The sequence below is a fragment of the Pithys albifrons genome, chromosome 7 (assembly GCF_047495875.1).
Source record: "Pithys albifrons albifrons isolate INPA30051 chromosome 7, PitAlb_v1, whole genome shotgun sequence".
NCBI classification, from domain to species: domain Eukaryota; kingdom Metazoa; phylum Chordata; class Aves; order Passeriformes; family Thamnophilidae; genus Pithys; species Pithys albifrons.
Window position 1 is genome coordinate 40,116,931 of NC_092464.1, and position 288,358 is coordinate 40,405,288.

General features: G+C 39.4%; 3 protein-coding genes across 8 annotated transcripts; all 3 read right to left on the reverse strand.

Moving 5' to 3' along the window:
- Positions 1 to 9,090: 9,090 nt before the first annotated feature.
- On the reverse strand, positions 9,091 to 108,963 carry NEK10 (NIMA related kinase 10). The gene is given in 35 exon segments (XM_071560174.1): positions 9,091 to 11,456; positions 25,960 to 26,015; positions 26,100 to 26,152; positions 27,141 to 27,249; positions 27,471 to 27,581; positions 30,584 to 30,683; positions 33,335 to 33,476; positions 33,595 to 33,632; positions 35,346 to 35,394; positions 42,624 to 42,710; positions 42,798 to 42,957; positions 52,688 to 52,901; positions 57,690 to 57,761; positions 58,350 to 58,478; positions 73,500 to 73,575; positions 82,060 to 82,162; positions 82,351 to 82,472; positions 83,086 to 83,131; positions 84,443 to 84,494; positions 84,496 to 84,578; positions 85,120 to 85,248; positions 85,364 to 85,466; positions 86,823 to 86,887; positions 89,039 to 89,116; positions 91,517 to 91,578; positions 93,106 to 93,245; positions 93,746 to 93,970; positions 95,312 to 95,398; positions 96,421 to 96,500; positions 97,526 to 97,593; positions 97,940 to 98,018; positions 98,570 to 98,611; positions 101,229 to 101,327; positions 101,818 to 101,930; positions 108,945 to 108,963. Coding segments are annotated over 32 exon segments (3,102 nt in total). The 5' UTR covers positions 98,609 to 98,611; positions 101,229 to 101,327; positions 101,818 to 101,930; positions 108,945 to 108,963; the 3' UTR covers positions 9,091 to 11,311.
- Positions 108,964 to 109,180: 217 nt separating this feature from the next.
- Positions 109,181 to 201,439, reverse strand: SLC4A7 (solute carrier family 4 member 7). Of its 5 annotated transcripts, XM_071561120.1 has the most exons (27): positions 196,631 to 196,835; positions 163,523 to 163,604; positions 154,811 to 154,954; positions 152,588 to 152,723; positions 151,188 to 151,348; positions 148,815 to 149,003; positions 145,744 to 146,112; positions 140,343 to 140,458; positions 139,506 to 139,565; positions 138,764 to 138,921; positions 137,126 to 137,213; positions 135,365 to 135,511; positions 133,926 to 134,029; positions 132,255 to 132,429; positions 129,716 to 129,849; positions 128,916 to 129,161; positions 125,639 to 125,744; positions 124,811 to 124,972; positions 123,730 to 123,843; positions 123,163 to 123,324; positions 122,654 to 122,905; positions 120,399 to 120,467; positions 119,799 to 119,972; positions 119,330 to 119,461; positions 118,500 to 118,591; positions 116,704 to 116,811; positions 109,181 to 113,652 (listed from the first exon to the last, which is right to left on the reverse strand). In XM_071561120.1, the coding sequence occupies exons 1-27, from the start codon at positions 196,676 to 196,678 to the stop codon at positions 113,571 to 113,573; spliced, it is 3,810 nt and encodes a 1,269-aa protein (XP_071417221.1). In that variant the 5' UTR covers positions 196,679 to 196,835; the 3' UTR covers positions 109,181 to 113,570. The 5 variants fall into 5 exon arrangements, with proteins under 5 accessions (XP_071417221.1, XP_071417220.1, XP_071417218.1 ...); XM_071561119.1 differs by lacking the exons at positions 139,506 to 139,565; positions 145,744 to 146,112; positions 196,631 to 196,835 and adding an exon at positions 201,421 to 201,439; XM_071561117.1 differs by lacking the exons at positions 139,506 to 139,565; positions 145,744 to 146,112 and having other exon boundaries at positions 148,854 to 149,003.
- Positions 201,440 to 265,403: 63,964 nt separating this feature from the next.
- Positions 265,404 to 270,259, reverse strand: EOMES (eomesodermin). Of its 2 annotated transcripts, XM_071560177.1 has the most exons (7): positions 269,454 to 270,259; positions 268,955 to 269,109; positions 268,561 to 268,682; positions 268,009 to 268,167; positions 267,857 to 267,918; positions 267,056 to 267,207; positions 265,404 to 266,809 (listed from the first exon to the last, which is right to left on the reverse strand). In XM_071560177.1, exons 1-7 carry the CDS (start codon positions 270,200 to 270,202, stop codon positions 266,472 to 266,474), a joined length of 1,737 nt encoding a protein of 578 aa, XP_071416278.1. In that variant the 5' UTR covers positions 270,203 to 270,259; the 3' UTR covers positions 265,404 to 266,471. The 2 variants fall into 2 exon arrangements, with proteins under 2 accessions (XP_071416278.1, XP_071416277.1); XM_071560176.1 differs by having other exon boundaries at positions 265,404 to 267,207.
- Positions 270,260 to 288,358: the final 18,099 nt, after the last annotated feature.

Sequence of the window (288,358 nt, forward strand, 5' to 3'; positions counted from 1 at the left end):
TCATTTCTCCTGCAGTACCTCACATGATGCCTTCTTAACGTGAAACAAATATTACTAACACGTCCTCCTGTACTGTAAGACCTACCAAAGAGATCAGCATCAGTTCCTTTGTTAGGAATTCCTCTTGATTTTGCTGTATCCCTGTAAATGCCACCCCCTACAACATTTTTACAATGGGTATAGAGTTTAAAAGTATGTCATGTAGATGCTTATTCCAGTAATTGCCTATGGCCTTAAGGCTGAATTCTATTCATAAAGCAAGGTTAAGTCCCTTAAATCGTTAATGTTAGGGCATAACTGCAAAATCTGTCATTTCTGAGAACTGAAACAAATGAAACTCTGAATTAATTTTTCCACTATGCTCAGAAGCAGTTTGAAGATTTTTTTAGCCATTTAAAATGCTTCCTTAGCATCTGCTTTGTTTTCTTCCTCTCAGGTCACTCTAATTTAATCAACAGTTGCCCAATTTACTGCATGAGTTAACTTCACATATAAATATTAACATAGGGGAATATGAAACGGCTACGAAACCTTCAAGTGATTCCAGGCATACTTTTCCCTGTAGGCATACTGGTCCTTTCAGCATGCAGGGAAGGACTAACGGAGGTAACTGAAGTCCATAAATGGAGCCTGACAGAGTGGAGGCAGAAGGGGGCTCAGAAAAAGACCTTAGTCGAGTCTGCTCTTCTGCCTCTGTCTCTCTTGGGTAGCTCCTGTTGAGGCAGGTAAAAGCAAATATGATGCTTATTGTACAGCACCCTCGAGGATAGGAAATCTCTCTTTTTGTCATGGCATCTGAACAACAGAAAGCCCTTCTGTTGTCACTTCCAAATCAAACATTCAGCTTCAATACACCACTGGCATTTCTGCTCTGGTCACAGTGTGTGTACAGCATAATGAAGCTCGCTGTAAATCAGACAGAGCTGTAGCATAGCTGGAGTGACAGGTTCACACTCAGATAAGTTGCCATGATTTTTATATAAACTTTCAAAATAAGGATCATGAATAGCTTGAATAGCACGAAACTAAGGTGGGAGCCTGGAACAAAGCCCAAAGGTAAAATATAGCTGAACATCTAGAGGAAACAGCTTGACACTGAAATAACACTATGAGACTTCCTCTCCTGTCCCCTTCTATTGGTGTTCAAGGCTACTGTCATGCAAATGGTCATTTAAATGCTTTCATATTGTCCATTAAGTAAAATATGGAGGTAAGAACACTTTTGGCCAAAAGGCCCTGGCTCACTCTTTGGTGTAATGTAAATGCATGAAACTGGTTTTAAAAGGGTCATTGTGAAAAAAAGGCAAAGTTGCTTCAGATGCTGAAGTCTACCAATATCACACAATTTTGAAACTCCCCTGCCCTTTAGTGTTCAAGGTGGGGCAGACCTGGTTTGTGAGAAGTGGAGCATCATTTGTAAGACAATTGAGCAGCCAGATCACTTTTGGTGAAAATGATTACAAGCTCACTACAACAGATAGTGTTAGAGAGCAACAGAAGCAAAATATAGTAAGGACATGGAAAACAAAGCAGGAGGCACCTGAGAGCCACTGCAGAAAGACATCACAGGATCAGAGGCAGGATTCAAACATATAAACAGTACATTATTAGTGTTTGAATCACGTAGAGAGTAAACTCGAGAATTTTAGCAGTTTGCCAAGAAAATCAATGCCTAAAGACATGGATGACTTGCAGAGCTAGAGATGAAACAGCTGTTAAGCAAGTGATGATGTTCTAGCTAGACAATAAGTCCATAGCTTTTTAACTGGCCTTTCTGTTCTCAGTCACTTCTTTGAGAATGGATTTATGTAAGTACTGCCTGTCATTTAGCATCGATGTTCTGTTAACGATCTGAAATTCCAGCTCCCATGAAGCAATTTCTTTTGACTTCAGAGATATTATTCCCTCCTGATAGATATCATATATCAAAATCTACCAACAGAATTGATGCAAGTCAGTTGCATCAGACAAACTAAGGAGGGAATGCAAACAAAATTCCACTTTTGCAAAAGATTGAATGTCCATTGCATCCTACCTGCTCTTCATCACTTTTCAGGCACTTTGTCCAACATAGAAAGATAATTTTGCATTTCAAGTTTCATCCTTCTTACCAGAATAATTTTTCAAAATTCTTTATCAAAAGGTAAGTAGATCCTGGGTTTGAGATTTTCCTTAAGTATTTGGAGATTTTGACAGGGAAAAGGACAACATTTCATACAGGGAACAGTGAAAGACTTGAGATTTGATTCCTTTGCTTAATGGAAATCTCAAAGTAGACAAACTGCCAGAAATCTTGCCAAAATATAAAATGCAAATGATTCTCCCTTCTGATTTTCAGCCTCACTCAAGTCCAGTTAGGAAGATCACATTCCTCTTCAAGCAACACTGAGTTCAAATCTGTTCTTATTCAGGTAATTGATTTAAGACAATGTAGTTTCAGGAAGAGATTGAAAACAGTAGCAAAGCAAGTAGCCAATTCTCTTGATTCTCTGTGAGGCCCAATGGGACAGGAATCTTTCCATCAGCTAATGTAGATAAAGAGTTGTACATTCAATGCTGTCAGCAGACCATGTTTTACAAACATTACCTCCACTGAAATTGTATTTGTATATGGTATTCCTGCAGCAATTATCCTTCTGGCTGTTTTGAAATACTTTATTCAATTGGACAGATGAAGATATCAGGTTGTACAAATGCATGCTGCAAAAGAAATGTACTAGAGGACCTCTACATCTTTAGATACGGTTTTGGCAGATGTCCTGATTACAAACACAATCTCTTTAATGTTCAAATTATGTTTTCTTAATGGTGTTTGCCCTCGGTACATTGGCTGTAATTTGCAACCTGTAATCTGGTCTGTGCCTGCTACTGTATTATTGCTCTATTAATACCTATTAAGTCTCTGAAATATATTAAAATTCATGTTCTAAACATTTTTCATGGAATGTTTCAGGCTAATGTATATTAAATAAAAGTCTAACAGTCAGGAAGCAAATGACACTGTCCAGAATCAAAAAGGAAAAACAAAACTCTAAATGTGTTTAAAAGACATTATTAAATTTGGACCTGAGGAACAGGCTAACAAGCTATCAGGAATTTGTAGAGAACCAAAAAATACATTGCTGTCTGTATTAGCAAGTAAAATGAAATACAAAACAAATCGAGAGGTAGCATCTGTATCCCTAACACACATTTCTAGAAAGTACAAATAATATTCCATGCCTCCTTGAGTGCTAAGAAAACTTTGTTACATCCCTAAATTTTGTGAATAAAAATTCTGACATTTTAGTGAGTATGACTGTCAGTAAGCTTTTGAGAACATCTGATGACACTTTGGAACACCTGCAGCTTTCCAACAGAGAACAAAATAAGCATCTTTTGAATCAGCAACATAATCTACTATAAGTAAAATGTTAACAAACAACATCCTGAACATTTAGAAAAAAGAATTACACAGAGAGAATTTTACTATACAGATGTGAAATTAATGATGGCATAACAAGTTTGAGTGAATGAAGTACAACTAAATAAGGAAGGAAAGGAGCATATGTGAGGCAGTATACTGCAGTAGTTGTGACTTTCCAAGAAAAGATATTGAAACTACACAGAGACCAGATTTTACTTGCCTTTTCTAGGCATCATGTGAAATACATGGTTTTGCTGTATAGTAAGAACAAAAGAATACCTGCTAGGAATTTTCTAATCCCATGGACACAGAGAAACCAATCAAATAACACACAATTCATCAAGAAAAAAAAGCTGGGGAGTACTGTGTACCAGCAGATGACACTTTCCCAAAAACTCAGCTGGAAGACAGGAAGCCTACACTCTTGTGTACAATCCAACACTCACTGCAGAGTACATTTCTACAGGACCATTAGAGATGAATGTTTCCAAATCGCCCTAATGTCATCTCTGAGATTCTGAGAAATACATAGAAAAGATGAAAAACAAGTCATGAAAGCAAGACAAAAGGAAGCAGTATAAACACAAAAGCTGTAACTAATACAATAAAAATCCTTCATACAGAGATACAGCTCAATTTGCCATTTTCTTTCATCTAATAAATTAAATTCCCTTATCTAATAAATAAAAGTAAACATAAAAAAAAGAGTTCATATTGTGGTCATTGCTTTAGCAGGGTGTGGGCAATCTTTCTCTCTCAGCCCTCTGAAATGTTACAAATTCTCTGCCCCTTTATTTCTCAGTTATTTCCAGTTTTATAAAAGTACATTATCAGCAAAATAAGAACAAGTTATGCCAGAATTCTTTATTTTATCCCTTGTAGGTTTTTGCCTCACATTCCTAGTATTCTTTTCAGAAAATTTTTTGGCTATAACAAGTTAGGGAAAAAAATTAATGACTGTTAGACAGTCCTATTTAAATAACACATTCCATGATTTTTTTTCCAACCATGTGTTTTACCATTTCCCTTTTACCACTGAAAAATTAAAAATGGAAGTTATTCCGCATGCAGTCAGTTCCATCAAGAAAGACTATCACACAAGAGCAATTAGAATTTTCACGTTCAAAAAATTGTCTTAATGTTAGCCTGCAGAGTGTTCTCCTATTCCTTCATGACTGCTGTGCATAGAAAAATTTGTGATTACAACTCAAAATGGAGTGATTAAAAACAGACTTTTGCAGACCAGTTCTAAATTTTGGATTTTGCAGATCAGCTGTAAGTTCATAATGGAAATTCACAGAACTACAGAATGGTTGAGGGTGGAAGGGACATCTGCAGGTCGTCTGGTCCAACTGCCTTGCTCAAGCAGGGACACCCAGAACTGAGTGGCAGGACCATGTCCACAGACTTTTTGAATAGCTCCAAATATGGAGAGTCTACAACTTCCCTGGGCAAGCCGTGTCAGTGCTCAGTCACCTTCAGAATGAAAATGTGTTCAGACAGAGATTTCTGTTTTTCATCTTTGTGCCCATTGCCATTGATCTTGTCCCTGGGCATCACTGGAAAGAGTCTGCCTCTGCCCTCTTTGCATTTTCCCTTCAGGTGTTTATACACTTTGATAAGATCCTCTTGAGCCTCCTCTTCTCCAGGTGGACAGTCCCAGCTCCCTCAGCCTTTTCTCCTATGTGAGATGCTCCTGTCCTTTCATCATCTTTGGGACTCTTTGTTAGACACTCTCCAGGATGTCCATGTCTGCCTTGTACTGGAGAGCCCAGCTCTGGACACAGCACTCCAGGTATGACCTCACTAGTGCTGAGTAGAGGGAAAGGATCACCTTTCTTGACCTGCTGGCAATGCAACCCAGGATAACTCCCACCTTCTATGCCTCGAGGGCACACTGCTGGTTCATGTTCAACTTGGCCCACAAGGACTCCAAGGTCCGTTCCTACAAAGATATATCTGCACATTCTCATTCAGCACTCTGGTCTTTGCCCTTCTGTTGAGTTGAGTATTTTTTCAGTTTGCTAGTGGCAGTACTAGGACATCTGCACAATCAGCTGCATCAACAGCAGCAATGAATGAGGTCAAAATGCAGCTTTATATCACTGCATTTCTGATTCCAGATTTTATTTTTTAAATAAATTACTAACGATGGTGTAAGTAGCAAGACTGGAAAGCAAGTCAAACTCATAGAAACTAGATTTTCCTCTCCTTCAGGAACACATCGAAAGCTTCTTTTTTCAAACAGGTAAATAAGAGCATTCTTAGATGTCAAATTTCCATTTTGAGAGAAGAAAGAAGTAAAAAAAAATCAAGAAACTTAGGGCCTACAAACCTGGAGTGAAAATAGGTACACAACATATTCTGAAGAACTTGCTGCTCTCATCCATGATATGTGCTGTTTCAGTCAACAAAATCTTCTTCCAGAGTTCTGGTCTATGGGTAAAAGAGCTAAGCTATTGCTGGCTCACCTGTCTCCTTGTGTAGCTTCTGCATCTGTAAAATGAGGATCTTTACCTTGTTTGAGTGCTGAAAGATTTATTTAACTGATGTCTATAATGCACTTCAGAGCTGTAAATGGAAAGTTATAGAGGAATGCAAATTCCTATCAAATCCTCCAATATGTTACAAAAATACATTTGCCTTATCTCATCTAAATAAAACTCTCAAATGTAATAATAAAATTTCAAAACATTTACTATGATTCCTAGTCTTCTTCCCTCTTTTTACATCTACTTTGCCCCAGGGACACAGAGTAATAACCTTCCTCCCCCTCTAAAACTGAAAGAAGAAAAAATTGCAAAAGAATTCCTCAAACATGAAAGAATAATATTGAAACACCAACAAATCTGAAGGCTTTTTACAAACATACAAATGAGTCAAAGCTACAGGATGTTAGTCCCTACCATTAAGGGTATTTAAGCTTTAATATTTCACTTGGTAATGAAGCAAATGTAGAATAATTACTGTCAAGCACTCAACACATTTTAGTGAAGAGGATATATATATAATTTGCTTTAGGAAAAACAGCAGTATATGCTGTGGTGATGATTACAGAAATTCAGTACAAAAAATTCACTGTGTTTTCTCTTACAAATTATGGTGAAACATCTTTCAGGATACCCTTCGATATATTTTTTTAATTTTAAGTTTATTTCAGTGCAATGCATTGGGCTTGTCACTCTGAAGCGGTAAACAGCAAACCTTTGCAATGTGCAGTCTTGACAAATAGCAATGAGATCAGAGAGGGGTAACACTCACATTCAAAAAAAGATGGGTAACCCCTCTTCATTTTTAAACAAAAGGTGTAGCTTGTTGCCAAGCATGTTTGGCTGGTAAACTAAGAATATCTTCTAGATCTTTCTGAGGCATATGAAAGAACAGTGCAGCTACAGAGGAATACACATAATCAAAGAACAAATCTTGAAAAATAGCCTGAGGAAATTAATCTCTCCCCTACATGTAAGTGTACTATCTTCTCTTCATAGGCTGAAAAAACAAGCCAGGAATGCATGAAGTGATTCAAACAGAAGGTGATGAAAAGCTAAGTTAAGAATTGATAGGTTGAGCATAGCTTCAGCTATGTGGAGACAATCTTTTTTCTACATATAACTCTAAGAGAACTCCATTTGATTGGAAGCTATACATACTTTCCAGGCATCCTGCAACAGGGCACAGTCAGCTTCCAAAATGCCCTTATAGTGGCAGCTTCAACACAGTGCCCCCTGAGTACTCACCAGGACAGCATCACTGTGCTGGGTGTATTTTTGCTGCTCTACCTCTACATTACAGCCATATTAGCTGTTTTTCTGTGCTACACTGATAAGAAAAAGCTTTAAGAATTCTTCCCTTGTAGGAATTCATTGATCCTCAGGGTCTGTAGCAATATATCCTGAGGTGCTCTGTGTGACCTCACTGCTAGACACACCAACGCAAATGTCACAGGGTTCCGAAAAAGAATGAGGGTGGAGACTCATTCTTAGAAATGTGTGTGTGTGTGGCTCAGCTTCGCGAACGAAGATTTGGGAAGGGCTGTCCCCACGTGGGTGTGCCCTTCCAGCCTGCACAGTGGAGTTTTTTTTAGGTGAGGCACAGCGTGCGCAGAACTGGCCCCACCGTTTAAGTCCTGAGGTTCATCTGCCATGGCCGAGTGAGCTTGGACAGTGACATTGAAGTCCTCAGGACTAGAACCTACAGCACCCAGCATTTCCCAGGAGGTCTCCCATCCAAGTACTGATCCGGGGCTGACCCTGCTTAGCTTCCAAGATCTGATGGGATCGGATGTCAGGGAGGCATTTAAGTGCCTTTCTTAGAAATACTTATAATACTTATTTCATGACTATGGGCAGTCTCATGTCTCAGAGGTAGCCTGATCAGATATTCAAATACTCCACAGTGTATGGTGATTTCAGCAGAACAGTGCTCAATTATTATTGGTGTGCCTTGGAATTACTAGATTTTTTTCAATAATTGCCCCAAAAGTCTGTTCTGTCAAGTACACTCATTTTCACCTAGTGAAATCTGAACACAAAGTGCATTTCCTATTGGTAAGAGAAGGTTTGTACCCACTGATTTCCACCAGCCTCTCTCTAAGCACTTCTTACTGAGCACAAGACTATGAGAAGTTAGTTTGCTGTTGATTAATTGGTTCAGGAATATGATATTTTTCATTGTCCATCACTCCTTCACGTAAAGAACATCTATTTCCAACCATTCTATAATTACTTTTCAATTTGACAAAAAAATCACTGTTCTTGCATCATCCTTTAATCTTTCTGAAAGTCAGTGGGCAGGTCACTCAAGGCAAAGCTCTAATCGACTGCCAGACTTTCTTATTCGGAGACAGTATTCAAACTGTACGTAAAGAAGCACAGCAAATGTCTGTCTCAAAGAAGAGAAGATGACAAATAGGTCAACCTTAATTTAGGCCTCACTGAAGGCATCTTTAAAAATAGCTGTCTGAAGTTACAGAGTGCTACACCTCACTCATTTATTGAATGCCTACTCTGCAATGTAACCTTAATTACAGAAATGATCCATCTAGCACAGCATAATTTAAGACTAACAGATTGCATTGTAGAGCTTTACAGAGGTCTCTGGTGTTTACTGTGCTCCTGCTGGCTCCTACAAGTCTTCAGAGGAGGACCATTCACACCAACACTGCTAATAGGCGACAAAGTGGGCAGTCCTGTTTCTGCTTGGCACACTGCTGCCCACAGTCCATTCATGTGCTGCACTTGGACTACACAGGATCACAACTGATTCGAGATACACAAACCTTCAGGCATTTGTTGTGTCATCAGCTGAGTGTCAGAGCCACTACATCAAACTGACTGTTCTGCCAATGTACATCATGATACCATGGAATGGTATCATGTCCTGCTTCAGAAAAGGCAAAGCATTAATTGTCATGATCAAGCTACAGAAATGCAAAACTTTGATTCCAGATACTGCTAATTAAAACAAATTTTTAAAACCTTTCTACATAAAGTCAATAAACATTGTTTCAATGGCTGTTTACTGTGTCATTTATTTTATCTGTACTTACTGTTTGAATTACTTTATATTGCACATATATATATTTAATATTATTTTATTTATTTTTGGCAAGTTTGGAAACATTATTCCTCTGTAAATGAATATTGCTTGATCACACATCATCCAGACCATACAGACCACACTTCAGCAATAAGACCATTCTTCTTTTCAGACACATGGGCATATTGTCATGGTGCTAATGACTTGTAACTTTTGAAAGCATTATGAGCAGCACACAGGCTACAGAAACAAGAGTCAGTACATTTTTAAAAGTTGTGGGTGCTGTAATCTTGTAGCTCTGCAGTACCATTGACAACAACAGGCCATAAACTTCATGCTGAATTTGCAAAGCTTCAGTCCTGAGGCTTGTCAGCTGGGCTCTGTCTGAATAAATCATTGTTTCAATTAGAATAGCTGTGTTTGTGATCCCTCTAACTGACTAGTTCAATACCTCTGATTTGCTTTACTCCCATTTCTCTTTGTACAACTGCAATTTTATACAGATAGCTGTAAAAAGCAGGTACTCAATGGATAATGAGATACTTATGAGACTAACATAATTATATAGTATGAAGAGATACAGGCCTGGTCTGATAGCAGGGGCCTTAAGAAGGCAGCTGTTCCTCAAAACACAGGATGTGGTATAGAGGAATCAAGTAAGGGATGAGGCACAGACTTGGCACTGGTGACTATAAACTCAGCCGTAATTAGTAACAAAATGCAGACCTGGAAAACACCGCATAATTAATAATACTCTAGTTCTCAACAAAGATCATGCCATCAAGCATAAATGAAAATCACATAAATACAGACAAAATATAAACAATGACACTTCAAAACACACTTGAAATAAAGTCCAAATTATTTCTAAGGCGTTCAATGCACTCTGATAATTTAGAATTATATTACATTTCTGAAAAAGAATGTATTAAAACAGGTTACTTTAAAAGTAAGTTGGTTATATGTTATTTTAGTAGAAAATTATGAGAATTCATACACAATTTGAGTAGAACATATCAAGGCTGAATTTAAATGAAAACTTTTTGATAAAATATCCATGTAATCATTTCTATTGGCAGTCATATATAGCATGGATTTGCTTTATAATCCATCAGATTTAACCACACTGCATTCCCCTTTTCCATTCTAGTGAAGCAAAACTAACACTCTGAATTAAAACAGAAAATGATTTTTAGAGGCAACATTGCAGGAAATGCATCATCTATGGTGATTCATGGTGTAAACTGTAGCTACCTGCTGGTGATCCCTTAGGAATGGTACGCCTTGACCCTTAAGAGACCTTTGCTGTCAGTATTGTACCACTGCACAGATGTAAAGGTAGTGCCTGAAGACTTTCAACATCATGCACATGTGAAAAGAGGGTAGATTTTATTACTATTGTTATTATTTTTTACATTGTCCACTGGGCCCTTTTTCACTGCTTCAGGATGTTGAAGTAAAACATTAGAGATAAAATTATACACTTAAATTGTTAAGAAATTAATGCCAATTAGCTATTTGTAGTGAAACTGCTGAGGCAGGGCAGAAAATAAAGTACACAACATACATCTGTATCAAATTACTTACAAGTAATGATAACTATAATGTTAAAAATTGTCAACAGAGATAATAAAACTGTATCACCAAGTGCATTCTGGTTATTTGCAACAGTTAGGAGCGCCACAGCAGCAATTGTAGAGAAAAGCCTTTGTAAGTATTCCTTACTAAACTGTAGACAAAAACAAAGCTTCTCTGCTACTGCACTGAGGAAAGTTTATCTGCATTTAATACACTGAATAAATATTGAAATTCTGGAAGTGTTCTTAAGTACTACAATTTTGATTAGCGGTAAAGCATGTATCTACTTAAGTCTGTTAAACAGTAAAATGAATGTGTATATAAATGTACATGACACAATTTATGTGCACAGATCTATACAACGTGGCTAAAAATAGACATATAATATGAAGACATTTTGAAAAAGCAGTAATACCATCTGCTTTTAAAATGCAATGATTTCAGCTATGCCAGTTGCAAATAATGACAAGTAACACATCACACATATTACAAAGCTCTTCCCACAGAAGACATGCACAGACATAAATAAGGTTACTGAACAATCATTCCACAAACCTTGATTATGCAACAATTTAAAAAATATTCTAAAAATAGAAGGTATTTACTGTTGAGAATTATGATTTTTTTTTTCCTAATTTATAAACCTGGAAGCATCTTTCCCAATGTTTCCTTACAAAGTCCTTACGCGGTAAACAAAGCTAAAAAGTATCATTCTGAAATACCATGTGAGGTCTCTCAAACCTGCCCCACATTGGTATTTCATCTGGATGTTATTCAATGTGCAAGGCTTCATCCTTTGGTAATCAGTCTCAGCTGAAGTACAGGCAGGTTGGCTTCATTGGAACAACTGGGACAATTCCAAACCCTCTGTTCAGAATCACATGTTCTCTTTTTTGCGGGGTAGTTTCTTGTTCCCTTTGGATAGTAGAGATACCTGGGGGGGGGGAAAATTGGTAATTAATTAGAAAAAAGAATTTACCACTATTCACACTCACCAGGTATGGGATCAATCTCTGTGCTATGAGCAGAAAGCTAATGTATAAGCATAATGCAGAAGACAAAGAATCTCAGAAGTCCATCAAAAGAAATGGTTTCAGTTCAGAGTTTACGACAGTTTGATACAGAAATCTCTGGGTGAAATTCTATCATTTATGCTACACACAGGGAATTAGTTTGTCTAATGATCTTCTGACTCAAAATTTATGCACTAGTCTGCACTGCACACAAACAGAATTAGAGCAGCGTGGTGTAAAGGTCTCCCACAGATAATCAATGAAGCCTGAATGAAACATAATGTATTTGTGGGCCAGCTTTAACTTATGTTGCTGATGTAACATCTCCAGACTGCAGCACTACGGAGAATCAGGAAAAAGTAAGTATTTAAACACCACCTCTTTCTTCTTTTCTAATTCCTCTGTCTGTAGGCTGCTAAATAGAAAATTAGCACAGAAAGTGATGGAGCTGCATCTGTCGGCTTTATATTGGTGAAACCTCTCTCATAATCAAGATGTATTATATTGTTATAATTATTCTATGAAAATACAATGTAAAGACTTCTCATAATCAGTGCGGTGACAAGATAAAATATGTTGCCTCAGTTTGGCCTCAAAGCTCCACCAGTCCCCAGTCCAAGTGTAAGACCTCTTCTGAAATTTTGCCTGACTCCTTGCATACAATATGTATAACTCAGACATCCAAAGACCTTTCAAATATTCCTCTACACACATGATGCCTCAGGAAGATCTGTTATTTTGATGACTGAAGTACTGAAGGATATAGAAATATTCCAGGAAAGAGAAAAGGAAAAATATGAAAAAGAGTTTATAGCTTTGCACACACACTTCAACACATGCAGATAGAAATATCTAAGCTGAATGATTGCCTTTAAAGTTGTAAAGTCAAGTGCACTTAAGAAAAAACAAAACACATAGACTGAAGGCTGACAGTAAACTTCCATTCAGCCTGAATGTGAATAACATGATCCTTGATAAGGCACTGTATCTGTGCAAAAACTGAAATCAGAATGGTTTTGACTGAAAAGGGCCTTTAAAGATCACATAGTCCAATGCTCCTGCCATGGGTAGGGATCTTTCATTAGATCAGGTTTCCAAAATGCTATGTCAGAAGCACAAAGATCTGAATTCCCCTTACCAGTAAATGGATGTTCTGTTAGCAAAAGGGGAGTATTCAAGGACAAGGGACACAATTACAATAGAGGAACACTGTACCTGGTAGTACTATTACTGACATCCGAGAATACCTTTGTTTTATCTTGCACTGCTATATCAAAACAGCTACCTATGTAACAATGTGCAATTCCTGCTCCAGCCATAGTCATTAAGGAGATCTTGAAACACATAAAAAATTTATTTTTGTATGGCCGTGATTTCTGAACACTGAAGCCAATCTCATCTTCTATTTCTTCAAAAACTTTCAGATTGTCTTTCATTTAGCCTAAGAGCTCCCAAAGTGCCTTTCAACAGCATCTTGTTGTGACCTGGAAAGGTATTACATTCTTCCCAGCTAAATTGCCCTAGCTGAACTGAACCACTAAACCATTAAATCCTCAAAAACAAAGAAACAAATAAATAAAATACCCAACACCCGCCCCTTGCCCTTCAACTGAAAGTGTTTATTTCACAGCAGCTGTATTAGACAGTCTGCTTGCACAAGAATGATTCCAGATAACACTGAGCTTTCTGACCCCTCTTAAGTAGGATGGTGCCACCTTCTTTGATGTTCTTTGACAGACTTTATGCTCTAATGCAAGAAGTCCACCAAGCAGACACCTCAGACATACAGAAGTTGTTCTCAAAGTAAGTAATTTCCTCAAACTGGTAGAAAGACCTGCTTCAGAACTGCAAGAGCAAACCCATCTCATCTTGGTCAAACAAGTCAGCGATGACAGGTGCGTCCATTCAAAGATGTAGAGCTCATATAATAACTTCTGAGAGCTCAGGGCATGTGATCTCTGCAAGGGGTCAGAGCCATCTGCCTGCTGTTGAAAACAGTCATTCCCACAGTCCAAATGCTGACAGATAGCTTCATAAACATGCACTTTTTCTACAGACAGTGTGGACTTCAGGCATTTCCATTGTCAGGAGACCACTTAATTGTGTGTACTTATGGAACTGTATCCAAAAAAAATCAGCCTAAACTCAGGCCAGATGCTGTTTCAATTTTTCAACAAGAGATGAAATGCACCTTTCCACATACCTCATTGCTAAAGAGATTCTTTAGCTGAAGGAGGGGAGAAGTTCTGCATCAATGACAGTCCTACCACATGATCAGATTATTCTGCTGCTTGCACCAGATAGATCCCTGGATCACTTCTCTGTTTTACACAACCCAAATCTATCAGTCTTGATGCTAACTAACTGCTAGAAAGCAATAAATAGTTTCTGCCATAGTGCCTATCATTCTGATTTACAGAGGAAAAAAAAAGCCTAAAAAAAAGATAGACCTACTACGTAAAGTGGGAAAAATGCTTTGTAATGGTATTGTAATGGTATTCTTTCTGGTTGACATTCAGGTCATCCCTGAAGAGGCCAGAACATTCCTGTAATTCTCTATAAATACAGTTAGCAGTAAGTTTTTCACTGGCCATTTGAGTCTGACATGCACAGGTGCTAATACCCTAGGATTCAAGGCATACATTTTTCCTAGTTTATAAATCATCCTTTATCTAGATTTCAACCATTACCATGAAGCCTGGCACATGTATCTTCTGAGTACAACCAATACTTGTGTGGCTGTAACAACTCAGTATATATTATGTCTCTAGCAATTGTGAAAGGTGCAGCGTGACTATCACCATGTGCAGCAGTAAACCCTATCCAGAAAGTGTCTTTTAGTCCATCTCTTGGACAAAAGTTTCAGTGCCAGTGGAACTCTCCAATATGACAAGTATTAGTCACTGTCTAACTCTAGGAGTTGGATGAAGTTGAGGGTAGGCTCAATTTCTACACTAGCTTTTCATGTTGATTCTAGTTTCTGTAGAATCTGTGACTTCAGAACAATGGGCCGATACTGCCTCTGAGTGGAAGGACAGAGAACTGGAAAGGTGCAGTGAATGCTGCTCTGTGAAATAGATGGGCAGAGCTACAGTGCCACACAGCCCCTCAGCTGGCAGCCATCAGAACTGCAGGGGGTCAATGAAACACTGTTGCAGCCACGGATGTTTAGAAATTAGGGGGGAAAAAACCCGGAGAAATAATAATAATACAAATAGTCAAAAAGTACTGCTGAGCTCTAGCAGACTTTTTTCCCTCTACTATTGGGTAGGAGTACAATTCAACAGAATACTAGTATGACTAATAAACATCGCTGGCCGAAACAATCTTCTTTTGTATGTGTAAGAATCCACATGTACAACCATTTGGAAGAAGAAAACAATTATCAGAAAATGCCTGGCAACATTATCTGGAAGGGGTGCCAGGGGAGAATGAAAAGTAGCAGTGTCTTAATCATGCAGATATCACCAAGTCAAAAAAACCACTTTAGATTCCAGGAGTGTTCGAGCTGTGTACTGTCATCCATTGTCTTGTTTGGTATGTTCTAGAACATTAAAAAAACATTAACTAAGTTAAGTACAAATCTGAATCTGTTAGTCATCTAAAACAATTAAAGAGATGCATTAATGTTGAAGAACACTTAATATGGTAGGAATTTGCAGATAGAAAAAGCTTCAGTAATGCATTTCTATTTTCAAATTATGGACCATAGACCCAACTCAAATGAGGGCTGCCTCAAAAAGGCACAGTTCAGAATTTCCTGTCATTCCTGAGCTATATAATCATTTTGTGAATAATACCTTAAGCAATTCTTTGAGTAGTTAAAAATGCATAGATATCATTAGAGCTAGACTTGACAGTTTTGCTCTTCATGAAAATAGCTCTTCATAACAAGAACAGTTGCTTCTCTATTTCTAAAAATTCAATAGCAATGGAAAATACTACATTGAAGAAAGTTAAGAAAATTAAATATGACAACATATCAATATAAGCATTTGATTATGACATCTATTTCCTTCTTGAATTGCAATCATTTTTCTTCCTACAAAAACTAATTGAAACATTTCTCACAAACAGACCTATGATCCTATGAGCTTGTACTGGTTTTGGCTAGGATGGAGTTAAATTTCTTCATAGTAGTTTGGTGCTTTGTTTTCGATTTGCACTGAAGATCATGTTGGCAACACAGCAGTGTTTTAGTTACTGAATCTGGGAGGGGACACAGCCAGGACAGCTGACCCCAAATGACCAAAGGCATATTCCACACCACATGGCATCATGCTCTGCAGTAAAAGCTGGAGGAAAGAAGAAGGAAGAGCAGGGCAGGACATTCAGAGTTATGGCAGTTGTCTTCCCAAGAAATTTTAAGATGTGATGGAGTTCTGCTTTCCTGGACAAGGCTGAGCATCTGCCTGCCATTGGGAAGTAGAGATTAAATACCTTATTTACATGTGCAGCTTTTGCTTTACCTGTAAACTGTCCAAGAGCCAAGAGCTTTGTCACTTTTATTCTTTCAGTTCTCTCCTCTGTCCCACTGCAAGGGAGTGAGCCAGTGGTACTGAGCTGACCTTGGGAGTTAAACCAGGGCAGAGCTACAGCTCTCAGCTGAACACAACTCCTCTCTGACCATTGCTATTTTTGTTTATTTATAACAAATCTTCATTTTGTATAACTGAGTTTCTGCTTGAATTAGATCTCTTCATGCAATTTACTAAAAATAGATTTCTGCAAGAATTTGGGTATTACATGTGTACTTCAATACAAAAAAAAGATGAAATTTTGAAACCAATATTTGTTGTCCTATTTATAAATAGCCTCACAAACAAGGAGCCTGCCTTTTGTGCACTATAATATTAAATCAGAAAGTGAAAAAATGGCACAATGGATGTGACCAGAATAATTTTGAAACATTACAGGGGTTTTTGCATGTTTACCCAGATTTTGTATAAATAAGTAATACAATTGAAGTGCTGAGTAATTTCAGGAGATTAGTGATAAATGGGCACAAGTTGATTATTCAAGATAAAGCTGAGGGTCATTATCCTGAGCTGGTCATTAATCCCCATGAAATGACTGGTATTGAAATAGTAATTACTATTATAATGAAAAATTTTTTTAAAAAAGCATGACATTTTTCTTATGAAGCTGTCTCACTTTCTAAAGAACTCATGTTTCTCTCATCACCTGATTAAGTCACTTGAATAATTCCTAACCCTTTGTACAGTTCATTTGTCCTACTACAATTTTCATGTCACTGCCTCACTTAAGGCTTGTTTTCTCATCTTATATTCTTGGAATTTCAGGAGGGCACAGCAAGAGACAATAGTAATGGAAAGAAAGACACTGCGCACAAATCCCCCAAAACTTGAAAATAAATAAAATATATTTTCAGAATGTTTTATCTACAAAGTGTACTCCACAATAAGGTAAAAGATTGTATTATTATGACATAGAATCATAGAATCGATTGGGTTGGAAAAGACCTCCGAGATCATCGAGTCCAACCCTTGGTCCAACTCTAGTCCATTTACTAGATCATGGCACCCAGCGCCACGTCCAATCTGTGTTTAAAAATCTCTAGGGATGGTGAATTAACCACCTCTCTGGGCAGCCCATTCCAATGCCTGATTACTCTCTCTGTAAAGAATTTTTTTCTGATACCCAACTTAAATTTCCCCTGGCAGAGCTTAAGCCTGTGCCCCCTTGTCCTATTGCTGAGTGCCTGGGAGAAGAGACCAGCCCCCACCTGGCCAGAACTTCCCTTCAGGTAGTTACAGACAGTGATGAGGTCACCTCTGAGCCTCCTCTTCTCCAGGCTAAACAACCCCAGCTCCCTCAGCCTCTCCCCATAGGACTTGTGCTCCAGTCCCTTCACCAGCCTTGTTGCTCCTCTCTGGACTCGCTCCAGCACCTCAATATCCTTTCTGAACTGAGGGGCCCAGAACTGAACACAGTACTCAAGGTGTGGCCTCACCAATGCAGAGTACAGGGGAAGGATCACTTCCCTGGTCCTGCTGGTCATGCTATTTTTGATACAGGACAGGATCCCATTGGCCTTCTTGGCCACCTGGGCACACTGTTGGCTCATGTTGAGCTTCCTGTCAATTAGTACTCCAAGGTCCCTTTCTGCCTGGCTGCTCTCCAGCCACTCTGTGCCCAGCCTGTAGCGCTGCAGGGGGTTGTTGTGGCCAAAGTGCAGGACCCGGCACTTGGCCTTGTTGAACTTCATCCCATTGGAATCAGCCCATCTCTCAAGTCTATCCAGATCCCTCTGCAGAGCCCTCCTGCCTTCCAGCAGGTCGACACTTCCTCCCAGCTTGGCGTCATCAGCAAATTTGCTGATGATGGACTCAATCCCCTCATCTAAATCATCAATAAAGATGTTAAACAGGACAGGACCCAATACAGACTCCTGGGGAACACCACTGGTGACCGGCCGCCAGCTGGATACAGCTCCGTTCACCAGCACTCTCTGGGCCCGACCCTCCAGCCAGCTCTTAATCCAGGAGAGGGTACACTTGTCCAGGCCATGGGCTACCAGCTTTTTCAGGAGTATATTATGGGAGACAGTATCAAAGGCCTTGCTGAAGTCCAGACAGACCACATCCACAGCCTTCCCCTCATCCACCAGGTGGGTCCCCTGATCGTAAAAAGAGATCAGGTTGGTCAGACAGGACCTGCCCCTCCTAAACCCATGCTGGCTGGGTCTAATCCCTTGTCCACCCTGAAGGTGCTGTGTGATTGCACTCAGGATGAACTGCTCCATAACCCTGCCAGGCACGGAGGTCAGGCTGACAGGCCTGTAGTTGCCAGGGTCCTGCTTGCAGCCCTTTTTGTGGATTGGGGTGACATTGGCCAACCTCCAATCATCTGGGACCTCCCCAGAGAGCCAGGACTGTTGGAAGATGATGGAGAGCGGTTTGGCAAGCTCTTCTGCCAGCTCCTTCATCACCCTGGGATGGATCCCATCTGGTCCCATAGACTTGTTAGGATCTAGCTGGCTCAGTAAGTCGGTCACTATTTCCTCCTGGAATACAGGAGGGGTATTCAGCTCCCTCTCCCTGTCCACCAGCTCCAGAGGCCAGTTGTCTTGAGGGCCACCTGTCTTACTGGTGAAAACTGAGGCAAAGTAGGTGTTAAGTACCTCAGCCTTCTCCTCATCTTCCTTAACTATATTTCCCTCCAAGTCCAACAGAGAATGGAGGTTTTCCTTGCCCCTCCTTTTGTTATTAATGTATTTATAAAAGGACTTTTTGTTATTCCTAACTGAAATAGCCAAATTTACTTCAAATTCGACTTTTCTTTCCCTAATTTTTTTCCTGCATGACCTAGCTCTATCTGTAAATTCTTCGTAAGTAGCCAGCCCTTTTTTCCATAGTCTGTAAACTTTCTTTTTATCCCTGATTTCTTGCAGAATCTCCCTATTTAACCAAGCTGGCCATCTTCCCCTCCGGCTGGCCTTTCGGCACACTGGGACAGCCTGTTCCTGTGCATTCAAAATCTCCCTCTTAAAACATGTCCAATCCTGCTGGACCCCCTTGCCTTTAAGGTTGTTTCCCAGGGTATGCTCTGAATCAGTTCTTTGAATAGGCCAAAATCTGCTCTCTGGAAGTCCAGAGTAGAGGTTTTAATGGTGGCTCTCCTTACATCCCTGAGGACTGAAAATTCTATTATTTCACGGTCACTATGCCCCAGGCGGCCTCCAACCACTACATCATCTACCAGCCCCTCTCTGTTTGTAAACAGTAGGTCTAGCAGGGCCTTCCCCCTGGTAGGCTCATTTACCAGTTGATGAAGGAAATTGTCCTCTATACACTCCAGGAACCTCCTTGACTGCCTCTTCTCTGCAGTATGAAGCTCCCAGCAGATATCTGGCAGGTTAAAGTCACCCACAAGAACAACGGCTGGAGATTTTGAGACATCCGCCAGCTGCTTGTAGAATAATTCATCTCCTTCATCATCCTGGTTGGGCGGTCTGTAACAGACACCCACAAGGGTGTCAGCCTTGTTGGCCTTGCCCCTGATTCTGGCCCACAGGCACTCAACCTTGTCACTGCTGACCTCAACTTCAACAGAGTCAAGAGACTCTCTAACATATAAAGCCACCCCTCCACCTCTCCTTCCCTGCCTGTCTTTTCTGAAGAGCTTGTAGCCCCCCATAGCAGCACTCCAGTCATGTGAGTCATCCTACCACGTTTTTGTGACAGCAACTATGTCATAGTTTTCCTGCTGCACTATGGCTTCCAGCTCCTCTTGTTTGTTTCCCATACTGAGTGCATTGGTGTACATGCACTTCAGCTGGGCCATTGATTTCATTCTCAACTCGGGCTCTATGCCCTTAGGCCTATCTCTGGAGAGCCCAGTTGCCGTCCCTTCCCCCTTCAAATCTAGTTTAAAGCCCTCCTAACCAACCCTGCCAACTTATGGGCTACAGTTCTTTTGCCCTTCCTAGATAAATGAAGCCCATCTGCTTTGACGAGACTGGGCAACACAGAGTTTGCCCCATGATCAAAAAACCCAAAATTTTGACGATAGCACCATCCCCTAAGCCACCTATTGGTAAGCTGGGCTTTCCTAAACCTCTCCTCATTCATCCCAGCTAGCACAGGAACTGAGGCAATTACTACCTGTGCTCCTGTCCCCTGAAGAGATCGGGTCAGTGCCTTGAAATCTTTTTTAATTACTCTGGTACTCCTTTTATTAATGTCATCACTTCCAACCTGGACAACCAACAGTGGGTAATAGTCTGAGGGCTGGATAAGTTTAGGAAGTCTTTTGGTAATATCCCTCACCCTGGCCCCAGGAAGGCAGCAAACTTCCCTGTGGGACGGGTCTGGCCGACATATAGGGCCCTCAGTTCCCCTCAGAAGGGAGTCACCGATTACAACAACCCTTCTCTTTTTCCTCTTACCTGTAGTCGTAACCCGTCCGGTAGACTGGGGGTAACCAGAAGATCTTGTAGATAGATCCTCCTCCTGACTGTCCTCCAACATACTGTCTGAGTCCAGGGCCATATACCTGTTTTTTAAGGGCACCCTGGCAGGTGAAAGGGGTCGAGAGGGGGTGTTTTTGCCTCTCTGACCAGGTACCTGCTTCCATTCGTCCCCATCCCTATGGTTTGTTCCGTCTGCCTGATGGCAGGAGGGGCTGGGCTTCACCACCTCCTGCTGGGCTTCCTTAGGAGTGGAAAGGGTGTGACTCCACCAGTCAATTTCCCTTTCACTCTCCCTTATGTTTCTGAGCCTATCGACCTCTTCCTTTAGCTCTGCCACCAGACCCAGCAAATCGTTCACCTGCTCACATCGTATGCAGGCGCTTCTCATACTGTCCTCTGGTAGTAGGTCCAGGCTCAGACAGTCTATGCAGCCAGAGGCCTGAGTGGCTGCATCCTTTTTAGAGGGTTCTGTCTGTATTGACACCCCTCTACTGGTAACAGGAGCAACAGCTTTCATTTTTTTGGGAGGCATGACTGTCTTAAGCTGTCGGGAAAGGTAGAAAGAGACAAAGAAACAAACAAACAGAGGAGAAAAAAAAAAAGAAAAAGAAAAGGCTGCAGAAATACCTAGGTTTCTGCCCTGCTTGTGCGAACTGCCGTGCAAACTGCCGTGCCACGCCCTCACTGACGTGCCACGCCCCTGTTTGCCCGCTCCTGTTTGCCGCGCTCCAGGTCGCTTGCACTCGCTAGAGATGTTTTTAAAGCCTTCTCACTCTCCTAATGAGCAAGCCCCGCCTCCAACTCCCCTCTGAGTCACCAGCTGATAGCTGAAGCTGTTTATTCTGATTTAATAGTGCTTTTAGCCATAGCACAAATGTCTCGGTTCTTTTTTCCAAACCAGAATTCAACTTGTAGCCTTACAACATATGGAGCTGATATTGTCCAGTCAACTTGGCCAGAAATCATGAAGAAATTTGGCCTTAAAATGAAGAAATATCTTTAAACATTTGCAATTTCACAAATAAAGTTTGTTGTGCTTTGATGTGCCTTCTGAGGACTTTTGAGCCTTTGGAGTTCTTTTTCTTCCCATTTCTACTAGAAGAGCTAGAAACATATTATGGGCTGAAGGGAAGGCAATTTATTTCCTGCTAGAAGCACTGTCGTTCTGTTTCCACCGTGAAAGACCCACACATGCTGCATCATTACAACTTCCTATTTTAGAAAAAGAAAAACTCAATCTAAAATAAAAGTTTTTAACATAAGTTAAGGAAGTTTAAAAATAGGTGTACTGCCCTATATGTTGCTCAAGCAAACAATACATAGATACCATAGTACTTTTTTCTACAGCTTTTCTGTGAATACTTTTTAAAGAAAGGGATCCCAAGACAGCCACAGGATGTACTAAGTTTCAGCCTGAAAACTTGCAGTTGCCTCTGAAAGGTTTCACTGTGTATAAAAGAGAGGAAGTAGAGCAAGGCTCAAAACAGCTTTAGGCAAGAATGGCTGATAGGATGTTGCTGAGAGAGCTACAAACCAATTACTGAATGATGGAATAAAATCCAATAATGGTGGACACCGATAAGTGACTTGCAGTGCAGCTTGGGAGACTGATTTGTACTTCCAGCTCGCTTAAGCTGCTGGAGAGTTTGAGGTGAAACCTAATGATTCGTGTCTGCTAGCCAAATGAATCATTCAACACTGGACATCTATCAAAACTGAACTGTTTGGCTATTTGGAGAGAGTGAGAGCAGCAAAAAAAAGAAAAAAAATACTGCTTAAGTTCTGAAAGGTCTGAACGGTACCAAACAGAACACATTTCAGAAAACATGGCAAATTCTGCGGAAATAGAGACAAGTTTTTGACAGCCAAGGCCAAAGCATGGTCTGTCAATTTTCTGGAAGACAAGGGGAAAATAGTAAGTTATTCAGGAGCAGAACATAGTTTGGAAAACAAATAATGTTAATAGCGATAGGGGAACAAACCAAAATTATGCATCACAGCAAATAAAAGGATTCAAAAGTGTATTGGGTTTGTGTGGCCAGGTTTTGGTAGCAGGGTGTCTACAGGAATGGCTTCTGTGAGCAGCTGCCAGAAGCTTCCCCCATGTCCAGAAGGGCCAGTGCCAGATGGCTCCAGGATGGACCTGCTGCTGGCCAAGGCCAAGCCAATGAGGAATGATGGTAATACCTCTGTGATAACATATTTAAGACAAGGAAAAAGTTATTGTGCAGATTTAATTGCACTCAGAGATGACAGGAGTGAGAATATAAGAGAGGAACAGCTCTGGAGACATGAAGGTCAGTGGAGAAGGAGGGGGAGGAGGTGCTCCAGGTGTCAGAGCTGAGGTTCCCCTACAGTCCATGATGAAAACTACAGTAAAGCAGCTGTCCCCCTGCAGCCCATAGAGGTGAATGGGAGTGGCAAAGATCCACCTGCAGCCCCTAGAGGAGACCCACACAGGAGCAGGTGGATGGCTGAAAGGAGGCTGTGAACCCGTGGAAAGCCCATGCTGGAGCAGGTTTGCAGGTAGGACTTGTGACTCTGGGGGGACCCACGCTAGAGCAGGCTGTTCTTGAAGGACTGCACCCCATGGAAAAGTGATTCATGGTGGAGCAGTTAATGAACTGTAGCCTGTGAGATGGACTCACACCGGAGAAGTTAATGGACAACTGTGCCTCCAGTGGAAGGAACCCCATGCTGGAGCAGGGGCAGGACTCTTCTCCCTGAGCAGCAGCAGGAACAGCATGTGATGAACTGACTATAACCCCTTTCCTCATCTCCCTGCACCACTGTGGGGGAGGAGGTAGAGCCCAGGAAGGAGGAAGGGTTTGGTGGATGGTGTTTTTAAGTTTTGTTTTACTTCTCATTACACTGCTCTGATTTTTTGGTAATAAATTCAGTTCATATCCCCAATTCGAGTTTGTTCTGCCCATGACAAGAATCAGTGAGTGATCTCTCTCCCTGTCCTCATGTCAATTCCTGAGCCTTTAGTTATATTTTCTCTCCCCTGTCCTGTTGCAGAGGGGAGTGATAAAGTGGCTTTGGTGGATACCTGGCATGGTAGGTCAACCCACCACAAAAACAGTGAAAAATCAAGTTGCTGGTGACAGACCAACAACAGGGTTGCATTATAACTGTTTTATATCTGCCAGCTATAGTGACACACATGCAGTGGAGTTGGTCAAAATTTACAGTAGCTGTTATATGCACACCACTAACAATTCTAAGCCATTAAAAAAAACTGAAATCTGAAATCTAGACAAAATAAATCTAACCTTATAAGAAGAATCATATCTATGAGAACATTTCACTCCATTCCTCCAAAATTCACTGCAAAATCAATTTTGTCTTTGCTACAAATCTCATGACAAAACCAGAAATCAGCACTGATTGTGGATAACACAGAAAGTGCATGACTCTGGAGAAATACAATGTGTCTTCCAATTTTCCTGTGCTCCTATGAAAATTATATACATAGCACATCCACCACTGTGAAGAAGGATGCTGAACCTCCATTGGCCTTCTCCAGATTTTATGTATGTGTGGAAATGTACTGCTTGCTCCTTTACCTGTTTCCTTCTGCAGGACAAACAGAGCATAGAGAAGAACTCCTTCTACTACCCTTTTATCCCATGTAGCTATGAAGAATATTTTCTTACATCTCCTTTAAAGTAAAATTTTTTAAAAATTAGAATCTTAAGTTAGTTTTCTGCAGAACAGCCACACTCTGTGGAATTCCAGCATGGCAGAAAAAAAAAGTAGTTCTGAATAAATCAGGAAAAAAAGACTGTTAATTATTTCACTGCTGTTAGTCTTATGTGCATTTCTGTGGCACTCCTTTGTTACACATTGGAAACACCAGCACATGTGCCTGCAACCTTGAAGCATCCTTTACATTTCAGCAATTACATTTATAGCAACAGGATATGAGGGTGTGGAACGAAGGTGCGCTAGGGAAGTTCAGATTGAACATTAAGGAAGTGTGTGTGGTCTCTGGAACAGGATTCCCAGGCAAGTGATCAAGCCACCTTCCGGTCAAGAGTTTGAGGAGTGTCTGGATGATGCTCTTAAACATAGTTTAGTTTTCAGTAGTCTTGTGAGGATTAGGGAGTTGGACTCAACGATCCTTACAGGGCCTTTTGAAATGCGAAAAACTATGACTCTATGATTTCCTTTAACAGATACTTTTGTAGTAGTTTTTCTGAAACACTGCAATCCATATTCAGCACACACCTGCTTCATTACAGTTAATTAAAGTAAGGTGCTTTTTACCAGTCTGTGAGACAAATGCCTATACAACTACAATATATTTATAAGACTTGTTAGATTTTGATGTTAAAAATGACAATATTTTTCTTTTTTTGGTTTTCATAAGTTGTGTGATATTATTTCTACAGCACCAAATCCTGAGAGCTTGGGACTAGGACAGAAACTTTAAATTTGAAAACACTTATAAACAAATTTGTCAGCCCTCATGGTTGAAAAAGTAATCTGTAAACATAATTCAAGTATATCCTGAAGGTTTAAAGATTGAACTATTATTTTATTTTGGGAGTGTTGAATCATGATTTTTCAATATTTTGAGCTGGCAGCTGCAAGACACTTGCAAGCTGGAATTCCAATTTAATGAGTAGCCTATGGAAATATTCAGACTATCATTAGAAATTTTTCAAGCTTGAGTCAATCCACATAAGAAAGTTTGCAGAGATTTAAAAAAGATGAAAAATATTGCTGAGCCAACAGGAACTATAAATTCCTAAAACTTCTTAATATTTATATTAGGGGGCCAAGGAGTGTGGTGGGTGTATGTTTGTTTTTAAAAAGTCTCCCAGGCTTTAAAATGATGATTACTGCAAACACTAGAATAGACTTACTTGATGAAAGTAGTCAATGGCTTTTTGCACTAAAGAATATTTAAGATGAAAAATAACAGGCTAGCAGGTGAAAAATCAGAGAAATGCTAGGCTTATGTTGTGGACTATAATGATGTATTTTCTTTCTTGTAGTCCTCAAAATTTTCCAACAGAAAAGACATTCCACCTCCAGGACAAAGCATTTGCCTAGTTTCAAAGACCATTACATTTTTTTCATCCCCTGCACTTTTGTGTTAGTAGCCACTTATATGGCTTTTTGTGCTGTACTCAAATATTTTACTAAATATACCCTGTAATGGTAGAGTATTAAAATAAAATATACTTCTGTGTAGTTAACCTTTTGTTCAGATGTGGTTTAGTAAGAGGAAAAATTGTGAGGAAATTGCTGCCATACTTCTACTACTCTTTCATCTAAATGAAGAAAACAGATGTGGCCAAAAAACCCCACTAAGATTAGCCACTATGTCCTACATAACTTCTAGTCCATGCATCCATTTATTACAATAAACCACATATTGCACTAAGTTTAAAGTGAAATTGCAATCATATAAACAGGAAGATGATACATTTGGTTTTAGCACATCATAATTAACTTTTTTAATTGACTACACTGACCTGTTAGAAGTGAAACTGTAATAACCACTTTCTTCTAGAACCTCTTCAATTAGAGTCTACAACATAAAAGAACTTAATTTCAGTAAATTATCTTCACTGAAAGTAATCAAGTAATACCCATAGGTATACATGCAGCTTACCTGCAGCTGCTCATATGTCATCCCTTCTGCCATGTCAGAAGTGTCAACAATGCCTTAAAGTAAAAGGCAAGTAATGTTATACTACTGAATTTGGAATTTATGCTCCTTTATAAGTTTCTTAGCAATTCCACTACAAGATATAATGACAAGAGAGATGCTTCATTATCAGCAACTTCTACTGCCGGCAATGAAGGCCTGAAAAGGTAGGGTCATCTTATGGCATGGTGTGAACATTTGAAGCACACACATTATGAAAGCTTTCTAACCAAAGGCAAATAAAGAATGAAACAGAACACGGAAATGCAATTTTCTTAATTTTTCCCACTTACAGTCTACAGTGGAATGGGCACACAGCAAGCAGCAATTTGTGAGGACAAAAGTACTGTCTACAGGTTAAGAGATTCAAAAATTACAGATAATAAGCATCTCAAAAATTGTATTGTTGTCTCTGGGAACAACATAATGCTCATATTTAAAGTGATTGTTAGGGACTCATTTCCTACTCAAATATCACCTTTGATTCCTAGTATTAATTTTTGGTTTTTGCAATAAGCTGTGGAACTGATAGTCTAGTTTCAACACAAAGCCCATCAAAACCCAAGTTTCTCACGTTTATTTCTGGTGTCACAGAATTTAATATTACTACATCTTCTAGTCCATGGACAGCAAAATAACTTTTTCCTGAATTTAGAAGAATGTAAATGGCACAGTTTCCAAAATACAGTCTGCACATTTCCCTTACAGCCCTTGCACAAAGAAGCACATGACGAAACAAGTCTCTGAACCAGGAATTGTGGTCCCCCACCCTGGGTAATGCCACAGCTGTAGGAGTAGTAGAAGGTTCCAGCAGTGGTAAACTGCATATCTTACTACAAATTAAACAAAACAAACAAACAAACAAAAGGATAATGAAAATCAGTATAGTCAGCACAATTTTATTGTCTTTAAAGACAGATCTTGGAGCAGCAATTCCTTCTGCTTTGATACCATACACATTATTGGAAATATATACCACTACAGAAGTTTTGATGCTTGGTTTACCTTTTCTATCATCTGGACGCAACGTATTTCCACCTGAAGAAAGAGGTACTACATGCCAGTCTGCTGTAAAAATGTTGGGCTCAATCAGTTCAGGAGAACCTTGCAGTAACTGGGGGGGGAAAAAAAAAAAGAAGAAAAAGAAAGACAACTGAAATCTCCACCTTTCCTGTTTGCCAAAACTTCAGATTTCTATGAGGCAGTTTACCCTTTCCTATGTTTCCCAGTGCAATGGGAAGAGAGTTCAATCCTTATTTTTTGTGATAGCTTAATTCGTAATTCAAATAGGAAGAGAGACAAAGTTGACCACAGGTAATAAATGGTGTACGACACCTTTTTCATTTCTGATTTCAGATTACAAGGATTGCTCTGTTGACTGAAGAGGGACTTCTTGAACCTCTCAATGATTCTCCTTTTCAAGCTGCATTGCAAAGCTGGAGGAAGCTACATGAAACAACAAAGAGACAGATGTTTTCACCACTCACTGCACCTTCCCCATTCAGCAGTACCATTATTGAAAAAAGTAGCTACACTGCAAAAAGAAACATTGATATCTAATAGCATAGCAACAACAGAACATGACTTGATTTAGTGTCATAATAAGGCTCTTTGGTTTGCCTATTCTGTTAGGCTTGGCTTATCACAAAACTCAGTTCCTCTAGTCTTGAAGGTAAAGATCATTTTAACAAGCCTAACACAGGTAATGCTAGGTTTGTCTCTCTGATCAAAGTGCTTGTACTTGGGACATTTTTCTACAGATGAAGTCCATAGACTATTTGACTAGATTTCCTATTGGCTATAATGAGTCACTCCAGCTGAAATGAATGGAATTCCAAGAAGCTTAAACCTTTATCCAATGCACAGAGTCACTTCAACAGGCTCTTTTAAGGTCCTTAAGGGTCTTAATACAATTCAGAATATCTCTTTTCCTAGAGGCTACATGTGGGAGGTACATTTCACTTGTCTGTAAACCATACCTGATTTTTTTACTTTTTTTTCCTGTGTTTTTTGATTGAAAAAGAACACATTTTTCATATATATTTACAAAAAAACCGTAAAAATCACTTTTTATTCTGCTTGAAATCTTCAATGGAGAGTTCAAATTATGTCTCTTTCTTTGAAATATCTTTTCTGCTCTTGCAGTAAATATAAAGTTTCCCGTTGGTCACTGCAATGATCAACCCAGCCTGGAAACAAGTGGATGGGTATGTCACTACCCTTTTGAAACAACCTCCTATTCTGTTTCTGTATGGTTGCTTATACCTGCAGACACTGTTTGAAAAACTATAATTTTCCACCCTTTAGTATACATTTTATACTCACATTATTAATGTAAATTTATGAAGTGCCACTCCACTGAATTCATGAAGCTTTTTGACTACTTAAGGAGGGTTTGACCACTAATTGATTCACATTCAAACACTGACACATTACGAAGATGTTTATCCCACTGGAAGAAATTACTGCTCTTAGACCGCTATAACTCCAGAATGGTTTTAATGGGCTCACAGGAGCCCTCATTTGCTCTGACAAACCAGAGATCCAAGTCACATTCTAAACACAAAAGACTTCACCAATAGCTGGTTGTATCCAGGTTTTTTGTTACAGACAGATAATTCTCTTTTCAAGATAAGGCCTTACACATACGCTTTAAGTCAGATTTTTGAATGTTCCTTAGCTCACAAGCAATTAAAAAATTATGTCTTAGGAAGGGGCTGCAAGACACTCAATAGTCTACATGCCTCTGCAATCAACAGTGTGCAGTTAATGTATCATGGGCATACTGGGATATTCTGAAGCAGAAGTGGTAATGAAAAAGTGTACTGCTTGAGAAACTCGGAGCTGCCTGGGGCACTAGTGTTCAGTTTTAGCTTTTGTTTTAAAGCAATCAGCTGTCAGAGCAGTTGGGAAGGGGAAAGAAAAAACTGCACAAGAAAAAGGCCAAGGATTTACATAATGCTTTCTTAAAAGCTTTCTCTTACATTGTTTTCCAGAGATCACTGATTCTTGTTCCCATGGAAACTGGATTGGGAAGGCTGCTGGCAGCCACGAACTAACAGGCAAGAACTCTCCCTTGTAAACTTCAGTTTAGAATTGTCACATGAAATATTTGAGAAAATAGCTATGTATTATAAAAAATATTCAAACTTAGATTCCTAAGAACATAAACAAGTACAAGAGAAGCATAGTACACAGTAAACAAGCACAAGATCCTGATTTCTCTGCCTTCTCATTCTGAAACAAATTGACACCAAAAGCATGAAAGTTTTTGCTACTGCTTCACTGGTCAGTTTTGAGCCAGTTTGTGAGCTGCTTTTACTTCTCAGTTATTGGGCATCCACATTATGATATCTTGTATTAATTAGTAGGCCACTTGAGAAAACCTTCAACAGAGAGCACAGGTTCACTAATGAGCACCTTGGACATACTCCTAATATACATGGTAAAGACTGAACTGCTACATTTCTGCTGGTGGAAGGAGATAATTTGCAATTATTTTAAATAATGATTATTTTCTTTGTCTCTGATAATTTAATTCCTTTATTACCTGTTTTGATAAGTTTGACAGTTAAAAATAATAATAATTAAATAAAAATACTTGCAAAGTACACCCAAGTTCAGTTATGCTATTCTGTTCTAAACAAAACCAAACAAATTTGGCTTATCAATTTGAAAATCCCTGAGATAATAAACATCAGATCACAAATATAAAGACTTCATTTTGGAAAATACAAAGATGTTTATTTAAAAATATCCTTTTCCTGAAAGTAGCTGCATGGCAGCCGACTTTCTAGAGAATAAAAAGTTTTCCATCACATTTTTAGTTGAGAGTTCAATGCAGATTTTATCAGTTCCATTTTTGCTTTGGAATTATCATGAAATAACTTCAACTCTCTTTCACTATGAAGCATGTGAACTTAATTTTAAAACAAGTCTTAAGTTCGAAAAAGATCTCCGATTAAAAAATATTTCAAAACATTTCACATATTCAAGATCTGAACAATTGCACTAAAATTCCAAGAAAGTATTACTACTTATTGATGATAAAAAATTTACCTTTGAAGTTATTTAGAAACTATTGCTATAGAGGAAAGCATTTTATGTACTCTCCAAGCCAGTATATGATGTTGTCACCTTAAATAATCATATTGCTGATATGACAGAATGTTGGAAAAATAATTTACTGTACAATCCATTTTCCTGAGGTGAGCCACTGGTTTTTTTTTTCATATGACTCAACTATTGCCATCCCCCACATACTAATATTCAAGGTTAGTCTTTATTTAAATGATATATTTTTAAAGCATCCTGCCATCTGCAAAAATGTCAAGTTCTGTTGTTTTTAAAGAACAGTGACTAAATTAGCAGCACTGTGCAGTATCATCATTTTGACAACAGCAAATAAGTAAAAAATATAGAATGTCAAAAGCAACAGTAATGCTTACTTGAGTGATGAAGATAATTTTGTGGAGCTGAATAAGAATCTGCTGAACAGGGTCACTGATCTGACGCACCTTCCTCTGTGATACAGCAATTCCTTCTGATGTTGGAGATGACAAGAGTAGTAAAATCAGGAGAGCAGCTCATTTTGTTGCCCTAGTACAGTAATAGGACACACCATTTAAAACCTGCAGATAGAAAGGCTAAGTTTAAATGCCTGACTTGTTTTTCCATGACTTGTTTTGGTTAGGAACCAAAAAAGGGTAATGTAAAATCTTAAAAATTTAGACAATGTAATTGAAAATGTGTTTCAAAAGAAAATTCCTTTCTCTGAATCATTAAATTATTCTATGAGAAAAGCAGTATTAATATGCCTTACCAATCATTAAAGTTTCCTCACATTTATTCAAACAAAATTTGAATATAAGATAACAGAATTGTTTTAACTGACTTTTTTTTTACATTGACTAAACAAATATTTATTTTTTGTGTATTTTGATGTTACAATTTGTTTTATATCTACTCAAAAAATTACAATAACATATCTGACATGGACCATATTCATATGGTAAGTCAATTGTTGTTTTTGATTTTTAATCTTGTGAATTTAAATCATACACACTGTCAGACACAAACATGAAATAAAAGCTTATCAGCAGGCTGCCACTATAAAACACTTGGTGTATTAGTTCACAAAATTATTTTCCAAGTTGAGTATTAGACCTGGAAGCTAATCAAAGAGCTTTGATCCAAGTATTGAACTTCAGCCAGCAGCCCTGTATCTCTCTCAAATATACTTCTCTAAACTACACTTCATAGGCTAATTTAGATCCATATTCTAACATTTTCTCACACAGCAACAACCTGAGGATCATAAAGTCTTATGTACAAATCTACATCCACAGAAACTTGGGGTTTTTGCAAAGTGATCTTGTATCAAGAATAGAAATTATACTGAGCAGGAGGTGAAATCCAAGTACCAACATTAACTAGTCCACAACAGTACAATTACCACAATTTTGCTGTTAAATTTCTGTGCTGGCTACTTTAACAAGAAGTAGAAGACAGACATTCACAAACTGAAGTGTCCAGGGACCATCCAGTTCTGAGCTGTGCTCTCACAGAAATAGAGAAATACAGCAAATGTCCTTCGCTATCACAGAGAGACACATTTCAGGTAGGATCAGGAAGACGATGACAACATCGCTGTTGCTGGTGGGGGTTTGTGGCACTGCCTTTTGGCAGATGTGTTGAAAGAATCAAGTGAAATTCAATCTGACATTTTTTCCTTAAGTCTTCACTTAATAATCAGTAAGAGGAAAAGAAGCCTTGCATTTCCTCTGACTCACTTAGAGCAGAATGTAGGTTGATTTCCTGCTCAAGGTGACAGGGGAAGCCATGGTGTAATAATCTAAAATATATGCCACCAGAAGAACAATTTTGATTTAGCTCTTTCTGCCTCATTTTCACCTCTCTACCAACTGTTTCAACACTACTATATTTGATCCCCAGTCTTGTCACAATGTACAAATCTTCAGCTTTTGTTAGGACACTCAGAAAACCTTTACTTCTTTGACATGTTACCTTTCTCCCTGCTCTATGTTCTATGGTATTTTTCCTTTCTTTCCCAGTCAATGGCTTGTATTACAAAACAAAAGCAAATAAATCAGTGCCCTTTTTTTGCGTGTCTTCAGATTTTTTTCCTGAATAAATATACATTTAGATTGATAACAGCAAACAGAAATGACCAAGCAGGGCATAATATGGATTCCGCTGTTATTCAGTGTGCAGAGCTTTCTCTCTTTTCTAGTATGACAGCTACAATGTTATCTACAAGTCCAGCCAGACCAGATGTAATGTCTACTTGTAGTGTTTAGGTGCTTCAAAGACAACTAGGAACTTCAAGAGGTCCCACAAAGTCCATACACTCTAAACCACTCCAAGTTTTTTCTCTGTTTTTTTTCTTTTTTTTTTCTTTTAATACAGCACTATAGAGTTATTTGGAGGATGAGGGCACACACATGTGACTGGGATGCTGAAGACTTGATCAAAGCTTTTAATGCTTTTTTTCCAAAAGGAAAACATTACTGAAAAAATATATTGGATTTTACCCAAATTACCCACAGAACTGAATATTTTAAGAAAGGCTAAGGTATTTGTAGATAATTATAGCTCTGCTACATTATGGTTGGATAGTGGGGTTTAACTGTGTTGTTATTATAATGGCACTCTTTAGTAAGCAGCACTGAAACTGCAGACGCTTGACATCAAATTTTAATTTGTACTGATTAATTAAAATTTTTATACAATTTAACATTAAAAGCTGTAAAACAGAACTTAGGACAGGCAAAAAGCACTTTTTATCAATATCTCAATTTCTCAAAATAATTTTTTTCAATTATTATTTAATTCAGATAATATGCATTCTAAAATCATAGCTTAGCAGCTTACAGTATGTGAAGATTCCAGAAAGAAAGAAAAGTACCTCAAACAGAAAGCTTATTTCATCATTTATGATGTATAAATACATGGTAATTTACAAGGGCTTTATGAAATAGTCATTTCTCAGGAGAAATTCTCATTGTATTCAGCAGAAGTTTAGCCAGCATAATGACCATTAAAATGAGATCTTACTGATTCACTATTGGAATTCTTATTTTTAAGAAGTACTTTAATGATACTATAGCCAACATATTTGTATGTGAAATGTAATTTTCTCATTTTCTAACACTTTAAAATAAAATTATTAGATAAATCCATGATATTTCATATTGCAAAGAGCTACAACCAGTAGACTATAAGACTGCCACCTCATCACAAACAAATCTTGTATTTTCTTAGTGTGGACCCTATAGGTGACTGAAGGTACTCTCAAGAGCAGATAAATAGGTGGTAAAGCTGAAGAAATGGAAAGGAAACAGTCTTTATACGACAGTAGAATAATGTAATAATGTTTAAAAACTTGGAAATTGTTAGGTTTAATTTAAGTTTGAATTTCTTATAAGTACAAAATCACCTGGTTGCAATCTTGATCCAGGACCGTCAAAATCATCTCTATCACTATTAAAAAAAAAAAAACAAAAAAAACCCACCCCAATTAATTAATTAATTGTGTTTGGCATTAATTACTGTAAAGAAAATAACAGTATTCTTTGACTATTTCTCATGTTTTCTCTAAAGGAAATCTCCACAAATTCCCCAGGTTTCACTTCTGAATTTTTAAGTCACATAACGGCTGCCTTACTCTGTGTGTCCAAAATAGCATAACTTCTACCAAATAAAAGTTTCTTTCCTTGCTCAGTTTTCAGTCTGGAACATGCAAAGCCTGTAGAGAAGATTTTAATACTGAAAACTCAGTAATTCGCTAGATTATGCATTTGTACACGTTTAAGGATGTTTCAGTTAACCCTTTTTATGGACGGAAAACATAAAGCATAATAATTATCTAGAGGAGAAAAACATGAGTAATAACACATACAATGCTAGTAAAATGGGGGAAAAAATAACGTTACATCACCAGGATAGCAATACCTCAATGTCAGAAATATATATTTCAGTGTTAGATCCTGCTCTGTACTCTACACACTTTCCCAGGCTGCAGATGTCAGAAGCTGAAATAAGCAGTAACAAATGGACACAGACAGACAGGAAACTGAGAGAACCACCAGGATGTCCTGCTGGGTGGCAGCTGTGATAGCCCCAGGACGGCAAGAGTTGGTATCTACCTTTGTGGCATTAGGGAAAACCACAGTTTCAAGGAGTAGTTATGAAGAAAGAAAAGAGAGAGTTTTTCTAATGATTATGTGAGGGGCAGAGATTTGTGTGCTAGTGAATTTATGCAGAGAGAAAAAATTGTGCTTGCTTCAACACTCAAGCATGAGGAGGCTGCCATGACTGAGTTCAACAGGACTAATGCTGTAAGGCTGGTGAGGGATAAGTGACAGAATGGATGGTGATATGCTAAGAACTGCTCTGAAAGCAAAAATAAAATATATTGCCTATGGATCAAACAGGGTCTGTGGACAGGAAAAGAATCAATGCCATCATTATAAATACTTGCCTAGCTAAATTAAAGGTAAAAAGAAAAAATTGTTCAGGAGGCAGGTGCAGGCAAGAGTGATTTTGAAGGGGTTTTTTTTACATGAAAGAAAATCAGACACGAAGAAACAAAGAACAGAGTCTGTAAGAGTGGTACCAAGGAGATCAGAAAAAATGATGGTTCATCAAGAATGTGTTTGATACCTTACTGAACAAGCAACAGAAGAAAAAGGAAGACCTCTAGAAGGAGTAGAGGAATGGTGTGACATATTCTGCTTCTGTTTGTTTCCTTTTTTGAAAGAAATGTGGCCTCCAGAATACAAAAAATAGGTGTCAATGTGTATATTGAAGGTCTAGAGGAGTTGAAAGGGAAGGAATATGACTCGACAGTACTACACTATATTCTACACTATCAAATAAATACACAAGCATATTTTTCTGTGGAAAACACAAAACTAGAAATTGGCTAACCAATTTAATATCAGTTTAAGCTGATGAAGCAAAGTCCATTTTTAAAACTATTTTGTGTGCAAACACTCTCTAACAATATCCTCAAGCAGACTGAGCCTCACAGGCTGAGAAAACATGAAGCTATAATGGTAAGTAAAGAAACGTTTCATGAAGGGAATTGCAGAACTGTTCTACTGCAAAAAAAAAAGAAAAACCTGGGGAATTTATCATAACAGTGATCAATTACATAATTTGTATTAAATTATAAATCATGTCTACCTTCTCTGAGGTTGTCTTTCAGACACTCTAAAACTTTGTTTAATTATACCTGAAACAAATGCATAAATATTATCTTCTGCTTAAAAAACACAAATAAACAAAACCCAGAAACTGAAATGAAACATGCATGTTAATATCTCCTATTTCCCAGACATGGTGTCAAAATAACTTTAAAAAAACAGTATTAAGCCAACTCCAAACTCCATTTGACTATCAAGTTGCTGTTTGATGTATCAAAGATTTGCTTGCACCATAACTAAAATCTCAGCTCCACATAATATTCTAATAAATACTTTTAGAATTTTATGAAAACTAAGTAACAGATGTCCACAGAAGATTTGCATTCAATTATTACAGTTACTGCTACAGTTGTAGCCACGACACTGTCTCTAGTCTGGATAAAGTGCCCACTTTCTGAGAACCCTTGAGGGGTTGTCTCAGCCTTGTTCCACCAGAATTTTATTGCCACAATTCTATAGGCTAACTATTCATATGCAATAACATGCATTAACTTACTTCTTACACAATGCTACTGAAGGTAAGACTTTGATGACTGGTATATGCCCACTTATTGGTCCAACATCTAATCAGCGATAAAACTGAACACAGGCTTTGACATAATTTATTGTACAGTGCCAAAAATGTCTAAAAAAAAGGGTAATGTTTGATGATATTTATTATTTATGCATTTGGAAAGCATTGTCTCAGATCAAATATTGGTCTTAAGCAAAATACTAACTAATCAAATATTAGTCTTAAAACATTCCTGTAAAACCACTCCTCTGATGGTAATTTGGATCTATGAGACCACTCTGTTTTACAAATGATATCTCATTTTGAATGAGGAATAAGTATATGTTTAATGAAAAGATAATTTTGCTAAGTGAAAGTCTGAGTAGTAAGATTAGGAGATTCTACAATAATTTACCCACACAATTAATGGATTTTAATATAACGTCCTGCATCTTTATCTACATGAGATTTTTTTCTGCACTAATAACATTGTAAGCATTATCATTAAACAAGAACAGAGACATCTAATCACTGAAACAGAAGTAAAAGAAAAGATTTTATGTCAAATTTATACTAGTTTTCCCATTGCTGTTCTTGTTACAACAGTTATATTAGTTCTAGAGCAAGAGTAGAACAAACAGTAGAGCAAACACATTTCTGAGTCTTGAAGCTTTTTGTGTTCAAACAGACTTTGTGCTGTACTCTGAAATAAAGTGCCTTTATTTTTCTTATTTTTCTGAGATCTTGTGAATTCAAAAAAAAAAACAAATCCTGAAGGAGGCTTGCATCTGTCACACCAAATTCACTTTAAAAGCAAAAGAAATGATACATCTTTAGGCCAAATCTGTCTCCCTAAAAGGGAGACACAGAAAGAGAGAGAGAGTGAAGGAAAAAGAAACCAATATTTTATTCCTTGGTAATGCTTTGCTTAGCAAAACAGATACTAAAATTCTGTAGTAGCTAGCACAAAAGATTGCTTGATAAGAATAGCCGATTTGTGTAATAGCAAAAAAAGTAGGTCCTCATGGAAGCAAAAGTACTTCAATTAACCTTGTCACTGAAACAGAAAATCAGACAGAAAAAGACAGTGTCCACTGCCTAGAAAGTAAAGAATTAAATGAAAATTATGATTGTGTCTATTCAAGGCCTGCCTAAGATGCAGACACAATAATGCAAATGCAAAAGCAGAAGCTTTGACTGAACTGAGTCATGTTGCTTGAGGTAAGGAGTTTGAGTTCCAGCCTCAGACACAACAAACACCATATTATGTGAATATATGCATGACAATTTGTAACAGAAGCCACTTGGCTAGAAAACTAAGTTTGAACACAGCTGTTTGCTAGAATTTTCTAAAAAACACATCCCCCCTTTTCCAAGTATTCATACACAAAATTGGGTTTGAAATACAATATTCTTTGGCTGTTTCTAATAGATGGTCTTTCAATGAGTAAAGGGATTATATCCAAATTTGCCTGATCAGTTTGATGACTCACCACATTTGACTTGCTAATCTGTGAGTTTATGAGTGTATCTACGAGTGCATGATATTTCACACCAGAATCTGTCTCACCACTCACTGTACATGGCAGAAACGTAGTATTTTCTGATTCATATGCTAAAGTTGGGAAAACACTCATTAACGTTAAAAAACAAGATCAAAAAACCACGGAAATCATGATGCAGAACTTCAATAAACCATAGCAAACATCCTCCAGCCTTTTATTGTTTACTATTGTGTTAAAGATCCACTGAGCAGCTACATCTGAGAGTCACTATGAATACACAGCAAAATAATTTATTCAATAACCACAAGGAGACTCAAACATGTAAAAGTCATTGTAACAAACATACACATGTTTATATACACGCATAACACAAACGACCTTATAAACCTTAGTCTTCTGTGTGTGATTTAGGCTAATCATACAAAGCCAGGCAGAGTATGAAACAACATGAACATGTAGGCAAGTTAACTAATAAGTCATGGAGAACACAGTGCATCCTGATGTTCAGCCCAGGGTTACTTGGATAATATTTCCTTTCACCATGGCTACTCATTTGTCAGGGATAGGATAGCAGGGCAATATATGTTTTGTTGAATTGCCTTGCAAGAGGCTATTTCTCAGTTTGAGGTGACCTCAAGGAAAACGAAATACAAATCTTCCATCTCTTTCCTGTTTCATGCCCACTCATGTTAGAACGTGAAAGACACATAAACCCCAAAGCTTATCATTCTCTCATAGCCTACCTATTTGAGTGCTACTTTGGTCTTTAATAGCTGATGTAATTAAAGCAACTTCTAAGGCTTTAACTTCTTAAAATACATTGACATCAGAGCAAATCATACAAACAGATTTTAATAGGCAGGTTAGTGTTTACTCTTTCAGGCACCTAACCACCTAATTTCAAGAAATGAGCTCATAACGTGATATAAGATCAGAAAAACCTGAGGAGACAGTAACTTAGGTTTTGGCTTTAACTTTCACTTCAATGGTATCTAAAAAAATCTCTGAAAACTCATCCAACTTTGATCAGACTGGTAGAAAAACTGAACCACGATTTCGTATTAGCAGAAAACTTCAATATATCTCCTTGAATGAAATGGAAGCAAAGGAAGAGGTTTTTTGAATGATAGCTTAATACCCTTTACAGGAGAAAGGTCAAGTTACCTTTATTTATTCAGAATATTCTTACTAAGCTGTTCTTTAAATTACTATACACTGGAATGGAGAATCGCAATCACATTAATTAAGCCATTTTGCAGAGAAAACAACTAAGTTCTTTTCTCACCAGCAGTGACTCCATGAACAGCAACAGAAGTTGACATAAACCTCCTTTGAACTTAATTCCAACATCATACAGGAAAACCAGGTCTCAGCAGAGCTTGTCCTAGCTGATGTTTTCAACAAAGTCCCGTTACCCCAAAGTCTCAGAGAAAAGTGAATGGAAAAGCAAGCCTACAAAACACTAAAATCCCCAAAGATCTTCACAAACAGCCCACTGTGCAAATGATAGATTTCTTGATGCAATAATAATTTTCCTAGAATTTACTAAGTTTGCCCATCACAATCTAAAGAACCATATATAGCACATGTCAGATGCTATTATACTGAAGACTTTAAAAACTACCCAATCATCTTATTGAAAGACTATCCTCTCAAATCATCAAACACAACAGGTCTGAGTTAAAAAAAAAAAGTAAAAATAAAACCTCAGCTCTGTGATCACAGAACTTGAAAGATAAAATGTAGCTGCCTGCAATGTAGCCCACATTACTGGCTCCAGACAGTAATGGCAGTAATGGCAACATTACTGAATAGGGGTTTATGCCATACAGTGTCTATTGCTATCCTCAAGAGCAATTGAATGCAGAGCTAACTGATGACTTCAACTCAGAGCCCAATCACTTGCTACATACAACATGCAGGTTCCTATTTTGAAAGTATCCTAGTTCTAGAAATCTTCAATTATTCACCCGGATATGAACACCACCTGTACAAAACTCAAGTCCTGGCACTGTGTAAACAAGTTGTATTTCTAAAAGCTCAAAGAAAGATATGGGAGACCCCTCTAGAGTTACATCACTAGAATGTTCTTCAGGTAGATCTGTGGTGTCTTCATTAGATGGTAACTGAATACTGTTTGATTGCAGAAATTTAGGAAAGGAATCTTGAATATCAATGTCTTTGCTTATTGGTCACAAGTTAGATCAGGGATTCCTCAAAACACTGGAAACATAAGTTAAATTATGAGGCAAGAGAAAAACGTCTAAGCAAGATACACCAGCACAACAGGACTGTGCCTTGAGGCTTCTTAGCCTCATGAAAAGCTAGTGGCTGAGCAATTCTGAAAGGAATCTATTGCATGCTTCATTTCTATTGTGAGGATTTCTAATAGCATGTTTTACACAGAAGTGTCTTTCAATGTATTTAGGATGCTGTCCCAACTGCAGTGAAAATGAACATGTTCAAGGGAAACAAAAACTACTTTCCACAGATAGCATTCTCAAACATAGAGTAAACTTTCAAATTCTCACTCAACTGACACACTACGTGTACTGGACTACTAAGCATTAAGACATATCATGTACTTTCCTGCTATTTTGTTTTACCAGCACAAATGAAGGTTCAGTTACACTGTAAATCAAAAGCAAGTAAAAATCCCTTAAATGTGTCTAAGCTAAGGTAAAGTTGGGAATAAGAATATGGGAATAACAATAATAGGAATAAGAAAAAAAACTGAAGCTATAAACTGTTATTATCCCATCACTCTTCATTGTGTTTTGACTTAGTATGGCCCTACTTTCTGTCAGTCTTTATCTTTTCAACTAGTAAGGGCTTCGGGGATAAAAAAATGCATCTGTCATGACTGCTCCTATGTTTCTGAAAGGTACAGAATCTTGCTTCAGTAGGATTAATCATTTCCAGTACCAGGAACAACTATTCCAGAATCAACATACCTGGCATTTGGCCATCTTAGGAGTATTCAAAGGAGCCGGTCTTGTAGAAATACATTGTCTAGACTAAGAAGAATATTTTTTTTCTTAAAGGATAATTGAAAAGCAGAGTAAGTCAAATTATTGAAAATATTATCACAATAATGGACGATAAAAAAGGTTACGCCTATTACACTGCTAAATGCATATCAGCTTCTGTGTCACTGAACAACTCAATATATCACACCTTTTTACAAGATACCACCCTAGTTTTAAATTAGAGCCATATTTTTTACATTGCAGATCACGTTTACTCAGAGAATTATGTGATGACAGTATGATTAGACAAATCTTTTCAAGATCTTCACCAATATCACTGTTAGTAAAACCCACATCTTCATGTTAGCAGTTTCCAAGCTAGCTAGATGAATGTTGGTCACATTTTCCCCCGCTATGCTGACATGCTTGAAAAAACCATGGCTGAGAATTCAAACTCTGATAACCACTTAGTAATGAATGGAGCATAACCCGAGCAATGCCCACTTATCCTGAAGTTATAATTATTTTTTAAAGCTATCTTTTCTTTATCCCTGAAAAGAAGAAACATTTGCCACCATTAATTACAACTAGTCTACAACACTGACTTCAACATTAAGTAGAAGCTACAGGTGATCAAAGAAGACTGCTGAGTTACTTTTCAGAAAAAGCAATCCTGAAGTATCCATATAATAATTAAATTCTATGTTGGGATTAAAATGAATTATGATATCTAGAAATGCTGATTAAAGTTACCGGGACTGACAGGAACTGACTGGATCGTTCCACTTAAAATATTTAATTAAAACTATGGAAACCTGGTACTGTAATATTCAAACATTAGCAAAGTTGATGTTTTGGTAATGCCCAAATCTTAACCAAGCAAAACAGATTACAAGGAAATCAGTATTAGTAGTGCTTTGGGTGTGTCAAGTTACAAAGGTTTCAAATGTCTGTGTACAATGCTGAACTAGCCCATAAAGAACTACACTTCTATGAGACACACAATGTGTTATTCTTCAGTATAAACACAAAATACAACATTTGTCTCTGTAAGCTCCTTTTCCTCAAGCGGTTCCTTCTATGCAGCCATTTCCCACAGTTAGATTAAGATTTGCTGTATCCTGTAGCCTTCTACTGTTACTCTCCTACACAAGAAAGCAACAAAGAAAAAGTGATTTTTAAAATTTATTTTTTGGAGAAAAAAATTGATAATAATCCCAGGGCAGGCTGGCCTCAGGTTCTCCAGCCTTTAGAATGGCAGGCTATCCAGCTACAATTAGCAAATCATATTACTGGATTTTAAGTAGAATTATCAAATCATTTATTTGCTCTGTGCTAATGGCTAGACATTTCAATAAAAGGCAGTCATATTTCTTCAGTACCTGGGCCAAAATCTAAAGGAAATCCATCTAGCAAATAGAATTACAAAATGATAAAGTAATGTTATTCTATTTTTTTATTGAAGTCTAGAACCTTGCAGGAATAACATTTGTTAATCTTCAGACAACATTCTCTTTACCCTTTAAAAGTACATTTTAAATCATCCACAGATATTCTTTCAGAACTCAATAGGATGAATTGAAATATTAAATTTTGCTTAACTCTAATATCCATCTCTTTTTTTCTAGTATAAAATGCTCTTTGGTTTTCTCTAATCAGAATCCCATCCCATTTAATAGGTAGGTCATGGTAGCTCACAATTTAGCAAGTAACTCAAAGCAGTTAAAGCCGTTTCTTTTTTTTTTCCTTTTTTTTTCGATTTTCGTATTTGGAACATAATCTGCAAAAATTGCTATTTAATATAACACCCGACATAGCTGATGCTTTCCTATATGATTACCATAAATAACTGCAGGCAGAATGAATGCTGTGGTTTGTCACATAATCCTGTCCTAATTCAAATCTAATCATTAAGCATTTCTTCAATTCCAATCAGACAATTCATTTGGATAGCTAAAGCTTGTCTCTTCAAACTTTCTTTTTCACACTCTTGCATCTGTTTCTTATCAATACTAGTCATCCTTGGGCTTCAAATTTAAAACTACCTTCTTTGTCAAGTTGCCCAATAATATTCCAGCTTTCACAGCTGTTACTCCAAAATATGAGGACAAGCTACACAAAGATTGTGTGATGTAAAATGTATTAAACTGGAAAGGGTTGCCACAGAGGCACAGTTATTTTCTTTACTTAGGCAACACAACAGATAATGAACTTGCAATAAATAACAAATTCTTGAACAAACAACTGCTTTGCTGTTAGAAAATGTACAAATAATTCTTAAAGAATCTTACCAATAGCAGACTCTTTCAAATTGCTTGAACTGAAGCTGCTTGAGTTGTCCAGTATGTCCAGCTTATCATCTAATTCAGAACACATGCCTGCACATGAAAATGAAAACAAAGGAGATTTTAACCCATCTCTGACCAGCATAAAAGCACTCTGATGCTACTTTTATTAAAGTCTACCTTTCTCTATAGTCCTGTGGTCCTCTACCAGGATTTCTTCATATGTTCCTTCCTTATATTTTCCACATGCAGACTGACAACTGTCAACTGGAAGGTCAGTATTTTTGCAACTGGCTGCTCCACTGCTGCTACTACGAAGACTCAACTTCTTATAATTTTTCTGACAACAAAGAACAAAAAGGAAATATTATATTTTGTGCTTTCCCAGCACTCATTAAAAAAATCTGAAAATGAAAGTGTCACTTGTGTATACACACATAAAAACACGCTTTTTGTTCCCACTTAGCTGCTATTGCAGTACTTCTCAGTACCTGGTTCAGTGACTGATTCTAAATTTAGAACAAAATTTTCAAGGTCTTAACCTAAACAAATTATTTCAAGTCTTTACACACAAGACATCTCTACTCTTCATGACAGTCTTTTCACAACAAGCACTGAAAGTGAGAAAAATTAAACAAATGCCAGACCAGAAGCAAATACTGAACAAAAGAAAACTAAAAGACCAGACAAAGATGGGTTCCTAGGTACAAGCAGTGGTAGATTTACCCTCTTCCAGCTTAGATAGTAAAGAGCAGTTCAGTTCTTGACAATGCAAAACCTGCATAACAGTCATGATGGTAGTAAAATATGAAAAGAACTTGATATCGTGTGATGTCAGAGAGACTCCAAGGCTGAACTGACCAAACACTGACTGGCATTATCAAAGCAGAGCTAAGAAAATAAAACACTCAATATAAATTATTTGTCTGTAACACTGAAGTGCTGCATCTTGTTTGTAGCACAGGGTTCTTGAATAAGTATAAAATTCTGCCTCTGCTGCTGTCAGTGTTTATAGTTTTTCTGGAAAGAACAGAAATCCCAGATCCCTGTTATTTCTTCTATTTTAATGCAACATATTTTGAAAGAAGATATTTTATGATCTCTTTATATATTGTCCCAAGCCTTCACATATTATTTCTGTTGTGTGCAAATAAATTCTTGTTTCGTTTTACTCTATCTTGTCAGAGCAAAGTGTGATAAAACAGGAGATAAAGTATTCAAATATATCAAGTTCAACAAATTAGTATCTTTAATATTAAAGTAATTTCAGGAGATAATACATCACCAAATACTTATATTCTTACTAAGTCTGTCTAAGATAATTTGTTTTTTATCTAAGGCAACATTCTTTCAAAGTTTTTTCCATGAAGTAATTTGACCTTACTAGGACAGAGCAGAGTGTGCACTAGAAAACCTTTCTCCTCAGAAACCAAACTACACCCCTGAGCACTGACTATACCACTGTCTGCTTCAATTACTTCCCCATCTTCTGTTCTATTCTCAAATTTATAACTTAACTTGTAAGAGATGACTTGTCAAGCCTTTCTTTTTAAATTCAGGTAGGAAAAGATCATTTCTTACCTAAGTAGTGGACTGAGCTTATGTCCAAGGTGCCACAATAGCAGTGACTGCAATGTAGCACTGCATGACAACCACTAACGATGACTCTCCTGCTCCCTTGTAGAGAGCAGTTTAGTCCTGGCATGGGAGCACACACTGTACCCCGAGCAGCCAGTGCATAATTACTGCAAAGAACCAACTCACCTGTTCTACATCAAAGAAAACAAAGTAAAGAAAGAGAAGGGTCAAACTGCATGGACATTTCAAACTTAAATCTCCTTTCAATATTTTCAATATTGAACCTCATAGCAACAACTTGTAAATCAGGTGGAACTGAGGAGAAACAAAAACGTTCAAAAAGACTGCTGTTATCAACTGGTGCCAGATCTAACTGCCCAGGAAGAAAGGAAACCTGCTTGAAATGTGTGAACTGAATTCCACAGTCCCCATGATAAAAATAGTTGTCAGATCTGCTGTAGAAACTGTTTAGAGATCAGTGAAATATATAAAGCCTCAAAGCAGGTATATAAACTGTAAAGCCATATAACCTCTCTACACATAAAATCTGGCCCATTTACATAATAGCTGAACATAGAAGACTATAATACTTCATTACTGATTTGGGGGTAATAAATAAATTTGCTGTAATATTTTTTGCTCCACCCAGAAAATACCTAATTATTTTTTAAAATGAGGTTATATAATGCTTTTTTCTTTTCTGAGCAGGACAACTGGCTAATTTAGAAGGACAAAAGTACCCTGACTAGAGGAGGCTGGAATGGGATGCAAGTCCCATGTTGCTTTTGCTCACCACTGGAGGGGGACCATAAGTATCTGCATAAGAACCTAAGGATATAAAAAACATAATTTTGTGAGAAGAGAATGGAGTAACTGTTCTCCTACACATTGAAACAACTATTTTCATATGCCTTGAAGTCTCAGAGAGACTTCTTTCAGATAAGCAGAAAGACAGATACTTATTTTTTGAAGAAATCTATGAAACAGTGGGATATTGAAAACATCCCAAACATTCAAATAGGAGGTAGGTTGATACACCTTTATTTGAACTATGCTCATACCTACACTTGTATTTTACAAATCTTTCCAGAGTTTCTATCAGTTGATCCAGTTTATTTTCACATTTTCATAATAAAACAGTTCTGTTTCCCCATTCATGAGATTGATCATCACCTTTGCTGTAAAAAAATCTGCCTTCTAGTATAAACAAACACAGCTGAAAACAAAAGTGAAGGGTAAAAAAGTCCCCCTGCAAAAAAAAAATGTTCAAATAATGAACCAATTAACTTTTTGCCAGCATTCATCTATCTTTATTCCTAAGTAAATGCATCTCTGGAAACTTGTGACCCAACCATGAAGAAAAAATTCTATGTTTGTCCATATACTGTCTGTCTCTTCATTGGTCACCATTACTACTGTAAAATCAAGATACACTTTATTTTTGGATAAGTGAAATCTAAATTTCTCCTTTTTACTTCTAACAGGAATCTAAAAAAAAATCTAAAAGAGAAAAACCCAGTAGGTTTAACTAAAATAAAGATATTGATCTTTTGGTTAGCTCTGTTTTCTCATATTGCTGTCCAGAAGAATTAACTTTTCTGTCTTCAAGAAATATAGAGCTCTCTAGTGGCATTTGCAAACAATGTGTAATTAATCTTCTTTATTTGAGACATTTACAATTACAACATTATGCTAGACAATCTCCATTTCAATTTAAAAAACCCCCACTATTTCTGCTATTAAACCATTTGCAAAAAACCTAGAACTTAGCAATAAAATGAATAATAATGAACATGAAATTGCCAAGGAAAAATAAAAAACAATCTAAAACAGTGTATTTCTTTCAGTAAGATGGTAACAGGTCTTGTGCATTAGGAAAAAGAAGTAGTTATATATAAGTGTTTAAGCAAGGCTTTTGACCATGTTTCTCATGATACCTTACAAAAAGCTGGGAATGTGACCTAGACAAAATCATGATCAGTTGGCTGTATAATTGACCATAAAAATTGGTAACTGCTTTGAGTGTTTGTTAAACTGAAAATGGATAGTGAGCACAATTTTTCAGGATCCTTTTTGACCTTGTTCCAAACCCACTCAATGTTGTCACTGAATTACAGTGATAATCTGCATAATGGATATCCAGAGTGCCTGTTAAAGTGCGATACATTCACATCATATATCATATTGCAGCACATACATCATACCCAGAGTTGTGTCAATGAAACTGACAATAGGTGTCAAAGAAAGTTTGGAGAAACTGGAGAAACTATAAGAACTGATGAAGTTTAAAAAGAGAGAAAGCAAAGTTCTCTGAACAAGGGGAAGCAACTGTACAAATGTACAGACTGAGGAAGGATTGGTCAGACAGAAGCTCTGCAGGGAAAGGTATGGGGATTTTGGTGGATCAGAAACAGAATTTGACTCAACAATACCATGCTGTTATGAAAAGGGGATGGCAAAAAGAGGATTATTTTCTTCTTTATACTGAGATGGATAAAGTAGAGAATAATTCCGAAGAATTCTGTATTCTTTCTCCATAATACCAGTAAGATCCTCCTAGAACTCTGTTTGAAAAACCATTACTGAACAGGAGAAAACATACATAAAGCAGAAAACATTCATTAAATGTCCCTTAGAATCCCTTAAACAGTCACAGTGCATTGATCTTCTTTGGGGGCAGGTGGTTCAAGGCAGTCCTCGTCACTATAAGTCCATTGCTGGTAAAACCTTTTCCACTGATTGTAGGATTGCCTTCTAGTACAATGGTATTCTGGGGTTATTCTGGACTCAGTGGTCTCAGAGTCCCTTCATGACACTTATAATTGGGTCTGAAAACTTGAAATATCATATATATCCTGTACATGCACATGCATATGTCCACTAATATCTCCTGCAAACAAGACATGCATATGATATCTACTCTACCAAGCATACCAAATAAGACCAAATTTTCTGCAAGCTAATGTTAGATACTGTACATCGCGCAGTGTATATGTGCTATGGGTACAACCAGAGTGCTTCAGGCATCCTCATGGTTTTCCAGATGTTACCTTCAAACGGAAAAAAAGACTTAATAAGAAGTGATTGCTGACTGTAAAGACAATTTTTGCATCTCTGCTGTTTGTAAACTGTTTCTATCACATGACACTTTTATGACTGCTCAAATACCTATCAGGAGAGACACAAAGTTAAAAAGCTTGGAGATGAACAAGATAATCTCTGACAACTCTTCCTGCTTTATATTCAATTATAGTATTTTGGAGCATTAACAAATTGAGGCTGAATTAAGCATATTATGGGGTTGTCCTTATGAGTTTGGTCATACATTTACAGAGGTAGCAATTTGGCTGTGTGACTATTTTCTACATTCAGCAATTCTTTAAAAAATTATACCCACAAAATAGTTTTTTTATCATTATTTTATTCTCCAAACATACATAGTATAAATCTAAAAAGGTTACTTTCATTTTATCACACCAACATTTCTAACATTTAAACTTTAAATCTAGTACCTGCTACATAAATGTCAAAATGGAACAGTGTCAATGGAGGGAAAGGTGGAAGAAGAAAACAATTTGTGGAATGTTGTCTTCATGAAATTCCTGAGTCCTCACTCATTTCCAAAGGGAATTGTATGCAGCAGTGCACAGTCAGTGAGTAAGATTAATTTTTAAAAATGTATTTTAATGAAAATATTTTAATATTCTAATCTGACATAACTACAGAACTATATTTTTGCAATAATAATAACCTGTTGCCTTCCAAGTGTTTAAAACCAAGTACACTTGTTGCTTCAACTGATACAGAAACAGTTGCTCCATACATACACAGTTGCTCTAAGAAAAAAAATCTTTTATGCACTGAAAGGCTGAATTGTACAAAATCTATTTCCAAGCACAAATAAAAACAAAATTAAAAAGAACGTTAATCCAATCTTTATGTCTTTTTCTGAGTTAACAAAAAAACCCTGATTCATTCAGATTAAATTGCTAATTAACTACTACTTTGTAGTGTATGTGATGATGCTTAGAAACTGACATGATTATTAGCACAACAATTGCCAATAAAGCAGAACTGAGTTTGGGGATGATGGGAAATGATTTGTTGAAAAAGCAGTTAAATAACTTTGTGTTTGTCTTTCAGATAGCTGCAATCCTGTCCTTTTTCTTAGAGAAATTTGAAGAAATCGATGGGTTATTTGAATTACAAGAGTTGCCTGTACCCTTCAGGGTGGTTACAAAAGTGCAGATTGCTAAACCATGATCTTTAACCCTTGCCCCTTTGGCCACAGATCACTGTGGATGAAGAAAAAGACAAATCCATTCCTGTGGATGAAGAAGAGTGGTAACAGTAGCATGCTTTCTATTTGCAGGTATTAGTAAAAGATGCTCCATATTTATTCACATTAGGGTCTTTGTGATAGAAGGGACATAGAAAGAAACCCCAGCATTTCTCATGACTCATTCACATTTCTAAAACAATCTAGAAAAGACATAATACAATCAACTTGTAATCATCTAGAGGTAGATTATGAAGGTTTATGTCACAGATAGAAGCCAGAAAACGGCATCAACCATTTCAGGTCTGGTCAGGTTTATTAGCTGAGATCATTTAGATACAGTCCTGCTTGAAAAGAGCTATACTGCTTTTTCCACTATTTCCAACCAATAAAGAGTTAAACAGCTTCTGTAGGAGAGAGAGAGGCTTTTTAGCACAGGCTGCAGCCAAGCTACCTGCAAGCATAAAAATCAGAATGTGTTTTCAAGCAGCAGCATCCTAGTCCACCAGAAGCACAGTACCTTACCTTGACAGCTACAGATCCAGCCTGGGAGGGCCAGTGTTGACCTGCAACTAAAAGTCCCATCTAGATGGACAATGACTCATCGTGGTCTATATACCACAGCCCCAGCATACTGGTTTAGGGAAAGGCTTGCCCATTCAAGTGTGAAAACAGAAAAATGCAGAGAGCAGATTGCTAATAGGCATTCTTGTGCACTGGACAAAGCACTCAGCTAAGGGCTACCTAAATGGACCAGCTGAGACCAAGCACTGTTGATGACTTCTGACACTCTTTGCCCTGACTAACCCAGAATCTGAAGCCACTCCATAGATCAGACTACACTTGAAAAAGAAGTTGAACTTACTTTTCCCGTTATCTAAGCATCTTAGAGTTTAATTTGAATACATGGATGTGCATATATGAATTTAGAAATGAAATGAGTATTCTAGTGACATTACTAATACAAAAATTAAAAATAAACTTAAATTCCCAAAGAACATACTATTACCTGGTATAGAGAAAAAATGTGACTGAATATGCATGCCACATGCACAAATCAGAACCACAGAAACTGAGAAAAGGAAGTTGCTCTGATCAGACAGGTCATCTATCACGTCTAGCCATTTTTAATATATTCTCTGGGAGTAGCAGAAGGTACAAATGGCTCATATTTTGTTATATATTTTTAGCTGACAGACTCCAATTATAAAACTTACATTTTTCTCCACCACATTCAAAAGACAAGACAGTTCTGAGTATTCCTCCTTCCATATTGTTTTAAGTATATTTATATTTTACATTAAAAATGTGGCAATGAGAAAAAAGTTAAAAACACTTCATGATATATGCAGTAAATGAAACATCATGGATGATGCTGATGTAATGAAACACATATTTCCAAAGTCATAAAAGTGACTTATTTTCACATTTTTCTAAACAGAAATTAAATAAATTTTTCAAATCTATATACTTCAAAAAATAAATCAAATTATTATTTGGCTACTCATTCACCTCTTTAAAGGAAAACATTAGAAAGATAATTTATTAGTTAAACCAACTAGTGTTTGGAGAATCATATTTGCTTTGGAATACAGAAAACTCAGTTTTGCCACTGGCCTGTTTAGTGACCTTACACAAACTACCTTTTTCCTCTCCACCTCTTCCGACCCAGAGCATGAAAATATAGTATTGATCACCTCGAAATGAAATGTACAGTGTGAGAGAGAATTATTGCCATTATTACTACTTGTGTGGGTCCTTTGTACCCTGTGTAATGTCAGCAACCTTAACCTTTCAGAACTGAGCAGGCTAACTCTATTAAACACCTGTAACCCCTCCATCTGCTCCTGTTCTCTCAGAAACAACAATTTCTGTGGAAAACAAGGAAAAATAAGAATTTATGTGGGAAGCTGATTATGATTTTTTTCATTAGGATTATTTTCAAGCATGAATTTTATGCTATACATATCACACAAAATAACTATACTTCAACATTATCTACTGACCTGCCTGTCAATTGCCTCCTTACCAGCTTCCAAACTAGTCATGAGCTACTTATAAAACAGATTCCACTCTGGCTCCAAAAGATCTCTGTTGTTTAGTTCCATAAACCAGGACAGAGAGTACAGTCCTTATTTCAGAAACATTCGCAACATGACACCATTGGGATGAAAAAGGAGGCCATAAGTACATTTTAGTAGAGAAAACAAAGTATAAGATAGCTGGCTTCAAGAAAACAGTGAACTACATGGCAGAAACACCAAATTTTCTGACACCATGGAAAAATGACAAATTACTTGGCTGGGGAATAGCTGGAGCCTTGACTAAGACGAATTAGGCTGTCTATACCTCACAGAGTTTTTATTTCAGGAGCAGCTGCTTGAAATTCTTCCTAGCACTTTTAGTCAGAAGATTACCTTTTTTTTTCAGAAGTCAAACTTTTCAGGAATAATTATTCTCTTTGTTAGCAATCGTGCAACTTTACAAAATTTTTCTAAATACTGGGAAGAAAGAAACTACATGGCTCCTGTTACAAAGGCCTGTTACACTCCCCTGAAATTTGAAAGATCCTAGCCTATTTATTCTATCTTATTTACAGCAAGGACATAGAATTAAGCATGTCTCCCAGTTCTCAGTACTAAGCCATGTTCTCCTCAGGTTCTTCAGTGCTCTGGATCTTTCAGAACCTCATGTTCTTTTAATATACATTAAAATATCTATTGGAGTGGAACTAGAAGTACAGCATTTCTTCCTCAAGAAGACTAGCCATTATCCCCCCCAAAACAGAGGCATTTTCCTTCTAATTTGGTGTATGGGTGTATTTCTCAAGTATTTATACAAAACAGAAATACTCTAACTTCTGTGTAAAACTGTCAGTTCTATCATATCTGACAAACACCTGGATAGGGCACTCTTCTCTCAAAGACAGGATAACTGCATCTAAATCCCAAATGTAGCATCTTTATATCTATAGCAATTTTTTTTTGCAAAGTGCATCACAATTATGCAAGACAATGACTATATCAAAATATGAAAAAATAATGAAACACAACAAGCTTCCAAAAGTGTAGGGTAAGAAAATTTTGAAAAAAAAACAAACAACAAAAAAACAAACCAAACCAAACAAAAAACCAAACCAAAACAAAAAAACATGGAAAAATTTGGTTCCAATTTAGAAATCCTATTCTGCATCTTTCTTGCATCCCAATATCTCTTACATTTCAAAAGACAGTGACTTGTTTAAGTTTTCTGGAAGTTTTTGGCATTCTTTTCATTGAAAAAAAGAGTATAATAAAAGCAATGATCTCAGGCTGACAGGTCAAAAAACTATCAAAAACCATTATTAACAATTTCTACAAGTGCTACATTTGCCCAAGAAGGTAAAGACCATGGAGTTTGGGACCAAACGGTGTTCCTGAAAATCTTTCTCCTACAGAGACGTTCTTCAGTGCAAAGTACTGAGCCCTGATAAAAGGAATCTAAGAGATGCAATATCTGAACAGACAAGAGTGGGTCTGTAAATTACAACTTTGCTTTCCAATTAACATAATAATAATTTTCACTGTGCACTTTTGCTACACAAACACATTATCCTTGTACTTTCTAAATAAATTCTCTGAGATCATATACAAGTTTGGTTCATTATGTAAAATACTGATGTCCTTCATGAAGGCTACTTAAAACACAGCCTGAAGCAAATGGAAGAACTGCAAGAAGTATTTCTGCAGAACTTATCAGAGAGTTAAAAACCACGAGTGAATACCTTACAAGCATCGCTGGTCTGCTTTTAGCAATCTGTAATTAAAAATTGTATTTGCACAGGTTCCATTTTCTAGGTGTCATTATTTATGAATCATACACAAGATTATCAATTTGTTCCACCCTAACCAAGTGTATATTCTCCTATTCACAAATCATTCACAATTTTGCAGTAATAATTAAATGTTATCAGATATTATCAAAATGCCAAGAACCTCCATAACAATGCCATTTTCTAACATGGAATGATGTCAGGCTTTAAGATACTGTCATGTTTCCTGCATAAGCATGTCCAAAAGAAATTAATGAATACCTTGTTAAAAATAAATTAAAGGGCCTACACAGAAAAATGTTACAAAAGCCTGTGTCTTTAAATTTTGATTTATTTTCAGCTTCATTATTTTCTCAGATACAGCAAACAATGATAAGAAAAAATAAACCCTAATACATGTACTTGTGATAAAATGGAAAGCTAATGGTTATAGGTTACTGCATTTTGATCATCCTCCATGAAATACCGCTGGGCTCATCTCCTCTCCCAATCCACTTTCTTCTCCAACATGAGATGAGAGGTGACTAGAACATCCAGGTATTTGATCATAACATCAGACAGCAGTGAGCTGACCTCCACTATGTCTGGATGCGCCTCTGCATCAGGAGTCAAACAGCTACGAAAGAATATTCTCTATTTACTTGTTTCTAAAAAAAATTTTCCACCATTACATTTCTCCACTGGTATTCATGGAGTCACACCAGCCAGCACCCTGCTCATGCTGGATGGGACAGTGTGACGCTGGGCAGCCTTGTTGGTGACACCACAGCACAGTCTCAGCATCAGCTGCAACAATTACCATTGACACCAATCCAGATGGAACTGCAACTGGGGGCTGCAGCTGTGCACCCCTAGATACACTAGAAGTCCCCAGGGCCTCTTCCTGGGACTGGAGGACACATTGTCTCCCTTGTGGCAACTGGGCTCTGGTCAAGGTGCTGCACCACTAAACAAAGCAGCTGTGAAGGAGAGTGTGCTGTCAAGAGAATGTCACAATCTCCACAGAGACTTTGCAAAGACAAACAGCAGTCCCAAAACAATGCAAAGAAGGAGGAAAATCTAGAGCTCACCCTCAAAGAAGCATTGGATGGAGGGTCCCAAGAGGAGGCAGGTTGGAGACTTGTGGCTTCTGCCGAGAGAAGGAAGGCTTTTCCTCTGACTACAGATATGTAATCACAGAACAGGTATACTGAACTAGGAAGAGGTGAGAAAGAACAAGACCTAATGGAGAACACATCAGAGCCAAGTGAGTCTGAATCGACCCTTGGGCTACTACTTACTGCTGCTCATTCATATGGGTACAAATAACTGAACACACTGAAAGTGACTGCAGTGGACTGGGATCAAGTGTGCACGGCAGCGGACAGAGATGGTGTACTCCTTAATTCTATCAGCAAGCAGGTGGGTGCAATTTCCAGTCCAACACCTGACTGTGTGTAGTCCAAAGTTTATGAGTGAGGATCAGAGGAACATGGGTGACATTGTGGCAGATGTGTCCTATAAACCACGCTAAACCAAAAAGGAAGTCAATGAAGCCTTTGTTGGACAGATGAAGGAGGCTTTGTGATTGCAGACACTCATACTCATTGGTGCTTGTTAACCAACCTGATATCTGCTGATGGGATAATACGGCCGAGTGCAGCAATCAGGAGACTTGTGGAAACTGCTGATGCAATTTCTTGGTGAAGCTGATTCAGAAGCTAACTAGCAAAGGCACTCTGCCAGACCTGTTGCTCCCAGACAAGAACCAGAAAAGGATGTGAACATCAGTGTCAGCCTTGGGTACAGCAATCATCAGACTGTGGAGTTCAAAATCCTGAGGGAAGTGAGAAAGCAAGATAGTATTGTTACAACCCACAACTTCAGGAGAGCAGAATTCAACCTGTTCAGGAATCTTCCTGGCACAACCTCATAGAAGACTGCCCTGAAAACTGTACGAAGAGGTTGGGAGAGTAAGCTAATCTTCAGGGACATCTCAAAGCACTAGAACAGCCCAATCCTGCATGCAGGAAGCAGGGGTGGGCTATACAGGAAGAATACAGATATTGCCCAAAAGGTTGAGCTATGAAAGCCAAAGCTCAGCTGAAGTTGAAACTAGAAATGGATATGGATGGCAGAAGAAAGGCCAACAAAAGAAAGGCTAAGGAAAATGTGAACCCATTATACAACCTAGTGACAAAAGATCTGGAAAACCGTGGGTCCCTTTTTTGCTTCCATTCCCATTGAGAAACTTTGGCCATAAGTGTTCCAGATTGCTGAGCCTACCTCTAGAATCCATGAGCACGAAGCATTTTCACACAGCCGAAAAAGCAGTGAGAAACCATTTAAGCCATGAGCCCATGGACAGTGCCCATGGAAGCAGATGAGAAGGGTTTGAGGGTGCTGATGCAATTGGTCAATGTCAGTATCCATCATGTCTAAAAGCATCAAAACAAGGTTCCTGTAGATTGGTAAAAGCTGAATATCACACACATATCCAAAAAGAGCAAGAGGGAGGACCTAGGAAGCTGATGGCCACTCAGCTTCACCTCAGTCTCTAGGAAAATAATAGAGCAATTTCCTCTGGAAGTAATTTTCAAGCACAAGGACAAGAAGGTGACTGGGAACAGTGAGGATGGATTAACCAAACAACTGTTATACCTGCCTAGGCTGATTGGTGTCTACAATGACAGTACTGGTTCTGTGGACAAGGAGAGAGCAGTATATGCTCTGGGTATCTTTATTTTAGCAAGGCTTTTGACACAATATCCCACAGTATCCAAAGGACTATATGGTAGGTAGGTAATTGGCTGAACCTCCTGGCTCAAAGGGATGTCATCAGTAGTGCAAAGTCCAGTTGGTGGCTGGAAGCAGCATCTTCCAAGGACTGATATTGGGTCAGTACTATTTAATGTCTTTATTATAAACAACCTAAATAATGGGATGGAGTGCATTCTCAAAAGGTTTGTGAACACTGAATTACAGGGATCAGTTAATACATGGACAGGGCTGTTGTCAGCGGGACCTAGCTGGGACATCTATACAAAGGACTGATTGCCACTTGCATAATGGGAGGGCATGGAGAAGATGAAGCCAGATCTTTCTCAGAGGTGCACAGTGGTAAAGAGGCAATAGACATTAAGTTAGAACACAAGGAAGTCTAGTTAGATATAATGATGATGATGATTATTATTATTACTACTACTACTTTTAATCATAAAGGCGGACAAGCACTAAAGAGGGTCCAGAGAAGTGTGGGATCTCCGTCCTTCAATATTCAAAACTCCAACAACACCCTGAGCAGTAAGCAACCACATCTAATTGTGTCTGCATTAAGTAAATGGACTCAATGACTTCCAGGGGTCCCTTCCAACCTAAATTACTTCACAGTTCTATGGTTCTTGTTTCAGGCACCCTAGGTAGCTGTTTAGTAATAGTAATAATGTACTATTAGTTCTATTTTTAAATCCTCAGAAATTTTTGTATGCAATGTAGGACAGGAAAGCTGGTAGGGACAATTCTGCATGCCATATAAACTCTGAAATCTTAACTCCAGTGAATCTGGCAATTTACTACAATTTCCCTGCAGGGTACCATTGACCTGCTAGCACACATAACCCAACACTCTTCTTCAAAGAAAGTTAAGAATGGTGTATTATTTCTAAACCAGTTCTTTCTAAGTAAACAGAACTGCCAGGTAGAGTAGCAGGTTTGAAAATGTTTTACAATACTTCTTGTTTTTAATCCTTTTTGTTTAAGCTTGCTTAAATGTATTGATTAATTTCAATAATTTTCATGACTTTTAAAATCTGGGTTTTTTTGAAAGTTTGTATTTCTTTTAAAGAGGTTCAAGTTTATCACCCTTAAGAAATATTCCAGTTTGGTGTTGTTCAATTTTTTATTTTAATACACTGAAATTGGTTAAAATTTCCAACAATATGAGCTATAAAAGATTTCTGGTAAGTCCTATTTCCCGTGCATCTAGAAATAATTTATTTACGACTGAACACCAAGTAGATTGTTGTTCAGCTCTGAAAGACTTTGGTGATTAGGATTCCAGAACTTTCTTTAGTAGTTTAATCCAATAAAATTGTATTTTAATAACAATACTGAGGAATAATAAAAACAACACTAAATGCAAATTTACAGTTGCAACATTAAGCTTTCAATGTTTTTTCTAATCATGATCTATAAATTATTTTTCTATTTATGACATTCATCTTTGGATATGTGTTGAGCTTCAGCCATTAAAAAATAACTACATTTCTGTTAATGTGTCCTCATCTACATATAACTAAAATCTCATTATTACTACTTTTCTTTAATGTTCTTTAGTCTTTCTAAATATCTCACAAACCATAAGCAAAAAATATAAACATAGTATATCATTTAAAGATTAACCCATAGTAACAGATAACATTAAAAACAAAACAAACAAAACACAAAAAAACACTTTATGCTGCTCACTGCTATTAAAATATGTAGAAAAAATATTATGCTATGCAAAATTTTTAGTATTTTCATTTAAATTAATTTCAGAATCACTTTAAATTATAGTTCTGTTAGCTCCTATTACTCTCTATTGTTGTCCTTCATTCTCAAGGTCCTTAAATAACAGAAATCTTTTTTGTACAATAAAACATAGTATAAAAACCTTAGTCTTTGTATAGTAAAGCACTTTTTAGAGATGAAATTGAATATCTGGGGGAGAAAGTACAAGCATTTTTGTGCTAAGTCAGGTTTTTTCTAAAATGGAAATATCAAGGGAGCTAAATCTCCACTTTATGCTTTGCTTACACATTGTATTATCACCAGGAAGACGCAAACTTAGCTAAGAGAAATATGTAATGAGTGGAACAAATACAGGCTCATCTTTTCCTCCATTACTGCCTTCTCTCTTCTTTATTGTCTCTGCTATCATGCTAACAGGATTATAAGGTAGTGGAAAACATTTCCATCGGTCAAGTAAACAGAAAATGTACAAATGTGATCACACAGTGAACATCACAGTGATCTAGAAATAACATACTGTAATAGGGTTAGTTCCTTGACAATAATCTATATTTGAATAGAACTCAAAATGCTGTATTTTCCTGGGGAAGTGGGGGGGGGAATGATGTGTAGGGAATTAACTAGAGCACTGATACTGCTAAATTTAAAAATTTAAGTGCATACTGGCTGAATGAATGTACTGACTGTACTGGTATGAATTTTCCAGTTGCATGTGCGTGGCTATACTGTACATGTTATTGTCAAGGTAAGAAGATGGCTCCATTTTTCTTTAAATCCAAAGATATTTCCTATTTAGAGACAAATACTGGCAGTTGCTTAAGCCTGCAAACTGTCACATTATCTCTGCTGGAAACATACAAAACAAAAACATCTTTTCAGCAGGATGTCAAAATGAAATGAGATGAATAATTACCTCTTAATGGTAAATGACACTTTTTAAGAGTACAGTCCTTCTGGCACAGGTTCATACACAGCCCCTACTATCCGAAAAATAAATAATCTACAGTTTGTTGAAGAAAAATATTCCATTATTTATTTGAAGATCCCATATGATAAATATAGTTCCTTGAAACAACCTGATGGGCATCAGCAGCTCTAACTTGTAAAACAACTTAGGACTCATCTTCTGATGCAAAATGTCATTTCCAGTGAGGTATTCACAACAATGTATATAATCACTGTAGGTTAAAGGGCTACAATATCCAAATTAATAAAACTAAACCACAACCCCCTCCAATAATTTAATTTATGAAATTTTCCTAAAACGTAACACAAAACACTGCTGAAAATCCAGTATTATAGTATGTCAAGAAATTTTATATATCTACAGCTCCTATCACCAAGTGCAATGAGTAAATTATAATAGTCTGAGGGGTTATAATATATTAACATTTGCAAGCAATTTTTGCAATTAGGATGGCAAGATAGCAATTCACATAATGACAAGCACTTGTGCTATTCACACATTAGAACTGAGAGCAGTTTATGCTTGTATAACATTAAACACAAATTCTCACAGATCAGGGGAACACACAGAAATAATTGGGATGTTGATCTGGCAAATCTAAATACCTTAGTTGCCAGGGAGAGCATATTGGTGCTGTAAAACGGTGGGTTCAGAGTCGCCATCTGATAAAGGATGCATCCTGCAGCCCAGACATCAGTCTTCTCTCCATACAGCTCACTCTTTACAACTTCAGGACTAAGTAGAAAGCAACACAAGCCACAAGCGAATTAATTCACCTAGAAACAGGCTTATTTTCCAAAAAAAAACCATCCAATATTTAGTTAGTCACTACAACATAATTTCAGAGAACAAACAATTACATTCAAAAGGTTATATTTATTTCCTTTACCAGCCACATCCTTTAAGAGGAAGTGCAATTAATAGCTTTTCAACTTCTCCTGCAGTTGTGCTTACAACACTAGTGGTTTCCACTCACTTTATGGCTTTGAACTTAATGGATAGAAATGAACTACAGCATTTAGAACTTGTTTGCAGTGATGACATTTCAATAAAACAGACTAGAGAATAGATAAGTAAATCATATCCTCTTGTAATTCAGAAAGATTTGAATTCAACTCCCATATTTAGAATGCTAATGGATATAGTTTTGCTATTAATGTCAGTAAAGAAACTATACTCATTGTATCATTTTCATCCTCTTAAAATTACTGTAATGCATGCCATGTGAGGATGCAGCATGAACACTGAGCAGATGACAATACCAAAAAGAAAAAAAATTGTAAAGATCCATTTAAAACAAATGGAAGAAGGCAGCAATTTCAGTTTTAACTCAGTACAAAGCAGACTCCATTTCCTTCTTTTAATTTCCTCAGTGCTCTCCATGAACCTGGATGATAATAATTTACATTAGCAGGTGTATTCTGAAGTTAGAGGTCAAGTCTTAGTAGTAAGTAAGGGTCTTATTACAGGATGTGGGGGCTTTTTTCACTTAGTATCTTCTCTCTGTAATCATTCAGAGCTATAAAAAATACTTCTTTCATCTATAAAATCAACTTGAAAACCTACTTGTATACCTCCAATTAATGCTAGAAGATGTCCTGCTTCTATGTACAAAATGTAGAAAACAGATTTTTAAATAAATGGGATGAGGTCCCCTAGATAAACTATGATAAGATAAATTAAGTGAACTTCACAGGATGCCAAGTCAGAACAGAGGTCACAGTGCATGGAAGTGAGAGAGTGTGAGTGAGGTCACAGTGCATGGAAGTGAGGTCACACACTTCTGATAAAACTGATCAAGCAAGATACAGGTTCCTGGGTGAAACCTAATTAGCAATTTCCCTTGAATCTTGCTGCTACTGCTATGTAACCATAGAGCGGAATACGGGATATTGAATATGGTATTACAACATAATAGCATTTCCGTAACCACACTGCCTGTGACAGGCTGTGACACTGAGTCATTAGACAACTTTGGAAAACTTCATTTTTATGTATCAAAAGTGTTTATTAGAGCAAACATCAGTATTTCAACTTACCATATAGATGGTGAGCTCAATAAGGCAAAGTCCCTGTCAGTAAAGTTCTAAGCATGCTTCTATTTAGAAAAATAAATCTGGCTTGAATTTTAGTCTTTCATTCTAGTGATAATTTTCATGCATAGAGATGAATTTAAAAATCCCTATTTTTAAATGACTAAGTTATATTAAAATACCAAACTCAGATTATTCAAGCCACATCTATGTAACTAATGCAAAAAGCCACATAACAGTCACAGAAAGAATAAACTGAATACAATAAAGAGAGAAACAGAAGCACCACTACCTGGCCTACAGAATCTTCTATTTATGAACAATAGGGAAGAATCTTACTTGATGTCCAGAGTAAACAGACTTGGAAGAATACTATGGATTTGGAAAGCACAGGAAGAATACAGTGCTGACAGAGTTGTAGTTTTAGTATGGTTTCACACAAGTGCGTAAAAGCTGGAAGTTAATGAAATAATTTGTTCTGTTTATTCATGCTGAAAGATTTCTTGTTCTAATTGCACATCTAATTTCTTTTTCTTTTCCCTTGTTTTTTAATCAGAAGGACGTGCAGCAGAGCACCGTTTGATCTTTTCTTCCAGAACAAATGTCTTAGTCAGAAGCCCCTGATATCTAGAGCAATATGAAGAACACCTTAACACTGTCTCATGCTTAAGAAATATTTTAAATTACCAAAGTAATATTTACTTCAAGTGACCATGAAAGTTTCATAGCCAATATGAAATCCCATACTTATATGATGCTAGACTGTAATTTAGATTTTTAATAGGACTTTCAAATATTATTTATTTACTTTTAAGAGATGAAGTGAAATCCCTCAGCATGCTCTACAGGCTTGCCTCACCATCTGCTAGTTAGAGATGTGGGTGGGGTACAGTGCTTGTTGACAAGCAAAGCAGTTCTGCAGTCAGTTGTATCTTTTGGATCCACACTATTGAGGAATGCCAAGCAGAGAAAGTACCCAGTTGTGTTCCTATGCACTGACACCCACAAACAGGAGGGTGGTGGGAGTGCATATGGTTTGCCTAATTCAGTTGTCAGATGTGTTTATAAACTGTCACTGTCTAGTCAAGACCAGAAAGAATGATTAGAACCAGTCTAACTCACAAACACTGAAAATTTAAGGGCGTAGTGTTGGTATGACCTTTTTTTGGTTTAACTGTAAAGGCAGGATTCTTCCTTGATTCTTAGATTAAGATATCTCCATTGGCTGAAATAGGACAGCAGTACTAATTAAATTTTTAGCAAACAGATGTCTGCATCAGTTTCAAATGCATTCAGTGTCCAAACAGAATACAGAAACGGAGAAACTCTTAGAGCTGATAAAGAATCAAATTTCCATTGCTCCAAGGGTTGATTTTACTGCCATGAAGCAGCAGTACTGATGCTATGCTCTATGATATTCAAAGTTATTAAAAGAGGCAGCAGATACTTATATAATTAGTCATTTAATTCTTGAAGCTAACACATTCAAGATAATCACTACAGATTTCATCTAAGTTTCCAATATACATATTCAAGCTGAAAAAGCTTACTCCAGCAGCATTATGCTAACTTTAGGACAGTCCTTCACAAAACAACTGTCCATTGCAAAAGCAAGAGTAAATTCTTCTAAATGAAAGACACAAAATTATATCCACAGATTAACTGTACAAATTCTCAGCATTTTCTGACAAACAATTTTATAATTGTTTCTCAGAAAGTTCACTCTTTCTCAACGGATCAGCATTGATTTTATTCTTAATAGCAAAGTCTTCTATGCCAATGGCCTTAAAACAAGCCATTGCTTAATCCAAAGAATTACTTGTTTTTTCTTCTGAACTACTTCTGCAAAAGCAGCAGCTATCTGAAATACAGAAGATAGCTTTCCATACTACTCTACATTTTAATAAAATAATAATAACCAAATCTTTTCAGTATTTGTGCTACTTGTAAAATACCAAACACATTTAATTAAATCATCTCTGCCTCGGAGATGTTTTTGCAATGAAGCTTTCATTTATAATTTTGCTCTCTGATGTTATTTTGTCATGGTTTCTCTTTAAGAGTACTTTTAGCAGAGATTTAAACAGATTGTCCCACTCTGAATCTGCTACATTTGCACTAGCACATAGCTACATGAAAGATGACTATCATCACTTGATTAGCTCATGTTCACATTCGTTGTTAGTGAACAAAAGTTCCAAAAATCAAGAAAGTCCTGTATTTGGAGAGGAAGGGAAAGTGGAGATGAGAGAATGAAGCATTAATTTCCTAAAGAGTCTAAAGCTTCTTAAAAAAGTTGTCAATACTATGAGGTTGACTTTATTTGGGTCAAACCAGCAAAGATTTCTCAAGCTGCACAGAACTTCAATAAGCCACTTGTGACTATCTTAGTACAGTGTTCACTGTTGCTTCCAACAGGTGTAAAACATGCTGGTATATGGCATCCTATGGAGTATGAGGAGTATTTCCAAACGAGACATGGTTTCAACTACACAGTTATGAAACCAGTGTGAAAAAAACCCATATTTACTCTATAATGTGTTCTCTGAGTCACAGAAAGAGGGAGAAAAATATAAGGAAAAAAAAAGAAGCTCTTCACCATCAGCATCACTCCAAAAGAGGGAAAAAATAATAGAAAGGCAGTTGCTGCTTGTCAAAATTTTGCTCTGGATAGTTTGCTGTAAGCTACAGAGACAAGTTCAGCATTATAGTAGCTTCATAATTAAAACTAAAACCAACGGAAGTAGAAACACAAGCCGCAAAACCAACAGTTTGAATAAGAGCTCCTGTGAACATTGCTGTAAGCTATTTGCATTTCTCACCTACATGAAGAATTCAAAACAAGCCTTTTGGGGATATTCTGTCTATCCCTTGAGTGATGAAGCAGGAACAGGATTTTCAATCACTAGTTAAAAATTCTGCCTTCACAGTTTTTTGTTTTGAAATGTAAGGCCAAGTATGTCTGTAACAATTTATTATGTTGTCTTCTAACTTGTTACCATTTCCTCATTACAAATAATGTTACATTTTTTTGAAAATAAATATGTGTATATATATATATAATTTCTTCTTCTCAAAAGACATCTTTTCATGCATTCTAAACATCTACTGACACTTAAAGAAAAATCCATCATTTCCTAAATTTTTTCAAATGCACAGGGGTAGGGAAGAAATTTACTACCTGCAGATGGCAATTTTACAGTGTGATAAATCCTCTTGCCATCAGGTGAGGAATGTAATTTTAAAATGGATAAAGGCAGCTAGGAGGACACTTTCATGTGTATAATTGCTCTCTCATCAGTGCAATCTCAACATTTTCATTTTCTAGTCCAAGCATTGCCTGTTTCGGCCCAGAAATTTCCTCTATATGCATATAATTTTGGCCTATTGAGGGTCAAAACCAATCCACATTCAGTGACAATCCACTAATAACTGCAGGATACAGTAGGCTCTATAATATCTCCCTTATGTTTTCGCTAATGTCTTCCAAAAAAACCCAAACCAAAACAAAACTTGTTTTGATGTAGAAAGATACTTTTCACTAAAAATGGTAGTAAATCTGTTGAGAAGTGTTCAAAACCAAGATCCCAGTAAGAAAACACTGCAAATCTCAGCTACACTGCTGGTGATCAACAATTTAGAGAATGCACTAACTTACTGCTTTCTTTCAGCACAAATTCAGTACCTCTTTGTCTGAAATAGAAACTGATGTTTTATAATTTAATTTTTGGTTTTTCATCTCACACTTTTGAATATTAACATTAACTCAACAACTGATTTCTATTTCTATGCATTTACAACCTTCAAGCTTTTATGTGTGCTAACTTTATACACTATTGCTTAGAGAGGTCAAATATATTAACTTTGCCTTGCAGTGTAATAAGACACTGTTCTAGAACACAGGGAAAACTGTGATAATCTCACCTAATTCACCCATGTTAAGAGTTGGAAGGGATCTCTGGAGATCATCCAGTCCAACCCCCCACCAAGGCAGGGTCACCTGGAGCAGGTGACACAGGAACACATCCAGGTGGGTTTGGAATATCTCCAGAGAGAGAGACCATGACCTCTCTGGGCAGTCTTGGCAGCCCTAGGCAGTTTCAGTGCTCTGCCACCCTGAGTGTAAGCAAGTTCTTCCTCGTGTAAGGTGTAGCTTCCCTTGATCAGTTAGGTGGGTTACTGGAAATCAGGTGGATAAGCAGGACTTTCCTCTCATGAAGCCGTGCTGGCAGTGACCAACAACTGTTGTGTGTTCATATGTATATACACAGTACTACTATTCAAAGATGTGTTTTGGATCTCTAGAATTTTCCAGCCAGAATGTTTCATTTCAAAACCAAAGAAATTTGGGAGCACTTACAGTGTACAGTACTATTGATTTACACTGGCTACAAAAATTGAGAGATTCTCAACACAATGCAATTCTCAACATAATGCAAGGTTCCAGGTATCCTTTATGTTGACCTTGGAGTTCCATGGGCTTTTATGTGAATTTACTCCCAAGAAAACATGTTCTAAAAACTGTTTAAAAGGTTACACATCTATTTGCACTGGTTTTTCCCCTCTTCAGTATAGAGTGTCCAGGCATATTGTATCTCGAAGATACACCTCAGTTTGAAGATGGCCTTCTTGTCTGCACACTGTATCTGACAATCTGGAGAAAAAACTTGCTGGGATTCAGTATGTAAAATTACTACATGTTTCTAGTTCTTCACTTTTTAAAAAACTTGTTTCAAGGACAATTGAAGCAAGCCTTATATGCTCTATTAGAAAAGGTGATCTTTGTAACAAGCTGCTTCTTTCTTCAGTTGTCTTACTATTACTGAATAATGTCATGAAGTATCACCTTTCACACTGTAATAAAAATGCAGTTATCTAATTAAACTCAAAATGTGCACAGCTGTTTCAACTTTTTTATGCTTCTGAATTTTCAAGATTAACACATGTATCTGTGAGTAAGTTATAAGGACAAACCAAAATATCATTAGGATGTCATTTAGTGTTCAGGTATTATATACAGAGCCTCTGGGAGGCTTAAAACAGAAAAACATATTAAAGTTCTAGTTTACAACCACTATTCCTTCAGATATATCATGGACTGAAGTCCAAGTCTAAAACAACAAGAGAAAGTATAAGCCAGATTCTGAAACTTAAAAAATAAAATTTCCCTTCAATGTGATTTGTTACTTGTACTATTAAAACCAAACATCACCACATAGTCCACCATCTGATGTTGTTACTTATACAAAAATATCTAGCAAATTGCCAAGCTGCCAGTTTTAAAAGAAATACTGTAGACAAATTGTATCTTCTGTAAGTTGTGACAAGGTGCTATCTATATACATAAAAAACCTGACACACTCATTCTAAAAAGGTCCTCCTCAATGCATCGGACAGATACTTCTAGGAATTGTTTCCTTCAAACCAGAGTTATTTTTCAGTGACTTAATATTCCAAATTCCTATAAGATGCTTAAGGAACTGCCTTAAGTCTGTAATGGTATAAATAGCTCAAGAAAATATATTTTTCTTTTTATCTATGGAACAGAAATCTGAACATCTAAAAAAGGGTAAAGGATTTTTTTAAATGAGATATATGCCTTTTGGAATGAACTTCATTCAGTGCCTTTGTCCAGCTAACCCAGCTTATAGAGAAATTGCATGAATCTTTGTAATTTAAAGGGAGGCGTGGAAAAGTAAAAAGATGACCACGAGCAGCAGCAAATCCATTCTACAACAACTCTGAAATAAACTTAAATTTTTAATAACTGATTTCACAGAAGGTGCCAATTTCACCTAACTAAACTCTGCTAAGTTAGATTTATGCTAAAATCCCTCTGTAGCAAATGAAGAGAGATAGGCACATCAGGTGGTTGACTCGCCTCATCCTAAAATAACTGTTTAAGGGATGAAATTCATTATTGAAGTGCCTATTTTTTTCCATTACTTTCATTAATCATCTAACTGCTTCACTGGGAAAAGATGCCCAGCTTTTAAATTGCTACATATAAACAAGATGAATCCCAGCCACACAAAGACTTGTTTCTGACAGTAACTTGTGTCTCACAGTAAGGCATGAATTAGATGATTTTGCAAATATTTGGATTTGCTGGAACCTAATATACAAGATAACTAATTAATAACAACTTTTCTGTCTAGAAATCACATTCAGTACAGACTAAACAAAGAAAAAAAACAAACAAAAATTACCAGAAAGAAAGCAACCAGCACATAGATGAAGATTTTACCTGAAAAAGATGGTAACTTCACTGTCTTCCTTTACATAGAATTTTAAATTCCCAAATCTATGTAAAGTCCACTGGTCCAGATGCCCCCCAAAACCATCAAGAAAATCAATACATTAAATATGCACACGGGGTCATAAAACAATAATCTAGGCATAATTTGTTATAATTTTTAATATCAAAATGTTTTATTTGATAGATCACTTATAAACACTTCTCTGGGGACACCCCCTTGTCGTGGGAGAGAAGCTTGCATGCCCTCATGAGGTTGAGAGCTATGCTGGAGGTGGTTTGTGCTGCCGGTAGGGTCTCCCATGCCAGACAGGTCTCAGCTGAAAGGTCAGACAAAATGTGTCCACGGGCAGGATGGGCTCGCCAGCCATCTGGCAACCATCCTAGGAGAAGGACAACTCCAACCCCAAACCCAGGCAGATGGAGCTCGTTTAGCCCTGGAAGGCCATCCATCTAAGAGAAGGATACTCCAACCAAACCTACGTCCTGAGGTATTCACTGTCACCATCCAAGCTCGCTAGGCCGTGGCAGATGAACCTTAGGAGTAAAGGGTGGGGCCAGTTCTGCGCATGCTGTGCCTCTCCTAAAAAAGTCCATTGCGCAGGCTGCTGAGCTTTTTGAGCTGGAAGTCAGCCTGAAGAAGACAGAAGTTCTCTACCAACCTGCACCTCAAGAAGTCTTCCATCATCCCCACATCACCATAGGCAATTCAGAGCTTAAGTCAGTCTAGCAGTTCACCTATCTGGGAAGTATCATTTCCTCAGACAGTAAGATTGACAAAGAGATAGACAACAGGCTAGCAAAGGCATACAAAGCCTTCGGAAAACTCCATAAAAGAGTCTGGTCCAATAAAAATCTGAAGAAAAGTACAAAGATTAGTGTCTACAGAGCCGTTGTACTGTCTACTCTTTTATATGGGTCTGAATCCTGGGTCATCTACCGCCACCACCTGCGGCTTCTCGAACGCTTCCATCAGCGCTGCCTCCCTTCAATCCTAAACATCCACTGGTCTGATTACGTGACCAATGTGTCTGTTCTTGAACAGGCAGGGGTCACCAGTATCGAGGCCATGCTGATGAGAACGCAGCTGCGCTGGGCAGGGCACATCTCCAGGATGCAGGATCACCGCCTCCCAAAGATTGTGCTCTATGGTGAACTCGCCACCGGCTGCTGCAAGAGAGGAGCCCCGAAGAAGAGATACAAGGACTCCCTGAAACAACACCTCAGCCTTGGCCATACTGACTGCCACCAATGGTCCACTCTGGCCTCCAATCGGGATTCATGGAGACACACCATTCACGACGCTGCTGCTTCCTTTGAGAATGCACGGAGAGTCAGTCTTGAGGAGAAAAGACAACGCAGAAAGAACCATTCCTTGCCAATGTCACCTAGGGAGACGTTCCGCTGTGCCTTTTGTGACCGGACCTGCCTATCCCGTATCGGCCATTTTAGCCACCAGCACGCTTGCAGCGAGTGTGGGTAGTGCCCTTCTCAAATCTTCGTTCGCAAAGCCTAGCCATGATGATGACTTATAAACATCAGCTGAAAAAGCCAGGCTATGTGGGAAACTGAGCAAAAACTCAAGAGAAGGAGGAAGAGGTCTGAGACATCACCTCATTCTGTTCAGCTCACTACCTAATCACAGTAATTGGGTACTCTTGAGAAACAGATCAGAAGCAAAATAGGACAAGTGGTATTATCTGAACTATCACATGATCCTGTGACGAGAAAAACGTTTAATTCCACAGTTTGATTCTCTAAATTCTCCCTAAAATTCTTTTCAGGAATAAGCTAAAGCCTTTATGATTCTTCTTGAGATAGGGGTGGAAAGAGAATAACATACACATTAATTTGTAAATAATAATCAAGAAAACCCACAAATAAACTACATTTACATACTCCATCTCCCAATTTAATAACGGGGCACGTTGCTCTCTCTAAAAATACACAGACTACTTGTCTGCAAGTGGGCTCACATAGCTAATTCACTGCTACATCCCTGAATAAGACTGTACTACCTCTTTCATCATAAAATCATTTATGCAGTTTAAATTGTGGGGAATCCAGACATTGAGCAGTAACCCAGGAAAAGAGCCTTCTATAGCAGAACAGAGAGCAAACACAGATATATACATCTGTCTGAAATCATGGGGTATTTCAGTTGAACCAGCCTGAGCTGGAAGAGATGGAACAAACCAAGGAAAGATGAAGGCAGTTAGAACAGTCCTTGACAGAGCTGTGAGATCTGGCTACTAGGAAAAAGCAAGCAACTGAGAAAAGGTCACACCAGAAACTAAAGTCCAAAACACAAATGAACAGAGCAAACAGCTTTAACTGACCATCCAGGACGTGGTAAAACAACAAACAGGCTACTAAGGAAACATCAAAGACCACAAGATGACAAATATTGGCACTAGAAATTGAAAGAGCACATCATGTACTGAGTTTACAAAGTAAAGCAGAACAAGAAACAGTAAGATTTAGAAATAGTAAGGTTTAGCCAAGGTACCAGTAAAGCTGACATCTAAGACAGAAGAGAATGGGAAAAGCTGACACAAACCCCCTGAAAGTATTCTAAATCCTGCAGCTCAGCTATCATAGGAGCATAGTTTATCTAAATATAGCTCATTTAACATTACTTAAAAGAACAATGAAAGAATACTAGCAAACAAATACCATTAACATTGGACTAAAAAACATTTATTTACAAGCTCATAAATTAGTTTGATGAAATGACTAATCTTATTCTAATAAAATGCGTTCACTCATTATTACTACATCTTCCAAAGAGATAATAACATAATAATTATTATACATTAAAATAATTGCTGGACTATTTATAAAAGTTCCACAGCAATAACTATTTCCAAGAAGTACACAGTTGGTTAAATGTGTTCTGGTGATAGAATAGTACTTTTTTTTCAACATAGCAGTTTAAATTCATCCTGGAGTCTATAAAGTTATTACCTACTCCACCCCAACCCCCAACATTATAATAACTCTTTAGAAGCTAGATCAGGACAATTCACTGATTAGAAAACAAGTACAGAGAATTGTTTCATACTCCTTTTCATGTAAAAAACCCTATGCTATGACTTTAAGCTTCTTACAAGCCTGCACAAGAAAAACAGCTCTCCTCAGGACAGGGAAAAAAGATCTCTATGCGCCAGTCAATGTCACTTCCAAAGCAGTCTGCTCTCTTCCCCTTAAGATTTTTTTTAATCCTCTTGTGTCTACTATTATCTCTTATGGTGGGGACTTCTATAATTTCCATCGAAACATTTTTCCAGATATAAATACAGGTATCTTCATGCTTTATTACTTTGTTTCACATATTTTCCAGTTTTATTCTCATTGTATGTCACACTGGATGTGGTAGTAAACACATTTCAAATGTGAAGTGACAGCAAACTAGACAAACTTCTTACTTAATAAAAATATATAAAATTAAATCATTTGGATATCTTTTTGTAAGGCAACCTCTGTCAAGTACTTAAAATGTTCTTTCTTGAAGTTAATCCAGCTGTCTTTTTAGTCCCTGTATGTCCATAATGAAAACATAATGTTCTGCAGAGTTGTACTGTTGGCTTATATATAGACATAGTACTTATTGCCTGCCTGTCTGCACTGTATTGTCCCTGTGGATTCCACCTGCAATTGCATTGGACTTTTTGCTGACACAAATTATTATAAACCAATGTCTATACCACAACCACATTATCACAATTACATTTCATTGTTATCTTTCATTCTCAGAGTGAATAGTTGTATTCATCAACTTTCAGAAGATCCTCTGATAAAAAAGGCTGTATTAATATACTGAAAGAATTATTTAACTTCTGTTACCTTTCTAATCAAATCAGCAAATCCTCTCCAGGAGCCATCTGTTCCACGAATGGCAGAACTATCACAAGACCAGAGTTTTCCACTAGTTTTCTGTTCTCCCTCATCATTCCACAGCACCTTCAGCCTCCTATTCTCTTGGTTATCTAAACACGCCAAACTTTTCTGACCAAGATTGAATTGTGCCACTATTCACTATCCATCACCAAATTTTCACAAACATTGAAAGAACCTAAACATAAAATTTTGGTTAAAATTGGTGACATGTTTCAGATACTATTTTTGGAGAACAAAAGAATTGCTGGGAAATCTGGTTATCAGTTTGACCATATAGCATCATAAAGGCTAAAAATTAAGTATGTATGAAAATACAACACACTCCTTCATCCTAAACTACATCTCCCAACACAAAAATGCTTTAGATGACTGAAAATATTTTCATGTCACCAGAATAAGAAATGCAGGTACTGCAGATCTCTACATGAAATCATATCACAATATTGATTTATGAAGTGCTCTCACAAGAGATGGTTATAATCAAAAGCAGCGACCAGTACTAGAAAAGAGATTTGGTTAGCATAACACAGTGTGCAGACTGACTGTGTAGTCCACAACAGAAACTAAGATCAGGGAATATTTTTTCTTCCATAGGAGAAAAGATGAGGGACTCAAGTAAAATAGTACCTCTAATTATCACTGAAACACCACAGCATGAAAACTCCTCAACTGTAGCACAAAAAGCCAAATTCTTGCACAACATGGTTCTGTGCATCAGTTTTCTAACATTTGAGAACAATTTTCTTTCAGAAAGACCAAATAAGTTCATCAACTAAAGTGGAACATTCCTGCCCACTTCTTAATGACTTCTGAGATGTCTGCTCACAGCTTCTCTGCAGCTTTTCAAGATTAGTCAAGTTCTTAAGGAATTACAATGGGATTCTCTATTCCATCCCAATCTCAACATTTACTTCATTTCCCAGAGTTTATATATATATATATATATACATACATATATATACATACATGCATATATATATATATACACACACATATATATACATATATACACATACATATACAACTATATATGTATCTTGATCTACTGTCATTATGCCCCTTTCATAAGTTACAATTCTGTTTGTGAAACAAAGAAATGGAAGGTATAAGTGAAAAGAAACATCATTGTCTATAATGATGGACAAGTGCTGTATCTCTTCTGGAAAGGCCTCCAAAACAGCACAATAATAAAGACTCTGTCATTACTAACTTGGAGCAGATTTTTTCTGGTGACTTATGAGCTGGGAAAAGACTTCAGGATTCACCTATTCTCTAGAGCAGTCTTTTCCTCAGTTTTAAATGTATTAAGAGTAAACACACCAATTTAAATCATTTAGTATTCTAAACATACACCTTGCTGGATTTTTAAATTCAGGAACATAACCAATTAAAAGGAATTTAATTAGTATCATAGTAGAATAAAACCTAGTATGAAGTAAGATTAAAACCTATCACTATTACAAAGCATAATTATACAAGCCCCTCTCTCTAAACATAAAACAGTCTGCTGTTATTTTATGATGACACAGGGTTTAAAAAAATCACATTAGCAAATTGATTCAGTCAAGCCCAAATACAAATATGTTTGATACTTATAGTGGTATGTTTTTATCTGAACTACTCTACATAATGTTGCATAGTCAAATATAAACAAGAAGCATTAGACATTACTTTTAACATTTATTGTTTTGTTTCTGTACTATATTGGCTGCTCCAAGAATGAGGGGGTGCAACTCAAAACACCCAGAACTATAATCCTGTCAATTCAGGAGAAAACAAATTCTGCCATTCTAAAATGACAATGCTGTCTCACATCTCCTTCTCTTCTTCCTTTTTTTTTTGTTGGTTGGTTGTTTTTTTTCTTGTGGAGAAACTAAAATTGTATACATGCAGTTCCAATTTTTTTTTATTTTTATAGCCTTTCACATCTACTTAAATCACACCAAAAAACTCCCACAAAACGAAATCTAGTCCAAGCACTGATTAAGTCTATAGGCTCTGATTTCTGTTCAAGACTGGTGTTAAAATACTCAATCAGTTCACCTCATGCCTTGTGAACTCTTTTGCATGTCAAAAATCCCACTATCATACATAGTAATAAACAAGCACCTTGAAGGTGGCATCCACTGCACTCAGCTGTTTGCAAAGCATTTTAACATTCTTAAATTATGATGACATTGGAAAGACTTTAATATTTTAGCCTGTCATTTTAAATATTATTCAGGCATATATCTGTACTGTACACTTGTTCTTTGTTCTGACTGCAGACAGACAAGGATCGCTGCTTCCATGATTTTGTTTGTGTAGTTGAACTGACAAGTAATGTCCCAAAAGACCACTTACTTCAAAAACTGCAACATGTAAGTGACACTTTATCCTCAATCCTGCCTCCAAATAACTGGACAAAGAGGTAAAAAGAGAATTTCCAAAATCCTATCTCTGATGTGAAGACAGACTAGGACAATAACAATAAATATATTATAAGCAAAAACTGTACATAAAAAGAGAGTATTTAAATCTACAGAACACTACTTTCAAAAGAAAATTCCTTACAAAATATTAAAATACCAAAAGACGTCAGTGAATAGAATGCAGGCATCTAACAGGGAATACAAGGAAGTGAATGTAGATAAGATAAGAAGTTACGATTCCGTGGCCCTGAGGGTCACTGGGGCATGGTTTTGACACCTCTACTTTTAAACTCCTGTTTAAAAGAGCGCAGTAACTTCCCAGCAAGTTTCTTTGTGCAGTTATAACTGAACAAAGCCAGTTATTTCAGAGAAGCTGAAAAAGATGGAACATAACTAGCTCCACCAAACTCTTACTACACTTTAACTACCCAAACTATCACTCACAGATTGAGCATCACTCAGAGATTGTGATAGGCTTCCTGACTATTTAGAGAGCCAATTAAGTCAGCCTTGCCTTTGCTCACTAAGAAGAAGCCCAGGCATTAGTCTTCAAGGTATGGGACTTAAATATTTAACATATTACAAGGTCTCACTCTTGAAATCACTTTAGGATTTAGTGATTTCTAGGGATTAAGTGTCAATCATTATCATTCTGGCACTAGGAATTCACAAGCCACAATTTCAAAAGTGGCATCATGAATTATGTTCAACTGCCAGATGCCTGAGTTCTTGACTCCCTCTTAAATCAGAGTAACCAGCAGCTCCCCTGATAGATTGGAACCTTTAATTATTTATTACAGCACACAAGCCAAGCATTCTCACAGGTGTAAGGACATCAAATGTGGTGATAGTAATTGATATTGTTTGCACATATCTTTTTATAATTTAAACCCACATTTCTTTATCTGTAAGGATATTCTGTATGTATAGGTGAATAAGTTACTACACAATCACACAGTTCATTTTTGCAACAACTTAACTCACAGTAACCATCACATGCAAGCATAGGCAACAAAATAGGCAGGCAACCAATGGAGTAGCTGTGGGTGGGTAACTTGTACCTTTGTCCCCTACTCCTTTGGAACTTGCCTGTCTGCTCCAAAAGAGTAACCATGAGATGGAAGGCACTGGACTGAATGTATGCAGGAGGACTTACCATGAGTATAGAATGGTTCCCACTACTGATGCATGTTTGCAGTTGTCTTGCTTTTGCTTTGCAAGCCCAAAGTCAGCTACAATAAAGACAAAACATTCACATCTCAATAGCCACCCTCTTTACATTACAATCAGTGCTCATTCACAAGAGCTGCAAAGTTGAGGGAAGGTGGAAAGGAAGTTTGGGGCTTTTTTTTTTTATCTTATACATTTCACAGAACTGGAACACATTATCTTCCTGTCTCCACATTCATCAACAACTTATGTTTGAGTTAGGCCTTCCAATTTTAAAAATATTTTAAACACATCTCTAATGGTTTCAATCCAAGCTGTATGAACAGTTTTAGATTACTATTAATATATTTCAATAAACTGTGGGACAATGGTAAGTATATAATAAACAGTGATCTAATGTCCAAATTAATGGTAATTACTTCTCTTTTCTTGAAATTATGCCAGCTGAGAAGGGCAGACCTCCTCAGAAATTTAATTTCAAAGGAGTACAAATGGTGTCTAATAACTTGATAGTTCATGTTCAGAGGCTGCATTTGGTAGGAAATAATGGTGAATCTCAGCCTTATCCTGTAACAAAAGTTGTAGATGTAGATGATCATTAAATTATGCTAATAGAAGTGCCTTTTGTGTAATTATTAGGTAGTCTTTCACAAAATCTCACACACAGTCTTTAGAAATTATACTTTTATTCAAATTCAAATGCTTTTAATACTTTTACTTGCAAGCAGTTCAAGGATTTTTTTTTTCAATTTAGTACTCTACTGCTGTCTCAACCCAACAATGCAGCTAAGATACATTACACTTCCCTAAGTCCAAGCACAAACAGCAAAAGAAAATTATTGTAGTTGTTAAACCCGGTTAATAAACCCTTTTATTGGCAGTTACTTTTCTGCTAAACTGTCTTGATATCAGCAAGAAGGTCCTACGTACAACTGGTGCTGCAGAGCTAAGAAATATAAAGCACAGGACAATCAGCTCTCCATTAAGCATACATATTTTTTCTTAGTTTTTTCAAGTCAGTAATACAGAACTAAATGAAAAAGAACTGGCAAATGTTGAGCTGCACTGAACTAGTGAAATTGCTTCTTTTAATTTATGTAAGCATCTGTCTGTAGCTCATAATTTGGCCTATAAGTTTTAATACTCCACAATTATTTGGTATTTGATGCCAAAAGCTGCTACAGTAACCGACAAATAACAAATAACTTCTCAGAGCTGCGAAAGGCCTGCCTTGCATATCACTAATGAAGACAGGACCAAATAGGAAGATGATCCCTATTAACTGTTTCAGCTACAAACTGCATCTTTATTAATGAGGACTCACTGCAACAGTTCATATTTATCAATGTCCTGAAACAAGAATTATGAGAGAAAGATAACTCAATAATTGCTCTGATCACAATCGGATCACAAATCTCACGAATTTCAGAATAAAATTTAAAAATTTAACAGCTTCCATATATTTTCCTATAGCTTCCATTGTCACACACAAAAAAGCAACCTAACAGTTAACAGAAGTGTCGTGAGTACTTGCTGCAACTCTATCGATGCTGACATATAATAAATATATGTAGAATAAAGGTGACCAGAGAAAAATGGAAAAGAAGAGCCCATAGAGAATCATACTCAGAAGGTAACTGAAAGCTTTGTAAATCAGTAAATTAGATGAAGCAAAACAATGTCTGGTAAGAACAAAGACAAAGAGATAGTACAAAACAGGGTGAAGGGAGAGGGTAAACAAGCCATCCAGCCACTGGCAACACCAGCGTGCAGAAATGCGCTGCATCAGTCCATCCAAAGGGCAAATTATAAGCCCATCTAAGTGATTCAGAGCAAGTTGAGCTAGTAGCCCTCGGACATAAAAAAGAACTATTCCTGCACCTCTGTTGCAGTCTCTGGAAAACAGATCACATGGCACTTGTGTCTTGATGTGTTTGGCTCAGCCTTTCTCTAGGCAAGCTCCATGCTACTTTAATCTAGCCCCAGATCCAATACTGCACTCCTAAAACTATTGAGTTGTCTGCCACTTGTTACTTCCTTGCAATGCAGGAATAAAACTGGCATTAGCGAGGCATTTCCCTTCTCCCCCTAAAATAACAACCCTCTCATTTTGACTGTTAGATTGCCCTACCTTCCTGAAAATTAAAAATTACTCCTTTTGGACCAAAAATAAAACAAGCAATGGTCATTCTATAGTACAGCTGAACAAAAAACAAAATGCTAGTGAGTGACGCATTTTCCTGAGGAAGCAATCTTCAAGCTCTAATGCTACCAATGGAAAAAATCTATCTACCTGCCTAAAAAAAAAAAAAAAGGTGTCTGTTGCTGCAAAATAACGCTTGCTTTCACCTGTACATTTCATTTTGGAAAAAATATACTTTTTCCAGTTTTACACAATATTTTAATTTTTTTAAATTCATGTGAATTATGTGCATAACACCACTACAACTAATTGTACCATCCTAACACATGAGAGTTTGTAAACTGAGAGCAATGGTCAGTAAAACAACCTAGCCAACAGGTTTTCTAAAATAAAATTTCCAGGGGAATAGTTTTTGCTGCTTTGTCTACTGTGCAACCTAATTACTTACAGCTAATTACTCTAATGGTTGGAAGCTTGGCATCCTTAAAAATAAAATATTATTTCAGATATGTTCAAAGACAATACAAAACTAACAAACTCTCACCATTAGATGGATTTTTATACACTAAGACTATTCAATTTCACCCGCAACTTAATACCAATAGACACTTTTCTCCACAGTATTATTAAATTTACTACATTTTGGACTCCGATTGTAAACCTTAAGCCTTGAGAGTTTTCCCACTGTGCATAAGGAATCTAGCAAACTGTTATTTTTTTTAATTCAGTAAAAAGTAGTCGAAAAACAATGCAAGATAGTCCTCAAATAGGAAGAAAAATTAACACAATATGATAGTCATAATCCTTTAGATTTGAAACATCTCTCTTCACTTGTTTAAATTGTGTTTAGAGTAGCAGAGTAAGGCTGACTTGACTAGTATCTTAACCTCCTGCAGAACAATCTCTTCACTGTTCATAATGGCCAAATTACAAAAACTTTCTAAATCTTGGCAGTGTCTTTAAATGAGCATTTAAGATATGTACAATGCTTTTTTCTCTTTTTATTGACAAATAAATATCTGCTTTTTCTTTTGCCGTTTAATTTTCCAAAGATTTTAACTAATAGATTTATCTTCCACAGTAAAAACAAGAGGAAAATTATCCAGATACTGCATCTTCATAACACTGATTTCATATTTGCACATTTCTTGCCTTAATTTATATTTGGACCCTATTTGAAAATACCATTAATTTCTCCTAAAAAAATGTACACAAAGACTAAAAGCACAGCAAAAAGGAGGATGAATGTAATATCAAATTCACCACATATGTGAACTTCAGACCTGCTTGTGGGAATCTGAAATCCAGTTTACAGCAAAAAGAGCTAGAAATCAAGCAGCAAGCCTTGGTCAATGAAGGCTGAGAGAAATTCCATCGCCAAGAACAAAGGAAGTCTTGGTAATGCTCAACTTGAAGATAAGCTGTCTCCTGCCTTAACATAATGAAAGAGTCTAGAATGAATGTTATCAGATTGTGTTGTAATCCCCTGCTGTCTTCCCTCCATAAATTCCTGAAATTACCATAACCCTTCCTACCTATTAGCATGTGTCTCCCTGAAACCTTAAAAAGTGGTCAGGTGTTCAATAAAGTATTCCAGTTTTCTTCCCCATAGCTGGGATCGTGATGTTTTTGACCGTCTCACCTGCTCATGTCAGATTTTCACTGTGTACCCACTGAACATTTGCTCTTCTACCCTGAAGGGCTCAGGATGAAGCAAAATCCCTTTGCTTCTCTTCAGCAAGTTTGTAATTGTGATCAAGAATGTTTGTTAGCAACTTACTGAGTTACAGTGATTCAGAGTGTAAAATTAGAACTTTAATTTTATTTCCCCTAGAAGCATATGCTAAAATCAAGATAATTTACAATTTAATCAACACTAATACATACTTACTTTACTCTTTCCTATCAATAGAATGAGAACAGAATTAATTTCTCCTCATTCCCAAATAAACCTTTTAGCTATTGTATCATTCTCCTTTCTGTATGCTCAGTTGGTTTGAGCATGGTGCCAATAACACTGAGGTCCATGAGCTTGATCCCTACATAGGTGCTCACTGAAGAGTTGGACTTGATGATCCTTAGGGCTCCCTTCCAACTCAGAACAGTCTCTGAATCCTTTTTAGCAGCCTACTCTCAGTTTTGTGAAGCTTGTAACTTCAGCACTAATAACCTGAGCATTTATCCACATCTAAAACTAAGATTTGTAAAGAGGGATTAGCCCTAGCCATCAACTACGTACCACACACTCAATTCCCAATCAATTCCCAATCTCCCCCATTGGGGAGGAGAATTGGAAATAAAAAAGGAAAACTCATTGGTTTATACAAGAACAGTTCAATGACTGAAACAAAATAAAATGTTACAATAATAGTAGTAATGGTAATTAAAAGGTGATAGAGAGAGAGCGAGAGAGAGCAAAAGGGGAATAAAACTCAAGAAAAACAAGTGATGCACACTACATTTGCTCACCACCCACTGACTGATCCCCACCCAGTCACCAAGCAGTGATCAGCAACTCCTGGACAACTCCCTCCAGTCTGTATTCTGGGCATGGCACTCTGTGCTATGGAATACCCATGTGGCTAGTTCGGGCCAGCTGTTCTGGCTGTGCTCCCCCCATAGCTTGTTGTGCACCTGCTCACTGGCAGAGGATGGAAAACTGAAAAGTCCTTGATTAAACACAACTTAGCAACAACTGAAACATCGGCGGTGTTACCAACATTATTGTCATACTAAATTCAAAACACAGCACTGTACCAGCTACTAGAAAGAAAATTAACTCTATCACAGATGAAGTCAGGACAAACTACCATCAAGAACCCCTTGAAATTCTCAAATGGATACTATCTCAAATGCTGAGAGACACAATTATCAAGATCACAAATGCTATAGTCTTTGGCATACATGAACTGTATGAGTTAAGGCACAATACCACAGCATGCACTGCTATAGTACATATTTACTATCATCAGAAAGAAAATAAATTATTCTTAATTTCATTGAGGTTATAAAAGAAGAAGGCTCAGTAAAATACAGAAGCAATAGACAAAGGTTTTCAGCTGTCTCCAAATATTCAGTGGGTACTACACTGGTACAAGCTGTAGCACTAAATAAAGTGAGTGTTTGTTTAAATATTGCAATAGTTTTGAACACAGTGGTGTAGAAACAGTCCAAATACATTTCACTTCTTCCAATTTTCCCCAACTCCTGTAAACTTTTGACAGAAATATAAATGCTTTTCAGGAGCAATTTTGAGCTTACATTTGAAAGTAGTTACTTTTTTTGTATTTATATTGGACCAGAGAAAAGTTAAGACAAGAGTGCCCCTTAGTGGCAGTATGTTGAAATAAAATACCATTATATGATACTTTAAAATTATATTCTGAATACTTATTTTCATTGCTGGAGAACAAATCCTCCATTAAATCACCTTCTTTCAAAACTATATCATTAGCAAGAACCAGAGGGGTATTAGTACATAAGATTTAATAATGAATGAATTTAAGGATGTACATTATCAGGCAAAAATACTTACTATGAAACAACAGCTGGTAAATATTTAGAGCTGAGTGTTTTGTGGATGGGTATATGCCTGTTATTTTTAAAGAAGAGAGACTGAATTTTGCATAAAGACTTCTCACAACAATTCTGCACCATTAAAATTGTTTATTTTCTTCTGTGTCATGAGCAATAAGAAAGCATGCAGCAGTTCTTGGAGAACTTTAAAAACTACAGAATCTGAATTCTCAGTAAGGCTTGCTGTGTGTACCAGGTTGCATTAAATTGCCCAAAGGCTAAAGCCATGCCATGCTTTGTACTGTTCACACACATATTGCTTTCAAAGCCTGTCCTGGAACCTTCCTAGGCTCCCTCCTCCACACTGTGGTGATTACAGAAGCACATATCAAGAATATTCACTACTACAGGCTTAGACAAACAGGACCTCACTGCAGCTCATCAGTGGGAACAAGTGAAGGATACTAAGCAATTTCATGGTAGAATTGCAATAGAATAAAATACATGGGTGTTATACTTTGTATGTTGATTAGCAATTGTTTTATAATCTGGTTACTTCAATATTCTTGCAGATTTAAATAAAAAGAGGCCTTGAATTATAACTATAATTTAATATTTTTAAGCTAAATCGCCACCTCCAGAGTATTTGACATATTGTGCTGCAAAATATGTTGTCATGGCTGATGACACTTGGTGGCAATGATCACAAAATTTGCATTAGCAATTATTTTACTCCTGTTCCTGAGAAGATCATGGAACAGATCCTCCCAGAAACTATGCAAAGGCTTGTGGAGAACAGGGAGGAGATATGGGACAGTCAACATGGCTTCACAGAGGGCAAGCCTTGCCTGACCAACCTCATGGCCTTCTATGATGGAGTGACTACATCAGTGGACAAAAGATGGGCTACAGATGTCATTTATCTGGATTTCTGTAAAGTCTCTGACACAAACCTCCACAACACCCTTCTCTCTGAATTGGAGAGAGATGGATTTGATTAATGGACTGTTACATGTATAAGAAAATAGTTGGATGATCACATCCAGAAGGTAGTGGTCAATGGCTTAGAGTCCCAATGGACATCAGTGATAAGTGGCGTCTCCCTCAGTGGTCCCATACTGGGACCATTGTCATAAGTGACAATGATTAAGGGATCGAGTGCACTTTCATCAAATTTTTAGGTAACACCAATTTGAGTGGTGCGGTTGACACACTAAAAGGATGGGATGCCATCCAGAGGGACGTGGACAAGCTTGAGAAGTGGGCCCACAGGAAACTCATGAAGTTTAACAAGATCAAGAGCAAGGTGTTGCATCTGGGTCAAGGCAACTCCTGATACTAGTACAGGCTGGGGGATGAACAAATCAAGCCTGGACAAGAAGGACTTGGCAGGGCTGGTGGATGAAATGCTGGACATGGGCTGGCAATGTGGGCTTGCAGGCCAAAAAGCTAAGCCTACCCTGGTCTGCATTCAAAGCAGTGTGGCCAGCACATTGAGAGAGGTGATCCTGCCTCTCTGCTCTACTCTGGTGAGACTCCATCTGCAGTGCTGCATCCAGCTCTGGGGTCTCCAGCAGAGGAAGGACATTTACCTGTTAGAGTGAGTCCAGAGGAGGGCCACTCAGATGACTAGAGGGATGGAGAACCTCTCCAAGGAAAGGCTAAGAGAATTGGGTTTGTTCAAGGTGACTTAGTTTTGGCCTTCCAGTACCTGAAGACAGCCTTTAAGAATCATAGAATCAAAGAATATGCTGAGTTGGAAGGGACCTACAAGGAGCATCGAGACCAACTCATGCTCCTGCACAGGATACCCCAACAATCACACCATGTGCCTGAGAGCCTTGTCCAAATGCTTCCTGAACTCAAACAGGCTTTGTGCTATGATGACTTTTCTGGGGAGCCTGTTTCAGTGACCTACCACCCACTGGGTGCAAAATTTTTTCCCAATATCCAAACTCCCCTGACTCAGCTTCATTCTGTTTCCTCAAGTCCTGTCACTGGTCACCACAGAGATCAGTGCCTGCTCCTCCTCTTCCCCTCATGAGGAAGCTGTGCCTGCAATGAAGTCTCCCCTTAGTCTCCTCTTCTCCAGGCTGAACACACCAAGTGACCTCAGCCACTCCTCATGCGGCTTCTCATGAAGTCCTTTCACCATCTTTGTTGCCCTCCATTGGACACTCACCAATGGCTGAATATCTTTCCTGTATTGCAATGCCCAAAACTGCACATAATATTCATGGTGAGGGCACCCCAGATGCAGAGCAGAGCAGGACAATCCTCTCCCTCAGTTGGCTGGTGATGCTTTGCCTGATGCCCTCCTGGACACAGATGGCCCTCCTGGCTGGCAGGGCAGTGCTCACTCATATTCAACTTGACATAGACCAGGACCCCCAGGTACATTCGTGCAGCTCTGCTTTCCAACATCTTATTCCACAGTCTATACACACAACCAGGGAGAAGGACTTTTTACAAGACCATGTAGTGACAGGACAAGGGGGAATGGTTTCCAACTGAAAGAGAGTAGAATGTTAGTAAAACATCTTTACTGTGAAGGTGGTGAGGCACTAGAACAGGCTGCCCAGAGAAGTTATGGATGCCCCATTCCTGGAAGCATCAGGTTGGATGGAGCTCTGAGCAGTCCAGTCTACTGAAAGGTGTCCCTGTCTACAGAGTGGGGATTGAAAATAGATGATCTTTAAGATCCCTTTCAACCCAGGCCATTCTATGATTCTATGATTTTATAGAATAGGATAATAATGCAATAATTTACTAACTTATAAGTATGGTGACCAATGGCCCAGGAATCTGAAACCTGGGATTTTCAGTAAAGAAATTCTACTCAGGTACGCCATGAGAAATTATCTTCAAGAAAAGCAGTTCTACTTACTAACTGTAACCTTGTCTTTATCCCCCAACATGACATTGTTTGCAGTGAGATCTCAATGAACAATCCTTTTCTCTTTATGCAAATAACGAAGAGCTAGACAAAGCTAAAAAACAACCAGAAAGAACCTCACAAAGATTCTTAACTACCATCTTAGCAAAGGCACATATAATTAAATTCATAGCTAATATTAGTCTGATATAATAAGCATTACTTTGTCATTTAATAGTCTAAAAACACGGTGCTACTAATTACATGCAGGAAAGTCCAGGCAAAAAGAGTAGAGGTGCTTACTTGGATAAATATATGCCATATTCTGTCTTCTGTAAACTGCTGTTGTTTTTCCTTCAAAGGGTGAAAGTGTTCTCCCAATGGCACTCCCTCTATGAGCTCCATGACTATGTACAATCTGTCATCTACATAGAAGAAAATTAATAGAAGATTGTATTTATACAGAAGGCATTTAAAAATAGAGTATTTGAGGTAAAAATGTCTTTTAGAAGCTGTTATTTTTTACCTTTTAAAAATTTAATTTGTACAGATAAATACATTTTAATCATAGTTCCACTACTCATCATTCCATTTTTTCCCCAATTTATATCAGAGCAACTATAAGGAAATCACTGTCTGATAATCACTTGGGGGGAGGTATATGTATATAACTCTTCATAAAAAAGAAAATTAAGACAATATGGCTGGGCAATCTACATTATTCATTTTACTACTCACTATAGTTTTTCTCTCTACTTAGCATTTCAGTTCTAAATTTTGGATCTTTATATGAGAAGAATAATGTTTGCTACAAGTTTACATTGCATCTCATTCTACTGATAGATAAACAAATATAAATATTATCTCTCACCATTTTTCCAATTTTAAAGGAATACAAGCCTGTCTGAACTTTAGCAGTTCTTGAAGAAAGGGTATTGCTCTCAATTGACAAACTCCTGACAAGCTGTAATTGTTTTTATTATATATTTCTATTTCTTCATTATGTGAAATGTGGTGATTCTCTGCATTTATACTAACTTTCCAAGAAGCTTCTATAATACCGTACAACATTTGGATGATAAAGCTACAACAAGGAAAGAAACGAAGATGCTTACAAGAGTTAAAGTAGTGGCACAGTATATACAATGTTTAGCTACATGGAAGGAAGGCTATCACAAGGATTCCACAGACTTGTTTACAAACTGCAGAGCAGTAGACCTTTGCTGCTATCCCAAACACAAAGAAATGTTGCACATTACAAGAGCAATCAGAAAGAAAATACAGTATGATTCCTATCCACTCTCTCCTTAATAACTGAAAGAGAGTAAATGAAGTTTGAAGACAAGGAATTATACCTGCATCAATGTATTGTCTTCCCTAGCTTAAGTGCACTAACAATCAGGCTGCTTTTTTAGTTTCCAGTTACAAGAAAATACTATCTTCTCACTGTGTTTTAAGCCCAAGACTTGATTAAATGGAACAAAGACTAACCAGTTTTTTATTACAATCTTAATTTACAGAATCTCTGTAAAACGGTCAAATATTGTCAACATATAAAGTAAAAATCTTTAGTAACAAGCATTTGCACTGCTGCTAACCCTAGAGTAAGGTTTTTAATATCGGCAGAAAATTAATATTGTACTGGTTGAACAAAAAAAGTAAAAGCAGCTGGGAGCCCTGATAAATAGAATTATTTATGTTGGAAAAGACCTTCAAGATCACTACATCCAACCATTAGGCCAGCACTATCAAGTTCATCACTAAACCAGGTGCTCAGTGACACATCTGCACATCTTTTAAATACCTTCAGGGATTGTGACTCCACCACTTCACTGTAGCCTGTTCCAATGTCTGACCACCCTTTTGTTGAAAAGATTTTTCCTAATATCCAATTTAAACTTCCCCAGGCACAACTTGAGAGCATTATCTCTTGTCCTATCACCAGTTCTGTGGGAGAAGCAGTCGATCCCCCACCTGTCTACAACCTCCTTTCATATAGTCGCAGAGAGTTATGTCATCTCTGAGCCTCCTTTTCTCCAGGCTAAAGAAGCCCAGCTCCTTCCTCATGTGACTTATTCTCTAGATCCTTCAACAACTCCATTGCCTTTCTCTGAACATGCTCCAGCACCTCAATGTCTTACTTGTCATGAGGGTGCCAGACCTGAACACAGGATTCAAGGTGTGGCCTCATCAGTGCTGAGGACAGAGGGACAATCACTGTCCTGGTCCTGCTGGCAACACTATTTGTGCCCAGGCCTTTGTCCTTCTTGGCCACCTGGGCACACTACTGGCTCATGTTCTGGCAGCTGTCAATCAGCATCCCCAGCTCCTTTTTCACCAGGCAGCTTTTCATATGAGAACACCCACATATCAAATTAGGGTTCATGAGGCATACCTGCTATTTGATGATGGTTAATTCTGAGACAATGTTTTTTACACTGCTGTCTGTCTTTTTTGTCCTTTCCAAATGCTGGATTGTGTAAATTGACTTCTTTCATTGCCAGGACATTTTGACCATTACGTTTTCTAACCTATAAATAAGATAAAAGTTTTGTACAATTAATAAAAGATGGGGATAGAAGGAATGTCATTATGGCTACCAGAATAATCTTAAGAGGCCAAACCTTTCTCAAAATGTTATAATCATAGCTTTTTCTGTGTACGATGTGATCAATAAAAGAAATGGAGTCCCACAATACAGGTTAGCAGTAGATTATGGAGCTTGCACAGTATTTGAAGTAACATGCTGAATGTTGCTTTTCAGATAAAACATCCTTGAATTTACACAGATTTATTAGACTCTGCAATAGATAGAAATCCTGTTTGTGGAAAGCAACTAAAAGAAAGTAAAAGTAGGAAACCTAAGAGATACACTGGTCAATCTTATAAATACAAGATGGAACAAACAAAATCACAGTAAACACCAGCAACAAGCCCAGATCCATAAAGGCCTTTTTGCACCTACATTCCCCTATGGAAATTCAGAGGACAATTCTGCCTAAAACCGGTATTGGATCCTTTCCATGAAGCCTCCCCTCAAAGCTGTAAAATAATAGCAAAAGGGAAGTTTACCTTATATACACTTCCAAAAGTTCCACTACCAAGGTGCTCTAAAATTGCATAATTTCCTACGTGCTTTGTGGGTGCCTTATTCTGATTCATGCTCTCGATACTTTCAGCAATTTGCTTCAATACATCCTCCTAGTTATAAATTAAATACAAATAAATAAATATAAAATATTCCATGCCCTTCTTGTGCTAAGATGTGCAAGGATACAACTTCTTAAAGCTATGGAGGTTTAAGATTTTTACTTACCTTTAACAAATTTAGCTTTGATACCAACCCTTCATAAGCTCTGATATCATGCACATAGTGTCCAATATCAATGAAGATTTCAAATAAGTCAGTGGGGAAAAGCCTATAAAGGTTTAAATTTTTTATATATTTTAGAAACAGTGTACACAATAGCTATTAACCTACAGCAGGGACTTTCCAGTATTTATTTCAGAAACTCCAAACTAATAAATTTATTTTTTACTAATCTATTGAGATTACATACATAGGAGTTAAAAGACTTTTTAAAAGTCAGACCTCAGCTTTTATTGGTTCGGTATTAATACAAATGCCAATTCTCTGAACAAGTATGAACTTTTAAAGTCAATCTCCCTCCTGAGTTTCCAATAATTTTCCTACTTTTTTTCTTACAGTATTTTCTGTTATGCTTGTTGTCACTGGATCTGAATTTCTTCTTGCAATACATTAAGGGATTGGATTAACAATTCTCTTCAATGAAAGGATAATGACACCCATTTTAGAATTTTGACCAAGAAATCTAATCTAAAAGATGAAAAGGACTGAGGAAAGCAAAAGCAAACAGATAGTAGGAAACAATTGATTAGTTACATGCTGAATTGAAGTTTTGTTTAAAGTTCTGGTAGAAGTAGAAATGCAGGAGATTAAGGCATTTGGAAAAATCAAAATACAGGAAATTAGTCCAGGTTCTTTAAAAACCTGTCACCAACCATGAAAATTCACTATAAAATAGGGCACTTTCAGTACAAAATCCACTTCTAAAAAATAAGAATATAACAGAGAAGTTATATCTAGAATTCTAGTATTTATGATCCATACTAAAAGCATACTAGAAACACTACAGACAGGTAGATCTCCTAAACCCTATGATTACTGTTCTAATCTCACAAATCACACTGTTAGATTGTGTGTGACCTTTGCAGCAAACCTGCTGAAACTGTCTTCTTAGTAGTAAAAATGGGTAATTGATGAAAGACATTTTGTCCTTATTGATCCAAACTTTTCAACAACACTCCTAAGTAAAATGGCTTGATGCATAGTCATTCCCACATGAAGAAATAGAGGGCTCAGAGAAAATATTTTACTGCTTCCAGTTAACTGCTGCTACACAGGGCTGTAACCTGCATTTGCTAATCTTCAGGGTAAAAGTATGTTTTATCTGCAGCAGTATTGACTCTGTCCTCAACATCCTTAAACCTTGATTCACAGGGGGAGAAAAAGCCAATGCAGAGCTAGGCTATCTGACATGCACACAATAGAAGTCCCCACACTGAACAACTAAATCTTGTAGACTGGCACTGATGAAATGCAGGGCTGGCTACTTGTAGCTCTGGACAGGAAAGAAATTGTCCATTACTCTTTCTGCTTGTTGATAATAAATTACGTTTAAAAAATAGGTCTTTCTGATTGGACTTTTGAAAACTATCCTAAAGGAGTTTCACAAAACATTTGGTTAACGTACCTTTTAAAAATATGTCAATTTCTTTCCATACTGAAGAGGAATCTCAGGGCTCTGAAAGCATAACACTACAGCAGGAAAAGTACTTAAATTAATGAGAAATTTATACACAAACGGAAAAGCCATTGATAAACTACAAGGATTCCCCTTGACTTTACACACTGGTAAACTCTGTATTTAAAATACTAGACAGATTATCTTGTTAACCTGATAACAAAGGGAATAAAAATATATTAAGCTCCTCCTGTATTTTAAAAGTATGCAGGGACATTTAGGGGGGAAAAAATGTTTTTTAAAAAGTTGGTGATGATAGCTATAGTGTATGCTGAGGAACACCTAAATCTTAATCATCTGTTTTTGTTTGCAGATAGCTCAAGACTTGAGACCTGCTGTCTTCTCCAATGCTGAAAAAGGTAAATGTAATCAGAGGGTTTGTAATGTTGTGGTACAAACAACATTTTGCATTTTTTTCTGAAAAACACAGTGTAGAACAATAAGTTCTGACAGGGGACAAAAAGAAGAGTGAGAGATTCCTCAACATTTTAATCTTAAATTCATCACATGTACAGGGATCTTTATGTACCTCAGATTCTATCTTTATGTATCTTTGTTCCAATATGATCTCTCCTAAAGGAAGGTTATTTTTTAAAACAACCACTAGCAGGTAGCTAATATGTATTCTCTTATCCAACTCAGCTTTAGTTCTGCTTGTCAAGAGTCAATAATATGGTACAGTTATGGCTGAGCAAATAAAAATAGTCCTGGAGTAAGACCACTAAGGCAGCATGGCAGGAAGAAGCTGAAAATGTAATGATTGAAAACACAGACAATGGGGCAGTAAAGAAACCAGATCAGCATTGCAAGTATTCTAAGAAAAATACCAGTGAAATTCAAAAGGGGTATTGCAAAAGCTGCAACTGTGTTTCATAGCAGTAATAATGATAAAGGCAATACAGATGGCCATGTGAGAATATGAATAAGGTTTCATAAAAATATTGTTCTTAATGTTTGCCCAAAACAGATTTAGTTTTCATATGTGATCATGAAATCCATTATTAATTCACATGGCTCCATGTTTAACCCAACTACAGCTGCTTGGTAGCTCTTGTGGGTTATTTCCAACACATTCTGCTGGAATCTAAAAATCTCAGTGGCCACAAATTAAGCTCCTTACAGCTCTGTGAGGGAACTGTACTGTGCATATGCTCTAGTTGTTAAGACTCCATGTTAGTTTCATAAACTCTTTAGGAAGACTTATTTATCTCATCCTTAAGATGATTTAACAGAAGTGCACTATAAAACCTTGTTGCAGTAGAACCTACTGCACTGAACCAGTTCCCCTGCTCTAATTCAGATGAACTGTGACAAGAAAGATGGTACTGGAATGAAATTCTTTTCTGTGAAAATGCCTTCCCTCGCTATCCAAGCATGCCTACCTGATTAGAGAGTTGAGTAGCTACACAGCCATGTTAGTGCAGGGCTATGCCAGAACAAAACCAAATGAGAGGCAGCATCCTGAGTGCATTCATCTGTGCCAAGGACTTTCTCACACTTGCCCAGAGAAGGGCAACTAGAGCAGCAGCAGCTGTGCTCACCGCTGAACCCCTGCCCACTATTTTCCTATAGCTTACAGAGGTGCCCACCATTTCACAGAGCCTGAGAAAAGCTACCAGATAATTAATTACTACTTTAGCCTAAATTGACTCAAACCAGTACATTTATGGGGGCAATGACATGCAAACCCAAGAGCCATTCTATCCTTATTGGGTCTATATTTATGCTACACTTAAATTGTCTCTACTTCATGGGATGTCTTCCTGTATTTTATTTAACAGTCACAGTAAGATGCTTCAGAAATAAACAGATATTAATACCATGTCAAATTTACAGTGAGTTTCAGTAAAGATCAAGACACTATAAAGAAGATCTGACGCTGGGCAGCCTGGAAAGCTGGAATAAAGTGTATCACAAGAAAAATATTCACTTTCCTTTACACTATATGAGGTGCCAGAAACAAAGTAAAGTAGAACAGAACACCAGAAATTGAGTCACTATTTAACTTCTAGTTCCTGGACAATTTGTTATTCCTTGGTTTGTTTGGGTGGGGGGTTTCCCCCCTTTAAATATGATTTTTTTAACTGTACTTTAAAATAAATTTTAATCCATAAAAAATTTTCTCTTTGGAGTTTTCAATGTGCAATCATAATAAAGGGAGTTACCTGCAATAAACTGGCTTTTTCAGCATTCCTTTCTTTGTTTGGAAAAATCAGTTTTGCTATTGTATATATTCCATTTGCCTGGAAACACAGAGTGTCAATATTAATAGAACTCCTTTGCACAGAAACCACAAATAAGAATCAATGTTGCTTCAGATAAATCAGAAGCTTAATACCAAAGGACAAATTCTCAACATCCTATTGCACACCTAAAATGTGCACTTAAAACACCTAAAATGTGTTACTTAAATGTACATAAGAATTGAATCATTTCTACATTTAAACTTATACTGCAGAGAGAGACAGATCTCCTGTCACCATGTGGATATTTTGCAGTCTCAATAAATGTATGTATGGCCAAACTTCGCGAACGAAGATTTGGGAAAGGCTCTCCCCACGTGGGTGGGCCCTTCCAGCCTGCGCAGTGGATTGTTTAGGTGAGGCTCAGCGTGCACAGAACTGGCCCCACCGTTTCAGTCCTGAGGTCCATCTGCCACGGCCGAGCGAGCTTGGACAGCGACAGTGAAGTCCTCAGGGATTGTCTACAGCACCCGGTACTAACCGGGTACTAACTGGGGCTGACCCTGCTGAGCATCCGAGATCTGACAGGATCGGATGGCAGGGAGGCATTTAACTGCCTGGTATGGTCTCCACTGAGACTCGAACTCACGACCTTGTGATCCAGAGTCCAGAATGCTCACCATTACACTACAGGACCGCCCTAGTCTCAATAAATATAAATTGGAGAAATGCTAAAAGCAATAGCCTGGGGAGTCTGTCTGTGCCTACAGCAGGATTTTGTGAAACCCACACTGATTTCAGCTTTCATTTTCATACCAGTCATGCATCCTCCATTAATGTATCCATTGTGTTAGTCTGATAGATGGGTGCTGGTAGATTTAGTTAATAGTACTGCTCTTAGTTACTTCATAAGCTCCCTCTTCAAAGCTACTCTCTAGCACAGTTGAAGGAAATATGTGTCTGCTCTGCTGAGGCTCTGCTGAAATTTTCTTCATATTTTCTTTGACTGTTCCTGGAGGTAGAGTTAACCGTGCAATAGAGCCATTGAATCATAAGCACAGTCTCTCTGCTACCAGAATTACTGCAGACTGCTACCAAGGTTTTAAGCTGAGACAAGGACACAGGACAGACAGGTAGAGGGCAGCTACAGCAGAAGCAAAAGTTTCCCAACTGCCTGAACCAAGAGTCCTTTGACACCAAATGATATAAACATTTAGAGGTCACTTAGATTGACTTACTGAGCACATGACTAAAAAAGCTGCAAATCTCCTTCCTCTTTTTTTAACTTAAGTGAGTTCCTTCATCTTGTTCCACATGAAACTCTCAAAGCTGTATTAGCACAGAGAAAGAGGCAGGATTTAAAATTACAGTGGCCATTGTAAGGTGGAACTCCAACTGGAGTGAACATGCTTGAAGCTATGCCCTGATCTGAAAAGGGGATGTTGACTGATGTTTTGGCAAATGGAGAGGTCGGTGTCTTTTAACAGAATTAACAGAAGTTAAGTTTGAAACACCTTTTCCTGGCCTGCATATTGTATCATCAATTTTTAAGCAATTTACTGACACCACAGTTACTATGCACTGCTAGAGCAATGCACAAAACCTCCATGTTAAAATTGTTTAATTTAAACAAGTGATATTTTATTTTGATGAAATTAGACTCAGACTAAAATCTATGCAGCTATACCGTTCAGATAAAAAGTTGTCTAAATCAGTATGGTTTACTTATGATTTTAGTGCTTAAGAACCATAGAAAATATTTTTTTCTAGATTTACTTTCATTCCTTTCCTCTTAACCAACAGTTTTGAAATATACACAAACTTCTTAAGGCTATTTTTCTCTCAGTTCCTCAGCAAATACCCCTAGTTGGGTTTTAAGACAATTTGAAGGCTTTGATTACTGAATTAACATTTACAGTATAAAGAGTTGGATAGAGGTTTTAGCTGGTATTAAAGTTCTGAATATTTGTACCTTAGACTAGGTCTTGAATATAACCAGGGATTTTAAGAATGGTTTATCCCTAGAGATGGAATGCCAGGAAGTTATCTCAGAAACATCATACTCTTAAGAAAAGAAAAATCGTTTGTGAAACAACGTTTCAAATTTAAGCTGTATAGTTTGTTTTACTAAACTTCATGAAATTCAGAATTTGCATTTCTCAGTTAATTCTGTGATTACTTTTATTTACTATCTGGTTTTGAATATGACAAAATCATGGCAAGAGATGCCAACCAATTTGAACCTTGTCTGAATAAAACTGTTTTTTCTTCCAGACAACATATGCTGATACCTTTGTGCCTATGTCTGTGTGCAAAACTATAAAGAAAAAGAAATTAGACTAAAGTGACAGATATTTTGCATATTTTTCAATCTTTCAAATTATGATAACGGATAACAACAATTAATTGAAATAATAAACTATAATGCTTTACTTAATTGAACAAAATCTTCCTTCCTACCTGTACAACCTGATAAGCGTTGGTCTCATTGAGCACCGGCTCAGTAATTGCAGCACAACAAGCTAGAAAAAAATCAGATGGGACATTTAGGGTCAGATCCAGAAAAATATTTGTATAATATGGTGGGTTAACCTTAGCAAAGGACCAAATCTTCATCTATCTCCTCATTCATTCCCCCTCCTTAATGGGACAGAGGGAGAAAATAGGATGGAAAACTGCATGGCTCAAGAAAAAGAGAGGAAGATAGGATACCAGTTACCACCACAGGCAATCCAGATGTGACTTGGAGAAAATTAATTTAATTTATTGCCAAGTAAAGTAGATTTTGATGGCAAATTAAATTAACACCTTGTCCTTTTGGTCCCCCCAATTCATCTTCACTCCTTCACTCTCAACTCCTCTGCCTGGATCTGGTGGATGGGGTTTCAATCAAGATACAACAGTTCCAATCTGCTATTCCTTTCTCCTTATACTTTCTTCCCGCTCCTTTCCACATGCTACAGCATAAATGCCTGCTCCACTGAGGTCTCCCCATGGGCTGCAGGGGGGATTTTTGCTCTGGTGCCCAAAGCACCTCCTCCCACTCCTCCTCTGTCTTGGGTGTTAGCACTGCTGTTTCTCACTTCCTTTTTTTAACTCTCCTCCTCTTCCCACACAGTGTTTTTACCCTTTCTTAACTGTTTTCACAGATGCACCACAGCCTTTGCAATGGGGCGAGCTTTGGCCGGCCATACGTCTGTTCTGGAGCCTGCTGCGTCCAGCTGCGCCCAGCACAGGGCAACCTCTTAACCTCTTTCCACAAAGGCCATCCCTGTAGGCTCCTGCCAACAAAACCTTGTCACCTATACTCAATACAGAAGGCTCAAAATATAAGCAAGTATTCAGTTAGAAGTAAAAAGGACATCTGTAAGTTGTGTTTACTCCTTCTTAGGAGTCCTCAAGGAAGACAGAACTAACACAAAACCATGTTCCATGCTGGCAATACTTTTGGTACTGAGATTTATTTCACAGTGTCAACTCTTCAGAGGCAATATTCATGAAAAGTATTCAAAAACATTTATGTACCATGTTACAGCTTTCAGGAAGATACTGCAAAGACATAATTCTAGGAACGATACTTTGCATTCTCCTTCCATAGTGATTGGGAAAAGACATGATCCTCTAGACTTTCAGAAGAGGCAGTTGACTTGCTATCAAGAAACAGAGTTCCATCATAATCAATTCATGATTGATCTATCATAGTAAATTTGAATAGAGGGGAAAATATGATAAAATAAAAATAATCTTATGCTAAACCCAAAATTTTTTATGTATTTGAGATGTTTTTACAGGTGAAAAATATATCTAATTCTCATATACTTAATACTTTATGCTTTGCTTCTTTCTAACAAAAGTGTGCTTTTTGAAAACAAGTGCTGGTATTGCACATTTGGAAATAAACACACTAGGCTTGGTGCTCCTACTCCCTAAAGCAGGTATAGGCATATACAGCCATAGCAGGTATAAAATTCACAGTTTCGAAGTATTTTGAATCCTTTTGCACAAGTGTATGTAAAGACATAACAGAGGATTAGACCTTATAAACCCACCTGCTTGAAGTGACAAAGTATTTTCTTGCATCTCATCAGAACTCAGGTCATCTGACAAATGAACATCCTGGATTCTCCCTGCTGCATTTGCACTAGATAAACTTGCAACTGAAGAGTGATCAGAAACAAGATTTCTTTCCCTGGAAGGAAAAACAAAACAAAACAAATACCAAATTACAGTGTAAAAAAGTGTCTTAATATATGTCTTTTTTAAACATCTCTGAAGTTCTGGAAATGTGTGTCTTTTTTCACTACATTAGCTAGTACACTTTGAAAAAGCAAGCAAGCCTTTAACAGAAAATTCCTTTACTATGTTCATCAATTATACTCACAATTCTACCTGACTAAATAGGTGTCTGGTTAATAGGGAAGTAGACAGTATATGACATACTTGTCATTTATTCATTATTTAGTTTATACACTGAAAATATGAAAAACACCTGAAGGATAACAATGAAATATGAAAAGCTAAAAGAAATATTGCTCATTCATTATGTTCTAAAAAGCCTTTTAAATTCTGCAGGCATCACATAGAGCTGAACAAACCAAAGATGCCACTTGATAAAACAGGGCTTAGTCAAATATCTTAAAGTATCAAAGTCTCATACAATTGCCATGAAGCTGAGAACTGGGAACCTACCCCTATAATATATGAAGGAGCTGCTTGATTCCACCCCAAATCCGAATTTCTACGCTAGTCTCAGGATCTTCACAAACCTGTACCAGAATCCAAACTATACTCCATAGAAGTTCAATATGATCAGAATGGAGTAAACTGAGCAAGACTAGAACTCCTTCATACATTTTCACTTGCTCTTTGACTCATGACTCTGCACAAAGGAGTCGTAGCAACTCTGCTGTGAGTCTAAAAAAAATCAGCAAGAAATTTTAACAATAACTCCATAATTACTTTGCATTGTCAGTCATCAAAGGGAAAAAAATGACAACAAAAGCTTAAGAGAGAATGGAAACCTCCCATTAAAAAAAAAAAGAAGTTAGAGAAAACAGCTTAAAGTCACTGCAAATTGGTTAAATTCATTGTTAAAAAAAGAAGATGATGGTCCAAATTTTCACAAGGGATGAAATTATAGTTTCATTGAACATGACTGCCAGCATAGGCAATCAGGCCAACCCAGCCAGGATGAGAGGCAGCCAGGTGGGCTGCAGTCACCCCTGGCGCCACCTTTGTGCTAACACCATTAGTACAAGTAGCACTGACTGCACAAACTTGTGAAGTCCCTTTGTGGAACTCGAATAACCTAGTTCAACACATAACACAAATAACCATGATTCTTCTCTAATATGGTTTGAATATTATATTTAAAAAAGCGATTGGATATATCCACTTAAAAGCTTTTTACAAGATTTTCATTTATATCACTTCAACTAAGGTGGACTTCATACAGGAAATAAGATTACGGATATCCATGTACCCTTGAAGCAAAAAAAGATGTATGTGTGTTTGATGAACCATATGAATTCAAGTTCACATCTGAATTTAAAATTATCCTTACTTAGCACTGAACTTCATCAGCTTCCTGTGTACATTCAAATTCTAGTTTTTATATCCAAATTTTGGTTTACATATAACCTAAATAAATTTCCAAACCCAGAAACTATATATAACTTTTGATATATTCAATTTCTTTATCCTTATTCATATATCAATTTTAAATGTCATGACATGTTATCAAATTTGAGAGTCTTTTCGTTTTGTACTGCAATAGAGACATATGATTCTCAGCTAGCAATCCTAGCTGAGTCGAAAGGACATTTAAAGAATTGAAGGAACCTTTACAATTTTCTGATCGAAAGGATGTGGGGTCTGACCCAGCCTCTGGCACTGCAGCAGCTACAGGTGTTGCCCTTTTACTAGTTTATGCTGGGTATCCCAGGGACTGTCAGAGCTCAGCATGCTTTCCATCCAACCACTCACAGCTGCAAAGGGGAGGTGCACCAAGAACAGGGATTGCTATCACTTTATGGTAACACTGCAACATTTGCACTGCACTGGAGCCCATCAGTGGAGAGAGGGGAGATGGTTTACAGCAAACTAGAAAAGATTTTGCTCTATCAGTATCTGACCGAAAATACACAGCTCTCAGAACTTGACATTAAAGTTATCTAAGTCCTCTAAGTAAATGTGTCCCTAAATAAAAAAGTCAAAACATATTTCAACACAATTAATCCACAAACAAAGTCTCACCTTTTAGAGAGAAAATCATATTCATGTAATATCACCAGCAAGTTTTCAACAATGGTGAGCTCACTTATCTTCTCCCTACATTCTGGACTACAAATGATTATTTCTGGCATTTATATCAGATGAAATTATAATCAAAACACACATTGCTCTTTAGCCTCCCTCCTTATACATTTGATAAATTATTTTTTTAATCAAATCTTAAAGATTGATATAATATTGTGCACACAAATACTTAAAGCCACAAATATATGCTGGGTCAAAAGTAACAGTGCAAAAATTTCCAATTTTATCAGTACAAAAAAAGTAAATGTGAATGCATAAAAGTAAAGACACAAATGCATTTTGTTTCTTATTAGAAATGAAGCAAATGGGTTCATTTTTAGAAACAATCAAAATTTCCATGAACAATTTTAATATACTCCAAACACTTTCTTGCCCAGTCTAAGCATAACACATTTAATTCAGTGAAGAAAGTTAAATGGAAGCTGAAAATGTATATATAACATCTTTTAAATTAATGCAGACATTAAAAAAATTAAACTGAATGAAAGAATTTTGGGAAGTCTGAAAGACAACAGAACAATAATGTAGAAATAGCATTTTTTTTCCTATAAAACTATTATGGCTGAAAGATGCTCTTTCTTTTCCTTTTTTTTCCCCTCCACACCAGGAAAAAAGTGTTATCTTTATTTAAACACTAATTCATGAAATGAGAGTACATATACATGAATTTGAGTGTATGCATATATTATTTACTACTCTGAGCAATATTCTTCCTGATATTTTTGAGGCATGTTTACATTAGGATCAGGACAAAAGACTTTAATAAGCAGGAAGTCCGTAGGAATTCCAAAATCCTGTATAAGGATTGCATAAAGAGATTCTATGCCTCCAGTCTTGCAGAGTTGTCCACATGAGCAAGAAATCTTCTGCAAGGACCAAAGTTTATACTTGGCTTCTAATGATTCAATATAAAATTAAGAACACTTGATAGACTCCATAAAATAAAGACACATTTAAAAAAAAATCTTCCTCCCCAGTAACAAATTTAATATTGTGTCAAGAGAAAGCATTAAAAAGCTTATTGCAGCACACGAAGTTGAACCCACCTTTCTGCCAGGCTATTCAGAGCAAGGAGGGCACCCAAAAGCACTTTGCTGTCTCTAGCAGATAACAAATTTACTAAGGTCTGGGAAATAAAACATGGAGCAAGGTAAATAAATATAAAGCATAATATTTTCTTTTACAACTCAAACACATAAATATTTACTGAAAAGTAAAAATTAAGATACCACATCCTTACACAGTATGTTAAACGTCTTAGGTACATTTAAGTACACTGAAATATACACTTAAAGTCTTAAAATACACCTAGTTTTAGGACAAGTAAGGATATTTCTTCTCAAACTAGAATTAGCATCTCTTTTGAGTGCTAAAGCACCTGCCCAACTTATTATACCTTTGTAAAAAGTTGTTTCTGTGTAAAACACTTCAGAACACTGTCAGGCCTCCTGAAGCAAAACTTTAACACCGAGCTTATATTTAAACAGCACAGTAATTTAAGGCCCTAGATGTATTTCTGTTCATGATTTGTATTTAATCAAACTTCATACTTATCTGGATTCTCTAAAATAGGTTATGTGGCATTATCTGATTGGCAATGTCAGTGTTTTTCTGCAGCATGATAAAATCATGAAACTCTAGTCATACTGATTTTGATCTCTACATTTCACTGTTTATCCACAAAGCAGCAATGGTTAAATACAGATCCTTAGACTAATGTCCGAGTTGTCCCTGTCTAGCTTGACACTGTTCTATTTAGACACAGAATACTTTACAAGTGAAAAATCATAGTGGAAACTTAAGTAAAAAATAGCTTTAAAGTATATTTCTGTTTTAAAGTGATATAAAACTATTTATATAATAGTAACATGTAACTCAGGACAGTGTGAACATGAGTATTACTTTTTGTATGAATAAGTTTAGTCCAAACATTTAAAATCTGTTTATCTTAAACAACCGATAACCATGTATCAGACCAATCAATTTACATACAAGGACTTATGATACTACTAATACATCTGTAAAACAGAGATTATCCTACAAGCTTGACAAGGTAAGGAATTTAGTCCCACCAAAGTCAAATCTGAAAAGCAAAAGTCATTCCATTAAGTAGCTAATTGCACACAACCAGCAATTTTATAAAGCACTTACTCCATGTGCTCCACTTGCCATAACCCATTCTCTTTGATTTTTAACATCAGCAAACTTTTGGAAAACATCTATGGAACAAAGGAAGTCACATAAATTGAATCTTTACCACTTAATATTTTCATTTTACTTGTCACCTAATAAAGCAAAACTCTGCCTAAGTTCTCTGAACCACGACTACCAAATTTTACTGTCATTTCAATGCATAAAAAGATATTAATTTCTTAAATATTACTTAAGTAGAAAAATAAGATGCACTTTTCCTAAGAAGTTTCAGTTTTTATTTGTGTGCTGGTGCCTACAATGATTCTAGCAATATCTTATTTAATGAGCAGCTAAAGTAATTTAAACATTTTAAGCCTCACACAAAAAGTTGTAAGTAGCCTTATCATGTCTGTTATCACTTATAACACTTACATGTCAAGTTGACCAACTTGTCAACATTATATTGCTCTTCTCCATAATTAAGGTAGCCATTTGCTACTGTGTCCATATACTACAAGCAGAGGAAAAATAAACAATACCATTAAAAAAAAAAGGTTTTCAGACTTCGTGAACCTTGACTGTTATGCACAGAAATAGCCTGTAGGTGGTGCATCTGTTTCATGAAAAACTGTTCTGTAATGCAATAGAATTGTAGCCCCAAAATTTAAACCTGTTTCAACAGTTTATTAGTCTGCTTTTACCTTTGCAAAGTCATTTGCTACAGTTCAAGGTGACCCCACTCATCTCCTTCAGAATTCTACACTTTCTTTTGACTGAACCAACTGTGCTGACTTCTCCAATTCTTCTCCCAGTTCAGGAGGCATTTGTTAAACCTCCTAACTGGAACTTCTGGATTAATGCATCTTGATTGTAAGAACAGTTGCTTTGTACACTTTTGTACACTAGTGAAGAAAACCACACCAACTGTGAAAACAGAGTAAAGGCCTCACTTCTTTCTATAAACCAAGAAGATCTGTGCACTGCCTTTTACACTGCATTTCGTACTAAACGTAATACATTGACATGCAACACAAAGGACAAAGGTACTATGTGGAACTCTACCTGAGCGAGACTTTCAATTCCGCCCAAGCTGTGGAGCATTTCCTACAGGAAGATTAAAAAAAAATTTAAAATTAGCCAAAATACAAGAAAACACCAGAATACAAGAACACTAGAACAGGAACACTTTGGTCCAACATACTATACTACAGAACTTTTAAAAATGTTTATATTCAAACATAGTAGCAGTTATAAATAAATTTATCTCATTATATGAGCATTGGCAGCCATCACTTATTATCACTGAACTGATGCAGGGAAGTACATACTTATCTCTATGAGCAAACTGAGTGTGCTTTGAAATAAACATACTTTAGGTGTTTGGGTCAAGGCCCAAAAGGGCAAACTAAGCAAACCTCAGTGCATAAAATAGACTTATGTACAAATATGGATGCTACAGAAGTAGAAATAGCTATATTCAAAATATTTTTTTGAATTATCATAATTTATCCTGGGTTTTAAAAACTCTAATTGCATTATGCAGGGAATAAATTGCTATTTAGTTCAAATGTTCTTGAAATACGATTGTGTTTGCACATAGAATTTCCGCCTTTATGTTTCTCCATACAATGTTTCTCCATACAATTCTCCAGCACAAGATGCAGTAGAAAACACAGATCAGATTTGCACAAAGCACCCAGGGCCACTAACCCTGCATAAAATACCAGTAATGAAATCACAGTTTCCATTGTCTGTTGAAGGTATGAAACCCTATTTTCCAGTTTAAAATAAACCTTATATTAGACATCTTTGCTTTGTGTTTTGTTGTTGTTTTAACTGAGAGGATAGAATCTGTTTGGATTAGTGTCCAAGAAACAGAAGTTTATGGGACATGGCAGTTCTCTTCCCATTTTATCATTTGCAGTTGGGAATGATGCCAATAGTTAAAAATACTTTGATAAAAATAAATGCTTTACAAAGAGATGCTAACTAAATCTCAGCCCTTCTATGCCAATACTCTGCCCAAAGTAATACTATTTTTCATTATGATTCCATAACTGGCCTCTTCAGAACAGCACAAAACTTCCATGGAGAGAAAACAGCAACTATGTACTTGTGTGTAAAATCTGTGGGTCAGGTTTTAAAGTGACCTAAAGACACTGCCATGGTGGAGAGTCATTCTCTGAACCTGGTTAACATCTGAGAGCCTCTTCTACTATAGTTAAATTTACACTTCAACACCACTACACACACCAGTGTATATCCAGCTTACACCAGCAGGATTTCATTTGCCTCGGTTTTGCTTCTTATCCAAACTACATAAGCTAAGCTGCTCACAGCCTTCTCATCAACACAACTTCCTGCAACCAGGACTTCTACACACACAGTGATGCCAGTAAGTAAGGGTGATTTTTCTTGCACCCAACCAACATTGTTATGCCAGCCACAGCGTGTGATGCAAATCAAGGTGACGGTCTCTGGCTCTGACACAATGAAATGGCAGGAGTTCCAAAGAGAAGACATATTACAGTCATAGTAAAATATTAATAAAGGGCAACTAAGACACCTTTACTAACTGCACTTACCTTATGGGTTTTACACACTTATGCTTGTTTCATTAACTTTATCTGGGTGCTTTCATTTTTAATACAAGAGGCTTGTTTCGCTATATCATTATTAAAACAAGAATTACCAAAAAACCCCAAAATATGAGCCAATCATGCCACAGTATATAAATAGAACTTGGGAAATCACAGTCAGCTATTCTTAGATTTCTTTGGTAAATGAAGCTGAGCCACTAACCTTCCCTTGGTATGTACTAAGTTCACATGCAAAAAGAGGAACCAAATTTATAAATCACTTAAATTATCTATTTTAAATTCACTGGCATTTCCGTAATCAAAGATGAGATCCCTAGTTCCCCAGTTAGTTATAAAAAAAGGGCTAAGCAAGTTATGCCTTTTTTTTTACATTCTTCTGTAAATTCTACTAGTTATGCATTAATACTTTTAAGTGCTCTCAGATTCCTTCTTTAAGCTTATGCACCATTTAAGGGTTTTTTAGAAAATGCATTTGGGCTTTAAAAAGGAAAAATACAAGACACTGCAGTGGAGTATAGTAAAAGAAATCCCAAAACATACATTTTTTTCCCCAGAAAATCTTTCTCTGCCCCCACTATTTTTTAAGGTCTCGCACTTTTTCCTCAGTCAAACAAGAGTAGCATAAGAAAGGGATTTCCCTTCCTAATCCTGCAATACACACAAATAAATATGAACAAGTGGCATAAACTCAACTGAATTTTATGAAAGCCATTGGACTGTGTAAAGGTAGCAGTCCATAGAATACAAATAAAATCAGTAAAATAGATCAGAAGCGCAAATCACAGATTACAGATACCAGATGTGGATCAGTGATGAAGGAAACATAGCAGTTTATTGGAATTTTAGTTATCCAAGTTTCATCATATACCCAGTCCTTCCTTCTTCTGTCCCACTAATCTGAGCATTCACTGCTCAAAGCCACTACAGAAATGATTGTTTAAAACTGAGACTATGGAGAGATGTAGAACTGGTAGTTAACACACAGAGTTGTGTTGTTGAAACACATATGCCATAGACGCTGTTGAAATAATATGAAATATTATACATCCATCTTAGTTCTTCACTCAAGGTAAGAAAGAGAGACCCTCCTTCTGGGATATGAATGTGTTTGATACACTGACCTGCGGGTAAGTCCGTTCTTGACTAAAGCCACAAAGATATCTTGAAACAGTCTACGCTTGGGATGTTTGCTAAAATTTCTCTCATTCCTGTAGGTCACACTAATGAGATAAAAAATAAAAAACAACAATACTGAATTGTAAATTAACTTGCCACAAGGTAATTTTAGATTGCCAGAACATCACATTAGCAAGAAAAACTCAGAAATGTGGTATCAGCAGTTAGCACGGAATAACAAAATTTAAGACTGCCAGACATTAACACTATGAAAGAACAGTGTCTCATGCATACTTTGGGACTAAATTTTTCAAATAAAGAAACAATCACTATTTAAAATTAGTATAACTCTCAGCAATATACTTTGTTGAGTGTGAGTGTTTGAAACTTACGAAAGCACAAACATTCAGTTAGGTTTGGAAGGTTAAAAATACATTATTCTTATCTCAAATACCGAGTTAACAGGAAAGCATAAGTAACAGACATAAGTATGAACATAGATGCCTTCAACACCTCAACAAGCTTTAGATACAAAGGTGTAAAGATGTTCAGAGAAACAGGAGTGTCATCATAATTAGCTTTTTCTTATTTTACCTAAATTTTTCAAGCTCAGCAGCTTCTGTTGATGCTTGCCATTGACCACTGGGGTTTTATTCATTGCTTTTGACATTTTGCCAAGCTCTTGTCACACTACTTGTAGCTGGAAGCTAAAGAGGAAAGGGATAGTAGTCATGAGGCAAACACTACATTTTAAGTTTTATGAGGACATTATCAAGCAAAGGTACCTTTTCTCAAATTCTGACTTGAACTTTGGACCTATAACTTGCCATTATAAAACATGCACAACCCCCTGCAAAACAAAACTGATGTGGTAGGAAAAAAAATTGATGTAAAGAAAGACTGGAAAATAAGTGCATAGAGATGAACAAAATGTGAAGAATGGTGTCTTTTAAAATTTATAATAGCAAAGCTCAACAAAATATGCAACACACACTCATTATCTATGCTTCTTACCTGTCCTAGTTCTACAATTACACAGCCTTCACATTTCCTTCAAGGTGCAGAATTCACATGTTTCAGCTTTCTGCTCAGAAGCAGTTCCAGGCCTCTAAACAAGTGGAAAGTGCATAACTCCTACCTCACATGGAGGAATCCTTAAGTCCCTTTGTCATATTTTTTTATAGAATAAAAAGGGAGAAAATGTTCTGGCATTCTGAACACTCACCCATCATCACATGTTGATTTTCGTTACTTCAGATGGCAAATACAAGATTCACTAAGTGAGTTGAGGTGAAGGAGATTTTACTGTGTCCTGTAAATTTCATGCATTGATATTTATGCCCTGAATATTTTTAGCTGAAGTGTTATTCTCCAAAGACAAACTGTTTATAGTTAAAACGCTGATCTTATTTTACATTCTTTACCACTCTCACACGTCTCTATGCCTACCTTCCTGTGATGTTGTGGAAGAGCATGGAGGAAAACAAATCTGTTAGACTACCTCACTGTAGGCAATAATAGCTGCATAAAATGTGCTCAAGATACAAACCAAAATTATTTTCTCCCGTTAAAATAAAAATATATGGCATAGCAAGCTGAGAAGAGGAGCAGTTTCATTCTTTTAACCATTCTAAATGGGATTTGTCCCAGAGAGGTCTAAAGTTGGAAAAAGAAAAAGGAAAAAAAAAAAAGAAAAAAAGTTTAGTGATAATAGAACATGATGTTCTAAGCATATGCCACAAACCACAGTCACCATTAATTATAATTCTAAAGCAAATTTAGTAACAGTTATTGAAAAATACATGTTGGTTTCTTGACTTAATATTTAAGAGAGACTGAAGTCTTTTAAGGTCAGAATAATCCCTATGAAAAAACATGATAGCATAAATACATGTGCCAATAGTTACATAAAAGTATTTCCATAAGAGTAAAGAAGGTCAACAAGCAACAACACTACTGACAGAAAATAAAGATTTCTGGTGTTGCCTAGTGTCCCTCTTTGGTGACTTTACAACTTTTCCAGAATGCTTTAAATCAACAAAGGTGTAAATAAACTTTGTGACCAGAGTAACAGTTGTCATGTTTACACTGCATTTCAAATTAAAGCATTCTGCTTTGGCAGCCAGTGCAAATTCCACACAAGTCCTGCTGAAGTTCAAAGCAAAACATCAGATCCTATACCTCATAGGGATCCCATGAGGTTTTTTGTCTGTTGCTTTTTCTGTGCTCCTCGACTTCTTGTCCTGATCAGGCATTGTGCATCACTATTATCACTATGTGGCTAAAAACTTACTTCCTTAAAAACAGATACAAGGAATTATATCATTCCAGCAAAAGGAACACATTTACTTACAGAACAACTTTAAGAAAAAACCCCCAGCATTACCATTTTCTCAGCATGATACTTTGGGCATTATATCAGGATATGCTTTAGAATTCCAGATATTAACACATGGGTAGATAATACTGGCTGTCTTGCTATTGCATATATTTTTAATTAGGATTTTTCCTCCTCTTTCATCTTATTCCCATTATTTCTCTCTGTGAAGAATTATCATTGTGGCTGTTTATGTTACCGTGGTGCTTACAGGCCAACATTGAGGTTGACAAAACAAGATGCTGTCCAGACAACAGAGAATACAAGTGTCTTATCATCCAAGTAAGTCAAATGAGGGGTAGAAAAAGGAGCTATCTGACAAATAAATGAGATGCAAACAGCAAGTTGAGAGGTGATTCTTCCCCTCTACTCCGCTCCCATGAGACCCCAGCCGGGGTACTGCATCCAGCTCTGGGACACCCACAAGAAGGACATTGACCTGCCGGAGTGAGTGCAGAGAGGGGGCTACAGAGATGATGAGAGTGTCAGACACTGGATTATTATATAAATTATTGGCTCAGACCAACTCAAATATGTATGTTGAGGGGGGAAAGGGAGAGATAGAATTTCACAAAGGTGAAGTGGTGCCCTGTTCCACACCCCAGGCCCTTGGAGCCTCCTTGGACAGCCTCAGAGCTCTGGAGCCCCTAACCCAGCCTCAGAATGGATAACACACCAGGAGCACGGCCCCTCACCGAGCCCCAGAGTGGCCAGTGGGCCACAAGTCCCACCTGGTGGGGGTGGGCACAGGGGGCCAGAACAGATAAACCCAGCATCATGCAGCCATTGCATGGCCCTGCCACTTCCTGGACTCCTGGTAGCTGGATCTATGTTGGATCTGGAGGGGTAGCTATAATTCTCTCTTTTTCTCACTCTTTACTTCTTAATTTTCTTTCTTGATGTTTGGGTAGCTTAAAGCCAGATGGGTTGGATTTTGCTAAGCTGTATGGGTCAGCATGTACAAAGTCAATGCTTTATGGAATGTTTTATTTTGGTTCAGTGTTGCCCTTTAAATTTTTGCCAAGTTCCCTCATTTTCTAAAGTTTGCCAGTAAAAGTGTGTTATTTGACCTCCTGAGAAATGTCTGCAGCATCTTCTCCTGTGTGCTCTCTCAAGGTGCTAGAAGAACTGAAGGCCCTTTTAATAGATCTAGCAAATGAACTTTTGGAGCCTTGCATATTTTTGAAGTAAAATCCCTTTGATGACCTTGTAGCTTGAACCTGGGGTCTTACATCAGAGGGCTGGAGCACCTCTGCTGTGAAGACAGGCTGAGAGTTGGAATTGTTCAGCCTGGAGACGAGAGGGCTCGAGGGAGACAGTAGAGCAGCCTTTCAGTACCTACAGAGGGCAACAAGAGAGATGGAGAGGGACATTTCACAAGGGCATGTAGTGACAGGGCAATAAGTGATGGCTTTAAACTTAGAGTAGGTTTAGATTAGACCTTAGGAAGGAATTCTTTACTGTAAAGATGGTGAGGTAGGAACAGGTTGCCCAGAGAAATTTTGGATGCCTCCTCCCTGGAAGTGTTCAAGGCCAGGTTGGACAGAGCTGTGAGCAAGCTGGACTAGTGACAGGTGTCTCTGCCCAGACTTGGAACTATATGATCTTCAGGTCCCTTCCAACCCAAACCATTCCATGAATCTATGATCACACAGTCTGCCAAGGAATAACAGAGATTTTCAGTAGTTGAGAACTTGGTTTTCTGAATTTCAGCTGAATGCCTTATACCAAGTGTCTGCACTCCTTGCAGTGGGACACAGCTCATTTCCACAGATGGGCATAGCTGTATGGCCAGTACTACCTATTAAATCCCCGCAGTCAAACACCCATTTTGTAGGTCTGACTTCCCACAAAAGTCCTCAGCTGGTCACTTGCACCACATACAACATCAGTTACAGAAAATCTTATAAAGCCATAGAAAGAGACAGAAAGAATAGAAAGAGGATATTCAAAAGGAATCATTTTCTGTCACAAAAACAATTATACTGATGTAGATACTTCTCTGAGTGAAAATAACAAAAAGGATGGTCAGAAATAGGTTGGATCTGCAGAATTATCCTAGAGAATTGCATACAGCTGTAACATATTGGTAGAGCACACCCGATTGAAAAGATGAGGATTTAATACCACTGTCTCATCTTTTCTACCCATTTTACTATTCACTAAACATGGGCCATTTGGATGTTCCCTCTGGTATCTCTTTAATATGATTTTCCATATGAAAAATGACAGCCTCCTTTTCTCTTTGTGCACTGTAGAGTTCCTCTGTTACGGATTTTTATTCCTCTTCCTCATAAAGGCAAAGAAGAAGAAGAAAACCAGTCAGAAAACAAAAGCATTGTAAACTACCAGAAGCTGTTCCTTCCTGAAGGAACATCAGAGTCATTTTCCCAATTATACAATCTCACATCACAGAACTACACAAAATGCTACTGTTGACAATATGAGCTTGTGCAACATATTATTTACACTTTACAGCTGTATTCCAACATTGCTTTAGTGCTGTCAGTCCAAAGCTTTTGCTGTTTGCTGTACCTTGGTAAAGATGAAACCAGAGTAACAAAAGGTTCATTGCCACCACAGATCCATAATTCTCTATGCAAAATTGAACTTCACAAACATCAAGCCAAATTCCCTTCACTGCTGCCTGAGAATAAAGGGATGCAGCTCAGTCAGGGATACAGCCCTCACCCAGCTCTGAGGACTCACCCCAAGGTTACCTCTTTCCTAGAGGCCAACAAGTCAGCACAACTCAGTAAGCCCTTCAACAACAGAGAGGCCAGCCCTGGCCATGCACTGACCTTGCACAACCTCTTTGCCTCTCAGCGCAGCATCACCACAGATGCACAGCTCACTGGATTGGGAAACCTGATTCAGGTTACAAATAATCTCTCCTACTTCAACCCCAGTTACCTCGTAGCTTGTCCCCAAGTACTTCTGCTGAACAAGGGCAGGGACAACATGCAGAAAGGGCATTTATTCATTCATGCAGCCTAAACTGTTGTGCCCTTTGGCTTTACTACAGATATTAAAGTGATACATTAATAGTCAGCTGCTGGTGAAAACAGCTTTCCCCTTCCCAACCTCAGCCACCACCCTCTACTTCTTCAGCTGATCTGAGCCAGTTCAGAGTGCTAAATACACAGAAAAACAATATGCCTGCCTTTACATAGTTACTCTTCTACCATTTTAGTTTGCTGTTACAGCAGCCTGGTGAGCATCTCTGCTATCAGGACAGGAATGCACAGGCGTAAATCGAGAGAGAACAGAAAGCCCCTTTCATCAGCAGCCAGTCATTAAATCAGGTCTGTATATCAGCACCACACCCTGAGCGAGTGGTAGACAAAAGGAAACAAACCCCTCTTTTCCTTCTATCAGCCAGAAACCTGAGAGAAAACAGACATTAAATATTTCCTTAACTATTCTCACAGTTATTTTACTTTCTTGAAGTCACTGGATAAGTTCCCACCCCTCAGTTTCTTCTTTACTTGTGCCAGCATGAATTTCCATGGGGTCAGGCTATTCACTATCCTCATAACTGTCCTCTGCTGTTCAGCCAGACTTGAGCAATGTGCAACAAACCAAACGACACTCACTGAGGTTGGGCCAGAAAAAAAAACGAGGATCAGACAACTCTTTAAAAGGACAAAAATGCATTAAAAGAAAAATGTCTTTACAACAGTGTCTTATTTAATTCCATTTAAAACAGTGAGAGCAATAGTAATTAATTCATTTTAACTGCGGATAATTACATCTAATTAGTTATGTTGATTCAATTACATAGGAAGAGAGATGAATTCTGATAGCACTGGAATGCAGGGTAGGACAAGAAATACTTTAGGAACCCTGGCAGAAATGAAAGAATCCACATGATGAGAAACAGGAGACAAAAGAATTATCCCAGACTTGATCTGGGGCCCAGTTTAGTATCTGTCCCAGACGACATAAGCACAAAAGCTTCAGAAGGTGAAAACAAGCTCCAAAATAAACACAAACACAAAGACATGTTGGAGGATAAATCTACCACCACGGACTACAGTGCAATGTTCTCTTCAACAAGATCACCTCTCACATTCTTTGTAATCTTTCTTAGCAATAACTACTGGATATGGACAGTTTGTAAAATAGCTACTTGTTTGATTCACCCTTGAACTCTTTCCTCAATCATTCCAGTGGCTGAGTTCCACTATCTAATCATACACAAGATAACTGGCTTAAGGTGGATAAAGCAGCAGTAGATACATTGTATCTTGGCTTTAGTGAGACTTTGGATGCTGTTGCCAGACAGGAATGTATCTAATACCATAAACTGGGTCAGATGAAAATTCACCCCTTCAAAGAGCAATCAATGTATTATCGTCAAATAGAAATTGATTCTAAATGTGGTCAAAATGGTGGCAAAGGAAGCAACAAAGATGATGAAAGGTTCCCAAAAGGTACTTTTCCTTCTCTAGTCTTAGGGAAACAAAGGGAGCTCTGCATGACTTCCCCTCTTGTTCTCAGAGAGCGCAGCAGTCAGAAAAATAGATCCCCACTAGTGATGGCCTCTGGCTTGGAAATCGTGCTAAAGAACTCATACAGACAATATTGGAAGAGTATGCTTTGCATTTTATTGACTGACTCAATATGGAAATCTGTGTGTTTACTACACATGAAAACTTTCACATGCATATATATTTCTTGCAAATTTTGTTTCATAAGTTCTTTGGGGATTTTCTAAAGATGAACTAGGACCCAATGTAAGATTCCCACTTTCTCAACAAATGAAAACACTCAATCTTCTGCTGCTTTGGGTTTGCTGGGGTTTTTTGTTTTCCTTCTGCACCATCCCAGTTCCAATGGAGCCATAAATGGCCAGGCCTATTCTCAGATTCCTGAATCCACACAGTGGTAGTCTCTGGGCTATTTTCCACAGCATAACTTTTATCTGTAGAGTCTTCCTAAATCCACCCTGTTAATCTGCAGTTTACAGATGTAGGAAAAAACCAGAGGGGAGGGGAAAAAGAAAAAAAAAGGGGGGAGGGGACAAAAAGAAAATAGGAGTTCTGAGCCCTAGCGAGCAGCTCAGTACCAACTCAAGAATAACTCGTATCTCTGAAGTTCCTCCTCTCTGCCCTTCCCAGCGGGCCGGCCTTTGTGGGAATTACAGAGTGACACCGCTATGACTTGGCACCTCTGTGAACCACGAGTTGGTTCAGTGAGTCCTGCAGGCTCGGAGCCGGCAGAGCTGCAGGGCCGGGGAAGTCGCCACTCAGTGGAAAGGCAGAGGGAAGGGCATTTGCTTTTCCTTGCCCTCCCTTTCCCTGCCGTGCCCTCCCCGCTACACCGCCCCCGCCCCACTCACGCTCCGCTCCGGCCGCGGCGACGCTCCGACCGCCGGGCAGGACCCCGTGGCCAATCGCCTCCGCTCTTCTTGGAGCGAGCCGGGCTCGCGGGCCAATGGCGCGCCGCCGTGCTGCTCGGTGCCGCTCTAACCTGGCGACCGCTTCCGCCCGACGCCGTTGCCATGGACACGAGACGCGCCGGCCGACCCCGCCCCGCACGGCCCGACCCCAGCAATGAGAACAAACACACTGAATAAGTCCAGGAGATGTTTTTATTGCTTTTACCAACTTTCCGAAATGTTACAAAAGATAATTTTATTCTAGCAGTAATTAAAACAACACAAAGGCTGAATCTTTCACATTAAAGACAAGTCTGAGAGGTGTGTTTTCTGTATAAACTGAATGTTGGTTCTACAGTTGGAATAATGTTTTCATTTGCTTTGGATTTGCTTATGAAGTAAGAAAACGTCACTGTAATTAGAAAAGCAGTTGTAAAAAATTCGAACCGTACAGTATGTAATCACATTTCAAATAAAAAGAGTATTAAAATCAAATCTGCAGTTCAGCTGCAGAGGCTGAACCTGGAAGACACCTTTGCACAGGAGCATCAGCAACAATAGAAAGGAAAATACTATAAATGACGTGTCTTTCCAATAAAATAATTTAGAAAAGTATCGACTTTCAAACTCATTAATTATTCCAAACAAATGTCAACAGATACTAAATTCAATATGAAAGTGTCTTTAGGCTAAACTTCAATGCCAACTACAAAGTCCTAGAGGTTTCCACAAAAAAACATTTTAAAATAAAATTGACTAAAACTTACTGAGCATTTTGCTTTATTTATAGCACTACATTTACGCTGACCCAAAGCTGTGTGCCTCTACAGTCTTAAAATTTGCCATAAAATAAATTACTGTTGGTATAAAGAAAATATTTCACACATTTGCACTGTACTTGACAATTTTGTCCTAGATGAGTAATTATAACATTACTAATGGTAAGAAAGCATAAAGACAACGAAGCTCACTGTGGTGCTCATCTGACAGATACATCTGTGAACTGAGGCCAGGAACCGCTTTCCTTCTGATTTACACATTTGTACAAGATGGACCCTTGGGAGCAGCGCAGGCTCCGCCACGTGACAACTGTTTGTTACCGAGACATTTTACAGCCTGTTGGACCTGCCTTTGCAAAGGGCAAGAATTAGGAAGTTGCCATATAAAGACAGAGATGCAGCCGAAGCAAATGATGACTTATGGGAGAATGTTCATTAAATGCAGAAAAAATGGCCGTGATACTTGGCTGGAAAAAACCACTGTTAGGGCACCAAATTCTGCCCTAAAAGGTTTATGTTGACAAACTTGGCAATTTGGAACATTTCACAAAAGAATTGTATAAAATATTACATTACAGCTGCAAAATTAGGAAGAAACTGTCATTAACTTGGGCATATGTAAACAGAATGAGAAACGTCACTGCAATACATATGACAACAGGAAGAATGAATTTTCTAGAATATAATTTAAACACGCAACTGCATTTTAAGTGATACGTTTTAGATGATAGTTTAAATGGAGTGGTCAAAATTAAGACCTACACTTCATGTAAACATTCATATTTTTAAATAAATTAGAAAAAAGAAAAGAAAAAAATAAACTAAAAAAAATGAAAACAAAGAGGGACTTCCTGAGGTGGCTCTGCAGCCAGGTAGGTACACAGTAGCACTAAGCTCCATTCCAGGAAACCAAGGCATCTAAAGAAAGTGCAGGGTTGTTTATTTTCCTCTGACTGTTGGAATGGAAACACATTGGCGTAGTTTTTACAGGGCTTAAGCCCTATGGAGAAACAAAATCAGTGCACAGCAATTATCACTGCTCTTTTGCATCCATTAAGGCAAAACATGTATCTACATACAATAAACTACATCCTTAACCATTTTATTTTAATACTGTGTGTGATTTTAAAGCAGAGAAGTGTAAAATGAGCAGCGAATCACTTAACCATGGATTATCAAATAGGGATTTATGTACTTAATACCAGATCTTGCCCTGTTCATATGGGGGAAAAGTGCAAGTATAACATGCAACTACTGCCCAGGAACACTGGAACTAAGGGTCGTTGTAAACTGGTTTGCCAAGTTGGTATTTCTGGCACTGATTAAAATATCTACACAATTAAATACTGTGATTATATTTATGGGCCTTTGGTTTTGTTTTCTTTCTACTTTACTAGAAATATATCCACTTCCTGTAATATTGACCAAAACTTAATCCTCCTGAAGTAGAAGCCAGATACAAGGTGTGCAGCACCACAGAACCCTGATTTCCAGCATAAATTGAGTAAGAAATCCAAGAGGCTTATAGTAATTTTTTGGGTCTTTGGAAACCGTTGTAGGATTGTAAACATGAAGTGTAAAATACTATTGGGAGGACTAGAACAAAAGTAATGTCTTGTGGATGATGCTACATAAAATGTTCAAAATATCTTCCCTCTTTGATTATCAAGAGCTACTTAGTAGTCAACAACTGACATGCAGATATGTGCTTTTTCATTTTTTAAATAATGTAGAATGTTTGGGGAAACTCTTGCAGTTTCACTGTATCTCGGTTTGACCAGAGGGAAAACATGGGTTATTTTCTGAAAGAGCACAAACTCAAACTAAGGCACAAGCTACACTATAACCTAAGAATGCTGGTCATTACACAGTATTGGGCAAACAGGTAATGCAGACCTCACTTGCTTTGCCACTGACCTGAGCCTTTGTTATGACAGTTTGGATAATTATTCATATTGCTGCACACTACAATTTCCTTTCTTTAAACTGTCTTCTTGGAATTCAGAAAAAATGAAAAAGGAAAAAAGAGAAAAAAGAAAAATGTTAAACAGTTACATTAGATTTAAAGGGAACAGTAACAGTCCATGTAATATAAATGCTATTTCTGAATTTTTCTATTTATTCCCACTGATTGCTTTATTTTTGTAATATACAATTACCTTCTCTTGAGGTGACATTTGGCTGAAGAGCACCAAAATTCCACCTCAAGTGGTATTTTCAGATAAAGTCTGCCCTCCTCCAGAATCAGCTCCTTTTGCAGTTGTTGAAAAATTTATCACTTGGTCCATGATAAAACTCCCAACTTTGCCAAAAGTCAAATTACGCAAAGAACATCTTCTATTTTTAAATGAGCACAGATTCTAATTTAAGTCATTTTAATAAATTCAGAAAGGGCTAGTGGAAATTCAGAATATAAAGAGATGGAAAGTAAATACAAAAAAACGTAAGGCATAAGGCAAAAAAATAGTAACAATGGAAACTGGTAAGTGATCAACATTTTCATTTATATATAAAATTCTCATTATTTCAAATATTATAGTTCTAAACACCAGAACTTGAAAATGTTAAGTACAATAAATGCACACTGACTGCATCTTTATCAGTGGAGCCCCCCAAAAATCCCATTTACTTTAATAAATGAATATTTATTCTTTCAATTAATTTTACATGATAAAAATTTATACTAATTAAAATAAATAAAATGTTTAAAAATAAGTTGGTGTGCTACCATATACGCCCTTTACAATGAAGAGGATCAGAACTGTACACGCAAATACCACAAGCAATTAGTAATCCATAAAATAATACTGATCATAAACCTATTCCAGAATTAAAGTACAGCTAATTTAATAAAATACACAGTAAATTTAAAGATTTATTAGCCAAGAAATATATTTGATGAAGACATAAACCTTCAGAGTATTTAATTCTTAGAGCTGAGTAAATCAGACTCTGAAAATCAATGGAAAAAAATGTAAGTAAAAACTGGAAGAAAATAATTCAAGAGTACTGATGTGGGAAGTATGTCTAACTTCCTGGAGACCAAATTGCTGCCTGGAAATTCAAATTATATTGTGTAAACATGGAGAGTCCAGAATGACAAATACTGACTTGGGGTTGTAACTACAATTACTGCACTCATACTGCTACTGGACAATAATGAAAAATCAAGAAAGAATTGAAGGGGAAAAAAAAAAGAAAAAAAAAAGGACAGAAAGCAGCAAACCAGGGTATTTAGACATTTTAAGGCTTAACTAACCATCTGACTTAGGGCTCTAGGCAACTCTGTATAGCAGAGACACATTCCAGAAAACACTAGCATGGAGTGGGGACATAAAACACAGTAGTTCTTGTCAACAGCATATTAATATTTGTTCTATGAAACCACAAAAAAGTATACCCTGCAAAAACAAGCACTAACTGCCTGCATGGAAAACAAACTTCTGTAGCGCACATTATAAACAGAGGTATTGCAAAATTTTAAGCCATGTGGACCAGTAACCATCAGCAAAAGCTGACTAACTTGTCTGGACATATTGATTATTGAAAATAACACGTATTCATTACAGTCTTCCTATTTAAAAATGAAAATAAAATTTTCAATAAAATAAATAGCTGAAGTGTGATTACCACTCATCTTAATTGTTGGAAAAATTTTCGCATTACGCCAAGCATATCTACAGTGCCCTAACAACAGCAGAATTGAATAGATGCTGCTCCTTAAACTGGAACTCACACTTCCACGGCATAATATCCTACAGCAATATATATACACACACGAATACGCACAATTCCCCTTGGTTCTGTTCTACAAAGATGTTTCAGCATCCACGTATTTCAAAACAGGCGAATCTTCCACTTCTATTTTCACACTTCCTGGTTTTTCAGGGCTGTTTGAAAACGAAGAGGAAAATGCAAGGTTTGGTTCACTTTAGAAAAGGTTAACTTTAAAACATTTCATGCCTTACAAAGAACACTGAAAGTATTTACACAGGGATACTTTTATGATGCAATTCTATTACATTTTAGTAACCGTTAAATCCTATTCACAGGAATGGGACAAGCTTAAAGAGAGAAAACACCAATCTCTTCATCCATAAGAACCATTTCCAATCCCACTGATTTTATTGATTCAAAACTGTTTTGCAGAACATCTTTTAAAACCAAAAAAACCAACGACACAGCAACCTGCACAACCGTCTAGTTAACAATACTTAATAACACTTATAAAGCAACATTACTAACAACACCCCTTTATTCTTGGGCAGGGAAACAATTTTGTTCCTAATACAAGACAGGGGAAACATTTCAGTCTTTTCAATCAGGGGAACCACACTTACAACAACAGTAGAGGACAGTTAGAAACCTGTGTGTCGATTCTAGTGAAGTGGAATCCCCTAAAGACAAGTGGTTGGCTGGGACCTGAACAACTGACACTCTTAGGGACACCGCCACTGAACAGTGCCTTACCCAAGGACAAAAAGGAATGTCCCAAGGTAGGTGCAGGACAGTAGAAGACAAAATGCAAGAGTATAAAAGGGATGATTCTCTAGGCATGAGTTTTAGAAGAGAGTTGCTCTCTAAGGAAAAAAATGTATTAAAATTCATACAAAGAGAAAAATTCTGGGACTCCTTGGAAAATACAAGTGTGCCTGGACTCTGTAGAGTCTGTAAACTATGACAGATGGTTGAGGGAGAAAGAACAAGCTACCTGGATTAGCTCAGGAAACATAAAAAAATTCAGAAATGTATTTTTTTAAAAATATATGATTTTTAGTAAATAATGCCAACCCACAAAACATGTCCCTTGGAATTATAAAAGACATGCCATTAGTATTTGAAACTGATACATATGAAAATAGCAGTGCCTACAGAACCCTTTTTACCACACCACTAAATGTCCGTACCCACAAATGAAGACAGTTATACAGAAAAACCTTAACAGAACTGAGATGAATAATTTACTTGGAATCACTTTCAGCTGAGCAGTGGTGACATCCCTAAACCTTGACAGCACCCATGAGGCAAGTAAGTATAGCAAATACCTCAAAACAACAATCAGTTGAGTTAAGGCTCAAGGAAGTCTTGCCCTCTAACATTTTCCAGATTAATGAATTATCAGATTGCCTCTTGAAAGAGCTGGTTTCTGGTACCAGGGTTTTTTATTTTCAGTTTGTAGTTTTAGCAAGTTCCCTACCAAGATGGATTTTTTACTGTACTAAGCTCAAGCCAGGCATGTTATGGAATCAAAAGGAAACAGCTTACAGCAAAACATAAATGGTTGGAATAATGAATAGAACCTAAGTAATCAAAAAACATGGCAAACTTGTCAGAAGCCTAATTTGCTAGTGCTGCATATAATTCTGTAGTAACCTAAGTATGCAGGAAATAGGAAAGCACAAGATGGATTTGTACTACCTTGTAACTGCCCGAAAACTAAATCTAAAAATTTAATTATTCTGGAAAGAGAAATACAAGTTCTGTATCTCTTCAAGCCTTATACACCCAATGACTACCAGATAAGGTGTTAAAAGTATCCCCAAATTCTGTAATAGATTTCTGAGAATTTAGCATGAAAGAAAACAATTAAAATAGGTGGGCAGACTGACACATATGCTCTGTTGTCTATCTAATGCCGCCATTATCTGTCTTCCTAACAGTCTCGCTTGTGTGGTACTCAAGTTTTAAAAATGTCTCAGTTAAACATGTAATCAAACATTGTAAAAGTCTTTAAACAACACAGGCGAGAGATTCAGTGGAAATAGTGCCTGCACTCATGAGTCTCCAGCTTTTCCTTCCCCCTTGGCTGACCTGCTGTCTGGCCAAAACAAAGCACATTTCCACACCTGGTCTGGACCAACGCATGTGGCTGAACAGACAGATGGTACCCAAGTGCTCAGTGGCACTGACTTCTACCATTGCCAAAATGGAAGCTCAACAGTACCTGAGGCAGCTTGGGCAGTTATGTATGAACATGCCCTCCTCACCATGAACTCCCCCACTGAGACATAATTTTATACAAAATCTGAGAATTTCTTTTCTCTGCCTTTGACAGAAATGTCTGAAAGGGATCAACCAAGAGAATATGTGTATACAGAAAACAGGATTGCATAAGCTTAGTGTTGTAAGGCAATCATACACATTCTCCCCTCTCTCCTATGTAAAAACTACTAAGCAATAGCTGCACTGTGATGGAACAGTTGACAGATAACCAATCTCTATAAATTACAAGCCTTTCAGGAACTTGTGGATATTCCACATAATCAGGTTTTGGTTTATCCCCCTTGATAGATTCAGCCAGAAGGAAAGAACCTAGGATATAATAGCAGAATGTTTCATCACACACAGAGTTTGCTGTTTCATGTCAGGTCACGGGGAATGTTCACAGCACTGACACTCTTGAGATATCCAGTATTTCATTCAAATATGTATCATATTCAGTGAAGGCAGTATTTGAGCCAGGCTTAATTTTTACATATTAAAAATAAACTGAGGAAAACAAATCAAGCAACCCACCCACCCAGAGAACCATGGGGCAGATTCTAGGGCACCATAAAGCAACAGTGAAAGTGCTGACTTACCTTTTATTCTCAGTGGAATTTGTAATGTTGAGGATCAAACCACTCCCATGCTCATATACACTCTAGTACTTAGAAACCCTATGCCCATCAGAGCAGTAAACACTTGTATTAAGCAAATAAAGAGTAACTTTAAAATTCCTGTTTGAAATAATACATTTAATAAAATAATTCCTTATAGAAATTTATAAACTTCTCAATAAAGAAGAAAAGTTTTAATTCAAGTTCCTCTAAACTAAAAAGTCAGTAACTCAGATTTACAAACCACACATACTCATTTTTTTGATATGCACTGCAAGAAATACAAGTACAGCTGCTAAACACAAGACCACAGTTAGAAAACATGTGAGTAATCATAGCTACCTCAGGTTAGCTCTGGTTACTTTGGCATTCTCAGTACTCATGGAAAGAGCCTTCCACTGTGCAGTTTTGGCCATTTCGTCTGATATGTTTACAACTGAGGGATCAATGCTAAAGAACAAACATACTTTCTGGTTAGTATTCAATTCCTTGTAACAGTATTATACTTACTGTCACTCATCATTTACATCAGTTGTGCCTTTTTCCAATATTTACACAGCCAGAAGTTGAGTTCATCTCTTAAAAATGCATTAAAAAAAAATGGAAAATTTAACTCACTAGCACTACCACAATCACATAGAATCTTATAACAGCTTTTCATATGGATACCACAAAGACACTGAGAATATTTGAGAGGTAACTCATATGCTCAGAAATAATGAATTTAATCACACTTCTGCTAAGGCTTTCATGAATCAGTTACTTTAAGTGGCTTCCAGGAAATAATCAAAGGCAAAAGAGTAGATGTTAAAAATTCTAGAACTGGTATCTCAGGTGAGATTTAAAACTACTAAAAATCTAGAAATTCCAATTATCTAGGCAGATTTCAAGTTCTTTTTTGTCCTGCAAAGCCTTACGAGGCATTTTGCCAGACCACTCACCACCCAAGTCCTGCACAAGATAAGTTCAAGCTTACAAATGATAAGTTTTTAAAACCTATTTCCACTTTTGTCCCTCCGCACATTTACATGTACAGTGGACTTAGGTGTTGTCTGTAGGTATGTTTTCTGTCCTGTTCCATACTTAAGCTTCACAATCCACCCCAGGTTACCTGTAAGAGTTTTTCAAATGGCAGAGAAATCTCTCAAAGCCATTTTTCCTCAGGAATCCCCACAAGATACAAGGCAACAGTAACACACACACAGAGATGATGAAATCATAGTTCCAATGTGAGAGGTTTTTAAAAAACCCTTAGCTTTTAGCATTTTCATAAAGTCTGATTACGCCTGCTCTCAGCAGTACTTAGCAGGAATATCTGTCTCATACAAATTTCTGCCTGTTCTCAGCTCACATCAAGGTAGACCTGATACTATTCTAGATCCATATGAAGGCCAATTTTTAACCTAGGAACCTTCGAGAGGAAAAGTCAACTGGCATGCTATTTATCTGTCAGATCTTCAGGGTGTGTTGGACAGTTGTAGAATAGCTGATAACTCATATACAACCCCAGTAAGGGAGACATGTACTGAGACAAAATACCTTCCAAAGCTGAAGGAATTTTCATCAGTGAAATTCCAGCACTTCCTTTTCTGGAAGAGAACCCATAACCCTGTTCTCACACCTACTTTCAAGAAATGATGTTTTACTAAAGTAAAAATGTTGTCTGTAAAAAGGGTTTTTTGTACCATAGAAGTACCAACTTCAGCTCTCACTTAAGTAAACCAAAGAATTACACACTTAAGACTTTGTCTGAAAAATCCAAGTGGCTGGTAAACACATGGCTCAACTGATGCTATTAGTTGCTTAATGCTCAGTATTTCATGCACAGTAGCACACAAATATTCCATAAAAACTGACCAAGGATGCTTCTTCACCTTTAGTACAGCTGGTCGAAATTGAGTCATCTGATCTGTTCAAGATGGTCATGTAAATTTATAATTAAGACATAGTTTTAAAGAATAATGCAATATAAAAATACTCCTGTAGCATCATGACATATCCCTTCACATTTCCTACTCAGGGCTAAGTTACAAGCTTGGGAGAAAAAAAATTATTTCAACCCATACACAACCAACTTAATATAATGCAAATTACACCGTGTGATACAAAAACTTTTAAAATACCAACATTTTATATACCTGTATTTTAGGGTTTTTACAGGAAAATTCAGACTTGCTTCTCCATATGCAAGATGTACACTTTCATTGTCTGAAAGCATTCTCTCTGCTTCCTGTAAATTCCAAGGAAGAGTTTGTAAAATTAGTCACGCAGCACAAACCAAAGTATCTCATGCTGATATGCCTGTTTCACAGGGATAAGGGGCATTTCCCTGTAGGTACCAGAGTTGAATGCAGCAGATAAAGCTTTGGATTTTTTTTCTTAGAAGTGTTTTATTCAGGCAGAGGAGATGGGAGAGTGAGGAAGGAGGATGTTACAAGCTGTGTAAGGAATTCACCTAGGTGATGTACAAGCAAGGCAGGACTTCCATGGAGTTTTACAAGCTGCATTACTGTATTATTGGTAACTAGCAGTTGCTTTTAATGACAACTCTGCACACACACACAAGCAAAATGTCCCTGATACTATGGACAGTTTTGTGAGTAAATTAAGCAGGATAAAGAACTCTAGTCCACCACTTCCCTCTCCCTTTCCCTTTTCTTTCCCTATTTTCTCTCCTTCCAATCTCCTGAAAGACAAAAATCTCAACATTTTTGTGCTAACTATTGCTTCTTTCCACTTTGCTCGGTAATTAAGAATCATAGTTCATAGTAGCATAATTGAAACGGTGACATAATTCCTTATCTGTCAGCAATAGTTCCTCTATCATTAAATCTCATTAGTAAAGAATTTAAAAATGTGTATTTTGTACAGAAGGTCATATGCTCAGGTCACTTAAAATTCTGTTTAATATCATTGAGTATTTCCTGGTAATTTACATCATGCTTAGTTTGATTGTTTTCACACTTACTTCTTTTTCCTTTATCTTTTTGTCATCTTCTTTCTTCTTTTTACTTTCTGGCATAAGATCATCAAGCCAACTAAGCTCTCTTTTGGTGAAACATAAATCCATGAGCTTGCGAATGAACACTAATGCTAGAACCTTAAGGGAACCATAAATGAAATAATTTATATTAAACTATTTAAATGAACAAAAAACCACACACACTTTCAGCACACTCAATCTGTAACTGAAGCCCTTTTTAACACTACTAGTTTTATCTTACCACAAAGTTAAATAATTTTCACTTTCAATAGTGATTCATCAGTGAACTACTTATTTTTAAGGAAATGAAAAGTCTTTGTGTTTCAAAAGTGAACAGCTTGTGCTAAAGGTTTTTTTTGCTTCTTTCCCACTCCTTTCTTTCTTAAGGCAGAAGACATTCTGGATGACATACATATTCTTGAAAAATTACTAAGTTGTAAACCAGAAAACTTACCATCATAGGGAAAACAACAGCAGCTGCAGAAGCTTTAATCACCCACAACAGAACTAAACAAGTGAGCTGAATGACTGTAAAGATATGGACCTTCCAGAGTGGCACATAACGTAGATAAATCAAGTCAGGCTGATGTTTGGCAGGCATTCCAAAGAGTTTTATACGATCAAAAAACTGCACAGAAAATAAAATCATTCTTCAGTTAATTATTTTATGCCTCTCCAGAAGAAAATAAACATTTTTAGGGGACTCCAGAAATGTAAGCTAATCCCAAATAAAACACTAACAAAGACCACTGAATATTAAAGAGGGTGGAACTGGGGACTGTTAATAAAAAATAATAATTATAAAAAATTCTAGAATATTTCAGAAAATTTGTTTCTCAGCTATGCTATAGAAGGAATAGATTAAAAAGAATTGAGAACTTAAGGGACAATACCGTAAGAACAAACACCTGAACATAACACTCAGGATATTATCCCTACTTGCTATTCAGACAATATGGGCTAAACTATTGTGGCTCCAATAACATAGTGTGTTACAACTTCCTTTTAAATCAGTATAAACACAAGCAAACTACTCATTAAAATCAGACTTTACCTGAATGCCTTTTAATGAAGATACTCCCATGTAAAGAAAGACACCATACAAAACTGGCATTGGAATAAACTGGGGAGGAAAAAACACCCACAGTTAAAAGTGGAATGAATCAATATGGCCTAAGATAGCAGTCCACATCAGTGAAAGACACAGACCAAGTTATTTTATACTTTATATTTTACTTGAGTGAAATCTGTAAAAGCTGAGGCCCCTTATTTATAGAGAAAATATATGCATCATTAAGCAGCAAAAAAATCTGGAACTAACAAGGCTATCACCAAGATTAAAAAAGCAGTTCTGTCTTGTCTGCCCATTCATTCTATTTTCTAGGTTGCAATCAAGACTTGTGTACTGCTTTATCTTGCAATTTGCTGGGAACTGTATTGACAGCACTGTATTCTGCACAACTTCATGAAATTGTCATAATGAGTTTTACTTTTGATCACTTATTTCACATTTCTGCAGCAGTCAACACAAAAATCCCATCCTGAGCCGTGAAAATCTGCTAATTATTTAGAGCTAAATTTTGTTCCAGTAAGATCAATTTAAAGCTTACTAGAGACAAACTTTATAATAATTTAAAAAATAATATATAATATATATCTTACATAATTTCATATAATTCAATTTTATTTTTTAATATAATTTAAAGCCTACTAGGATAACAAAGCTGTCCACCTATTTTAGTGGCACTTGCATGAAACCTCTGCAGTGAAGCTTTCTTTGCTCCTGAACTTCCACGTAAAGGACAGCCAAGATACAATTTGAAATCTTAACAACTGCTGCTATCAAGCTTGAACAAAAGCTTTAATTAAACCATGTGGAATAAAAGTATGCCTTTGGGATTCATTACTGCATGTGTATGTGGCTTATGACTTCACTATAAGCTCTGTAATTTGATATTTAAACTTCTACTGCATTAAATCAGTGTAAATCAACAAATGGAACAAAAGCACAGCAACTGACAGATGCAAGGCTTTGTTCTCCTTCTTTTGAACAGTCATTCACACTGAAAAAGAAAAGCATGTTGTAAAAAACAAGAGAAATAATGTCATTCCTATTACTCTAGGTCCATTAAAAAAAAAGGTATCTCTTTCTAAGAATTGGATGTGAAAACATGGGGCAAATATCTTGTTTTGGCAACCAGCACTTTTAACTTTTGCTTCTGAGCAACAACAAATCTATTTCATTATTTCTGCTTTTGTTTCTGATTATTTGCATTACATAGTGAAACTCTTTGTAGCTTTTCAACCACAGACTGTTAAATGTGAATACCTATTTTTAGTAACTGCTATGGCCTTATTTTTTCAGACCTTTACATTCTTTAACATATACAAATGGTCAACTGTTTAGAATTTATAATATGTAATTCTAATTACTAAACTACAGGTGTGTGTTTAGAGGTTTATTCCCCTCCATTATCTAAACTTAAGAAGATACATTTCTTGTGAAATTACTTATTATCTGTCCTTAAACTCACTTTTACAAAGTTATATAAAGGTACCAGCAATTATACAATATCAGATATTCTGGGAACAAAGAGACAGTTCTTTTGTTTCTCCTTTTAACTATTGGATTTGAGACAACAAAGAAGAACAGATTTTAGTAAACTCTGAATAAAAAGCCAACTGAATTGAGTAGTTGTCTTCCAATAAGTCCTTGAAAGGTCACTAGAGATATAAATTAGGAGACAAAGTGTCATCTGAACCAACAATACAACCAGCAAAATCACTACTACACCATTATAATGCATATAATCTTGACAGTCTAAGCATCAAATGAAGTTTAATAAGCTGAAGATAAGAACAAGAAGTGAACAATATAATTTCTGATGATCGCCTTTTAAACCAGACGTTTCTACTCCTTCTGCTATATTGCATTACCTCTGCTCAAGGAACTTTATACCCTTATCACACTCCTTTTCTCTCTTCATTTATGCACTCATATGAAAACTACACATTTTAGGTAACTTGGATTCAATAAAGTAAAAAAGAGCTGCCAAGAAATTCAGGTATGACAGACAAAGGTTGCTTTCTTTACTTCTCACTACATTCCCAGTTTTCTCAGATTTTGTTTTCTTACATTCTCTCACATTGTTTCTATTCAACTAACATCCGTTGCTAAAAAAGCAATCTGAGAATGTGTTCAGGCATATTTTACTTCACATAATAAAACTTCCCAACATTATGAAATGCTAAATCACAGCATCAAAATCAAAAGCACAAAGAAAGTATTTTGGAAAAACTGTCTTTCACCTTTAACACAGAGGTCATGAACACTGACATCCCCATCAGCACAAAAATCATCAATCCTGTCACTCGTTGCTCCCGGATTCCCAAAAACTTTGGTTGTTCTCCTGGTGCTGAACACTGAGATTCAACTTTCAGGCTGTTAACGTGACTTATAGACAGGACAGTTGCAGCAACAAACCACGGTAAGCCCATGATAGAGCATATCCCCAACATAACACCAACCATGAGCAGATCAAGATGATAACCACAGCCTTTCTGTAAAATTAAGCAAACAAATAACTTGATAAACTTCCTAGTTATATGATACTGTATTTCTAACTTAGCTGGTAAATAAGCTATAACCACAAAAGTTACATACTTTGAGTGTCCACAAAATTGAATTTGTTCTTTGTTAGTCAATTTAAACATGTATTTAGTAGTTGCTGGTAATGTTTTACAGATTTGCATAATGAAATCTGATTTAAAATAAACTTGATTTACACAACACTAGGCATCGGGAAAATGACTTTTACCTTCAGTTTATGCTCTTTCCTGTTTATAATAACAGCTGTTATTTGCTGATCCATGAAAATAAGAATAGTACAGAGTAAAGCAGGAACAGCAGCAACCAAGAGTGTCCACCAAGGGTTGGTTCCAAGAGGATCTATGAACCATCCTCGGTCTTTTCGGGTGGGCTGTAAAAAAATGCCATCAACAATAAGAATTAAATGACTAAAATAGAATGCAGATTTTATTGCTACATACAGCTACAACAAACAGATCATTTTCTTAAGTACACAAAGTCAATGGCTTTGACCCAAAGACTGAACATGACATTTACATGGAAAAAATTAAAACGAATCCATTCAATCCTTCATTTTTGTACATTTCCACAAAAAATGCTTCCTTTTCTGTAACATTACAATATAAAGCAGTCTCTTCTGTCAGGTGAGACATACATCCAAAAGAGAAAAGAAAGACTACTTGATCCACTACATTGTAAGCAAAAAATAGGCATTTCTGTTTCTATACAACACCATTGTTCTATAAAACTGTAAGCATTTAAAAAGTTACATTTTTCAAAAGGTTTTATCTCTTACTTCAAATTTCTCTGGAACATGAAGCTTAGGAGAAGGTATTCCTACAAGATAGTCAATCAAAACCATGATTACTATGGTCAAAAATACTGCAAAGTCACTGATGGTAGAACGCACCTATAAAGGAAAGGCATGTGTCAAGTCTTGCTTTTTCATTATTATAATATGCATGCATAGAAAGACAATGTCTCCCCTGTGAAAAGTGAAGTCTATTTATATTATATCACACCACTGAACATTATATGCAATTTCTCTTCATTTTTTATACTAAGGTGCCTGCCAACATAGTATGAAGTTGCAGAAGATACACATTCCGTACCTCATTATTCTGTTCATCTGATTACCTCATTTAAAAGTAGTCTACTGCAAGAGGCAAATTACTTAAAATAACTCCATCACCTTCCTGTCCCCTCAACCCTACTACAAGACTGAGACATCATAGGTAGTACCTTGTAGCTTAAGTCAGTAACAGTACTGAATATTTCTGAAATAATTATTCATTCATTTGATGTTTCATCTATAGGAGGCAGATAATTTGCAATACATTCAGATTATCAAAGATAATTTTATTAAACATTAGGAACACATTGAAGGAATGAGCTAAGGTTTATAGCAGTTCTAACCACTTCAGTCTGTCTAAAAGAAAATGTATAAATCAGTCCAAGATTCACCATCATATTAGCCTCTATTAGAAACAGTAATCAATCCCCTGACGAACCACTCAGAATTCTTCACAGATCAGTAGTTTGGGGAAAGCAAGCAATTGTTCTGTATAAGTGAGGAAAACAGCAGCAGTGTTACCTCTCCAAATGATATCTGGCAATACCCATGAATATGGGGAGATGGACTGCTTAGGTCTTCCAATGTTTAGAACATCTTGTTGCAACTATACCAAAGTACAGAGTAAGAAATCAATTTTCTGCAGCTGATTTCTTTCCTCTAATGCCTTAGTTTTTGCAAATTACAGCTAATTTTTGGGGTTAAATTTCCTTTTCTGTCTTGAAATAACTCTCAATACAAAATTCGACTCAAGTTATACTAAGGTATTTATCACAAGATAACAATAGTCTCTAATCAGAATTACCTTAGTTGGGAAATAGCGTTTAGTCTTGAATTGCTTAAGGAAAGATGAGAGGAAAAACGTTGCAAAGAACAGTATAACAGACCAGAAGAGAACATCTGGAATATATGGCCCGTGATGACCACAAGCTGTTCCACGAAACACACCATGAAATTTTAAACATTCCTGCAAAGAGAAAAAATATTTAAATTTCTATGTTTTATTCACTGAGTATAATCAACCAAGCTTGCAGCTTTTCTATATAGAACACATTTGAGAACATCCACAATCCCAAAACCGGGTATAAAATATCCAGTTCAGAAGGCAATGCTTTCAAGCCTGTTCCAAATAGTTATTTTCAATTTCAAATAATTATTTTCTTCCAATCATTACTTACATAATTCCTTTGATTCTTTGTAGTTTTATACCAATGTCTAACAAACTAATGGAACGTTTGCTACCACATTTTAACTGCAGATTCCATCTTCACATCATCTTAAAAATACTTGTCCATCCTTTCCAGGAAATGGAAGAAGCCAAACTCCTGTCTGTTGACCTCACCATATTCACCTGCACTTCAGAAAGACAACTGTGTAGCCTACCAGGATTGAAGTGGCTACCTCAAGCAGCCATTTATATTAGCATTTACTGCCCCGGACATGCTTATTAACACCTCTACAATGACTGTTCAAAGCCTTATGGAAGGAGTAAGAGGGTTCAAAAACAGTTTTAAGGAAAATGGTCAGGTTCAAATCAAAAAAGAAATCAGATGAAAAAATACTAAACTGGTGCTGTGCAGATATTTATTTTTATACATACATACACACAGATACATCTATTTCAGATACTCACAGAAACAGTAAGGTTGCTCCATGGTATATCTTCCCCAGACTTATTCAGACTCCTCCACACATGTAATGTTTCATTGCTTGGTTTCTCAGGTTCAGAACACACACATCTGACGGGAAGAAAAAAATAGTTTCCCTGCTTTTAAGCTATATGTACCAAAATGCAGCAATTTGCAGTAAATTCAAAAATCCTGAAGAGTTTAAGCCAGAGTTTATCCCAATCCTCTATGAAAGAAGCAGAGTACAAGGCTCCTCCTTACATCATGTTAACTATTAGGGTGGTGGGGGAAATAAACAATCAAAGAGACAACTGCTGACAGATAGTACAAAAAAAATTGAACCCAAACTACGTACTTTAACGAGTGAGAAGCAGGTAAGATATTGACTTAACTATTTGACTGATCTGCCAGTTTTTAAAAATAACAGCACCCAAAACCAAAATGAGATACAAAACATATGCAGACTTCTACATCTGTTATTCACAATATGAAGACAAAAATCCAAATGACTCAACTTTCCAGCAACCCTCTACAGACATATATTGTGTTATTTTTAAATAATTCAACAAACTTAGCACAAATAGTTATGAGTGTGTAAATGAAGGTTTTTAAACTTCTATACAGCATAACATTCCACAACGAGTCAAACTTTAATGCCTTGCTGCACACCAACATAAAACAGATATTGAAACCACTTCATTTAAAAAATTGGTTTAGATGACTACATTTCAACAACTCTGTTAACTTCTTTACAAAATAGATATGTCATTAGCCTCCAGAAGTTTTTGAGTCTTCTCTCTGTTCTAAAATTCTAGTAGTTCGCCATTTATCATGTATGTCTTCTGTTCATGACCAAAACCAGTCACCCTGAAGTAAGACAACACTTTTGACTATGTAGTGAGCTAATTGAAGATATAAATGTATACATTGCTTGGGTTTAAAGCAACTGCATACATGCTTTTGAAATACTGGACTAAAACTGCCCCTCCCTACTGCAGTGTTCTGCAAACTTGGACCAGAATCCTTTCTGTCAGTCAGTTTGACAGAAATACACATCAGATTAAAAAACAAAAACCAAAACAGAACAAAAAAACCACAACACAAACAAAAACCCTCACACAAAACCAAAACAAATTAAAAAAAAAACCACCACAAACCAAAACACAACAGATTGAATATTGATTTAATGGGATGCTTTCAAATAAAATTCAAGTACGCCAAATGGTAAGCTTAACATGTAAACATCTATGCAGGAGAAGACAAACAGGTAATAAGCAAGAAATAAGTCTCCTTTTTCTATGAGATTCACCAAGACATTGAAAAAGCCTCAAGGAACCATGGACGGGCAAATTTGCATCCTGATAGTGGGAAGGTGAAGAAGGAAAAAAACACTGAATGTGCACAGGCAAAAAGAACCTATATTTGCAAAGCACAATGTTTTGGGAACTTAGAAAATAGTAAGTAAACAGATTTCCTTAACTGAATTCTAGAATAGCAGCAAAAGGAAATAGGAGAGGACTGAAAAGCAGTAATTCATACAAGGTAGTTCCAAACACAGAATCATCAGAACAGAAAACAGTTGCAACAATAAGTATGATGAGAAAAAGAAAGCATATTTAGTTATTGGTCAAGGCAATAACATCAACAAGTATGCTGAAGGAAGACTGACAAAACAAATTTCTCAACAAATGCAATGAAGGTAAAGGATGCCATGAAGTATGTAAGTGGAAATCCAGAGAGAATAAGAAAAAAAAACCCAGAAAATGCAAGAGTATTTCAGACTGTCTTGTGGCTCACTTATTTGACCATGCTTGTTCTGCACACTCTTCACCATTGGGGGTACAGAGGGCAAAGAATAAAAGAAGGAGACAAAGAGCAATTGTAAAATGCTGGATCTCCTACAGATTTGTGATAGAAAAAATACAGGACAAATCAAAGCCAAACACTGTGGCACATCCTCAAAGATCTGTGATACCTCACAGAGCTAAACCAATTAAAAATCACACCTTCTTCTCTCCACCCTCATGGCCTACCTGTGGCAAAACACCATCACATGGCAAGGGCCAGAAGACCTACAAAACAGTTTCTGCCATGTTAGTGAATTTAACATGCTCACAACAGGAGTCCAGTGAGGTCCCACTTAAACAGAGGGATGATCAGCTGGTAAATAGGGGGAAACTGACAAGTGAACATACTTCCATAGCCCATTCCTGGCAACAGTTGTTAAAGACAGGAAAGTCAGTGCAAATGTCATGTAGGAAAGGAATACAAGAAGCAGGCTGAGACAGTGTTTGTCCTTTCATACTGAAAAAAGTACCAAAGAAGGATCAATGCTTGTAAAAGTGAGGAGAGATCTTGGCGTAGAAAGACAGCAGTCAAAGCCCAGCTTGAAACTGCCGGGAGTCACTCAGTGTGCAAGATGATCTCGGCCTCAGTCAGGCAGAGCAGATACCCGGCAGGATGGTGAGTACTCTGCTCTCCAACAAGGGACTGACTGCCAAGTTCAACAGGCAGAGGAACTCCTTCCTCAGGGCTATGGACATGACCTTACTGGGAGCTCCCTCACCAACACTGTGGCCATACATCTACAACTAAAGCTGAAGGATGCACATGTCCAACAGGAGGTGAGCATTGCAGAGAAACCTGTGCTCCTCAAAGAAGGTGTGTGGCAGCCCCACATGTCTGGGGCAGGAGGGTAAGTATTGGTGTGGGTGCAATTAGAACTTTCGGGGATTAGTAACGGCAATTCACAAATGTGTGGGTTCTTACTGGTAATTCTGAAGTGTCTCACATTGTGGTTTATCTGCTGTATTACTGACACTGATCTCAAATGTCTGGATCACCAATAAAGAGTTACTTTTGTGTTGCTAATGAATCAAAGAACAGCTTCATTTTTTATTTCATCTAAACTGTGTGAAATGAGCAGCCTCTCTCAGCAACAGTGAGCAGGACAGTAACCCAGCTCATCCTCTTTCATGAAACTGTACCATAAGCTTTGATTTCTAGAAGTAGCAAGGCAGAACTCCTGTTCTGACCTCCAGGAAAGCTGCACTTAAAAGTAGGCTTTGTCACAGCCTCTCATCCCTTCCAACCACCCACAGTCAACATAGAAAATTCAATTCCACTGTAACCTGAACAGAATTTTTCTGAGATTTCTCGTGCCATACCACTCCCAGGATTCCTCCTACCCTTCCTGGAAGGGGCTCCCATTGCCGTTTAGTAAATGGTATGTCTCTTTATTTTCCTGTTTATTTCACTAACAGGTAAAAACTTGGTACTTACGAATATAAAGTCAGTTTATTCAGATCATTGTGCATATTGAAGGCATACACTTCTCCCAAATGAAAAAGCTTTTCCAATGCCTCGTAAATAAATATGATGCATATAAGCGCTGCAAAAGCTTCCTCAGTAAATCGAGTGATGTAGCACACAAGGCTGCTGGCATCAGTGGCTACAAGCACAATGCATAGAAATGCAGTCCACAGACCAATGCTGGTTCGCAGGGAGAGGTAGGAAAGATCATAATCCCTGTATGAAGAAAGAAACATAAAGTACTAACTCAGCCAAAAATCATGTATACTATATTCTATTTCAAAACAGATAGTGAGGTTAAGCTCAATGGGTATTATTCATCACTTTTTCTCATCCTTGATGTTAACTCTGAAGGGAGCAGAAACTTTTTTGTCTCATCTTTCACCAAAGCAAAGCAACAATGTAAGGTGTTTCTAGGATTGGCTGTGCAACTACCCAGCTTGAGAAGCATCACAGGGATGATCTCTGCAGAACTACCCAGATGGTTTCTCCTAGAGGGGAGATCAATCCTTGCTTACCCTGCAGAACCAAAACCAACATGTCCATACAGTCAGAATATAACTTTTATGTAAATCCAAGCCATTTCTTATCACTAACTTTATCATTAAGGTTCGTCAGTGCCTCACAGCTTTATCCAACCATATCAATTTCTCAGTCTCTTGCCACTGCATTGATCTTCATGGACATACACACATTAATGCACATCTGCTTTCAACTGGAGCTGTTCTAACAGGTTATAAAGTTAAAAATTACATACAAATATCACTTACCTGCAAAATTTAAATAATATTTTTTCAAATACTAAAACTGGTCCGGTACTTCCCAAGATAGTAAGAGGTTGCCCAGCAAAGAGAGAATAGGCAATCCCAGTTAATGAGGCTCCAAAGAGAGACTCTATTGCACTCTGTTTGGGGGAAAAGAAACAGCTGTAACTACATTGCATTTTAGGTTAATGTTTAGCATCACATCTGCATAAATACTGCTTTAAGATGCATTAACTTAGAAACAAGACAGGATGTAAAAACATTGCAATTTATATAGATGTTTGAGACAAGAATAACTTAATGCAGTTTTTCAGTAACAATACCACAGACAAAAGATTTTTAAAACTTCACTCCTGAGAAACATAAAGCCATCCAAAATCATGAGAACAAGTTACTAGTCCTGCTAGCTATGGAGGAAAAGCACAGCAACAATTATACATATTTAAAAATAATTTAAAAAAATAAAATAAAGGAAATAGTTACTTAACATTTAGTTTATGGAAAGAATTATCTGTCTCTGTAAAGAAAATTGGTATATGTATTGCAACATACCTGTACCAAAACATGATACGGTCTGCCGTATCAAACCTGCATCAAACCAAGCATTACAAAAGAAAAAAAAAAACAAAACAACTGACAGGCGGAGGTGCAGGGGAAATTACTGAACAGTATTGGTTTATGTATACATGACACCAAAAATAGATGAGCAGTAAACCAATGTCCCACCTGGTAATGCATTTCTTTCACTGAATTAAGATAACTACTTCAGTTCTTGAATTAAACATTTTACTAAAACATTTTCTGCTAAAAAAAAAAGTTAAAATGCACCTCAAAAGAGAGGGGCAGGAATTTTAAATACAAATATTATACTAAATTTAATTTCGAAAATAGTTAACTACACCATCTACCACTATAAGAAGTCGTGGATTACAGATTACTGTAATGGAATTACAGAGTTCCTGATGGAATTTTTAAGCATTTCTTATTTTGCAATTGTGCAAGCCTAGGAAAGCAGTATCTATTGTCAACTTGAGCTCCAATTCAGGAAAGCATCTGAAAACAGTCAAAATGGTTTGCTGAACTGGTGTTATTAAAAATGAAAATGAGTCCTTTGTTCATTATATCAGGAAAAAAAATATAATCCCAGTCTCTTATTCTATTACCTTTGAATTAGTGCTTTTGGTTAGTCAATGCATTAACCTTGGGGCTCTCAGTCAGGGTGGCAGGGAGAGGAGTACTGTGGACGTGATGACCTCTGAGAATGCGAGGGAAGGTTTCAAATACAAACTGTGTACCTTACAATGTCAGCTACTGTGTCAGCACATGTGTGTGCAGTAACTAAATGTTTTATTCAATGATGCACACCAAGTATCTGAAGGCAGGAACAAACCCGCAAACAATTCCAGATAGCTAAAAGAAAGAAGGTGTTTAAGAATCAAGCTTTGAAGAGGAGTGTATTTTCATAACTATACATATGTTGTACATTGAGAATTTACACTGACATTTTGATAATCATTCCTACATTTAGAGTGGCAATACCAGAACACAGAAAAGACATAATTAACTTCTGTACTTTCTATCGGCTTAAAGTGCTATATCAATTAACAAAAATTTGAATTAACAGCAATATTTGAAAGAGACAAAACAATTAACTACATTTTAATATAACGCAACCTTAAAAACTTCATCTAGGTATCAGGAAGACGTTATAACATTGTAAGCTTTAACAGAATCTTAAAACTTGTAAAGGACATTGTGAAAACATACTGCCCTCCCCCGAAAGGACAAAGCCTTCTTTCTGTGTGATAGATTTAAAAACAGAAAATACACTTCAAACTAGTTTAGCCACAAGCCAATTGACATTCAGTTATTAACACTTCTGATAATAAGTAATTTTTCCCTGCACAAGAAACTCAATTGCAATGATATTCTGGTGAAAAAGCTGCCAGCAACACTACCAAAATTTTGCCTGTCTATGGTTTACATTCAAGTCATTTACAATGAAGAGTATTTTCTGCTCATAAACCTTGGACACTTGATTTTATTGTGACCAACACACCACTAGTGGAAGCACAAACATATCCTGTCGTTACATAAGCACACAATGGACTGCCCGCCATACGCCGCAGGCATCGTCATCCTCACAGGCCAACTACTCAAGGCCAGTACATGTGCTGGGCTACCCACCTTGAGCCTCTGACTTTGCCTAAAGTAGGCCTAGTGGGATGGTGCACCTTTACTGCTATTCATTACTCTTAAGAAGCCAAAAAAAAGGCAATGCAAGCCTTTTCTCAATTCATGAAGCCATTCATCCAATAAGGCAGGATAAACATTTTTTACCTCCACTGTGCATCTTCTCCTGTTCACATGGATTCCCCACATTTTCCACAGCAATTACCTTTTGGGGAAGATCTGCTTTGGGGCAGGCTAATCAAGTGCTGTGGGTAAATTCTTTAAATAAAAGTATAAATAAATGAGACAAATGCACACAGTGACTTGCCTCTGAAGGTCTAAAAGCCTGGCCACTACCATTCTTTGTACTCACTATTCTGCTTTGTGTAGCTTCTCCCAGGAGCCCTCCAAAAGTGATTACAGGAGACATACAGGCACAGTATAGGAAAAGAATCGAGGCCAGGCACTGCAGGCTTAATGCATCCTTGAAGTCACTCAAGAAAAAAGGTGCTTTCCTTTGGATGTCAAGTATCAAACCACCAAAAAGCCTAAATAGGTGAGATGAAACTCGTCAAACTGTACACTAAAGGATTCTAGCTAGTTCAAAACTATGGGCTACACATGACTGCCAGTGCCTATTGCTGGCACAAATTAGCTATGTCATAATCCAGATTAAAGCATAACAATTAAAAACACAAATGAGAACCTTATCTATTCCAATTCAGCAGTATTCCAAATATAATCAAGCTCATTATCCACATTTTTAAAAGCTGGCTAGGTATGGGCTAGATACTGAAAAAATACCTTTGCAAACTATTTTATCTAAATGCTGTTTTAAATCAAATCTGTTTTATGATAATGAAAACAAGGAAAAAGAAATATGCTAAACCTCAACTGACACCACTGCATTGTCACATTTCAATATTACTACTCCAACAAGTAGCTGTAGCTTTTTGATTTGAATTCTCTATATACATATGGTTAGTTCTCTATATACATATGATTAGATCCATAAATTTAGGCCAATGTTTCCATCTGGAGTACAGAGATAGTCTATAAATGCAAACACAAAATCAAACATATATAAGTTAGTTCAACCAGGTAAGTTATTACCAAGATATAAAAAAGATTTGGCAATTTAAAAAAAACTTTAAGACTCCAAAATACTAGGCATTAATCTCCACTTACAAAAATTTCTTGTTAATTTTAATTATTAAAAAAACCCAAACATTCCCAAGAAAAAGAACAGCCTCATCTACAGAAAATTCTGTGGGCAGGAATGAACTTCTCAGCTCCACATCCTGTTTATGAAAAGGCAAAAATCAACACAAATGTTGTAATGCCTTTTTCACAAATGTATGAGAAAGACGCATTTCATTAGGATGTTTATTATTCTGAGGACAACAACACTGTACATATATTCCAGAATTTCTCAGTTGATTTAATCTTACTCTCATTTGAGATAATAAAGTTAAATCTTAACCAAATATCTCCTATGTTGGGGACTTCTTTGGCAAGTATTTCAGAATTAACAGAGAACAACAACTGAAAGAAATTCCTTCAAATTTAATTTAGGCCTAAGAGAAACCTGACCAAAATCCAAAGCTAGCCAATACCAAAGTATTTTTTGCCACTTTCTCTTTCTTGTTGCTCCAATTCATACATGTTTAATAAAACAGATTTGCATTAATGGAAATTTTTAGTACCTAGCCCAATACTTTAAATTGCATATTCCTGCTGTAATTATGGTAATTGCATGCTCTTGATGATTAAAATTTAAAACTCAGCTCTTAAAAGTCAGTTAGTTAAATTAGGCAGCATCTTATGTGAAATCCTTCGCAAATGTGTTGAGAAACATTGCCATAGGCTTGAGAATACTTTAAGCAGATTGGCACTTATAGCAAGAATCCAACACTTGAAAAGGACACAGGATGTACTCTGACACTTATGGCATGTTTTTTGATGTTCAAATGGCAATCATGAAAATGAAGATTTATCATTTTTATTTCTTTATGGCAGCTAGCATTTAGGGAAGTGAACACACCTTCCAGTTCTCTGAAGTTCAGGTCCAGCATGATGGCCTTCTTCTTTGAGAGTCTCTCCTGTAGGAGTAGATCCATTTGGAAATTTAGGTGCCTTCCTTTTCTCCTACAGAAAAGACAGAAAAAAAAAGAGAAAAAGATACTTTGAGACTAAAAAGTATAGCTAAAAGACAGTGTGCAGAGACTCTATGCCTTTCAAACCTTTCTTGATATTCCCAACTTATCAGTAGTCCTTCCACTTGCCACATTCATCTTTTGTTGAGTACAGATGACTGGAACTGCACAACAGTTCACAAAAGATCTTACTAGCAGCTTGCACAAGAGTATTAATAATAGTAAGTTCCTGAAACATGACCAAACAAATTTCCAAGGCACAACAGAGGCTAGAACAAGAGGCCCAGAAATATTTAGATACTTTTTTTTTAATCATTTCCTAAGCAGAAGAAACCTCTATCAGAAACTGACCTCACCATATGACACACACAGTATTCAGCTGAAGTATAAATCAGAAGTCATTTCCCTGCTGAGCAGGATGCTCTCCAGCTCCTCATAAATTTCTCAGCTGAGCTTGCCTTCCAAAAAGCCATGAGACCTGCTTATTTTGGAAACAAGTTACATGGTAGCCTCAGGCAATTCATGAATATACTGCACAGCTGTGACCCTCCCACTTCTATTCCACCCACTCCACCGAAGCACCACCACTGGAGTCAACACCAATGCCAGCCTTGCAAACCAAGCTGGCCTTTCCCTGCTTTTGAACCTGGCAGCCCAAATTCTCCTAAACTCTCAAGAGGGAGAAGGAGCAGAAAGAGTCTCTTCAAGATCCCACTTTTACTGGCTGTCATTCTAAGCCTGTATCACCACAACTGAGTGGTATTTGTATCTATTTCATAAATAATCTGTGAACACTACATGCTAGGCAAACTATAGTAAAGCATTTCAATCAAAGCTCCATGCAAACATAAGTTTTTATAAGAAGACAAATACTCTTGCTGATCATTGCTAGACTGGTAGCAAAATTTATAATAGGAACTCAGGTACCATTTCTGACCAATTCTCCTGCTTCTCACATGAACTTATTTCAGTATTTCAAAAGAAATACTGTAAATAAAATTTCCTTAACAGCACAGCAGAAAACTGATTAATGTCTTTTTTGCCCTTTTCTTTTCTTCTTTTTTATTAACTTAAATTGACAATCCACTTTTTCTTGCAAAATGGATGTGAGGACTTTTCTGATGGTTCTCAGCCAACTGGATAGCAGCCTGCACTGTGCCCAGGCAGCCAAAAAAGGCAAACAACATCTTGGCCTGTATCAAGAATAGTGTGGCCAGCAGGAATAAACCAGTGATTGTCCCTCTGTACTCAGCAGCTCAACTCCTGTGTTCAGTTTTGGCCCCCTCACTCCAAGAAAAAATGGACACTTTTGTGTTTTTGCTTTTACCTGGGAAGGAACACTTTTTGGCGGCTCAATTCGTATAGATGGATCCCACTCTCCTGGAGGGAGGACTGTCACTTGGTCTAAAAATTCATCAATTCCAGACAACAAATCATTTCGGTCTTTTGCTTTATAGGCAACATCATGGAAAACCTACAAGAAGAAAGTACTCAACAATCATTTTTATTTTACTTTTCTGAAAGAGTAACTGATTATCATTATATAATGATTACACTTCATTATATTTAAAAAGGCCTAGAAAATATTTTATAGGTCCTCAAAAGTTAGGCTTTTGCTTTACTTACTTACTTCTGCATTAAAAACTACCTTTTTATGGTAGTTTCATCTTCAAACTCGAATTGAATACTGAGTTGATTTTTAAACTTAAATATCAAAGTTAATCATCAATATTCAGGACACCAAATGCATGTACTATCTCCTGAATAATTCTGCCCTACAGTCACTGTACCACTATGCTGCGCTAAATCAGGACAGAAAATACTTCAAATAAGCTTCAAACCAAAACATAAGTTTTCATTAACAATAAGAACTTCATTTGTACACATGTAGCTTAATCAAGTTTAAAAGACTACTTAAAAAGCACATGAAAATAATTGTCCTACTATTAAAAAAGAAACCCAACAAACAATAACCCTCCCCCCAAAACAGTGCACTGTTTCACAGACTACAATACAAAACTCTGAATTGATGAACAGACAAAAATAAAAAACAGTCCCTGAACACCAAGATGTATTTCACATATAAAGAGAAGAAAATATGCTAGTTTTGCTATTAAAAAATTCTCTGCAGAAGATGATCCTAAATTCCTTCCATACACTTAAAACCCAAACTTTGTCTCCAAATACCTGATCTACTGATCTTAAATTAGATCTACAAAGTCTATTTAGGCTTTTTAGACCACTGACTAACTGGTATTTTTTCTATTTCAATGATCTACGGTATTCCTAAAAATCAGATCATCCTACCTAAAAAAAAATCAGGAGCTGCAACTAAAGCTTTCAATATTCAGCTCTCACACTGAAAAAACCCCTGTATTCACAGGCTGGTTATCGAACTGCAAAATGACACATTTTCAGTTTACACTTCCAAACTTCATATTGTTCTACAGTCAAAAGTACTTGAATTTCTGCTACATAACCCTAAAAATTATCAGCACTTCAGTAGGTGGCGCTCAATGTGAAGCCAAAATTAAAACATCCTAATTCTGCTCAGTAGGATAGCAATAGCCTTAAAAAGGTCCAATTCCCCTGTGACCTTTGAAACCAGTAGGCCTCTAAGCATATGACTTCAAATGGCTAGCAAAATTCTAATTTTAATTATCTAACCTTACTTACATAAAGAGAAAAATCTGTGATGACTCAATCACATGCATTCTTAAAACTTTCTGTCCTGAGTACTGACAGAGTTTGTTATGCCCTTTTGACGTACAGTGATTAATATCAAAACCAGTTCTATTTAATACTTCTGTTAACCAATTTAATGCAAAAATTAAATCTATTCACCAAAGCCAAAATAACTTTTTCAGAAATATATTTAAGATTTCTTCAAGACAGACAAGGGAGAAAGTTAATTTACCAATATCTACTTCACCAACACAAGCAATAATTAAGTTTACAGTTCTTTATTTAACCGGTTTCTGGTTTTTTGGTTTTTTTTAACCTGTACCTCCAAAATAATTTCCTGAAATCCACTGGTAAACAGATTATTCTAGACTATAACTACAAGCATTTAAAATACATGACTCACATCATCTGTCATAAGTGTTGCTATTGATCTTCCAATTTCATGGTACTGTGGAGCTTTTCCTACTGGTCCCAGTAGTAAAAACAAAAACCTGTGGAGAAAGCAGTAGAGATGAATATGGTTGAATATTTGCATATACTCAGAGGGAGTCTTTCAAATTAATGTTTAATGAAAATTTAGTGGTGAAGTAAAAATATCTTTTTCACCATTTCAGGTCTTGAAAGACTGCTGCAACACTGAAAAAAATCAGCTCAAAGTCATTACTAGAAGGAACTCATATCTGAACCAAAATTACTCCAAAATCTTCTTAATTAAGCCTAAGTCTCCATTTTCAACACCAGTGACAGTTATCACAACTTTTTTGTTGTTTTTAAATTAACAAAACAAAAGAAGCATTAAATAGTTCCATTGAAACCTTGAACAGGAATAGCATCTTATAAATTCAAAAGGATACAAACCAAAGAGTGAACCTCAGTTGTTTGTTTCATGACCTTCTTTCTCTAATTCCAAGCACAATGCATTTGAAAAAAAGTAGCATCTTCTTTTATCACACAGTACAAAAAGCTCTATGTCTCCTTTGCAAGCTTATTACCCTAACTAAAACTGAGAATGCACCTTCAGGATCCAAGTATGCTATTCCAAATCTGCAAGTCTACACCATTCTGAAAAACTCAGAACAGAACTATTTTAGCTACAGGAATACAATAACCCAAATGCAGAAATTCTGGAATTCCCCAGCAAACATGAACACTAATGTCAACTACCCTCTGAAAATTCTCACATATATTTATTTTTGCCTTTCAAAAGTGTGTGCAAGCTGAAAATTACAAAGAGATAAACAAATGCTTGGTTCATTTTAAAACATTAAAAACACCCACCAAACCCCATGAATGTACATATGTAGGCCAGACACCACAGAACAGCCCAATACATCAATGTGCACAGAAAATCAAGAGTCCTCCATGATGACTGATGAAACGATCTGCTACCTTCATCATGGGACCAGCATTTTTATATTCTGAACACCTGTAGTAAACGTACCCACAGCACACTGATGAGCCCCATGACTTTGGGGAGCAGGGGTGGGTGCACCAGGCTGAACAGCACATTGCAGACTGAAAACCCAACATAAAGGCTGCACATTGGTTACTCCAGTGTCAATCATGTAGATTTGAGTACATAATAACAAAAGCTTTTCCACCACCTAAGTTATTCATGTACAGAGTATTTATATAGAAAGAACAGAGCTTCAGGTTAGACAGTCTTTCAGACTTAGTGGGCTCTTCCTCACTGACAAGCTGTGTCACACTGAATGGAATTATAACAATCTTCATGCCTGCCCATCTTTAAAATGGCAACACAGGCTTGGAAGACTCATTGCTTTTACTCCAAGTTATCTATCAGTTTCAACTCTTGCACTTGCTTAAGACAGCAATATAAACATATATTTTTACATTCAGAGAATTTTATGGCAGATCTCATTCATTCAAATTTTGCAGCAAGTGATTGGCATAATGTTAAACAGAACTCTGTATTTCTCGAGCTTAATACAGTATATATAAAAACTTTCTGCTATTTGAGATATAAGATATTATTATCTTATTGCATAAGTAAAGCCAAACTTTCCAGGCATTTATTTACCGTGTAGGAACCGGAACCTCTGTGAGACCTGAGAGAAGCACAGCAGGGGAGAGTCTCACAAAAGCAATAATGGGTCTTTCTAAAAAATCTACTTCTCCCACTAACACATTTGATGCTTCTGCTCCTGAAGGAATTTTCCTCATGAAGTTCATATCAACCTATTCATACAAAGATGAAACAAGTGTTTATTCCCTTATATTTTTAGCAGAAATTCTGTAACATAATTATGTTTATCAGTATTTACTAGACACTTATGCTACAAAGAAAAATTAAAAAGCAAACTAAGTATCCCACAGTACAGAAAAGACAAACACATTTAGAAAATGTCAGCCAGCCAACCAAATAAGAAACTATTTTCTCTAAGTTAGATTGCTAACACCTAGTATATTCTAGAAGACTCCAAACTGCATAATTACCTTTCTAGTATTACAATGACAAACATTTTGTGATAGGACATAAATGAACAAAATCTATGCACAATTAACTAAGGAGAGTTCATGTAATTACACATAGTTTCTAGAATGCAATGAGTTATTTCACAGCTGTGTATTTTCGAATGTCATAATTTTGAAAAATAATTTGTATGTTTATCTTTTCGTCCATAAATATTATGACAGCTGAAAATCTTCACATCCATTTCTGTACATAATTATAGAAGTGCATTAGAAAGTGGTACAGGACATGAACTCCATATTCACACACACACACAAGCACCAATTACATGGCTAGCTAAGGAACTTACAGATGGCCTCTTGAGTCCCACACCAAGTGTGCCACAACTACAGTGCCAGGAGGCTGACTCCTGTCCAACAGGAGACAAGGCAGGTGTACACAAGGACAGGCCAAGCAGAAATATAAAAACTGTGACAGAGGAGCAGGAGTATATGGCACCTACCATGATTAGATCAGAACTACACTGTAAGGTAGCTTTCCTTAAACAGAATTATTTAACTTGGCAAACCAATTCTCTTACAGTATTTCACAGTACAGATGACACTACAAACTAGAGTTTTATAGTAAAAACCATAATGGAACTTGCCCAGCAAATTTAAATCATGAAAGAAATAGAAGAGATCTAAAATAGAATTTTTACAAGGTTTTCTCCAGAAAATGACAGTATATGTTCCTAAAGATTAAGATGCACAATAACTCTTGTACAGGAAACTCATAATACATATAAAGCAAATCCTCTTCAAAAGAGAAAGTAAAAACAACCAACAAGAAGTCCTAGGGAAAAAAACCTTACAATACAAACTACAAAATTCTTTTCACAGGAGCCTTAATAGAAGATTTGAAAATACCTCCATCTGCATAAGAAAGCACAGCAGCTGCACTCTTACGTTACCAAAATACTGAGGTGATCATCAAACAGTACATTCCATCCCACCAGGAAGATTTTCAAAACACGTAGCACATTTAGCCTAGACCATATTCTGACACTCATATGTACAAGTCATCTCTTAGTATCTATGCCTTGTGTACACAGGGACAGGTCTCAGTTGTAACTACGGGGCAAGTTACAACCAGCGCATTTTTTGTCACGTAGTTAATTTGTGCCGAAGTATTTAATGTTACTTACCTTACTAAAATCAACTGTGCTGTTTTCTCTGCTTCCTCCTGCCCCAGTACTTTTAACATCTCCACTTTTCCCATTGTCTAAATTTCCAGGTGCTGACTGTGGAGATGCTAATAGCCCTAAATTAAAACAAAGGACGAAAGTTCAAAATGGTGCATGAAGTGAACTGAGTATGCAACACCATCAAAACCCAATGTGGCAGCTTGTTTAAAGCAAATGTGCACGTTATTCAGTAAGAGTGTCCTACATTAGTACAATAAATGCATCATTAACAAGTCACTGTGTTGTCAAAATCATGACATAATTTAAAAAAATTAAGTTTTGCCCAAATGATGGCCGTTTGCAGAACAGTCACCTGAAAACATGAGCTACTTTAATTGCAGAAAAAAACCATTGACATTTTAACCATAACTGATATAGTAATTAGCATATAGCACCTTCACCATATTAAGAAGCCCTCAGACACCAAATGCAACCACCTCTGCTATCTAGTCCACTGTGTAGCAGCTACTGCAATTGCAAAGTGTCAGCAAGCTTCAGGCTACAAATACAAGGAATTGTGTCCTGGTAAATAACTAAGCTGTACAAGTAAATAGTGTACGACATCAAGGATAGACAGCTTGCAAACCATCATTTCCATCAACTGACCAAAGCTCTCACTATTCATCTGACCAGATGTCAGTGTATGGAACACACACTGCAGCTGAAGAGGCACGTACAATGAAGTTACTCAGATTCAACATACAGCTTCCCTCTAACACCTGCACCAAAACAAAACCCTCTTATGCAGCTTGCTACACTGCCAGCACCACTGAATTGCAGGTTCAGGAAAGGGTGCAAAAGGCAATGTAACCCAAGTGCTCAAACACACTGAATTCCGTGTTGCGTCATGGTTATCCCTATACCAAATTAACACTTAAAAGCTGGTCTAGGCATGAATAACCAAGCCCAAATCCCACCTTTTGGATTACAGAGCTTTGAGCTTTTATTTGTTCAGTTTAACATGCACTAGAAGTGCATTTGGCCTTCTTGCTTGATAGAACATGTTTTCACATGCTCTGAAAACCACATCAACACAAAAAGACTGAAGTCTAAATACCAATTACATGGAGAAAGTCTGTATGTACGTCAAGTGTCACTCTAGACAAGATAAAATCCTCAGCGGCTTCCTTTGGGCTATTGTTCTATCATAACTACTGCCACATTAACTCTTTGCACACCTCCATGTTTTTAATTTAGCAGTTTTGACATCTTTTAGCATTTCAAATGACAACTAAATTTACTTTATTTCATCCCCATATTTGTTTCCAAAAAACTCTCTCAGAGAGTCATCTTATCAACAGAAAATATGCAGGTCCAAGCCTTTACCATTAATTTTCATTCTTACAGTTCACAGGGATGTAAGGATGTAAGTGGTATGGGTAGTTTTTCCTGAAGCAAAAATCAAATGAAGTAAATAGGCTGTAATTTCCTTCATAAATCCTGACATGCACAAGTAATGAATGAGCTAACACTATAAATACTATGTTCAGTTAGACAACAACAAAACTGCAAAAGTCTCCCATATTCTACTCTTCTGCTCCAAGATATGTGCATTATTCACAAGAATCCAACATCAACCCCCTGTGAAATAGCTGATCAAAGTATTTAACTGCTTAAGAGCTGATGTTCATAGAACTAGAAATAAATATTAAACAGTTGCTGCAGAAGAGCAGCATAATATAAAAGTTTATACATATAAACTTTTTTCACTCTTCCACCTCTGCCAACAGCAATTGAGGCAACTCAAAATGTCTGTAACTGATGAAAGATGAGCCATAATGCACCATTTGGAACTTTTCGAAAACGGACTGTGAGCAAGAGCAGAGACTAGAACAAAAAGTGGAGAGACAATCAAGGAGAAGGACAGAGAATAAGGAATCTACATATTACCATAAACACTTATTATTTCAGTACTCAAGTGATACTGATTCTTCTAAAAGGTCTGCCTTCCAAATTTCCCCAACCAGTCACAGTTAAGGCCCACAAGTTTCGTCACTGACAAAGGAGTATTTGTCTGATCCTAAACCACATGTAAATAGTTTTCTTTTCTGTTGGCCTTGCAGTTGGACAGACTGCTGCTCTCACAAGACAAAACTGCTTACAGGTTTTGAGACTCGGTAAGCATTTCCATATGATATTGCACTTCATAATGCATATCTATCAATCTGATTTTTGCAGGGAAACTGGTTAAAAAGTTACCTTCTCTAATACTGAAATGCTTTTATTCAAATCACACACGAATAAAAGAACTTACTTCCCCCTCTCTTCTCCAGTTCAGTAGATGCAAACTCAGAGGCTACTGCAAAAAGGACAACTACCTAGTAGAACTTTTCAGACTATGACACAGAGAAATTCATCATTACCAAGCTACCAAGGGGATCATTAAAAACACAGAGTACTCTTCTCGATGTTGTTAGTTAGGCAGATGTACCACCTGTCTCCCCCAAAAGACAACAGTTGATTGAGTGTTAAGTAATTTGGATTATAACCTCTTAAAACCACCCAAGTCAAAGCACTTATAACTACACCTTTGGTAAAGATCATGTGCATTTTCTAGCCAATGACACTTACTACTGTGATCAAAAAAATCTAATCAATAATTTGTCTCACATCTCTGCATCATCTAAAAAGATGAGTAAGATATGAGTTTAACACCTAAGTGTAACTATTCAGATATAATTATGGTTATATAGGCAAAACTTACATAATAAAAAACTTTTAAATATAAAGTCACACCATATTTATTAAGGAAATAAAAAGCAATTTTTAAAACTAAATTCCAATGCAGCTTTAATGTGAAAAAAATGTTCAAAATAGAGAGCAAGTCTGCAAACGCTTCTGAATTACTATTTTCAGTAAGTAATTATTGTAAGAGCAAAGCTGTTCTAAATGTTATTTTGCTCAGTTCTAAAGTACACTTATCAGTGAACAGAATGACCTCTTTCTACTTTGCTATTGTTCACAGACATTAAGTAAGCTCAGTGAAAGCTGGTGAATTAACAGTGTTCATTTTTAGCTGTGACACAGTTCTTTTCCTAGCCCTCCCTATGGAATTTATTATTCAACAGTTCTTCAACTGATGGCAAAATAAAAACAAAACTATTAAGAGAACCCTTTTTCCATTCGACTTACTATGAACTGATGACTGGCTGACGAAAATTAACTGGTAGACCACAGGCATGTCCTTCTTCCCACCTTTTACAGTAACTCATCTTAAGTTCAGTAAAATTCCAGCTACTTATAATAAAGACTAAAAGTCTGAAGAACACAAGGCAAAGAACAGATGAACACTGAACAGAAGAAAGCCACCTATTAGAAAAATAACACAGTTCCTAATGCTCACAGGAGGCAAACCCAACTCAGTCATACAGACATGGAAAATGTATTCAGATTGCAATATTCTGAATTACTAGAGAGGTAATAGAGACCATACTCTATAGTAGAATGGATCAGGAAGGTTTTTTGGTTTTGGCATTTTTTTTAATTAATACCAGGAAGATGGCTTCCTAATCAGGGTCTCCTGATTCTGTCTCCCAAGACAAAGATTGCAGTTCAGAGTTGCAGCTCCAAAGTCATAGTGTGAGAATGCCTTCAAAGGCATCTCTAACGAAAACATGTCTTTCTGTAGTCAGATGATTTCTTGAATTGAAAAAAGGGGGGAAAACAGCAAAAAATCAAAAATGCCCTCCATCATTGTTGATGTTTAACATTCTCTGAAAAGCCTTTTACTTATGGATTAACTGGGAAATCACCTCCTCAAGATTTTTCCTTTATAAGACACATCCTCTTGAGGAACAAAAGCAATTTGAACATGATTTGGAGATTCTGGTGGAAAGCTTTATTAGTGATAACAGCAGCATCAAGTATGTGATCTTTATTTGTTTGCCTGCTCTTGCATTCTAAAGTCCTTGGGTCTGGCATGCTGTCATTCCTGTCAGATAAATGAGAACTAGAAAACCAATTACAGCTGTTATTTTACTTCTAGTTTCTAATTACCTTTGGAAGATGACCCAGGAGAGAATAATCTTCATGTGAATGCTCTTCATTTCCCATAAGGAAGTCAGAGAAAGAGGTTTTTGTTTGCTTTTCTGAACTTAAGTAATGATGGACCCCTATATTTCAACTGATAACAGCTTACAACAGTTTGCTCTTTGCTTTTCAGAGACTTGGTTGCCAAATGTAAAAAGGCAGATAACCACAGTCTTTGTCAGCGGTTTTTTTACTGCTATTTGTAACAGTGTCCTCTTATTTATTAAGCAAGTGAGGAAGAAGCCAAGAAAAGCCTCACTGATGGAAGAACCAAGTGAAATCTGCCCCTCTCCCTGTCCCCCTCTAATACACACAGGTCTATATGCTGGATTTTGGCAAGACAAATTTCTGAGGAGAGGGAAAAAAAGGCAGGAGGAGCCTGAAGGCTAAAAGGAAGCATGATCCTAGCCCCCCCCTTAAAAACATGATCTACCTAGAAGAATCATGAAGTCTCTAAAAAGGTGATAATTTTGCAAAAGTAAAGCAAGTGTAACAGTATGTAGGCAGAATGTATGAGCAATGAAACTTTTACTAAAAACAATTCAAGAAAGAATGGAAAATTCTGATGGTTTCTTTCAACTTATCTATATATCTACATAGCTTTTCACATCTAAAGAACAAAGCTTTGCAAGACAATAAAATAAAAAATTGCAGAGCTTCAACCTACAATTACAAGCTCTTAACTACCTTCTCTAATTCTGCATATCAAACACAAAAAACCACTAATGGAGTGTCTGATGTTGAAGCAATACATTAATGGAGAGCTTTCTGGAAACAGCTGCAGGGGAACTGAACCTGAAAATTTCATCATAAACTACTACTCGTTTTAACAGCCATGGTTTTTAAAAGCAGAAATACTTCATGGGACAACTAACTATGAACACCACTGATAATGGCATCCTTCCTAATTCTTTTCATATTTGACTCTAATACTTCACCATGTCCTCAACTGTACCTATCTTAGGATATCAAACACTGTTTTAAAATATTAACCATTGACAAAACCAAAGTAAAACCTGGTATGGACTGTAGGTGAGTGAAAGGAAAAGGCCACCATTTTTGACATGTTGCTTATACATTAGATTTTAAAACCATATTACGTTTAATTACACAAATGAATGTTAATTAAAAAAATTTTGCTTGCTTTAGTTAAAAGCTAAAAAGTTAAAAATGCCAAACAAGAAAACAGTCAAAACAGACAAAATAAACATGCAGGCAGAGGTAATAGTTATTGTATTTCTTTGTGCCCAAGTTATGTGCCAAAAACATTGCAATGCAAGTGATCCAGATGCAGAGAGCATCACACATGGACAGCTTAAATTTCAATAGTTGCCTGGTGTTTTGCCAGTATTTTCCTCTGTCTTCTTTTCCTGGCTGTCCTGCACTTCTAAGTCCTCCTCAGGTGGGTGGATTACTACTGAAGGAATATCATCACTGGCAGGTGACACCAGCAATTCCTTGCCCTGAAGAGGACTTGGCTGGGCACCTGTGGTTGGCGGGAGACTGCAGGTAGGACTGGAGGGTGGTGTGTTTTGAGGGGTAGTTACAGGGGTTGTACACTTCGAGGCTGCCGGGGTTCCAGCTCTTGAAGAAGGAAGGAGGTAATTGAGAAGAACTGACAAACGGCTTTCTCCTCTCAGGGAAATATTTGAGGCAGAGAGACCTGTTCGCAAAGAGTGGCGGGAGGCTGAAAGGCCTTCCCCTGAGATAAAACAAATGGAACACCATGAGGCTCACAAAGGGGGATGTTAGATTTTCTTAAAAATAAAACAAAAACTGAAACCCACACAGATACAAGTATGCATTAACAATTTACACAGTAAATCGCAAGCTTTACAGGCCAAAGTGTCGTACTCATGCAAGTAAGACAAGAAATAAGAGCAAATCCAATTCCAGATATTAGAAAAGTCAGAAATTACTGAGGAGTACTAATTAAGATGCCAAGGATCTGTGGGAGAAGATATTATCTTAACTCAGAATAAGATTTGTTAATAAAAAATTTAGCTCTTGAAATGGACTCAAATTTTTCTAGAGGAGTTTCTTATTCCAAATTGCACAGCAGCTACCATTAAATGTCATCCAAAAATACACTGAAAAATCATTATCAACCAAAACATAACAAGACTTCAGTTAACTCCACCCATTATATACAAAACATTTCTGATTTTTTAAAAGTGAATTTCATCACAGGTATCTAATTGTGTTAAATGCAACTGCCTTCCAATAAAAGTCTTGTTTTACTAAGAATTTTCTCAGGCAGCTCTAGTCTCAAAATGTATTTTTGAAGAGGGCACAAAAATGAGGTACATAATCCCTTCTCCATTTCCTCTTGCTACGACTTCCCAGTAGGCCCATATGTCTAAACCCAAACACATTTCTCCAAAATCCACTGCTACTTTTCTTGCCCTATCCAACTTCAATGTTCCACTAATTTCATATGAAGAAAACATGGTCTTATGATGGTTCCCTCAAACTGGAGCTTGCAATGGACTTCAGTTCTTACTTAAGCAGGTAGAGAGACTGTTGACACTCACATTAGTACTTCCATTAGAAGGTTTACCAATACCATTTCCCCTGTTTACCAAAAACACTTTTCCTGGGATGGCAGCCTCTTTGAAAAGATTATTGATTACTTCTCCTACAATTCCTGAAATCCAAAACATGCTGTTTTCACGTACCATGACATCAGGCAAGGAAACAGCAAACTAGACCCATTTACTCTCACATTTACAGTAGGCACTACAGAAACCAGTACATTGAACAAGCCTAGAATAATTTACAAGAAGGAGGTGCAGAAAGCATGCCAAGGTAGTGGTCACATACATTCCACTCCTGCCCAAACAATGCAAGAGTGGATCCTACAGGTATAAACCTGATTTAAATTAAGAACAGAAGAACCAAAAATCAACTATTAAAACAGCAAAACTGCAGTACAGTAGAGAAAACAGGCCCAACAGAGCAAACTGGTTGACTTCACCTGTATTAATCACTACAGCAATAGCTAGATTTCTGGCAGCATAACTGTGATAAATCACGAACATGAGATGTCCTAACACACACACTCCTCTAAGGAGTATATGCATGTTTAGTTTACCAGTTTATTAGAGAGTCACCATAGGATTATAAAGAAAAAAGAAAATTAGTACACGTTGACAAAAAGTTCATCGTATTATACTGGTTTCTTATTTCAGCATATATCCCATACTCTGTTGTAGAAATAGTATTAAGAATAAAATGCACTGAAAAGTGGAAGTGACACATGAAAGACAAAATTCTCAGAATTACAGCTGGGAACGCAGATATTCAATGATGTGTGAAATTTTCATGTTTGTTGAACAAAACAGAAGAGTTGGGAGTTACAGAAGACAGTATGTTCTTATATAAATTAGTTCTATTTTCATTTTTGAAAAAAATATTCTGAAACTATGACAAAAATATTTAAGCATACACCATATACTCTCAATGGCTAACAAATATCAGTAAGTTTGGGCATTCTCTGGAGACTACTCCAGCATATGTAGCTCATAACAAGCACTTAACTAAGTGAACCATATTCTAAGCAATGAGGCATCTTTCAAGACAGGAAAAGAACTTCAAGGAGTGTTTCATGAAATCTCTAGTTTTTCCTAGATGAAAAAAGTTCAGTTGAAATTCTATGCATCTCAGTTAATGCAAAGCAAAAGAAAACAAGGAACAGAGACAGAAACAGAGGCCACAGAAATACAAGAAAAAAGGTAAGGTGCTCTGCAGTACATATTGCTATTTGGAGTTCAGAACCGGATGTCTAAAGTAAATTTTCAGGAATTGGTTCAAAACAAGATGTGCTGCAGCTTCCAAAAACATTGCTAATATCTTTTTTGGGTTTGGGATTATTTTTCCCCATTAGATCCTTTTCCAAGAAACTATTAAAAAAAACAGTGTCCTAGCCAAATGTGCTATCTTCACCAATGATATAGTGAACTTTTTCTAGCTATAGTAACATAAAAACACTGGATTAAAACACATTAATTGTCAGCATCATTGAACTCATGATCACCATGTAAATCTCGCACAAAGACTGTATAAGCAAGTAGCATCCATTTTATACACATGTATAAAGTTATGTCACGAAGCTGAAATTCCTCCAACATTGCACATCTTACTCAACTATATACTAAAAATCATTAGAACCAATGTAGGTCTATTTCTATACTTCAAAATAATGCATGCTGTGGTTTGCAGGCAGGAGTAGCAAGTTTTAAGTAAATTAAAAACCATCCAGACACATCATCCACATTGTTGTTAGTTCTTTGCTCATCAAGGAGGAAACACTTATCTGCTATTACCAGCTGAACTTTCCTTCATCTCCCAGTGAGAATATTATTTACCAGGTTAGTACAAACTGGATGCTACAACTTATCTCACCATTTCGTTCAAGCAAGTGAGGGTCAGAATGTTTCTTGCCTATATCTGCGAAAGACCGAACCAAAGGAATCCGACTGCTGAATTTTTTCTCATTCTGATGATGGTGCCTTTTTAGGAGAGCCTCCCTCACATTCTCTCTTATGGATTCATCCAGCTGGCCAGAGGCAATCATGTTGTCCAAAACCATATCTACATAATAACAACAAGAACAAAAAAGAAAATTATACAGGCAGCCATCAAATCTCTCCTTCACCACACTCCAGCATTGTAGTTGCATCATATCAGGGAAAAAAAAAATCAAATCTATTCTAAAAAAGGCTTTTCTTTAGCAAAGTTATCTTCAAGAATCCACAGAAAATTTTCAAAGACATCACTAAACAAGTAAATGTGAGAATAAGGAAAGCACAACATGCAGATCCAGAGACAGTATTTATTAGAAGCATTGCTCAAGAAATAAATTACTTAATATTTTATAATGTATTGCCATTTACTTCAACTTTCAATAGTGACTCCCATTCAAAAAAGTATCCATTGTATTCAACAACCCTACACTAGAAGTAGGTACACAAAAATAGAAACATAATGGAAAACAGACATGACAGACATAACCTGATGTTTCCTAATTTTGAAGCATATACAACTATATAAAAGTGAAAGTTACTACAGAATGAGATGAATTCCGTAACTGCTCTGTCATCTTTAGATGCACTTAACTTCATGTGATTCACATGCTGTAGAGGAGAGGTATAGAACAGCATCTAGTTATATCACCTAAAACTACTAACCATCTGCCAAATAACATGGAGTTTCAAAGGGGCATCTCAGTAGTATGCTCACACCAGGAAAGAAAGCCTGCATATCAGGGAAAACATCCACTGTGATTTCTTGGCTGCTCTTTTTTTTAAATAATAAAAAAATAAAATGAATTCATAAAAAAGCCCAACCTTCACATGGCAACACAAACCTGTATGACAACTTTTTGAATATATATAGTGCCAGGTTTATCTAACATATTGAGAACTTAACTGCACCACTAAACTGAAATGACACAGAACTTTCCACAATGAAAAGGGCTCAGGATGCCTTACTAACAAAACCATATGCAGCAAAGTGTCTGTCAGTACGGTGCAACTTCTTTCTGGTATTACTGGTAACACACAGCCATTTGCTAGAGGTCTTAGAAGGAAACCTTCCACCTTCTCCCTCCTCTTTTGACTAAGAAACAGTAATACCTACTAAGTGTTCCTGGTTCATGGAAACAAGACAATACATTTGTATACCAAGGACTGTTATCCTACATACTTCAGAATGGCACCTAAAATGAACTTGAAACAAATTCATACAATCTCATAAGACATCCTAGTTCCAACTGAAATACCCGTTTTTAAGTGTCATTTAGATAGAAAAATAGTTGCTTGATTCTAACACACTAAAATGGTTGCTAAATTTGATTATTAAAAAATAAAATTGCAAACCAAAATATTACAAATGATGCATTGAACACTCTTGTTCAGTAAGTCAAAAAATAGGAAGGGAATACCAATTTCCCAAGTGAACTTCGAAGATTTCAAAACAAGAAAACATTTTAAGCACTTCCAAAGTTTTTATGACTAAAACACCCTGTCCTTCACACACGTTGGTCAACTCTAATTCTACTATGATTCCTGAGAATGCATTCCTCTGTGTGGTACCTGTAGCAAGAGATACCAGGAAAATTATGTAAAACTAATTCAAAGGCATTCAGACTAAGTAGAGATACATATATAATGTATATATATGTATGTACACGCTTTTTTTGGGGGGGGGGGGGGGGGGGGGGGGCGTAGATCATATACATATGAAAGTCTCCAAAGCTGACTGTAGAGTATCCAAAATGACCATGTGATTAGTGAGGACACTCAACATAGCAGGTCAAACAACATGTACAAAATTTGTTTCTGCTCACCTATTATAAAGGTGAAAAAAATACCAGATGTGCAACAACCAACTGCACTAATGGCATCAAGTTAACATCAGCCAAATTATGATTTATAATTATGGTACTAAAGAGCACAAATAACTCCTAAAATGTTCTGGCAGATATTTACAATTCATCTGTAGAAACAAAGAACACAGTCAGGGATTAGAACACAAAGGCAAATTCTGGGCCTCATCCTAAAATACATGCTAACGGAGCTCCTACTCATCCACTGTAGCTTTTCGTACATGAAGTTTGTAGGACCAGTTCCTTATAACGAGATCAAGACAACTGCAGTAAGCATGCACATACCTGTTTCTTCAATACAGTATTTCAAGAACATAAAGACACTACCAAAATCCCTTCAAATAGATTAAAATTTAGGAATAAAATATTTTTTAAAGTTTTGCTGCAACCTGCTATCTCATCAAGTGTGTTTGCTCTCATGTCCAACATGACCGTCCCATTCAGAATGCAGCTTCGCAGTTCAAAGAGGCTGTGCAGAGACAGAGTTGCTACATAAGGCTTGCTCCATCGATCACCACCATCTTCAACATCCTCTTCAAATTTCAGCCACCTGAAATACATTCACATACAGATATTTCTCCTGGAAAGAAGATTTGGCAAGCAATCCCATCCTTCCATGTGGCTTCGGCATGACATGGAATAGGAAAATGCATGAGATCACACCACCTTTCATCTACTCAGACGACCCAACTGATCAACATTTTTATCACGCCTTTCAACCACACTCAGATGTTTTAGTTTTCACCCATATTGCCTCTTTTGATTTGAACAATACCTTTCTATTCACACATTCTTGTGAAGAGTATGGGATTGTGCCTTGTTACTTGATTTGTGTACCTTGATTTTGTTAGTATTTTAGGACCAGAAAGCTGTCTGAAACATACCATATAGCATGTTCAAGTCTCCTAACGGTGCTAGATCAGACATTTAAGAACTGGGCAATATTAATATGCACAACTATAAACTGATCTTGAGTCCAACACACAGGCATCATGCAAATTAAACTCCTGCAAAAGCTAGCATGCACCAAGGTAGCTGGAAGTACCTTGCAGAAGAATTTATTACAATGCGTATGTAGAAGGAGGCAACTAAATCAGTACGGCATCCTGCAGTGTTCATGCATGCAATTTTCAAAAAACTAATCAAATACTACCCAAGAAAAACATAATATCTGATTTTCTTTATGTTTGAGTGAGAAAAAAATTACACCAATATATCGGCAATAATAGACCAGAGAGATACCAGTCCATGGATGAACATATTCCTACCTTTCACAAAGTTTGGTATGATTAGTTTTAGGAATGTGAACACATCACCAACCAGAGAGACTGAGGGGCTCTGGAGAAATCGTATTTATACTTTCAGAGTTGGACGAAAAACCCAAAAGTTTTGCTTTGCTGAGCATGAATTGAGTACACAACTCCTAAAGTTAGTAAAGATTCTAAACCAAACCTGGCTTGCAGTTCTTTGAAATAAAATCAGTCTAAGGTATTGTTCAGAGGAAAGGGTTAAACGTGGAAGAATGGCAAGGAAGCTGGTAGATTTGCTAAGTGACCCTTCACACACAGGTGCAGACAGTGTGCCCACCCCTTGTCCAGAGGGACTGAGCCTGCGCTCAGCGGAGCATTCCCACCTGCGCGTCTCGCCCGCGGCTTCACCATCCTCCAGTTAGTGAGGCAGTGAACTAAACTCACTTTCTGCATTTCAGCCGTGGTTCTGTGGGTGCTCTGTCTGTCTGCCTGTGTCAACTCACACAGATATACCTTGAAACAATCTACTCCTAGCATACCTAGCCGTTTCTCTCCATTCATATTCTTCTCCATTCCTGAAGCAAAGTTCATCCATTTCAGTGAAGAGATCATGAGGAATGTGTTCATCATCATCTTCAGTACCCAAGATAAACTGCACTCGTTGAGATGGTGTGTCTTGAAGAAAAGGAGAAACTGAACAATTAACACAAGAAACACCCCATAACAATAAAATCTCCTGCTCTCAGCTAGAAAAGTGCAGCACAACCACCTCTTTAAGAGGGAGAAGGAAGAAACATCAACGTTTCTTTAGAAGGAGGCTCTCTGAAAATTTTGTATTGTTTCTGAAAACAAAACATCTGGAAATTTATGTTTATGAAAAGTAATTAAGTATTTTTAGCTCTTCTACAGATTGCCAATAGGGGAAAAAACCCCAAACAGTAAAATTGTCTTAAAAAATATATACCAAATGGCTAGAAACTTTGTTCTCACTTTGAGAACAAAATAAATTATATCATTATGACACTGACAATAATTAAAGGAGAAAAAGAGAATTCAAGACAGGCTGTTGGAAAAAAACAGTTACCCAAGTAATAGCTGAAGACACTCAATAGTGAGTACCCAGCAATTCATATTGTTAGACTTTTCTATGGCCTTTTATTACTTATGTAGGATGAAAAAAAATATATTAATTTATACATAATGCGTGGTTGGAGCACTATGTATAAATTAGCATAGCAATGTAGAAATTATGCAGCTAAAATGTTGAGGAAATATTTTACCTTCTCATAGTATAATGCCAAGCAGAACAGGCTCAGTAAAAACTAGTAAGAAATTTAAACTACCTTTATTGATCAAGTAAGTACTGAATTGCATTGCTAAGCAAAACTTTGAAAAAACCCCACCAATAAAGACACATGGGTTTAGATACTCTTAATACCTATACACAGATTTTGTTTCAAATCAAGTAAATTTTCAAATTACAAGGGTTCAGTAACGTAGCAATTGCAATATTATCTCAAGGTCAGAGACAGAAAACCCACATAAATCTCAATGTTAAAATTTTTACATTTTATCATTGAAACATCACTCTCACAGCTGTTAGATGTGAACATACAACTGCATGCTTCGACTGCAGAAGGAAGATCCTTTTAGATTTGCAAGATCTGAATTACCAACAAACTTCATTCAGAATTATAGTTTGCTTTTGCACTGTTGTTCTGGCATACATCATCATCCAATAACAATTCTGAAGTCAGCTCTTGAATGCAAACAACATTCATTATCAACTCAAATCTATAGCAGATCGTTACTGTTCCAAAACCAACAGAGTAACCAGAACAGATAATTGAATTTCTATCATTTTAATATCACTTGTTGCTTCAAAAACTGTACAGGAAGACTCTATAAACCTAATGCCAATTATAATAATTTATATTCAAGAGGGGAAGCTTTGAAAATGGATGTAACAAAGAACCACAGAATGGTAAAAGGAGACTTGCCAAAGCATTCCCATTGGAAGACTCCTTTGTTTCAGGTACTGGCCCCATGCAGAACATGGTTCCAGTTATAGAAAGTTAATAGTGAACAGCACAGTATCCACATTTGAATTTGAACATTGCCCTAACTTAACTTGCCCGTTCACTGCACTCTAGGAACAAAAGTGGTTGTAGAGTATTGAAGAAAAACTGCTAAGAGTAGTGTCAAATAATTTAATTTCAGAGAATGATATGAAAAAATCATCATCTCTTGAGGATAAGAGGCAGGTTGGGGAGCAGTTTATGATCCAAACCAGAAACTTAGGAGGCTGTACTTTACTTGTAATTGCTTTACTAACAGACAGCAAGAAGGATGAAGTAAATACTTAAACACATCATTGATCAAATTACCATGGTAAATGCTGCTCCACAGCTACATTCTTACTTGTAAAAATCAGATGAAGACATACGCAACTACACAATCTGAAAAAAGGTGTCTAATTGAAGTAACACAGACCGTCATGCTACAGGAGAGCATTACAAAGCTCTATCTAACCCGTTCAGTGCAGGCTGCTGAACATTCATGCGGACAGCTGGGCCAAGTCCAATAGCTTATGACTTAGATAAAACACAACCACAAAACCCTTGTCTGATTGGACATAGAAAGACACTAATTACAGTGAGAATACAAGAAATAGCATAAAACAAACAACATTTAAGCAGAGAGTTAACTACCACAAGTTTATTTTCAAAAGAGGCCAAGAACTCCCACCACAACTTTCTTACCATATGACGGAGATTCCCGGCCATCCTCTCTGTCATTTTCTTTCTCTTTTTTTCTCCTGTGATGCCTGTGCCCACGGTGTCTGTGCCGCCGCCGGCCTGGCTTCCCAAGGGGGACGTGAACTCCAATGTACACAGCTCTGTGGCCTTTCCAAGAAAGTTGAAAAGAAAACAATTAAAGAAAATCCAACCTGCTGCCCAAATTTGGTGTCTAATGGTCAGAGGGTTGAAAAAAGAAATCCAAAAGCACTTGACAAAACTAACTTTAGTGAACTAATATGACCGCTTCCTTTCTGTCCTTCCAGAGTGTCTAGTAACTAGTGCTAGACCCATCTGCCTGATAAATTGGGCCATATTCTTAATTAGTTTAAGAATTCAGTTTGGAACAAGTAATACAGAAATACAAGCTTGACCTGTAACACTGAAATAAGCTACTTGATAAACATGAAGCCAAAGCAGAGAAAATACAGGATGCTTCTCTTTTTCGCAGGGATTCATATCAGGAGAGTCATTAGAATGGCAAAATGTAATTCCCTAGTTCAGCTTATTTAACTTCATTAAGAAATTACTTAACATTTACAGTCTGCAAAGAGTTTTTTCTTCTTGAAGGAGCTACCAATATTTCCTCAAGTAGCACATGACACATCTAGATGAAACTGATCTTCAATTATACCATTAATTTAGTACCAGGAACATAAAAGGAACTTAAGATTTTTGGAGTTATATCAACACTTCAAATAATTTACAGAGAGGTTGTGGGGGTTTTTCCTACCCTACATTTTTTATTAAGTTTAACAAGATATTCTTAAATTAATACATAGTGCTCTTTAAAACATGTACTTTCAACATCTTGTTTTTCCTTTGACCTTTCACATTAAGAGAATATTAGCATCAACAACTAGGCAAAAGAAATCAATCAACAGACTATTATGAACATACTACTACCACATCCCCTGTCATGGAGACAGCATACACAACAGACTCTTCAATTCCTATTTAAACAATCTCAGGAAGAGACACATTAACTGTATGTCTGGAGGTTAACAATAAATACTCTGCTTCAAACTGTACAAGACTTATTTCAGGAGACTGACATTAACCAAAGAAAAAGGAAGTGGTTTTCCAGCTCTTAGACAGATGCAAATTCAGCAAATTTACATTATACAGGCAAGCCCAAGGAGCTGTAACTGTACACACACACGCACATATTTATGTGTGTATAGAACACATACAACAGATGAAAGATATTGAAAAATCCTGGTGATTACAGAGCTTTAAAGAAAAAGTGGTGCGATGCCACTTGTTTTCTGAAAAAAGAATCCCTAAGCCCAAAAAGATACCACTTTATAGAAGTTTTGTGCATTTTTACAGTGCTATATAACTAAAAATACCAGCAAAACTCAGTATTAACACATGAGCAAGTTCCATGTTTAATTAATTTGGTCAAGAGTCCTTTACACATAACAAAACCCAATTCTTGACAGACTTCCAACACGAGTTTAATTAGAGTCAACTGGCTGGCACTATGACCAAGTCTGAAATTAAGCATATTAAAAGCTGTTTGTTTCCATGTAAGAGTGGAAAAGAGATTAATTTCTTGAAGCACTTATAGAGAGAGACTTGTCTTTTGTGAGTTTCTTCCAACAAGAATGTCCAGCCCCTGCTGGGCAGCCTGACCTCCACCCTCCACGACTGCTGGGCTCAAAAATAACTGCACTGCTCCCCACACCCCATTCAAAGCTTCCTGGTGCAACGGAGTGAGCCACCACTTACTGCAAATGCTGTTATCATGTCTGTTGGGCTTTTTTGTTGTATTTAATATATTGGCAAGTATTAAAGTACAGTTTATATATGTACACCCTTAAACGGTTCTAATTCCTTCCCAAAGTGCTGGCTTTTTTTTGCAGGAACTTTTTTTTCCTAAGAGAAACTCTAGCATTCTTCTAGCAACAGAACATTTTATGTAATACAGTTAATAAAAATGTTTTAAGCATGTGTTTTGAACATTGCCTAAAAAATCCAAACTTGCAGGAATCTGAAACTGTTCAGGATTTTACTTCCAGAAAAATCAGAAGGACATCCACATTTCGATCTCTTGCTGTTCCCATAAATTAGAGACAAAGATCCTACATTCTTTTCTATACTCAACATCAAACAAATAAAAATGCCATAGACTTTTCTCAAGGGCCTCCACCTTAAACAATGCACCCTGCTAGTGCAAAAATTGGCATTTGTAATAGTGTGATCACTTCCAAAGTCAAAGACCATGTTGCTGCACAGAGGGGAGGCAGAACAAGGAAATGAGGAGTTTACACCTCCTTTTGCAAAATTGCAATCCCACAATTTTTTTTTTCAATAGTTTGGAGAAGAGCAGGTGTGTTGCAAAGGGACAGGTAAAACCTATGGAAAACTGAGCTGAAATAAGCAACAACCCACAGGTGTTTCTGAACAACCTGTGTTTACAACTGATTGTTTTCCACCCAAAAAGCACTGGCCTCTCGTAGAATGGTGTCCAGGTGCCTCATGGCTGCTTCAAGGCACATCAAGTAGGCACTGCCAACTTAGTACTCGTAAGGGGGGTACTGTTAATTTAGAAGATCAATGGAGCACAGAAGGGTGAGAAAGGGCGTGCTGGGAAACTAGGCAGAGTAGTATACAAAGTAACTATATAACACTAGATGTTCTTCATTATCAAGGCCGTGTTCCTCTCTGACTTGGCTGCACGCACGGGAACACAATGGTGAAGGTTGTACAGGGGGATGAGGAAGCTGATGATGGGAGGAAGAATAGGTGGGCAGGGGTCGTAGGACCACTACCCGACAGGTGAGCATGCACAGACTGGTGCCACTTATGTAATTAATAGGCAGTGTTTGGCTGCCGCTCAGGCATCACCTTATACTGCATCCTGGCCCTACGTAGTATAATGGATAGCTGATAAATGGGAACACCAGGAGTGGGGGAGCTGAGCAACACCCATCCTTCCACCAAGCCCATGTTCGCTCCGCAGGGATGCCCGCTAAGCATGAGTGCCATCCAGCTGCTGCCATCCTGGTAGTCCTGGCCTGTCTGCTCCAGTAAGCATCACAGATAGGAAGCAACTGCTGCAGCATCAACTATGTTTCAACTATATTGTATCCTTTAATTAAGTTTTAAATATTTTATTCTTTCTATTCTCTTTTGTCGTAAGTATTTTATCCTTTTAATTCTCTTTTGCTAGTTGTTACTGCAATAAATGCTCTTTGGAGTGTCTTATGACTGTGATTAGCTTTATTCTGGACATGTATCCAAAAAGAACTGTTACAGTGCTCAACCTGGGAAGTCAGTCTATAACCTACAACATTGATAATGCTGTTCAACTCTGAAAGGAAATTTTAAAGAAAGCACCTTCTTGCTACCCTAGCAAATGAGGGGTGTCTCACAAAGACAGGGGAACAGACCAGGGATGGGTTATCCCACCCTTGAGCCCACCCTGCCCAGAAGTGACTACTGTGTGATTGGCTATTTCCTCATGCAGACAGAGTCCTGCAGGCAAATGTAAAAGAATACTTTTCCCAAACTCCTTCTGTATATGCAAAGTGACTGCTACACCTGCAACGGTATCTTGGGACTAATAAGAAATGTAGATGAGCAAGATGATTTTCAGTGATGGTTAAGTAAAATGCATCACAATCCAAAGTAATTCTATCAGAATATCAGAAAAAAACTTGGTCTTGAGAAAGGGTCTGAGAGTTACCTTTTTTTTCTTTTTCAGAGCAAACACTGGGGGTGGCAGCACAACAGACTAACCAAGAAAAATTTGGTTATTTCAAAACAGTGCACCAGACTGCTCCTTAAGAAAAGGAACCTTTTTTGTATCATAAACACTTAAAAATAAAAACACCTCATCTAATAGCTAGAAATCCAGAGCTACTGCTGTTGAGTACACTGCCATGGTTACCCAAAACCACGTTGCAGGTATATGCAACTCCAAAGGGAGGGCAAAACTAGAAAATAAAAGCTGGACAAGCTTAACTTTGGTTCTAACTCAGCAAAGCACTGAGAATCCCTCTAAAAATAAGACAGCTGCATTGAGTAGGTCTGTGTTCCCTTAAGTTTCATTTTTCAGGAGTAATAATGTTTGCAGAGGGACAGGCAAAGATTTACCCACAAACACCATTTACAAGAAGCAAAACAAAATAGGGATTATTTTTTCCTTCACTCCCAATGAATTGAGTGAAACAACTCATAGTACCCTTCAACTTGGCGAAAAAAAACCCAATAAACAACAACAAAAGGAACAAAAAGAAACAACAGCAAAAAAAACCCAAATAAACAACCAGAAAACTAGCAAATAAAAATCATGTAGAAAGGCAATTAATATAAAATTATTATAATAGCAATGCGGGAGAAGTTAGCTCTAAAAAGGCCAGAATTTATGTATGCACCAGGGTTATTTCTAGAAGGAACATCACCTTTTCCTTGAACATTGTTTTTAAAAGCTTGAAAGGTTGACCTTCAAAGCTTTATTCACGTAAATGTCTGTACCACAGTACCACTTTCAAGCAAAGCTTCTTAGAGCATTACTATAAACCAATAATCAATAGAATTAGTAGACTGCCCAATACTAAATTTAGTAATACAAAGCTCAAGAGATAATTGCTCATTTTAATCCAACATGACTTTATCCAAGCTTAGCTGCTCAAATCCACCAAGAGTATTTACTACTTAAGGTCCTTATCAGTATGAAACAAATTTAAATTTTAGAAACTTGCAACATCTCCATCACATGGTTGGTATCACTCCAAAAATCAGTTTGTGTAAAGTCCTATAAAATTCACAGAAAAGAAGATGCTTTAAGTTCCCCGATATTTCCCCAACCCCCCCGTAAAAATGTTAACAGAGGACTTAAAGTCTGAGGGAGATCAAAAACATGTATCCAAAAATGCTCTGATGTGGTAATGCTTGAAGTACAATTCTACACAGAACTTTCTCTTTTCTTTGGCTACATGCCTTTAGAGCTTCATACAAAGGACATTCTTCTACATGTTAACAAGAGAAAGCAAAGAAAATCAAGTTTCTATCTATGTGAATTCTTAAATCCTGTTACTTAGAAATTTGAACTAAGAGAGATCATCTATTAATGATGGATGTAAGGACATCTGGAGGTGAGCTACCTGGTCCAGTCTTGCTCAAACTACAGCCAACTTCAGACCTGAAGCCATCTTTTTGGTCAGGTTGGCTTGGATGACAACCAGCCAAGCTTTCAGTACCTTTATGGACACGTATTCTACAGCCTCTCTGGGGAACCTGTACCAACCTGTAGCAACATACTGCAGGAAAAAAATTTCCCAATATGCAATTATCACTTCCAGTACCACATCTTATGTGTGGTTCTCCTCACTCTTTCACAAAGCATCTTCAAGAAGAGCCTGACTTTATCTTCTCAAAAAGCTCCCAAGTCTGCTGAAGACAAAAACTTTGTGACGAGAATTACTAGGTTTCTGAAAATCTTGAAATCATATTCTTAGGATAGAACATTTATTTTAAACAGAAGCCTTTAATCAAATAATGTGGTTATCTATGTTCCAGCATGAAGCATTCCAGTATGGAAAAACTGGGGAATGTGCAGGAGAGATCCTAATCTGTTCCTTCAGATCATAAAATGGTAGGAAAAACCCAGCAGTTTTGTCCTCTTTTAATTGCCCTAGGAGAAAAGATTTGGAACACAGCATCTCATGCCTTGACATTAATTTCCCTTGTGTCACAGAGAGTAATTAATATTGATGATAGTGAAGTTCTTTGCGGAAGACACAAACTAAGTATTTGAAAACAAACAGTATTTTTCACTTATTTTATGACCTTCTCACACACATATTCCCAAGAAACAGTCAAATTATTCTCTAAGGAATCAATATATCAAAAGTGAATATAAAATACTTTAATATAATCTTGGTCTTCCATACAGGAATTGATTACTAAGAAGTCCTTTATTACCAAGGATTCTTCTTCTGCACTTTGCTAAAAGAACTGTTCATCAAGAGCTATCTCTTGCTCTCAGAATCAAACATATGAGATACAATTTTCTAATCAAATCTGCATAAAGAGATAAAGAAAATTCTTTTGTGGCACACCTACATGCCATAGCTGGAACCCAAAGATTCTTCATGGCACAGTATACTTCAGAATCCACTCCATCTCCTAGTCTATACTCTGAAATCTCCTGTTGCTCTCAGTAATTAAGTATATCTGAGAATACACTTTTTATACTTGGATAGATACAAATTGAGAAGCATAATCCAAAGCCACAGTAGGCATAGCATGGGGTAAGGCAGCTCAGTAAGAGTGTTTTCTTACTGCATGACAAGAGACAGCATCATATTATGCTGGTTGACAGAAGCAGTGAATGCCAGATTTCTAATTACACACAGAAGTAATTTTTTTTTCTGACTTAACCCCAAATATGAGTTGATAGGGGCAGTCAGAGAAAAATGCACTGAATAGTCCTACTTGACACAATCAAGAAGCCATTATCAGTAACTACATTAGACATACAAGTAGGAACAGTAATACGAAAAGCTTAGAGCTGTCTGGCAAAGCCACCCAAGGAATCTGGCACAGAATGCCCACCCCAGGTCTCTGTGGCCCACTGCCAGCACCATCTCCCTTGCCTGGGAAAGGAGTCAGCATGTGGTACCCATGGGAGGGGGATGAGCTGTCCCTGCCTTGGTGTCCTAGTTCAGCTGGAGGGACCAGCTAACCCTGTGTGGTGGTGATCAAACCTGTGTATTCCACCCCCTCTATTCATTCCCCAAGGACAATGGGCCATTAGCAGCAGCTGCCCAGGGAGCCATTATCACTTCACACCCAGCCTGAGGGGGGCGGAGCTGCTAATGGGCCATCAACAGCTCAACAACCCCTGGCTCCCAGAGTTAATCACCCATTGTGTGAGTCCCCGCCCAGGGGGAGGGACTGAGTGCTCCCTGAGGGTACATAAGTGGTGGGTAAGAAGACCTCAGCCCTTCTCGTCGGATCCAGAGCAGCAGCAGGACCTCGACAGCAGGAGATCACCGCTCTCGCCCAGACCACAGCCCTCGCCTGCACCAACAGGTTTTTCTTTTCCTTTTGCTCTGGACTTGGGGGAGCCACAGGGGTCTCAGCACAAGGGCAAACAAACCCCCTTGGGTTTGTGCCCCAGGACACTGGGTTATACTGCTGGGGTATTGTGAGTTGAAAGCAATTTCCCTTGTGTATCAGTGTTGTTATTGTAATATTATTATTAAATTTTAGCTCTGACTTATAATCTCTCTCGTGGTGAGTTCATTTCCCCTGCTGGTTCACCTTCAAACCAGCACATCTTTTGGCGCCCAACGTGGGGCACGAGAGAGAAGTCAGAACTACAATTTCATTTTGTGTATTTGGGTACAGAAACTCCCTGACTACCATGTTGCTTGATGTATTCATGTGGATCGTGTATCTGGGCCTGTTCATATTTCGACACATGGGGAACCATGTGCCTGTTTTGATGCTCTCTTTAGTACCAGGGAGAAGAATCAAAATTGCTTTATTAATATACTATGTTTATGTTGTCATAACATCAGAAGCAATGAATTTCATTGTGAATGTATATTCAGTCTGGTCTGCCTGTCCTGGTTTGGGTTGTTACCTCTGGGGTCTCATTAAAAATAGCACCCAGACTGTGGGGAAAACAGGCGGAGATGGTTACTTCCACCTTTTCACCTCTGCTACAACAATCATTGAAAATATTGAGCTTCCTTTTGATGTTAGGGACAGCATAATCCTGCTGTTAGTGTTGCTTTGTCTCCTCTGTACTGTATACACCATGTTTAGGGTCAGAACTGGGCTCTCTAAGGAGACTTGCTGGAGGCCTGCCCTGGGAGCGGATGATGTTGAGTGGCACGGGAAGTGGGAAGATATGGGCCAGTATTTGGAGACCTTCTCTCCTCAAATGATCTGGAAATTCACCCCGGAACAACTGCAGGACCCTGCCAAAATGCTAAGCTATGTCAAAGGAAGATGCTCTGGTAGTCCCAGAGATATGCAGCTCACAGCAACCTGCTGGGCCCTGGCCACTGCCTACCGCACACTGCTTGGTGTGGTACAGCATCATCAGGAGGAGGAGAAAAGGAGCAAATCCACAGGCACCATGTCCACCCAGACCACGGCTGAGCCAGGGAGGAAGAGAGATACATCAACTAGCGCCATGTCCACCCAGACCATGACTGAGCCAGAGAGGAAGAGAGATACATCAACTAGCGCCATGTCCACCCAGACCATGACTGAGCCAGAGAGGAAGAGAGATACATCAACTAGCGCCATGTCCATCCTTAACTTTCAGAAAGCAAAACAAACATCTCCCTCATGACCTGTTTCCTGAATTTTGATTCTGCAGAACTTGACACCACTCATGCTGGAAAATTACTTACCAACAGCAGATTTCAAACCTAAATCTCAGAAGCAAGTTTTCCTTGGAAAGCTTCATCAAAAAATTTTTTTTACATCTTTTTCTGTGACAGATTTAAATGACAGTGAGTATTTACTAGCATGCATACAGACCAAAAAAAACCAACACAGGTCATCTCTGTCTTTCACCAGTTTTATTCCTGGAATTTCACAATAGCCATAAAATTCTGATTCCTTTTAAGGCGGAAAGAACATCTTTTATCCCCAGGCAAAAAAATGCATGTTAAGCAAAACAGAAAATCACCACAAACTTACTCTCTAGTTCTTCTTTCTCAAAATTTGTATTGATAGTAGAGCTGATTTTGCCCATATCCACAACAGCTTCTTCATCGTGACCCTGAAGAAACGAGACACAAGTTTTAAGTTAAAACTAAGTAAAATTACTTTTTTCCTAAATTTCTAAATATGTTCTGAAGCAGTATATCAAAGTTTTCTAAACCACTACATTTTCACTGCTTAGAGAATGAAAACGTCACTGAGAATCTACCCACCCAATTCTTCAAGAAAAATTACCCTGTATTGAAGAAAAAAGAGAGTAAACCCATCGTCAGGCTAAACACCATGCAATTTCTGTTTGCAATGCTCTTGATTTCATTGAATAAACAGTCAGGATACACATCTCAGCAGTGCAGTATTCTTTGGTTTTTATTCAACAGCAATCAATGTACTTCAATAAAATAACTGGCAAATTTATAGGAAGCTACACAAGTTAATATTCAGAGACCCCGAACTCATCTGCTTACGAGAGAATCTCCTGTGTGAGATTTTCCAGCACAAATAAAAAGCTTTTGTGAACAAAGGGGCAGCAAATGGGTTAAGTCACACAACTTGGGGGTCTCTCCCAGACCAGCAGCTCTGGAAAGATCAAAACAACTGCTTCGCCCAGATTTCAAGCAGCCAGCTTAGTAATCACACTCCCACCTCCTTCACACTTCGGGGGCACAAAGTGAAAAAGCAGCAGTTTCAAGACCACCTGTTCTGTTACTACTGAAATCACACCATTCGTCACACAAAAGCACAGTATTTCAAACAAATAATAAGCTCAAGAATTAGGCATATTTCTGAACATGTCCTCTAATCACATTTAGCACGTCACTGAAGAAGAACTTAAAGCACTGACTTTTGCTCAGTCTTGACGGAAACAAAGGAACAGAGCAGTAGAAATCTCAATCTCATCTCGGACCCAACATCAAAACATTAAAGTGCCTCCCTCCATGTGTTTGCACTCCTGAATACGGTCCACTTTAACAGCTCACAAATTACGGCCTCCTGACAAAACTGGTTCTCCACAAGAACAACTGCCTAAGGCTAATGCTTCACATCCACGTGTAAGGGCAGGCTAACTCCTTAAGAATACTGTCACTGCTCTTTCTGCTCCCTTGGCCATGTGCTTTTTTCCTTAAGTCAGACCTAACTAGGATGAAATACGATAAAAAGCGCTTAAGCACTGGACTTAATTTTTTTAGCTTTTTTTATAACAACTTACATTTTCACTGGATCAGTTCACTAAATTGACCTTTCCTAGAGTTAAAAAACAAGCCTAAATCCAGAGCTTAACAGGGACTGGGAACCCTAACAATGTCGACATTCACCTAAACTTTGATCTCAGAATTATGCAATTGCTTTATGTATAGAACAAGATGGTCACCTCACAGGAAAGTGACAAGGATGAAAAATAACATACCTGTGTAACAGGTTCAAGCTAAAACATACTGTAGTAACCTCCACCATCCCCCCAAACCAGGTTTTTTTTGAACATGTCACTTTTCAGTTTTAATAAAAAAAGTATTTCTTACAGTGCTTGTGCACACATACAAACACACACGAAAAATCTAAATCTTTGTTTGGCTACTGGGTAAAGCAGATAAAAGAATATGAAGATGATAAACACCACACACTGGAAAAAACGTCAGATGAGGTTTAAAAAAAGGTTACAGACACCACACAAAAAAAAAACCCAAACCAGCCTACACTACATAAATAAGCAAGAATACAAGAGAAAAGAATGGCACATGGCAGAACAAACCTCTGATAACTCAATAAAGGCTGATTCTGTGCTCCTAAAAACAGGGTTTTCAAGAAAGGCATGACACAGTAATCTAACTTTGTCACTACTCCTGCACTGTAAAAGTAGTTTTGCAAGCAGGTTAGAAAAATCAAAATTCCTGCAACACTTCCCACAGCTACAACTAAAAAAAAATCAAGGGATTAAACCAAAGTCATGTCTGTTGGGCAAATGTGAGAAAATGTTACAAGGAGCCACTATAGAAGAATTGGCAGAAATTTTTAAAAAGTGTCATGGTAACAAGATGTGAGGGGTCTCCAACACAACAAAATCAAATGTTCTGTAATACACTCCAGTTCACAGAAGCAGATTACACAGTAATCTTACAATTACCCTGAAACTCCAAATAGAGATGGAAATAGATGGAAGAATTAAAAATCCTGTAAACTATCTTAAGTGTTCCATCGTATGTGAGAGAAAAAAAACCCTAATAACAGGAAAGCTGCTATCAAAACCTATTGCACAATTAGCTTTGTGGTTACAGCCACAGACTGACACAAAATCCTGTACCTAAACACATCCATCCTCAACAGTCCTTTTAGGATCCCTGCCAAACAGTTTTTGAGCAATAAAAGGAACACAAAGTTTTCCCCCAGATTATACAAACTACTGCATACCAGTAGAAAACTACATACACACTGCAGAAAATACACAAGCAAGACTTTTATCTCCAAATAAAATTTTGAACCTGTATTTGCTGTATGCCTTACATCATGTTACTAATGTTTATCACCCTTTGCTTTAGTAAAAGATGGTCTTTGCCAAACTCAAACATATAGAAGCAGCCTTCAAAAACCACATCATGTGAAAAGTAACATGTCTTTTAAGATTAGATTACTGAAGGTATGTGTGCCCTTGCAAACCGTTCTATCACTATCTCAGAGTACTCAACATATGCAAAGACTCTTCCAAGAATAAACCATAACAACCACAAATATCACAGATGAAGAAGGTACATCCTTTACAGCCTTTGTTCAGCATCACAAAGCATCATTTTAACATACCTGTTTGGGATGCCGAGAGCAAATCCCAGTGTGAGGCACTTTTGCCTTAGGTCTGGGAAAGATCAAAAATACTCAAACATGCTGTAAAACTAATTCCAAACTACAACCTTTCCCTGGTTAAAAATAAAGTCTGTAGGGCAGAGGTTTCCAGTAATTACAGATGATCTATCATGTCAGTGGAGAGCACAAAAGGGAGGGAAAACTATTACAGTTGCCATTTTAGTTCTCTCTTCTACTTTTTGAACTTTTTATGTACATAAACAAAGAGCAGTGGGATCGTTGAGAACTTGTCAACCATCCTTTTTTAGGCACAGAGAACGACTTGAGCCTAAAGCAAGAATTCCTCTGCAGTTTGCCATCCACTTCACGTGAAACTTTACTTACCATAATCCCACAGATGCCCAAAGAGAGCTGCTGAATAAGATAAACCAAAGTAAAATCCCAGACTAACTTAGAACGTATGTAACTTTCATTTTCAGCCAGGAGACAGAACAATTGAGAAGGGAAAAAACCCAACAGAAACAGCAACCAAGGCACCCCAGAGTGAGGAGTGAGATTAAGGCTTCGCCTTTGCATTGCCCTTTCTTTTAAAAAAAAAAAGGAGACAGTGTTTTTTAAAAACAGGACAAATACAGAGTATTTCAAAGAGGGGGAAAAATAAAAGAAGCCTAGTACATTGTATTGAGATACACTACATTGTATTATGATGCACTAAGTACACTTTTTCTTAACATCAGACTTCTGCATACCCACAACATACTGCAGCAACAACTCTCCAGTAAAGCCTTCAAGTTCAGCCAGAGGTGCCTGCAAACACCAGAACCTGCCTTCTTAGCCCTCCAACTCATCCCAACTGCTGGAGACCAAGTAAGACTTCCAAATACTCTGTTCTCTAGCAGACTCCCACCAGGACTCCTTCTTGCCAACTCTGATTTCCAAATGTTTTTTCTCAGTCCAGAAGGAAAGAGTAAATCCCCTTTGCAGACAAACAAGCACCCAGAAATTCATTTCACCTGAAGTGTTAGAAATTAACAATTCACTGATTGACCTTGTCACACATTTGTCATCATTTAGTACTGCACAGTTTTTGTATCTACAATATTAATGCTACACGGTTTTTAGAAGTAATATTGAAAAAAAAAGTCAATCCTAAATTGCATGAATCATTAAGGAAAACTCCTAGAGTTTGGAAGAACTGCCAACCTGCAGCAGTAAGTGTGAGCTGCTGTCCAGTGGAGTAGCACAAACATGACGCACAGAGTATTAAATCCAAAGGAAGTTTCCACTGTCATCTGTACAAGCTCTTCGCACCAAGCAACTCACTTAACCTTCTGCAGTCACACACACGACAGACTTCAGACAGGCACAGTGCCAAAGTGCAATACTGAATAACCACTACCAAGACAGACAACTTGCTAGCAGCACATTTTTAAGGCCCTTGAAATACAGTTCAATCAATTCATTCTCGTGAGACAGTGATGATAAATGGCTGACACAGCTAACCACAAACCTTTGAAATCTACGAGCAATACAGTGATCGTTGAGAATAATCGATTGTTGAGCATAATTTGAGCTCAATATTTAAGAACATTACTTAACTAAGCCAATGTTCATGTGCTCCATTTACACTTCCTCAGACCAAAGTTTTCCCCCAGCAGAATTAAGGAGTGACCTGCAGCACCAGAAGAGACAGCACTAGCACTCATGAAAATAAGGAGGGTATGGAAGAGGGCAAAAACAAACAAAAATCCCCACAACCAACACCATCTGTCCTCCCCCACCCGCCCCAAAAAGGTTACATTTTCACTTTCATGCTACAAAGAAGCTTCACTGCAGCATTTACAGAAGTAGGTGCAAACCACAGAGAAAATAAAAACTAACAAAAAACGTCACTAAAACCAACCAGCAAAAAAAAACCAACTCAGGGAGGGTGGGAAAGGGCTGTATTCATATATATTTTTTCCCTTATACATCTGTCCTTGGCCAAGAGTTTAATAGTTCTTATTTTAATAATATTCTAATACAACTGTCGACACCATCACAGTGACCCTACATACTGCCTTATGATTGTAACTATAACCCAACTTCTCTGGCTTGAAGAGAAAGCAAATAATCCCCCCAGCTTCCCACGAGAACCCACGGATAGATCTCCACTTTTGCATAGACACCAGATCTGGCAGACAGGATTTAGCTCTGAGGCTGTGATGTGGCACCACCAAGCCATTCTTCTCAAAACAGGAGCACACACTGCTCACAGACTCAACTGGCAAACCTTTACAGCACACTATTGTAGGTTTACCAACTAAGATCAACATCATATGAGAACTTACGCAAAGTGCGTTTTGCTCTTCCTTCTTTCATCAGTACACAGGAGAGCAGTTAAGCTGGATCAAACCATCCATCCAACAGAGTGCTGTGCCAGAGGAAACAACAGGAGAAGCCCTACAGCAATCCCTGCAAACAGAATTGGTGTGAAGGTGGCTTGCCCTAAGCCTAGAAAGCACAGCCAGACCAGGGGGTTTGTTTTATTATCAGCCCTCCTTTGTCAGATCTGCACTCAGAAGACAGACATCAAGGAAGGCTGCAATGATCACAGAAAACAAAAAATTAAATAACAAAAGATTTCCAATATTACTGTGCTTCTAAAACAAAGGCTTAGCTCAAAAAAAAAAACCAACCTTCATTTTGACCATATAACTCAAAGATAACCAAAGAGGAACTACAAAACCTCTCCTTGTGACAGTGTCCTGGTATGTGTATGCATATACAAAAAATATTTTAATACTGACCCTCTTCATAGACAGATACACTAACTCATTTGTTTTATTACACAGCTATTTACATACACTGTTCCTCTTTCAGAAGCCTCCATTTCTGTTCTAAAGACAGAAAATATTCCATGTAGTCAGGAAATAAATCTCCAATTTACAGAATGCCCATACAACCTCCTCTCTATCCATTCAATCTCCCAAAACTGCAAGTTATTAAGCACTAATAGTTCTGGGGGGGGAAACAGACAAGACCAGTGTCCTAGTCCTACAAAACTAAGTCCACCAAAGACAGCAATCCTGAAAGTTATAACAAAAGAAACCAGGAAAATATTGTATTTGATAAAACCATTCTCTATTATTGTATGTAGAGTTCAAGAACATTCTGCTTTGGGCAATCACCAGGTGTACCCTATAGCTCTGCCACTGCTACCCACACACAGCACTGAGCAGCCTTGGCTAAGAGTGAGTAAATTAGAAAGGGCTTTTTGACACGGTTTACCTGCAAGAACAACTAACAGCAGCACTTGGTTAGTTCTAAATACATTGTTTTACTTCTCTTTCAGACTGATTCTGCTCTTAAACCAAAGGTAAGATGAGTCCATGGTGGGCAGGAATCTCTGGTTGCTGCCTCCTTGAAGGACACTCGGGATATGAAAAATTAAAGTTCTTTCTACATAACAGTAAGTGAAGGTATTGCCCAGTCCACTGAACAGTCTTCAACTGAACTGCACATGCAACCCTATGGACACATTTGAGGTAAGTTCTTTGGGTAGTCTCCCCACAGCAATACTGTATCTTCAGAAGCTGCCAGAATGATGAAACACTACCAGTTCTAAATCAAGCACATCAACCTCACAGCCACGGGAAAACGCACCAAATAGAAGTGAGCCCTGTCTCATTTTGTCATCGTGCAATTTTTAGCTGGCTTTGCCCTCTAAATATATACGGATGAGGGCACAATTAATAATAATTCACAAACAGAACACTTGCCAGGTTTAAAATAGGAAGCATGCCATATTGATGGGTTCCCCCTTAGTTGTATTTTCTATGGTCTCATTTGCACAGGAACAGCTGCTTTCCAGATTTTTTTCGCTGTTATTATCTTAGCACAGTGTATTGATCAAGCACTACAGGAAAGACTCTAGCACAGCTCAGTGGCTTTGGTGTCACTACACACACACCCTTTTCTTGTGAATTTTATCTGTGGTTATACAATTACTATTTTATACAACAATCCTTACGTGTAAATGAACATCCCTCCTATCAAAGCAATACTCAGAGCCTTGCCTGAAGGTTTAACATTTAGATTTCAGTAAGACCAGAGCCATAACGAAAGAGGTTAGGAATATTTAGACAAGTTTTTCTAGCCTACTAATCCTCTAATTAACTGCTCAGCTTACCCTACTAAATACATCTGACCAATCTGCTTCTAGAAGGCTTAACACAGCAGCTACACAAACCTTGTTTGGACAAGTATGTCCAACAGACATCAACAGACTTCAGTCAGACCTTCCACAAGTTGCATTTTACTTTCCAGAATTCGATGTGAATGGCAGTAAAGATGTGTATATGTGCTACTTAAAAAAACACCACAAAACCCAAACACTTTCAGGAAAACAGTTCTAAACATGCCAGTGTTTTGTTTCTTGCACCACTGAAATCTAATGTTTATAAGTAGCTTTATCTCAATACTTCCAGCAGGTGCTACTTCAGCCAGGGTCACTCTGAGCACTACAACTTGCAACAGAAGCCATGTCCCATCCCAGACGAATCAAACACCTCTTTGGACAGTAAACAAAGTGTTTGTGTTAATCAGAACAGAAAATTAAACTGGGAAAAAAAGTCAGAAAGAAAAGGAAGCATAACAGCAAGAGACTGCTTACAGTTGTGGATGGCTGTCAGCTGTGGCACACCACAGCAATTCATCAAAAAAATTGGGTTAGAAAACCAGAAGAAAAAGGGATGGCTTGTTTCCTAGCAAAGTATGACTAAAACACAAGTGAATATTCAATTACAATTAGAAGCTCATTTGAATTCAACTTGAGTGTTCTCCAAGCCCACCATGCATAATGTCACCAATCCTACACAAGATATCAAATTGCATATCTAATATTGTAGTAGCTATTCTACAAAGTTGTTTTTTATTACTGCCTCACAGGACTAAATTCATTCAAAAAAAATTCCATACCTCCATTCACTCAAATTTCTGAAATTAGTTTAAAAAAGTAGAAATACTAGAATCTTTATAATTAGCCACCTCGTATCTTTGCCTAGTCTTCTAGGCATATGCATAGTTGATAGAATTCTGTGTCCAGAGCTAAAAACAGCACTGCATGAAAATCAAAAATCCACCCCTGTACTACAGAGACCTTTACAAACAAGAGGTCTCTTCAATCTGATGCATTTTAACATGTTTAAATCAAAATCTTACTTCTTTTGCTCACACAAGGAAATAGAAAATTTAGTTGTCATTCTATAAACTTTATACAAAATAATTCAGGTATCTTTAAAGCTTAGGCAAATTCCATCCCTCAGATTTTAGTTTCCAGGAAACTCTTAAGGTAGTAATCCCTGCTACACACTGCATTGCAGTTACATGGCAGTGGTAACAACCCATTCAGTGCTAAGCAATAGCTTGTAACACCAATACCAGAGCTCCCTGCTTCATTGTAGGGATCCCCACAAATGCAGGGGGTTTTCTGTGCCACTGAGGTCTGAAGAAAACGCCAGCTTCGTGGTCATTTTACCTCAGTTACACAGCTCATTAAGGTCACCTTTTGTTTTTTTTTTTGTCAAAAAAGAACAATCAATAGGCTATTTCAAGATTCACTACCAGAAACATTCCTGCTGTACTTGCACAGAATCACTCAAAGCCACAGCTAATAACCTCCAAATTAAGAAAGGCTGACACACAAAATAATGCAAAAGAGAAAAAAAGAAATAATAACCCAACACAAAACACTTAACCCCTCTCAAAATCTGGCAGTATGCTCTCACAATTGTAAAAGCACATTTTCTTTCTGAATTAAACTGGTTGCTATGATTAAGCAATTCTAACACAGCAAATATCTTCCCTAATACAGAAATCTTTACTCCAAGTATTATTTCTATCACCAGATCTTTAAAAATTTCTTCCACAACTGGTAATTCTAAGGCAGCAGACCGTCCCGAGACACAGCTGTTAAGTACCACTTGCACCAAAGCACGTTCGAGCCATTATTAGGTTATACAGCTGCTATTTACATACAGGTTGCATTTTCTTCCCTTGCCGAGCTTCTTCCATGCTGATGTGCAGGAGCGGAGAATGCCCTTGTACGAGACCCTGTAATGAACCTCCCAAGAGATCAGAGCCTGCGCATACATGACTGCTTTAGCTCGCCCTGCTGGACACAGACGTACTCCGGGAAATGCTCCCCAGCCAATCGCTCCAGCCTCTCATCTCCGGGCCACTGATTGCGGCGACCGCGGGGTCGCTCAGAGGCAGAGCGGGCAAGACGGCGTGCCTGCATTCCAGCTCAGAGAATACCGAAAAAGGAACTGAAACAGTTCCACACTCAACATTTTCTGCATCAACAGCTGCTAAGAGCTCCCAGGTAATATTTTTGCTCTGATCCAAGACTTCAATAGCACTGCAAAATAAAAACATATTAGTACCTTGGGTCCCTGAACAGAAAAACCCAGAAGTCAAACAGCTGCTAAGTGTGTTTATTGCTGAATTATCAACCTTTCACCAAATACTCATTCTAAAGCAGGCGGTATTTTTACACAAGCCATATATTCTTGTCTGACAAAGTAAACTAGGGCTTCCTAAAAGGAAAACCCCTCTCTTTTTTTCCTGTTGAAGAAGTAAAAACCCTTGCTGTTAGCTGCAATTAATCTCATGTCTCCCCCGACTAAGGTGGCTCTTTATTCCAGCTATGATGCAACAAGCAGCACATTTTCCTTACTTAAGCCAATCTAAGAAAAACGCAACCTTCACTCCAGCAGATCAAATTCGTAGCTTTGTTACACTCTTTCCCTCTTCATCACAGACACACCTTAATCTCCTTGTCCCATCATAAAATGCATGGGAAAACTGGGTCTTTAAGGTGTGATCTGTAATTTAACCTCCATGACGTGCCACTGCCTCCCCTGCTCTTTCATTCTTTCATTCCTACTTCTTGTATGGCGAGAACTCTAGTAATGAAGCTGGACTGGTGCCACCCCAACCAACGAAGAGCTTGAACAAAATAAAACAAGTAACATACTGTTCACAAACTTGGTGCAAATACCACCAGCCAAATAAATACATTGTGCAGCTGTGAGGATGACGATCTCAGTTGCACAGAAATCAGGCAGCCACCTTCAGTTCCTCTCGCTGCTTTTCTCAGCCCAGAAAATTCTCTAACCATAGACTAATAAAAGCATTCTCAGATAGTGCTGACAGAAGAGTTGAAAAGTAGTTTGTTTCCACTCTGTAGATCGATGTTCACTCTAAACTCATGTATGCATCCTTTCACTTCCAAGCTCTTGAAAGCCTGTCTGCTGCCATACCTAAATGACCACACACTAAATGATTTACACAGGAAACACAAAGTTAAACAAAAACATCAGATACTCCGACTCTTAGCGCTCTCTTCTCAAGTGCAAATCCTAAATCGAACATATTCTTTTCCTAATGCAGAGCACAGATGCATGCAGTTCTTCAGCTGCTCAGATGAATACTGAAAAAGCTGTGCTGAACTGTGTCCTGGTTGACTCTCATATTTCAGTGCACTGCTCCTTAACATAAATCTGTACTAGCAGTAATTCAATTGCTACAAGTACAGACAGATGATTTGTTTAGGTTGGGGGGGTGTGTGTGAATGGGAAAAAGGCCGTCTATTCCTTTGGGATAGAATCACAGCTTTGATTTTTTTTTATTATTATTATTTTTTTAAGTCTGGGAAAGAACACTTGCTTGGTTTGGAAATTTACAAAAACCCCACCTCTGAAGCAGCTTACTGAAATCTCTTTATCGTCTGTAGCCAACCAATTCCTAGTTAACAGTCACTCAATCTTAGAACAAAACAAAACAAAAAAAAAAACAAAAAAAAACCCAAAAAACACCAAAACCAAACCAAACACCACTCGGCAGCTTTATTAATTTTTTGAAAAATAGAAAGCAAAGACCACAATCATGAAGAGCCACATTGAAAAATCCAACACTCCAAAATACACTTTTTTTTTTCAAACAGATGGAAGTTTTTGACTTTTAAGTCCTATATCAAAACACTTTGTGGGGTAAACATCTGCTCTTCCCTAAGAATAAATATAACGAAAAGGCTTTGCATTAAATGGATAACAACACAGCAACTTCAAAATGCAACTGTCTCAACATGTTTCGCTACAGAACTATTCTAAAACAAACTGTAGGCAAATATATTCAAAATTATCACATCCTTGAACACGTTCAGTGACAACACTGTGAGAACTCAGCAGAACTATTTGTGCTGCACAATATTTTAACCATATGCTTTATGCTGCAAAAGAATCTCTATGAAGTGTATGAGGGCTTTATTTTTAAATAAAAAGCAACATAAGTAGTTATCATGAAACACATACTTTCTCCATCAATCTATCCTTCTTAATTTTCACTTTTATACTCTTTCAAGCTAAACTTATTTGATCTTATCTAGGTCTATAAAAGCACATTTTTGAAAGACAAGTCCAAAAGAGTATGATGTATCTCTTATGCAGACAGAAAAGAAATATTTCCTTTATGCTCCTGGGTCTTTGAAAAACTTTTCATTTTTTCACAAGCACTATATAACCACGACCCCAGTCCATCACAAAGTGGCAGTGAACTGTCTCACTGCAGGGTCTGCAGAGTGTCTGTCTAGCAGGCAGAGCTGTGCTTAACCTGCCATTCTGAAATGGCAGGACATTTAAAGTAGCTGCAGTAAGCAGGACTGAGCTCTCAGCAGGATTTACCACAGGAGCTCCAGCCCAGTTGCCACCGGACAGAGCCAGAAAAGAGCACAAGGAAACCGAGAGCCTCTTTGCTTTCAAGGAGGGCATGCTGACACACCCATATATCCAGCCCTGTAAACTGGTAGATCTCATATGAGGTTTCTATTGATACTTTAAAATCCTGCTTTGTGGAGTGAGGGGTCTTCCAAGTTTCATCTATAGGCCAAACTCAGCCCTTCCTTATATGAACAAATCAGAGCAGGGAGTTGGACTTGATGAGGCCAATGGGCCTCTTCCTACTTGAGATATTCTATTCATTTTTCTAACACTGCAGCCCTCCGAAAACAACCAGTTCACTGCCATCTTTCTTCATGCATCTGAAAGGGCAGCATCTAACAAACTCAAAGTGCCTCTCTTTAGAAAAAGAAAACAGAACCCAAGAAATACTTATGAAACAGCAAGACAATACCTCCAAATGAGGCTTTATTTTAGAGGGGGCAAAGGTGATTCCGGTCCTGGGGGAGTCAGGAGGTAACAGGAGATTAAGACAATGCTGGGGCAAGTTGTATGACACAGTCTAATGTTAATATGTCTAATACCACTACAGACAGTTTTGTTCAGCTTCTTATTAAATGGGAACATTCTAACTCATATTAAGAAGAACAGCTTCCTAGGAGTTTCTTATTACACAGAAATTAAATACAAGGTATTTCTCCAAGGAGATGTTATTGCCTTTGCAAAGGAACACAGAAACCTTCGCAGGCAGTGGCTCATTGTGTAATGAATTAAAACTAGCCATAAAACTCAAATATCTGGCTGCTTGCAAGTATTTTTCAGAATAAAATTTCTACATAACATCTCGTTCCCAAGGTGTACATCTGCTCAGCCTGCTCCAGCTTGCCTCAGTTTGTATCGGCACGTACTCATGGAACTGGGTGTTTCCAAAAAAAGAATGAGGAAGGAAAAAAGATAGATCTATTCCGTGCAGATATTTGCCAGTGTGTTGCCCCAGTAGTGACCTCGGGTTTCGCAGCACTTTGCAGGAGAGCTGATAGAAAAGAGTGAGCATGAGGCAGATCATTCGTTTGAGGCCTCCTGACATCACACAATTATACATCTTTTGGACAGCTGAGGATACCACTGACACTTATATGCAGAATCCTCATTAACAGCAAGATTACTGTGTTATAGTGTACCATGTGCTACTCCACTGATCACCCTGCAGCCCTGATCTGCACACACTGATAAAGCAGAAACACAAAAGATGCGTGCAATGTTTTTGAGCACTTACTCCTGGACTCAAAACCAGCCCTCAGCAGAGAGAGATGGATGAGACAGACCATATTCAAACAGAACCCCACTAAGATTTCACTCCAACATGTGTGAGGTCACACATGAGTACTGAGCTAGGCCAAGGGGTGTTGGGTGACTTGATTTGTTGCGGTTTTGAGAGGGTTGAGTATTCCTGCTTTGGTTTTCTTTTTTGGGAGGGGGGTGGCATGTGGTGTGGGCACACAGACACTGAGATGAGGATGGTTTTCTAATTCAAAGCTGCTCTCTTTACAACTACAACACATTCCTCATCACTTGCTGTATATTTAAATGCTTTACTATCACTAGTACAAATATTTTGAATCATAGAAGAGTTTGGGTTGAAATAGGACCTTAAAGATCATTTACTTCCAACCCCCTGATGTGGACAGGGACACCTTAAACTAGACCAGAGCCAGAAAAGACTCAATTTCATAAAAGCAAGGCTGGACTGGCCCCAGACATTGATGTTACACATTCATGCTACTCCAAAGTCCTGGGCAAGAGGAAGCTGCCCAAGCAACCTGTAATTGTGAAACCAAAGTTCTTCAGTAGAAGAACAGAGAAGATCAAAGAAATTGCTGATGCCTGTGCATTTGTGGCATAAAATATTTGTTGTTTGTTTGGGTTTTTTTTAATAAAGACAATGTGTAAAATGAGCTGAAAAAAATAACAGAAGAAACAAATCCTGAGCATTGGTGGTTCAGTGGCAGAATTCTCGCCTGCCAGGCAGGAGGCCTGGGTTCAGTTCCTGGCCAATGCACTTGGTACTTTTAGAGAAGCAACTCCCTCCCTCTGCCCTTGTGAGACCCCATCCAGAGTGCTACAATCCAGCTCTGGGGGCCCCAACACAGGAGCACATCAACCTGTCGGAGCAAGTCCAGCAGAGGGTCACAGAGATGATTAGACAAGAAAAGGCTGAGAGAATTGTGCCAGTTCAGCCTGAAGAGGAAAAGGCTTCAGGGTGACCTAAGTGTGGCCTTCCAGTACCTGAAGGGAGCCTACAAGAAAGATGGAGAGAGACTATTTACAAGAGCATGTAGTGAGAGGACAAGGGGAATGGCTTCAAACAGAGTAGTTTTAGATTAGATATTAGGAAAAATTCTTTAGTGTGAGAGTGGTGAGGCACTGGAACAAGGGAAAGTGCAGATGCCCCATCCCTGAGGTGTTCAAGGCCAGGCTGGATGGGGCTCTGAGCAACCTGGTCTAGCTGAAGGCATCCCTGTCCACACCAGGGGGGCTGGAACTACATGATGGTGCCTTCCAACCCAAACCATTTTATGATTTAATAATTCTGATTACAGAGTAAAGGTGTATCTTAGTTAATATTAATTTCAGAAAACTAGTACTGCCAATTTTGTTTGAGTTTGTTGGGTATTTTTTGAAGTTTCTGTTTGGTTTTTTACCGGCTTCGCAAGTTGAATCAGCTTATGGGAAAGGGAACAGGACAAAGTGGGAATGACACCTTCCCTTCAGAGAGCAGGATCTAAGTTAGTCCAGCTCATCCTTACCATGAAGCCATATCTTAATATATGTACCTTCTTGCCAAATTTTTCTCTTGCAATTCTAAAGTACAACAGAATATTTTAAATGTCTGAAAAGTCTGAAATAACCTTTGTAAGGGTAGACACTGCTAGCCTAAAAAACCTGTCAGAGCTTGAAACTTCAAGGAGCCAACCTAAGGTCCTTCAGAAGGGCCACTGAAGGGACATTTAAAAAGAAATCCACCTCTTATTTCTTATTTGCCTTGCCTGTCATCACGTAAAAGCTATACAGCTAACTCCTTCAGTTTCTGTTTACAGAAAGCAAGAGGTGATTTTCTGAGATACTTAGAACTCTGATGTTTTCACCATGTCTGACTGGGAGGTTCTGGGAGAAATAATTTTAAAAGTAAGGTGATGATTCTGACACAACTAATTGACATACACCATCACACATGATACAACTCTTACAGGAAAGTTCAGTTCACAACATGTAAAGGGAAACCAAGACAGAGATGTAGAAATGAGCTGAAAAAAGAAAACCTACCTCTTTTCTAGCTACTTCTTTGTCTCAAGGTCAACTACTGATAGGGTTTGTAGTATTTTATTGTTTTGTGAATAACCATGTAGAGGACAGTCTACAAACAGTACTTTTAAGAAAGACCCACATGTTTTTATTGTAAAGAGTCAAAAACAATGCTGTAGGACTCCATTCATAAATATACAACTTCAGGGGCTATTTAGTAAGAAAAGTTGGCCACATCCAGCACACAGCAGGTAAATTAGATGCCTCTGATTTGTTTAACACTTAGAATTCTTTACTTTAGAGAACATAACATCATTTGCAATGCTCTCTGAAAATGCCTTTTAATTACTTAAAAATAAGAAACAGAAGTTGCCCGTCTTCCTAATAAAGCCTGAGACCACATTTCCACACACCTTAATCTGCACCCTGCCATCTAGTAGCACAAATACAGGTTAAAGGAAACACTGATTTTAAGTGAAATTGGAGTATGCACAACAAAGAACTTAGTCTTTTAGCTTTCACATTGACTTCTGGAAGAGAGATAATTACATAACCTTGCATAAAGTCTACCCATAAAAATTCTACTGTTGATTTTCTTGTAAGGCAAATTTGAACTTGTAGAGTAAACTTACACCAGCCAAGCTCGTGATGTGCAGCAACAGCAATTCTGACCAGCCCTAGGAATTGTAAAGCTGGCATCAAATAAATAAGTCATGGCCCTAGACACAAAGTTCACTCCTGCATTCTCTGCCTGAACTTGAGAAGTGATTTAACATCTTTAAGATGTCCTTACAAACACAACTGATCCTATTAACATATTGAAAAGTAAAATATCAAGTCAAATACACAATAAACCAAACACTAAGACAAATACATAAAATGCATCATCCAGATTGGAGACCTAAGCGAAAGACCTTCCAGCAATATGAATCAAGTAAGCTACACCCAACGGCTGCAAGAACTATATCTTAATATTTGTAATTCAGGATTTTACAGCTAGAAGGAAATTTTTAAATGCTGAAAAAAACGCAAGAGTTGATCTAGACAATGGCATCTGTATCTGGCAGCCAAATGAATCTTCTCCAAATATGAGATAAGGACAAAAAGAGAAAGCAAAAAACTGCATTATATTTCTAACTATTCAGAAAGTAGGTCTCCAGAATATGTATTTCTTTCTGATACTATGAAATCTGTAGAGAAGCCATCTACACAGAATCCAGTACTTGCTTTTATTGTGACATATAAAATAGGAACAAGGTAGCTTACAGTCCTGGGGATGTCTTAAGATATCAAATAAATCTCTGCCATCAGATATCTTAATTACATAGGCATTAATATAAGTTTAAATGTACAACTGGGTTTTTGTAAACCAAGCTTTCATCATTCCATGATTCCAAAAGACTGTGTTCCACCTCAAAATTATATAGATGAGAGCTTGAAAAAATAAATACAAGATATATGAGAAACAACAGTTAAGAGTAGCAATATTGAAACTTTCTCACCTCCTGCCAAAAGCAACATGTAAAAACTATTTAAATAGGAACAATTTGAATATACTTGTCCTCTAGGCAACTACCCATGTTTCTAATGATAAAGTTTGTCATTTGCCTAAATCATGTGCACATTATAAGCATATCTGTCCCCTTTTCCATTGTTGGTTCACCTAAGTCTGGGCACACACAAAGAAACCAACCTATCCACCAAATTAATTGGTTTTCTAACATTATTATTTGTTATTCTAACATTTCTTCACAGGACTGATTCTACAGAAGAAAGTCAACTGCCTGTAACATATTGGAGAAGTGGCACCACCAGCAGGTTGCAAAAATCTCCAACATGCAAATCAAACAGAATCAAATCAGCTTCTACTGCACCCTAACCTTGATAAATGAGATCATATCTGAGTGACAGTAAGGCCCCAAATTTGGCAGAAAGTGATACCTTTTTATTAACATTTGAATACACTTTGATATTTGGGGCAGCACAACATCACAGCTTTTGCTTAACACCAACTTCGGAGCTTCTGTCTGAGATTTGATTCATTTAAATAGAAGCAATTATTTCACATCTGATTTTAACAACCTTTTAGAGACTTCCTCAAAAACTGACGTTTCCAAAAGGACCTGTCTTCAATTTGAACCAGTTTTCATCATTAATTATCAAAATCAACACTAGGAGAAGCATTACTTTAAAAAGAAAAAAGCATATAAAGCAAAATCATTCAAGCATAATGAGACAAATAAATGGCTATTTTAAAATATTTATAACCAGGTCAACTGCCTACTGAAAGCTATTTATGCTGTCTGAGGTCCCGGTACATTGACAGGGACTCAAGGAAAGTGTAAGATGCCCTTTTCTCACTGGCACAGAACAACTGTGCCAAAAGAAAGCTTTGCCATTAAAGGAAAACTGAACTACAGCTCAGAATTACAACATCCATAACAGGACACCAGGGGGAACCTGAAAGCAATCCACTTCAAAAGTCTCCTGCACACACTGATCCTGCCATTAACCCCAATTTTCACTCATGGACAAGTGATTTAGGTACACAAGGGAAGAGAATTTCTTTCAGACAACTGAGGTTGTAACACTCCCAAGATTTGAAGTGTTGTCATACAGACTATGTAATTGGGGAAAACCCATGGCACTCTGACAGCCTCAGAAAGGAAACTCTTGCACAGTAGTGCAGACAACATCCATCACTCTCTATTCTTACAGTTCTTCCAGTCTTTTCCACTGAAGAAAATTATCAAGCTGCATACTTAAATGCCAAGAGGAGTATGTTAAACAGAAAGCAGTTTAAAAGGCTGCAATGCTTACTGACACTGTTTAGGAAAGAAGCAAAACAAATTAATCTGAAGATGAGTTTATCCTATCTATTTGAAGCCTGTTTCTATGTTTGACTCATTTCACAATGTAACTGGATTTTTGGTAACTTGTATTATAACGTTGTGAGCAATTTACACACATTCATCAACATGTGTTCCCTTCTAAACAGTATCATCCCAAACACACTGCAGAACAGAGGGACTGTACCACAATTCAGACTTTGGGAACCACTGTGTCAGCGGCTTCACTTCTTCTCTGGGTCTTAATTTGAATATGAAAGAAAACACCACATTTCTGAAAGCTCTAGAAGAACTAAGAAGCATTAGGAGACAAAGACAGGCATGTAGTTTGAGAGATGTCATTATTCACAGCCTAACACTTTACAAGAAGGAGGATGGAGGAAGAGGGTTATGTAAGAAACAGTTCACTGAAGGGTTTCCTGAAATTCACCCATTTTTTTTCTTTACATAGTAATTTTGTTACTCTAATAGCTCTGTGCACTTCCTGACACTTAAAAGCTGCAGCACATTCTGTAAAGAAGCTTTCCCCAAATCTCTCATATTCTTTCAAATAACTATTTGTGTGTTTTCCAGGCATTGCAAGCTAATTTGATTAAAGTCTTTTTTACTAATGTTATCAAAAGAACTGTCAATATATAGTAATAAATGCACAAACATTAGACTTGAAGATCTTAAAGGTCTTTTCCAACCTAAGTGATTCTATGATTACAATAGAAACATATCAGTGCTTACACTGCTGAAATTGAACATCCTTAACATTTGCTATTAATTCTGAAGCATCAGCTCAAAAAGAGTTTTTCAAACACTATCCTCTTCATCAAGATTTTATCAACGAATAGCAATAAAGTCACAACACACACACACACACAAAAGAAATCCCTCTGCTTAAGTTGCCTCTATTGGAAATTTATAGAACTGCAGAGGAAAATTAACCATTGTAAATTAGAAAGCCATCAAAGGTGCAATTCACAACAGGAAAATACTAAGAAGCCAAGAAACCCTGAGTTACCCACACTGCACTGTCTGACAATCAGGGAGTGCTTCTTTAGAAACACATCATGAGCAGGCCTTGAATTACAGGCGCTCTCTATTACACGAACAGCAACACACAGAAAAACAGTCACCAGTAAGTATTTAAAAACAGAAACCTCACTCAGCCCTCAGCTGCAAGGGAAGATAAATTGCTAAATTCTCAGCCTCCCTGCTGGGCTGTAGCTGGATGCTCTAGCACTTTCTATGATGAAAAGACTTGATTGTTCTCAAGTGTGGTCTTAGAATACCATGAGAGAACCACATCCAATTATTCAGTTTAAAGCAAGTAATTCTGGCTGTTGCATTACATCTAGTCTCTGAACAACTTTGATATAAATCTTTGTTCCCATTAATAAGACTTCCATCAAACTACTTGGTACAAGCAGGATTAACACATTAGCTTAAATAATTAGCAGAGGACACTTAAAGACCAACTTTCTCATCTACAAAGAGTTCCATGATCAACTGCACCAAGAGCTTTGCTTCTTTTCCATGGACTCGTTTAATCTCATTGCTTCACTTGTAACAAACAGTTTCCAGGTTTGGACTTTCTATGACTTGGACTGACACAGGATTACTGACCTTGTTATCACAGAGAATATAAAGCATGTAACTTATTTTGAATTTTTGTCCCTGCTGGTGTGCAGAATTAGGAAATCACTGCTTTTCACTGTCTCAAAGCATGATCATGATGTATATCAAAGGGGAAAGTAATAGGATTAGTTTTATAGGTTCTCCAGTTTCTGGTACTTCTAACAAAGCTGCCTTCTTAGAACCTAAGGGGTGTAGAAGCACTTTCTTCAGTAATATGAACAGCACAAGAAGGAAGAACCAAACTTCAAGAGAATACAGTCAGATCCAGGACACGATTTACACTTCGACTTTTATTACTCTCTGCCTAGAATGAATATACTGGAAAGCTGCTGTGGGGCTCTGTCTAGGTATTAAAGGGAAACCATGCTCTAAAATTAGTCACTAAAAGGAATAAGCAATGCACTTCATTTAAAGCTTAGCAACTCATGTCAAAGTTGATAGTAGCACAGTAAAGTGAGCAAAGGTGATGTCAGTCTTTAGTTACACGTGAAGCAACACATGAAACACAGAAATACTGAGTCGCAAATGCCTCTCTCTCACTGTAACAGAGGAGCACTTGTCTACCAAGAGAAACTTCTCCCAGTGCTGCAGTATAAGTAACTGTAAGTCTTGCAGGTATGTGGATAAAACACACCAATTTTCCAGAGTCACAAAACACTGCTTTTATAGCAGACATCCCATGAGAATCCTTCCACATCACAGGAAACACAAACTCATTGCTCACACAAAACAGGGCACTTGGTGACAATCCAGTTCCTTTGACACCATCTGTCAATACAGAACCATTTAAATTGGAAAAGGCCTCCCAGATTATACAGTCCAAACTTTGACCATTCATAAATACACAAGGTTAAGGACAGGAGTCAGGCAAACCTTCTCCTAACAAAGAAAAGCACTGAATACCAAATAGCAAACCCAAATAAAAAGGGGAAACAAAGAACTACAGCCTTGTCAGGATGCCTAAAACTCGCCTCTGTTGCTTGCTGTTACACATGAACTTTCCATGGTAAGTTTGAGAATTACCTTGACCACAGAACCCATAGAAGGACACCACCACCCAGCCCTCCTCCCCTCCATGTCAGTCCTCACAATAAGCTACTTTCTTGATCATGACCTTATGTAATGATTCCTATATAAGCAAGAGGAGGTTGAAAACAGATCCCAAATTATTCTCCTCTTTTCTATCTTATACTTCACTTCAGGAATACTACTAGACTTAAAATACATTTATTGAGGATCTGTTAGTGAAATACCAGACTTGTACAAGACAAAAGTATTTTGAGATAGAGCCCTACAGGAGACAACTTCTGCAACTCAGTCACATCCATTCTTTTCTGTAACAATACATAACTTCTTCCATTTAAATTTAGTACATCTTAAAGATAAATACATACAATCTGTTCATCAATAAAGAGCCATTGTTCAGTTCTCATTAAATTGTACAGCATATTGTATCAATTCATGGCATTTGGGTGGTTTTCTAAGCAACCCTCAAGATGGGGGAAGAGAATTTCTTTTCCAGCTTCACCCAAGAGTCAGTTTTATACTATGAGACAACTGAAGCAACATGTTCTTCATATTATGAAGTGGCCATAATAAAACTATTTACAGCCTTACTTACAGTTGATCCTCTGAGCCTGACAAGAAATAGCAGAAATGTAAACCACAACACATAACCCAATAAGCCATCTTGGAGTTATGTATTCTTTACTTTTCAGAAGAAATTCAAGCATTTTGTACACTTTTTTTTTCCAGAAACAAGCATGCATACACAAACATGTCCTTTCTGCATGTACTCAGCTCCCCAGCCACAATCCCCTTGGGCTCTCAACAGCTTTCACAGCATCTGACACCTGTACTGCCACTGCCTCTGTCTCTCACCACCCCCTGTTACAACTAAAGCCTCTAAAACAAACTTAAACCTCTGTTTGGACACAGTGCCACCATTCTCTAGAAGCTATTTCTGAAGACAGATACACATTTCCCTGGTTCCCTGGTGCCTTTGCTGCCACCAATTTCACCTTCTGGGTATGACCTTCCCCAGCACCTGACAGTGGACACTTGTGACTTTACTCAAAATATGCATCAGTGGCAATTTCAACTCAAGAGTAATCTGCAGCAATGTCTTAGGGCAACAGACAAGACTACAACCTCAGCTGTTTGAAAATTCATTATCTAAACAGTGGTCATGAAGCACCCCACATTTCTTTCTAGAAAAGCCAAGGACAAAATATGTCTTTTGTCCAAAAGCTGAAGTTAATTATTTGTGAATGCAGTAAAAAGTGAGAGCTACTCCTGCAGCCCTTCCCGAGAGAAACACAGCTACAGAGTTGACATATGTGGACTAACCAAGTGCACACCCCTTCTGCAGCACATGGAATATGATCTGAGAAAGTAGACCTGGTTTGAGAACTACTGTTTTAACATGCAAATGCTCACCTTTACTTTGCCTCCAGGCTCCGGAGGTTTATAATCATCAGACACCCACCCTGGGCTACCATAAACGCAAACACAGGAAATATCCAGTCATAAAACAAACAACAGACAGAAATTCATTATCTTATTAAACAAAGCAGCATATTCTGAGTTATTTGCCGTGTTAGGTTCAGCTAAAATGCCATATACCAAATGGGACACAGTAAGTCAGCCCCATTGCCAGCAAGGCAAGCAAACTGATCTCTCTTGTTCGCTGCCTTTTCAAAAGACTCTGGCAATGCAAAGCACAGAATACAAGTAATAGGTATATTCTTTGACCTTGAGCATGTCAAATTTCCTCAGTTCCCTATTTATATTTTGCCCTTCATTTATGTCTTCATAGCAAAGGCAACTTACTCATGCTCAAGAATTGAAGCCTCAGACTGACACTACTTGGGCATCTTCTTCCTGGACTAAACCCAACAGGCTACCGCGACCTACCAAGCACAGCCGCACTACACAGGAGTTATGAACAACTGGAATTTGTGTCTATAAATGGAGTGCCATTTACATGCATTTTATCATGTCAAACAATGTTCTGTTTGACAAATAAGGTTTTTTTATCATGTCAAACAAAATCATTTGGTGAACAGGTGTTCCATTAAAAAAAAAAAAAGAAAATCAAATCAGGCATCATAGGCCTATTTAATTTGTTCCCTTTCTTGGTGATCAGTTTGTTGATTGTTTTTCTGGAGGGGTGTGCCCTGTTCTAGAGGCAAGTCTATAATTTTACTTAATTTAAAAATAAATGCTGATTCCACTGACTTTAAGGAAAAATACCCAGCTTCTCAATAAACTGGTCTTCCTCAGCTGAAACATCTAGAGCATCTTTGTGTAAAACAAGGCCCAAGAACATTTATCCTTACAACACACAGAATCATGTACAGTTATAAATTTCAGTAAAAGCAATCAAAGTTGATGTAGCAAAGTATATTACACTTTATGCTGAAAAAACCCTCTGGTTATGTTCCTAAAAAACAGTAAAGCGATTGCAAGCATTTTGCATACCAACAGCAGTTAAGGCAAGTGATGGATGGCTACACTGAGCCAACAAGAAAAAAGAATGGTTGTTCATCCTGTTTTGATTGACATAGATCAGCAGTTTTTAAAATGCAAGAATTTCCACAAAAATCAGTTAAAATAGCTTTAATCAAATTGCTTGTATTTACAATCTAAAATTAAAATTGGGTTTGTAAACTTAATTTATAAGCTGACACGTCTCTGCATTCGATCATCATCTATCTGCAATTCAACCAAATATTAATTACAAGTGTCTGCCTTCTTAATTTCCTTTTTGATATCTCTCAATGGCACATAAGCGCAGCAATGCTAATAAAAAGATCAAGTTCAAAAAGGAAAGGATCTTTGCTACTCTTGGGTTTTATCACTTCCTTAAATGAGTCATAACAATCATCAGATGCTATCTGTTTGTTTTTATATAAACAGTTTTAAAATTCATGGCTGGTGTAGTTATTTGACAAACAAAATGAAGAACTTACCACTAACAGTAACACCAACTGTGGCTAGTCACTAAGAAGTTTCTCATTTCCTTTTTCGTACACAAAGTCTGTCTGGAAATATGTCTGACATGTTAAAGAAATGCATGTGCTTACATAATGGTATATCCTCACAATAGTGCTATACAAGCCAAAGGAAAAAAAAATCCAAAAATCAGTGGCCTAAAACAAGCAGTAAGTTTAAATACAGTCTTTCCAATAGCCTTTTCTTTTAAATAGAAACAAAGAAGCAATAAATCTGGCAGTAGTCTAAATAATCCTACCTTACTGTTCAGAAATCTAATTAAGGAGCTCGCAATCACTCCTTTGACTTCACAACTTAGTCAGAGAACCCACAGCACACCTTCTTTTAAGTATTCTTTCTGCTGGGGAGCAACCAGAAAAGAAGACTCTCTGGTTTTGCCTAGCCTTGCTAAGCACCAGTAGTGTTATTCAGTTAAAATCCCTCTATAAAAGAGACACAGATGAAGAAAGTAATTCCTAGAACATAGACTGAAGCTACAGTGTTTCCACCTACAACAAATTATGTTTACAGATATCACAGAGAAAAAGAGAAGACAATTTAGGCTTTTCCAACTGAGGCATCTCCAATATGGCAGAACTGCCTCTCATCTACACAATGAGGTATTTATTAAATGTTGTTAAGTATTTCAAGTTAAGGGAAAGAGATGTATATCATGACAGACACATGACCTGGCATGAAAATCTGTTGTATTTGGTCCCTTCAAGCTGAGAAGCCAAGAAGTTGTGCAACACAACAGCACCAGACAACTAAAAACTTTAATGATTATTGTTAAAGAAGAAATTCTGCTTTGAAGAAATAGCAGTCGTTACAGGCAAGTTCACAATACTGGAGTTGTCAAAATAGTATTGACATGATACACCTACCAGAAACCAACTGGTAGTAGAACAAAACATTCACACAAACATGTATTTTGAATCTGTATTGTGAACAGAACTAGATGGTAAAGTCTAATAGTTTCACAATATAAACCTGGGCGCAGTGCATGTGTCTGCCAGGGCTCAGCCAGCAGAGGCAGGTGACAAATGTCACAGCAGTTCACAAAATACAAAAGGCCCTGAAACACTGTTCAAGTTCGTGCAACATGTTACAAGGTGAGGTCTCCAACAACAGCCATCAGAGATCCCAACTTCAAGAACCACCCAGGGAGGATGTCACTGAGCAGGAAGCACCCACTGCTCCTCCCTGGGGCTGCGGATAGCAGTGTCCTCCCCCGGCTGATGGGGGTGTGTGAGCCTTGAAGTGAGAGAGACCTGCAGGAGGGGATGAACACGGGGAACACAAGAAGGAAGGTTTTCATGCTTCCCATGTGGGAAGCAGCCTGTCTGTTGGCCCATGGCAAGTACTTGCACGCAGCAGGGGAGGGCAACTTGGTTCACACACCATTGCAGAGCTGTAACCTCAGAAATTGGAGAGCCATGGTGGGACACCTCACATTGCTGGGAGTGCTGCAATGGATGGACAGAGGGTCTTTAAAAAAAGACAGCCTGGAAAAGTGAGGAACATGGGGTTCAATCCATACAAAGGGCTGCCTGCAGCACATACTGCTTTTCTTGGAATGAGTAACAAGGTATTCCAGACCTTACAGGAAAGGATGAGAGAACAGTCCAACGTGGGTGACTTTGTATTAGATCCCTGCAACAGAGCTCCCAATCAAGAATAGGCAGTAGAAAAAGACTTCATTTGAAAGCTGAAGGAAAAGCTTCACAATTGCAGACCCTGGCATATGCCAGGGCCTAAAACCACTAGTATCTGCTGGTAGGGTATAGCCAAACACAAGCACTCCAGGAATTTTCTTGAGTTTGTTGAAAATTATTTCTTGGTGCAAGTCATCAACAAGCCAACTACTGAGTATGTTCTGCTGGATCTGCTGCTCACAAAAAAGGAAAAAACAGACAGAAATGTGGAAGCCAAGAGCAGCCTTGGCCACAGAAGCCATGAAAATTGTGGAGTTAAAAGTCTTGAGAGAAACAAGGACAAATAGTACAGCATACAGTGCACGACCCAGTACATACAGTTACAACACAACACTTCAGGAGAGCAAATTTCAGGGGTCTGCTTGGTAGAATCTCCTGGAAGACCACCATGGAGAGCAAAAGGAAAGCCTCTGAGTACGGGCTGACCTTCAAGGCCAACCCCAAAATGCAACAGGAACCATTCCTGCATGCAGGAATTTAAGTCAGCCTGACAATGGACTAGTGTGTGAAAGAAAAGGGAACCTGTGGCTGAGTGAAAATGCAAAACAGAGCACATGAAAGGTGGAAGCAGGTGTGGGAGGAATATACAGACATTATCTAACCGTGCAGGGGTGGAGTTAGATAAGCCAGAGCTCTGCTGTGGTTGAAACTGACAACAGATGTGAAAGGCACTGTACAGAGGAGAACACACATTTTGATTTTTAACTCCAAAAGTGAACTTATACAGCAGAAAGAGGAAAGAGATCGTTGTACAACAAGGTGTTATACGCATCAGACATCCTTTACTTAAAAATATAAGAGAAAATCTGAAGAATCAGGGCTTCTAAATGCAAACTTGAAGCCTGATCAGTTAACAATAAACACAATTTAGTAGCTATATTAGCTTACTCATAACCCTGTCTAAAAGCAAGAAATCACACATGCTTCCACTTTAGCACGATTTTTGAGACCCAGAATACAGCAGTCAGACTCTCGACATGGCAAAACAATTTTTGCACTGAGAAGCAACGAGAATTGAAAAATTGACGCCAAATGAGATTCTATTACAACACCTCTATGAACACAGGCTACCTTTAACCTCTTTCAGTTCTTTCATAACAAAAACATAGACACAAGGCAGTCTGATTACTGATTTTCTCTTCTTATGATTACCATATACTAATGAAACAGTCATGGTGTTCAGAGGCAGCATTTTTGTTGAAGCAAATTCTTAACTTTTTTCTAGCAAGGAATCACTGGTATCATCACTGTTGCCACAACCTGGTACTCACAATAACTTAGCTGCCTTTTTCTTCATCCCAAAATAGATCCCAGTCAAGACACAGCCAGCATATATTTAGTAGACATTAGTCATGGAAAATGCAGAGGAATCAGCCTAGTGCAACAACGAGCAAGGGAAAAAAATGAATCTTCACTTTACACTGTAGGGAAGCATAGTTTTTCAGGACATTCTTTCCACATACACCCTCCTCTTAATACACTCATGTCCCTATAGTAAAAAGGTAGTAACTGAAAAAAACAGTCAAGTTTTCATATGAGTCCTCAGTTCACCCCACCTGAAAGCAGCCTCAGCCAACAGATCATCAGTAGCACAGCTGTACTGCTGAGGGAACAGTAGGAGAGGGCAGAGTAGGTCAAACAGCAGAATTCCAACATACAGGGGATGCTTCTCTGAAATTCCCACTTCATTTCAGCAGCTCCCACCCACACGTCTCATTCACAGGAAGCTCCAGTTTGTTTGGAACTCCAGACATTCTGTTAAACTCGAGCAACACTTTGACAACAGGTGTCCAATCAGGAAACATCTGTTTAAGTATAAAAAAACCTTCAAGTCTGTTTTTAAGTTTAAAAATATTCTGGTATTTCAGGACACTATCTTAGTCATACTGCCAAGAGGGTAAGTCTAGATGTTTTCCAGCACAACTACATTTTATGAATAACACCAGTACTCAGTCTGTATCAATTGTAGAAAATTTAAAACTTCTAATTAGTTTGAGTAAGTTTTTTTTAAAGAAAAATACACCCACATCCTACCAGAAAAACAAACAAAAAATCAAACCAAAACAAAAAACAGAAAAACCACAAACAAGAAAAAACATCAACCTGAGTCACAAGAAACCTCAAAATCTCTCACGGTAGGGTTCCGGGAAAGATGATGACACACCTATACTTCACAAAATACCATATACTGAGAGAGTTCAAACGAAGATTTGAATAAGGTCCTACTCTTCAAGCTGACATTGTGTTAATCAAACATAATCTTCAGGGTGGAAGACAAAAGAATGGGGGAAAGGGCAGGTCTAGTAGGTACACTGCTAAGGACAAATGTAGGAACAAAGAGTCACACTCCAAGAAAAACATAAATACACCTTCTAGAAAAGTGGATGCTGAAGGAGGATACAGGATGATACAACAAGTACAGCACTGAGAATACTTCTCCTAAAACGGGACTTGCTAGAATTAATAAGCAAGGGGTATTTCAAGGTTATGAAGCACTCAAGCATTGCTGAAATAAGACAACTGGTGCCAGTATACCCAAATAGGACAACCATTTCATTACATAGCTTTGAGTCAATTTAGTTTAAGGCACTGAAGTAGGAAAAACAAAACCTCAAGTAACCTGTTTGAGCTAACAGCCTTTCCTGGGCAGAACTGGCAAGAGCCTCCAGACTGTCAGATATACACTACGACACACTAATATTCCAAAAAGTTAATTCAGGCAAAAGGTGTACAAAGGCTCTAGAGCTCTTCTCACGTGACACACTGGACAATTTACAGAGATTACTGTAATTCCCTTAAAGAGCAAGCACTCACGTTTTTAGCTCCACATGTATGAAAATGGAATACTTTCCTGATGTACTGTCACTGGAAGAATAAAATGCTTAGTCTTCTCTGTAGGTAAAGAAATGATAAAAAACACTGTAAGACATACTCTAAAGAAAAATGACTGGAAAGACTTTAAGAAACAAAGTTTTCTACAGTTAGGTAAATAGGCACGCTGATATGTAACTAAAATGGCTCCATCTACTGGTGAAAATACACATTGTTATGACGCTCTCTACTGCAGCAAATTTAATTCCTAGTGTAACAAGGAACTCTGAGGGTAACAAACACAAACTAATACAAGACTCTTAGACAAATAATCCCTTCTAATAACCGTTGAGATGTGCTGGCAAGGTAGACTTGGGATGCTTTTATAATTAATGTTTAGTCTCCATAATACAAAAACGAGCTTCTAAAATGTCAGGACTGATGTTTAAAAACAAATGCTGTGCTTTGTTAAAAATAATGTAGTATTTTCACCTACTGGCAATTGTGCACATGTGAACTTAGAAAAAACATATTTAAGAACATTGTAAGATCATCTGTAAAAGAATCTAAAGTCTCATTTCTGCATTCAGACATTCATCTACAGGGTTAAGTAGTACATGCTGCTCATCTCCATCTGCTTATTTACAAAAGCCTTGTTTGAGCCTCACTATTCATATCACTATTTCAAAATACTAGCTGGACACCTACCTTCATTTTAGCAAAAAATCTGAAATGTCCCTAAATCTTATCATTCCAGAATGTGTTATACCAAAAGCACCATAGTATTATTTGGAGACCCTCTCTAGCTAAGTTCAAGTTATAAATTCAAAGTTATACTCTGTCTTTTATCAATCACTAGTTATAGGACAGTTCATTTTCCAGGTATTACTACTGCTTCAGGGCCGCTACAGGACACATGCAACAGATATCCCGTGTAAGGGACATCAACATCCAAAGGCTAACAACAATCATGGTGACATGACAAAAGTTACCTGCAGAAGCAGATCGATATAAAGATGGATATAAAGCAACAACTACTCAGCTTGGTATACCCTACAGCTTATTTTGGACAGCAAACACAACTACTACAATGAAGCTTAATGAAAGTTCTCAAGTAACATACCAAGTTTTTGACAGCCATGGTAACTTGCAAGAACTCAAAAAGATTGCCAGACATGCACTTAACAGCAGCTTTACAATACTCTAATCCAGAGGCCCCTACATAGAGCAAGTTGTACGAGGTATGCACCATATCCAAACAGTGCAATGCAGAAAAGCAGCTTGTCTCTCCAAAGCCACAGATTTGAGTCGGCAAGGCTCTCAAGCCAGTACAATTCTCTCTGATCAGGGCTATTTAGCCAGGTCACTGCCACACAACTATAACTGTATTGCTTTAACTTGTGCAGAGCATGTGTTCAGCCAGATGCCACAAACTTGTGGGGGAGGAGAGTTTCCTGCACAGTCCTCAATTATGCAGTACAAACATACCCTCAGTTGCCCTTGTCCAGCCATAAAGGGAAAACACCAGTTAGAACTTACTATGTTAATATGAAAAAAAATTCTATGCACCAGCATAATACCCTTCGGAGACCTATCATTTGACTTACTATCACAAAAGCCTCATATGAAATAAGAAGGCAGCAGAGGAGAGTGCCTGTAACCCACCTGATAATGTGCATGCATCACTGTTAAAAAATAAAAAGCAGCAGCCAACCACACAGCCACTTCAGAAAAAGCACAGGGACACTAATGCCCTCTCCAGTGAGATATGGCAGACCACAGTACTTTACTGCTTTGATTACGAAAGCCAGAAGGAGAAGTCTAGAAATACGCCCTTCTCCAACAGCACCCCCTTAAGTTCTGCCATCATCCATAGCAGAATTAGTGATAAAAACAGATATGTTTCATTCAAAGGAAAAGAAGACACAAGCCCCTAACTTAGCTATACTGCCCTGTCTACAACCTTGTGAACATTTTGTTATACATGAAATAGTATCAAATACCAACGGAAAAAAGTTTCCATCTACTTTTTTTTTTAGATAACAAGGTATTTTTCAAATATTACCTGCAAAACACCTAGAGACAGACCTGCAATATACTTTCCTTTAAATGCTACTTACAACTGTTGCAAGGAAGCCCACCAAACTACATGGCAACAAACAGCATAATGACAGAATGTAGACGCTAGAACTAAGATCACTGGTGTGCAATATCAGGCATTACTGTAACTGTCAAACTCACCACTGTATAGAAAACAAACTACCACGTTCCACTCCTATTCAAACAAACCCAACAGGAATTACCATAAGTAGCTGTCGAAGGAAGAGGAAAAACAAGACAATCATATAACTCCTCCTTACACTCTCACAACCTCCAGCTATTTTCAACTCAGACTTCCTGAGGCTGTTGCTCACCTATTTACAAACCTCAACATATCTGTCTTTCAATGCTTGCCCAACTTTGCCTTAAGTCCACAAAAACTTCTTGTGTATACACTGTGTAACAAGTATACCTGTGAATTCCTACACAGAGTGAAGAATCACCTTCTTTTGTTTGTTCTGAACTAAGCACCTAACTCTGATTTGACTGTTTGCCTCCTCTTCTATGGTCACCTACTCATTCTCTCTCTCTCTCTCAAGTCGTTTTATAGCACCTTCCTGTATCGCTGTTCCATGACCTCAAATATGCTGACAAGTCCTAGACCATTGAATCCATTCTCATCTTGAACTAATTCATATTTTGTTGACCTTTAGTGAAAGTTTTCCAATAATAATAATGCATCTTTTCTAAGATGAGGGGCAGACCAGCCTAAAGTATGAAAGGTATGAGAGAGCGATGGATTTATGCAGTTTCATGTCTTTTTCCTATTGTATTCTCTAGTCATCCCAGATGTTCTGATCATCAGTTGCTCTCTGGTTTTTTTATCAGGTATTTGCTTCACCTTCCACTTCCAACTTTAATGTATACATTGCCACCAAGCAGGTTCCTCAAAATACCAAAGTCCTAAACACTTGATGATGCTCTTCTTTAAGACTGGACCTAAAATACAAAACAAGCAAAGTTAAAGGATATTTTATACTTTTGATTAAATAAATGGAGGGGGAGGGAAGCACGTGACTGACAGAAGTGCTCCTCCATAGAGAGGCACCAGAACTTAACTCATTACACACCTACATGAGCACAGAAGAAAAGGAAATTTTAGAGAGCTCTTTGTTTGATTACACTTCTGTATTTTTAAGCCACAGTACTAAAGTTCTCAGATTTGATGCACACTTTCTACCAAGTCCTTTCATCTTTCTGAGAAGTTTCTTTGTGAAAAAGCTATGCATGTGTAAGCAGTTTCAGCAAGCTTTGCCAGCAGGAAGGTGGCCTGTACTGCCAAGAAACACAGGATTAGAAAAATTAAGTCAAGCTGTATTGTCAAAAAATACTCGTATTTTGGATTAAGTAGCTCTTGTATATCTAAAATTACACCTCTCTCATACAAAACCCACACCAAACCCAATACTGCTAATCTATGTAATTGTGCAAGTATCATGTCCTGTCTTTTCTGTAAGCCATTTACTTCATATGTTTTCCACAGAAATTCCTTTTTTCTAGTTCCTCAATCCTTTTGCCCTCTCACTTTTTTAACTATTTCAGTTTTGTCTCAGCTGGAATTACACTCTTTGGCACTGAAGTCAGCTGTTGCTGTTGCAGGGAAACCAGCCTGGGCCACTCCACTGAGCACCTCTGATCAAAACACCTACATCAAAAACAACAATGCAATAGTATAGCAGCTTTTGTGTCCATCCCAAAAAACCCTAATTAATTTCTGTTAAAACAGAACCTAACGACTCCTGCCAGTCTGACAAATGTGCTCAGGGCACACTGCTTTTTGTATCTGCAATACACTTTTTGTTTGGATTCAACTGAGGGTAACCATTCCCATTTTCCACATTAAGCCCACACTTGAAGTGTAGAGTTCTTGCAACTCGCTCCACAAAGCCTGGCATCTCTTTACGAGATGGGAGTATTCTCCTGCCAGCTCAGCACAGATACTTCACACAGATGGGCAAGGTAGTTTTAACATGAATTAAACCTATCAAGCATTCTGCTCTTACCCAGAATTTATCTTGAACAATCTAACATGAATTGGGAATATGCCTTTTCGGGATAGTGACAAGGTGGAAAAGTAGTCTGGAATAGATCTGCAAAACCTTCAGAGGCGAGCACAAACACTGACTTCTGAAGTCAACTTACAAAGATTGTAACATTCGCAAAATTCGTGGACCTTTGAACCACTAAGATATCAACACTTCTGCTATAACAAAGGAAAAACACACTGAACATACTGATGTCACAGGAAGTGAGTACTTCATTAGACTGCCAATTTTATCAAATGTGACTCAAGTCTCTCCTTGAAGAGTAACGGAAAGATGATGAAAACTCGTGCGCTTTCAGTGTTATTTTTCTCTCTGTCACAGCACTCGTTATGTTACAAACTACACATCCTCCTCTTCAGGCATTGAAGACAAGTTACTATGAAGAAGAACATCAGCATAAGAGCTCAGAGGCTCATTAACAAAATCCAGACCTTGAGTCATCTGAGGGGAGGGGAAATTACAACCGTGGAACCACATGTATTTTTCAGTAGCACAGGAAGCAAGGCAACACATGCCTGCTTTTCTGAGCCACCGGCCCGGGAAGGAAACGAGTCCAAGCTCCACAGTTCTACCCATCTCCCCCCACCAACACTCCCACGCCCCAGGATGAGAAATCCGCCGGGTCGCGTACCCGCCGCGCCGCCGGGCAGCCCGAGGGCGAGGGGGCGCCGCCGCTTGCCATGTGTGCGCACTTCTCCCTCGCCCAGGAACTCGTCAGCGAGCGGGGCAGGCAGAAAGGCGAGGCCAGGGGCGGCCGCGCCGCCCACCGCCGCCGGCACAAGCCCCGCGGGGCTCTCACAAAGGAAAGGGAGGGGGCTGCGGGGGGGGACGGGGCAGCCGCGACCGCCGAGCGCACGGAGCTCGCGGCCGAACAAAAGGCTCGGGCGCCGCGCCGGGGGGGCTGGCGGCGGGCACAGCCACGCGGCCGGCACGCGGGAGAGGCCGGGATCCCCCGCCCGCCCGGGGACCGGCGGCGCCGGGTACACCGCAGCAGGGTCCCGGCAGCCGCAGCAGGGCCCCCGCCGTGCCCCCCGGCCCCGGCAGAAGGGGAGCGGCACGGCCTCGGGGCGGCGGTGCCCCGCGACGGCCCCTTTGTGCGCCCCCCACCCCACCGCGCCGCGCCCCGCGTTACCGTGGTGAGCAACGGTCTCATCTGCTCGCCCGCCCGCTCCTCTTCCATCGCGGCCCCGCCGAGCTCGCCCAGCACAGAGCGAGAGCGCGAGCAGGGGGCGCGGGGCGGCAGCCGCACGGCGAGCCGGAGCCGGGCGCGGGGGCTGCGCTGCCTGGCGGAGAGAGGGAAAGAGAGCGGGCGGCGCCGCTGCCCTCGGGACGGGGCGGCCGCGACTGCTCCGCCGCGCCGGGGGCTGAGCCCGGCCCGCCTCGGCGGCGCGCCCGCTGCCCCCGCCCCGCGCCGACACCCGGGCCAATGGGAGGCAGCGCCGCGCCCCCCGCGGCCCCGCCCGCAGCGGCCCCGGGGCGGGGGCTGCAGGGGCGCGGGGAGGCGCGCGCGGTCGCATGCGGAGCCGCGTGGCGGGACACGCTCCCCGCGGCGCATCGCCGACGGGCGCGAGGGCTCCGGTCCTGGGATGGGGCGATGGGAGCGAAGGCTCCGCTCCCGGCATGGCGCGGTGGGAGCGACGGCTCCCCTCCCGGGATGGCGCGGTGGGAGTGGTGCGCCCGCCCGGGAGGGCAGCGAGCTCCCTGCTCTGCCCGTGACTGCGGTTGTTTGGTGCTTCCCTTTCTTTTCCTTTTTTTCTTTTGATTTTTGACACCCTTCGCACTTGCTGGTAACTTCTGCCAAGCTTTCACCACGCAAGGCTGAAATTTTCCATGCCAGGTGCCTCCTTCAGGCTGATTTTTTTTAAAGTAACCAAAATAACTCAGTCATTTCCAAAAAGAATGTTATTTGACCTTGTGTAAATATTCCAACAATCCTTTATTCAAAAGGCCTGGGGGGTGACGTGAGAGAGCAGTGTCAATGTTGTGTTCTTGGCTGCCCCTGCAAAACTTTGCTCTGGTGAAGATTTTTAGAAAGTAACATCTGTTTATCCTTGTCTACTAGAGATAACTTCACCTTGTCTGCCTCTGGGAAGATGACACCCTCCTCGGACATATTTGGTTGTGAAACACCTTGTGCTGACAGGACTGAAGATCCACACACGGCAGGTGAACCATCTCTTCATGTTCCTCTCCTCGAGGACATACATCGCCCCGGGGCTCCCCCTAACAACACCTAGTACAGTTTGGTGGGGAAGTGCATGCCCTTTTTCCACCCTGACACCCCATGTGGCCAGAGGAGAAGGCAGCCTTTATATTCCCAGGACTTATGGGCTGAGCTGTCAATGAAGCTCTAATTCCATAAACTCAAGGATCTGGTGGGCACCAGGGGTGCAGAGAGGCTGCACAGCTCCATACCATATGTAATACAGCCAATTCCCTGGACCACTTTCAGGATGCTTTGGGCTTAGTGCTTATTTGTTACATACAGTGTCTGAACTCTTGAGTGGCTGGGAAAGAAAATAGCAGTGACTTCACTGTAGGACCAGTCCCAGCCTGACTTACAAAAAATGGCAAAGGCTGGAGTCACTTGATGAGAGACAGAGTTTTCAGATCAGCCCAGGATCACAGGAGGTGCGTTGTAAAGCAGAAGGCAGGCAGACTGATGTAGATACAATACATCCAAGACACATCAAGGCAAGGGGATCAGAACTGGATCTGGGTCTCAGACAAGCCCTGTCAAATGCAGATAGGAGAGCTGCTGGTTTTATCAGCGGCTTTGGAAGCAGCAAATGAAAGGAATGCGTGCATCAACAAACACTCCGCTGGACTAAGAGCACTATAAAAGGAGGCTCCACAGAGCACCCAGACAAAAATGTAAACCTGGCTGTAGAGGCAAAGCAGGCCTCTCGCTCTGCCTACCAGCAGGAGGCTCAGCACAGCCTGAGACCCACTTGCTCTGAAGACTGGCCAGAGCAGAGTGAAAGGCTCCAAACCTCTGCCTGAGCATGGGCAGGAACAGCAAGTTGGTGACCAGCAGCCCCCTCAATGCTCTTCAGGAAAGGCACTGGCAGAGCCAGTCAGTCTGCAAAGAAAATTAGTTCACTGTTTCTCTGAACAGAAGCAAATGTTCTGGAAGGAACAGCAGGTGCACACATTGTTGGATGGCACTGGGCACAGATGCAATCCTGGCCATAAGGCCAGAGCTCCTGACCCATACAATTTGGAGGAAGCTTTCAAATGAAACACTTGGCATGGGCCTACATTAGGTGTCTATAACCTGTACTTTGAGGATCTCATAATTAGTATAAGCTATCCCTGCTAGTTGTGCAGAGGAGATGAAGTAAGGCAAGCTGCGCAGGACTGATTGAACAGGGAGCAATCTTAACATGCTCTTCAGTCAAAGAGTATGACCTGGATCAGGTCTCAGCTGAGTTTGAACAGATACTCGGTAGAAATATAGCACTGTGCACAACCACCACAAAAATAATAACCTGGATATAAAGGGCCTTGATACACCTGTAGGTATAACTGTGACCTATTCCATCTTTTCCTCTTCCAAGAACAGTACTGACAGTTTCAACCCAGATAAACCATTGAAAATGGTCTCATACTAGACTACATGGGTATAATAGGGAGGGATTGTAACTTCAGGTCCCACAAAATTGATGCCAGATGTGTGTCTTTATGAGGCGGATTGCAGAGATCCTTCATTGCTATTGGGATGAACACAACCCATCTTCTGAGCACAAAACTTCTCCATTCTCTGGGGACTCAGTCTAGAGAATGGTAATATCTAAAGCAGGACTTCCCGTAATGTGCAGTGAACTACAGTATTTAGTGAGGTTTCTCGTGGGACAGCAGATGGAGAGTTTCTAAAAATTCAGTCAGAGTGAGAAGAATATTTAGTCCATCAAAAGGAGCCTACTGATATCAATGCCAGTTAGGTTTTGGCATAAAAGGATGTTACTTTTCCATTATCCTCTTGATCTCTGAAGAGGGGTTCTGAAGAGGGATCTCTGATAAGATGCTCTAGCACTTTTTTCCATAGCATCAGAGAACACCCAATGGACAAATCAAGGTTTAATAGGGCTGTAGAGCCCAGTATTCATTTACCATACTTCCTTTGATACTATACTGAGAACAATATATCTCCAGGTGAACACACAGTCATTTGCTGAGCTGAAAAACTTGTTTGCTCACTGCATTCCATCTGGTCACCATATGTATAACTATAGCAGAAAAGGCCAACCTAGCTTCCCCATGCCATGCTGCCTGAGTGAAGAGAACGTGATGCCACTGTTCACAAGAAGTTGACCAGAATTTCAAAACATTCAAAAACACAGCAAACCTTCTAGAAGTCATTACTGAAATAGAAGCAGGCCAGCTTTGTGCATATGAGCATAAGTGCAACTGTCATTGACACACCAGATGACATGAAAGGAGATGGAGAGGGCTCATGTGGCACTGAAGTAGTGGATCATCAGCATCTTTAATAAGATTGTACCTGGTCCACCAAGAGTGGCCTGATGGTCCTTTTCCTCCACTCCTCTTCCTCCCTTTTTCCCCCTTACCCCCTCTCCAAACACATTCTTGGACACAGATGGAAGAGGCAGAAATCGTTGGATAAGCCAGATCTCTGATTAGGAATTTGCCTGTCTCCTTAGGGCAGCGCTGTCAGTGTCAACTTTACAGTTTATTGTCCTGTTGTTTAATTTCTTGCCAATTATCAGACACTTACAGGGTTCAAAGGAAGGAAGTTAGAGACTGATAAAGGCAACTTCCATCCAGCCTGACACCAGCAACCTGATCCACTCTACTCATCAGCTGCCACAGACCTCATCAACAGGAAGAAAAGATGACATTTGATGGGATAACTGCAACAGTCATTACCTCTACCAAAGAAGACTCCTTCTCAGGGCTTTTATCTATTAATATGGGCTGTTCTCACAGGCTGACACAATATTATTAATGAAAACAGCGACAACTTTAATGGTGCGGAGTATCTGGTACAGGTAATCACAAGAGGAGATTATTTTAGCAGCAGGAGTGCCCTTTAGAATGGTGAAGGAAGAAAATGCTGGAAGTCAATATGCCATAGTCCTTGTTACCTCTTTTTTCCAGACAAAGCAGAAATCATTTCCCTAGCTAGGACAGAGTCTCAGACTGAGAATCCACCAATGCAAAAAGAAAAGGAGAAAATGAGGGAGAAAGAAGATAAGGGGCCTAGCCTTTCTTTCTCATTAGAGCGTCTGATGCTGGCAGAGGCAAACAGAGATTCAAGAAATCAAATCATTATGTAAGGAGGAGAGGAAAGAACCAAGAACCAGTTCCTATAACTGCACTAGGACAAAGAACATTTAAAAAGGAACAAAAGTCAGACTAAAAGAATAAGGACAAAAAGACACGAATACGAGTGCAAAGAATCATGGGTGCAGAAGGAAACAGGCAAGAGAAACACCTGGGTAGGCTGAGAAGAATGGCTCCAAGCAAAGAAGTGGAGTAGGCTTGGGGAGAATGATGCTGATTTCTTGGGCATCAGAAAGGTAAGTATCAGAGGTTCAAAAGGGGTTGAGGGGAAGAAGGGGTAAGTAAAGAAACACAAACTAGAGCTGCAAAAGGAGAAAGAGGCGTTCTGGCCTAATGCTCTTAAAGAAAAGGTGTAGGGGAGGAAGATTTGACTGCTAGGAGGCAGATTATAGCAGAAAAACTGAAGAATCTGAGGACCCCTGCCAATGTATTTTCTATATCACAGTTTAAAAAATTAAACTTTCTTCTACATGGTTAACTAAATGGTGCATTCTTTACATTCTGGTTACTGGTTTGCCAGTATGAAGCAAAGCCAAAGACATTTGCAAATAAAGCCAGAAAATGTTGCATTTTGAGGATGAGTGGCATGCAATACTTAACATGTAAAAAAATTACCTGTTGAGGTGTCTAAAACTGGGTGCTGAAGATCCGTTGAAACTTTTGACATTGTTTGGCCAGCCATTTGCAAGAGAATAAATCCCCCTTCCCATATTTGTGAAAGCTGTTATGAAAGTCAGTTCTTATAAAACAAATATAAAGCTGAAAACTAGTAAAAAGCACAAAACAGTAATATCATCCCAGAGCAGTAAATAATAAATAAATATATCCTAAGTCTGCACAACTAAAATAAAACACTGAAACACTGAAAAGGGATTATTTCTTCATTATTTGTTCATTAAGTAAATGCTGTTATGTTTTCTATGCTGAATGCAGTATGAATGGTTTTGTAAAAAAAAAAAAGGCAAAAAAGTAAACAAGCAAACAAAAACACCCCCAACAAACCTGAAGCAACTGTATAAATGAAGACCAGCTCATCAGGCACATGAATGACAGGGTCAAATCAAAACTAATAGCAATCTGCATTCTCAGAGATACTTAACTAAGATATACAAATATTCAGGACTCATCTCTGCACAGCTTGTGGGTGTAATGTTAAATAAAAAATTGTGACTAAATATTTATTGTATATTAATATGGTCAAGGATCAAAGTTATTCTTGTTTATTTCCAGAAGATTTTTTGTACTGTGTGGTTTTTAATTGCTTATGAAGAAATAATCACAGGCCTGATGAGTTCATAATCTAAAGCAAAAAAAAAAAGAGCAGATTAGAGGACAAGTGCAGCATGTTTGAGGTATACCAAAACTACCAAATTCCAAAGTTGAGGAGTAATCAATCTCCTATAATTATCTCTTTTGTGATTGCCTTTGAAAGAGATTTCAGTATAAACAAAACAGTGATGTCATCATCATTACAGTCACTAGCTTAAGTGAGTACAGGTTCAGATGAGTAAAGTAGATTTGAAAGGTATATAGCAAGTCAAGACAGGTTACTTAATGAATAAAATCACTTCCACTTCATTTTCTCTCCTCAATTCTCATGTCTTTTAGAAGATCAGTTGTCTTTTTGTATCTTTTTTCTTCCATGTAAAGAGAAAAAATACACATTTTAAAAGAGATATGTGTTTGACCTGTTACATAGATCAAAATCAGGTTTTATTCTAGTAAAATATGTTTCACCTTGTCTTTAAAAAAAAAAAGAAAGAAAAAAAGAAAAATCTGCTGCTTTGTAATTTTCTGGTATGTCACAATTCTGAAATCAGTAGACCTCCAACAGAAGGAAAATATTTACTAACTTCAGTGTATAGAACATGGCCATTTTAGAAGGCAGGTCAGATAGCAAGAAAGGTCTCTAACAAGCTACCAAAAATCTTGATGGTGTGTCCATCTATTGCTATTTATCCTTCCTTAGTACCACCTTTAATCGCTCAGTATCTTGTCCAGCTTCTGTAACACAAATAAATTTGGCCATCAACAGCAGCAGAAGCAGACTTCAAAGGAATTTACAGTTACATTTCTACACATCACATTATATGCAGCTGACTTTTAACACAAATTTGTATTTCTTCCCCCATCCAGCTTGTGTGCAGTATCTAAAACATAAGAAGTTTCAGCCCCTTGTATAGAAAAGCAGTGAAATCCATCCTCAGACTTACCCATATGTTTAATGCTCACTGGACCAGGGTGCCAACTTTGCATGACCATGGCCAGCTGACTAGAAGAAGAGACCTTCCTGACATTCCACCGTCATGTGGTTTAGCTCCATGGTAGCCATGATATTTACTTTTTCCTCAGGACAGAGGAAGGAACAGTTGTTTAGTTTAACCTGAAAGACAACAGTGGCTCAATTTAGGCTGAAAAATGTTTCTAGACACCAGAAGAACAAACGTCTAGGGAACCCTTTTCAGACCGGTCTAGGGAACCTTGAGAAAGCAAGAAACCACTTAGTTTAAGATAGACCTTGAGGTAGCAATTAGGGCTCTAGCATGTAAATGCCTGCAGTAGGAAAAGACTCTTCCAAGAAAAGATTCCAAGAAGTTCTTCCCAATCCTGTGGTCTCACACATTTCACAGATGCACTTGTTCTTTGTTTTCTATACAGGTTCTGTATAGAAGCCTCACCCATACAGTCCTTCACATCACCAAAACAATCAGTACCCTTTATTATAGCCCTACTTAGCCTAAAGTCATGAGTTTAACCTTTAACCTGTTCCTCAGCCAAGGAAGAATATTAAAGGTTAGTCAACTTCTGTAAAATTTTTTCACATGCACAGCAAGAAAAGAAAGACAGCAAACACTGAAGATATTCATATAACCTGGGTTACAGGTAGCTGAGGTAAATTGTGCAATATGGGACACCAATTTTTTTTTCCCATAAGGCTCTCCAGATGATCATATTCTTCCCACACAATTTCTCTTCCATCACCCCAGGGACTTTAATCATACCTGTTGTGATGAAAAGCCAAATTCTAAATGAGTTCGGACACCCTCTGGACTCAGTTCCAAAACACCCAATTAACATCATGCCAATTATCCACATATAAAATGCCTTCAGAGTTGGCATTTCTGTTTCACAATGTCATACCACAAGGTCTTCACCCAGGATCTGGTGACTATACCTTTATAAACAGTTTTAACATCATCTGCATTAACATAATTTTCCTTTCTTTCAGTAATCAGTTCCAACATTAAAAAATGGAAAAAAAACAAACAAAACCCCCTACACTGCATTTATACAACCACTGCCTTTTAAATGAACTGTCTTTACTACATAGAACATTTTCAATTTGCTGTTGTGGTCTTTGTTTTCTGGCCAAGAATACAGCCAAAAAGCATGTCTAACTTCAGATACTTTTCTTTCCTATTTAATAAGTTTCAGCTCTTGAGAAGTAAGGTACTTAGAGACAGAAAACTGCAACATGACAAAGTCATATGCCTATAATATTTAAATTAACCATTATAATAAATCAAAATATAAAATATCTAGTTAGATTGCAACTTAAGTGTTTTACTAAATATTATCAGATTTATTAAACATCGCCTTTTCCATCTCTTATGTTCAAGTACAACCTATTTTCACCACAAGAATTAGGAAATCTTTACTTTCAAAAGGGAATTAAGCAAGGAGATACCACTAAGATAGGAAGGAAACTCTCTCACTCTTGGCCTCCTAAGAGAGAAGAGATTTGAATGCTTTTTCTAACAGAGCGTGGAAAGTATAGTGAAAAAATGTGTTTGTTGGTGAAATACACAACTGATGCAAATGAGTTTAAATATCACATTATGCACAGCTTTGTGATATTTTGGGGGAGAAAGTGGGTGGCCTATTTTGCTTCCCCCCTCACTTGAAGAGAAACACTGCACAGATCATCATCCTCTCTACCTCTGGGTTTCTGACACTGATAAAGGAGCATGAATATAGGGAACCTTTATTAACAAGTCAAATACATGTCCCACATTTTGATATGCTGTAATTAACTTTAAGAGAACAGTGCTGCTAATGAGCTGCATGTATTCCCTAATGCAAATCACATTAGGAATTACTGAGATTATAACCTCTGCATGTGGAGACTGTGGTCAAAGTCCCTTGTGTAATTGTGACTTCTACAAAGTTCAGATCTGCTATGTGAGACTTCTAAAGAGCAAATACCATAAAAACGTACTACATTTAAGATTCTCAGCTGAAAGAGAATCAGTGGCAAATAGCTGCATTGTTCAGCAGAGAAAGTTATTACAGCATAAATCCAGAGATTACTGTCTCTCTGAATATTCTTCTTAGCAAAAACGTTTCCTCATGAATCACATGAAACAAAGTAATACTTTCCAGGTCCTTGTAATGTGATCTATTCTTGTATCTTTTTCTTAATGAAGAAGCATTCACCAATTGTATCAAGAGGTAGGATGTTCCCAAAAGACACAAAAAAACAGATTACAGGTTGAAATTTTTCCTGAGACAATGTCAAAGTGCCCTCTTGTTCTTGTCGCTCAGGGCTCTTGCACATGTGCTTTCAATTCTAATGACTTACTCTATTTCCAGCCTGGAGATTGCCGTGGCACAAATCCCACCCATTAGGCAATTTTGAGCAAAGAAGGCTGTGAGGGTTAGAGCAAGAAGAAAGCAGACAGAAATGAGAATGGCCAGCTGAGGAAAGCAAGGTACAGCATGACCTGTGTTAATTTGTAAATTGCCTGTACTCCAGTCTAGAGAACTTGCTGAGTGAGCTGGCGCTGCACAGAGAAGTGAGGGCCCAAGTCATCACAGTGAAAATGGAACCTGCTACCTGAACTTTCTGTGCCAATACGACATCAGTTCTTAGAATATTTCTGAAAGTACCAAACTGTGCGTAAATGCTATCCAGGACAATTGTTCTGTCAACAAATGGAACACATGTTTCTGCAGCACTCTGGTAACTGAGCAGGAGTCAGATTACATCCCATCAGCCAGCTGGGAAGCTGAGTTTTCCCTTGTGATTGCGAACCACCAAGTTGTTTTTGGCAAGATACAAATAGCTGTGTCCCTGACAGACATCTAGGCAAAGAATTTCCAATTATGGAGAAGTTGCATTTAAGAGTTTCAGATCTAAAATATGGACTTCACCTTAATTCCACAGCTATTGCAAAACAATTTGCCTGTGAAGTTACAGGCCAATCTCGGGGAAAAAAGTAATAGAAGTTCAGGAAAAGTTTGATAATGCACATGCATTCTTCTAGCAAAGGATTAAAACACCTATAGCCAGGGCACGTGTATTTCCAGTTTTAGTAAAATGCAATTATTTTATCTTAAAATCAGCTTTTTTGATTGATTGATTGATTGATTGATGGATTGATATTAGTGGGTGATGAGATGGAGTCTATCAATATCAAAATTTCGATAGAAAAGAAAAAGAGCTTCTTGGATTTTCTTCCTTTAAATTTGCAACATTAAAATTTTATCCAGTCTGCCTGTCTTAAAAAGTCATCTGGCTATACTGACACATTCAGCTACCACTCAAGTGCCTTCAAAATTCTTTCCAATTGATGTCTAAGGATTTTAGTGTGTACTTTGTAGATTTTTAGAATTATGGAGGTTGCATGGGTTTTCCTGGGTTTCTCACATTTTTAGGTGGTGTTTAGAAATCACTGCACATTTTTCTCACACTTTGTTGAGGACATGTTTTGAAGAAGCACCTGCAAGGTAGTTTGAAGACAAAACAGAAGAGAAAGCTCAGAGCCCTTAGAGAGGCTCCAAGGGGCAGTTCTGAGGAATGCTGAGGGTGGGCACCAGGGCAAATGAGTACCACAGGCTGGTTATAGGTATCATATATGTAAATTACTGGAAGTTACCAAAACTGTAGCATCGCTGAACACAAATACACATAGTTCAGGTGTGCACCTGGAAGCTTCCAATAAAGGCTACTTTATCTATCTATCTATCTATCTATCTATCTATCTATCTATCTATCTATCTATCTATCTATATCCACTAATGTTGTTTTGAGAGGTTTTTTGCAGGAATTTAGGTATCAGTACTATGAGTTTCATTTCTTGCGTATTTCATATTGCAAAAAGTTGTTCTGTACAGGTTTACAAGTACATGGGATAGACACTACTACTGGCTTTGTGCTGCTAAAGTGCACTTTATACTTTTCCCAGTACTACTTATTTTCTCTGTTCTGTTTCAAAGTTGCAATACAGTCTCAAATTTCTGTCTGATAATAGAAAAATCAGATTTCTTGAAAGGCAAAACTGTTCTCTTTGTGATCATGCAGCTCACCTTTCATAGCAGAAAATTTCATACACATTTGCTCAGGAGTTCATCCAAAGGACTTTAGTAAAATCAGATATTAGCTCACTTATTAAGTATATTAAAGAAACAGCAGTATCTAAGTTTGAATAAGTAACAAGAGAAAATATGTGGAAACAGAATATGGAAGTGGATTATTTGCTAAAGATACTTACAAGACACAAAAAAACCTACTTACATCTTTTAAACTGGGCTACCTGGCCAGACATCTGTACTAGTGACTAGATTGCCACATGTGTCAAATGGGTTACAGTGGTTCCTCCAAAATTTAAGAAAAAAGTGTTACAATTTAAATTTCAAATATTCAAACATGGGAAAAAAAAGGAAAATATGCATAAATCTTGAACCTAACCCATGACTCTTTTTTCAAGTCAGCTCTCAGTTACAAAATGTTTGCTAACTTTGGTGACTGTTGCACCTGCTAAAGTATTCCCAGTCCAAAGCACAAAACAAATCAAGGAGCCCTGTGTTACTCCCTCAGGCGTGGTATCATAGAACAGTTTGGGTTGGAAGGGACTTCTAAAGGTCATGTAGTCCAACCCATTGCAATAGGCAGGGAGATGTATTAGATGAGGCAGCTCAGAACCCTATTCAGTTATATGATTCTGTGATTCTCCAAAGTGATATGAGTATTATTTCCACGTAGTAATATTAACTAAAAGCAATGACTCTAAGTCACATCAGCAGATTCACTAGTACTTGTGAAGAATAGCATAGAATTTCTACTCACCTCTAAGTTTGATACAGATTTTCAGATTCTTTCTTCTTAAAAAAAACCCCCAAAACATAATGTTCACTGTCCTGGTTTAATAATTTCATCAATGGATATAAGAGGATTTTTTGAAACAAATGTTATCACCATGTCCAGGACAATGGAAGTTGCTATGGCACCAAAGGAAAAATTGCTGCCACAAGTACAAAATGTTACAGGACAATAGCAGTACTACCTAAAACATCCTAGAGTAACCTGATTTCTACAGTGTTGTAAATGCATGTTCACACTTACAATTAATATATACCTACTTTTAAGATCCCATTTACAGCACTTAACTCTCCTACAGCCTGTTTATCTATTTTATTTGATCTTAGAACTTCTTTTTCTTCCATATTTGTAGTTCTAATACTCCAAAGTTATTTGATTATAAAGACCCACACAAACTATGTCTAACAGAAAAACATCTTGGCCTGAATGTAGAAGGGGTAGAAAAAGCCAAATACAGTCTCTGCTCTTTCATTCTTCCCTGAACAAGATACATTCTGAGCAAAAGTCTTCCTTATTAAAGATTTGCAACTTGTGCAAATCATTTTGGCAACCCTGGTTTGACTGCATCTGTGTCAAGCAGTTCATGTACAGCCTAAGCAATAGCAGTATATCATCTCAAAACTGTGCAGGGAGAGACGGAGAAAAAAAAGCTGACCAGACATGAGGCCATTGTGAACTGAGAACCACGTTGGCAGATTAACATGGAACTCAGCTGTGACTAATCACTCTGGTGAGAAATAGTCCATACAGATGCACCCTCAGATAGTTCCTGACATTTTATGACTCTCCTTTGCCTGTTATGGGAGCTGCCATTTATAGTCAAGAAATTGTTATTTTATTCCTTCCCAGTTTCTGGATCTAAATCAGTATTAAATGTCTGTTCAACAAACCCACATGAGACTTTCCAGTTTAAAACTGCCAACATCCTACTGAACTTTGACAGGTTTGTCAATGGTTTGGCTTTCCACCTTATCTACCCATTAATATTTCTCTTAAGCTTTCACTTATATTGTTCTGTCAAAGTGAAAACATACAGGGACAACTCTTTTTATCTTCAGCTGTGCAGTGTGGTTTGGAGAGATTGTGGCAATTTCATTTATAATCAGACCTACTTAAGCTGTGAATAAAACATTAATTTACATCAGCAGATACAGAAACTGTGTTTACACAATCGGTTCTGACTTGGTATAATTGTAACATACTTTTTGATCCCTAATTGCAAGGTACAATAAGAAGTCTTGCAGTCATTATACGCACTTTTTTTCTCTATTTAACATAAACTTATTATGATAGCCACAGAGAAACACATTTGAAATATTTAGCACACTAAAACTGTCTACGAAAACAAAGTTTCTAGGATTTAATTTCTCAAAGAAAATATACATAATAATGACAATGTTAGGGCTCTAAGCTTGGCCTCTATTCTCAGATAATCCAAGATGTTTAAGTTACTGTGGTATTGCATTTCAGTAGAAATTTGCTCTCCACCTTCTTCTCCATTACAATTGCATTTGAAAGAAAAACAAAACACTACTGAAAATCGTTGTTTATTCAACATTAACATCAGTCCAGCAAAGCTGTGCACAAATCCTCCAGTACAGAATATGGCCTTCTTTGTTTACGCATCTAAATTACATTATATAGAAACCTATTAGAATTCATATCACCCACCCAAAATCCTGTATAAACCCTAAGCTCTGCAAAGTGTAATACAAATCAAAGATAGAAGATTGTAGAGGGAAATAAAATGCCAAATATAAGCTTCAGAATTTGCCAAGAAAACTGTAGATAAAAATAAAGCTTGGAGGTTAACTCTAATACTTGGCTGCAGGAAAGCTTACTTTGCTGAGGACTAGAGTTTAGAATAATTCCCTAAAGAACTCCAGCACTAGTAGGAATAGACTGCAAGGACTTACATTATTTAGAAAACAATTCCTTCTGCACCCAGAATGATTAGCTTTCAAGGGCACATCTGGCTTTCCCTCTTCTTAGTTTTTAGTTAAAATAAAATTCTTTTACCACTAGTATTTTTGGAGAAGACCCAGAGCGGATAAAAATGGTTCCATTAAAATAGGACAGCTTTGCAATAGAGATGATAAATTCCAGTATGTCTCAGAGCAGGAGCAACAGTAAATGGACATTTTTGGCTACTGTGCATTCTCTCTGGCTATTACACATTCTCTCTGGCTACGGAGAGAAAGGATTTTCCCCTGTGAGAAGCTACACCCGAAATACCACCTCTAAAGGTGTGTGGGCAAGAGACAAGTCACAATTCTAGTGCTTATTGCTACTACTAGGTTTCAGGTTTTGCACATTGTTCCATACAAGGCAGTATATCCCATTATTTATTTCTACCACTGAAATACTCTGTTCAAATCTAGTCCCTGAGAGCAAGATTATATTAGCTGTTTGCAGAGCTCATGGCAGTAAGGAAAGATCAACTCGTCATTTCTGAGACTCCTTCCTTTGCACCTATTATTTCTGACTCCATGTCAGAAGGCTGGTGTGTGATCCCATAGCTATGTGGTTTAATCTGAACCTGGGCTGCTGTAGTCTTGCCCTGCTCTGCATTGCTACCATTTACCTCTCCTGTGCTAGCACTGCTGCTTCTGTTCAGCGAGGTGAGCCAGCTGAAAGCCAGTCCTAAACCCAGGAATTTTTGTCTGGTTCAGTCCTCAAAGGAGAGAGGACCACAGCAGCCCCAGAAGTTCAGCTACAGGTGCTGCAATACTGTGCCTTTATTCTCATTTCCAGTTTGGCCATTGCATCAGGCTCTTCTGTCTCCTCCCTTAGATGTTCTAACCAGAGCCCTGTGCTTTCCGCTTGCATTTTCTCACAGTTAGCTGAAGCGCTTCATAAGCAACCCCTGAGCTATCTTATTCTTCCCCTTCTAGTTCCCTTGCACTAACATGGATGAAATTGCTGAAATCCAGTGACAACTTGCTATATAAACACAGAACAAAAATATCTCTCTTGTTTACCTACCCTGCCTATTTGAAAGACTTGTTTAAGTGATAATCTTTGAAGTACTGGCTATGTCTGTGCTATATAACGTAACAAATACAGAACAAAAAATTCCGCTGGAGAAACAAGGCAATAAAAGTTCCATATCCTAGATCCAGTAGAGCAGTCACTCACAGGCCAGGTGATGTGTGTATCAGTAGCAATACTTCCAGTGGTAGTACCTGTTGCCATTGCCATTACTGTGACTGATAACGTAGCAGGAAAAACACAAGTTGTGAGGTAGAGAGCATTTATGTTACTTTTGGGCTGGACATCACTAAATAAATGAGCCATTATGCATGCTCGTGTGCCTGCACTTGTGAGGCTCAGCAGACAGAGAGGGGTTCTGTGATGAAAAGCCACTCCAGCCTTCAGGAGCAGCAGAGTGACCCAAGCCAGCAGGACTTATTGTAAAAGAGAGGAAGGATTGTGCCTTACCTATCACATTGACTAAACACCACAGACAGCAGCTCTTTCACTCTGTAGTCAGGCACATCTAACCCTGAGCCCACTTTCAGCCCAGTTGTAGCAAAGTTATTTGGTGTGCTGCTGACACAGGATGCCTCACTGCCTCCCCTGCTCTTTCCAGCGTAGAGATTCCTCCTGAACACCAAACTCACAGGACAAAAAGAAGGTGACTCAGCACTACCAGCATGTTCTTTCAGGCAATAAGGTAGGGGCAAGTCAAAGGCCAGTCCTTCTATCCTTTCTACAGTCCTCAAGCAAGATGCATACTGTAAACCTGTGGCACATCAAATTACCTTTATTAATAGGCCAAACAAGATTCCTGGTAACAAAGTCAAGACTGAGTTACTGAAATAAGACAGTAGAAACCTAAGTACTCTTTGGACATACTTTGACAGTAGATTGCCAGCACAGGTGCTATATGACTGGTCCTGATAAGAACAATCCTCCAACAACCATCCCACAGTGTCTGTTCGTCAGGTACTATCAACTTCAGTTGCTTACTAGACCTCCACTGCCCAGGAACCCAGACAAAATCTCCATCTCAAAACTCTACTTCTGCCTGAAAAATGATTCTTAGATCACTTAGGCCTGTAGATTTGTACTGCCTCTTGGATCCTGCTGCAGGACACAATTACATGATTACTGAAGCATGGAAAGCAAAAGTAGGCTCTGCTGAGAAACACACCAAGCAAAGGTACAGCAGGAGCCTGACTGAGAAATGAGGAAAACATACAGTCCAGGCTGCTCTTCTCCAATGAGGAGAGCATACCAGGAGGCTAGGAGAGCACTGAAAGTCATCCTGACACTGGGAAGTAGCATGTGACAGTGCAGAGGCCCCTCTGCACTGTGGAGCTACATGCATCCCCCTGCACCAGTGGGCAGTTTAACCTTACACATCTCACCGCACAGCTGTGGCAAGCAGAGATCACACATGGCCAGGACTCTTGCTAACACAGCTTTGGAAGTGCCCACACCCAATTATGTTTCTCAGTCAATGAATTCTGACAAGATACTCACAGGATGGCATTCCCACGTCTTGTGGAATACAAGGTGAAATTTTCCAAACACTTGGAAAAACAATGACTTCTCAGTCTACGGTAACTCTGTGCTCATGGAACCACATGCCTTCCCTTCTTATCTGCCTGTACTGTACCTAAACCGAACTGATTGATACACAGAAAGTCAATTTCTGGGAAGTTTCCTCTGTTTTTTTAAATATTTAAGACAAATTAATCTTTAAGTATTGATAGGTTTTGAAAGTTATTAAATCTATTCTGATTTGTTACTATTTGACTCTTTTCCCTTTTAAATCATGATATCATCAAATAAAAGAAAATGTGACAAGTCAAGTAAGCATCTTTCCACCGTATTTAAAGGGACTTAGACAAATATTTGAGATAGTGCACGAACATCAGCATATTAAAATACTTTTTGAGGTAGTTTAAGCTATCCTTTCAAGCCTTACCCAGTTTTACCATACTGAGTGTGTTCTTGCAGCTACAAAGTCTAGATATTACCAACAAATACCCTGACATTCTGACCCTTATACTCACTGCTACATTTTCCCATATATGTGCGAAATATAGTAAGATACTGTATGAGAATAAAAAAATCTAGGCCTATGGGAGGCCTGTCAAGGTACCAACTCAACATCCCATGCCTGTTCGGGTAGTAATGAAATCCATCCTTGCTCCTATCCAATGCCAGGGTCTATATGCCAAGGAAGGTTGTGAGGCCAAAGCCTTTGCAGTTGTCACCAACAATGTAATGGTATCAATTTTAGCATATTGGTTTGAGGAAGAGGTCCCTGCTTGCAGCTTTTATTTTAAAAGTTCAGCACTCCTAAAGCAGAGCTTCTGTGCTCCTTCACTGCTAAAGAAAGTTCACCCTGGAAAGCCATCCCACATCAGTGTTCCTTCTTCTTTGTGCTCGTAGGTAAGGTTTCATGCAGCCAAGGAAGACAGGACTGAGTTCTGTTGCCCACCAGTAAAACCATTATTTCAGAAAGCCCTCCTTTTTCCAGCACAAAATCTAGAATCATCACCTTCAGCTGAAGGGCATACTTCCCACCTGGGTAATGTTCCCTGTCCCTTAGAGAGTCACAGAAAAAGCAATGATTCAATAATGAAGAACTTTCCAGGACTTCAAGTTTCCAAAGTGTGATTACAAATCAATTTTCCTTGCATCAGAAAAACATCTCTTCCAAGCCTTAAGTTCTGCTGCTACACCTGATCATTCCTGATGGGCACTTGGACTACTTCCCAGCACATGTATTCATTTCACACACACTTCCAAAAGCATGTGTCCATCTTCTTAACTGTCCCTCTGACAAAGGCAGTCCTAGAAAAGACAACTGCACCATTTCCATCTTAATGGAAAAGTGGCAAGGCAACAAAATAGAAGCAATGACAGGCAAGGGGACAAAGTAGACAAGCAATGACAGATTATTTTTTAAACGCAAATAAATTTATGGAATAAAAATGTATTATTACAATTAAAAACATGGAAACCTGACCTTGGGTATAGCACCTGTAGGACATGGAGCACAGCAAAGGTCCTACAGAACAGTACCTTGGATGATGGCAGGATGCTCTTCACAGTGCCTGGCATTTTATGTTTGTAGTCTCTCATAATAATGACATATTACAACGCCTTTGAGCACAAACATAACAGCCAAAGGCCATTATCTGCTCTAGCTTTTAGTGTCAGACCTGGCTTTAGTCACATTGGCCAAGACTGGTGACAGACATAAAGAAATTGAACTGTTGGCCTGAGTTCATCTATTTGGAATTAGCTTAAGCACTATAGCCTCTCTCTTTACTTTTGCCAGCAGAGATTGATTTGCATTCAGTGTCCTGTGTTGTACCAAAGGACATGACTTCATGCTGGCAGCCTGAGCCTGTGTCACACAAACCACTGCTGCTAGGTTGAAACCAACCTTCTGTATATTGACTGCTGTGCCTATAATGTTGGCGTCTTATGTTGTCTTATTGGAACAGCTTCGCAGAAATAGGAGTCATTTAATAAATTCTTATCAAAGCTTCAAGCTGGGTTTTATCTTTCTGCTGTTCTTGCAAATGATATTGTTTGTGTAAAATTAATCTGACCAAACATGGACTTCTCTCTATTTGTTTCTATGTCCATGAAACCATTTATACTTAATTTCTTTTCTTGTAAGTAGTCAGTCAAGTTTAACTATTTTCCAACTTAGCCAGCAGATGTATTTGTACTGAATATACCCCCTCCTATCTCATGGTTAAATGCCAGTATCATTGTTTTTAAAGCAATGTATGATTTATACAGCATTTTCACACACTAAGTGCTACACATGTTCTATGTACTAAGTTTGTATTTTGGATCTCATAAGCACAAGCAATTACAACAATCTTTATAAGCTTAACACCCTTGAAGAACCAATATTGGACACACATTACATGACTTTAATGAAGGAGAAAGAAAGGTGAATAGCAGGTTGAGATTTAGAGGAACTGCTTTTTTTCCTAGAAATGTGTATTTGGCAATATGGTGATGCTCTTTTCAGCTGAAGGTGACTGAAGACTCATACTAATAAAGGAATAAAATGTATTAATCAGAGAAAGGGAAACAGGATGTAAGGGAGAAAAAGCGACTGATGGCTTTCCATAAAATGTTTCGATTCTTGCTTTGATTTCCTTTAGCTCTGTGGTTGCCTAAGGAAACTCTCTACTCGAACACATCACATCTAATGTCAGATAGAGTAAATCTAATGCTTTGTGTGGAGTACTGTTAGTTTACCAAAACGTTGCATCAAATACCTAACTAGTTCAAAGGGTGTATGCGCAAGTTATTATTTCCCTAGAGATAGGACAATCCAAATAAAACATTGTTTCTGCTCCTTGGACCAAAAAGATAAAAGGCTAGTTTTGCAGTAACAGGGCCTCTTAACATCAGGCCAGTTTGCCTGACAGAAATTACTTGAAAGATTGTCAGCTTTATGCCTTAGTTGAGGACTGCAAAAAGATTGCAAGAATATCACCAAGATAATAAAAAAGTTTTGTTTATCTACAAGTGAATTTCCTATTTCTCTAAGTTTTCTGAATTCCACTAAGAGGAAATGAGGGTTTTTTCAGAGTTGCTGTAGAAAATTCCATTCATGAGAATTAGATTGACAGTCTCTGTATCTCACACGATTCAAAAAGAATGTCCCATACACACATTAGCTCATGTATTGTTATGAATTGTAACTGCTTACAGCAGCACTAAGAGCTCTGGGGACCATTTGATGTAAATTCTACAGTCGCTTAATTCCATGCAGCTCCAATGACTTCAGTGCAGATATTTCAGATTTATATAAGCCCAAATAAGCAAAATTACAACACTGAACCACACTCAGCAAAAATTTCTCACAATCAGTCCTACTTGCAGAAAGAATTAGTCTTTCCTTTTAAACATATTTTTAAGTCTTAAAAAAATGCTTCTTCCCTACAACACACAGGCACTGTTGCATTGTTTTTACATCCCACTTAAAGTGCCTGTAAGAAAGAAAATGGTGCAATTCTCTACTAAAATCCTGGCTGTTTTCATTGCCTGAGGGGGCTCTGGTTTGTTGGGCCCCATTTGAAGGAAATCATAGAATATAGGTCCAGGATGAACCTTATCTAGAAGCTTCTCTCCCTGCCCTGAGACAGGATCAGCAGTACATATATGATTCTTGACACAGTGATTGTGCAGTTTTTTCCCTTGTCCCCTAAACGTTGCAGAGTGGCACTACCTTGGCTATTAAATCCTGCATCCAGACTAAACATCACTTGCTGTAACTCAAGTGCTGTACACAGATAACACTGGGAATCATTCATTCACTTCCATTTTGCAGCCATCTTCTCTGTATCTGATGTCTTTTTTTCTTTCTTCTGATTGCTCTTTCCTAGACTAAGGACTGACATCTTTTTACTCTAGTTACCTGGAGTTACCAGCAGGAGGATAGCACAGCATTTCATTGACTGTCATAATGACTACTTACTTGTATGTCTGAAGAACTTTATCTTGTGATAATCTATTTAATTGTCAGGGATTTCAAAATTCTTCATAATTACATCACATACCAATAGGCATTTCGTCTCTTCACTGGTAAGTGTATTTATTTCATTTAACACTGAATGGCATTATTTTGCTGTGCTCTGAAAATAAATAATTTGTAAATGCACAGATGCACAAATTCTGTAGCTCACCTGACTACAGCAACCACCTAGGTACGTTAAGTTTTTTCTATAATTCATGAGAATATGCCACTCCTCTAATCAGCTACCCTTTCACCTGCTGACAACAGCCATAGGCAAGATAGTTTGACTATTAGTAAAATTAATAAATAGGAAGTTATTTCCCCTCCCTTTTCACAAACACATTATTCAATTTTTCCAGTATCTCGTGTTTATCAGCATTTTGATTAGATAGTTTACCCATATGCTCTGTCCATACCAACAACTGATAAACCACCACAGTTAGAATGGAAAACCACATCTGTTCAGGAAGTGTGCACAGACAAGAAAATTACTTTAATTATGAATTAACTCTATGACTCCAATAAGAAAGTAATTTCTGACTTCACAATAGCAAAAATTAAAGTGTATCTGCTTTGCAAATAACTTAGTACCTGTGATGTTTAGACTTTGGTATAGTTTGGTAAAAGGTGGAGTGTGGAATACTTTAGATGCCCATTGTTAAAAATCACCACTACAATGCAGCCTGCATGGGCAATTAATAATGGATTAAATCAGTAAAAATTACACACTGACAGTGTAAAGCAATGCTGGAACAAAGCATGTGGGAGAAAAAAACCCCACAAAGCTCTTTGTTTAGCAGACAAATCAGTTTCATCATCCTTGGTAACAAGATCACACACTGTAATTAACCGTTAGAAAGCTTGTACTGTAAATAATCCAAGTTAGCTGGAACGAGGGTGTTTTTCTTTAAGGGTGTTAACTTTCCAAGCCCTCTTCACAAGAACAGATAACAGGCTAAATATTCCTGTTAGTGAGTTAGATATAGACATTTTAATCAAATTGTAACTAAACCTCTTCAGAAAGACAGAGAGCAAAGAGAAGAGAAAGACACTACTTTCAAGTACTATGTTGACAAAGAGAAAAGTAGCATAAATGAGGCTTCATATAAGCAAGCAGATTCTGTAACTAATCAAAATGTTCAAGAGAAGTGGTCTTGAGTTGAAGACCTGATCCTTCAAAACCCTGTCTCTCATTGATTCCCATTCAGCTAAGAACATTTATAGAGAAGAGTTATAACACTGATCTTTATGCTTTCCTCCATGGAAAGCAGAGAATAGTGCACGGAACAAGTACAGTTTCATACATAATTTTATACATTTTTATGTTTATCTCTTCCTATATCCACTCTGAGTGACAGCCAGTACATTTCAAAAAAAAAATATTAAAATGTCAGCATAGCCAGAGCTTAACTGCTTTCAAAATACCTGAGCTGGACAGAGTTAACTCTTACATTGTATGAGGCACAGATCAGGGCCAGTCAGTCACTTGTGAACTAGCCCCAGCATCGTAAGCGCATCACAGGAATTAGTGACACAAGCTCCTTTATGGATCCTTGTATCCAGGCTACACTGAAGTCACTGCCTGCTTTCCAAACAAATAAACTCTCTAAGACACTACTGCATTCAGAGACATCGATGTTTATGCACCACTATTGATGCTGGAATCTTCCATTCTGTGCTCTTCGGCAGCACAGATAAGCTCCAGTGTCAGAATAACCTTGGCAAAGCACTTCCTTCATGACATCCCCAGCCTTTGAACTATCCCAGAGTTACTTTTCCACCTAGTACTCTATTCTGGCTTTTAAGATCTCCCAAAATTTCTTGGCTTTTCTATTAGTTCAGCATATATTATTGACTTACTACCTATACTCAGCAACAACATAAGCACTTTACAGTGACAGTATAGGCCATTAATCTGTTTAGCAGACACTTTTAATCATTTGGGATTAGACAGAATATAACCAACAAAGCAGGGCAACTCGAGCAAGGAAAGAAAGAGAACAGACTAGGGGTTTGACTTGAGCTTGGTGAAGTTTCCATCAGAGTATTTTTAGGAACCGCTTGAAGCTATTTCAGAGCCATTAGCACTTATCTTTGAGAACTTGTGGAGGAAGGATGAGGCTTTTTATAAAGGGTGAATACAGTGCTTATCTATAAAAATAGAGAAAGGAGGATCCTGGAAATGGCAGAGCACTTAGCCTAACACTTCAGTTCTTGGTAAGACATCAGAACAAACCATTCAACTCCTATGTAAGCATCTCAAAGATAAGGACATATGAGCAGGGATTTGTCAGTAGTAATCTAAGTTAATTTTCTTTAAGGCAAAGAGCAAGCCTAAAATCCAGTGAAAATAAGAGTGATTGTTGTTTTGTTAAGGCTTTGATGTTGTATCACATAACAGTCTCTTAGGAGAGCTATGACAACATCACAAAATGGGTGTACAATATGGAAAAAAATATTCAGAATGATGAGTTATCAATGAGAAATTATCCAGCTAGATATTATATCAATCTGTGTTATGCAGAACACTGCTCTAGGACCCCAGCTAGTCAATATATGTATTTGTAATCAGAAAGCTGGTGGAGACTACATCTGCAAACAATGCCAAACTGGAGGGAGCTGTGAGCACTCTGGGAGATTACAACTGAAAGCAATTGGGACAGCAATGAATAACTGCTCTGGGTCTGTTCCAGTCCTGTTTTCTATGACCATATTTTTCTTCATATCTAACCCTTATGCAAAGCACAAGCTTTAATCCCCTGATTTGACACGTCCTAAAGCTTCTCCATATCCATGTTGTTTTCATTCATTTGGCCTTTTGGCCAAATCCAGACAATCACATGTCTCCTCTCAGGCTGTCACAACTTGCCGCTTGACTGCAAGTTCCTTTGGAGGGGGGCTGCTTTTCACTGTATTTGCACATCCCAAACCTTTGCTGTGGTTTCTAGCAGTTTACATGCTACAAGTCAGTTAAGAGAAAAGAAAAAATTCCGACATAAACCAGGCAGGCCTCTTCTTTGTCAAAAGTGATAATTGTTGTTTCCAGCATTAAAGTATTCTGATTGTTTTAAAAGAGGACAGCATACTAGACAGGAAATAAATTTGAATTTGCATTCGCTTTTGATTTTCTTTCTTTTCATACAATATCTAAGGAAGAATTATTTGGCACTGGTATTGTGTGTGTACTGAGGGCTGACATGTGGAAAATGAAGTCTGTATAAAATGAAATCATTTCATACAAGGACACCAGGGCCTAAGGGATGGAATTGCCAGCCCTGAATAGCACAGCAGCCATTTTCTGCAGTGTCTGATCTTGCAAACGTTGAACACATATGCTCAGCTTGATAGTGAATAACCCTATTGAGTTGAATGTTATTACTTACAGCAGTAAAGTACATGCATAAGCACTCACAGATTTGGTGTTTAGCACAAGGCATAAGAAAAAATGAGGATGAAACCAGACATTTCCTGTGCTACAGAGAAGTTTTAGTCCAGCAGATCTGCTCAGACCCTGATCCAGAAAGACTGGAACTTTCCTTTCTGTAAACATCCACTGTGGAGTCTTCCTAGCAGGCTGATGGGGTGTAGCACTGGTGTATCAGAGGCACTGCTGTACCTACCCTGGCACCTACACAGCCTCTGTATGGCTTCTGGAACTGAGGTGTCAATAAAAAGCACTCTCAAATTTGGCACCTGTGGCCTTTACACTCAGTTTAGAGAAACGGAATCACATATTGTATTTTCATTGACAGTGAAAACATACAAGCCAAGAATAAAATCACACAGGCTTTTACAGACTTCCCTGTACTACCAGACTACCCAGAACACTGGTATTTTCCAAACTCCCAGCCAAATGAATACACATGTCCACAGCCTTTGAAGGGCCAGCCTTCATACTGAAATGTTTCTCCTCTTCCCTCTATCTGTTAAAACCATACCTTTTTCACATAATAAAGCAATTGACTGGATCCTAAAAGGTACTTAATCCACAACAGAAAAAAAACTTACCAGATTTCCTTTTCAATACCTTATACATTGCCTACCCTATAACTGACACTTTCAAAAGAAATGCAAGCAAGGTGAGGGGAAATTTGTTCAGAAATAAGAGCATTCAGGACTCTGTAAACTAGGGCTGAATTTCAAATCCTGAGGCTTAATTCATTAAGGAAAACATCTGACAGAAAAGTGTTCTGGGCACAATGTGTTATTTCATACATTTTCCTGTTTTGAGTTTGCTTTCTCTAAAAACCATATTCACATACAAGACCCTGTAATGTCAATGTAAAGGTTTAGTAGTTATGGAATGATTGGAGCTGAAATAACCCTACCCGGAAAGCCGAATAGCTTTGATTTCTGCATGGAGAAATAATATCAACAACCATTTTTAGGCTAACGCATCATGTAACAGGAAGTGGTATATACAGCTCTCACAGCACACATCCACCACATCAGTTCCTCTAAAGAGAGGGCACAGCAGAGCACAAAGCACGAGCCAAAAAGCTTTTATCCAGGTTCACTATCCACCCTGCTCAGTAAGGCAGCTGCACACAGCAGACAGGGCGGAGATAACAGCAGCAGTGCCATCAGGTACAGCACTGGCCCCCCTCCTTCTCTGAGAGCAGCAGGGCACCGGTGCAGAACGCACTGTAGGCAGCAGAGGAGGAACCACCCAACACAATGTATGGTGTAAATAAAATTAATCCTCTTGGCATAGCCAGACATGGTTTGAATGTCAGTGGCAGAAGTTCAGTGTGGCATGTAGAGCTTGTTTTGCTGAGGTGGGCTAGAATAGAGTACAAGCTGAAACACAGCTTTGCAGCCATGGACTGTGGCCACAATGGGCAACTGTTCTGAACCATAATGGCACAGTCAACTAAGTAGCACCTTCTCCAGAGAGACAGAACCTGTGTGCAGACAACCTATTGTTAGGCTATCTGGTTCTCATTTCCTTCTGCTTTCTCTACCCAAAGAAATTCAGAGGTGTTAGTCAGCAGAGACATAGACATGGTGAATTATTTTCATCAATGATTTTGCCACTAATAACTCCTGATGCCTTCAAATTTTTTTAATTTTTACTCTGATGAAAATGATGTTAGAAAGTCCTCACTGTTTGCATTTTTTTTCAAAGTTGTCTGAAAAAGTATTTTTGAGAAGGGATGATCAGTAAATACTCATTTATGGGGATTATGCTGACATAAAATTTGGGTTTAATTTTGATCACTCTTCTTTCATAATAAAAAAAAAATTGTCAGAAAAGTCCTTATATGAACAGACATGTACACATCCTTATGATATCCTGTCAGTGCACTGTTTCATAAGATTATACTGTCATATGACAACAGGCCTATTTGTATCACAGGGCTTCTTTTGAACAGAGAATGTGTTTCAGCAGTTTGGAATTCTAGTTCACAGGTGAGAGCTTGTCAAAGAGAAGATACTGGTGGGCCTATTTAGGCAAGTGGACAGGTAGAAGTCATGGAATAACACTGAGGTGCACAGCTAACAGAATTTGGTCCTTTCTTAAGACTAGAGATAAGAATATAAAGGAAGTTCCTTTTTTTTCACTCCACAGATCACTCCAGTAGTCCTTCACACAAGTAGAAGCAGCCACATCCATGCCCTATCCAAGAACTGGTTTACAACCTGCAGTTCTTGATACAGCTGCACTGAACTATGTTTATCTGAAAACTATTGCTGGAAAACTTGTTGAATGCAAATAAAAGTGGCCACAGACCACAGCTTTACTGAAATAAACTACTTCTAGCATGGCACATATTTGATTTCTGGCTGTGGACTTCCTTTCTTTGAGTCAGTATCAAGGTATGGGTCTAATTCAGAAAGGGGATTTGTTTCAGTTGCTGATACCAATACAAACCCTAGTAGAGGAGGGAGGAGGAGATAGAGGCTACTCAAAGAGAAGAGTTTATAATGGCGGTAGCTCCTTACCCTGGGAATGAGACTGGGTGCTTTGCTAAGCAGAGGCAGTTCCAGGGCTTTAAGAGGCGTGAAACACCCTGAGCTAACAACTTTGAACTGGACACCAAGTACAAAATGGCAGGGACTGCACTGCCAAGAAAGCTTAGGGTTACATGCAGGAACCTCCACAGAATGTCCATGCAAGCCAGTCCAAAGTTCTGGAGCTGTTGAAAAGTCTCTGTAGTCCACCTGGGGCAGAGCAGAGGTGACACATAAGCAAGAATCTGACTTAGCCTTACAACAAAGATACATCATTTACATTTCCTGGTATTTCGTATTTGTGTAGATTATCTGTGTGTTTTCTTCACTGCAATGTCACCTGCTAGTTCTATGGTTTCAGCTACCATGGTTTCATACAGATGAAATGTTTTTCCTGGCCACAAAAGGTTTGTCTTGCCCAGACAGAAATCCCCTCAAATGTTTATCTTGAGCTCTTAGAATGTTGGCCCAAGAAACAGAAATAAAAAATTGCAAATAATGAAACAAACAAGCATATAGGACTGTAAAAAGAAATTAATACAAAGATATAAAGAACAGACAGTGAGCCAACTTAAAAGGCATCAGAAGAGTTGCAAATGCAACAGCAGGAAGGTGTGGTATGTGATTGTTTTCTTCTGTATACAATAACAGAGAAGAATGACAGCAATTCAGTAGAAGGCATTATTACTGCTTGTGTGTAACAGCACACCTGAAACTACCAGTGAGGAGTCTTAACTTTACCAGGCCTAGCTCTTACCTGAAGAACTGTCTTCATCCATCCCCTTGAACTCCCTTTGCTAGCACCCAGTAAACTGGCATTTTGGCATCTCTCACATCCTTTAACAGCTTGTTCATGACTCCACAATGTGTGTGGAAAGACATGTCAAGCTCTTTGTTTTCAAAGACACTAAAACAAATGCCAGAAAAGTCAACTGTAGGGCATTTACGTGCTTATTTTAAAAAGCAAGGATTGGGCACTACACAGCTAAAATCTCTTTAGTCACTTGTCTAAGCCATCATGATTTCTTTGAAATTTGGATAGGTGCATGACATGGCCAGCTATTGCAGCCCACAAACAGCTGGCAACTGGTTAAACTGCAGTAAAGTATCTGCTCTGTATCAAGAGATCCCAGCTGATGCTGTAGCCCAGACTGATGGAGCCCACAGGCTTTCAGCTGTGGCACGAGATCAGGAGCACTGAGTATTATGCCTCACTGTAAGCACTAAAGACTTTTAAAGGTCTTGCTCGATGCCATGCTTCTTGTAAGATATTTCATCCTGTAATTCCACTGCCACAGAGGAACTGAGCACCTGCCTTGCTAGACCTAGATTTTCACATCTGTCTCAGACTTTCTCAGGCTGTCTCTGGCTTTCTCATCTGTTTTAGCTAGACAAGATGTTGGCTCCCTTGTCAGAGTTGGTTTTAGAGAAAAGATGAATTGGGCAGGGTGATACAAGTACAGAAAATGTTGGCTGGTTTAAAATAAATAGGTAAAGTAGGAATTTCCATTATCTCATAGCTGAAGAACCAAGGAAATGCTGAAGCAAACTGCAAGGTGATAAATCCAGAGCTGATAAGAAAGTTTATGAATTTCAGCCAAACCCAACAGTCAAACAGTGCCACTGAAGCTACAAGTTAGGCAAGACTCTACCTTGTTTATAGAGGAGAGTTAAACAGCTACAGTAACCATTTTTTAAAGGGAAGGACAGCCAACTACACGCTCCCAGGTTCACTGTTTAGAGACTGCATTGCAACAAGGAGGATGCGTCTTTGAGGAACAGATAATCTCACATATACTAATTAAATGCATGCTGTGCCTTTCCATACAGGATCCCATAATGACCACTGCTGGAGGAGAGGAACTGTCAGACTGAAGCACATCTAAAAATGCAGCAGCTCCCATGACTTGTGTCAAAGTGCTGTTAAGGTGCATGGTCAGACAGTGAGGGGCTGCAGGGAGCTGGAGAGCAACTCTGCAGCAGTGTCACTGGGGCAGAAACTGACAGCCCCAGGCTGGGCTGAAACAGAGGCCTGAGCCATGGGCAGAGTGTAGGAAATCTCTTGGAGAGGCTGGGCATGGCCATTGGTGCCATCAATGCTCTGAGGCCTTAAGTAAAAAAACAAAATTACTCCCAATTGGTAAATAGTTTTGCTATGACCAACTCAAATGCAGTTTCACAAATTATTCTCAAAAATAAAAATTCATTGACTTTTATGAGTAATAACTGCATCTGTCCTAAAGGGTGGAAATGCTGGAGTGAGAAAAGCAGACCAATCTAAATTCTGCTCCTGGTCCTGCTAATAACCAGCAGAAGGTAGGTCACGTGCCCCCATTTATTTTAGATTGGAGGGACAATGAAACAGTCCCCAGCTCTAAGCAACAGGCATTACACATCGTCACAAGAAATGGGATAATTTTGCATCAAGCCATTTTGGAAACATTAAGAATTGAGTTTGAGAGGGTTGGGTTTTTTGTTAATATATGCTATATACTGGGGCTATTTCCTGGCTAATTCATACCCAGGCTCTGTTAGTTGCCAAAACACCTAACAACACAATTCTGGGAATAGAGAACTATCTCCTTAATGCATTTGTAATATTTTGAGATTATGTACAATGGTTTATCCCTATGCAGATATAATTGTTAAGGCCAGTAAGACAAGTGTATCTAGCACTGGATCTGTGCAAGCAGTACTGCTAAGAAAGAAAGATTAAAAGTGAAAATACAAGCAAGGTGGTCAAAGTACATGGTAGATTGTTTTGGTTTGGTTTTAATCAGGTAACTCCACAATTTAGCACAATTACGTCCTTCCACATACTGAGTGCTCTTATCTTAGGAGTCAAGCAGTGAACAAAGAAAATCTCTGCTCTGTTGATTTCAGAATTGGTTTTTTAGATACGTTATTTATAGATTATTGTAAGTTTTCCATTTGTCATAAGAATAAATGTTGCCACTATTCCGAGAATCTAATAAACACACCTAATAATCAAACTCAATACAAGCAGAAAAAACATTCTTGAAGGATTGCTGACATCTGTAGCTGATGAGATAATTATATGTAGCTTTTCTGAATAGATACCTAAAAATTTGAAATAACTTTCAAGAGAAATTCAGTAAAAAGACAGAAATGCCACTTGGGCATGAGAACTATCAGTGCTCCTCACAGACATATAGAATGAGGAAAAAAAAATTAGATAAGGCAAATGGAAAGGGTCTAGTCCAGTTTCAGTGATGTTAGTAAGAGATTTTCCATTGACTCCACAAGGCTAATATGACCAAAGACAGCAGTCAGCAAGAAGGCATGTAAAGAGTAAGCACTGGATAAAGAGTATAAAGGCAGATTGGGCTGGAATTATAATGAAGTCAGGATAAGCCTGAACTTTCACAAATAAAGCATTGAACTGATTACAGGGAGAATCTCTAATTTTTCACAGCCAAAACCTGATCATTCACTTAACTTTAGATCTTTCCTTTAAATCAAATTATGGGTGATGTGCAACACTGCTGACTATCACCCTCTTAGAAAGGTCTAAACTCCAGTTGTCCCAAGTAGCTTCACCCTTTATTGGCCTGTCATTTTATAATAAATACTAGAAGAAATAATCCCCACTGAAACTGTTCTGTCATGATGTCAAGAGGCTGGCTTGCATGGATATTCGGTCACTGTCTGCCAGAGAGGTAGTCAGAAAGCAATTAAAGCTGTCTGGCTGTGCTGACATTTTACTCAGTGTTCACCAAGTCTTCGATTTCTGTAATTGTACATTAGAGTCTAAGCTGTTGAGGGGGAAGGGAAGGAAGAAGATCAAGCCTAAAATCTCTTTTGTATCTCTTTTGAAATTTTTGTTTAAAATCAAGCCTGATCAGTTCCCTAACATGGGTAAAAGTCCTGTGTAAGAGGCCATGTCACCCTCCATTCAAATGGCCAGAAGCCATAGTTTCCACAAGAAACAAAAGCAACTAAAAGCTTTAAATCCTATCCCATTGTAGGAACACAATTGAATTCTCTTGCCAACATGAGGACAGAGTATACATAGTCACTGCATAGGACTGACAGTCTGTGTGGGAATTACTGAAGTCTAGCTGCAAGATTTCCATATACAGACATTTCCTGCCACGAGAATTTTGCAGTACTAAGTCAGCATCCAAAGTAATCTAAAGAAAGGAAAGCCTTTAAAATAGTGAAAAGGAAAAAAATTATACACAAAGATCACTTCATACATTCAATACAGGCATTTAAAGTAGAGGATATCAAGGTCATCTTCTGCAGCCTTTATTCAGGCACATCAATAGGAGTGGGTTGTTAAAGTAAAGCCTGAGGCAGTATCTGACCTTTTTCAATTTTTTTCTTCCTTTGGATAAGATGGTGATGAGATGCTGTCCAAGAACAGAACACTAGGACAGACCAAACTCAAACACATATTTGCAATTGAATAGTATCAATGTTTCAAAGTATGGTCCCAAGGAAACTCCAGGAATATTAGTAGAAGAGATAAAAGATTATTGGGTCGATAGTCTGTTAATAAAAACATAATCTAATCTTGCTATAAACAAAGCAAAGGAATTTTAATTATAATCAGTCATTACCTGAGTCACATTTTAAGTGAACACAATGATTCCCACGGAGGCTTGATGGCCTTCCAAACTGTTAAATTAACTTTGTGGCAAAAATTGAACTAATAAAGGTAACATAGGCTGAACCCTTCCCACCCACCTCCTAAGAAATCTTGTTTAGCATAAAGACAGAATGAAGGTATAGTCTGTGACTGTATCAGCTCCAAAATCCAACTCATCCTTCTGACCTTGAATCCGGTTGCTCAACATGGAGAGAAACAAGAAAATTTCCCAAGAATTGTCATGATGGAGAGCAGGTCCTTCTTCCACAAAGAGTTTAGGTTAAATAATACTTCTGTGTGTCCATACACATGGACTTCTGAGAGGAAAGCAGCTGTCATCCATGCCAACTCCCCTTCCATGTTGCCTCAGCTCAATTCCACTATAAAGAAAGATAAGAACTATTAGGTCTATAGTGATTTTCCACTGTTCTCTCACTTCTCTTTCCCTTTTAGCAATGACTAATGACCTACTATTATATTACCCAGAGTAAAAAAATACCATAACAAACTATAATAAAGAATTTGCTTTTCTTCGTGCCCATCTGGTACACCTGTGTAAGAGTGGTAAGAGTGTCCCAAACCTAGTTCTGATGTTATTATACAGCACTAATATTATAACCCTTAGCAGCCATTCCTATACTTCCTGCAGCTCACTGCTACCATTATTGATCATTACTTCATAATATTAATTAGTGTTATCAGAGTAGCTCTTAAAGGTGATATAACAGTTACCTGAAAACATTTGTGTGCCACTGTAAATGGTATACATTGATATTTATTTTGCCTGAGCACGTATGTGGCCTTGGATAAATGAATAAAATCTTGCTTTTGTGCTTAGAACAACTTGATTTTTACTGAATTTTCCAGTTTCAGCTTCTTCTAGAAGATAGATGTCTTTCAAAGCACAGTAGAACAATCACAGCATGCAAGGAAAGAGGAACCCCTCCATCTCTCTGTGCTGGGCTGGACTTGGTGCCCACCTATAGGCGCACAGCTACCTCATGAAGGGTATGTGATTTATGCATGTGTAATATCTCCCTCTACTGGCTAAAACCGTAGGAATGCTTTCACTTCCAAGCAGGGAGATTTTACCCGGACTGAGAATCCCCAGATCATATCAGCCCCCATCCTCTAGGTCTTACACACTTGTAATCTCTCTCTGTAGGCCTAAAGCAGACAAGGTTTGTGTGATGGAGCAGGCAATGATGAACTGGGCATGGTTCACCGGAAACCCTGGATGCTAAAGTCCTCAGTGAAATGCTTTGAAGACAAGGAGACATTAAGCAAGTGCAGTGGGGCCATTCCTGGGAACCCAAGACTAGAATGGAAAGTTGCTTTGCAGAACCTTTCATCTAGGATGCCAATAAATGTTAGCAAGATTGCTTAGTAAGTGATTATTAAGTGATGGTGAATCTTAAGTCTCTTCAGTAAAATCAGAGTCCAGTGGTTAAACATGGAGGTTTTACCAAATCTCAGTCTTCCACTCTTTGAAGACCACTGAAGCCATAACTCATTGTTATTGTGTACCCCACACTAACAGCACTTTTGTATCTGTATTGTTTTTAAATGCTCAATAGCTGACACAACGGATGAAAAACTATCTTGATATGTTCCACGAAGAAGAAACACTCATGTATGAAACACACTGCAGATGACAAGGCACAGCTGGGATTCTCTATCAGGAGAATTTCACTCCACAGCACTGACACTCACCTTCAGTTTCCAGCAGTGCATTACATGCTTTCTCACACCCTGGAGAACTAATGGTTTTTACAGAGCCTTTAGGCTACAACTAGTTGTAGCTGCTACAACTGGGAGGGTACAATTTCCACATACCCTAACGCCAAATGGCTTTAAGCTGACATAATGATATTCTAAAGTTAACCTTCTCTTTTGCAAGTTGCTGTCAGAGTTGCCCATGTAGATCTCCTGTAGTCAAGAAAAACTAAAAAGATTATACATTCAGTTAAAAATGAAGAATTCACATCAACTCTTCTGAAATGTGGCCTACACCACAAATTCTTGCTCTACAGGCTACAGACACTAATATTTTTCCTGCTACAAGATTGTCAAGTTCAACAAATAATTCAAAACCTACTTCAAATATAATTCACACAATTGTAAATAAGGTAAATAATGGAAAAAATTAAGTTATTCATAGCAAGAGAATTATATCCTTTTCTTTGTTCTCCATCTTTTAAAAGGCTTTTTAATTCACCATTCTTTCCCTTTTATTTCCCTTCTTCCTTTGTTTGATAAGCTTTTTCTAAAATTCCCTTCCCTGCATCCTGCATTCAGGGCAAAACCATTCATGCAGAATTCATCATGGGAAAACAAACATAATATCTCATTCCCATATTACCAAGAGGGAATTACCAGTTCTTGAGATTCTGGCATAGAAAATAAGCAGGAGAAATTACTACAGCCAAGTTGTCAGGAAAACTATTAGCACACCGGTAGTTCAAGAAAATGTGCTATTTGAAATACTTTCTACTAAGTACCCAAGCAAACTATAGGGTCGTTTGTGGGGATAAGAGGTGCACAAAGCCTGAAAGCCTTATTGCCTTTGAAAGGCTTAGTAACTCCTGGCTGTTTTGGGGGAGCTTCCTGCAGAATGGAGGCTTTCTACCTTTTTCAGCACAGACATAGGGTTCTATGAATAGCACTTGGCTAATTCCCCCTTTGTGGAAGTCTTTAGGAAGCTTTTCATTGTATAGCCTTCTATAGAACTCCTAAAGCCAAAAGATAAGAATGACGTTTTCTAAGGAAATTGTCCAATTCTAAGTGGGCTTTCAAAAAATTATTTGTGCCCAGCCCTGTTATATTTCCTTTGCTTACTCAAGGGGCAGCAATTACCACAGCCAGCAGCAGACAGACTTTTCCGACAGAACTTTGTTACTTTTAGTCCTGCATGAGTGCATGAAAGAACAGCACTTCGCCAATTCCAAACACCCAGGCAGCTTCTCTAAGCTTCTCTAAGCTACAGCTAAGTAGCAGAGATAATGTGCAGCACGAGGCTGTGATGATCAGTGCAATACTGCTCGGGAAGACTTCAGACTGTAACACGACCTGAATTTAGGGCACGCTGGGAACATGTTGCTTGGGAGGTAAAAATGGCTCCAACAGCCCTCCCTACACAGATGCTCTCATACCAAGATAGTGTCTCATTTTGCTGTGCTGCTTGTCACAAACATGCAACTACAACTACGGATGGGAGAGCAGAAAATGACATTTAGAGAGGGTGGGGGTTTGTGCTAAAACTGCGTTTGAAGTAGTGTTTTTGTGAACAGAGTAATGCAGATAAAAAAAGAAAACGCAAGACACCTACACCAACCAATCTCTCAAGTTATCCTTGCTGTGAACACGTGACAAGTGACAGCAAGTACATTAATTGTGGGCCAGGGTAGACTGTGGAAAAAAGGAACAAGAGATCCTAGGCTTTAGCCTGACCCAGGACTGCAGTGGATATGTAACAAAGAAACAAACAAATAAGTGGCTTTATACACTATGTGAGGAGATGCCTCAGTCAACTGGTGGTTAAAGGTGTGGACCTCTCACAAAACATGCCTAACATCATGTTCCAGAAACTTAAACAGCTGGTAGCAGATTTCACATTCTCATTGCATCCACGTGGATCGGACTAAACTATATGAGGCAGTTTTGCTTCCTTTAAATGTAATCCTTGAAATGTGGGGGGGAAAAGTCCAGGAGCTAAAAACTTGCTGACAACAGTAGCAGGTTAACATTAAAGTCTAAATTAAGATTTTGGGGGCTATCCCAGGATTTTTCTTCCCATTTGCCCTCTCTCAGAAATACAGTCAATGCATATCAATAGTTATTTGGTTACAAATTTAGAAACCTGCTGACGAAAAAGTTTTGTGACCTGATTTTACCTTCTATTTCTCAGGTTATGGAAAGTTTCCTGCATGGCTCAGTCATAAGTATTAAAGTTTTCCTCCGTCTCTGATTACTCAATTTGCCTGCTTGAACTACAAATCTACTAGCCATGGAGATCCATCAAACTTGTACCTACTTATCCTCTCCAAAAGTGCTTGCCATCTCTGGCTCCCTTTCACCTTAGAGCGTGAGGATGTGCACGCACATATACAAGGTGTGTTAAGAGGTTAAAAGGGTGAATTTGTGCTGGGAGCATCATGTAGATGATTGGAGCCTCGGCTTGGCACAAGAAGAAAGGCCAAGACATGCCAGAATTTGCAGAGACATATTCCTCAATTTGTTTGAACTGTACTTGGCGCTCAAACTCCTAGCAAAGACCACAAAACTGAAGGTCACCATATTCATACAGACAGTTGTTAAGCACCCGAGTGCACACACAGCCCATTCAATTCACATTTTAGGCTCCATCACCAAGGGCACTTTGCCACATGCATTCCTTCCTGTACAGGGCTTCCTTCTCCATCCCCTGACAAGGAGCAGCCATTACACTCAGATCATTCATTTCACTGGCTGTAAACCTCCACAGCAGAGCAGCCTAGCCTGCCGTTTTGCCTTTCTCTGCTCTGGAGAAAAATGTTCATTGTATTTCTCCAGGTTACCAAGCACATAATGGAAAACTACTGGGGCTAAAGGAGCATGGGAAAAAGAGTGAAACCCAAGCCTGTAGCCCCAAGGGCAAGAAAGGATTGCACAGCACTGTCTGGACAGCCTGCCCGCAACACTTGACTTTTCCCAGCAGTGCTTACATTCACCTTCCTTCTAAATAAACCTGTTTAAACCAACCATGCCAAGCCTTGAAAGAAGAGCTGGCAGGCACCTGCAGCGAAGTCCCTATTCTATGAAAATTGCCCCATTGCAAACAACAATCAGGAATGATACTCTTGCAGAGGCTGGGACTCAATTCACAGCTCAGCAATAAATTTCCATAGTGAGACAGAGAAAGGCACTCTCTGTGCTTCAATAACCAGTGCGTAATAGGAAACAGGGCAGCCTTTCTCAAAGACACCTTTTACTGGTCTGCAGTAAAATGTTACAGATACACAGCATAATCTAGAAGGACTCCTGAAGGGAAGTTCTAGCCAGGTGGGGGTTGGTCTCTGCTCCCAGGCACTCAGCAATAGGACAAGGGGGCACAGGCTTAAGCTCTGCCAGGGGAAATTTAAGTTGGATATCTTTACAGAGAGAGTAATCAGGCATTAGAATGGGCTGCCCAGAGAGAGGTGGTAGATTCACCATCCCTGGAGATTTTTAAACGGAGATTGGACATGGCACTGAATGCCATGTTCTAGTAAATGGACTGGAGGTGGACCAAGGGTTGGACTCGATGATCTTGGAGGTCTTTTCCAACCCCATCTATTCTGTGATTCTGTGACTCTGAAGTATCTGGACTAGCTCTTGAGAGAATTTAGAGAGTTGAAGACAGTCACATCAACAGTACCTTGGGTCAGTTAGCCCTGATGAAAAGCAGGATCTGTCCTACAGGTTGCCAACTGGGCACCTTTCTCTTTCCACCACTAACCTCAAGACCCTTGAGGAGTAAGGAGTAGGAACCTGGCAAATGTCCCTGGCACAGGGTAACAAGACAAAGTTAATGCTGACATTTCTCAAGTCTCTTGGTGAATGATCTCTCTTTCAAACATACTCTTCTCACTGAGAACACAGTAACTCTGTTCTGGATCTTCTCTAGAGAAAGAGGAAAATGTGTCCATATTAAGTTGATGAGAGGGTAAGTCAAAAGAGAAGCGTGGCCTCCTTTGAGAACAGAGGCTATGCAGGTAACACAGGTCATGGCTGAGAAGAGAAACATGGCAAGTGGGACAGGAAAAGGAGAAGTACAGCATTGCAAAAAGAGCATAGTAACAGACAAACACATTGATATTGGTGTATAATAACAGTTAATATAACATGTATTTGGAATTGCAAAACCCCTACACCACCATAAATCTTGATAACAGCAGGCCATGTGCACACACTAACACCCAATATAGAAGTTATGCATCTAACTAGGATTTGGTAACTTTCTACTTCCATGCATGTCCCATGAGCTTGCACTGAAATACACGTAAGGCCATTAACTGGGACAGTGTCTGTCCAGAGGATCTAGGTCTAGGGAAAAAGACAGCATCACACTGAATCTGAGACCTGCTAGCTCCAAAATCATGCTGTGTCTTGAACATATGATAGTTTTCAAAGTTGGTTTTGGTTTTTTTTGCAGGCCTATCCCCTAGTGGTATCACCTACTGCATGTTCTAGCTTGAATTCAGCAACACCCTATTCACAAGAAGTAATTTTGCAAGAAATTGAGGTGATTTCAGCATATTTCAAAGTATTAAAATCAGTTTAGTAAGTATCAAGCTCCAAAGTAAAGTAAGTAACAGGCATTAATCACCCAAGTAAATCCATTAGTCAGCTGCACAGCCTCCATGGCTGCTCCTGTACCTATAGCATCAATGAAGTCAGAATGAAACATCAGCCTTCTCTGACTTGCTATAACAAATCCATGTTACTTGAGCAAATAAAAAAATTCAGCTCCTGTGATCTCCTCCTTTACATTTGCTAATTACATTGGTACAGAGATTTCAAAACCATTTTTTTGCCACAATAGAAAAGTAATGGCTCATCTAGCCTGAAGAGGCATAATTACTACAAATATATTTGTAATGCAGATAATGATTCTGAATAGCATGTTTCCATGGGCAAAAGCCAAAATGAACAAGCAGACTGATGACTGTCACCTGACTGCCAGTCTTCTGAAACAGTAACCCCTCCAGAAAGATCAATACCACTCAGACATCACCTGATATTTTGTCTTTCCACATATCATCAGCTGAAGTTGTGAATTTTCAGAGGGTTGGGAGATTTTTTCCACATTTTGTCCATTTGGCAAAGAACATTAGATAAAGGATCACTAAATAAATATTATCTTTCACTCTGGAAAGTCACATTTCAGGCAACTGTTCACTGCTATAGAAATAGTTGTTCAATATTTATACATATTTAATGCACAGGATACTCAGTTTGGTTAAAAAGCTAAACACAATAAGATGTGGATCTATGTTTGTAGTTCATTTATGCAGACAATTAGATATATCAATCCAGTTCCATGTGATTGTAGAGAATATCCTTAGTTTGCTAAAATCACAAAGTAAGTTACATATCAAGAAAGTAAATCCAGGTTCTTAAAATTTCTTATTTAAAATACCCCCATTTCTGAAGTGCAAGAGGAAAAAGTTGCGAAAATAAGGAAGACCAAAGAAAAATAACAAAAATACTGTTTTTCCTTAAAAAAAAAGAAAATATTCTAATCTTACTCAAAAAAAGTGTTTGGGAAGTTTGAAGTTCTGATTATAATCGAAATATAAAGGATGGAGGCATTCAGAGGAGACCGGGCAGGTATTTTTGTCAAGCCATAGTTAATGACTGTTTTCTTTTCTCTTAGTCACAATATCCAGAAAGATTTTACCTTAAAAAGACCACAGCAACCATCTTAAGAACAGACTGCCTGTGCTACAGAGATCTGCTGCTCCGTTACCACCACTATTGCATGTATTTACCTCAGCACATGCCAGTTCAGGAGACAAATGTAGTCTCTCCTGTTTCAAATGGTCAAAGAAGAGCATCACAAAAGCAAACTCTCAAGTAATACCTTTGCCCTTGCCAAGTGGCTGCAAGTTTGAGGTGCTTTGAGACCTCCCTCCTCCTGTGAGGTGAAATCAGAGCTGAGGAGACAGACACCCATCATGTAGGTAGCTGTCTAGCAAACGGACAAAGCCCTGTCTCTTGACAGCGCTCCCATACTGCACGCAGGCAGCCTGTTGCAAAGCCCCCAAGCAACATCCTTCTGCCAACCACCTACCTTGGAGCCATGTCCTTCGGGGCACTGCAACACAGAAATTGGGTAGCAGTGGTTTACATTGCTTCCACATGGCCCTCATCTGCTCATGCCTGATCCTACATCACCCCTTACCTGTGCCAGGATACCAAGTGCACCTGGGCCATTCAGCAAAGGACCTGGCTCAAATTACAAAGCCAGTTATTTTTCAGACAGATCAGTCTCCTGATCCTACCCACACTCTGCCCCTGCACATCGTGTAGCAGCACAACTTGCAGGGGCACATGGGGAGAGTGGAAAAAAAACCCAACACAGGAAAACTCCTGAAAACAGGAGCTACTCAGTCTATCACCATTGCCAAAGTAACGTGGTAAGTAATTTGTTTACAATCCATTCTCAAAGAAAGATTTAACAGATCTGAATTCCTGAACTCTGAGCCTTGCTCCTCCTCCATCAATCCCTGCTTTCAAGAAATCCATAAGCCTAAACCTAATAGCCATATTTTTCTCTCACTTGCAGTGAAGGTTAAGTAACCACTCTCACATCATCTCTCTCTTAAGAACACAAAGGCAACCATGCCAAGCAGGGATGAATATTGTTAACTGGTTTGGGTTACTAATTCATGTTTGCGATATATTGTCTTGCCAGATTCTTCTAGTATCCACTTCTGTCTCAAGCAAGGACTCAGAAATGGTTGAAAACGCACAGAGATAGACAGAAAGAAAAACGAAGATGAAAAAGAAAATGGACAAACAATAAACGTTTGAGTCTCAAATTAAAATGGGTTAGTTTCCAGATCATGTCTAGATTTAATCCTGGGCGATGTGTTTGCCTTAACCAATCTGTCACCAAACAACTAGCAGTCAGCAAACACTTGGATAGTCTTCTCTTGAATTATTTTGTACATTCTAGCTTCTTCATTGCCAACTGTTCAAACCTATTTGCAATGATTTCTTTTTCTTTCTAGTTTGAAGAATGTGATGACAGTCAGTGCAAGAAAGCCGTACAATAGTTAATGTTGTGCAAGCACTGGACTGATGAGAAAACTGTTGTGAGTAAACATGGTCATTTCTCTAAAATGTTTTCATCCAGTTGTCAGACTCACTTAGTCCATATTGGTGTGGACTACTGAAATTACAGAACATTAAATCTCCAAAATGTTAATTTAATTCTATGGACAAAACAAAAAAAATGAAGCTCAATACCTCAGGATCAGATGGGCCATCTTGTATGAGGAGCACATTCCCTAGAGAGCAAATGGAAGATTAGCTATCACATACAGCTCCATAAACCGTTAAGGAGACAGAACATTGTCTGTTCACAATTAAGTCAACAGTAAAACTTCACTGGCATAAGAATGAGCACCAACATTAGAGCTGATCTGAAACACATGTCCAGGCCCTAACAGGCTACCTTGACCGAATGGTTCACCCAAAACTGCTTCAGTAGCAGTATTTGCCTACTGAAAAGCAAAGGCAATTGTTAGCAATATACTTGCAAGAAAAGAAAACCAGAAATTCTACCTCCTAAAAGATCTCTTTTCTTTCCACCCACTTTGAGTGGATTTTTCCCACTTCTTTTCTCTGCCTCATTTCTAAATCAACCTCCTAGCAGCTGTAATTAAAGACTACAATGGTGAGTCTGGCTGGCTGGTGGCAGATTTTTTTCTTTCAAAACAACAGACAAAGAAGGATACACACTAAGAAAGATTTGTTCACAGTTTCCAACAGAGTGGATGAGTAATTCCAAAGGTATCAAGAATTTCTTCCACTTGTAGTATTGCTCTCTTCTGCTTTATTTAGGGGATACAACAAAGAGCTAACTTAAGAGATATCAACAATGCTATACCACACAGGAGGATCTCCTCTGCAAGGGGGAAGGATGTAATTAACAGCTGTCACATATTAAAGTTAATTGCACATTATTCTTTTGCAATGGAGATTCCTGAATCCATTTCAATAGTTTATCAAGATAAAACAAGGTAAACAAAACAAGATAAAACCCTAACAACTCCACCCATCATTTATTCAAATGTTTAAACAATCTTTAAAAGATAACTTAGTTTGCTGCTGAGTGACATGCACATGGTATGTAAATAACCACACACAGGCTTTCCTCACTTTTAAGGTTTTGATTTAAACCTCAGAGAATATTCCAGAAGAGACAGCAAACTGCAATTTGCCACAACTAACCTACACTCTTGAAAGCACACTGCATTCACCATAACAATGGTAAGATCAGGGAGTGTTCATGGTCAATCTCTCTGATACATGAAATTGCACAGCCATACACAGCTTATATTCCAGACATCTGAATTCAGTTTGATGCACTGTTGATCTTGCTCACTTTTGCAAACATTTGATAGAACTGCTGTTACTTAATCACCACCACAGGCCCAATACCATGTGCATATAAATCAACAAGAACAGTCTTCTTATTCTGGCATGCCTTCTGTTAGCTCTTGTAAAAGATGTTTCCATTCTTGCATGCCTAGGAATAAAAGTTCCATCAATCAAAACCATTCATCAGCTTTTTAATGCCCCTCTGCCTGACCCTCATTGCTTCATGCAACAAGCAACCTGCTGAGTCTTCTTCTGTAAAGAGGAAGCCTACTCATTGAATCCATCAAACAGAAAAGAAGTAGTTGTATTGGTCAAATTCATGCAAAAGGCACACTGTGGCAGCTAACTGAATCCCAGGATCCACATCACCTTAAAACTCTTACCTTCCAGCACACAACAGGCAATACTGCAGTAACCAGACAGGCAGGCAGCTGACAACTGCATTTAAACAGATTGGGCCTGATCATCTTTAGGCCAGTGTTGCAATGAGAAGACTACAAGCAAGAATTATTTTAAAATTACATGCCTTAGATGCAGCTTATGATTCAGCTTTTCCAGAAGGTTTACAGTCATATTCTCCTTGAGGATAGGCAGCATAGAGTTTGTTTTACAGTAGCCTACAGCACCAGAAAACTTGGAGTTGGGTAGGATATAAAAGTAGAATTGAAATGGATTGAGTAATTTCAAGTACATCTTGGGTGATTTTTTCACACTGCAAAACCACTAAGAGAAGGCTGATGCTGGCTTTTGATGTGGCCCTAAAAGAGAGACTATTCTGATCTGAGCTTTAATTATACATAGAATCTGAAAGAGATTCTCTGTTGGAACTAATTCTTTCATACCTTGACACACAGATGTTTTCTTAACCAACAGGAGACATTTACTAGATTAAAATATTAAATATCACTCTGGTCCAGACCTGCATCATGAATTTTCAGTTAGGACAGCCTCAAATTACCTGTTTTTCAATGTCCATTATCTGATACAATTATTTGGTTTAACTTATTATTCTAGTCATGGAGTTTGTTAAAATTAGGTGGCATATCTGAATCTAAAGTATACCTTAGGACAAATCCTGGAATTATATAGCTTTGCCTCTTTTCCAAACCTCTCAACCTCATTTTCCTAAATCCAGCCTGACCAAGGATCTCCCTAAGTTATTAAACTGTTAACATTTCACAGATTTTTGTATTAGCAGCATGAAACTACTAAAAATATGTCATGAGAAAAACAGAGGCTACCACAGATGGGGAAGTAGTGGTAAGAACTGGAAATAAGAGCTAGAAAGGAACTGGTTTGAGTTTTAGGACAGACAAAAAAAAATGTTAATTCTGAAGGAGTTCAGATTGCTTTGTATTTGAGGAGGAATACTAATTTCCCCATCCCAATCTAATTTACACTGCACATCTTTCCCAAAAAACTTGCAATTAGAGTAAGGAAGAATAGATTGGCTGCAGATTTTATTTTCCTGTACCTGACTCTATGGTAATACACACACCAGTTTGTTTTAATGACTTCAAAAATTCAGTAACATCTAAGGAGAGTTGAACATGTAACACAATTTCATGTTTTGTACTTCTAAAAACTTTCTCTGTTAATTTTACATCATTTTTTCCACTCTTCCAGGTCCTTCATAGAAACTAATAAGTTACAATACGGCTTAACCTCAGATGGACTCTGAGGCACTGCACCAGGAACTGTTAACTGTTTCAAAATATGATCTCATTCTGTTTTTTTCTCACTGCTTAACCAGTTCCTCATCTACACTCTTTCTCTCATGTTAAATGAAAAATAAGACTCTGTGAGGAGCTTTGTCACAGGCTTTTTGAAACATGATCTCTCCTTAAAAGTTGCTGCAAAGATGCTGATTACACCAAACAGAAGAGGCATCAGAAGACCAACTGCCTGGTTATGACTCATTTTCTGCCACACATGTAAACCCTGCTTTGAGAAAGGCACAGAGACAGACATCAAGAAGTCTTTGATAAAATGGGGTCTGTAATTTAATGATTGGCTTTAAGTAAGAAACAGCTTTCCCACTCTAAAAAGGAATTGTTTGTGCAAATCGTATGCTGACTCCCAGCAGACCCTCCTTGTCTAAGTCATTAAGACTCTCCCTCCTACCACTGTTAGTCATGCTGAGTATGAATATTATTCATTATTACTCATAGTTTATTCTTTGAATAACCTCATTAATTTCAATGAGACATTTGCAGTAGGAGGTATTAGATAATCTATGCATTTATATGTGCATGCATATCTAATTAAAAGGCTATCAAATGAGAGACTGAGTTTCTCTTGCTGACTAAGCTGATCCTTGAAACTCTGGACCCAGAAGTGAAAGTATTTGTCGCTGCTGCCGGAGACACACTAAGTCAAACTTTCAAAAGTAACCATGGCAGAATCAGTCTTAGCAGCAACTTCTATTAGGCTACTGCAAAGTTATACCAGCTTTCCGCCCCTACAGGCTCTAAAGCTTGCAAAGGTGCCTGTCCCTCAGTACTCCCAAACAGCATATTAGTAACAAAAACAGAAAGCAAATTAAAAAGAAAACACACACAGGTTGATACCTCACAGACCACATGATGTTTAAAACATTTCTCCTCTGTAGATCTTCCTCCTTCCAAAGCAAGAGAGAAGAGCAAGCCAGATAACCATTCATTCTCCCTCTGTGGGCATCCTGTGACAGGTTCATCTGGGAGCAAAAAGCAGACTCTACTTGAAGAAGTAAAAGGCCAATGAGATCATCCAAATCATCCAGGTTGTAAATAACATGAGTGTTGTTGCTTTTTACTTTTTAAAAATAGTTAATTTTCTCAGTGATTTCAGTACATTTCAAAACTTCATGTATTACAATATTAATTATTTAATTATATTTCTAAAGAGGAAAATTTTGGTGATAACTTTCTACAGAAATAAATTGGGACAGCAGTGCTACAGGCAGCAGGAGACTGGAGGGGGCTGCTGTCTGAAACAGGACAGTGAGTCAGACAAACATGACTGATGTCTGCTCTCTGATAATTTCCTTCAAATGTTAAAGGAATTCCTGCTAACGGTGAGAATTATAACTTTTTAACTCTGTCCCCATGTCTTCCCATCACTCCCCTCCCCCAAGCAAAGATTACTAGCACAGCTACAAAGTCATCACCCATCCTGTTTTCTCACCACTTTCTACCTCATCCTTATGAAAGCCAGCTGGATCAGGCAATGCCTGAGAAGCCAGGCTCCTAATCCCATTGGAGAGGGTGATCGCAATCTGAAAGCAGCAAGGCGGGACACTTTCTAAATACTACCACCCACAGGAAAAACTGTACTCAGCTTGCTGCAGACTGTGCAAGTCTGTCTGCTCCTCTGGCCTGGAAAGGGAGCAGGAAAACAAGGAGAGGATCAATCTGTGCTGTTCAGTGACTAGGCCTTTGGAAAGCTGACCCTGTCCTTCCCACAGCTTTGTGGAGCACACCTTGAATGTCCACCCTGTGCTACTGAATTTGCGCAGTCTTATGCGTGAGACACACTGACTCACATAAGTGGTTTGTACTTCACCTTTGTCTGAAGGCACGGTTAAATTTCATGGTCAAGACAGAGCCACAGGCTGGTGTGACAGCCAAGGTGAGCTTAGTGGGTCACAAAGAGGCTAAAGCTCTTTTGCTGCCAGCTTCCATCTACTGTGTTCCCAAGTTCAGCAAAGTCCTACTACTGGGTGTACCTGATTAACATTGGCCCCTCTTGCACCTTCCCAAGCCACTGCACTGAAAACCTTCCTTCACCACAAGCCTGACAGCAGAACATCTGAGAATAAATCAGGACACAGTGCACTGGATGACACAACACTGCCTTCTTCCTCAAATTGTAAACATGAACCATTCCCTGCAGCTGGGGACAATTTTAGTCACCACAAGCTCTTAAGAAATAACAGCCTATGAACTTCCTCCAGAACTGGTGTATTTTGGTCTGATACAGACACATACTGAGGCTGGGGAAGGAAACATTTATCTCCTTCTCCACAGTGGAGCCTGAGTACAGGCAGGCACCATCTAGTCCAAAGCAATGAACTGAGTGATCCTACCAGTGACTGAGCTCTCAAGTGCTTCAAATACAAAGATAGGCTTCTTCTTCACACATGAGGAGTGGAGTTCCTCTCAGACTTGTAAATGCTATCAAAGGTACATTAAACATATTGATTGCTAAGGTGTGCTTCTAGACAAGGGCCAATGCCAACATGTCTGCTTCTTTCTGAGATCAGGCATAATCTCATAGAGATTGACTGAGGCTGACATATTTTAGGTTAAAAAAAATCAGCTCCAGGGCATTTGCAAATAACTAGTATAAGAACCGGTCTATCAGACAAAGCCAGGAACTTCCACATCTGTAAAATTTAGGCCACATTATTAAGAATTCAGTAGGTTCAGTTATATTGTTCCAGCCATATCAGTCAGATAATTGTGAATTAATACTTTGTTTGAGAAACAAAGGAAACAGTTATTTACCTACCACATAAGATTGTAGTGGAAAAATACTAGGTAACATCTACCTCCCAGGTCATAAGTCATCACACAAGTACCTAGAAGTATTAGGACTTAGGTGCTTTTCCCCCAAAATACTCATCAGATAATCTGTCTTCTACACATACACTCATAGTAATTCTCATGGGTATAATAAAATTGCCTGTTGTAATCTTTTAAGAAACATGTTTTATCAGGGGTCCAATGAACAAATAGTTTTTAATGGCAAAAGAAAACAAAACACCAAACCTACTTAAAAACTATCTCAATTTTGATCATGAGAAAAGCTGGGTCAGTCCTATGCCCAGACACTGGTAAGCAAATGGCAAATTGACTTCATTAACTTCAACGGGAGAATGATAGTCCCTTGGAGCAATGTATTTTAAGTTACTGATATTCACAGGAATTTCCCTGCAAGCACAAATGTCATACAGTAACCACTGGGCAAGAACAAAATGGTGACATTATTACTAGTGCAGAATAATGGCTCATGATCTTTGCACTGTGCCCTATAGTGCAAATGTCACTACATTTATTAATATATTTCTTTTCCTTTGTGTTTGAGGGTATGGATCACAGCAGGAAATATCTTTATTTTTACAGTGACCTTTGCAAAGCTTGCACAGCTAGATTATGTTGTGGTAATGGGACAACCCAAAGGTCATGAAACATTATTCTGCCCTAGTAACTATTAGAAATGTGATGGGAGTTAGAAGAGGTATCTGTCCCTAGGGCCAGTTTTTCTAGTCTTCCACCTCTGGAGACCAGGTTTCAATATTGGCCATGCCATTACATGCTGGGGACTGTCAAGAGTCCTCACTAACATTTCACCAGTTAACTGAAGGCTATGCTTCCTGATTTGGTGAAGTTCCTTTTCTCTTTAGATACTACTGCATCATCCAGATAATAATGTTTATACTGAGGGGAGTGAGAGCTGATTTTCACATGCAAACGAAAATGCTGCCATCCCCTTAGGAACAGACAACATGAAACTACAAAACCTGCTTGAAGAAGCATTATCCTGGATAACAGTGACAAATAAAAGCTCGATACAGCTTGTTGGCAGCAGGCTATATTTATGGTATTTCACAGTGATTGTCAAAACATTAGATTATAATGATGAGTACAGTACTTATTGTGTTAGTTCATTCTTTTCAAAATTACACTCATCTAAAACATAGTGCATGAAAAGCAATGCAAAAAAATAATTGTTTTTAAGATTTGTATAGCAGATAGGAAAGTGAACAGCAACACTGGCAAATAGGTACAAATGCCTGCAATATATGTGTAATTTCATCACACTGTCATTTAGGGGCAGAGGATGCAAAGTGACAACTGGGGGGGGGAGGGGAAAGTAAAATCCAAGCCTCAAAATCACATGGAAGACCAAAAAAAAAAAGCAATAATGGGACACTAAGGAAGCAGAAATTGGTGCATCCACTGATGAGTTCAAACTGTCCTGCTGATTTATACACAAGCAACACAAGGTGAAGTTATCATCATGGCTAGGTTTCGCGAACGAAGATTTGAGAAGGGCACTACCCACGCTTGCTGCAAGCGTGCTGGTGGCTAAAAAGGCCGATACAGGATAGGCAGGTCCGGTCACAAAAGGCACAGCGGAACGTCTCCCTAGGTGACATTGGCAAGGAACGGTTCTTTCTGCGTTGTCTTTTCTCCTCAAGAGTGACTCTCCGTGCATTCTCAAAGGAAGCAGCAGCGTCGTGAATGGTGTGTCTCCATGAATCCCGATTGGAGGCCAGAGTGGACCATTGGTGGCAGTCAATATGGCCAAGGCTGAGGTGTTGTTTCAGGGAGTCCTTGTATCTCTTCTTCGGGGCTCCTCTCTTGCAGCAGCCGGTGGCAAGTTCATCATAGAGCACAATCTTTGGGAGGCGGTGATCCTCCATCCTGGAGATGTGCCCTGCCCAGCACAGCTGCGTTCTCATCTGCATGGCCTCGATACTGCTGAGCCCTGCCTGTTCAAGAACAGACACATTGGTCACGTAATCAGACCAGTGGATGTTTAGGATTGAAGGGAGGCAGCGCTGATGGAAGTGTTCGAGAAGCCGCAGGTGGTGGCGGTAGATGACCCAGGATTCAGGCCCATATAAAAGAGTAGACAGTACAATGGCTCTGTAGACACTAATCTTTGTACTTTTCTTCAGGTGTTTATTGGACCGGTCTCTTTTATGGAGTTTTCCAAAGGCTTTGTATGCCTTTGCTAGCCTGTTGTCTATCTCTTTGTCAATCTTACCGTCTGAGGAAATGATACTGCCCAGATAGGTGAACTGCTGGACTGACTTAAGCTCTGAATTGCCTATGGTGATGTGGGGATGATGGAAGACTTCTTGAGGTGCTGGTTGGTAGAGAACTTCTGTCTTCTTCAGGCTGAGTTCCAGCTCAAAAAGCTCAGCAGCCTCTGCAAAGCAGGATGTTAGTGCTGCAGAGCTGCTTCCGTGTGAGCAACGAGGGCGGCATCATCAGCAAAAAGCAGCTCATGGACAAGGTGATTCAGGGTCTTGGTGTGGGCCTTCAGTCGCCTTAGGTTGAATAGGCTTCCACCGGTACGATATCGGATGTAGATGCCGTTTTCTTCATCGAGGTCTGCTGTGGCTCTTTGGAGCATCATGCTGAAGAAGATTGTGAATAGAGTTGGTGCAAGAACGCAACCTTGTTTCACACCATTGGTTATTGGAAAGGGCTCAGAGCATCCCCATATCTGACTTGTCCACACTGATCCCCATGTAGGAGGATGACCATTTTGAGGAACTTGGGGGGACATCCTAAACGTTCCAAGATCTGCCACAGGCCTTTTCTGCTTACAGTGTCGAAAGCTTTGGTGAGGTCAACAAAGGTTACATAGAGACCTTTGTTCTGTTCCCTGCACTTCTCTTGTAGTTGTCTGAGAACAAACACCATGTCTGTGGTGCTCCTATTGGCTCTGAAACCACACTGGCTTTCAGGTAGAAGATCTTCTGCAATAGTGGGTACTAGTCTGTTCAGAAGTATTCTTGCAAGGATTTTACCAGCAATGGAGAGCAAAGTAATACCTCGGTAATTTGAGCAGTCTGATTTTTCTCCTTTCTTCTTGTACAGGGTGATGATGACTGCATCATGGAGATCTGGTGGTAGTTCCCCTTGTTCCCAGCAACGCACAACAACCTCGTGGAATTTGGCATGGAGTGCTTGACCTCCATGCTTCCAGATTTCAGGTGAAATTCCATCAACCCCAGCTGCCTTGCCAGTTTTCACCTGTTGTATGGCCTTGAGTATCTCTCCCATAGTAGGGGTTGCATCCAATTCATGTTTCACCGGTTGTTGTGTAATGTGCTGAATTGCTGAGCCTTGGACTACATGGTTGGCACTGAAGAGAGTCTGAAAGTGCTCAGACCATCGGTTCAGGATCGAGGTTTTATCTGTTAGAAGCATTTGACCATCTGCACTGAGTAGGGGGCTTTGAACCTGGTGTGTGGGTTTGTACACTGCTTTCAGGGCCTCATAGAATCCTCTTTGGTCACCCAAATCTGTGCATAGTTGTGTCTTTTCTGCTAGGTCAAGCCACCATTTGTTCTGGATGTCTCGAAGTTTCTGTTGGAGCTTGCTGCATGCGAGACGAAAGGCGGCTTTTTTTATATGGCAAGATGGCTGAGCAAGGTGTACTTGGTGAGCAGTTCTCTTCTTCTTCAACATCTCTTGATTGTTTTCATCAAACCAGTCTTTGTTTTTCTTGGAGGAGAACCCTAGGGACTCTTCAGAGGACTGCAGGATGCAACTTTTAATATGTTGCCAAAGTGCTTCAGGAGAGGGATCTATGGGATTATCTTTAAGTCTAGTTTGAAGGTTTTCCTGGAAGCTGTCTCTCACTGTGGCTGTTTGAAGATTGCTGACTTGGAGCCTCCTCCTTGGAATGCCGCCTCTCTTAGGTTTGGGCTTGAAGTGGAGGTTAAGTTTGCAGCGCACAAGGCGGTGGTCTGTTTGACATTCTGCACTTGGCATCACTCAAGTATGACAGACATCAGTGACATTTCTCTGTTGTACTAAGACATAGTCAATGAGGTGCCAGTGCTTGGATCGAGGATGCATCCAGGTTGTCTTCAGGCTGTCTTTCTGTTGAAAGATAGTGTTGGTGATGGTGAGCTGCCGTTCTGCACAAAACTCTAGCAGGAGGCGTCCGTTGTCGTTGCAGTTTCCAATGCCATGCTTGCCCAGGACTCCTTTCCAGGCTTCAGAATTCTTACCTACTCTGGTGTTGAAGTCACCAAGGATTATGATCTTATCATCTGCGGGAACATTTTGGGTGAGGTGGCGCAGGTCTGTGTAGAATTTGTCTTTTTCCGCTGGGTCAGCTTGGAGAGTTGGGGCATATACGCTAAAAAGAACAACATGTTGCTTGTTGTGTAGAGGGAGGCGTAAGGACATAATGCGATTGGAGTGACCTGTCGGCAGATTTTCAAGTTTGGAGGCAATGGAGTTTTTAATCATGAAGCCAAGTCCTGAAAGGTGTCTTTCGGTTTTGGGTTTGCCTGACCAGTAGAGTGTGTAGCCAGCACCATGTTCTTTAAGGCTGCCTTCCTCATGAAGATGAACTTCACTGAGAGCAGCAATGTCAATGTTGAGCCGTGACAGTTCGTGGGCAATTAGAGCAGAACGACACTCAGGACGTCCACTATCCCCAGTATCAAGCATGGTTCTGATGTTCCAACATGCGAGTGTTAGTTTGAGCACACCTTTGCAGGCAGGTGTATGCCTTTGAAATCTCTTTGTTTTTGTTTGACCTCATGGAAGATGCCGGTTGGCCGCGGTTATCCAACCGGGTGTGGAGATGAGCTTTGTTTAGGCCACCTTTGCTAGGCCCCTCTCCGTGTGGAGCAAGCAGTGCTGTCCCTAGAAAAGGCTGCTTGGTCATTCAGGATGCTGCTGTGAGAGACTGTCATCTCCGGGGTCATGTCTCTAATGACCAATATCCTGAACCGCCTGCATGCAGGGTTGGGTCTGCAGCTTCCAGCTGCTTCCTATCACCTGCCGTTTTCGACCCTTGCCTGTCACTACAGGGCTTTGCAATGTGGGTGAACCCTTCAATCGTGCGCAATGGATTTTTTAGGTGAGGCACAGCATGTGCAGAACTGGCCCCACCCTTTACTCCTAAGGTTCATCTGCCACGGCCTAGCGAGCTTGGACAGTGACAGCGAATACCTCAGGACGTAGGTTTGGTTAGAGTATCCTTCTCTTAGATGGATGGCCTTACAGGGCTAAGCAAGCTCCATCTGCCCGGGTTTGGGGTTGGAGTTGTCCTTCTCCTAGGATGGTTGCCAGATGGCTAGCGAGCCCATCCTGCCCATGGAAACACTTTGTCTGACCCTTCAGCTGAGACCTGTCTGGCATGGGAGACCCTACCGGCAGCACAAACCACCTCCAGCATAGCTCTCAACCTCATGAGGGCACGCAAGCTTCTCCCCCGTGACAAGGGGGTGTCCTCAGAGAAGACAAGGTGAAGTAGTTGTATCAGAAAGAACAGGATTCCTAGGGATGACACATGTATTAGAAAAGCATTTGCCTCCTTTGTTTCAAAACACCCTGTTCTGGCACTGCCACAACATGTCACTTTAAAACCAAAATGGCATTGAGAAAAATTACACAAACATGGGCATGTGGTTAACCCTGCTGGGGCTTGTTACTGTGATGTAACCACCTGATTTTTTCCCTCAATGTTTTGCATGCCAGGATTAGACAATTTTTTTTCACAATTTTTAGCCTCCAGGCTTTAATTATATTCATGTTTGCTAGTATGACAGTATTTTATGCTATATAACTTTTAACAGAACACCACCTTGTCATGTGTATGCAACAGTAAGTGCATTGCTTGGTTCTCTTCACGTAAAGCCGATGCAGAAAATGCCTTAGATATTCCACTATGACAGAAACAGGAAAGAATTGCACCAAGAGAAATGAACCAATAGAAATTTCACAACATTTTTAGACAACAAGAGGAATGTGTTTGGGGACTAGAAATTTAAGGAAGGTTACTAGTAGGTTTCAATCTAGGTTTTTTTTTATTTTGTTCTTAAAAACCACACACAAAAACACCCAATACTCAAAAACAAAAAACCCTCAAACCCACAAAAAGAAATTAAAAAAAAAAGATTAAAGAAAAAAACAAAACAAGAACGGATGATGTAATTTTCAAGTAAAATTACCGCAAAATAAGACTCTTTTTTCTGACAAGGATTGAACTTGCACGGTGAACTTCACATTAGATTCCGGCAAAGTGAGCAAACAGGGTTTGTGACACAAACCTGCCCTCTGCTGGAAGTACAAGAAAATGGTAATACAAAAGAGAATCCCAATGTATTTCGAAAGCAGTACCCTTGATATTTTTTCTACTCAGCGCTTCTTCACATTATATGTTCTCTTTCTTTGAATGGAAATTAACCAATTTTTCGAATTCCAAATAACCCATTTTATTCTGTGCTACAGAACAATGTACAAACACCTCATCTACTAAGAGAAAATTACTGATCCTGCATAAACTTAAATCTATGAAAGAAGGCAAATGGTGGTACAGTGGAGAGTCTGCAGGATGCACTGACCTGATAGTAATTTCTATGTCTTCCTTTCTTTCATTCACCACTGGCACTTGTGCACCTCTACTTCTGGGAATATTCATCTTCCTCCAATATCTTCACCCTCCATAGACTATGAGAGTCACATTGATCATTGCTGTCTTGTCCCACTTCTGTATATTATCAATTACTTTTTGCCTTAAAAAAAAACAAAAAAAACCAGTTTCAACAAGTCCAATATATATGCTGTATTCACATACACAAAGATCAATGCATACCAAATAGACATTTAAATCCCTTTGGCCTGATACAAACACAAGATTTTTCTTTTAAATAAAATAATCTTGTTAAAGCTCAGACTCCTTGCAGATAAATTACCATCTAGTCCAAATAAAGGAGAGTGATCAGTCTTTCCTCCTTGCAAAGCTGCAAATGCAGAATGTTTGTAAATATATGGTTTGTAGGTTCTATTCACTTGTTACAAGAGAAAAGCCCTATTTCTTCCAGCAGCCACTCAATCTCAACTTAGAGCTAACTTGTGACTTGTTCTTAAATTCTCTGGCTCATTACCCCTAGGTATTGCAACTTGTCCAACCTAAGCACATTGCTAATAGAAGATATTTATGGCATCACCTCAAAATACATTTGTGCCAGGAGATGAACTTCAGGCCCATTTTCTTCAAACATTTTAGCCAAAATAACTGCACACATCCCAGAACCTGCAAAATTGTGTTCATTCATGTTTGAGCCAACATTCCTGTAAATGTGATCCCCAATATGTTTTGCCAGTGGGGTAGATGGAACTTCAAACATCGGTGGATCTAAGGTGATGAAACCTGCTTTTAGCCACCTTCACAGCTTTACAGATCACATATATTCAGACTCTGCAGCTTTCTGAGAACTAATAGTTCACCTCCTGAGCAGTACCTACAGTTGTGTCATTATTCAGCCGTGCTTTCTCATCAGCTGACATGTGTCTTTTTCACTTTCTGCTAGAGCTGGACTCCTTTGGACCTGTCTGTGCTATGAGCTACATTTGCACAGAGCTGTGAAGTCCTCAGTGACAGCTTAGTCCACAGCATCTCAGGCAGATAAGTAAAAGTATGGAGTCACTGCCTTGCTGGGACCAACACATTCTCAATGGTTTTCTCCTGTGTGGGATGGGACCTCTGGGATCCTACTGAGCTCCCTCCTATTCCAACTGGAGCCAATCTAGATAATCACTTGGTTTTTCTGAAAAATAAAGGCTTCCACCTGCTGCACTGCACAACTGTGCTCTGATTTCAACAACAGCCCAAAATTGGTATTTCCATGCAGGCACTGGTGATACTGCATTTGAAATCCGATGATTTCCCAGAAATATAAAAGTTGACCTGTCAAATGGCAAATACCTCAGACATGTGAAACCTCTGGAAAATTCTTATAAGTAAGTTTATAGCCACGCGCTTGGATGAAAAGACTGCAGCTGGAAATAGGTCAAAACATCTTATTGCCCTGTCAAAAGAAAAAATAAGTATGTTTTTCTTGCAGAGTTAAGTTCTTCCTAGTTGTGCACCCCGTAGTAAGGTGTTTCTGTCTAAGCACTATCCCAGGAGAATCAGAGCTCATGTCACCCCTTACACCTTTGCACTGCACAAATAATGACGTCAGGTCTTCAGGACAACCCTCAGCAGGCAGAGACTTTGTCTTAAGGTGAAAGAAATACAACCCAGGAAGTATGGGACGTTTCTTACATTTTCATATTGCTGAGCAGTGCTGGCATTTAATTGACAGGATTCCAGGATGACAAAAGACTAACTTAAGGTAAATTTGATATTTAAGATAATTTTTAACTGAGTTAATGCATTTGACTAGTAAACAGAGTCCATTTTTATTAAACCAAAGCAAAGCAGTGAATGAACTAGTTTTATGGCATACTCACTTCAGGGTCTTAACATAAAAGAATTTTCTACTTCAGGAGGTGAGAAGACATGGCATTTCCAGCTGAATGTTACATTACCCACCTTAAGGGCTGGTGATGGTACTTGCAGGTGCAAGCCTAGTGCTCTGTGAGGACAGAACAGAGAAAACGATGGGAAACATGAAGAGGACTGGACAGTAGGTGCAGAATGACAGCATTTTAATAGCTGAATTCTGTTCCCAGTTACTTTCATACAGATGCTCTCACACGCTGCACCTATTTTCTAGGCAGAAGACCACCCTTTCACTCTTTCCCATTTCTCTGCTCCTTTCTGTGCAGCTCAGTTCAGTTTGCATCTCACCTTACTAGCTCTCACCTCATTTTTATATCTGCCTCTCCAGTCTCTCCTCTGTGAACTCTCAGTCAAATAGTTGGGTGGAATTCTCTCAGTTTATCAAGAGTGTTTAGAACAGAATTTTTAAAGTGAGACAAAAATTGGTTTCTGAATCTACATGCTAATCAAATATAACTGTGGTAGAGAAAAAAGGAACAAAAACAAACCAAAACCAAACCAGTCTGGTTTTTCATTGACTGCAGAGATACAGTGTTTTTCCTCTTCCTATGGACCTCAGCTGGAGTCAAAGTAGGTAACACTTGGAAAAACCTAGAAGTCCTTTCTCCTTGTACAGTTCAAAGGTCTCTATTGGGGAACTAGGTTTGAATTTTTTGGTTTTAAATGTTAACTTTCTTGCTTACACACTTCAAGTCTTGGTAATACAGTGACAGTCTTCTTCCTTAGTTGTCACTTACAATCCCCAGTTTTGTCATGAATTATACCCCTAAAAGTGTAGCTATATTTTTAGAATGACCAAAAGTCTTTTGATTGAGTGGGATACATCCCTGAATTTTCTATGTCCCAGTGAAACTTATTTATGTAGGCAGGTATTTGTTTTGTTTACAGTAATCTTGAAACACTGTGGTCACAGAAGATTTTTTCTTTGCCATGTTCAAATTATAATGTGTCAAAACCCTCCTGGGTCTGTCCTGCTCAGTTAGTTCTGATCACTGTGCCCTTTCTTCCCTTTAAGTTTTCTACTTTTTTCCAATCAAGACATATTAATTCAATCTCTCTAATTTCTGAGGCTGATGAAGTGCAGCTGCTAAGTTTGAGGTGGAGAGAGGAGGAAACTTTTGTCTTTTTCCTGCAAAAGTATAACCAAGTTTGGTTACATATTTTTTCCTACGCAGTTAAAGCTCTACAGCACTGCAAAGGTCCAGCCTGTGAGTGTGGAGACAGCACCCAGAATATCCAGGAGCTCCTCTCTGTAACAGGTCCTGTGGTCATCACCACAACGGAAATAGTAAATGTTCATTTTCTACCTATTGCCAAAATACTCGTAGAATACAAAGCACATTTTAAGCTGTAAAGGCTCAAAGGCTGTCCTTATATTTGCATGGTATCACAGAACCAAATAAAGTGCTGGTTAAAACGCAGTTGCAAATGGTCATAGCCAGAAGAGGATTTTGTCTTCCCTTTCCTTCCTTCTCCGCAGCCAGGTGTTTTGGAGAGACCTTTTGAATCAGCTGCTGTTTACCAGCACTCGCTCGCACAAGAGGGCACTGTAGCCCAACACATCAGTGCACAGTGCCGCAAGCCCAAAAAAGTCTTCCTGCGCAGAACCAGACTTTAAACACTCTTCTGAGTTAAGAGCCCTTGTTTTCTCAACCAGGCTGGCAGCAATCACAGCACTATGTGTAAAATGTTTTGCTCTGGGTTAAAATATACCTTGCAGTGTTTATCCCAGTTCCAAACTTGAATAAAATTTGACAGTTATGGTTTACCTGCAACACCAGGGACCTGAAGTCAGGGAAACTACCATAAGCTTCTTTTAAAATAAAATAAATTCCCAGTTCATGCTGTTGAAAGAAAAAATTGTTCTGTACTTGTAATAATATGAATATTTAGATTATACTGGCAAATAGAAACATAGATATTCATTCACAGGACAATCTGAAGAGAGCTCATGGCAGTTTGAGATTAAGGGTATTAAAAACTTACTAGCATATCTGTCCACTTGTTAATCTTCAGGTCTGTTTATGCTTTCAAATAAAAGGCCTGTTTTCAGGATCGGAACACTCACAATTCCCATTAATTCAGATAAAAGTAACAAGCACAATACACACCAAAATATCAGCCTACCACTAACGCAAGGTGTCAGAGTAACCTGTCAGTTACCTAACTTTAGGCTCCCCACTTAAAATTTTAATTACATTTATAATAATGAGTAACAAATAGCAAAAAGATGTCATACTTATTTCCCAGCTCAGTACATCCAAGTACCCGAGGTCTGCAGCTCTAGAAACAAAGTAAGAGAAGTCTGTTACATAGAACTGTATTTATGTTCTGATTTGATTCAAGCACTGGGTGCACATGAAGGCTATTTAGTAAAAAGAAGTTTAGGATGGGAAAAATTAGAAGATTAAAATAATGTCTAAAATAAACCACAGAGGGTTCCATTTCTGGTAAACCAAAGAATAAAAGCATAAGCAAATCCTGCTTGTACTTTCAGAGTGCTTTTCATTTGGCACTGATGATTAACAGAAGTGGTTTGAAAAGAACAAATCTCAGCAATATGGGTTGAGATTTCCAGTGGGTAAATCTGCAACCAAACCATTGCAATGTCAGACTGCAGAATTTAAGGGGTTCCTATGCGGAATGAGGATTAAACCACATCAAGGAAGTGTTAAGCACGACAGTCCAGAACAAACTCAGAAAATCCTTAAAGCTGATTGCTGGAAGCTCTCAGGAGAACTGTCAATCTGTCATATATCTTACTCTTATATTCTATTAGCTGCTCTAGGGACAATATACCGGTCAAGACAGACTCTTGGTCTAATGCTAATAACCACTGTGTTCCTATGATCCACCCTGACACACAGGAACCCATAATATACTGATCCTGAGAGACGACCCGACAAACCACACTAGGCCTTCAGCCTACCTCCCTACACCTGCATTAAATGCTATCACATTCAAAGCACAAAACTTCCAAGTATTTTCCTGTTCTTAACACCTTTCTTTTATCTCCTTTTTTTTCTTTGCCCCACTTTTTCCAGACGTACAGTACTGAAAAAACCCCACAACTCAACAGCCTGTCTTACCTAAGGCTTCTTTATGCAGTCTTCTCCTAGAAGACTCGCATTAAAAGGGCAGCTAAAACCCTATGACTTCAGCAGCTGATATTGATCACAGTCTGCCAGATCTCAGAACATCTAATAAATTCATATGCTGAATTTATTAGCAAGATAATTAGAAAGCCATCCAGCCTTACTAGTCACAGACTTTCTCTTTTCTATTCTTTCTTCTTTGCTTTTACATTTTGGTCTTTTGTTGTTGTGAAGCAGACCTGGGCTACAACAAGCACAATGAGTGTTCCAACACACTTTATCTAATATCAGGATACATGATACCATCTTTATGACACGTAAAAACCAACCAAGTAACCAAAAAAACCAACCACAAAGCTGTCAAAATTGCAGAATTTTTTTTCTCCCTCCATCTCTTCAAAAGATTCAAAGCGACAACTATTCTCCGCAGAATTTCATAGACCAGTATCTCTGTTCCTGAAATGCCAGATAATGGTTACTAGATTGCTACTGTATGATGACAGTGCCACATAAATATCATGAACTCTCAAAACCATCTATTCCAATAAAAAGGAACACAGCAGATGACATGAAATCAGATGTGAATTTTTCAGATTCTCAGATTCTCAGCAAAAGCTGAAACCTGTATCTGGTGACCTACCTTTAGATTTCCTAGAATTTATCTCCCATTTTCCTTATGCCCAGACATAGCCATAAATTCCTCCTGCTTCCACAAAGATCACTTTTTGTGAATGGAAAAGTGCTTTGCTGAACCCAGTGCTAGCATTAAAGAACAGAAGCCTTCCCTATCCAGTAACTGCTGCAAACAATACATGTAAGGTTTGAAAAGCTCTTTGTGTATAGTCAGTTCTAACATTTGCTATTTGCAAAGACAAAACAACTATCGTAAATTAATTCTACCAAGATTCTTTGCACTAACCACAGGAGCACTACAGGTGCATTTGTAAAGCCAAAGGGCATAGCACTAAAATAGAATAATCCCTTGTGACATACAAAAGCAGTGTCTGATTTGCTTCTATCATCCAAAGACATTTGCTTGTAGCCTTGCGCTACCTAAATCTAAGGTGTTAATGTACTAGCCTGACTTCAGAAATCTCAGGAGTTGCTCACCCCAGGCGAAAGATATGCATCTTTTTGGGGGGGTACTATACAATATAACACATGAAAGCTCTGTTTCTTAGAGGAGTAAAGCAGCATCTTAGATAACATCTATGGGAGCAGATTCTTTTTCCCCTCTTCTAGAACAATTTGTATTTGATTCTTAAGAAAAAATAATAATGTTATTCTTCTCCCAACCATCCTCCACACCTAAAAAAACCTGCCAAAAAAAACAATCCCAAATCCCCCTTAAACCAACAAACTCTCATAGCCAGTGCAGCACTGGACCATATCTCTCTGCTCAGATCCATTTTAAAGAGCTACAATTTTATGTTACTGACCTAGGGCCAAAGTCAACGTGTTCTACTCATATCAACTTCAATAGTGATGCACAAATAAATAGTATTCAGTGGGACTTCTATACTGGTAAGTACTATTCAGTGTGCAGACTGACATATCTGGGCCTTTGTGACAGTGTCTCTCTTACCTAGACTGAAGGCACCCTGACTTTGGAAGGTCTCTGATTCCAGCCACCATTCTACTTCTATGAGAAACATTTTCCTGCTTGTATCTCCAGATTATCTGAATCTTTCTCCTAACCATACTCCTCTGCCTTTTCTAGGTTGCATCTGAAAAACTGCATGTGATAGTTATGCTTCATGTACATACATACTCTTTGAATACTTACAAGTATGCTAAATGTTCCATAACCATTATCACAGCAAATGGAGTATGTTTCAAGTGTTACATTTGCAATCAGAAGTGCTAGAACTGCAAGCCCTGAAAACTGGACTGTAAACTCTGTTGGAGCTGCTGTTCTGAACCTGGAAAGTGAGGCTATACTGTTTTAACTAATACGGTAATTCTTAAAATTTAAGAACAGCTACACAATCTGGAGATTGTTAACATGTTACAGTGTAGAATTTAACATGAAGCAAGTTAGAACACCTTCAGCAGTGAGAAACATTATGTATAGATGAAGCAGTTCCTGACGGGTTTGGAAGTGTTCAGTGCAATAGCAAAGAGAATATATATGCAACTCCTTCACACTTCCTCCTGACGTGACTGTGCTGTACCCTACACCCTCTGTAGACCTACACCCTGCCTTAGGGATTTATGTCCAGCACTTTCATCAGTTCAGGCAGGGAAGATACCTGACTTACCCAGAACTCAGAGAAAAGCATGAACAACCTTTAAAGTAACCCATGATTTTGTGGGATCCAGTGGAACAGGATTTCAGGACAGTACAAGAAATGTACAGTGCACTGCTCATTTGCAATGGAAATGCTCAAAATGTCACAATATCACATATAAAGCACAGTGAAAGCAGACGCAGGAACCACTGAGCCAGCTTCTACTGATGTATTTCAGTGAATGTTTTGCTCTTATATAATGCTGCTCTTAATAAACAGCAGCAAGATACTATTTGCTCATGAGTGCTGTCAGAAGGCAGCAAGCTAAATATGCTGAGGTCATACATTGAGATTCTGCCACAAAAAAAAAAATCTACAGTAGGACAAAACATTCAAAGTCATTTGATCTGAAGCATTTCAGACCCTTTTGGAAAAAACACTGAATGAAAACCTTTCACTCAAATTCACCTCACCTAATCCCATAAAAAAGGTTATTGTACTCTGATATGATACCAGAATGTTTCAGTTTACAACAAAGCAGAACTCCTGTCTTATTCATCTCTAAGATCATGAAGTCCAGTCATTAACCTGATATATTACATGTGATTTTGGAGGAACTGTTGAAGGAGGTTTTTGCATTTCTATAGAAAATTCAATGGCCTTTCAGTACAGGTAACACAAAAAAATACTTATTTACCTGACAGACCAGCACCTTTTATTAGAACTTTGCCTTTTTTCAGCAATTTAAAGTGTTGGTTCAGGAAAAGGGTTTGTTAGTGTTAGTATTAATTTTCTGATAATATAGCATAATACACTGATGGTCAGGCTGTAGTAATTTATGAACCTTATGGCATTTTACAAATTTCCATACATTTGAAAAATGGAAATTTAATAAATTGCATTTAATAAATTGCATTTTGCTTATTAATAGTAGCATTCAAAATTTCTACTGTATCAAACACACATGATGACAGTGATAATTCTGTGACTGAGGATTGAGCATGACTTCCCAGCAGTTACCAGCAGTTTCCTTTAAAATGGAAATACAATGTTTATAGCCATAGTTCCATAAAATGGTAAGTCTAGTTTTAAGGCACTGGACTTCAGATTTAAAAAGGTGACAGAAGCATATGACATAAACCACTAAGTTTCCATGGAATAGTTTTTCTTAAGTCTTGAACTGTACATTAGAATCATTAAGGTTTGTTGGAAAATATCTCTAAGATCAGGAAGTCCAATTATTAACATGGCACTGTCAAGTCCACCATTAAACCATGTCCCCAGGTACCACATCTTCACATTTTCTGAACACTTCCAGGGATGGTGACTGATTTCACCACTTCCCTGGGCAACCTGTTCCAATGCCCAACTACTCTTTCAGTAAAGAAATTTTCCTAATATCCAGTCTAAACCTCCTCTGGTGCAACTTGAAGCAGCTTCCTCTTGTCCTGTCACTTGTTCTATGGGAGAAGAAACTGACCCCACCTGCTACAACTTCCTTTCAGGTGGTTGTAGAGAGTGGTAAGGTCTCCCCTGAGCCTTCTCTTCTTCAGGCCAAACATCTCCAGCTCCTTCGGCCACTCCTCCTAGCACTTCTGCTCCAAACCCTTCACCACCTTTGTTGTCCTTTGGACATGCTCCAGCTCCATTTTCAGCAGGCTTTGTTTGATGGTTCTCATATCTTCACATTGGCTCTGCAACTGACCTTCCTCAGTCAACTCAGATCTTTAGGTTGTACCTTCCTGCCCCTTTTCTGCTCCCAGTGCTCACTAGTGCGTGTCTGGCATGCCCTTCAATGCTGCTCCAGGCCTCCAAGTTTTCTCTTTCTCTTGTACACCCACCAGAGTCAGGCCTTCCTTTTTCTGCCACTGAACTGTCCCACCAACTGCAAACCTGTTGATCCAGCTTACATCCTTGTGCAGGTTGTTGCAGGCCAGACAGAACTGGCTCGCCACACCAGCCAGCCAGGACTGCAAAAGCACCGCAAGCTAGAGGGCATCTATGCAGACCTTACTGCCAAGAAATGTGAGGACTTGATTCCATCTCCCATTGCCTCCAGAAGGTGAGCATCACAGCATGGGAACTCGAGGTGAAGCAGTGCTCTGGCTCAGCACCTCAGGCAGGCCTCCCTCAAGGGTCAAAAATGTAACATACTCAAGGGCTGGTGGAGCATCCAGCTCCTATACAACAAAACTTGTGCAATGGGAGACTAAAGTGCATTTAGCAGTTCCATTTACTTGATGAAAGAGACAAGAATTAGGCACACTGAGGAATGAGAAGAAGGCATGAGAAGAAGGAATGAGAAGAAGGCAGCTCTAACATGCGGCACTCTGAATCCCAGAGGAATCTAAAGAAAGTACCTGAAGTCAGAAAACAAATGTAAAAGGGAGATTGCTTGGTGGCATCTCACAGGGATTGCAGAATCGCTGTGGGGTGGCTTACCTGGCTGGACTGTTGCAATGAATGAATACAGGCTCTTGAGAAAAAACAGGCTGGGAAGATGAGGAATATGGATAACTCGATCCATCCAAAGGGTCATAGTGCTTTGCTTGGAACAAGTGCCAAGCAGTCCAGACCTTATGGGTAAGGATCAGAAAACAGTCTAACATGGATGACTTTGTGCTAGGTGCCTTCTACAGACCTCCTGGTAAAGAAGGGGAAGTAGAAGAAGCCTTCATTTCTAAGCTGGAAGAAGCCCCAGGAGCTGGCACTCTAGCTCCAGTCCCTGCTCGTACTCGCTGGGGATGAGAACCACACTCGTATCTGCAGATAGGGTAATGCACCTGAGTACAGGCAATCCAGGTTTCTGGTCTGTGCTGATGGTAATTTCTTTGTGCAGGTGACTGATGAGTCTTCAGGACTTCTCAGATTGGGATGTGAAGGGCAGCCATAAGATTGTGATTAAAACTCTGAGAGAAGTGAAAAAGACAAATAATACAATTACAAATTGGCACTTCAGGAGAGCAGAATTTGTCTTAGTTCAGGGACATTCTTGGTAAGGATCTCACAGAAAACCGCTGCAGAAGGGAAAGGACTGCCTGTGAGAGCTGGCTGGTGTTCAAGAACAACCATCTCAAAGCACAAGATAGCCAATTCCTGCATGCAGAGTCAAACAAGTATGGTGGAAGGCCAGCAGGATGAACAGAGTCCCTTACTGCTGAGTTCAAACATAAGAAGGAAGTATATAAAAGGTATAAGCAGCAGTGGACTTAGTCTCTTAGGCTCTGTCCTCCATTATGTTATATGCCTCGAAGTTCTGCAAATTGCTGCAAGCACTACTGTGCAGACAGTGATATTTTCTCCATTTCGTCCAAAAAATCCTCTTCTGCAGGCTCTAATGAACTTAAACAAGGTATAATTTTGCCTCTACATAATGACTATTTGTAATTGTTTGGCTTTACTGAAGTTCTTGTCGAAAATTTCTATATTTAGCCTAGAGTTTAGCAGAGTTTCTGGCCCTGACTCCAGTGCTGAGTTTAATATGGCTTTGGCTTCACAAATGAAGATTTGGGAAGGGCTCTCCCCACGTGGGTGTGTCCTCCAAGCCTGTGCAGTGGATTTTATCACACACTGGAAGGGGGTCCATGGGTTTTGAGTTTTTTTAATCTCCAGTCCCAGGGTAGGTTGAAAAAACACCAGAAAGGCATTGTGTCTCATCTTGTATTCATGCTTTCCTACAATGACAAAGTACAAGTCAGAGCAGAGGGAGACACAGGCCACTTACCAAAAACACCCAAATACAGTCTAGCAGAAGTCAGTCATCACCCCACAGTTCAGAACAATCCTATCAATGGTTTAACTAGGATTTGGGGTTTTTTTAAGTCTCCAGTGCAATACTCCACTACTTTTTGTTCGTTCATTTCTTGTGTAGTGTACTAGTGCCAAACACACCCCATGTTCCATAACAAATATGAAACAAAAAGCAGCCTGTGACAGAGCACCACTCCTGTAGCTGCTGATCAAAGACACTACCCTGGAATTCCTAGTGTTTCAGGCCACTTCCAGAGGAATTGCATCTCCTCCGCTAAGGATTCTCATTCAATGGGAATGCCAGAAACAAGAACTGAACCCACATCATCATCAGTTTTTGGGAGCAGAAACCACATTCAGGCTATTAAGTACATTCCATTATACTATACAATTATTAATTCTTTTGTAGTACAGCAAAACCAGGGAGGTTTTGTGTTTTCTAATACCTATGTGAATATCTATGTGAATATCTCTTCCCATGGTTGGAATAAGTGCCAGATCTAACCATAGGCAAGGGACTATGAAGTAAACTGTGGAACAATCACATGCCTATGAACAGCTGTTTTGGGGTATGAGAGATGCTGTAAACCTACATTTCACCATACTCCCACAGCTACCTACATGTTGTGATTGTACCACTGTGGCATCTCCACTCTACCCGAAAGTCCCCTCACCATTTTCCAGACGGTGTTTATACCAACCTCCTTAAATGATTTTGAAGACCAGTACCTAAACTGGCCAGGTCATGATCCAGGCATTGATGTCATGTTCTGTTACTGAGGGGACAGGGGGAGGGAAAGTTAAAAAAAAAAAAAGAAATCACAAGTACTGCAGCTTAAACTGATGAAAGCAGTCACCAGCACCCCTGGCAGGAATATGGAAGTTTTTCATGTCTACATTCTGCTCCATTTTTTCTTTCTGCTCGGTGCCAGCACAAGCATTTCTGCTGCTGCACAGTAAACTAAACTAGAAAATTGATGTGACTGAAAAATAACCGAATTCTTCACTTCCAATCCACTACCCTTACTCACTGGACCATGCTGACAGGAGGTATTTCCAGATGTTTATTATGTACATATAATTTAAGCAGACAAATGAGGGAAATACATTGCACACTCGAAATGGAGCTTTACAATGCAGATTTGTCTGCTATTCAGGATCATTACTGGCACAAACTTTAGGAACTTCACTCTTCCTGTGAGTAAACCCAGGACCACTCAAATGTCATAGATTTTGCCATAATTTTTCTTCTGTATCAAAGTAATTTCCCCTCAAAACAAGAAATTTACCTGTTTCTCTCAAATAATCCTGCAAAGGAGCTGCAAAGGCAGCAGAACCGAATCCTGCCTTCAATGAAAGAAGTAACAGAAGAGCTGGGTTAACAATAATCTTGCAGTGTAAAACAAAAAGCTACTGGAAATAAGCCAGTTGAGGTATCAGTGGAGACCAGGCTACACAGGTGAGACTTTATCTGTCCTATCTGGAGTAAGAGATAAGATAAAATTTACCTGCTATTGTGAATAGCTCCTGAAAAGTCATCTTTGCACAGACATGTCCTCTGAACTGCCAGTTTAAAAGCTCTCCCTGCTAAAATTATACCTTTGTTAGGGCAGGAATGATATCTTATAATATTCTTGCTTGAGATAGGAAATAAGGAGAACAAAACAATAACATTTCTGTTATTGAGAACTTACCATGAAAAACAAGCACACTCTAATACATTACAAATTAGTTAGTTTCTGAATAAAGGTTGTTTTCCTCCTCAAAGGAAATTTGCAACTATGCCATGCAGTTTACAACAAAAACTGCATTGCTTTATGGACAAATGGGATTATAACTGGTCTACAAAGTTTAACAATTAGTGCCCTACCCACACGACAAAAACTTAATGTACTCTAAGAAAACCAGGGCTCGTAACAGAACAGACTCCTTTGCCCTCCTACGGTGTACTGTGATGTACAGTCCCAGTACATAGGAACCATAACACGAAGTTTCATTATCAAAACTGCTAAAATCATAGTGCTTTATGGTACACACACTTTAATAATGCCTACTTCAACCAAAAGAGTGCTTCCATAAACTGATGAAACTGCAGAGCTCATACTTTGGCAGAAGAGAATGCAGACTTACATGGAGCTCCTGACACAGATTTGTTAATGGATGCCGCACTCCACTCATCTTTACCTCATTTACAGTCATTATGCCCCATGGAAAGAGAACTGAACCTTGCGGCCTTTGTTTTCATGGAGAACACTCCAGGAAAAGGAAATCACTTTGCTTTTTGCCTGAGTTTGATGATAAAAGACAAGCGACTTTGAAAAAGCTCTAAAACCACCTCATCAGATTTGGATCTTAAACATTCAAAGGCAGCCTGACTTTAAACAGTGACAGGATGAAGAATACAGGCAACTCTTCAAGCCATGAAAAGCCATCAGCCTGGGTTTAGCGGTCTTACAGGAACCACATATGAAACCTTGTCCCATCTGTCTTCTCAGATCATCTTTGGAGGGGTGATGGTCAAAACAGGTTGAAAAAAAACACCTTTACTAATAAATATTATCAGCAAGAAATCAGTTCCCTCCTGAGATGGAAACCAAATAGCACACAGCAGACAGAAGACTAAATTTTGCTCAGAAACCTGGGACTGAGCTGACAACCAAAGCTTGGGTGGGAAAGAAATTTTTCCCCCAGAAACAGAGACTTTCCAGGCCTGATTAACACCATTCACAGGTGGAAGCCCTTTGCAGGGAGGTAGTTACCCCTATGACTTAAGTTTGGCCTTTATTTTTTATTATCATCAGGATCAAACCCACAGATTTACCTCTCTCCTGCTGGGCACTCCCTGTGTTAATGTAGTCCTTCAGGCAGGCAAACCATACAGCACTCCAACTCTATTTCTTCTTCCTCTCCTGCATTTTATCTGACTCCAAAATGAAAACAGGGGAGAAGGGTGGCAGGTTACTGGAAAGCCTGCAGAGGATTCCTCCTCCCCAGATTAGGATTTAATTGTATTCCTAGTGAGTCCCTTCTGGTTGCTCTTGGTCTTTCGGATGAATGTTTCATCAATATGATTAGGATCACATCCCTCAGTCTCGTCTGTTTACACGATCGGTTGTGACAGCTCAGAGTATAGTACTCCCTAAAGGAAATATTAGATACCACCCTATCATTTTATTCAAATCACTCTGCACTTTCAGGCTAATGCCATTCTCCCCTGGATTACATATTTGTGATATCCAGCAGGCACTACAATCCTTCCAATAAGGATTAGATTAATATTTATATTAGCCATACTCATTTTATTATCAACAGGGCTATGGAGATTTGGGGAAGGGGAGGAGTAGCCTACTGATAGCTGAAAGGGCTGGGGAATCGGGCTTGTATGTGCAAAAAAACCAATGTCGAGCAGTGACATTATCATCATCAACAACAACACAAGGCACAATTTTATGGGGTGGACGGGCGTGAGGGAAGGGCCAGCACTCCCCGTCTTCTTCACCTCAACCCCCTCGCCTCCACTTTCTTCCCAGATCCGGAGCCCCATCGGCGCCCACCGACGGCTCCCCCGGCACGCCTAGCCGGCATTCCCGTCGGGAAGTGGAATTCCTGCTACGTAGCGGTACCGCAAGAGCCACCAGGGCCTATACCCTCAAAGGCGGCCCTGAGGGGAAGGCGACGGCTGCTGAGGTGGGATTGTAAAACTAACCTTTCCAGGGAAAGCCCCTCCATAAAAGCCGCGCTCATCCTCAGAGGAAGGAGGTGGTAACAAGCAAGCAGGTGGGGAAAAGGCAGCGTTGAGGAAGGGGGGAGCGGAAATTCAGACCGAAAGTAAAACCCCATCGCGTTACTCGAAAAGAAAACACACCGAAAAATATCTCGTCCTTCTTCCCCGGAGCGCTAAGCTCGCCGCCTCGGGGAGGAATGAGCCCTCTCTTCAGAGAGGGTCAGGGAGTTGGCGTCGGAAGAAAAAGCATTTCGGGGTCGTTTCCTTTTCCCGCCTGGGTGCGAAGCGGCGGCGACACAGTTTGGGGAGAGCAGCGAGAGACGAAGTTTCGTTGGAAAAACACCAGAGGGTTGTTCCCGACGTGCAGCTACAGAGAGCATGGGCTGGAGAAACGATAAGCTGCCAGGTCTGCTTTAACGAAAACAACCCCAAAACACAGTGTCTTCGGTCAAGAATAGCGTCAGTCCATCGGAGGAACCCGTCTTCTCTGCCTCTAGTGCCCCGTGGGGCGCCCATGCTAAATAAAAGTGCTGGGCAGGCAGAGCACGGAACGGCTCCCTCTGCTCAGTGAGGAAATATCTCAGAGAATTGCTAATTCGGGGGAAACAGTCTCAGTGGGTTACACCAGCGTGTCCCAGTCTCACGAAGGCGGCAGGAGGCAGGACCCGAAGTCCTCGCGGCGAGTAGAGCCTCTGCCCTGCCGGCAGCCGTGGAGGTTCGGATTGTCCCTAAACTAAAACTAAGTTTTCCCGCTTTATCGGGCAGGCCTCGCAGTTCACTTTCTATCGCACACCACCGCAAAGGTGTAAATAATTACTGGGTTTTTTGTTTAGATTTACTTATTTCCCTCTGAACCCGCCACTCCCGTGGGGCTGCTGTTTCAAACCCGCACGCACTTTTCGTGCCAGATCGTCGGAAGTGGCAGGGACGGGGCCGACGTAGACGCTCCCCTCCAGCGTTCGCTGTCAGGCGAAGATGGTGCAGCGTTCCCCGCACACCCTCACGACACCCGGGGTGTGGAGGCTGTGGAGGAAGGGACACTCACCGTCCGGGTCCCCCCGCCCTCTAAAGCCGAGATAAAACGCCCGCCGAGACGAGGCGGGGCTCTCCGCCCGCAGCTGGCTGTTTGTTAGTAAATCACATTACGAAGCAAAGTGCAAGGGTAGTTAATTTTATCTTCTGTTAATGTAAACAAATAAAAAGCATTCAGTTCCTTGATCTTTATTTAAATCTGGGGTTGTTTATCAGTGTCATCCTATGAATTAATTAGATACCTTTAGTCACAATTTGGCGTCTGCCACCCCATTTTAGGAATGCATTATAATCACAAGGTGTTAATTGGGGCCAGCCAGGCACTTACGTTTCTATTAAACAGTGTGAGGACTTCTCACAAGTATTAAGGTCTTTCTACTGTGCAGTGCAAAAATATACAGCTTTTAATAACACAGCGCGGCGGAATCGTGCTGCCGGGCGCTGTGTAATCGCTGTGTGCAGGGCGGGCAGGAATCGGCACGCCGTAGCAGCCCGGCTGGGGACAGGGGCAGCCCGCGCTTCCAGGGGGCTTTTCTGGAGGTAGGTATCCCCTCACCTACAATGAAAATGCACAAAAAAAGTAAAAACATATTCCGGCCCTAATCGCTGAAGAATTACCGCGAGTCCCCATGTGTCCCAAATGGGGTCCTTGCGCTGGGTGCGAGCTGCCGGGACCCCGATTTGTTTCGCGCAGAGCCAGAGCCAGAGCAAGGAAGCGTTGATCGAAATCTCATCGGCTTCCCGCCGCCTCCCGTTCCCGAGGAGGAGGAACCGGTGCCGGTGCCCCCCGATCGCGTCACCTCCACCGGGAACGGCCCCGGTCTGAGCCCCGCGTTTATTTTGTTTGCAGCCAGGAATCACTAGCAGCTTAATCCCATTACTGCCTGCATATTCCTCAGGAAAGGTCCCGCTGTTGCGGGAGATGGAATCCAATCGCTCTGCCAAGAAGAGCTTCACTCCCCAGATAAGCGGGCAGGGGAATTTCTTGCCTAGTTCCGGGAAACGGAGGAGGCAGCCCGGAGCTGTTGGGGTAGGCAGGATGGGTTCACAGTTGTCGCCGCAAACTGACGCTGAGCTCGCACCTCGCCTGCCTCCGTGGGGCACGGCGAAGGAAAGGAGGGGGATAAAGGAAAAGCGACCGTGGTATTTTGGACCAAGTCTTGGCTTTGGAGAGGGGTGGGAGTGGTGGTGGTGTGCCCAGAAGAACCGAGGCAAACCACGAGAGTGGGGGGGCGGGGGAGGCGGGGAGAGTTTAAAAAAAAATCACACAGCAGCAGTGAGCACGGTGCAAGAACTACAGCAGCAATTTACAAGGGATTAGATTTAGAGATAACTCAAAGCCCCAAGGCTGTGCTCCCTCCTCCCCCTCTAGGACAGCTAGCAGAGGCACAGAAGACGCAGAGCCATCCCCTCTTATCCCTGGCACCACAACATTTATTAAAAACTGCTACTATGTACATAGAAAAGCAAACAGAAAAAAGTTATTTGTGGGGTAAAAGCTTGTGTGCCAGTGCTCTGGGGCTGATGTGTTTAAAACCAGCTGAAACTATAGGAAAGAAGAGTGGGTAAAGTTACATCATTTCCAGTTTCATACAGGGCAGCTGAAAAAGTCACTTTACATACACAGAAATAAAAACCTTTTTGCAATGCTCCGTGTATGACAAGTTTGATTAACAAAAAAAAACCTTTTGAACTTCAAAACACCACCAGATGCCCTTCCGACTGAACAGCTATAAGGTCAACTATTTATACATTATTCCACAGTATTCTACAGTGTACCTAGACAAAACACAACTGTACACTTTGTTTTTGGCCACCTCAATAAAGGTTAGGCTTTTGGGATGGAGGCATTTTTATTATTATTTTAATGCAAGTTCTACACTAAAAAAGTCAGATTTGGTCATTGTAACCCCATCACAGGCAACAAGACCTTAAAATCAAATTCCTGCCTGGCAAGCAGGCCTTATTTTGGCTTTCTTCTGCCAAAGAAATTCTTAGCTAAGCAATAGCCAATTCAGCCAAGTGTGTTGCAGACAGAATTTAAAAAACCAACTCAGTCTAAAGCAGAACATAGCATTTGTGCAGCTCCCTGCAGCCCCCTTTTATCAGAGGGTCAAGCAGGGAAGAAAATTAAATTTGGGCTCCTATCCCATTTCCTTGCCCAGGAGTGCATAGATTTGATCAGGCCTCTGAGCCAAGCCAAACTGTACACTTTAGTGTCTCCAATAAATAAGCCACATTGCAATCATCTAGGGTCCTCCGTACAGCTTCTGCATGGGTTCCTTCTAAAGGAAGGGATGAGTTCTCCCGTCGTTTGCTCTTCCCCTACTTTGTTACCTGCAACAGTCAAAAACCTTTGGCACCTTCTTTAAAATTGCACACAACAATTAAAGGTGGAAAGCAAGAGTCTTTTTGGCAATAACACAAAAAACCCCAAGGCCACCTGAAAAAAATTACCCAATTAAATAAAAGGAATAAAAGGATGAGTTAAGAACTAGTATAGAACGCATAGTAGCCCATGCCTTTTGAATTGTCTTTGCTATAGTCCTCTGCATTAATGTCCTCGCATTTCATTGTTGGTGAATTTTCATTGCTGGAAGTGCTAGGGGAAAGCCGTCTTCTCTTACAAGCACCTGTGTAGACCCCAGAATCATTTGAATCTAGAGACTTTATGGAGGGTGGAGTCTCTATCCAGGATGAGCCAATTTCTTCTTTCACCTTCTCCTTGGAAAGCTGGTCTTCCGAGAATCCTGGAGGACTTGTTCTTGAGGTCCAAGGTAATCCTGCTGTCATTTTTCGTTGGTAAGAGCCCCTGCTCCCCCAGCCTGCCATGGATGGAAATGTCGGGTCAGGGTAGTATCCCAGTGCATGGGATGTCTGAAGGGGGAGGGATTTAATGCCATAAGGGAGCAAAGTGCTATGAGAATACTCTGTCTCATAGGAGTTCATGTCCAATTTGTTGGCACTGGGCTGCTGTACAGGAGTCACAAACCACCGCTGAGGAGGGCTGGCCACCTCCTCATTCTGCTGCGGGGACAGCAAGCCATTCGTCTGAGGGACGGTTCTCTCACCATTGTAAAACCTGGCCGGGGGCAGGTTGTTGACAAACTGTTCTTGGAAGAACGGTTGCACACTGTATCGGGCACCAGGGACGATCTGGTGGGATCTAGGAGAATCCGTGGGAGATGGAGTTAATCTGTCATTTTCTGAAGCTGTGTACATGCTACAACATAAAAAAAGAAATGCTGAGTGTTTTTCTTAACAATTCCAGTATGATAGTAAGACAAGACATAAACACAAATAGGACGAAACTCAACATATTTCTTAGTCAGAATCATAACTATATTTAATTGGATGTCTGTTTGTCTGATTTAGGAGGGGTTTTTCCCCCCTAGACCAGTGTAAGATTTTTGGTATTACTGCTATGAATACACTGGTCTCCAGTAGCCAACCCATTTTACAGGAGCTGCAGCACTCTCCTCCCAGCAGCCATACTTGCATATATACACAGCTCTGATTTTCTAGAGGCATTTGAAGCTCGTAAGTGACCATTAGGCAAGTCTTTGGCTGACAGTTTAAAAATGCTGCCTGCTTTTGGAGACACCCAATATGCTACTGCCAAATCAGCAGGCCAGCTGGGTTCTGCCAGCACAAGTTTACTACCAAAATTCAGAAGATTGCTGAAAGACAGGTAATCAAGACAACACACTACTCAAACAGACATTTTAATGTTAGCAAGACTGGCAGTGGAAGTATTTCTGCTTTTGAATAACTGAATTAGTGTCTATAGAAAATCTCTTCCACAGACATTTCAGGCCAGAATCATGGCTTTAGACAGAAGCAGCCGCAAGAGAAGACAGAGGGGTACTTACGAGTCATAGTTGTCTCTGAAGCCTTTTGCAAAAGGATTATGGTCAATTTTGAGCTGGGTAATCTGAAAGTGAAAGCAGAATACAGTAAGATGGGATGCTAAACCCACAAGGCAATTCTATTCTTCACTGCAATTTTATACATCCATGCTTACATCAGTGTTTTGATATGCTGTAACTGCTATGAACTGTGTTTCAGGGAAAATAAATGTTTGAGTCTTTGAGGAATCGTTCACATCTTCGACACCATCTTCAGTCACTTCCACGATGTGAAGCCGCGGCTGGTACTTATGCAGAGACTGAAGTACAATCATCTAAAAGAAACCATGAAAGAGATAAGATCTTTAGACAAATTAAATCTAACATTAAAGCGTCTATTTTACAGGATGACAGTTTCTTCTTGGAAATTGTATGGAACAATTTTAACCGTTAACAGGAGATGTTTCACTACGAGCTACGCTCCCACTTTTAGAGCAACTCTGGGTATAAATATATTAGCTAAAACCAGATAAATTCACACATCAAAATCTGAAATTTGTCTCCACACAGAGAAGCAAAGAAAAGAAGATCTATGACCCCAGTTTAAGGGAACTCACAAGCACTGAAATCTAGCAGTTCAATGAAATTCTGTAAAGCCCCAAAACACAGCACTCCCCCGGTGACCCACCAAGCGCCAGCTCCCTCAAGCCTGCTTCCCGCTTCCATACCTGCGCGTTGTTGTTGTTAGCACCTTTATTGTTCGTCAGCTTCAGCTTCCCGAAAGAAATCTCCTGCCTCATCCAGTGAGCCCCAGTGTTGGGCGACTCGGGATGTACGTAGACCTTGTTGCCTAAGGAAGACAAGTCAGTGAAAGGCCGGCCGGGAACACGGCTTTGTTCTGCCGCCCGCGCAGCCCCCTCGGCTCCCCCACGGCGCCTCTCCCCACAGCCTCTAACACCGCAGCATGAAAAGAAGCCTCAAATCGCCCATAAAAGCATAGCTCCTCCCGGAACATGATGCCAGGTGTGGGGAAGACCCTGCAGAAGGGGGGCGAAGCGGGAACACTTTCTGGGAAACCGACTCGCGGAGAAAGGCGGTGGAGCCCTGAGAACCCACACCTACCTTGCATGTTGTTGTCAGCTTTGCCGCAGGTCACCCATTTGCCCCCCTGGAAACGCCAGTGATTGGGGTCTGCCAACACGACCTCCACAAAGACGTTATAGTGGGCCGTGGGGTTGAGTCCGGTGATATTGAAACTCAGGAAGGGAAACATCCTCCTGGGGAGAGAAGGAAAACCACACGGCATGCTGAGGTCGGCCAAGGAAGGGGCCCGAGCTCCGGTGAATGCTGTAGGCGGCAGCGACGTGCCCCGTCCATCCCGGCAGCGAAGATACCAAGGAAGCAAGTGGCGAGCTCCAACCGACCCCCGCCCCATCTCCCGGCTGCCTTATATGGGAAAATTGAGAGAGTCGTCTCTCAGGGAAAAGCATCCCTAGGCACCACAGATAGGGAGAACGCACACTTCCTTCCCGGAGGCGCGGGCAAGCGCTAAGCGCCTCCGAGGTTGCCCCCCACCCCTCACTACTTCCCTCCGTTTCGACCATCCTTTGCACCCGCTTACCGGCCCTGCTTGGTGATGATCATCTCCGTCTGATGCCGGTGGAACTTGAGCCAGAGGGGCCGGTTGCAGAGGAAGACCTGCGCCCGCAGCCCCGGGCCGGCGGCCGGCACCCCCAGCGTCCCAAGCCCGCCGCAGGAGCCCGACGCCGCCGGGTAAGGGCCGTAGAGGGGTCCGCCGGCCGTCGCCTGCCCATACTGGTACCCACCGCCACCGCCGAACTGCGCCCGGCCGCCGGGCGGGCACATGGCGCCCGCGAAGCCCCCCGGAGACAGCACCGAGCCGTAGGGGTAGCGCGGCCCGCCGGGCGGCTGGTAGACGGCGCCGTGCTGCGCCGCCGGCGGGTAGGGGAAGAGAGCACAGGGACCCCCCAGCTCGGCCGCGGGCGGCCCAGGGGACTGCAGGTAGTAGCGCTCTGGGCTCAGGCTGTCCATGGAGTAGCGGGCGGCGGCGGCCGAGGGCAGCTCCTCGTCCCCGCATGGGGTGGCCTTGCGGCCGTCCGGCTTAGGGGCGTTGAAGGGCGGCTCGACCGCCTCCGCCTCTCCCAGGATGGCAGGAGCCGCACCGAACTTCTTGGGCATCTTGTCCAGGTCGAGGCGCGGTGGCGAGCCCGGCCCGGGAGGCCCGCGGGAGCCGCCGCCGGTGCCCGTCCCGGCTCCGGCTGCACCGCAGCGCCCGCCGCCCTCCAGCGGGTAAAAAGGCGCGCCCGGCAGTGCTCCCGTCGCCGCCAGCAGCGGCTCGCCCAGCTGCATCCTCGATGGGCGGTGCGCTGGAGTGCCCCCTCGGTCCTGCAGCAACACCACCCCCAACCCGCGGCCACACAGCTCGGCAGCCGGGCTCCTCCGAAGCAATTTATACCGGCGTGCCGGGCTCCTCGGGCCGCCGGGGAGGGGCTTGCGCCGGGGCTGCCTCATCGCCGCCCTCCACCCCCGCCGGCCCATTGGCTGGGCCACGTGACACTAATTTAATTAGACAGCTACTAATTGGAACAAGTCACCTATGACTCTGATGTGCGCCCCCACCAATGGCCCCCCTTCCGCAGCCGGTTACCCAGAGGCTCCGGCCCGCTCCGTGCCCGCAGCGCTGCTAGAAGTGAGGGGAACGGCCGCATCATCCCCTGGTGGCTGCGGCTTCCCCTCTCTCAAAGTTTAAGACCTTTTGCCGTGGAGCACTGCTCGGGCGCATAGGGGAGAATTCTCCGACGGGGAGCGAGTAACGGGGACGAAAGAGGAGCGTGTGCGGGGGGGAAAGCCGGCACCCGCCAGGGAGGGAGGGCAGCGATCCGCCGGTCCGCTGAGACGTGGCGGGTGACACTGGCCCCCGCCTTGACCCCGTTGGCCGCGTCGCCGTTCAGACAATTCGGCTTATGCCTCTGCTGAGCCCAACGGCCTCCTTCCTCCCTTTCCGTTCCCCGGGCAGCATCCTTATCCTGACATGTTTCACCCTATCAGGGACGTCTCTGTAAGAACCGGCGGGCTTGTTTCCCAATTCCAGTTTTCAGGAACTCGGCGGTCGGTTTCTCACAACCCACATTGCCGTTCAGCATCTCCCACGGGGTAGGCAGATTTTTAATTGAGGCTGGTGCCAGATCTGTTTGGCGCTTTTTCTCACCACAAAAGCGGGAGCCTTTAGCCCCAAAAGGGAAGGAACAGCCCTTGGGAAGGCGTAAATGCTGGTGTGATTTTGCGGAGCGGACAGAGCCGGCGTGAACGGTTTGCAGGTATAAATCCGCAGACCCTCGCCCTCTGCCCGCCGCCGGCCAGCTCGCAGGGAGCGCTGCAAACACCTGCCTCCACCTCACGGCTGAATTTTAAACCAGACCAGTCCAGCGGACAGGATTTCGTTGCCTGACGGAAGGATCCGGCCGGGCCGAAGCAGCTGCGCTTTGCTGCCCGCCCCACTCCCGCCGTGCCGTGCCGCATCGGAACAACTGACCGCGGCCGCCGCGGCGCTGCCAGAGCCCGGCCGGGATGCGGATCCAGAGCACGCCGGGCGCTGGCAGCAGGCGGGCGGCGGGTTGCGCCTCGTGGTGCCCGCTGTGGCCGGGGACGGGCACCGGAGTCGCAGAGGCCAAGCGGGGCTCAGCCCCCACCCCCGGTGGAAGCCGAGAGACGGGGGAGCCAGTCCCTGGTGTGCCCATCTCCGGCTGCGGCCACACAGGCGGGAACCTGGGTCAGGATACTCACAGGCAGCGCCGAAATATTAGCCCTGGTCCTAACCATTCGTCCTCTCTGGGATAACGTTTGGCTCAGTTTTTGCGTGGATCTCGTTCGACAGACGAAGACAACACAAATGTGTCGGACAAGCCCGACGCCCTGGCACGAAGCGGACCAGGCTCTGCTCGCCGCGGGGTGAAGAGCGGAGCAAAGCCCGGTCCACCTGCCCTGCTTTGAAAGCAAAACAAACGGAGGAGCATTCTGCCTGGAGCCGCAGAGGCCGAGCCTCTGCGCCCCTTCCCGCGGCCGGCGAGCCCCGGTGCGGCTGTCGGCGGGGCCGGTCCCCGCCCGAGAGTGCGTTCCGGCTACCCGCTCACTCGGGCTCTGCCTCTCCCGGACTAGGGCAGGGAAGGAAGGAGATTGGACAAAGATACTACGTAGGATTTATGAGTATTAATTTCACGATAATATAGACTGAAAGGATTCCGTTATTTAAAACAATATCTCAGGACAAGTGTCGCTTAGTTCAAGGCTGCTGCCGGTTTTTTTTCCCAAAAACTCACTTACTCTCGCGTTCAGCAGAGCAAGGTAGACAAGCTTTCGATGTTGCTTAGGTTTCCTGAGGATTGCATCGGAGAAGGGGGCAGGAAAACTGTGACCGCCCTGGGAAAGGGAGACCCTTCATGTTTGGTTCGAAATATACCAGGGCTCTCCCGAACGAACGAAGGATTGATTAATCCTTCCCAGACTCGGGATTATTTTCAGCTCAGATCGGGAGAGCAGCAGCCCGGCTTCGATCCCTGACTCGTATCGCCCAGCTCCCGCCGAGCCAGGGTCCCGGGGGCAGTGACGGGGGAGGCCGTGGTCTGGGTTGCCCCCGCGGGAGTCCCGTCGGACCAGGCTGCCCAGAGACCTTCAGCGGCGCTGCGGCCGTCGAGAGTGTGAGGGAACCGCCGGTAGCTCGGGGGCTTCTTCATTCACTCTATACGGTGCGGGAAGAGCTGTAACTCGTCTCCCTCCTGCTCGCCCCCCTCAACCCCCGCCCGCATCCTGCAAATTAAAGTTACCACAGTTACAAACAAATTCTTGGGACTCAGTATTTGTCATTCCCATAGTCTGCAAGTCTATCTTCCCTAGGAATCGCGGAGGCAACCGGTGTATCGCCCCCTCGGCCCCCTGCAAGCCGGCTCTATCCTTGCTCCCTACCCCGGAGCCGCCCAACGGATTCTGACCGGGAACATCGCCATACGAAGTTGCAGGATATTTCAATGATGTGTGGGACCGAAGACTTCTGAATGGGTCCCGCAACCCTTTAGGTGTTATCTTAAAGATAACACTGCAGCGAAACAGAAAGGAGCATGTTAGGTTCGTAAATCTCTTGAAATAACCTCTAAACCACAAAAAAAATGTTGAAAGAAAATATGTCTTTGAAGGGTTACAGATTATCTTGTTTCGTTGGGCTTTATTCAAATATACTCCTGGGGAGCATAGTAAGGAGCATCTCTGGCTCTAAAAAAGCTGTTCCAGAAGAGATCATTTTCTGCAGCCCAAGTTACAGGAGAGGCACACTGGACCAAATTAATTTCATCCTTTCCTTTAGGGCTGGGATTAAACCCTTTCCTTTTTCGTCGCAGGTCATTGTATCGGAAAACAACCTATGCTTCAACTGCTAGGACTCGTGGGACTGAAACTGTTCAACGGAAGTACCCTACTCAGGAGGGCCTAAGAGGGGGAATTGGGAACCCTAAAATCTATCAGCCTGTTACACACTTACATATGCTTATATGTATGTATGGAAATACACCTATCACCATTTATAACCACATATGACCTTTATCCTTATAAATGTGGATACGCATACACACAGACACCACTGTATCTATATAGATACCTTAAAAGTTTTGGTTATCAGAATGACCTGCCACATTGTGCCATTGCTATATTCCTTTCCTGAAGTCTTGCTGGCACCACGGCAGGATTGACAAGTATTTTCTGAATGCTTTCTGAATTGTTTCTGAGAAGCAATTTTTGTCTCTTTTTGGTTAAAAACTACCTCTAAGTTTCTGAATATCCATTTCAATTGGCTAGCATCTGATTTTCAGAGGGCTTGAATACTTTCACCTTTATGCCATGCTTGTGCTGAGATTTGCAGATTTTCTTTCTGTTTCTCCAGTCATCCATTCTGGGTTGGTTGTGTTTGGTTTGGGGGTTTTTGTTGGGTTTTTTTTTTGTTTGTTTGTTTTGTTTTGTTTTTTTTTTTGTTTTTAGTTAGTTTGGGTTTTTTTTCCTCTTCAACTTACATACAGAGTATCAGGCTGGGTAAATGAAGGAGAACACTTTTAAATGGGACTTCCACTCTTTCACCGTGTTTCAATGTAATTTTTAAAATCACTAAAGCTGGGATTTTCCAGATATGACTGGTCATATGTAAGTGCTTCCTTTTTAAATTCTTGATACCTTTCTTTCACAGCAGTTGAATGCTTACAGCACTTGGAAAAATCAAGGAGTTATTAACATACCTGTGCAAGACTTGGCATTTCAACTTGTAGCTTAACTTCAGGGTCTCTTTTTATGAAGAAGCCATCTACACTCTTTCAGTGCTCAGGAAGTTTCACCTGTCAAACACAGACAAGAGCCATCTCTTTCTTGGGAATGTTAGGAGACTGAATTATTTGAAAATGCTCTTTATTTTCTGATGATGCAGTTCTACTATAGCTGCAAAAACTATCAATCCATTTTAGTTTATGCCAAGTGGGATTTTCAGTGTGCAGATTTACACAATCCTGAAGATACAATGTAGTTTACAATCTGCTCTGGGGTTTTGAAAACTTGAAGCCAAAAGGGTTAAAAAGTAGGGTCAACTCTTGTGAAACATATATCTATATATCTATACCTATATCTATATATATGGACTTTAAATACTGGAAATCAATAGCCCTACAAAACCAAAGAACTGTTATCTTCTATATTGACTGGGGAAGGTGTCACATTAACAGCAATTTTACCCTTTGGTAATGATTCAATTTAGACGCCACTTTCTTTAAAAAGGTAGCATACAGACACACATTAAATAATGGACATACATAGGCATAAGCCCCATAATAAGTGTAGGGCTAATTTATAAAAATGAGAAAGTAAAGAATAGCCTTTTCTAGATGAAGTATATGAAACAGGAAGAATAGACACAAGTCAATGAATCAGGACCTGGAAGAAACAGCTCAGTATTTGAAAATAAAGTGGTATTCAAAGCATCCTAATCGGTCACTTCCTTTCTCCTTCAAAGAAAAATAACACCCAAAAAATCTGTAGCTGTGATTTTAAATTAAATGGAAATGCAATGGTTAGTAAAAACTATTCACAGTTTGATCCTACCCAGCAAAATATGTCAGTTTATGGACAGACAGGACAAACATTAAATGCTTGAAGTGAGTTCTTTGCAATGGCTAATTTTACTAGGTAAGACCACACAAGAGCTTTTGGTTGTTGAACTTATGGTACCCCACTGGCTAAAGAAATAAAGTGCTTTTGAGAAAGTTTAAGTCTTTGTAAAATGAATGCCTTTGTCATTTTGACAAATATTTGGAAATTATTAAATTGTCTTTGGCTTCCAAGTGACTTTTCTTCCTCCAAATGGAACTGTAGAAGCTTAGTGAAAGAAAGAGACTGGAATTAGGATCACAAACACAACCATAACCATGACCAGCATTTCATATTTTTCATATGGCACATGGCTTGGACAGGTGTGTCCTAGTTCAGCAGGTGGTACCTGTTATCACTGTGTGGGGGTGATCAAAGCTGTGTATTCTACCCCCTCTATTCATTTCCCAACGGCAATGAACCATTAGCAGCAGCTGCCCAGGGAGTCATTAGCTCTTTCACACTCAGTCTGAAGGGGCGTGGCTGCAAATGGGCCATCAACGGTTCAAAAATACCCCATGACTCACAGAGTTAATCATCCATTGTGTGAGTCCTCACCCTAGGAGAGGGACTGGGTGCTCGCTGAGGGTACATAAGTGGTGGGTAAGAAGACCTTGGGAACCACTTGTTGGATCCAGAGGAGAAGTAGGACCTCAACAGAAGGAGACCACCACTCTTGGCCAGACCACAGCCATCACCTGTACCAACAGGTTTTTCACTTCCTTTTGCTTTGGACTTGGAGGAACCATGTGGGTCTCAGCACAAGGGCTAACAAACCCCTTTGGACACTGGGTTATACTGCTGGGGTTTGTGAGTTGAAAGCAATTTCTCTTTGTGTCAGTGTATTTATTGTAATATCTTTCATTAAATTGTAACTCTGACTTATAATCTCACTTGTGGTGGGTCCATTTTTCCTGCTGGTTTACCTTTAAACCAGCATAAGGTGGTTTTTTTCACTGAGTAAAAAACTGTCTGGATGGCCAAGCCCAGAGAGTGGTGGTGAATGGAGTTACATCCAGTTCATGGCTGGCTGCAAGTGGTGTTCCCCGTGAGTCAGTGCTGGGGCCAGTTGTGTTTAATATCTTAATAGTCTGAACAAGAGGGTTGAGCGAGGTCATGGACAGCACCAAGCTAGGTGAGAGCATTAATCTGCTGGAGAGTAGGATGGCTCTACAGAGGACCTGAGGATGCTGGTTGACAGCTAGCTGAACATGAGCCAACAGTGTGCCAAGGTGGCCCAGGAGACCAATGGCATCCTGGCCTGAATCAGAAACAGTGCAGCTAGCAGGATCAGGCTAGTGATTGTCCCCCTGTACTCAGAACCACTGAGGCCACACCTCAAATCCTGTGTTCAGTTTTGAGCCCCTCACTACAAGAAAGATAAGAAAGAGGTGCTGGAATATGCCCAGAGAAGGGCAACAAAGCTGGCAAAGGGGTCTGGAGCAAAATTTGTGCAGAGCAGCTAAGGAAGCTGGGGTTGTTTACTACAGAGAAAAGGAGGGGTGGGGTGGAGAGTGGGCTGGGTGTGGGTAGGGGTACAGACACACCTTACTGCTGTCTACAACTGCCTGAAAGGATATTATAGCAATGTGGGGTGGGTGTGGCTCTTCCCTCCGGTAACAAGCGATAGGATGAGACGAAATGGTCTCAAGCTGTGCCAAAGGAGGTCTAGAGGGGATATTAGGGTTAATTTCTTCACTGAAAGGGTTGTCAAGCACTGGAACAGGCTGCCCAGGACGATGTTTGAGTGACCATCCCTGGAGGTATTTAAATGATGTGTAGATGTGGCACTTGGGAACACATCTGGATGTGTTTAGTGATGGACTTGGCAGTGCTGGGTTGAGGGTTGGACTTCAAGATCTTAAGGGTCTTTTCCTGACCTAAATGATTCCGTAATTGTTCATGCATAGGGATCTCCAAACAGCTCTTCTTAAACGCTTGTTTTTTCACCCTTCAATAGGTTTAATGAGGAATGCCTAGCACCTGTTCCCTGGTTTTAAAGCAAGATCACTTACTCACAGATTTGTGCCCATAACCATCATGACAGTCACACAACAGAGATGTGAGAACAAAACAAGATCCATATCATGGGCATGACAGCCACAGATCTGGGCAGTTTGATCCTATTTGTATTTACAAATCTATTACAGACAATTTTAAACAGCTAATTTTGGCTTGCTTCCCCTGCTTTGTATGAGAAATTACTATTAGAAGACCCTGATTCAACAATCATAGCAATTAAAATTAACAGCTCAAATCCAGCAGAAAGATGTTCTGGTTTTTTGTTCTATCACTTTAAAAAGTACAATTTCATCATGTGAAGGCCCTGATAAACTTCATGCTGCTTGGGGCTTATGATGTCAGAGCTATAAAACATTTCCTGCTGATAACATAATAGCTGAGAAATATGAGTTTTGGGAGGTTTGGGGTTTTGTTTGCTTTCTGTGCATTTGATGTGAGGTTTACAGTGGGAAAACAATTAACTCGAGGGGCTGAAAAAGCGAGTAGCAGTGGGCTACCGTGTAACTGCAGAAACAATGAGGAATTTCACCTGGTATCATTTGTGACAGCAATCAAACAGCAAGGCCTAGCAGAGAACCACATATTAAATAACTGCGGTGTTGGGCGAGTCTGATATAAAAATAAGCAGAGAACAGAAAGGGGACGACGTATGTACTCTCTGGGAAGATGAGAAGATAGCTGTAGGGTTTCCCTCCCAGGGAGGGCTCGGGTTTGCTAGCTGCCCGTCCCGGTTCCCACCAGCATCCTGCTGCTACCGGGAGCGAGATGGAACCGGTGTTTTACCCTCTAGCCGGCCGTGCCCGCTTGGGGTGACGAGCAGGAGGGTGAGCCCAGCGGAGGCAGGACCGCCAGGGGACCGTACGCCGAAGACGCCTCCGCAAGCGGTCGGGAGTCTGGGGAGGCGGCGGGGACCCCGCATCCCTCCCCCCGATCCCTCCTCGGTGGCGAGGGCCGGCAGCAGCCGGACGGGGCGGGGAAAGGCGGGCCGTGGGTGGCCGGGAGCCATCTATCCCGGCTGGGACCACTACCCCACGCCAGCTCCTCCCTCACGCGCAGGCAGTTTCAGGCTGAGATGGCAGAGGGGTGTAGGGGAGGACATGACGACGTCCACCTCTGTCCTCGCTCTTTTAACCATTCTCGAAACATCTTTGCCAAATCTTCCGACCTGCAGCATTAGCGGGCAGACCTCGCCGCCCGCATCAGCCGCGGGTGCAGAACCCGCTGTAGCCCCGCGCGTGAGCCCTGCCGGGCAGGCGGGACGGGGCGGGCTTGGCATCCCCATTCCCAACGGGGAATCCGCCGGGCGATCCGGCCGGATTGAGGTGGCACTCTCAAGTTCCAGTGCCGCAGTGATCCCGGGTCGGGGTGCTTAGGGCTCCCCATTCAGTTGTTAATTCCCACTAAGTGTTTGTAAGTACTTGAGGTCACAGACCTCTGCGCCTTCAAAACAAGGGCATACACGCAAATAGCTCCAAAATTGCCCACCTGGGTACCGGCAAGAACAAAGGCAAAACCCAGCAGAGTTGTTGGAAAATAATCGAAGCAAACGGGCGCTTTATTTGCCACGTGAATTTCGGCTGGGAAACCCGTTGGCAGGAGGGGCAGTTTCAAAGGTGTTCGCACCTGCGGAGTCTGCGGCCGCCTGAGCGCCGAGCCCGGGGTGCCGGTCTGCTTAAATAGCCAGAAAGGGGGGGAAAAAAGCCATCCAAACAACTTCCATCAGAAAAAAACATTAGCTGAGGAGGAAACGGCTGTGGACATCCCAGTCAGATACCCCTTCACTCTGGGCAGGAAGAATTTTTGCCGCTGCTACCAGTCCTGCAGAATTGTCCTCCACGGTTTTGTTTGTTTAGCAGCTGAGATTTAAAAAATATATATAGCAGAATGAAGTTACGTTATGAAGAAATAAAAAAGATGTGACCTATGTCTCCACCCCCCAAAAAGCCCATACCCCTCGCAACAAAACAGATGAGTGTTTGCTACCAAAATTTGGGGTTTGGTGACAATGTGAAATGTTCCCTGGTTCCCTGCACCACTTCTCTTCAAACAATTTCAGCGTGAAGTATGAGCACTGTGTTTTCTAACACTGATGACTCTGTTGATTCCTAGCACATTAGTGAGGGAAAATTTTATCTTGAAGAGTTTGAGTTTTACAGATGAGAACAGACAAATGAGCAACGTAATGGAAGAACCTTAAATCATATAAAAAATGCATATTCTTTCCATGTTGTTTTTTGTTTGGTTGTTTTGTTTGTTTTGGGTTTTTTGCTACATTCCTTTCTTTTTCCACTAGTCACCTTTCAGGCAGTTACTGGTTCTCCTGTTGCCCACAGCTATGGATTGAAGGGCAGAAAAGGGAAGGACGTAATGAATGTGAAAAGGACGTGAAAAAAAGACTTTTGATCTTTTGTTTTAAGTGTTGATCTACATTACAATATGTAGTATGACCCATAAAAAGTAGCAAGAGGCTTGGTGTGAACATCATACCCTAATGTCCACAGTGTGACGAGGCCTTGGTAAACATAATGCTATCATGGCAGCATGTGTGCCTAGTTTACTTATCTTATTCACCCCAACTCAAGCTAAAATCCCTCCCTCCAGTTACCCTTATATATAGCCCAAGGAGTAGGGTTAGACAGCTGTGAAAACATGGGGCAGGTAAAATACAGATCCCCAGAAGGATGATAGAAAACAGGGTCTCTACTTTTCCATCCTGTGGATATCTTCCTAAGGCTGTGGTTCTGATGCCAGCTTTGTATCAGGGGATGGCTTGGGATCTGCAGGATGTCTGTCCCTGGTTCCTGTGAGGAATTCCTATCTCTGCTGCTCCAGCTCTCTGTCCAGCCTTTTCTCGTAAATGACATGTGAGAGTGAGTCAGAGCTAGCCAGCCTGAGAGTATGGCAGCAAGGTGAAGGACATACTATTCCTTTGGCCCAGGCAGCCATGAGAGCAGGAGCCTTCCATGTGTGGGGCAGATGGCAACCATGGGCAGACCATGGGCCATCCCTCCTCCAGTCACCAGCCCTCGGGAAAAAGAGTGGTCAGTGCTGTCATAACAAGAGCAGTCAGGGCAGTGAGCAGTCATTGGCAAGTGGCAGAACTGGACCCAGAGTCATTTTGCAAGACAGGGTAAGCTGTGTTGTATTTGCATGTGAGCCATTGGTTGGTATGGGATACCAGCCTGCTTGTGCCAGGCAAGGGCTCAAGGACTTTCTTCCATTTATTTCATCACTTCTCTACATGTGGTGTAGTAGGTGGGAGGTCCTAAGGGATGAATTTTTCCTGCATGCCTATTTCTGAATGCTAACAACTCGGGAATATTTGATGAAAGGTGGTTGTTGGGAGCCCCTGAATACAATAAATGCTGTTTAAAAATACACTTTTTAAGCAAAATAATAAAAAAATCCACTGCAAACATGGAAAACAATCACAACAGACAGCAATTACACAGGTTTCAGAAGAAAAAGCAAAGCAAGCCTGCATTTCTGTCTATAGCAGAACAGCTCTGGAAGAAATTGTCCATTTTGTTTCACCTTTCTCCTTCTGGGGCCTACCACATTTCACCATGGCCCAGACTTCATTGAGGTGCTGGGGGGGGGGGGGGGTGCCTCCGAGGGCAGGACCCGCGAGGGGAGCAGCACTGGCTGGGGGCACACTAGTGGGCGCCACTGCGAGCCGCTGTCCCAGTTTGCTGAGCACTCCATGGATCCCTGGGGCTCCCCGATTCCAGGCTCAGAGAAAGTGGCCAATTATTTTTCTGTCTGAAGGAGTCTGTGATGTAGCAGAGAATGACAGCTCCAAGGGAGAAAACACCTCTTCATTAAAAAGTGCTGCTAAGCACACTGAATATCCAGATCCCAGCACCCAGTTGCACAAAGGTTAGGATGAGAGCCAAAAAATTACGCATTTTCACAGATATTTTTCTATACACACACACACAGATATATATATAGGTGTACAATGTACATGCAGATATACACACAAATGTACAGGCTCTCTTTCAACAGAGAGTGGGCAAAATCCTTTAAGTTCCTACTGAGACAAAACTCATGCTAAAGTCTAGTTTTGCTATCAGTTTTGTTGTGATAGGAATTACCTAGGAAAAAAACCCAGTTAATTTGGTTACCAAATGCAAGAAGAGACTCAGGTTCATGGAAACAAATGAGTAAGCCTTTGTTGAGAGAAAAGGGAAAGCAATAATCTGTCTTGCAAACCTCTGTTTGAGAGGTCACAGGAAAGAGAGGGCCAGGTTGCTACATTTTGTTGGTTCCATTGTACTTAATTGCGTTTTGGTGATTTTAATGGTTGCAGGAATTCATTTTAATAAATGAGAAAGTATTTCTAAAAAAAAGATAGAAAACACATATGAATCATGTGACAATACAGAATTGGGGTTCCTGATGAGGCACATGGTGTTGAAGAGAACCACTCTACCACTGATAAAAAAAGAAAGATCAAATTGGAAGCTGCATTGTGGGATGTGATTCTTAACAGCCTCCCTTTTCCTTCAGAAATTGTGGAAGGCTGAGAAGAAGGCACAGTAAGGAAAAGATGGGAGAAGAAGTTGTAACACCTATGGCTACAGCAAGTCAGCAAGGTGGAAGTCATTGTTCCCACAATGTCTATATAGAAGAGTTTACACCCCAAAGTGAACAGAAGTAGCCCTCAACCTTAACCTAATTGCTCATCCCCCAGCAGATTTCCTTAGCCCAGGTCCCTGGCTTCCTGCATTCATGCGCTGAGCTGCCTGGGCTCAGCAGCCTGCTGCCTGTCTCCCACAGGGGCCTAGTTACAAGCTTGACTCTTCCTTCACCTACCCCAGGAGGATGGCCCAGGTGGGATGCTCAGAGCATTGCACCAACGTTGCTTACTCACCTCCTAGTGAAGCAGGAAAGCTTCCAGACAGAATGAGAGCAGGGCAGCAAGTGACCCTCTGGTTATGGTTATCCATTATTTACAGGGGGACATTCTGAGAAAAACCACCACCAGCTCCATCAAAACTGGGAGAATATTCCAGCTGAATTGTAATCCAGGGGAGCAGTGATGAATAAAGCAGGGGATAGACTCCCAGATTTGATGTTCAGGGGTGGGCAGTGAGAAATGTGGAAATCTTGTGCTGACCAAATGGTTAAATCCCTGTGACTATACCTTTATGTGCCAAATTTCATAATCATTAAACACAACAGGTTTTTAACCTTTCCTAATGTTCTGTTTTGATATTTCCACCTCCCTGTGTCCTCTCACCTGACCATATAAGAGCACTTTTCTTAGCATCCTAAAGAAGTAATCTGCAACAAGGCAGAAATGCTTGAAATATGGGAAATAACTTCTTCCTTTCCTAAACAATTTGCAGATCATAGGCACTAGTTTTCAGTACAGATTTTAAGCCACAATCACTTATTTTCATTAGAACTTTAAATTCTGCAGCAGTTCATCTTTGTTCTCCTGCAGCAATGCACAACTGCTGGGTTTTGGTTCTGTGATATTCATATTTGATTGCTTTCTGCTTTAAATGTGCTCTAACATAACCATAACACTATACTGCTTTTCCATACTTACCATATTCATCACCTTGTCTCCCTCTCAGCTTCTTGACTTGCATGCAAGAAATCTGTGTTAGAGAGAATGCAATCTGCAAGCCAATAAAATCCTGTTCCATGGGAGGAAGGAGTCAAAGTGGCACACACAGCTCAGATGAAGAATATGAAGTACGTACAAGAACACAATCCTGTGTCACATGAAAGGCACACTAGCCAAGTGCAGTGTGCCAGGTAGAGAACAGCTATAGCAAGTAGCAGCGGAAGGACTCTGGTAGTAGTTCCACCAGGCATTGGCTTTATTAACAAAAACAAACTATGAAGTCTCCAGTTCCCTTGCAGTTGCCTGTCCACTCCTATGGCTCAGGTCTCTGCCCCTCACTCTGTATGTACATTTGGAAGACTGGGCTGTTCATCAAGCCTTGAAGATAGTTCTGGTTAATAATTACCTCATCCCAAAAGAGTGTGCTTTTAACCTTGCTGGTGCTTTGCACTCAGCAGGACTAGTCTCATGCACTGCTGTAGCACCCAGTAGTGCTCATCTGACCCAGTTCAAGCTCAGGCATGTGGTCACGTTACTGTCAAATTGATCCATACACCCAACAGAGGTTTAGCCGACTGTGGGCAAGTAGGCAGTACCTGGCTCAATGTAAAGCCTGCTGGTGCAGAGTCAACTTGTTGCCATGTCTTGAGGAAATTCGGGCCCAGGTCTTAGTGTGTCAACTAGCAAACTGGGGCCCATAGCCACACAGCACCTCTGATTTAGTACTAAGAACCTTGAAACCAGATTTGTTGAGCCATAGTATGATGGACTTGCAGCTCCTGACCCTCTGTAGCATTTTAAGGCACATGGAGATACGTGATGATTTTCCTGAAAGTGTTGCACCCTCGACCCTGGCAACTGGTCTGGATGAAGTGCAGCTGTATATATGAAGGGCCTGGGTCAGTAACATTGTCAGCCCTCCCAGTCCCAAGCTGAGCAGCAGTTAGAGAGTTAAAGCACCCAACAATGGTTTCTCTCTCCAGATTTTATCTCAAACACCCAGGACAGAGGCAGTTACACCTCTCTGAACCAGCTCTCCGCTGCCTGCCTTCGTCTATATTCACTTGCATAAAATCTGCCAGTTCAGAATAGTAATAGACGATGGCAGATCATGCCTAGTTGCACTTTCTGTCTCTGTCACCAAAGTGTAATCTAGTGGTATCTGATATGGCTAAGAGCTAGAATGATGATTTACTATGGTTGGTTAAGATAAAGCAGCTTAGGCTGCTGCAGGATCACAGTATTTTGCTTTAGGGCATGCCCTTTTTATCACTCCTATTCCCAGCCTGTGAGGCTTGGCTGGTCCGACCACTGGTGAGATGATCTTGTCAGCCAAAAACCTAAATCAGTGCTTAAAATCCACATTCGTGGCCAAGACCCCCATGTGGTTATGCCACATATGCTGTGCTACAGGGGCCAGAACCCATAGCAGAGGAGTGAGATGACTCCATAAACCCTTATGACCACTAAGGCACATCTAACTGAAACCACAGCTTTGCAAACTTTGGTAGGTAGACTGTGTGCCCATTACTTGAGTAAAAGCTTTGCCAAAATTGTCTTCACATTTGCTACCCATTACCCACCCTCTTCTTCCAAATAAATGAATGTGACAGAGACTTCTTCTTTCTCTGCAAAGATGCAGACTCTGTACAGTGCTACTCAGATTAAATTTGCCTCAGTCTGTGTATTCAGTTAGTGACAGGTCTATGTGTCTAACTTAATGTGGAGCATATCTTAGTAAACATCAGTAGTTTTCAACTGAAAAAGCACCCCCAAAACTTGACAAAGAAAGTTCTGTTCAAGCATGTAGTATCTTCTGTAAAACTGCAAGAGCTTCAGTAACATTTACTGTTTTTTGAAGAAGGTTGCAGTTTCCATAGAAAATGTTTTAAGATTCACGAATTAGAAGATGTGCTCAACTCTGCTACAGCAAAACCCTGAAAGGCACAGGTGAACAGCCTCCTAAGGAAGGAAGGGTATGATGATGTCTATTAAAACATGATTGACTACTTAACTTGCCATAGCTCGTTGCACTGGAAATTTTGACTTAATAAAATTTGCAAGCAGTTACGAGAAATGAGAGGTGGAAATGATGTTTGCAACAAGAAGCACTAAAAATGCTTAGCATATACTATATAAATTGAGTTTAAAAACAGAAAAAGATTACCTAAAAGCATTAGGTGTAGCCAAACTGCTGTTAAAGCAGTCTGCTTTAGAGCGTACACACAGGGGCACTTGAACTGTGACAGCTAAAAAAAAGTTTCACAATTACATCAGCTTTGCAGGCTGAACTGTTACTATCATTCATAGGAAAATAAACCAGTGACTAAATGAAAAAAAAGTTATTACGAGGCTCCCCCCACCATATTTCTCAATAGCAGTGAGACCAGCTCTCCCTGGTTGTGACTCACATGAACTCATCAGAGATTTACTCGGGTTGAAAAGTCTGTCCTAAGTTTAGGACTGTGTTTACCACAAATCCTTATCCCAACCCCTCTGTTCCTTGCTGTCTCACCAGCATTTATCCTCAGGACCCCAGCTACACCCTTCCCATTCCTTATTTTTCAACATGGGCAAGTCTGTGGTCTAGGCATCCTTACAACTGTTTTGAGCTGTCTTGCACCAGCCCTGGTCTGTCCCAGCCCTTCCCACCTTCCCGGGAGTGCTATGTGTCTGTGTCCTGCACCCCATGAGCTGCACTGTACCTGTGTCCCTGCTGTGCAGGGATGGCCAGGGCTGCTGCATGCTGAGACAGGCCCTAATGTCATCCCACAACTGCTGGTACCCATGAATTGCCCCATCAACCTCTCAGCACACCATATCCAGGGAGCTACTGCTGATTTATCTAATGGTGGTCCACGTCCAGCTGGGTTTCCTGCAGCCAGCACTGTGGTACTCCAGGGTGTACAACCAGATTTTTACGGTCTCAACACTTTAAACTTCCTCTGGAGGCAAAAGCAGAGCAGATGGTGCCCGGACTGGGAGCAGCTCACCTTTGACATCTTCAGAAAGCGCAGCCCAGCCAAAGGCCACTAGCTGTCCTAAATAACCCGAGCACCTACGTATCTGTCCTTTCCTGCTAGTATTCTGGCTCTTCTTGCACCAGCCATACGAGGATGTTCAGCCATCAGTGCTGAACTCTGGAATTGAATATACCTAGTATTAAAAATCAGTTATGTTACATTCGAGTGGACACGTGCAGAAATAGCCATAGGTTGAGCTTGGTTACCTTACCTGGCTTGGTAAATAATTTGTCCTTCTTAACAGTGAAACGAGGGCAAATCTTCCTAAAGACTTCTCTTACAGCTAAATATGTTTTTTCAGAAGTAGCTAAAGTGATAGAAGTGGGAATACAGCATTTAAAAAAACAAACAAAAACCTTGATCATGTAATTAACTTAAAAGAAAAAAGTACAGGTTTTTTTTTCTACCTTCTCTTTAACCCCTACAGGCTGTGATATTGTATGTGTAAATTCAAATTAACACTTCTCCCATCTGGATTTCTGTATATTTAAACTGGAGGCTTGGAATAACATTTTTCTTTTTAGAATAAATGCTTTTGAGAAACTACTGTGTTTGAAGAGCAGTGGTTGGCTGGATGACCCTACTATTGCCCAAGTAGGAAAATGACAGCCAGCTCTGAAATTACTTGGTCACACTTTTTTCACAGTTAGACTTTATAGCCTGAAGAGAGATTGGTGTTTTTATAGGTAGAGCACATTAGCTTATAAATGTTTTTCTGTAACTTCGTTAAGCCCTCATTTGTACCATAGACATGACCTTCTATCTCTACCTTTGCCCTTTTTCCTGCCAGTCCCCTGTGCTGCTGAACACTGCCATCTGTAAGCAGCCTTGCCTCCTACCTGTGTGGCACCCTCTCCCTAGGGAAAGGATGATGGTTGCTCCCATTGCTCTTTACTCAAATCTCCTCTGTGAAGCAGAAAGGTAGGGTGGGTACAAAGGCATGGCTGCCTCAGGGCTAATGGGAAAACCAAAACCCCACCCAAGAAGAAACCTCATAAGATAACCACTACATCAGTAAATGGGGCAGAGCAGAGCATCACTCAGGGCCCAGGCTGCATGGCTCTTGTGAGAACCAGCACCTCCACCTGCCCCTCTTTGCCCCAGCAGATGGGCTGAGCCCCAGTGAGAGTTTGTGATTTGCCTGCACATGCTTTAGTCAGCTGCAGAAAGTCAAGGGCTCTGAAGTCCTGAAAACCAAAAGCATCAGTAGGCAGCACCAGCCTGTTTCTCTCTGCACCACTTCTGTTTGCAGCTTCCCCCAGCTCATCCTTTCCCCACAGCAGGTCGGGAATCAGAAAGGAAAGTCTACTCTGCCATTCCCAAACAGATGTCGTGCCAGAAACCCACCAGTGAACAGAAACAGCTGTTCTTCAGCCTCCTCCTCACCCTTGCAGGTATGTGAGGAAGCTTCTCCAATGTAAGGAAACAGGGAAGAAATGTTTCTTGGACTCTGACTGCCCCAGCCCCTGGGGTGCCAGCACAAGGGGCAGGAAGCAGCAATCGCTCAGCAAATTTGCCTCAGCTCACTTTGGCTGGCTGAGGGGAGGAAAAACCTCAGAAGTCAATTGGCACAGCTTGAAAGCAAATCCCAACACTCCCCATCCCCACCCCAATGCCCCAGCAGCCCTCCAGACTCCAATGCCTGTTCCCAAACACAAAAAGCCCTGCTGCATTAAGCTGAGATGCTTCTCCTTGCCCTCAGCTGCCATGGACCCCCACCTTGCCCACACAAAGCTGAAGCAAGACTGGGACTGGACTGAAATATGGACACAAGCAGCTGGAGAAAACACTGCTGCTAGTGCTGGGTGGTCAGCACAGTGTGTGCCACGGTTTCAGCAGGAGGGTAGGGGGAACATGACAGGCTGTTTGCTGACATGGCCACAGTTTTTTAAAACAAGCTTATGCTGCAAAAGCCAAGACATCTGAGGTGATGGTTTTCAGCATGCTGCTGGCTGGTGTGGTGGCTCCCAACAATGCAATTCAGAACAGCTTCACAGGAAGCCCCCCACACACACACCAGAGAGCAACCAGAAACATGGGGCACGATGCTACACCCCTTGGTCTGGAGGTGAAGCTGTGGGTGATGGGGCAGGATGAACACACAGGCTTTCAAGAACTCTCCCTTCCTCCATCACCACTTGCAGCAATCCTGCACACTTCACTTGCTGCAGTGTCATTCCTTGCTCTTGGGTGAAGTTTTTACCTGGCCAGAACTGGTGCCAGGTCATCCCCAACCTGAGCTGGTTCCATCATGCCAGTGGGAATCTGGTCTCACCTCTTCAATGCAGAATGAATCAGGTGCTGCAGCTATGGATGGCTGCCATTCCTCTTGCTCCCAACACATCTGGAGAAGCTCCCAATGCATTTGGAAAAACTCCAGCTGTCCCTCACTGGCCAGGCTGTCATGCAACAGTATCACACAGCCCACATATCCCCATATGCCCAGGGACAGCCAAGTGTGCAGAACAGCCCAGTATCACTGTGAGAGAAGCAAACCCTCCATCAGCACTTGCCCACAGCCACACACGTGCAGTATACAGAGCCTAAGGTCTTGCCTACTTGCATGCAATGAGGAAACAGGAATCATGGACAGTGGCACAGGACATAACCTTTTCATATTGGCCTCACTACCTATAGAACATAAAAGTTCAAAGTGTTTCTGTACATTATGGGAGCGGCTTTTTCCCCAGAAATGAAGCCCCAAAGGAA

Excerpts from the sequence above, each read along its gene's own strand:
- EOMES (XM_071560176.1), bottom strand. The coding sequence starts at position 270,202 with ATGCAGCTGGGCGAGCCGCTGCTGGCGGCGACGGGAGCACTGCCGGGC. Across the intron at positions 268,683-268,954 it reads AGCTGACAACAACATGCAAG|GCAACAAGGTCTACGTACAT; the intron begins GTAGGTGTGGGT and ends TGTCTTCCTTAG. Across the intron at positions 267,919-268,008 it reads CAGCATATCAAAACACTGAT|ATTACCCAGCTCAAAATTGA; the intron begins GTAAGCATGGAT and ends TTTCACTTTCAG.
- SLC4A7 (XM_071561120.1), bottom strand. The coding sequence starts at position 196,678 with ATGGAAGAGGAGCGGGCGGGCGAGCAGATGAGACCGTTGCTCACCACG. Across the intron at positions 149,004-151,187 it reads CACACTTGATGAGATAGCAG|ATATGGTTTTGGACAACATG; the intron begins GTTGCAGCAAAA and ends GTTATTATGTAG. Across the intron at positions 118,592-119,329 it reads AAAAGATAAAGGAAAAAGAA|GAAGCAGAGAGAATGCTTTC; the intron begins GTAAGTGTGAAA and ends TGGAATTTACAG.